We start from the raw sequence: 245355 nt of genomic DNA, 5'->3' as shown, positions 1-245355 counted from the left end.
GTCTCCATGTTCCTTCATATTTCCACTAGATGGCAGCAAAGTGCTGTCAGTGTTGGAGGTGAGGGACGTGTTCAGCAGGTATGAATCCACTACAAACAGAGAAGTTAAACATATGGTGCATTCATGCAGAGACATAAGAATTATTATGTGCAAAGCAAATGTGTATTTTAGTGTGTGGAGTCAAATTGTGAATTTGTCTTGGGAATAATTTAAACTGTTGATCAATTATTCAACAAAAACACTTATAGAGATCAAACATTTGGATGCTAAATACTTATTGAGCAGCATTATTCTTAATGTAGCGGACTGTTATTGGCGTTCTGTTGTGTTTCTAGATTATATTTTCACCGTCTCCCTAAACTCTGCAGGATTGTTGTTTTTGTGAAAAGCTTTCTGGTTGAACCTCTGAGGTTGTTCCTCTTCTTCCTCACCTTCTTTTCTTCTTCATTATTCCTCCTCACAGCTCACTAAGCCGTCCGCTTCCATTTCATCACATTAGCTGCAGCTCCCGCTCCTGCTGAAGGTGATATTTCCCATCCACGCTGCATCAAACCGTGTCGGCGCCTAAAATGACAAAAACACGGTCTGAATTTAAAACACTGTGATGCTTCTGAAAATGTTTGGAAAATAGATTAAGATAGAAGGACCAGAAGGACTTAACTTTGTGAGGAGAGCCAATCAGAGCCAAGCCCAGAGGTGATGGGTGGTGTTTTTAATTACCCATATTGGGGTAAAACAGACTCCTCCCCCTCGCAGTAACCTGACATCGCATCAGTGACACCTCATTGTTTGGGAAATGTCTCAAAATCAAAGTTGACAGAGTGAGAAAAGCCAACGCTGAAGGTTTAGAGGTCATTCTGCACTCTGACCTACAGTATGGAGGTGCCTCAGTGAGGCCCAGCAGCCCGTGTTTCGACGCAAAAGTCAATTTAAAATCAAAACATGGCCGCAGAGCTGTTTTGAACAGGCTTTCAAACAGTGAGGCGCCCTGTTGCACAGTTTAAGTCACTTCACATGTTATTTAACAGACAAAAATCCTGGTTCCTGGTGAAATCTGACTGTGCTAAACCTACACCTGGTCTTTCATCACATCTGCTGCTTTGTGTCCCTTTGTGCTTCCCGTAGCCGCTCCTGAACGGTGCGTCCACATGTGCTTTTAAAGCATACATGTTGCTGATGAATCCACTCCTGAAGTGTGCTGTAAAAACAAAAACCCCTCACCTCAGACATGACCTTCAGGGCAACTCAATAAGAAGTCGCCCTCCAGATCAAGCTGACTGACCTTTGACCCCGTCCACCCTGAGCTCTGTTTACAGATGCTGGATGACCACTTTGAGATCAAAATAAGTAGCGATTATTTCGATATATGCACAAGAGTTGCTTATTATAATAATGCCAATTAAAAATGAGCTCGTTGTAACTAACTAAATCTAAAGGGACACCATTAGTTGGCTTTCAAGGCTGTGAACACAGACGTGTTAAAAATGACTCATGCTTTTTAACTGTGCAGAAAAAACATGGCTGCAAGATGTTTGTGGCCATCGGAGCTGCTGACAAGCCCTCCTGTATGTTCTCCCCTGTTTTTTCTCACAGTAAAGGAGGATGTGTGACATCTGGAAGCGCTCAGGAGGCAGGGCCCAAACTTCACCCCCCCTGTCGTCTCTCAGGGCACAAACATCAAAGGAGGCGGTAGATAATGTCTTTTCCCCCGTGGAGACGCTTCAGCCACCGCCACTGCAGACTCAAAGCAGGGAGGTTCTCAGGAGGTTCCCGAGAGTCTAAAAGCTGCACGACACATGCAGGACAGGTGTGAAGAGGCTGAGAGCTGCCGGACAAATTGGGGTTTTAGTGTAGGAGCAGCAGGGAAGATGACAGGGAACAGTACAGAAGGAGAAATGCTTTTGGTTTACCCAAAGAAACCAATGTTTCACCATATTATTGCTCGCTTCCACCCTGATGCTTCATGCTTTCTTTCATAAATGCATTCCTTGTTGGTGGTGTTGGAGGAGATGACAGGAAACATTGGCACAAACGACACCACAGAAAGGAAGATCTGACCCAGTTTTTCTTAAAAATGTCCTCCCTGCAGAGCAAAGACAGGCCTGGAGTATTTATGTCCATCTTTCACAGACAGTCTCACGACACGGTCCATTAAGGTGCTGTTTTGTTTGACTGTATCACACAAAACTAACCCACATGTGTCTGGCCCTCATCGTTACTTCCTTTTTGTGATGTACTTCCTGTTGACACAGGTCAATGACGGGTCAACAGGAAGTGTAAACCAATCAGAATTTAGCTGTGGAGAGAAAGACAGGTGGAGCTGGAAAGAAACAGTTTTTCCAACTTGAGGATTGACAGTTTCCAAATGAAGCGTTTCAATGCTGCAATGTTTAAGGACACTTAAACCGCTCAAGTGAAGCGTCATTCAGGATTTTGGTTCTAGAAAAGGTAACAAAACCATGATGGGACGCCGCCTCCTCAGGTCCAGTCTCAGATAGGTTTCAGGGGCTGTTCAATGATCCAACAAGCTCTTCATTTGAAGCATGCTGACAAGTTTCCAAACCTGACAGTTGATTTTACGAGCCAGGTGCGCTTCTCTTCACTCAGCACAAAATGATTTCTGTCGCTTTTCGAGCAGCAAGCGTAGCACTGTGAATGCCCTCAATGGACACTTCAAAAAGTGGCTGAATGACACAAATTAGCTTGAAGTATAATGGAGCCTTTACTTTTTTTGTATTTTTAGGGATTTTTTTGGCCTATTATGCATCAATAAAAAATGAAATGGGCCATGATTCTGCATAATGAGTGCTTTTACTTTTGGTACTTTCAATATAATTTGATGCTTATACTGAATGCAGGGCTTTTACTTGCAACGCAGTGTTTCTACACTGTTATATTAATACTTTTGCTTCTTCCACCACTCGTTGTTTGTTTGAGGTCAGACTTTCTCACCGCTCTGAAGTGGAGTCTGAAAACACCTGCTGCTCCTCTCAGGTCTTTTATTTAGTGGAAAGGTATGTCTTTCTGTCTCCGTCACCTCCTGCACCTGATATTTACTCCACACTCGCGAGGCCGAGCTTCTCCGTTTCAGCTCTGCAGGTTCTCGCTTCCCCCTGCAGTGAAATCATCTCAGTCACAAACTGTCTTCAGTCACATGAAGAGATAATGAAGGAGTGAACACATTAGGCCTTTTCAGTGGCTGCTGTTTGGAGGGGTTTTTCCCACAGTTTGAAAATGGAAAATGTGTCTGCATAAAGAAAGTACTTTTTTGGAAATTTGCAGTCAGATTTTTTACAATTTCAACTCAGTGAATATGAAACTAATATAAAATACTATTTTTTTTTTTGCTGTTTGGTTGAAGAATGGATGGATGAACGTCTATGGACTGTTTTGCTGTCTTTACTAAATCATTTGCATATTATTTGTGTTGTATATGTATTTTTCTTGTGCTGAAGCACTCAGGAAATCATTAAATTTAAAAAAAAAAAAAAAGCATTAGGCTGTAAAGGTGTTTAGGAATAAATTAATTAATTTGAATGGACTTTATTTAATAACTATTATTGTCAAACTATATTTAATGGCAGCATAATATAGGAACACAAGGAAGATGATTAAAGGAGGATGATTAAAAACAGGTTTATAGAAGGTATAAGAGCTTTAACATTAAACCCAATTAAATTAAAACTTATGGCATTTTTTCTACTTTCTACTGATCACATAAAGCCTCTCATACACACATCCCTCACCGTTAATAATTCCCTTCATGTGCATCGTTTTATCCTCGTGTTCCTGTAAAATAAAGCCTGAGTGGACACTCGCTTCCTCTCCAGCTGCAGACATGCTGTGAGTGCCTGCAGCTGCAGGACTGCCTGTATATACAGTGAAGTAATATGTGTAGTCTGCTGCTGTCAGAGTAAAAGTTAGAGTTTTTCGGTCCAGATTCATGTGTCTTTCTCCGCTTGTTGATGTATGTGACTCAGTCCTTTGCACAATTGCAGTAAAACATTTTAAAAAATGAGTCGTTAATTTGCCTGAAGACAATGAGGAGTCTGGATTGTTGTGGAAACACCAGATGTCAACATGTGGCAGCGGCACGTGCTCTCTGAGAGCATCTGATGAGTTTCAGGATGTTCGGATCTGTGTCTTTCATGCTGTCCTGCAGTGAGTCTAAACAGATCTTGAAGCTCAGAGACGCACGGTGTGTTTACAGCGTGATGAAGTGCGCCGAAGGATTCCAGTTTTGATCAGGACAGTCGGTTTGATTATTGATTTGTAGCCACGTGATGTTGGTGGAGAGACGTTTGTGTCGGGCATCACAGAGGACCCACCTATGGGAACAGACTCCTCTGAAAGCCACTGCCCCCTCCCTCCTCTCTCGTTGTCATCTTGCGCCCTCCGCACAGGAAAGCCGCAGTCTCCAGCGAGCGGAGCGCAAATTAAAGCCTTTTTTCTCTAATTATCAGAGAGGAGCGGGGGATAAGTAGAGTTTGCGCCACTTTCTCACCATTTCTCCAAACCGTCAATGGGACCCGACGACTGAGGTCAGCCTGTTGCATCTCTTCAACCCGGAGCCGCAGCCATGGACTGCCGCGCATTTAGGTCGGTGCGCCCGTTGTTCCCTGGATATTTACGCATCGCGCTGCTGTGGGTCGTGCAATTTGGAGCCTTGGCGCAACATGGTAGGTGGATGGAAAACTTTTTCATACCTCAAATCAGAGTTTATTCGAAAGAACAAGACTATCCAAAATCCTTTGTGGCCCCAGCTGCCATGCAGCAGATGATTTTACCTTTAAGACACAACATTCGTTCTCAACTGCGTGATGAGGCGCATTTTAGAGGGCAATATAATCTCACACATGCCGCCTCTAGAGATTCATTCTTGAAATAAAATGCAGGAAAAAACAAAACATCTCGCCTGTTAGAAGCAGCAGATTCTGCAGAGCTGCAGGACTTGGCCTGCGAGGCTGCATTCCGATCACTCAGCAGGTCCAGAGGTTACATGGACCTACAGACAGAGACAGAGAGGAGACCTCAGACAAGAGCAGACCCATAGTCACAGACACTTCACTCAAAGACAAAGACTGAAAGCTGAATGAAACTCAGTGGTGGGCATTTGTCAGGTTAAAATCTTCCTCACACAGAAACATTAAAGTTTGTGTCTTCATTTTTATTTCTGTAAAAGCTCCTTCATTGATGCATCACTATGATCTGATTGCTAGCTTTTGTGCCCATTGTGCCTGAAACTTTGGAACTGATCTGCTTTGGGAAGTGAAGTTACTTAATAAAAAGGTAATAAATGCTATGAAACAACATAAACAGAAATAAAAGTCGGCTAACAGCAGACTTATAAACAGAATCAGAGAACCGTTCTTGGAAACATGTGGCTGTAATTGAAACAAGATCACACTTGCGATGACTCATTATACAACATAATACAATTGTTGCTTAACATAATCCAGTTTACTCCTCTCTCCATTTCATCAGGAGTGCTCCAATCATGATATTGAGCCAGTGTTGGCATGACATGTGTGACCAGGAATTTAAAAGAAGGCTGTAAAAGATGCACCTAACGTTTACGGTTTTTGCACAAAAAGTCACAGACGGCAGTTTTGTGAGCTGCTGTTTTATGAGTGAGACTCTGTTCACACTGTGGCTGAAAGTGTGGAAGCTTTGAGGACACACGTATAGAAGGAAAGACAAACATGATATGATGTCTTATTTAAATTCAGAATAGAGGATGGCTAGAAGTGTTGAAACCAAAGTGGATATGGTGCTTTTTGGCTGTTAATGGCAGTTTCCAGCCCATGAAGGTGCAATGATAATTCAAATATCAGATGAGATGAGCAGAACCTGTCTAATTAAACTAAAGTCTTACCTGACTATAACATGAAGCTGTTGTCTTTCTCATATCTTGTCTCCAGGGTGTCTGACAGCACATAAAAGCATGCAGTTGTAAACTTTAAGGCAGGCCATCGTAAAATGAAGCACTGAGGGTCCTCGCGGACCTTTGCAACAAGAATACCAGGCATTTCCGTGCCAAAGCAAAGTCTGCTGCAACTCCTGTAACTCCAGGAGACACTTTTGTCCGTTTGCCAAAAACAAAAAAAAATCCAACACTAGTAGTTTAACTTTCTGAAGAGCACCAAGTGTTCAGAGTTCTTCCCCAGATACTTAAAATGCTTTTAGCCCTGCAGACCCTTCAGTGGTTCATCAATAAAAAATCGTGTTGTGCAAGCAACAATTGTTCAAATCCACTGAACTTTATTCTAAAGTCAAGATCCCAAAGTGCCAAAGTTGTCTCCCATAGTTTTATATCTGATGGTGCAGATGGAATGAAAGGGCAGCTTGTATTTGACCATCTCACTATCATCTGTGGTTGGACAAGCAGCTACTTATCATTGTCAAGCTGAAAAACGTGATTTATCTGTTAACTGCAATATTATTTGGAAGTTCACCTCTTTGTTTAAAAAAAAACAAACAAACAAACAAAAAAACTTCACAGCTATAAATCCAATTATCCACATGCCTGACGGCGGGTCAGAGGAAAGGTCACATGGTCACTCTCTGGAGAAAATAAATCCACAAAATTTCACAATAAACCATCTGATGCTTGAGAGATTTCAGTCCAAAGGGGTCACCCGAGAGTGGGGAAGAATCAAATGCTGGCGGCTCATCGTTGCCTGCTGCACTCCTGTGATTTCCTGCAGGTGAAGCCCTTCAGCTCAAACAAGTCTTCCTTGTCTTCTTCTTTCAAAAATGGACTTTTTTCCCCCCTCTCTTACAAGGTTTCATCTGAGAGTTTTTGTGTCTCTCACCAGTGTAAATGCTGTATTTTCACCTTGTCAAAAAGACTTGAGACAAAACACAGATTTTGGCAAAGAAAGAAAACATGTAGCCTCCAGGGTTCAGGAGCTTCATCCCATAACATTTTCAATCACTACTGCTTTTTAAAAACCCATATTCTCAAAAGCCTGCTCTTAAATGTCACAAAACTGCTTTAGTAATGAGTGATAATGAGTCTTATCATTTTCAGATCTCATCCAGACGCGTAACCCTTTCTGTTTTCATGGTGAGTGACAGCCCCTCTGGGAAAGAGACCCATAACCTCAGTTGTGTTAACACCACGCTCACCCAAATTAATCTTATTTCCTGATAAACTGAAGAAATCCCTGCAGAGTCCCTGCACATCTGGGCTGCTGAGGGCCTCCCTCCCAGTGGGATCTCCTCGCCTCGGGGGACGCTTCATTAGCTCACCCCCTCCCCTCCGGCTCTGTGAACTCATTAAGCCACCAATTGGAGCAGTTTAGCCAGCAGCCAAAGTCTGGCTGATTGTCCTCCTGCCTGAAAACCTGGTTGTTTGGACAACCTGTGACCTCAAATCTTGTCAGTGGAGCTTCCAGACGAGGTGTAAACAAGGGCATTTGCTTTCAAGGGGCTGTCAACATGAAGACCAGCCTGGAAGACCTTGTTTGGGCTTGGGATCACTGCCAGTAAGTTTGCCCTGTCCATTCAGGACTTTGAGGGTCTCAAGACGTCCTAAATACCCTGAATGTTTGTTTTCCCTGATGTGACTTTACTCAGCCACCCCAATCAAACTCAAACAGGGGAAAGGGAAGACGTGTTGTCTGCTGGAAGCAAAAGAGCAGTGCGTTCTTTTTGTTTGGGCTTGTTAAGAAAGGCCTCTGCTCACGACTTTGGCCCATTTCACTTCAGAGACGTAGAGCTTTTGAGAGTGTGCTAGTGTGGAAAACAACATGTTCTGCACAAATTATTCCCCCGGTTGTTTTAGCCTCCAGGTGCTGGTGGTGTTCAGAGGCCTGTCATGCGCCATTGGCTTTAGCGTCCTTCCCGGAGCGAGCTTAGAGAGGCGAGAGGCTCACAGGAATGTCTGTTATTCTTAGCAATTTAGATAACCTCTGGGGGTGAAATGATCCTTCCTGCTCACCTCCTCAACGCCTCCTGACACTTTAAAGAGCAAAACGTACTCATCATTTTGTCACCTTTTCCGTGCTACCATCTCTTGCTGTTTGCCTTGATAGTGACGTTGAACTGAGGTGGTAATTTGTAAGATTCATGGCTTCTTTTGGTCTCTAACTGGTTGTTTCTGTCCTGCAATTCTAAGAGGTCACCTGTCAGTCAGCTGCATTGCGATGTCTTCCACCCTGTCTAATTTTCTGCCTGTTAAAATGCATCTGGATAGCAAAGACGGGAGTGATGTACAGGAAACAAAGACGAGAGATCACAGGCTGCACATCAGCTGGATCACTGTTTTGTTTAACACGCAGAGAAAAGAGAAGATCAAATCAGATGAGGACATTGGCCAGCGGTTACAATGACATTAATTACTTTTTAATTCTTTGTCCAGGCCTTTAAACTTAAGTCTTTTGTTTCAGTCAGCTGAGTACAAATATGCTTGACCTTATTATGTTGAAGTTTAAAGAGATTTTGTTGCACCAGTCTGGAAAAAAAACAGTTAACTTTTAATGGAAAAGTTTAAACCCTTAAAATAAGCACTTAGAAGCATCTATGGTGCTTTCAATCGCATCTCACTGTCTTCATCAACACATGGAGTTAACGTCAGGATATAATTTACAATCTCAGCTGCCTAAAATTAAGATTGCTTTGTCAAACTACTGCCCTGAAGCCAAGAATAAGGTTTCATCGTCAAGTTTAAGTAAAGCCTTTTACCAGCAGTGCACTGATAGAGAGAACTTCTCAGTCAAGGACGCTCAGACTTTTGTGTCGATTCCCACGCCAGTTGTTTTTGTTTCGTCTATCTTTGTCATGTCTGTCCTCTCAGACCAGTCCTACAGCAGGACCCCGTCAAAGATAAAGACTTGACTCCAGGGTAAACCCGCTCGTCTGATCGTGGCGTGAGATTCTTAAGTTTTCATTTCCTCTTGATTAAACTGGCACATCTGGAACTCTAAGAGACAAAGGGAGAGCACAAGAGTTCACGTTGGAAAGGTTGAGTTGAGGCGAGCCTCCAAAAAGTTCTCCAAAGGTGGAAAATATTTTTAAGACTTTCATAGCAGGACCTCAATAACGCCTAGTGTCTGTTTCTCAGTCTGGAGAAATCCATTGTTTTTTGGTCTTTTTTTTTTTTTTTTTTTGCACATCTGCTAAATGTCCTCTCTGGATCAGAGTTTGACACCATCCTCATGTTCTTGTTCTCCTCATCTCAGCTCCAGAGTGTTACCCAGGAGGCCATCAGACTTTGCGTAATCCCTATCGCAGCGTGGACTTCGACTCCACAGAGATCCAAAACACGGCCATCCAGGACCTGATCTGTGACCACTCGCTGTCGCCAGGCTGGTACCGATTCAGGATCAACAACAAGCCGGCGGAGATGCCGACCACCTGCATCGAGGTAAGGCAGAATTATGCCAAAAAAAAGTGGTTGTGTTGACATCATTGCACTTTCTCCCCTCCTGTGTCTCTGCTCTGACTACTTGATTGTCAAGATTCCTTTTCTTAAAAATAGCATCCTCTGCCAGTGCAAACATCTAGTACGCAGCACATTGGTTAAATAAGCACCTTCAGGCAAGGTAGAGGGGATAATAACCCCCTTGCTGCAGGTAATGACTGTTTCTGTCAAACCCCCCCCCCCACTTGCAGATGAATCGTTGTGGTACACAGGCTCCGGTGTGGCTGTCCCTGAAGGACGCCTCCCTGCCACAGCCCGGCGAGGTCCGCCAGCTCTCTGCCTGTGCCACCTGGCAGTTCTTCCACGGCAGCGCCAAGGACTGCTGCCTTTTCCGCATCCCCGTCACCGTGCGGAACTGCGGCGAGTTCCTGCTCTACTACCTGCAGCCCACGCAGGGATGCATGGGATACTGCGCTAAAGGTAAACGTGCTGCAAGGGTCAATGCGGCAGCAGAATCTGAGCTGACCTGAACATGCTTGCACATGCTCTGTGCTATTAGTGAAGGTTGGAGGTTGCACATTACTGTCCGGTTGAACCTCATACCTCCAGTTTTGATTTTAAACTTGAAGCTTGACCAATACAGGATTTTTGAGAAAATTATTCCATTACTGTAACACAGGATAAGTATGTTTTTATGAGTTATGTATTGATTTCTTGCTAACATAACGATTATTCCTGTTTTAGGTGTTTAATTCCTTGTTGTTAAAAAGATAAATCTAACTTTTTGCTGCTAAAAATGCCATCAAAGAAAAACTTCAGCATATGAAGTCAAAATGGAAGCAATGTGTTTACATTTGATATCACGTGGAACAGCTCTCTACAGTTAAAAACAGTCAACATGACATTCTGATAATAATGAGAGGAGCACAACTTAGAAAATTGTTTTGGGCGTTTTTAAGGATTTTGTTTTTTTTTTCCCACCATAATAACGAGAGAAATCTGATAAATATCATGTTTCAGTGGCTCCAGATTTGGGAGCCAGACTCTGCCCACCAGGTGAGGTGGAAGTCAACGGGCGATGCAAAGGTGAGATATTCTAAGAATGTTTCTACCTCAACCACAAAACTATTACTGTTGTTAATCTTAGTATGGACCAGCAGTCTGTTATCAGGAATTTGGATAATTTTGCACTGTGAAACTAAAATCCTAATTAGCGTTGTTGTGGAGCGCTGCTTTGCTCCTCTGTCTGTGTTTCAGCTGCCGTCCCGTCCCTGCCCTCCCGGCCGGTCATCACCCCAGAGCTAATTGGCCAAAGTGTCCACCTGAGGTGCTCCTTCATCCCACCGCCGTGGAGCCAGCCACTGGGCTTCCAGGTGGTTTGGGCCAGACACATCGGCCACAGCATGAAGGCAGAGATCAGGCAGGAATCCACACTGAAGCCCTTCTCCGTGGCTGAGATGGATGGCGTTCACTTCAGGCTCGGAGAAACGGTAATTCCTGCCAGACCGTGCTGAAAGTTTCAGGGAGCACATGTGGAGAGGTTTGACCCCTCCAGCGGGCAAAGTAAGCCATGGATCATGCTGACCTCTTCTTGCCTGGGTTCAGCCTCACAAAGCAAAGGCAGAGAGGCAATGTGTGTCATATCCCGTTCAGAGAAGACAAGAGGAGGGTGGGGAAGTTAAATCAGTTGCAGGTTGGAAGAGCCTTGCTCCACATGCTTCCCATTTAAAACCTTGCCATTCAAATCTTCACAATGAACCCTGGAGAAGTTATTTTTGCGTGGTCAGATGCGCACATGCACAATAAAGCTGTTGCTTGTGTTGTTTACTCAATTTGCGCAGCTGAGTGAGGAGTTCAAAGGTGTTAACATGGATATTTTCTATTAATAGCACACATTTTGGGTACAATGTTAGCATGCCCAGTTCAGCTCCAGTGTCCTGCTTACATCTGCCTCCTGACAGGAAGTTGCATCCAGAAAAGTGCAGGGCCGCGAAAGTGTTGACTCCTCTGCAACCTTCTGCAACCTACACCCATACCGCCATTCTGTGTGTAGATCTGCAGTAAAGTTGACATGATTTCTCCTCTGAGAAAAGCGCTTGGCTATCATTTAGCATCTGTGGTTGACCACTGCTGTTACGTTGATGACTGATGTTTCCACAGCGTTTCTTGGACAATGAATACTGACTTCAAAGCAGTTATTCCTCCTCAGCAGACACATCTATGTGCATGCTGGTGGTCAGATATCCATCAGCTGTCTTCCTTTATCAGGAGACATGAGCTGATACAAAACATTTGATCAGTCAGATTTTGCCTTTGCATATTTTTTGAGTTCAGCTTCGTGCGCCAAGACCATCAATCATTTTTCGATCCAGCATGTTGGAGCTAGGAGAAGAACTGCATCTTACATTCAGCTGCAGTTTTCCCTTTTGCTTGGATTGGACCAGGAAGTGTTCCAGAACACGAGTCTTGTGCTGTTGACCAATAAGACGTTTGTGCTTGTCAGGCTGAATTATTGCTCATGAACTTGAAATACTGATTGCTTTTCTGTGCACATTCTCTGGAGTAATAATCCAAATAAATTAAGATTATTTCATCAACAAGTCTGCTGCACAGCCTCATTTCCAAATAGCCAGAACCCAGAGGCTGCTGACCGCTCTCATTTCCCGGAGAAATTATTTGTTGCCAAGAAACATTAAGTAATTAGATTTTTAATGTGATGCTATTTGAAACTGCGCTGATGTCACTCGACTATTCGCCCTTGTACAGCTGTTGCCCATTGTGCTGCCATATTTGGACACCAGGGTCGTATTAGTTGTGTCTGGAACATGTTGCAGAGGGCCGTCTTGAACACATGTTGATGTTGCAGCTGAGTTGGGTCAAAGGTCATCATGTTAGTGCTCTTGGAGTTGTGGATCAGAAGAGCTCTGTACTGAGAGCTGCATAAGGAAATGTTTTGATAAATCACAAACACTGCATCAGTTGTACATTGTTTGTCTTTCTCAAGACTAACAAGTGCACATTTTAGAAATTTAAGACTCTCTTTCACTTGGAAATGTAATCAAAACAGGTCATGTGAGGTTCTGTACAGCTGAAACATGACTGTTCTTCAATTCAAAAGCAGCATCAAGTGATGTTTTCTTTGCAGTTCTCCTGCAGTGTGTCGACTTTCAGAGCCAACTTCAGCCACAGCAGATCTACTCCCAAAGAAAGTGAGAGTTTCTACGCTGGACTGAAGGTAAACATTTTTGAGTTAGGTTTGCACTCCAAAATGCACCCAAGATAAGAAGTAAGAGAGACATGGTGCCATTTTTTATACAGCAGCAAATGGAAAACCCTTGCAGAGCTGAAACCTTCCCATCCTAACTCACCAAAGGCTCCTTTCCCCCACCTTCTTTTCAGTTTTCTGCAGACTCGCTCCAGATAGCAGAGAACAGTAAGGAGCACGAGGTGACCGTCCACAGCACAGTGCCCATCCCCTGCTACAGCCCCGACCACGGTCACCAGTGTGGTGTCCCTCTGGCTCTGAGCGTCCATGACCCAGGTCAGACCTGTGGGAAAACAGCAGATCATGTCTGTGTGGTCATGAGTGAGTGGGATGGACCTTCAGCCACCACCACAACTGACAATACATACCATTTTACGCCCTAATGTCCCATTAACTGACAATTATTTTCACATTTGTGACCAAAACACAAATTAGAGGAACTTCTTATTCATTCTTTAAAAGCATTAGCACCTTGTTAATGTCATGCCTGAAAGATGCAAATGTTGTCACAAGCATCTTTGGTTAGTGGGTGATGAGCGGCTATTTAGTGCAGAAAACTCTTTTCATGAGCTTGTTTTCTGCTCTGCTCCAACTTGCCTTGTCCGTCATCACATCAAAGCCAGTTCAGTAAGACATTATTACAGTTCTGCAGGCAGCTGTGTGTCGTCCGTTAACGCTAACTTCCTGCTGTGTTGACGTCCACAGACAGTCTCGGACATGAGGCTTCAAATGTGGTGCTGTCCACCTGCCAGGTGGAGCTCCAGCCAAAAGCCTGCAGCGACAGCAGCTGCGGCCAGGCAGCCTTTTTGGTCACTGCTGTCACAGATTTTACACGAGATGGGAACCGAGCAAGTCTGGTTGGTGTTTTACCAGGGCCCAGTGCGCCGCGACTCTGGAGAAACTACATCCCAACGTCCCTGAAAGTGAGTTGAAGTGAAATTCCTTTAGTGTTCAACACGCAAATCTAATGTATTCTCGTTCGTGTGAATACTAAAGGTGTGTAGGTGTGTGTGTAGGCTTGTAGAGATAGATTTATTAAATTGTCATCTAGAACACATTTATGTTGTCAAATTGTCAATGTCAAATATATAGCATTTCAAACCTGCAGACCAGGCAAAGGCACCAGGGATTCATGAAAACATCCTTGAGTTTTCCAGGCGTACATAAAAAAGTTTGTCTTTCTTGCGAGTGTTCGAGGGATCATTAAGGAGTTTTCACTGGTCATTGAGGGATCCTTGAACAGGTTTTAGTGGACCACGAGGTGGATCAATGAGGACTCCAGGAGATTCCCATTATCCCTGAGGGGCTTCCAGTGGTCTCTGATGGGATCCTGGAAACCTTGAAGAGGTTTCATAGATAACTGGGATCTGATGCATGCAAGTTGCATGGCCTCTGAATGCTCAATGTCCCTCAGCCATCCCTGGTAAAGTATAAGTTGGCCATTGGCAAAAGAATACAGTCACAAATTTCTTTCTTTCTTTTTGTTAGTTTCCTTCTTGTGAACCTTAAATCCCCTTCATAGCTTTGGAGAACCTTCAGATACTTCAGGAATCCTTGAGGAGCTTCCATAAGTTCTTCAGAAAATAAAAGAGGTCTTTGCAATGTCCGGGCTCTGTTTGGATGTTTCAAAAGGAATTTGGTGTCCTGGATTCTTGATATTGGGGTCCTGTGGTATACAACCTGCACACAGTCCTTTCAGCAGTGTGATATAATTATAAAAGTATTACTTTAATTAGAGAGTATTAAAAAGATGGCTCTTATTACAGGTTTCTCTCTCATGCTGTTTACATATACACACAGTTATACAGTGTTTTGTATAATTGAAAGGGAGGGTGGGGGATTTGGGCCGTAAGTGTGCCTGTTTGATGGTTTGACATGATGTTTAAAAATGGGTGTGCTATGTAGTTATTAGTTCGGTCCACACAAGTTATTACGTTATGTAAGACATGATGTCAGCCCTCCAGACGTTGTGTATCTAAGGGGCTTGGTGAAGAGGAGTTTTCCCATCTGTGTTTAGTGAAAACATCAAAGCCAATGGTCAGAGGGTGGGAGGGTGGAGCCCCCATAATCTTTGCTCTCCTGACCTCTGCCCCCAGGTCACAGTCCAGGATGTTCCTACTTCAATCTGCTACTCTCTGACTGACCCTCATGTCATTACACTGGATGGCAGGTAATTAACCTAATTGATTATCAGCAGACATCAAATCAAATTTGAGTTTCAGTTTGGTAAAAAAGATATTGATATATTTGGATGTCCCTCTATTAATCTGCATTGTGCAGGCGTTATGAAAACCACCAGACTGGCACCTTTGTTCTTTACCGGAGTCTCGTCAGGGAATTTGAGGTCCACTCTCGCCAGTGGGACTGTGGCAGCCGACACTATGCTGCCGCCTGCAACTGTGGCGTTGCAGCGCGAGAGGGGAACGATGTTGCCATCTTTGACATGTGCAATGGTCAGCCGCAGGAAACCAGGCCACAGCTTACCCTAAAGACCTTAGGTGACAGAGAGGGCAGTCGAGTCCGGGTCCTGGAGTCCCACCAGGGGAAGAAGGTTACCGTAGGTATCCAAACATTTTGACACTGGTGCAGATTTGTTAGGAAGAGTCACGCAATGTTTGTCACATCACTGGCTCCTTTTATGCTTGAATCATACCCCGTCGGTTGCATGGCTTTAATCATATCCATCATTCAAATTTGATCAAGAAGGTGCAACTCTTTCAGGTTCTAATTATTTACTTTTGCTGCATGAGGAGATTATGTTAACTAGCTACTGGATGTGACTCTCCTCTTGTAGTTGATCTTTCCCTCCGGGGCCTTTGTTAGGGCCGATGTTGGTGATTGGGGAATGAGCCTGTCTGTCCGGGCGCCCAGCGTTGATTACACCAACACACAAGGCCTCTGTGGTACCTTCGACCGCAACGGCAACAATGATTTCCATGGCTCTGATGGCAGCTCCTTTGGCCCCAGTGACCTGCATCTCTTCATAGAGGACTGGAGGTCAGTCAGCAACAGCAATTTAGACAAAAAAATAATAAGTGTGTTTTACTTTAAGCTTATGTGGCTGAAATAGTTGATTTTTTTTAAAGAATTCACAGAGATATTTGTTGCGTGTTTGTGCTAGGATCGCTCCTGGTGAGAGTTTATTTGACAAGACACCTCCTGGGACGATGCAGGAGGTCAGGAGGCCCTTCTGTCAGTGCCAAAAAGGATACAGCACCTCTCATAATGCTGACAGAGGGATGAGGAACTTGTACAATCCTTCTGCTCACTCAGACTGCATAGCATACGATAATGTGGATTACACGTCTGTGTTCCCCTCTATGGACACAACAGTGGAATACATCAAGAGTCCAGAAAGAGAGGAAAGCATCCTTGATATGTCTGCATTTAACAGTCATCCTTTGGAGAGGAGGCACCTTCAGTCTCACAGCGAGAACAAAAACAGTGATCTTGAACTGGACGGTGAGTTCAGGGAGGATCTTCTGCTTTCTGTTGACAGGCCGAAGAGACAGGCGTCATTTGAATTCCAGCCAGTCTTTGCTGCTCAGAGCCTCAGCCAGGCTGATCTGGAGAACTTGGCCTACTTCTTCCCTGAGGATCACCTGGCGGAAGCACGACTGGAGGTGCAACCTCAGTGGCCCACGCCAAGTGGCCTGACCTCAGCCAAAGCTCTGGAGGTGTGCCAGATAGCTCTGGCCAACTCCACTGTTGGTGCAGTGTGCCAAGGGCTGCTGGGACGCCGCCTGGATGAGGCAGTGGATCTCTGCATTCTGGACCTGCAGCTCAAAGATGACTTGGGCTGGGAGGAGGCACTGCTGCCATACCTGGAGAATGAATGTGAGAGGAGGCTGTTGGAAAACCGGACCCAGAGAGCCCTGGAGGTGGGTGGTCCACCAGGAGTGTCCAGGGAGGTGATGACAGTGCTGCGCTGTCCCAACTTTTGCAACGGAAACGGAGAGTGCACAGAATGGGGCTGCGAGTGCTATCCCAGCTACAGCTTCTACGACTGCAGCCTGGCCATCAGTGAGTGTCCAGAGACAGTTGTTCCAATCCTTAATGAGGTTAACAGGGCAATTAGTGTGTTTTTACTGTGCTCAAACTACACTGCTTGTACACAGTGTACAACTGGATGATCATTAGAATACTACATCCATGTTTTCCTTATGTCGAAGAGTGGTCTGATATCAGATTAGAAGAATCTCTGTTCTAATTAGCTGCTGAAATAACTAATATTCTCCCCTTTGAAAGGCTTGTAATGCACTCACGAACAAACAATAATCTGTGCTCTGATAGGCCAGCCAGTGGAGTTAACAGATTTAGAGAACGGTGGACTGTGTGACATCCGAGCCTTCAACTGTCGCAATGTTCGAGTCTTCGGCCTTGGCTTCATTGACTCTTCTGACCTCAGCTGCCATGCCACCAGACTGAAGGTGAGCAAAGGCAAGGTCAAAGGTTGTTTTATTGTAAAATTATTTCCTCTGAATTTGATGATGACCTGCTTCCACAGTACATGAATGGAGTTTGGGTTCCAGGGGAAAAACAGAGAACAAAGGCCACCTTCCTCAGCTCCAAGGCTTTAGACTGTGCTGTGCCATCTCTGAGCAACACAGCCGTCAACACAGAAGACTTCATGATGGACGACAAACCATACGCGCGCTGGGAGATTAAAGTAATGTCTCTGCTGTTCACCTGGAAGGGGCTTTCATTGTTTCTTTGTTGGTGGCTCTATTTCATTGTCAGCTCTACTCCTTCCTGTCCCAGGTAACCAATGATGGTTCGCAGTACAGCCAAGCCAAGGTGCTGACAATCTACGACGGTGTTTGTCAGGTCTGCGAGGCATCGCGCTCCGGACTCTGTAAGTTAAAGGTAACTCACATACAAAAGTGTTTTTCTCCGTGTCAAGTTGTTCATCTCCTTCACACTGATGGCCCAAATATTTCCTGTTTCCACCACAGATCTGATTGATTTAACAACAGGTCACTTGTTAAGAACACTTGGACTCTCCGGGGTTTGTCTGACTAAGGGAAACAGATTTTGGAGACAGATGTGATTCAGTGGGTGTTAGTGGAAAAGTGTGGTGAAGTGTTTATATGCTCTGATAAGAATCTAAACTCTGAACAACTTGTAGCTGGTTCAATGACTAAACCAGAGACTGTGTGATTTCCCATCTTCACAACATGCAGCAGCTGGCTATTTAAAAACCCAACATTAATAAAAAAAAAAAAAGGTATAGAGGGGGTTGTGTTGTTACTGGAACTGCTTTTTATGGGAAAGGAGACAGGACATCGTGTAACCTTACAAACAACCTGGAGTGAACATGTTTGAATGTGCTTGCCAAAGTCAAACTAAAGCGAATTCACTGAAGCAGAGACAGAGCAGGAGATGTGTCTTTAGAGCTGTTTTCCTGTTACTGACCTGCTACTTTCAGAGAAAACCACAAAAGGAAAATAAACAGCTTGAAAAAATATGGTTTACAATGTTGTAAAGCTGCCTCAATGTGCCAACATTTTAAAACAGCGCTGTAAATATGAGTACACAAGCAAACCTTTTCCTTTTTTTGCTCTCTCTGTGGTTGCCAGGAGAGGACATGTAACATCGACGGGATGTGTTTCACAGAGGGAGACTCCAATCCCAGCAGCCCTTGCCTCCTGTGTGACCCCGACACCTCCAAATTCGCCTGGTCTGTGAACCAAGGTACAAACACCTTACTGCATATCTCATTCTACGAAACATAACAATGCCAGAAAGAAATCCTTTTGTCCATTTTGGTGTGGAAGAACTTACCTCAACCCCATCCAACACCTTTGGGATGAAGGCTGTAAGCCATCGTCAGTGTTGGACTTCACTGAATAGGAGCAAATCCCTGCAGCCAGGTCCAATATCTTGTGCAAAGACTGAAACCAGAATCACATATAGGTATAAGATTTGGGTGTCCACATATATTTGGCAAGTGCCAAATGAGTGTCTTTGGCAGATGCATGAATCTTTTTATGACATCAAGACCTAAATTTGATGCGATCACTGATTGTATCATTGGTGCTGCAGTTGCTCTCTTCCTTGCATTCATTCATTCTCAAACTGAGGGATTGGAGATGTTTTTTATTCAGATTTCAGGGCACTAATGATGAATAACAGGGAAAAGAGTATTTATCTTACAATGGCAGTCGTGGTAGTCTGTCACCATGGTCCAGCTGCGCTCCTGTTTGTCACCATCAGCAGATCAAAGGAGCTGACGTTTAAGTGCCCCAGCAAGCCCCGACCTGTCGCTTAACCACTCTGAGAGAGAGGGGAGGGGGTAAATCACATGGTTGATTACCACAGCCACATAGAATGACAATCATCCTGACTTACACTCAGCAAACCACAAGTCAGTTGTAATAGTGGGGCCGTAATAGCTGTGCGCTGCAATAAATTACGGACTTAACATGTTATTTTGTCTCACATTTCAGTCTTCAGGCCTGAATTTTCTCGGTGCGGTAATTCTAATAGATTTCTCAACAACAATTATCCCGATGTGATGAGATAATTCCTCCTCCACTGAGTGCAGATGGACATTAAAACAAGACATAATAAGGTAGATTAAAGTACAAACAGGCTGCATCATAAAAAAAGCAAATTTTCTTATTAAATTCTTGCTTTATGTTGCATGCAAGTGGAATTATTTTCCACAATGGCAGACTTTTTGCTCATTTCTAGACAGTTAGGAATTCAGTAATAGTAATAATCCTCTTAATCAGCAAGTGTTCTCTTGTCAGTTTCTTAACATAAGACCAACATGCTGAGCAGGTGTTTCCTGGGATTATCGTCACTTTCTTCTTGTTAAACATCTGTGTGGAAAACGTGATCTCAGCAGTGGATGCTACATGATCTTGTTGAAATGGCCCTTGAGAGCGCCACTTGGAAATAAAAGCTGGAAACCCCTCCAGCCACAGTCATGTGTGTTTACAATGATTATTCCAGGAACAGCCTGAGGAAATGGTTTTGCCAAAGCAAGCTAACTTGAGAGTTTATTTCAGGACAGGAAGTAAATTCTCTCACCAAAAGAGAAAGACTTGTTGATGTAGATGTAACCGTGACAACAAAAGAGCTAATATTGTTGTTTGTTGCAAATAGTCGACCCACTTTGGAATATAACTGCATCATAAATATATTTTAACACTCATCTTCAGCCTCTTTCTTAACTTTACCTCCTCTGTCTTCAGTCAACGAGCCACCGGCTTTCCACCGACCTCAAAGTGATCTGCGGACATTTGCCGGGGAGAACTTTGTCTTCCAGTTTGCAGCATCAGACCCAGAGGGCTCGGCACTCCTCTTCCAGCTGGAGGAAGGGCCAAGGGGGGCTTTGCTCTCGCCTGCCGGCCTCCTTATCTGGAGGGTTCCATCGTTTATAGAGGAGGAGGGACGTCAATTGAGCCGCTCCTTCCGCTTCATGCTGTCAGATGAGTGCAACGCCCAGAGCACCTTCACCGTGAAGGTAGAGTTTGAGAAAGAGAGGCTAGAGCAAGGGATCTCAAAACAGAGTAAAGGAGAAAGAAAAAGTGAAAGTGGAAGGAAGGAGCAGGACAAGATGTGGAATATTCTAACTTAAGCCGCAGATCCAGCACAAGTGTAACTGTCAGAATTGTAACTTTTAATCACCACACTTATTTTCTGCTATCATGATAATCATAGGGAGTGCTGCTGGAAGCAATAGGATTTATTGGGAATGAGGTCCCAATTTTAAGAGACAATAACATTCACAGTGCTTTTGACCGAAGTGGGAGGCTGATAGATGTCTCCAGCAGGTGCTTCGTAAAATACACAGAAGTATCTCTGTTCATTTATAGATGTTAAATACAACACATGTAACAGTAAGAAACAGGATATGCCTCAGCAGTGTGTCTCTTTTCCATTTGTGAAACAGATTGATGTGGTGCCATGTGGGTGTCAGAATGGAGGTACATGTGTGACGGACGTCAATTTCCCTGCCGGCAGTGGGAAGTACCTGTGTGTATGTCCTGAGGGTCAGCAGGGTGACCTCTGCGAGGAGGACGTAGATGAGTGTTTGTCAGCCCCATGCACGGTCGGCAAGTGCATTAACACAGCCAGCGGGTACAGATGCGAGTGTCCTGCGGGGTTGAGAGGTAAGAATTTCGTGAACGTCCCTGAGATCTACCTGCATTCACAAAAGATAGAAGCGCTGGTTTTTAAAACTCACAAAAAGCAGGTTCTGCGTCCTTCTGTCTGGCTCCACGCACAACATGTCTGCAGGTGTAGAAGATCAATCACAGTTAAGGTTTATGATGGCAGAAACAATTTCCTGTGTGTGTTTTTGGCAGGTGTAACATGTCTGGAAGATATCAATGAGTGTGAAAGGAAGCCTTGTTTCCAAGGAGTCCAATGTTTCAACAGCTTCGGCTCCTACGGCTGCGGCCCATGCCCCAAAGGCATGGTGGGAAATGGGACAGCGTGTACAGGTAAGCACAAGCATACAGTAGATTTTTAAGGTGTGTTATGGCATGTCTGTGGCATATTTGTTATTAAATTATTTTTTATCAGGACAGATGCTAAGACAATTCTGCTAATTGCATTGCACAGCTTTTTTTTACACGCTGTAAGAAGATATTCAATTACACATTTGCCAAATCTGGTGGCCAGTCATGAGATCTGACGGCCAAAGACCATAAAAGAAAGTCTGATCTTTATATCATGTGAATAAAATGAGAATTTTACTCTCTACAGGTTTCTGGGATGATAGAAAAAAATGAACATATTGGTACGATTACACTGCAAAAAATGTCAGTCTGAACAAATCGTTTGACTTCATATTCAGTCATTTTTTCATTAAAACAAGTGAGATATTTTACTCAGTTATCAAAGCTGAGCTGAATTGTGGCTGTCTTGTGATTACATACTTGTCCTTGGAGTAATCAAAGAACCTCAAAACCTGCCAACTAAGCAGGCTAAAGCTCAAACCAAGGTGTACGTTTCAAGATATTATCATCCCTAATGGAAATCTTGGCTCACAGCAAAGCACACAGCATAAAATACTGTCAGTAATAGATTGTTTGTCATCTTTATGGAGCTTTGTAAAAGTACACTCATGAGGACAAATCCTTGGATTTCTTCATCCCCTTTGTTTAACTGCCTTCTCTTCCGTCCTCTGATCCTCTCGAGCAAAGGGACTTCGGTTTCATTTATATGACCTCCTTGCTCGGTTCAGTGCAAAGGTAAACATCTTTCTGCGTCAGGAGCTGCACCAGGGCTCACACCATGAGGTTCCTAAATCTTAAATGTCCTGTGTTGAAGGCATTGCTAATGCATGATCAATCAGAGTCAGGTTGCAGTCATGTCTGAGACATGTCTGCAATCTGTTGTCGTCAGTCACTGAGAGTTTCCTGCTGTGCTTGTGGCTTGTAGATGTGTTGATAGGCTGTGAGTGGTAATCATGCCTCATTGAGATCTTTACACAAACTCATTCCAAAGTCTTGTCTCTTTCTGGGCATCTGTCCTGTTAAAAAACAACCTTTTGAACCTTCCAGGCGACAGTCTTCAATCCTTTAGCTCTTTGCTGTCGGTTCATCGCAATGTGGGTGATCTCCAAACCAAATTCCAGATAAAATTATCAGATAAAGGTGTTAAATGGCAACCCAAAACATAATCTGTCTCTTTCCTCATACAGTAGTCATCAGGCAAGTCCCCATCTCTCTCACATCTGCTCCTCATATGACTGTCTACAAGATGCCAGATGTTCTGCAGCAACCACCCAAAATAAAGACAGACACTAACCGGAAGACCTCAAGTGGTAGCTCCGTGCAGACGATTCCAGGGATTGACCCAAACCGATCAAAAACCACTACATGGAGGCGGATTCCAGGAATAAGCCCGAACCCCGCACTGTCTGCGGAAACTAACAAGAGCAACACAGCAATTACACCAATCGTGTTCCAAACAAAAGTCGATGCTTTGAGAAGAAATGAGGGAAGTAAACTTAACCCATCCACAACTAACACAGACACTTTGAAGAACATCTCAGAAACTACACTGGACCAAGTCAAGCCTGATTCTTCCAAAATCAGCAACACTATTGCCAAGACATCCACTGTGACCCAGGTGTTGGGAAATGACAAACGAACTTCAGGTAAGGCCAGCGTTTCCAATCATCTCTACCAACTCTGTTTCTTAACACAGAAACTTACAGCTTTACTAGGTTGTAGTGCACTCTGGGGGCTTTTTAGAGGAATAGAGAATATTTATTTGGAAGCTCCATGACGTGTTAATATGTAGAGCTATGGTACATCTTACTGTGTGAAGACGGACTTGTGATCTTCTGGACAGCTGCCGTATCATCTCAGAAGGCCATACTTTGCTTGGCTGCTGTGATGATGAACCACAGTTTGTGTCTTTCAGGATCTGGTCAGTCATCGGCTGTGAATGTGTCGCCAACATGTGCCAGTAGGCCCTGCTTCCCTGGTGTTCAGTGCATCAACCGCAGGCCGCCACATGTCGGCTACGTCTGTGGACGTTGCCCACCCGGCCTTTACGGCAACGGACGCACCTGTATGAAGAACCCCAAGGCAGGTAAGGGATTTCTTTCTTAACATCTCATTTTGCAGTTTTGTAAGCAATGGCAGTGACACTTAGTTGTCTTTCATTGTTTCAAAGCTCTTCTTAAGATGAAACATACTGAAGATCTATGGAGGAGCCCACATTTGGAAAAATTTCCATTGACGTAAAGGAAAATGCGTGCATGTCAACATAAATGACCATGCCTGAAGACACTTTTATGTGTTGTTGTTGTTCAGGGATAAAAAACATCTCGAATTTGATGGAAACAATCAATGATGTGAAATCTCTCCAAACACTGTGGGCCACTTTAAAGAACTTAAATTTGTTCTTATGATGTTCTGGTTTCCCTGATGTTGTTTCATGTGTTTTTCTTGGTTGGAAGGAATGCAATTTATTGCAGCAGATAAATCATTTTAAGTGGATGTAATAACCACTGTTGGTACTTGGCTTTCTGAGTCAGCGCAAGGCCACAAAGTTTCAGCAGAAGTTTGCTTAAAGTTATTTTCTCATGAGCGGAGCGAACAACCCAGAGGAGACAGTTTCATTCCAACTTTAATCCCTTTACTGTGGATCATGTTTGTCTGGAACAAAGTGTTTATGTAGATGAGTCAGTCAGCCTCAAATGAGACATGAGCCATTTAAACCAGTTTGTAATGCTGTTCTGAAGAGGTCTACGGCCTATTTGCAAGCAAGATTAGGTTTACTTCTGAGTTATATTGTCAAACAGTGTGGTTTGGCTTTCACGATGAGGACTGGCAGATGTGTTTGGTGAAGATAATGCTATTTCAGGTAATGAGTTGGGGTTGCGTGGTGTAAACTTGACCAAATGCAATTAAAAGCACCACAGAGCCAATAAAGATTCCCCCCACAAGAGTATGAACTGCTGTCACCTCCTGTCTTTCTTCAGCATCCAATCACCTTCCTCAGCAGCACACAGTAGCCAAGACCAGCCGATACCCGCATGGAAGCAGCGGCAAAGTCTCCCAGCTCCACCTGCCCAACCTTCCCACCAGGCACAGTATCAAACACCTGTCTGCGTCTGTCACGAGAGCCAACCGAGATAATACACCACGCCAGGTTCCTGCCTCAGGGAGGGGAGGCGGGACAGGGAGGAGAGAGGCAGTGACTGCTTCAAGAGATGTTCCAAGAACATCAATCCACCAGGTCACTTCAAACACTCACATCAGCCACCAAAGTGCCCGGACATACACCAGACCTGGCATGACTATCTCCAGGGAGTTTATGGTTCCCCATGTGATGGTCTCCAAGGTGAGTTGACCATTTCTGTACTGTCATCTTGATGAAATCCATGAAAGCAGTCGTGATTCGTGATGTGCAAGTGGGCATGACCATCCAGTCACCCTCTTACCTTCCTTCATTCTATGATGATCTCCCAGCAGTCTGAAGGAGCATTGACTGGTGCCACACCTTCCAAGGTAACACCGTCTGGCCCTCACCCATCCACTGCCAAAGTGACGGAGTCCAAACAGACAACCCAGCCCCAGCTCAACCATCTGGCATCCACCCAGGCTAAACCCTGGACCCCTCCAAGACCTGCCCTCCCACTGACAGCGGCCCTCACTGCTCTGTCTTACTCACTGTCTGAGTCAGAGTTCTCTGCAGATGGAGATGAGGCTGAGCCTGGATCCGAAGGCCCAGAGATACTACAGGTCTTCCCAGCATCTGCCTTCACTACGCCAGGCAAGACAGTCTACAGCAGCTCCCTGCTGCAAAGAGCTACCTCCATCCAGCCAGGAGATAGGAGCGGCACTACAGCCGACAAACATGTGACCACTTGTGCCGACCACCCATGTTTTCCTGGTGTCCTGTGTGAACCAGCAACGGATGGGGGTTTCCGCTGTGGGAGGTGTCCTATAGGATACACTGGAGATGGACGAGCCTGTCGAGGTAACGCTTGATAGTGTGTTGGAGTATTTGTGACCAACACGACCAAAGTCCACTAATCACACTGCTTGATGGTTCCACTTAAATCACTCAAACTGAGAAACTGATTTATTCAACTCAATCCCGAAAATGCATCTTGTCTTCCATTTGAATTTACGATAATCAAATGCAATTAAATGATTAATGGTTTGAAGATGATCAGCCTGATCTAGTGTCATGCTCATAGGCCAGACACAGAAATTAAACAGCTGTGCACAGCTTTAACAGTGTGTGTCCGTGTCTGTTCTTCAAGCTGTTTGCAGACATACGTGTGGTAGGAACATGGAGTGTGCTGCACCCAACACATGCCGCTGCAAACCAGGTTACACTGGACTCGACTGTCAGACAGGTAAACAAATAAATGGCTTACATGCACTATTTTAGCTATTTTTCGATTGATGTACTTATTTTTTTTTTTTTAAACACCCGTTCAGCAATATGTGAGCCAGACTGTGTAAACGGGGGTGTTTGCGTTGCTCCGGGTGTGTGCGACTGTCTCAGAGGTTTTCATGGAGAAAACTGTCAGGAAGGTAAAGCTTGCCTCCTTTTCCCAGTTAATCCAGTTACGGATGTCCAGTGCACTATAACAGATGATACAACTAACTGAAACACACCTCTGCAGCTCTTTGCAGGTTACCATGTGAAAACGGAGGCACCTGTGTGGGACTGCAGACTTGTTCCTGTCCTTATGGGTTTGTCGGACCTCGGTGTGAGACCAGTGAGTTCACACTTACTGGGATTTCCTGTTACTCCTTTGCTTTTGACTCCTCTTATCACGACTGTAAACCCTTTTTCTGTTGGTCGTAGTGGTGTGTAGCCGTCACTGTCACAACGGAGGCCAGTGTGTGTCTCCAGATGAGTGCATGTGTCCGCCTGGCTGGACCGGACTGTCCTGTGAGACTGGTGAGTGTGTTTTGGTGAGTGTGTTGTGGTGTGTGTGTGAGACCTCTCACCGCCGATGTTCTTGTCTCTCTCTCCAGCTCTCTGCTCTCCCGTGTGTCTGAACGGAGGCTCCTGTGTTCGTTCGAATGTCTGCGAGTGTCCTCACGGTTTCTACGGCGCACAGTGTCAGAATGGTAAATCTATAACTTCAGACATCAATCAATCAAAAAGGAAATAGGCATTCAAGCATTCATTGAGTTATTCTGACATCAGGGACATGTTACGAGGAGCTGAATTTGAAAAAAACATCTTAATCTGTTCAATTATATCAAATTTCCCACCTATTTTGCAGCTTTCTGCAGTCCACCCTGTAAGAACAGCGGACTGTGTATGAGAAACAACGTCTGCTCCTGTCTGCAGGGATACACCGGGAGGCGATGCGAGAAAAGTCAGTCTTTCTCCTCTTCATCACTTCTTTGTCCAATCCAATTGTCCAGTGAACATTATTCTCTTAATCCACCATGATGTCCTTTGTCTTGGTTATCCTTCGCTCTCTTCTTCAGCCATCGCTTTAGCCTCCTTTGCTTTTCCAATTTTGAGTTTCTTCAATCTCTCTCTGCAGGTGTGTGTGAGCCCATGTGTATGAACGGCGGCAGGTGTGTTGGCCCAGATGTTTGCGATTGTCCGTCAGGTTGGCGAGGAAAGAGATGTGATAAACGTAAGTGCCATGATACAAAAATCACAGATTCTTCACCTTCACAACATCATCCTCCAGGGCAACCTGTTGGATCCCATGATGCATCAGTGTGAAAAGCTGAAAATGTCTGCCTCTCTTTCTTTCTCAAGTCCAAAGTCTGCCTGCCGTCCAATAAATAAACTGTTATTTGTTAATGAAGTCATTCTGTACAGAAACCATCCAGCAGACAAACAGCTTTAGAAGCATTAGGTGAAAGATTTCCAAGCAGTTCAACTGTTTTGTCCTTAAATTATGACAAAATAGTGAAAAACGCCCATTGTGAGACAAAGCAGTATCTTCAATCATTGGTGTTTTGGTTGTGCAACCATGCAAAATCCCAAACTGTTAAATTAGCAATGATATAAAACACAGAAAAACATGAAATCCTTACATTTGAGAAGCTGAAATTAGAAAACAATTCATTGCTAATCAAAAATGTCTGTTTTCAGACATTCAGATGAATTGATAGAAGGGTATACCACAAACCCACATGGATTTAACATCAGAAACTGACCTGGAGTCAGGAGAGAGCTTTTGACCTTCTCGAACACTCAAACTGAAGCAGAAGCAGCCACGGTGACACCGTCCAGTGTCTCCAGTCTGTGCTGACAGATGCTTCCACAGAGGCGCCTCCCAGATGGAAACCATCAGCTCGAATGTCTGCGCGGTTTTATGGGACTGACCTTCTCAGCGAGACGCTGCTGAAGAAACGGTTACCTGAAAGACGCCCGAACATCGGGATGACAGGATTAAGCACAGATAATCATTCTCTGTTGATGCTCAAATCTGCACTTTTTCTTTTACTTTTTTCTTCTTCTTTTGCACAGAAAGACATGTCTCAAGTCTCAAATTCTTCAGAGCAAGTCTTTTCTTTGTAAGGCTTGTCTGGTGCTGGTTTTGCTGTAAAGTTTCAAGTCAGGTTTTCAGAGTCAAGTTAAGCCTCTTTTCATCCTTGAATGCAGCTCTAATGTTGAGTCTTGTGTTGCTTCTCAGCCAGCTGTCTGCAGAAGTGTCTGAATGGAGGAGAGTGTGTGGGAGCCAACACCTGCCATTGCGCCCCAGGGTGGCAAGGCATGCTGTGTCAGATCCGTGAGTGTCATTGAGTGAAATTTGGTCTCTTGGCTGACTGACATGACCGTATCCTCCAGGAGTTGCTGTATCTTCTGCCTCATTGTGTGTTTCTGTGTTATTTCTCAGCCCACTGCGAACAGAAGTGTCTCTACGGCAGTCGATGTGTCCGACCAAACGTCTGCGCCTGCCGGAGTGGATACTCAGGTTCTCTTTGCTCCATAAGGGTAAGAAGGACTGAACGTGAGGTGTTATCTTAAAATAAAACAGGATTTAGCATATAGCCAGTGTTCAGGACTTCAGTCACTCAAACTCTAAGAACAAGTAAGACCTCCAAATGCTCCTCCTGTAACTTCATTAAGTCTTGATGACTTAATTGCATATTTAATGCTTTGCTGAAGGGCACATCAGTAACTTCAGCAGGGAATGCACAACATTTCAGGTATTTTCTCTGCTACGTTTTTCCCAGCTGGTCTGAAAGTCACATGTGGGTCAGACGACTTAAAGAAAACTGGAAACATGTGAAAATCCATCCAATTTCACAAACTGACTGGATACAGATGATGATGTATTGAATGTGATATGTCATACACTAAATATCATTACTCTTTCAACGAAAGCCATGCTAGCAGCTCTGTGAGGCTGTGCAGAGTTTACCATGTCCACCATCATAACTTAGCATGTTAGCATGCTAACATTTGCAAATTAGCACTAAATAAAATCAGTTTTGTGCCAGTGCATCAGGTATTGCTATTATATGTTAAGATATTTCAGTCTGGAGTGGTGGACCAACCGATGGACTGCTAGCATGGCTAAATAAGAACATACCGAGATTTGCAGCTGCGTAACGTCCTTTTGCACCAGGTCCAGTCCTTTTGTTTTGGTTTTCAGCTGATTTCTAGATGTTTAAAAAAAAAAATAAACACACATTAATGCATTTATGTAAATCTTTCCATAATATCTGGGCTTCCCAAGGAGCAAGAGCAAGAAACGCTGACCTTGAAACTGGTGGAGATAATTGCTGCATGCTGATCAGCTGCGCTGTCGGCCGCTAAACACACCTGTCAGCCACACCTCCAACCTGCACAGAAGAGAGAGCGAGACACCAGAATCTCAAAAAACAATTAAAAAAACCCCCCAAACCATCACAGAAGAAAACTTTTTAGGCAAAGTCATCAGCGTCACAGTGAGCTCTCTGATCTTTCAGTCATTATAAAACCTCATATTCTTGTTTTTTCAGCTCCCTGTTACTCAAGGCTAAGTTCTGCTGACAAACACCAAACATCTGGCCTTCAGTCAGCGCCTCCAGGTGATCCAGAGCCATCAACACAGACCGCCATGGCAGTTACAAACACTGAGGCTAACAGTTTCCCCCAGCTTCCAGTCATTGTGCTAAGCTAGGCTAATGAGGAACAGACTCCCACAATCTCAACCTGACCTTCCTGACATTACAAGAGACGTCACCGTTTTCATTTCATTTTCAGCGTCTTTTGATGAGTCTGAGACGTTGAGCAATGCTGAATCAGACTTAAAGGGCTTTTTTTTAAAGGCAAGTTTCTTATTTTTAAACAAAACACTTCAGAAATGAAACACGTTGTTCATGATTTGGTTCAATGATTTGATCATTGAAAAGGAGTTGTCACTGTAAATGCCATCAGGTTCTCCACTACAAACCTCTGTACGAGTATTTATTTATTTGGTTGTTTTATATTGTCGTATATTTCTCGTTGTATATATCTGAATCACTGTATAATCGATGTTATTTCTTATTAAAGCTTGTTTATTGGTTGTTTTGTAAGAAAACAAATAAAGGGCCTTTTAAGGTGTTGATTTCTTCAGATTTCTTCTTGGGGAGGGAGAGTTGCTGACCTGAGAGTACAGATTCAATGAAAGATGTTTCTGAACATTTAGTCTTCTGCGATATTAGCAGCTACGATGTGTTCATGAGAGCCTGGGACATTTTTAGTTCGTGCTGTTCCTTCAGTGGGTTCATCGTCAGCAGCAGCATTTAACTTTGCTGCAGGGGCCACGCAAGTTCACGGCCAGCGGGTCGGGGCCACGGGGGCGGCGAGGAAATGAGGATTAAAAGATTAATGAGGCCGCATTAGCTCCGCACCAGTTAGGATTCCTCTCTGCCAGCCAGCCTCTCGCTGTCTGCTGCCTCTGCCCGGCAGAACACTGAGCCCGTTGACTTTTTACAACTGATTAGGATGAAGCCGGGCGGTTTGTTGAGACTGCAGCAGGAGCAACAAGCTCAGCCTTCTGTTGACATTCGCCGCCATCGCTCTAATCCCTGTGTGATTCTTTGGCAGTTTGCTCGAACGTCATTTGTAATCAGGTCTTTGAATGCTCTAAAGCTCTTTCCAAATGTATATCTGCTGAATATTTCAAACTTATGAGACCTCAAGAAATTATTACAAGTTTTAGTTGCTTGTTAGAAAGAGACAAGAAGCTGGAAATAAATATTTTGTAATAAACCAAACTGAAATCTTCTAGAAATGATCACTGGGGGTTTACTGCCCCCTGGTGGCTAGTGATAATCATGTCACTGTATGACCTGTTCATGAAACCCTCAGCTCAAAAAGCAGAAATCTCCTGATGGCTTTCCAGGTTTAGATAAATCTCATGATCCTAGTGTGGTCTGAATGAAACCTGCCCAGAAGATGGCTCTGAGCTTCAACTGCAACACGCACAAGGCATCGTCCCTTCACAGATATTTATATCCACCCCAAAGATGGCACTGGGCAAGGTGGAGGAGGAGGAGGGGGTGTATGTGTCCATCATGGTGGGCACAGACAGAATGGGACAGGACCATCGGGTCCACCTGGGCCGTTCACTCAGTAGACGCTCTGAGCCGCTGCCCAATGCAGCAAGGTTATCCTCCATGCTGTTTGCCAATGGGCATGATAGGAACATACAAACACTAGTTATTCGTAACCCACAGTGTGTGCGTGTGTATGATCAGACTGGTTTGCTGCAATAAACTGGCCACTAAGTGAGGTCATCAGAGGCTGAGAGGGAAACATGATCAAAACTTGCAGTTTCACATGATCTCTAATGCTTCCTGATTGGCTGCTGAGAGTTAAAGATGACCGCTCCAGCCAATCCAGTTTGCAGTATTTTAACTCTACAGGATTTAGAGCCTCAGAGCTCAAATTAAACTTTATGTGTCCGCTTAGCCGAGAGGGTCAAACATGATGTAAATTTGACCTTCTGCTCTTGCTCGCTGATGCTGCCGGGGCCCAGAAAGGAAGTGCAGTTGGTCAAAACACTGCTGACAAAACTACATTTAAATTTCTGCTGTTCTTTCATTCTATTTAACCACAAACTTAATTTTCCATTTTCTGTGAATTTAGAATTGAGTTGAGTGCAGCAGAGATTCTGAGTTCACGTAACCCTGCTGGAATAATGTGGAAATTTAGTGAAGAAGACACACTTGAGTGATTTTTTTCCACTTTTTACAATAATCCTTTTTCTATACTTGCACTATCTTTATTTTTTTTTACTTTTCTCCTCTTGTTTAGTTTTATTTAAATTGCTGCTTTTACATGCTATTGAAACACATTGTTTTATGTGTAAGAGTAATTGTGTAGGCTATCCTTACGACGCATCAATCAAAGTTCATATCATGTTTAACAGCCTATTCATCAACACTGAATATCGGCCCTAATATCATTACTTTAATGTCTGAAATCCGGAATTGGCCTTGACCCATATCGATCGAGCCCATTTTAAACCTGTATCCTCCAGACCACAACAGGTGCCCCCTCCTCCCCTCCCTTTACGCTCCACCTGTCTTCTCTTTTCCGCGGTGGGCTGGCGACCCAGAAAGCAGCCGTCATTCATTAGAAGTGGTATGCCGTTCGGACGGCACAAACCCCCTCGGTCACCGGATCGGCGGCAGCTGCTCGGCCCCCGGGTGCTATTTTCACCCTCAGGATAAAGTGATGTGCAGCCGCCGCCGGCTCCAGCAGCTCCAGAGACCAGAGCAGAGCCAGGATGAAGTCCACAGTCAGCGAGCGCACCGCGCAGCCCGACGGCTTCACCTCCGACCTGGACGACCTAGATAGCGGCAGCTATAGCTCCGACGGGAAGTCTACCGGCGGCTGCAGCCCCCGCACACAGCCGGATGTGGCGGGGGAGGAGGCAGCGGCCGGAGGAGGTTCAAGGGCCGATGCGCCGAGACGGAGGAGAAGGCGGAGACGCAGCAGCGGCGGAGGTGGCAGAAGCGGTGGAGACGCGCGTCTCTCTGGGGTGAGCCAACAGAGGCAGGCGGCTAACGCGCGGGAGCGGGACAGGACGCACAGCGTGAACACGGCCTTCACCGCGCTCCGCACGCTCATTCCCACCGAGCCCGCGGACAGGAAGCTCTCCAAGATAGAGACACTGCGTCTGGCCTCCAGCTACATCTCCCACCTGGCCAACGTGCTGCTGCTGGGGGAGGACTGCCGGGACGGGCAGCCCTGTCTCCGCTACCAAAGCATCCTGCACGGGCCCGCAGCGCTCAGCGCCGCGTCCCTGCGGCCCATCTGCACTTTCTGCCTCAGCAACCAGAGGAAACTGGTGAGTGTCCACTTCCTCCTGTGCTAAAATGTTTAACTGCATCAGAGATACTTTTAAAAATTAGAGTAGCTGATGGCACCTGTGCGGGACGCATCCTCTTTATGTCGAAAGGAATGTGAGGTGCTGAGTTTGCACTGTTCAGTGATGATTTGGGTTGACCAAAGACGCACCTGTTTCTGCAGTGATTGACAACACAAAATGAAAACAGGGCCTGGTGCCTCCAAAGGTTTAAAATAAGTGTAAGAACTCCACGCAGCTGCTGGGTCCTTAAATACAAGAAAACTGTTTAAGCTGAAAGTCTGGCACACTTCAAAAATAATGGTGTGTTGAAGGAGAACAGGCAGCAGATTGGTTGGAGTTAATTATGAATTTCCAGTTCATGTATTTCATTTATGCAATAACAAATGGGCTATCAATGAAACTAAAGTTGCAACTATTCTGAATGCAAATGGTTGTATTGAATATTGATATGTTTTCAATCTTAAATATTGTGAACACACGTGTGTAGTGGTGAATTAGGCGTGTTTACAGTAGTTGTTAGTGTTTGGCCGGACACCTTCCAGTTATAAATAGAGACTAGAAACTGGCATAAAGTCAGTAATATTATGTCACTGTTGTCTTTAACATGTACAGCTGTATTTTCACAACTGCAGTGGTAGGAATTTTAGATTTTTTTCTGGCGCTGTGCAAAAACAACACTTGTCTTTGCCTCCACAGCTCAGAGATGGAGGGAAGCACTCAGCTGCTGTGTGAAGCAAAGCGGCTCCAGACAGACGGACGAGGAGTCCACTCGATGTTGTTTACATGCGGACACGTGGCGTCAAGATAAACCTGGAGGACTTTGGACATATATTCATGGATTTATTGTTCAATCAGCCTGAAACGAACACTAAAAAGCACTTTCTGTCCTCGCTGGTGTGCTGCTGAACCTCTGTGTTTTGGTTGAGCTGTAAGATGAGCCCATGCGTAAAGTAGCACCTGACGGGGGCTATTTTGGTCCCACCGATAGTACAAACTACTCCCCCAACCCCCACTCACTGCCCCATGTCCAACTCATACAAAAAAAGCCTTGCCGCCTTCAGTCACATGAAGGAACTGAAGAGCAGTTAGTGCAGCGGTTGCTGTCAGTTGAGTTGTGCAAACGTTACCTTCAAGTGCTGTCAGACATATGCAGCGGCACTTTAAAGGGCCATTAACTGATCCATGGCCTCTGACCTAGTGCTCAACAGTGGGAACTGCAACAACACTGAAAGCTGAACAGAGACCTCAGCTAAGTTTTGATATATTACAAGTGGGGGATGTGTTTGGGAATTTTTCAGGTGTTTTGCCTACTTTGGCAAAATCAGAGGTGATGCTTCTTTAACTTATTCTGGCTAAACTTAGGGGAAGATTTCATGTAGCTTCATTTAAAGATGGCTCCCTGGTTGAGTCTAATACATCTTAAACATATCTTGCGAGTTACTAACTGTCACTACTTTGCATCCTCGAGTATAAATTTCAGACATCTGGGGCAGAATTAGTTGTAGGGCAAATAATCACAGAGACAAAACTTGATATTTGTCTCCACCAGGAAGTGTTTCCATGTGAAGACGAGACATCAGTTTTCTGTTGACTGACTGACAGGCAAAGCCGACATATATGTAATCTGCTTTGTGGTTTTAAGTTTAAAAACGCTTTGTGAGGGAGGATGACGGCACATGAAGAAGGCATGTCTGACGCGTGAATCTCACACATTGAGGCTCAATATCCTAGTTACTCTAACCCTTTGTCGATCTTTCAGCTCTTTCAAGACGAAATGTTAGGTTAAATATATTTGCAGTGTGGCGATATGTTTACTTTTGCATTGTTGCACAATCTGTTATCACTTTAAAAACACAAAACGGACGTTTTGTGTGCACACGAATGCGGGATGCCTGGGAAGTGCATTTATTTGCCTTTTGTACAAATTTGGAGAATATCTAAATGTAATCCTTTTACAACCAACTGGATCCCTTTATATTTCTTACACTGCACATATGGATGAAACTGATCACTTGGAAATGTTGCACACTACCTCAAACCTATGTATTAAATATGAAGGCCTACCTCTAAATCTAATGTGTAACATTACCGTATGCAAATGTACTTGAATACCTGACAACTGTGTCCTTTGCACATCGCAAGAAAAAGAAGAAAAATGTATTTTTGTACAATAAAAAGAAAATGAGAACACTCGTCTCTTCGCTCACTGACTCATCATACATTTCCTTATATAGTCATTAAAATTTGACTTCTGTTCTTTAAACTTTTGCTTGAGTTTTTATTTTAATCGCTTAACAGATGGGCTTCATACAAATAACTTTTACTGGATTACATTTCTGCCTGAGTTACTTTTTCTTTCATGCTAGCTACAAGTTTGACTCCTGCTACAAAAGGTTGTGTTCTTTATTCTAACTTACAATTGGTTTTAAATTATAGCTACGAAATGTAATCATAATTAAGACTAAGAAAACAGTTTTTTCAGCATTTCAATAATCTTTATTTCATAAAAAAGTCAATTGGTTTATATCAGATTAAAGAAAGTAGAAACCAATAATAATCAGCTAGCTGGCGAGGCATCTTACAGCCCGCGTGTCTTCTGACGGACTGACCAGAGCGACCTCGACACGCTGGACAGTTTACCCAAAAGTCAAGAAAGAGGCGAAGTTTTAAGACCCAACAGGAGCCAAAACATGAGCTGGGCGAAATAACAAAAAAGTTAAAGGGGAGATTTAAAAAGAAAAAAAAAAGAGCTTTGGCAAAAAATTTTGTCGGCCTCGTAATCGCATGGCAAAAACGCGAACTCGAGCATTAAACAAATCCTGCTTCATATTCAGACAAGCAGCGGCCATCGAGATCACACGGAATGTTTTGTATCCAAATTACAGAAGGCATTACAACAATAATACCCCCCCCCCCCAAAAAAAAAAAATAGAAAAAGAGGGGAGTATTCATGGTTTTCCACTTCCACTGTGAGCCCAAACATGTTACGAATAAGGACCGAGCCCTTTTTACTTTTGTTAAAATGCTTAAATGTGTCGGAAAGGTGGTGGAAGAGTGTTTGGGACTAAACAAGTAACGGGGTAGAAGAGAAAGAAGGGGGGAAAGACATTTTACTGCTCCTGCTGCTACTTATTAAAAAAAAATGAAAAGGGGAAAAAAAAGCTCATCTGGTGGTGGAGGTTTTAGTCGGTCTCCTCTTCGTCTGATTCTGACTCTGCGGAGAGAAGAAACCCTTATTTAAGTTAATGACAGTCAAAGTGATCAATATCACTGCATGTTTTAACCATTCACATTCATCACATGTGGCGGGGGGGGGTTATTCTGGGCTCAACATCAAGCTCTTTAATGGCAGCCACTTTCACTTTTAAAACAGGTCAAATAAAAGCTGAATTTCCATATCTGCAGCGAGACTCAAGGCGAAGGTGCGCATTGCGTTTTCTTTTACCTTCCTCTGCGTTCTTCAGCCACTCCACAAATTTTTTCATCTGCTCGAGGAAAACACTCCTCCCCTTGGTGAGGTGGGCATCAGCGTACCACTTCAGTATGGCCTCTTCGCTCAATACATCCGCTGTGAGGAGAAAAGGGGCAGCGTCAGTGCTGTGCGGAAGGGCTGACGAACATGACATTCAACATATACTGAAAGTGCCCAAATATGCCTTCACTTCAAGAAAAAAAACGCTTAACTGATGCTTGGTGGGAAGTAATGCTTGTGGCTACTTGTTTAAAAACAAATGCTGTTTACTTCTCAACAATTCAATGGGATTTTCGGGGAAATCTGTACACCAATCAGAAGCTGAAGCTGCATGTAAAAAGGCAACGACAAGCCAGACTTTTAGGTGCTTTGTTAACCATGACACCAAGCATTAGGAGGTACAACATTTTAACGGTCAAGGAAATGTTGAAAAATGACCTCATACTTCTCAGCGTTAAAAGTGAACGGACTTTCATAAACCTAAAACAAAACGAGACAAACTGTCAGTGGATAGTTTATAGTGAATGATCGGGCATCGATGGAGCTGAATGCTCCTCTGGGGGTGCGAAACAGACCTTTGTAGAGGAGCACCACGATCTTCTGAAAGGCCTTCATGAAGTGGATGTTGTCGTAGCAGTACTCCTGGATCTTCAGCAGCAGGCTGAGCTCGGACAGACCCTGGGAGGTGAAGGCTTTCAGCAGAAGGCTGTATTGCTGCAGAAACAAGAGAGACGTGAAGCGATGATGGTGAAAACGGCTCTCCTTTAAAGGCAGAGATGGAAAAGCACTCAGCGAGCACTCATCGGAGGTATGATGTGTGCAGGAAAAACTTGTTGGTGCATTAAAGCATACTGATTTGTAGCAGGATCAATAACTTCAGCAGAGACAGCTGAATGGGTTCCTCTTCAGTTTTAGTTTATAATGTTGTCCTTCTTGTTCTCGTCCCTTTCACACCTTCCATCACAGTTCAAATTCCATTTGTGCAGAAAGAGAACAAAAAAAACCCTCAACACTTTAAGTTCTGCATTGATCAGGCTCTAACCGGTCTGTGCTTCCCAAGATCTGCCAACGAGGAAGCAACAAGAGTGAGAGCATGTTCCTCCCATTCTTAAATCTCTACACTGGCTTCCACTTACTTATAGAACAGATTAGAAGAATCCGAGCTCGCAGAATATAAATCCAGTTGGAACTCTTTCAATCTTCAGGAAGCAGCCAGCCAGTAGAACCACATCAGAACCAAACAGGGTGAAGCTGCACAACCAACTTCCAGATCTCAAACGTGCCCAAACCCTGAAGCCACTTCCAAATTTAAATGAAAAACTCTGCTGTTCTCCCCTGCCTTTGATTGTTTTCTCTACAGTGTACAACTTATTCCTGCACTGTATTTGTATTGTATATCATCAAACTTCTAAAGTCTAATTGCAGTCTATGTGGATTTTACTCTGGTTTTTATCAGTTACTGTCATTCTAATTATATTCTTTGCCTATGTAAAGCACGTGGAATCCCCTCTGTTTGAAACGTGCTGTATAAATAAAGCTGTCTTGCTTTAATCTAAATAACCCGAGGTTATGAGTTTCTATCTTGAAATGTTTATTTTCCTCTTGCATGAAACACCAATCCTATGCCGTCAAACATACAGACTATTTCAGGCTTGTTTTTGCTTTAAACAATTCCACATTTTCCTCTTTTTAAACCACAGTAAAAACAAAAAACTACAGTTACTGTGTAACATCTGAGGCCTTCACTTGTGCCAGAACCTGCAGCCACTGACAGAGGGTTCACAAGTTATTGCTCAATCCTTGAGAATAAACACACGACCAAATTCTCTCCACTGGTTCATCAACTATGCCTGGTGGATGTCGGAGCTTCATTTAACTGTGTTCAAGACATTAAAACTACTTCCAGGACAGTTCACCGGCTCTACATACCTTCAAGTGTTTGATGGCTTGTTCGGTCACCAGCTCTTCCTTCTTGTTCCACTCCACGCAGCTCATCACGCTGGTCCAGATGATACTGATCATGGCCTGCTCAGAGAGGTTGGCCTTTTTCATCTCCTCTTTGGTGAAGGCAATAATCTGAAACAACAGGGGGAAAACAACGCTGGGTTAGAGCTTCTGATCAGCCACAACAATACTGCAACATGGCAAAGAAAGGGAGGTGTCAATAACGATAACACTTGAACGACACAGAGATCTGTTAGAAAAGAGGGAAAATGAGGATATTCCCAACTTCCGCGGCTGACATTTCAGGTGATATTACAAGCCCCAAAAAAACCTCCATTAGCATTCAACATTCAACTAAATGTTAACACTATGAGCGGCTTCAAATTGTTATTTACTGCAGAGACACTATTTGCCAAACACCAGCAAATCATGTCAACAAAATGACAGTTCAACCAGGACGGAAATACAGGCGGGAAGTTTTACATTCAACATCCTGTCTGTGGCAGTGCATGTGGTTAACCTACAGCAGCCTCACCTCCTTCTGAGGTTCACCGCGGGACATCTGCTCCTGGAGCTCCTTCTGCAGCTCCTTGCGGGCGCCGATGGATTGCTGGTTGCGGGCAAAGTCGGACAGCTCCTTCAGCCCAGCGTCGGTGAAGTACTTAGAAAAATGCTCGCAGCTCCGTTTGTTGGCAGGAAAGAGTTCCTGTGGGGGAGAGATATTCAGAGTTATTTTGCTTACAAACTCAGCAAAAATCTCCAAGGCAATTTGACAACTTTCGCTGGATGAACATGATTAGACAGCGAGTCCAAAACATAGATGATTTTTAGAGCCATCTCAGATCATAACAGTTCATTTACCATCAGCCTGTTGTCCATGCCAACTTTGCGGAGACTGCCAGCAACTGAGTTGATGTCCTTCTCATTGATCCATGACTTGAACAGCTTGACAGCGAAGGCTGCCGATACTCCTGAACAGAAACAAAACAAATTGAGTTTGTGTTGTGCTGTCCCTGAGCAAAGTGTAAAAATGTCTTTTTTGTGTTCTGTAACCCCAGACTAGACATTTGAGAGGTCGTGACAAGTTGTGACTTAAGCCGAAGGCTATGAACTTTTCACTCACCCTCTTTGACGAGGTTCTCGTTGAAGAGGCTGTTCAGGATTGAGGCTGATATGTTGCCATTGGCCAGCAGGATGCCAGTCAGCATGGCCAGTTTGTTGCGCTCAGACTCAGTGAACCCTTTCAGAAACAGCAGCAACTACAAAGGGACAGAGAAAATAAGATATATTGAATAAAACCAGAGACAGTTTTTATGCGTGAATGAGCTTCTGATTTGACTCCAGGCAAATTTGGGCCGTTTACGTGTGGCTTTCACTTTAACTGTATTGACTGGCAGCTGGCAAACAATCTGCTTTATAACCGTGCAATCACTGCTTTCTCATAACACCAGAAGATCTATCAACACTTGAACTGCTGACAATGACAAAACTTGGTACAACAGTTTGACAACTGTTGCTTCAAGGTCAGTCTTCCTACTATAACAATTAAACAGAAAATTTAGCAAATATACACGATAAATAATAACGGACTCATCTCAATACTTATTTAAGAAAAATCATTTGCGAAACTGGAACTACTGAACTCTTCTTAGTGTTCTAGGATCATAAACTCATTATTTTAAGCACGCTATCCAAATATCAACTCAGGATTTCAACATTTTCAGTCATTTTACCAAGAAAACAGTTTCACACAGAACATTAAACCCTTTCAGACCTTTTCCCCCCCAAACGCTCACCTTCTTGATCTCCTCTTCGAAACCCTTCTCCAGGTACTTGTAACGCCTGATCAGCTTGTTAAAAACCTATTTTGACAGGAAAAAAGACATAATGTTAACTCTGTGTTTAGAAAGGCCTTTCGGCCATTTTTCCAACATCTGAATATAAAGAGGACTGTCAAATGGGTGAATGGCTGATATTTAATAATGCTTATAGACTGGTACAAACAGGAGGTGGATATGCTTTCTACCTGAGCATATGCTTGCATTGTCTCCAGGTCTTCTTGTGCCGTGAAGAGGCAGAACTCTGTGCGGGTCATGTCGTCAGATAGAGTCCCACCTGGGGCTGCAGGACAGCGAATAAAGACAACAATATCAGTGAAAACCAGGGGGTGTTGGCTTCAATGACTTTATAAATGACAGATCAAAGCAATTCAGCACCTGATACCAAAACATACGCAATTAAGTGTTCATATTTATTAGCTTACTTGTGTTTACTCTCACTTCTGAACCCTATTGTGGTGCACAAGTACAAATACACAATTCAAAATCCATTTGTTTTTCTCTCTAACAATGGCCTTCTGCTCTTTAAATAACTACTACACGTGTCTGCACTCCAGAATCCAAGCCTTTTTCAACTAAGCTTTACAGCCATCAGTGTAAAACATGCATGCACAAATAACATGTTTGAACACCACTCACCCAGCATTCCACCGGCCACCAGGATGTCAAAGAGTGTCTCTGCATACCGGCGGTAGTCAAGCTTGGCGCCAGAGGCATCAAGGAACTTCGCAACTGCTTCCAAATCAGTGCCAGTTTGGTTCAAGCCTTGTACGATACTTTCTTGAAACTGAGTAGGGTCAAATCTCTCCTTTTCATCTGTGGGAAAAGGATGCACATGTTGGATTTGGAATAAAGCCTCCCGGAACGTGGACAGAGTCAGACATGCAAAGCAGAACGCATGTAAATCAGCGACGATGATCACAAACCTCTTTTCCTCGTTTTGAAACGCTGGCCTGTTAGCGTTGGCTTTTGCTGCTTTTGATTATTCATAAAAGACACCCTGAAAGAAATAAAACACCAAAAGTTAATCTTTACTCAAGTTGAGTAGACTACATGCTGACACATGAAGGACACATAATGTTCCTGTTAACAGATTCGTTTTGCTTGCTTTTGGGTGTAACCTGGGTGAGCTCCATGTTTGTCATGAGTTCACCACTCTAAATTATTCTTATGTAACTAAAATTTGACGACAGCGCTTATAGCCTGTGCTTAAATGTGTGCCCTCGGTACTTTAAAGGTAAAAAAACTGGTGCTACCCAAAGAAAATAATCCCATGGAACACCAACAATAACTTGATCCCACTGACTAGCATTGTCTGTGTACAGCTCCATTGTTGTTCAAGCACTACTGCAAATACACCGAAGAGCCACACTGAGTCTCTTCACTAACACAAACCCGAATGCTGTAATTTATGTTGACCAGAACCCACATACACCATCCAGCTGCTGTAAACACTCACTGGAGCACAATAGAATTAGAACCCACCATCTGCTTGCTAAAAACCACTGTGTCCAGTTGTTTTAGAAAGTTACTGAGGCTTTTTAAAAAGAATGAAGTATAGTTCTGGGGATTTACAGCTTCAGCAGAAACCAGTGTGTATGTGGCTGACTGCCACAGACAGAGCAGGGAAGTACTGAAAAAAACACTGGTTTTGTGGAGAGGTTTTTGGAGAAACTCCTTGAATATATCAGTTTGCTATTAAACAAGGCAGGGTGTGACTTGGTGTGTCCAACTCATTTAATTTAGTGAACTGTCAACTAAAATCTTCTGAGAACAACATTGCCAAACATTATTTTGTCATCATCAGCAAATGACATGAAAGTTTTTTAATTATCCACACAATAGCAAAGGGTGACAAAACAGACAAAAGACAATACTAGGTGGTACAATGGAGCTTGTGGGTGTTAGGTTCTATAATCAATCAGGAAAAAAAGTTTATACCTTAAGCAAAAGTGTGACCCTGAGGCAGACATATTTTGAGGACCATCGGAGGTGTAAAGGATAAGTATCAGCTTGGATATACTGGGATACTTTTCAAAGCTACAGCTGGCTAATTGTAGGTTAGCATTGGCTAACTCTGGGCCTCACCATGCGCCGAGCCAGTGCCAGCTAGCCGGGCCCGCTAGCTAACCATGTTGGTTTGGCTAATAAAACACAAAAACACGACATAATATGATATGTTCGCCTTAAATACAACTGCCTGTCGAAATGTCATTAGAACATTTGGATTCGTATCGAGTTAGTCTTAAAGTAAGTGAACTGTAATGAGGCTAAAGCTAAGCTAGCCCAACTGAAGAAAACCAAAATTCGCCCTACAGCGGCGACCATGATGGCGACGTTCCTGGATAAAAAACGTTCATTTACACTATCTAACCCGACATCATGGCATATTTGCGATCAGGTTAAGGTGTGAAACAAGACTGAGGATGTGGAAATAAAGGTACTCACCGAAATTAATGCAGATAAAAAACGGTTGTTAACCAGGGAAATCTAAGCAAGTGACGAGTGTCTCTGTGGCCCAAACAAAAAGACCTTCCCGTCAGAACTTCCGCAGGCTCCGCCCGCTGCGCATGCGCAATTCAACGGGGATTTCCGTTCCACAATAAGAAAAAGGAAAAGAAATATGGCATTTATTTTTATATTTAATTATTGTAAGAGGAAGCGAGGACACCTACAGTGTATTTCCACCGGACACACACTGAAGCTGTAGCTTGGCATTTTACAACAATATTACAACACATTTATTCTCTTAATTGGACTCTTTTTAACATTGTTTAATTTGTAATGAATACCTTTTGAAATATAAATTTTGAATATTTGGATACGACCACAAATACGGATGTTTCTTAAAGGACCTCCCTGTTTTCTATTTCTAATACTTTTATACGAGATTATGTGTAATGTAATAAAATATGTTTCAGATAGTGTGTGAATACAGCTAAATGTTAAATACCATGTAGTTACTGGAGCCGGTGAGAAACTGTTGACTTTGCACGCACTGTTCTGAAAGTTTATACAGAGACACATCGTAAGAGATATGGTCACGATAAGCTTAGATAACTTCAAGAACATTTAGTGAAAACTATCTAACTATATAACTAAACTACATAACTTTTTGATGACATACTGGATGTCCTTTGCATTCAAAAACAGCAGATACATGCTAAATTTGTGTATTTGTCTAATATGAGAGTGAGATCTTCCTTATAAACATATGTCTGTGGAGGTGGAGGACGTGTGGCCTGTCATGGTGTCCAGATACGACTGCAACCTGAGGAGATTTGTGTGTCCTGCACTCCAGGGATGGTGACGTCCATCCTGCAGCCCACACTGGAGATCATCAGGGAAGCTCTTGGAGGGAAAAACAAGTCAAGGTTGATTGACAAACTACAGATTCCGACTGTCAGAAGGGAACTTTCACTTTACTTCAACCTAGATAGTGCAGATAGACTTCAGGACTTAAATCACAGCCCGTCTCCACAAAATAATGGGCTTGCTGTTGGTGTAATGTCTTAAATACATAGTGGTGAACACAAGATTTGTGCACAGACAGAAGCTTTACAGAAGAGCAGGACACACCGTTGCAATTTAAAGAAATACTGAGTGACATCTGGTCAACCAGCAGTCACAGATGTGCTATTTATGCCTTTAAGAGCATGAAAAAATGTAAAAAATATATCTCTTCTGCGCTAAATTGTCTAAAATGTGCAGGTGTAAGTGCATATATATTTACATGTAAGTAATAATGTGTCTTATGGAGTGAATATACATCTTTCTCTTGCAGATTATGGAGAAGAGATGCTCTCTATTTCCAAGGAGGAGAAGGAGTGGAAGCTTCTTTTGAGCTGTCCTGCCTCCTGAAGCTGAAGGACGAACATCCTTCAGCTCTGCTCACGGTTAGCAACACAACCATCGGTACAGTTACACTGACATTGGCATTTAACAGCAATAATGAGCACCAATGCAGGCACGTTTAAGAAATGACCAACACATGCACAGAAACTCGAAACACTGCTGCTGTTCTGTGAGCTCTCATGATTTAAATATAGTTAAATACTGAGCAAACAGAGGAGGAACAGATTGTGATTTTCTTTGGATTTTTTGTTTTGATGTTTTTTCACCAAAGATGCCACTGGAAGGAGTCCACCATCCTCTGGTGATCCACGCTGGACAGATTTCTAAGCTCAGAGCCATGACATGGGGGAAGACTGGTTGGTTTGGTTCAGCTCTGGTTTCTCTGCCTCCTCTGGTCAAAACTGAGTCTAAAATCATAAACCTATTTAAAGTTACCACCAGCTTTATAGCCTGAGGGAGCTCATCGTCAACCTTTATGTTACTACTGACTGACCTTTTAGGCTTTCGCCTCCACAGATATCTGTTCTCACCCGTCCCCCTCACCTTTCCTCCAGGTGGCACAGGCAGCATGAAAACACCGAACCAAACACAGAACTAAACAAAGCATCCTTTGTGCCACATTAGCTCCATGCAACAGTTCTGTATCTGCAGCGTTTCTTTATCTGATCAAACAAATCAGCTGTCAGACCAGTTTGTCAGCTTTGACAGCAGCAGGTAACAGAGGCGTCCGCTGATCTTCTGCGCCGTCCCAGCATGCATCAGTCTGCTTCCCAGCAGGACACGGGTGAATCAAAGCACTGTGGCATGTGCACAAGTCAAACTCCAGTGCCCAAATTAAAGGTGATATAACACCCCCTGCTGGCCACATTTAAGGACTACAGCCCACTGCCGAACAGTGGCTTCAACATCATTCCTCTCCATCAGGCAAAATTCACTTTAGTCCTTTTCTCTGTCTTATCAAATTATATCGAAAAAGATCAATTCCTCCTTTCCTTTAAATAGACTAATGGATTTGCAGGCATCTTAGCATGTGGCTACAAGAGGTTAGGCAGGCGTACCTAATAAACTGGCGACAAATTGAGTATCTGTGACTTCTTGTTTGTAGAAGCTTTGGCTGGTCTCTTTCTTTCTAGCAAACCAAATGCTTATAACATACCTGTTCCAAAATCCATCTACTTCATTTTAATTCACAAATTTGCCTTTGTTAGCCGTTTTAAAGAAGTCCTATTCAGATGCATTAGGTGAGAAGATACGGCACAGATACTGAGCTAAGACACAAATATCACCTGAACTATCTGTGATACGGCTGCCATTTTTATTCTGATAAAACATTAAACACATCAATAATGTAGCTGTTGACCCAAAATCTGACTGTATGTGACCAAATGTTTGCCTGTTACATTAACATCACCCTCAGGTATGTCTACCCAGCGCTCTCTGCTTACTTGCATCTCCTAACCTCCTCCTGTCACACGCCTGATTAACAGCACTTCCTGTCGCTGTCGCAGGCCTCATCGCTGACGGACGGGACCGCGGCGCCGTGGTGCATCAGCCTTGGTCCACAAATCTGTTAGTGTACAGACAATTGCAGACTGCTTAGTGTGGCTGAACTGTGGCTCTGTGCTTGTCTACTGCAACTGAATGAAGACACCGGCTTTATTGAGTGTGTTCAAATAGTGCTTCATGATTTACTCTTCTGTTAATGATAAAGCAAAGTGCAGGATAAGAGCACAAGCAAAACTATAATCAATGGAAGTTCAAGAGGTCATAAAGCATCGCTTTCATATTATACATGGTGAAAAATGAGAATACATGTGCAATGAAAAAGCATCATTAGTAGGTTTAAGATTTACATGTGCAGAACGTTTATAGAGTATTAGTGAAGGGACTGGTTTACTTAATCACGGTTGGTTACATTTTAGTGCAATTTAGCTTCAGTTTGATCACATTACAAAACACAGATTTAGTGTTAGATGTTTAAAGCCCATGGTTTGAAAGATCCTGGTTTGCTGGCTGGAATCTGGAAACAAAACAAAACAAAGAAACTTAAATATAAAATGAACAGAAAGCAATAGATTGGTGGTGCTCATTTTAAAATGTTTTGGAATGGACACAATGAGTAAATACTTTAGGCAATAAAGCTTTTCATGCTGCAATAAGTAAGCATTTAGAATTCATATCATTAAGGAACACACACCAAATCATTTTTATGTTTCTTTTATTTAATTTAAGTTATGATGGCTTCATTCATCTTAATAGGGTTTAACAGATTCTTTGAGGGACACCAAAACCTTTTTCTTCTGAAGGCCAAAACTGAAACTTGATGGAGGGCCATGAGCCAAAGGCAAGCACATGTTGTTTTGTATTATATTGTATTGTACTGTACTGTACAGTATTGTTTGTATTGTATTGTACTGTACTGTGTTGTTTTATATTGTATTGTACTGTAATGTACAGTATTGTTTTGTATTGTACTGTACTGTACTGTACTGTATTGTTTTGCTTTGTATTGTATACTTCTCTAGTGTACTGTAATGTATTGTACTGTATTTTACTGTACTGTACATCAGGACGGCCAAATCAAACATAATTGCGGCCCAACTCTGGCCCGCAGGCCCCACTTTGGAAGGAACATTTTGAAAGAAACACAGAAAACTTGAAAATATACAATCAGTAAATACGAACAATAATACGAACAATAAAACAACTTGTACAATCAGAACGTCAGTATTTCAGCACTTTTACCTTCTGAGTGAACGGAGAGGCACAAGCCAGACAGGCCCTCTCTGGTGTCGCGGGGCTGTCCAGAGGAAACGGGCCCACTAAGCCGGACTCTGAGCGGGCGGCAGCCACAGCGTCTTTGATGGCGAAGAACACGGAGCTGCCCAGGAAGAGGATGGGTTCTCCAATACCCTGCAGAGCCGGAGAGTCAGCGGGGACATAACATGTTACACAGACTGATGTGAAGTCTGAGACGAGGCCAACGAACATAAGAAAAAATGGACTGTTTATAGTTCTTTATGTCATGACCTCTGACCTTTGACGAGTAGATGGCGAGGGGGTTGTGGGAGTCTGACAGCAGATAAACGTTGAAGCGAAGCGGCATGTCGCACACGGCGGGGATCTTATACTGAGACGGACCTCGAGTGTACAGGAGCCCAGAGGGGGAAAACTTCAGCTCCTCCAGAGTGAAGAGACCCAGACCCTGCATGAACGCCCCCTCGATCTGAGAGGAGGAAGGAAAGACAGATCGATGAAGACAGCATGGTAGGAAAGAGGAAAGAAAACCTTTACTTCCTCTACGGAACCACAAAAGTGTGAAAAGAAAATATGCAGGAACATCTGCCACTTCAATTTGATGTATTCTGGAATATGTCAGCAAATATTTAAGACACTGCAGCACAGAAATGCTTGATTTTTACACCATACAATGTCTCACCTGGCCGATATCCACCGACGGGTTCACACTTCTGCCGATGTCGACCACAATGTCTGTCCTCACCGTCTACGAGAACCAAAACAGGGAAAAGTTCTTTCAGATTCTGAGTCCGTTCAGAGTTCAGATGAAAGCTGCTGGGATGATACGGTTCAGCCTGACCCTGTAGTCTCCTGTGAGGCAGTCCAGCTCCACCTCACAGCAGCACACTCCGAACGTGAAGTAAGCGTAAGGCTCGCCTTCCATCTTGTTCCAGTCCATGTAAAGGTCTGGACCCCTGAGGACACACAGGAAGCTGTTACTGTCACTTAAACTTAAGTACGTTCAATCCGACGAGCTCGATTTGTGGCGTACCTGTAGAATCCAGTCGCTGATAGACTGATTTTCTTAAAAAACGCTGCACTGACCTGAGGACAAAACAAAGTAACATTCTGTCTGTTAGCTGGTGTTCATTAAAGACATGTTAGGTTTTGTTGAAATGAGGTTGTATGAGGGGCTTTTCCATAGTCCGTAGTGTATTACCTACAGTAGATGATTGGAATATTTTCACTGCTTTATGTTGCCATCAGACAGCCCTTTGTGATGGGAAGCTATGCTCTTTTCAAGTCACCAGACTCCACTGACAAAAACAGTAATTTTACCTTACAGAACATGGGAGTTGCTGGTCCTCTGCTACCTCGACTGGTTGGTTTGTTTGGGTTATTGTGTGAATTTGGTGTTTTAGAGGTTTAATTCAGATCCACCAAAGTCATACAATAAGACAAGCAAACTAACCAAAAGAGGCAGCAGTAGACCAGAAACTCCTGTGTGCTGCAAGGTAAAATGACTGCTTTTGACAAAGGAGTCGATAGAACGGCTTCAGTCTCTAATCAAAAAAGGATGTCAGACAGCGAGGTCAAGCAGTGAAAATATTCAAAATTCAGCATCCACTTAAACTGATATTGATTTTCTTTGGTGGACCTTTGGTTTAGGTGGCTAAAATAGGTTTTGCTGCAGACCTTCTACGCTGATTCTATCTGTGTCTCCACACCGGAGGCAGACAGACCAAAATAAGCCCAAAATATCCCTTTAAAATGCTGTAAACTCCCAAGTTTCCAGTTTTCCCACAGCAATCACTGATTATCCATGTTTTCCTTTCTTATCATACCCAACTCTCCCATGATCCTTTGGGGTTCTTCTGTCTGATTGGCTCCAGTCGCTGGTACAGAGTCTGGCATGCATTCTGAGAGAAAGAAAACATATGATTGTATTATTATGATTTTCATCTGAAAGATGTTCAGTCAGGCCTGAAATAAGAACATGAAACATTCTGTTCTCTGCGGTAGAAGTTGGTCAAAAAGAACCAGCAATAAACGCAGGAAGTGGACTTCACCTTGACCGCCATGCCATTGGCGTCGGTACCATAGGAGGCAGCAGAGGGGCAGGTGTTGGGAACAGTGTTGGTGCCAGTTTCACTGATGAAGATCTTAGAGGGCGGGATGTGAAGCTCCCGACTCGCCACCTGGCAGGAAACAGACGGTTGTTATTGTCATCAAATCCCTGTAAAGGGATGTAACTAAAGAAAATGACTACATTAAAACAGCAGATTTTGTCACAGCACCTGTTGCATCTTAGTGTGGATGCCCTGACCCATCTCCGTCCCGCCATGAGCGACCACAACAGAGCCGTCTTTATAGATGTGGACCAGAGCTGCGGCCTGTTACGCACACAGACAAACACAATGACAGTCGATTCAAAAATAAAGACGACAAAAGTGAAGTTTCTGTGGAAATTAACAAAGCAAAGCAAGTCGAGAAAGACCACAGTGAATCCCACAGACCTGATTTAAGAAGCTCTCTCCAAATGCAATCCCATATTTAATGGGGATGATGGACATGCCTCTCTTCTTCCAGCAGTGCTGCTGGTTGAACTGGTCCACAGCTCTGCGGCGGTCGCTGTAATCAGACTTGACCTTACATTCCTCCCAGCAGCGCCACATGTTGTCTGGGTTGAACTCAAACTTGTAGGGGGTGGTTGACAGCCCTTTGTACATGTTGATCTCTCGAATCTGAGGAAGAACACGCTTTTTTTTTTTCACATTCACAAAATTATTAAAAATCAAGCGTATGCTACGACAACATGGAGTAAGACCTGGTCTACAGGGCGTCCCAGCACCATGGCCACGTCGTTGATCATGTTCTCCATGACCATGATGCTCTGGGGCACGCCGAAGCCCCTGAAGGCGGTGTTGGAGGGCAGGTTGGTCCTGCACGCGGTACCACGACCCCGCAGGTTGGGGATGTTGTAGGCGTTGTCCATGTGAAGCAGAATCTTTTCCACCACCTGCAAGAAGATGAAAGTCAACAATGGCGTGCTTTTTCGACTTTCGCCTTCTCTCTTTCTGAAGCCTGAAGTTAAATAACAAAAAACAGTCGCTTTTACCAACCAGAACAGATTCATCGATAGCGTTGCCACCGTTGGCATAGTACTGGATATCTGCAGCAACGATTCTTCCATCATTCATGAAACCCACCTGAAACAAACAGCAGTCAGCCATCAGGATTGCTGATTGCAGGATTACATCTCTGCCTCTGCATGCATTAAAAAAGCTGAAGAAAGTGGATGACTTGTAACAGTGGCTCTGACTTTTGGCTTCTGACCCCTGACAATGAAGCAATGACTGATTATGAGCCCTCATGATCCCGTATTTCCTTTCTCAGATTGTTAAATTTGAAAGAAATCTGATTTTTCTTCTTCTCTGTTATTCATTTAATGATTTGATTTGAGGAGGTTGGATTGGAGGACTTATCTCGGGTAAATGAAAGCCAGACAGCGTTATCGTACTTTGTATTTTCCCAGGACAGGGTGGCGACCTCCTGTGATCAACATGTCCTCGCCTCGCTCCAGGATGCAGCGCACCGCACGATTGGTCCTGAGCAGAAAAACAATAATACTAAAAAACTATTTAAGAACATTTACTGACATTTATGTTCATACGCTGTCTGTTTTAAGAGATTCAGTTCCTGTTTGTTGTTTTTGTGACTTACTTCCATGCAGCCACAGATGTAATGCAAGCCAGGATTGCGGTTTTTGTGACCTTCCCGCCAAAAGCTCCACCCAGCCTTTTGACGTGACAGGTGACTCTGTTAGACGGGATGCCCAACGTCTCTGCTACTGCATCCTTTAGCCAGGACAATGAGACAAAGCAGGCAACAACAATCCACCTTTAACTAGCAATGACTTCCTGATGGAGACCTTTGCGCTCTTCGTCACACTGATGCACTGCTACACCTTTATTCTGTTCTTAGTTACATTCCATCTTATACATTCTCTGTATCTGTGTACCTGAGTTAAAGTCGGCCACTGGGTGGAGACGTAAACTCTGAACTCCGCCTCCTCGCCGACAGGAACGACCACCATACTCTGGGTCTCCATATAGAAATGCTCCTGACCACCGAGACGAATCTCTCCTGAGGAAACAAACACGGTGATGTCAAAACGCTTCTGGATGATTCAAAAATAAATCCAAACGAAGAGCAGCAGTCACAAAGTCTTTTGAGCAAAATGTAAGACAAAAATGACTTGAATTCAGAAATATGAATAAAAACAGCATGTTTCAGGGCGTGCATGTTCTTCTACGGGCAGAAACAGACTTTTACCTTCATAAATCTGATCGACGGTTTTGAAGGCTTCGGTCACATTTCCGCTCTCGATCACCCTCTGAGGCTTGTAGAAAGACGACTTCTCAATGGCTTCCTGTCACACAAGAAGGAGCGCGATGAAGACTCACACATTTGACTTGTGAGAAGTGTGTAGTGTAAAGTATGACATATTCAAATCTCTAAAGTCATAATGTCCAATGAAAATAATTCCCAAATTAGATGTGAAAATATTCTGGCTCTACATGGTGCTCCTCTCATGTTTCAACCAGTTTCAAACATTGTGGACCCCATTTCAACAGAAAAACATAAGACAATGGGGTCCATAAACACAGGTAAGAATATCTCCTATTGGAATTTTTCAGGACAAGTGAATGGAAACTCTGGTTCAAGTCACAAAATAGAATTTAAACTGTAAGGTATCGAGAGATATTAAATTGGTCAGGCTGAAATAGAAGGTAATAAGTGTGAAATGATGCACAAAACCGGATGTGAAGTCGTGGTGCAGTCACAGTGAAAGTGCATCTAACAGACCTCTACGGTGAAAACCGGGTCAGGCAGGTCTTCATAGCTGATCTTCACAGCTGCCGCTCCTCGTCTGGCGTGCGCCCAAGTATCAGCGACCACTGCACACAACATCTGACCAATGCACGACACCTGCAGGCAAACATTTCCATGATATATTTCTGTTCTTTTGAGGATTATATATAATCCACCATGAATGTGCCTATAGTCACACACGCACACACACCATGAAAGCGAAAACATAAAGGCGTGTGCACTCACTCTACCTCGCTCTCAGCAAGCAGCTCCTCATCGTAACCAAACATTGAGCGGACTTTCTTCCCGGGAATATCTTTGGCCATGATCACGTCGACGACACCAGGAAGCTGCAGAGCCGCGCTCGCATCCATCCCTCTGCAGGACGAAAGAGATTCACATTCAAGAGTGTGTCAGACATCGTTGGCTGGAAAAAATTTGAAACTTCGCTTGCTCCTTACGTGATTTTAGCATAGGCTCGAGAGCTGGTGACCACAGCCAGGAAGAGCTCCCCGTCTGTCCTGGGCATGTCGTCACAGTACACGGCCTCGCCTGTGGCCTGGCTGATGGCAGAGCGATGCATGATGGGACGTCCCACTGGGTCCTCCTTGCTCTGGCCCTCTGGCACATGCTGCAGAAGAAGAAGAGGAAGCAGGTGGGTTTATTTACTTTTACAGTTGGTATTAAAAATGCTTTACATGAGGGATGCTTCCTGACCTGGAACTCCTGCAGGCTGGGCTGGATCTCTCTGGGTAAAGGCTGGATCTGCATCTTTTCAGGAAGCTCATCTGTAATCACATTCTAGGAGCAGAATCTCTTTGTCAGCCTCTGGTATAAATATCTCGCAGAATCTGCCATGTTTGATTGAATGACATCACATAAAAATCTACACCTGAAGCCAAGAAACTTCATTTTTGTTGGCATGTCCTACCATTTCTCTGAGCTTCTGCAGGACCTCCAGGTTAAATTTGAAGAGGAAGGTGAGAGCCAAAGAGCGACGAAACTCCACCTTTCCTCCAGGAGCCGAAGGAGGGAGGAGCAACTCATCCAGGAGGACGTCATAGGCCCGGCTGAGGGTCTCATCGTCCCAGGGCCTGAAGGAAACACAGGATGCTTTTAGTGCCTCTCGAGTCATGTCTGCTTTCTTTTATTATCACCTATGCTGACAATGGAGATGCTTTCCAGTTTCAATTTACCAAGAGACAGGAAGGAATGAGAGAAGGAAGGTGGAGAGAAAAGGAAAGGAAATGGGAATCACATTCGTAGAAACAAAATAAATCAAGGTTTTAATGTCAGAGATGAGAGGAAGAAACAGAGGACAGAAATGAAACTGATGGAAAAGGACGAAAATCCACTTTGGATCAAAAAAGAAAGGAAAACAAAAATATGAATTGCACAGTGCCTGACACAGTGCATGACTCAGACCTTGTGAACAGGGCTGCGCAGGTTTTGGCAGCGCTAACGGTGGTCGGCCCCATTCCTCCGTAGTAAAGACTGACATCCTCAACCACTCTGGACCCCTCCGAGAAAAGCACTCTCATCCCGGTCGTCACCGTGGGGAAGGAGCTCTCCTTCCTGGGAGCCTGACGGAAAGTGCGAACAAACTCCCCCTGCAGGACAGACGACGTGAGACAAAAGGGACAAACTTTTAAAACAAGATGCACTGTAAAAAATTAAGCTACACAACTGCATGTAAAAACTTTTTTTTTTTACCTTTCTGGAGAAGGGGATTAAAACAGAAACAACAACCTCCTCTGGCTTCAGGATGGTTTTTCCAAAGCTCACAAAGAAGTCTTGATTGAGTGGAACTTCTCGTCTTCCTCCTGGTGAAGAAATTTAAACACGTCTGACATGAATCCACATTTTTCTACAGTCTCAACAGCAGCGATCTATCAAAACATCCACTAACCATTCGAAATGACGCTCACTTTGCAGCTCCCAGCAGCCAAAACAGGGTTCAGGTCTGAGTTTGGGTACGCACTCATGATGTTACCCCCAAGAGACTAATTACATAAAAGCAAGAATAATAAGAATAAGAATTTCTAATTGAGCAAGCAAAGTTGGAGTTAAGTGTCCTTACAGCAACGTTACGGATCTGCTGGCTTCCCAGGTTCCACAGCTGTTGGATCAGGGCTCTGAACAGTTCCGTCTTCTCCTCCGGAAACTGAGGAACCAGCTTCTCCAAAAGGGACAGAAGCTCGGACAGACTGCAGCCCGCTCCCACCGAAACGCCTGCAGAAAAACCAGTGCTCTTTTCTTATGTGTCCAGTCAGAAATCTATCCTGCTTGCGGGCACATTTACTTTACATCACAACGTAAAGTGCACAGGAAGGTTACCCACCCTGCGGTGTCTGAGTGACCTCAAACAGCTCCATAACCCTGGTTGGAGATATTATCAGAGGATGCACGACGCCTTTGAACTTAATGTCTGGACCTTCAACATGAAGCAGAAAAAGCCGAGTTGAGTTCAGCTGGTCTCAATGTGCATAAGAATAACACCCCGTTCACACCTGATATTAAAATGTGATCTGGATCCAGACACGTTATCCACTTGAGGAAAAATGCATGTTAATCACTGTGATCAGAATATGATCACAAACCTCACAGACGTTCTTCTCGAGTCCCAAGATCTCTTGGCGATGACGTGACTCTGGCCCAGAACCGAGGAAACTGGATGAATAAAGCAGGTTTTACCGCTCACCTATGTTGGTGTTTCCCAGGACCAGCGGGGCTTTAGGGTTACTGGTCTTCAGCTGGACCAGCTCCTCCAGCGAGGCGGGGGACACCCAGCTCATCCTCTCCCCCGAAAAAGTGAGAGTCGCTGGGTTCGCTCTTTCCGCCATCAGCTGTGGACAAAGTGCCAAATTTATACCAAAATTACTATTAATGATGTGAGTAAGTTTGTTGCATCAATAATTCATCAAATGTAGACTTGAGACAGGCGTGCAACATTGCTATTATGTGGCTAACATCCATGAATGTCAGTGAACTGTGTGTTGCCATGGGAAACAACTTGTGCCTTACAATCAGTTCAGGAGGGAAGATCAGCTCCTGTGTCGGGTCCAGTGGCTGAAACTCTTCCTTGTCAAACAATTGTGGCTTTCTCTGGTTGTGACGTTCACCACGGAGGGGATTCACCAGAGCAGCGCCGCAAGACAAGAGCGAAGTGAGGCGTGAAAGACTTGTTCGGTGAAACAAAACATGACATCTCACCCTACTTGACGGGCATGAAGGGACTTTATTCATGGAGATTAAGATTAAAGAACAACATCAAAGAAGACTCACAAGCTCTGATTCATCAGCAGCTTCCTCTCCATTGAGACAACAGCTTCCACCTCCATTGGCTTGGCAGCAGTTGGCTTCCTGTTTTGATTGATATGTTGTAACACATTTCCCATCGTGTCAGATGACTTGGCTTTTATCAGCGGGAACAAAAGCATTCTCCACTGTTGAGGCCTTTCTGCTGAATTTTTTCCTCAACCTTTTCCCACCCTTTGCTTTGCTATCAGATCTGAAACTCTGAAACACTTGCAGTCGGCTATAAAACTCTAATATTTAACATCATCTCGGAGCAGACTGTGGGTTATTCCTGAATTAGCAAACATTCGAGGGCTGAGCTTTGTACCTGACAAAAGGTCCTGCAGCCATCAACAATTGGTCGATATCCAGTGCACCGACACAGATTACCTGAAAAACAACATACAATGAGGACAGGGCTGGGTGCAGCTTGTTTTTCTAAGGACTGTGTGCAATACTTAGAAAATACTAAAAATCACTTGTGTGTGCTCCTGTACATATGGATTATGACTAGAACAAAGCAATGCTGCGTTGAAAAGGTGAGAGAAGGACAGAAAAGCACAAATACACCATATACATCTCTTATTTCATACCTTTAAACATTACAGGGCATGCAATTGTAACAGATTTTAGAAAACATGAAACAAAACAGACCAGCCAGAGCCTGTGTGATGTCCTCCATGGTGGGCTGAGGCTTGTTCCTCAGCAGGGTGTACATGGACATCACCATCCCTGGTGTGCAGAAGCCACACTGGGAGCCATGAGCCTTCGCTATTCGCTCCTGCAAACATCAACAATACCATCAACAATCATTTAGTTCTAGGTTTGCACATAATTAATTAATTTTAAATAATTAATTATTTTTAGTAAAAAGTAATGAAATGAAGGTTAAAAGAAAAAAACTTTAGAGAAAACTAGCAGTAAATATCTATGCTTGATTAGTTGAAGTAGCAATAAATAAAAAGGCGTGAGGTGTAATGACTGTCAGGGTAAGCCAATCAGAGGGCTGACACGAGCGAGGCCTTCCAGTACTAACCTGCACAGGGTGGATCCTGGTCTTGGTGCTGCCAATGCCCTCCACTGTGATGACGGCGGCTCCGTGGAGCTGGCAGAGCGGCAGGAGGCAGGCATTAGCTGAGTAATGTCTGATAGTGCGGTGAAGGTACATTAGGACTACAACTGCTAAAACTACTGCTAATGATACTATTACTACTACTTCTATCGCTACTTATGCTTCTTCTACCACTGCCACTATAGTACTACCGCAGTGGTGTCCAACCTTGTTTCTGTCTTTTCTTTAATTTTTGCTTTTTCCTTGTGAAAAACTCGATACTTTCAGCTACCTTACATCACACAATTTGTGAAACCAGTCTGGTCGAATTGCTCACAAGTGCTTTGACCTTTCGGATATTAAATGTCAGCACTTCCTTATTTTATCCTGTGGGACATTTGTGTGAGATTTTGTCATATTTTAAGTGACCTTTGACCACCAAACTCCAATGGGTTCATCCTTGAGAGGACATCTGGACAACCCAAAAACATAACGCCTCGGGTCATGACCGTCGCCAGCGCGAAGGCATGAACAGAAACAGGGAAAGAAGATTAGATTATTCCCACAATCACCTTTCCTATTTATTATTAATTCCAAGTTAAATGGACAGTTATCACAGTTTGAGGGCGAAATGCAGTGTGCAGTCCAGCAACTGTTCCACATTTGTATGAGTGATTGATTTTCTCCTCATGTGCCACAGGAGAGCGAAGGTTGGGACAGATGTTGTATTGGTTTGGCGCCAGGAAAGGAAATTCTGTTAACTCCCAGCTGTGGATGCCGAAATCACTGGCAGATAACCAGCTCGCACTCAGACTCCCTCTTGTTCTTGAAAAATCTAGTTTAGTGAATACACTGACCACAGTTTTTTGTCATTGTGGAGTTTAACCAGCCATGTCCATGGCTGAACAAATTGATTTTCTGCTCCATGCTGCACCCAGCTGGAACAAATACTGACCTTGGACCTCATTTTTATTCCCAGACCGCTCCCTCACAGCTGTGTGTCCATCGGGGGGGAAACCTGAGCACTTTTCTGTTTCTCTTTACTGCATGAATATCTCCCAAGCACCCAGTGAACACAGATATGGTGCAGTTTGTCTGCACAAACAATAGCAGCAGCACTCATTTGGACATACTCAGAGGATTTACTGCAGTCAGGTTTTTGTGCACACATACCTCAGCTGTGCTCAAAGGCCTGGAGAGGCAAAACTGAAAGGATACACAATGCTTTTAGTAGCAGGTTGGTAGCGCGACACCATGACCGTGCACGCCCCGCAGCCTCCGCCGCCGCAGCCATACTTGGTTCCAGTCAACCTCACTGAAGCCACAGTCAAGGAAATACCAACCTGCAGGTGGTGCTCACATCGACATAAAATTCAACCAGATCAAAAAAGACACATCTTTGGAGGGGGATTGAGTCTGATCTGAAGGATACGCTTCTCTCTGAGGAAGGACAGCAGCATGGTTTCAGGGTCCACATGGTCCTCCGTGACCTGTTGTCACAGAGAGACAAAAATGTCAGGACTTTCTCCGTCTTCTGCTGGAAGGACAGTTACAAAAAGCTTCAAACAAATCACCATGTTTACAGGAAAGAGAGAGGGCCAATCGATCTGCAGATTATCTTCTCAATTCCATCTGATATGTCACTAAATCATCACAGAGCCATTCCTACATTCCCAGAGCCTCAAACAAGTGTCTCTTTTTCTCTGAGCACCAATCCGGAACCCAAAGAAAATCAAATTAGCATCACATGTGGCCAGAAAAAGCAGAAAATACTTCAATTTTGGAAGCTGAGACAAGCAAATATGGGTCATTTATGCTGGAAACGTGACTCAGGAGAGCTGCAGATTATTTTTTTTTATTCCTTGCAGCTGCAAAACAAACATCATGTAAATTCAAGGTGAGGTTCCCTGCAGCCACACAGTTTCATTTAAAGGCAAAAAAAAAAAAAAAAAAAAAACCTGCTCACAAACTGTATTTTCTAGTCATTATAAAGCAGGTGTGACAGCAGTTTCAGTGAGATGTGGCGTTCAGGTGAGGGTTTTTTTGTCAACACCTGAACTAACATAGCGTGAGGGGTCACCGGTAACACCTCTTATTCACTTTGCACTTCGTTGACTAGTTTTCATTTAATGTAGCTTACTGACTGCTTTCATTTTCCAAACCTTGAAAACTACTTATTAGTAATTAAACGAACTTTTATCAGCAGTAACGTTGATGAAAACATCTTATCACCTTGAAAACTAACATTTATGGCGGAAGTTAGTTTAAACAATCTAATAGTAACTACTACACGACACACTGTTTAAGACTTAATTAAATACGGAACGTACCTTTTTCCCGTTGATAAAGAAGCACAAGATATCTCCTCCTTTCCCTGCAGACATGTTTCAAGTGCAAGAGGAAACTTAATCAACATGAGATCAAGTTCATCCATGACACGACTTCCACCTGTCGATACTTTCAGAATAAAAGACCCAACGCAGAAGTGTGTTTATTTCCTCTTGCATTTACCTATCTGTAGCTTAGTTATTTATTGCTTCATGATTATAAATAACTAAATTATATATTTTAGGGTTTAAATGCGCACAGATTTTTAACATGTACATATCAACAACTCTGATGAAATAAAAATTTAAGCACCATGTAAACACTGTATATGACATGCATATGCTGGACATAACCACCTACCTCATGTATGAAAAGTAAGCTATTACATTAATCACTAAATATTTGTTGCAGTACTCTTTGCACTTTGCAACCTTGCACCATTTTCCTCCCGTTTACATTTAATAGTTTCTTTATTTGCATAGCACCGTCACATAAGTAAGTGCTTTACATAAGTGCATCAAAGAAACACAATAAAATATGAACATAAAATCAATAAAATGAGATGAAAAGTCTTTGTGCACTCCTCAAAATGAGCACAATCATGTTCAACCCACGATACTTATATATTCACATTTTAGGATATGACGATTTTGAGGTATTTTCTACTTGAATTAAGAGTTATTAAATACAGATTCATGATGTTTTACACACTTTTTTTTTTTTTGTCCAAAGTGAAAACCTCATGCTTTTATTTTGCATACAATATCAATTGGTTTCCTGCCTCTCTCTGTCTTGATGCATTCAGAGGCAGAAGACGCCCACTCCTTTGACTTGGGTGACGAGACAAAACAACACGAAACTTATAAAACGAACATCACCTTTCATGGGTATCAGCGTTATTCAGTGCTTTAGGTGGAAGTAACACATTAAATTAACTGTAATTGTAGCTGAATATCTTTGTGAAGGTGTGTCAGATAACTGAATCATACTTACTTTTACTCTGCAGACATAAACACACAACACTTTATCTCTGCAGCAGAATCTTTTTAATAATAATTAACCTGAACAATGTCAAGCACTGTCCTGAGATCAGTTTGTTTTGAGGGCTGAATGCGGTTCAACACAGCTGTGGATCTTACCACAGGAGGGAGCTAAAGGACAGGACTGCAGAGGAGAAACACCCGCAGCAGCAACACGATCACTTCCTCAAAGGTCTTTGAACTTATTTTAAGTTCTGTTCTGTTTTCTTGCATATGTGTGACTTTGGTTTGAAAAGTGCTCCATGAATTATGATCAGCGGTTTGGTGCTGCAAGGTTCAAAGCTCAGCCTTGTTTTGATTTATTTGACAAGACAAATATGTGTACATGCCAAAATGTGACAACATGTGCTCCTCTTCCTTTTTGTTCATGTTATTCTTATTTTTCTGGGTTTGAAATGATTTACTCTCTTCAGCCTAAATGTACTCTGATAAAACTTTTTGCTTGACTGTCATGATAAGCTATTATATTATTATCAATTTAAAAACGGTGTCTTTGGCGGAGTACAACACCCAGAAGTCTCTTCGCCGCGTTCTTTTATCCTGTTTCGGCATTTCATTTCCTTTGTTAATTAGACTTTAGCTTGCTTATGGGAAAACTGCACTTTAGCAAACCGATGAAGAATTAAAGCAGCAAGTTACATAACTGATTTTTTTTAGTCAATCAGATGTCAGTAAATGTTGGAGGAAAAAAAGGTGAAATTAGGGTTGAACACTGAATATAGGTAGAATTTAAAGGTACTGGCTGTTTAGTAATTCTGGACACAAATCTGGGCCTTCAGCTTCCACAGATGCTATTATACTGATTCTGTCTCACAGCACAGATGAACCACGTTGGAGGTAGTTTATTTTGGTGTTGATATCATACCTGATAAAGCAGCACTGTGTGGGAAAGTCCTGCAGAAACAGCAGCTCTCAGCCTGTGTATTTACTCAGCTTTCTTCCAGGTTAAACAGAAACAGCTCTTTTCTCGGCAGACTGAGCCCCTGTAAATCATTACACCAGGTGTGATTCCTTAAAGCCCCTCAAAGACAAACCAAACAGCTTCCTCACCTCCCCGCCGTGCGACTCATAAATGATCATTTCAGGGTTGGTGGGGATTTTTTTTCTGGGTGTTATATTTTCCCCATTCCTGCAGACACAGTTTGAGCCGGGCACATTCCTCCTCTGCGAATCAGACAGATTCAGTTTATTTAAACAAATCATGGCATGTTTGCTGGAGATTTAGGGCTCATCGCACAGCAGGTAGGTCAGGGGGTCGCAGCTCAAAAGGCAACAGAAACAACCTCCGGCCGCTGAGGTTCAAACCGTTTCTAGCCTGTTTGCTCTGACATGAGTTTGCTGTGGAAACTGATGGAAACATTCACAGCCAACATGAAATGAAAGCTCTGATATGTGATGCTCACTTACTGTGGTGCCTTGTTGGAGAGCATTTTTTAATATCTGTTGTTACAAAGCAACAGTTGTCAACTCTCTCAAATGAATGCTAGGCCCTGCTTCAGCTTTATTACAAGTAAATCTAATCTAAATCCCCTGAATTTCTCTCGTGGCTGCCTGATAAATCCCCATATGCGCCACACTGGAATGATGACGATGAATGGATGCTTTATTTCTGTGTCGTACCATTGAAATAGTCCATCCCACGTGGGATTACATGTCACACAATAATACGATATTTCTAAAAGGCATCCAGCATCGACATAGATAGAACACATTTTTTCATACTGTTCATGCCTAGTCAGGTTATCTCACAATGAGAAAGTGTTGAATAAAGTTTCACTGTCATAGCCAGCATTAAAGTACCCCTGAGTACCCCCACCCAGTTTTCCAGGTGCGTGAAGTGGTAAAATTCTGATGAAACTTTTAATAAATGAATGATATTGTGACAAAGAAGTACACCATCACTGCATTATCTCTCATAATAAGTGTAAAAATCCACTCAGCCTGGAGCCTGCACGGGAATCCTGGACTCTGGTGTCACAGTCCTGCACTCTGCCCTCTTGCTCTTACCTGATGACAGCCACTTACTGCATTCTTTGGGGCATAATTACTGAGAGAAGGGCAGTTAGTTAATGGACTGCTCAAGCTCACACAAAGGCAGTTCAGGGGGTCAAAACCTTTGGAGAATCTTTGTTAAAATTTGTTAAAAACTTGCAGAACTTGATATCAAACTTGCATCAGTCTTCAGGGGCGGGAACAAGAAGGACCGAGACAGAGAGACAAGGCCTCTGATGAAAAAGTCCACCATCCCCACTGTGAAGCATGGACCCTTTGATAACATAATTATCACATTAAATGCCTGTTGCTTATTTCAAACCTGCCTAATTATTAGAAACAAACATTAGTAGCTTGCAACCTATCAAAGTCTGAGATGCATCGCACAAACATCCACCAAATTAATGCTGAAGCAAAAGGTTTGCAACTAAATCATGTATTCAATGTGTTTGCTTTTGCATTGCGACCAATTACTCACTGCAGTGAGGGCTACTTGGTATATTTTGGCCTCGAGGTGTTGCAAGAGATGCATTGAATTTTCACTGGAAACACCAGCAAACTGTAACCCTGTGCATACAGTCAAAGGCCTGACAGCGCCGCCAGTTTTCAGCCACATTTGATGGGCGGTGGGAGATAATTTCCCCTCCATAAGTACAGCTTATGTGGGCCAAGTGAGGAAACTACCACTTTTATTTACTTTCTTTGCAATTAAAAACTCAGAACATGACGGGATGTGAGGAAAAAATGCTGAGAGTAATTGGAAAAAGTTCTGGATTTGACCTGAGGCAAGCACTGCTGAAAGAGGCTGCTTTTGGAGATTTATTAAAAAAAGCATTTCAACACAGTATGTTGAAATATTTATGTCCGTGTAATGTTAGATGGCATCACAGCGCCTTGTTTATCAGTCTCACAAAGTCTTTTTCTGCAGCTGTTGGCAGACTGGGAGCTAATGGAGAGCCCAATGAAACAGAAAGGAGACTGCAGCCACGTTAACTCGAATTCAGGCTTTGGTTTCACCCCTGAGGTGGATTTTGTTCTGCAGCCACAAAAAAGTTTTTGTTACGACATCCATTTTGTTGTTATTTACGACCAAAAGCACTTGAATGTGTGACCCATTTCCAATATTGAATGTGGAAAGTAAATAATGTTTTAACCGTGTTTGGATGCATTAAAATATCATGCAAACAGAAAAACATGGCATCGTGTCATTTAAAACCAGACAGATTGAAGCTGAAACTCTCTCAGGAAATGGTCTGAAAGCATAATGGACAGATTTCAATTGTGAATAAAAGCAGAGAGCAGAAAACATGGCTGCCAAGAGGGATGTGATCATTGTTGCAGCACTAAGCAAAATACACAGACGCAAAGAAATTCTGCAACTAATGGAGTGGAGAGGGGCTGGAGGCTAACAGCCACATGCTTCGGCACAGCACTGCTTCAAGCTAAATGCTAATCTCAGCATTTCCCTCAACTCCCAGCATCCTTTAGGAGAGTCCCGGCGGAGAGGGACCCACCCTCTGGATTACAGAGGTGAGCTGTGTAATTTAACATGTTAATGACATGCTCCACCAAAACAGCTGTCATTAAAATGTCACTCTGCATCAGAATCTACAGCACTCAGCTTTTTGTCGTTCTTTCCACAACTTCTTCACTCCTGCTGCTCTTTAGATCTTCATCTCAAGTCTTCACATTGTTTCATTTACATTTTTGTAGGTCAGTATGTAAGTAGCTGCATATTCTCGCTTGAGGAATAGCATTAAATCACCAGTATGTAAAAGATGAAGAGGCAGAAAGCAGCCTGCAAGCGTTGTGAAACAAGCACTGCTAATTGCATTTCTTATGTGGATGTGTGTGTGTGCGCATGCCATACATGAAATAATTGGATTGACAGCAGCAAAGGGAGAATCGGAGCTTTGCTGCCACCTACACAGAAAACACATCAGAGGAGATTCATTTCAGACGAGGTCGACCTGCAGCTGCTGCTGTTTCTGCATCTGAAGCATCAAATCAGAGCAGAATTTAGCTTTCATACTGAAACACTACACATGTCCATATTATATTGAATTTGTGGCGGGCTGTGTTTTGTATTTATGCACAAAAACTTTTTTTTTTGTTGGTTATGTACTCTATGTAGCTGTATAATTTATTTTTCCTGCACTCGTCTCCTCTTATCTGCCCTCCTCTTGTGCTGCAGGATCACCAATTATCAATAAACCCTCAATAAAATGTTATCTTAAGGCACAAGAGGCGGCACTTTTGATGGCTTTAAATGGCATATTTTGCTTTCATTGTTATTTTTCTGCTGCAAAATTAATTTCCTCTTGTGGGACAATAAAGATCTGAACTTAACTGAACTTTGACGAAAGCAAATAGAAAGGTTTGTGCGTAACTGTGACAGAAAAAAAAGGACTTAATATTAGTGAAGAGTCCAACCACGTTTGATATCAACCAGTTATGCTATTTTAAGCTAAAAATGTCAAACTGTTGAGCTGGAAATTGAACTCGATTCAGACTTAATTCCCAAAAATGAGGACCTGAATCTGGACGTGGACTCGACTGCTGTGAGATTTGAGTTATTTGAGACTTCCAGAAGTCATCTGTGTCACTTGTGTCCATTTTGGACTCCCCTATACTAATGGAAACTATGTTAGGAATTTTATCAAGCCTTATTATTTAATTTAAATGTTGAGTTTTGAAGGAAAACATTGAAATGCTGTCATTTAAAGGCCTGACTTCCCCTAATGGGCTCGACAGACTCAATTCTTGCATCAAAAGACCTGAAAAAGCCGTGAAATATTTCAGCCTTAAACCTTTAATTCGGCTGGAAGTTACTTGTTGATAGCTCTCGCTTCTCCCTCTTTCCTCGACTCCCGGCCTGTAATTAGCATGATAATGAGCCGTGCCTCAAACGAGGCCTCGGCCGTGACGTCAGCGGTGACTGTCGGTTCACCCTGGCACACTGCGGGCAGCAGAAAACACAGCCGGATTAGCCTCCGCCTGAACCGGCTTGCAGCGCCGCACCCCCAGAACACACTCCACGCTGAGAGTGTGTGCGTGAATGAGGGATGATTCAACACCAGCTGCAGAAGCACATAGGTGGAATTTGCATTTCAATAAGAAGAGTTCATTTCCAAACTGCTATTGATCCATTTTGCACTGAAGAATAGGAGGGATGATGTATGCAGAGTGGATCTCAGTGAAATTATTCTCTCAACATTTATATTTGACATGAGAATTTATCAAGACCAGGACAAGAGCTTGGAAAAAGGAGCACAGAGACTGGACCAGCCCTTAAAAAGGCAAAGACCAAGGAAGACTTGACCAACACCCACACAGACATTTGGGTCTGCGTGCAGAAAGAAGTTTAGAAAGACTAAACCAGAGCTTAGAGAGGCCAAGTCCAAAGCAGGACAAACCAGATTTTACAAATCCAGAAGTTGCCACATGGGAATATCAATCGTTTTTTCAGGTATTCGATCATAAACTAAAGTGACAAATTGAAATTTTGACAGAATGGTGGCACCATATCAAAGCTCGATGACGATCACTACACCCATCCTGCTAGCAGGGCTGAGGACAGAAAGCAGAGAAAGACCAAGTCCTGAACCTTTAAAGACCAAGACCAGGGCATGACAGGAGCAGACAGACCAGAGCTTAAAAATACAGAACTCGATCTTAACAAGACCAACACTTGATCTTCAGAGACAGAGACCTGAACTCTGAAAGATGGGGATCAGGTTTGTATGATTAGCAGACTCGAACTGATCTCAGAAAGACTGAAATCAGATTGCATGCTGACGAAGACCAGAAAAACCAAGACCAGAGCCAGCATGGACTGAAAGCAGAGCTTAAGAAGTGAGAGAGTGAGGCGGAAAACTGAAAGACCAGGACAACCGAAATCAGAGCAGCTTTATTGTCATCAGACGAGGTTTTAAATCATAAAGCCACTGTTGACTCAACACAAGCTGCCTTTTAATGACATTAAACAGTAAACTGAGCTGATGCCACAACAGATTCTGTCTGCAGCACGCTGGACACAGACGGACTGATGACCTTGATCAAACGACCTCCAGTTTGATTTATTTTCTTCGATCGTGTGTTTTAATTATGCACTCCAGGGAACAATCTGACGCTGAGCTGTGGTTAAAATCTGGCGTGATGTTCAATGTAGAAAGACAACCTGTGGGTTTTTCTTTCATCTAATACAGCCAAAGAGGCAGAGGCAGAATCTAGTTGTCGTTAGCGGTACTGCAGTTCAAGCATTTTTTTTTTGCATAGCAATTTAATTTTTAAACTAGAAAAAACTTTCAAATAAGTTCTTATTGATAATATTAATAATAATAATGTTAAATATCTTTGTTTGTGTGCTGTGTTGAAACATCAGAGGCAAAACAAAGCACACCAAGCTTTCAATTTAAATGCATTCATGACAAAAATACAGATTGCAGCCTTCAAACCCCATGTTGGTTTTGCTCCCATATTATTAATACTCTTCATATGAGTAACTCCACTTGTAAACTGAAGAGAGAACACGCAGCAGAATCATCTTCCCATCAAACAAAACATTTCTGCCGCCAACAAAAATCTGACAGCCTCCTTTAAAAAAATAAAATAATCTTGCTTGCGCACATTCAATGCCGTCCAAGCAGCCAAACGGATTTTAAAGCGTGTGAACGTCGCTCTTCTTCTTTGGCGTTCAAAGCTTCTGCACGCTCAGCGGAAACGTGACGGTTTTGGACAGCGAGGGTGGAAGTGTGAGGGATTACCATCAACCATGAGCATACACAGATAAAACATCAAATCCCATTCACGGCCACCCACAGAAACGCACTGAGGAGACGGCGAAGAAACAAAGGAGCAGCAGAAACCTCGATGCTCCGTCAGCGGTTTGAGGAGATGCATGGAGAATCATATTCCACTGAGTATCAAGCACTTCATTGTGGATGTGAGATAAACTGGTTTTTATATGGCAGGTTTGCAGCACACTGGGAGCAGCCCAGTGTGGAGTAGAGAGACGCTTTAAATCAGGTTTCTCTCCACAAAATTATCACAATAGAGAAAGTCTACAGGAGTTGGTTTGGTTATAGATGAATAATACCAATAACAAAATGATTACTTCACCAGCTGCTGAGGTTTAAGGCTTTAAAAACTCTTCAAAATGTGGCTGAAGATGCTTTTCTGACACATGTGTACCAAGGAGCAGACCACTGTTTGAGCCGTGTTTCCTTCACCAAAATTTCAACAAGATGATTTTCCAGCCGTGTTTGTTTAAAGCGTGATCGTTTCCTAACCCTCATTGGTTTTTGTACCTAAACCTAACCAGACCTTCACCACAGCATTGTTGAAACGTAAAGTTTGAGAAGTCTACAATGCCAGCATGTCTTCTTGTGTTTGGATTTGGGAGAAATGGTTCCACAGTTTTGGTTCCTTGACTACAAATCAATTACTTGACATTTTTGCGGATCATTTTCAAATGCAGGCATTGCAGTTTTAGATATTTGCCTGGACTTTTCGCAGCAGTCCAACCAGGAAGCCATTGGTTTCCATTCATTCTCAAGAGTCTTGAACCTTGAGTGATCATCAAGTGATGGATTATACAACATTCTGTGTGGATGTTCATCCTGTGTTGAAATAAATAGAGACCAATGAATGCCTAACATCTGAAAGCAGCAACATAGTTTGCAAAACAATTTAAAAAAAAAAAGCAAACATCAGATCGCATTATTTTGAGTTTTAAAAACAGCTGATATCATTTTATAAAAAGCTCAGTATTTCCAAAAACAGCATCTTTTAGCAAATGTTATTCAAACAAGAGGAAATAGTGCTTTTGTTGGGGACTATTTTCAGCAGTGGATTAACACACATTTGGCTCTTGAGTGAGTTTTTGGGCCAGCAGGATGGTGTATGTGGTATTAAGTCAAAATAAACAGTGTGTATATTCATGGCAATGAGCAGTGCAGCTCCCTGATGTATTTTTTTAGTAGTCTTTGGACAACAATAGAGCTCTATAGCACAGAGGAAAATATATATCAGGCTATACATGCTGCATGAGCTGCATGGGAGTAAAATGCACCACTCATTGCACGCGTGTCCTCCAACCAGACTTTTCATGAGTGCACTGAGATGCAAACAAAGCTTAAAAGATTCCTTTCTGTTGACAGAGACTTGACTCCCATGCTTGGGACGTGACCCTGTAAGTCCAGTCCTCCAGCTCCAGATATGTCCGATATTCAAATAAATCAGTCAACATGTGCATATTTAACCTCCAGACAGTTTAATCCCAGAGGACAGATAAAAACCCTCTTATTTCAGGAACACAAAGTGAATGCTACAATTACACCAAACAAGTAAATAACAGACGGAAAATAACATTTCCCTCATCAGTGATTACACTTTGACATGACAGCGGCTTTGAGTTACACACGAGCTGCACAGACCATAATAATAAGATGCGAGACAGTTTAGCTGTAAACACAGTGACTGCAGAAAGGTAAATTTGGCACTAGACACAGGATGCCCATCAGCAGCAAAGAGGAAAACATGTACTTTGCATGTACTCTCTCATCCTGGAAATAGTATTTTAGCCAGCTTAATTTACAGCGCAATCAAATCTACTATCTAATTTTCTGTGCATGATTCCGGAAATATATTCATGAGATACATCTGCAGAGCGGGGAGACAATGGAGGACGGTGAATAAAATATTTTAACTTGGTGGCGTTTTTAATCAAAACCACCTGAAGCAACGTTTAAAAATTTCATTAACTGCTTCAAATTCAGAGACAGAAAGACTCGTTTTAAAAAGGTAAATTAATTACTCAGAGGTCATTTGGATGCATTTTATGTGGATTTTAACATGACTGACCCATTAAAGCAAAGTAATGGGATTTAATCAGTAATTAATGTGAATTTAATGAGAACTGCAGAAGATTTAAAGGATTAATTTGTTTTAGTTTGTTTTAGTCCTTGTGTTCATATCAAGCTGCAGCATTAACTCACTGGATTGGCTGATTGTTTTCGAGAAGCTGCCTTGAGTCAAGCTTCACCCTTTTTCAATGACAGACTTCAAGTCAAAGTTGCAGCCGCAGCAAGTTTCAGCAGGTTGGCGAAGCGTGTCATGCGACATGAAGAATTTACTTTCTATTGTAAGCGATAAAGCAGATCATTTTTAATAGTCACTCACAACGAGGAAGCCTGGATAAGTGGCACTCAGCTGAGGGCTGCGGGGAGTTTCCACCCTGATTAAAGCTTCAGAAACCAGACAACACACAAGTTCAATTACAAAGAGTTTAATCCCAAAAATACTTTTTCCTTTTTTTTCTCCATTTTGGCATGTAATACATTGTTTGGTCTTGCTGTATCTTGGCTGTACCACTACACTGTATAATTGACATTGTCGGAAGTAGTGGCTGTCATGCAATGTTGAACACAGCTTGGGTGAATACTGCAGAAAAAGGGATGCCACGTTCAAGTCGGATTTTAAGTCGGAAATATAATAGGCAGACTGCAAAAAAAATCACATCTGCCCCCTGGTGGTTATTATAAGTATGATGTGGGAATTTTTGCTGCATTCTGAGAAATTAAATGATGATACTTTCTGGACAAATGAGGAACATGCTGCAGTTTGTCATTTCAAATCCATGAAGTTTGATTATTTTGTGCACATCGAGCTGCAGCAAACAAACTCCCGTTTCTTGTGTTTTGGACGTGAACGCGGCATTAGACAACAGTCCATGTGAGACATTCAACAGTCCTGTCAGTCAAGACAAAATGCTAATTTCAGTGACTTCTTCATGAACTGCTCTGCAAGCTGTCGATTATGTAAGCGGAACTTTGTGTTAACATTGTCAAAGGTGGGGACTAATTGGTACTTTGGGGTAATTTGACTAAAAATGTTTGGTTTACCATTCAGCTGGAGGACGTGTTAGTAAGAGGAAAAGTCATTTTGAACAGGTTCCAGCCCGTCGGTTTGTTTCACTGCATTGTTATTACAGGAAGACACTTGGCCCCTCGTCTCTCTGCCCCGTCACTGCCGACAGGTCTGAACTCATCACGCTGTTTCAACACCTCTGAGGAGCAGCTGATAGCAAAACAACGGCTTAGTTTGAGCTGCCCTGCAAATCAATGACATGATATCTCACCACAGAGTTTTGTTTTAAATTGCCAGGGATAACATTTGCAATGCATCATGGTAGTTTCATCTGTTTGGTAGCCTTCCTTTTGTTTAGTATTGTGCCATACAACACCAGCACCCCTAAAGGGAAACCAATACAGTTCTTCATTTGAAAGCTTTTTTCTGCTTCATTCAATACCCATCATGTGGACGGAAGCACGCTGCCACCGCCGCTCCTCCCTGTTCAAATGATTTTTACACGAACACGTTGCATCAAATTGAAGAACGCATGCAGTGACCAGCCGCTGGATCTGGGTACCAAAAGGATCAAACAGACACGACTCGTTACAGGTTACTTCAGTCGATAGCGATACCTGGCCATTGCTGCTGATAGGAAAAATAAAAATAAAAGCTGTTTTCTGTGGCACACAAGCGATACAAACAGCCATTGCTACATCTACCTTTGATTCCAGACCCCTGTTTCTGAAAGAGGAAACTAGCAAAAAATCTCGCTTTTCTTTGCCACCAGTGGAAAATTGCGAACGCGCTCTCTACAAGAACTTGGCAGCAAATCCCAGCAGCTGGAGATTCGTAAGCTCTAATTGGCTGCAGCAAAGACACTTTATGCAGCTATAAACTAAAACATGGCATCCACTGGCAACTGATTCTGCAACTTCTTGTGACTTTTCTTGGAAGAAAGGTGGTTAACGCTGCAAGACAGAGAGCTACATGTACAGCCGAAGAGTCAAAATCAGACATCTGCTGAGACGCAAAGAGCTCCAATATGGCTTCTCAAACAGTCATGCATTGCATTTTATGATCTTGAACCACTGCAGTGGAGCAGATCTTTCTAAAATTGCTCTTGGAAAGACAATATCGACGCACACTTAACTGTCAAATGCAACCAAACTTTAGCTTATTGTCGTTTTCACCTGTGAGCTACTGAGCCCTTTTTGTCCCTCATCTGCCTTGTTGAGCCACAACGCCACACAAGCTGGACACTGCAAAACATTCCTGCAGCCTTATTCGTGTCTTTATTAGTTAACTGAACTTTAGACGGAGTGCCCTCCAGAAGCTGAACAAACCCTCAGCCTGACTTCAACCAATCATTTCAGATCCACATCTTCACCTCAGAGAGGTGGGGAGGGCAGTAAATAACATAACGACGGAGGACGGAAGAGAGCTCTGTTGTCTCAGGGGAATCATCTTTGGTGTAACGCCGTCTCACAGCTCTAAACACCAGCCTGTGCACCAGTGCATCCCTAATCACATTTCCAGCAGTCTGTGCACAGCACAATACGGCAGCAACAGGGAGCTCTGCCAGAAGACCCATACACTTTATAAAACATCTCCGCTCTAATGGAGACATCCCTAATGAAACAGTCCTATTAATATTCCCACTCCAGGGACTCACTCACAGGAACTTTATAGAGACACAATCTGGCAAGCCCTCAACATTACAATATTTTCCATAAATCTGCAATTATTAAGATTGTTTTGTGAATTTCTCTCATTCAGATTTATATAATATATGATTATCTAGTTGATCTCAGCGAATAAACTGTTGATAAATGGAGTTTAGGCAGCTTCAGCTTCACTACGCCCCTCTTTAACATTCATATACGGTCTTACAGATCCTAATGAGCTTAAAGTGACAATATTGGTATTTTTATCTCATGTAGCATCACTATAATATATTCCCATCATATATAGAGGCTTGCAATGTTTCTATGGTGATCAATGATATTTATGCGTCATGGTGCTTTTTTATCTGCTATGCATCACAGTAAAATCCCTCTTGAATCCATCCTGGAACAGGAAGAATTGATCTTTTCTAGCATTCAGCCCAAAATCTGCCATCACTGCCGTTTCTTCTTCTGCTTCAGTGACTTCCTCCTCTTCACTATCATCTCATACAGCTTGTCCATGCCCTCATCCAGTCCCTCTCCTATTATGGCGCAGGCCGGCTGGACGTGGTACGGGGTGGAGGGGCTCAGCTCAGCAAGGGCCAGCTGCCGCTCTATCTCCCCTACATCCAGCGCCCGGGGTAGGTCTTGCTTGTTGGCGATGACCAGCAGCGGGGTCCCCTGGTTCTCCGAGAACCGGGTGATCTTGTGCAGCTCGGTCCGGGCCTCCTCCAGCCTCTCGGCGTCCACGGAGTCCACCACGTACACGATGCCGTCCGTGCAGCGGCTATAGGGCTTCCACAGGGGCCGCAGCTTCTCCTGGCCCCCGACGTCCCAGAAGTGACAGCTAATCCCCCTGGAGGCCCCCGCGCCGCCCAGCCTGATCCTCTCCGTGTTGAAGCCGATGGTGGGCACCGTGTTGACAAACTCGTTGAATTTCAGCCGGTACAGCACGGTGGTTTTACCCGCAGAGTCCAAGCCGAGCATGACTATGTGCAAGGACTGGAAGGCACCCAGATTGGAGAAACTGTTCCCCATCTTGCAGCCCGGTAAGGAGGAACAGTACGCACTCCCACAGCCACAGCAGCGAGCGATATCACACGCTTAAATGTCCCAGGAGCGATCCATAGCGGGTTATTCCCCCGGCGAGAGTCAAATCATAAGGTCGGCGAACGCGCACAAACGCCTGATCCGCGCCTCTCCTGTTTAGCAGATGTGCTGGGCGCAGCCCCTCGTAGCGCGGAGGCACCCCGGCAGCCAGACAAGCCGCAGCATCCCTGGACTCACTCCAACCGCATCAGGCGTCCAGAAACAGCCAAATCATCACGCACACAGCGGTGCATCAGCCATGTGCGCCGCTTTCCAAATGCGCAAATTACGCGTGGCCGAATGTTACATCGTGTCTCTGCGTCTGCGTGTGTCTCCAAGTGCGTAGCAGCCGCCTTTATGTAGTAACACACACACACACACACACACACACACACACACACACACACACACACACACACACACACACACACACACACGAGTGATGGTGTGTGACGCGTGGATCAGCCTCCAAACGTTGCCATGAAAAGATGCGTCAAGCTCAGGCAGAAAAATACAAAACAAGAATTCCGGTTAAGCAATGCCGCCTCAAAAATAAAAGCATCTTCTTTAAAAAACTCTGCACACACGCCAGCGTGGTGGAGGAGGATCTTATTTTGATCATTCGTGTTGCTGTCGTGTTTCCTCTGCGCACTGAGCAGTCTGAGCTGCTGAAACTCTGACACCTAGTGGTAAAATGTGACATCTACAACTCCTCACACGCCGAAATGATAGTCACACATGTATAAAAATATATGAATATTTTAGAGATACAAATTAAAACCAGTAAAACTAAACAGTTATCAAAAGTGTCTGCAACAAAATCTAACTTTCTGTGTCAATTTTATTGATGCATCAAGGAGCATCATTTAGGAGCGTGAAAAAGAAAACAAAAAGCCATTTTGGAATTTGTTTTGAACTATTTTTGAACGTTTTGCACATCTGCACATATTCTTAACACACATATTTATGTAATTTGTATATTACATGAATCTGCATTATAAGTTAGATTTAATTACTATCATTAGCTGGCCTCTCTTTAAGAATCAAACAGTTCAATTCTCAGGTCCTTTAAGCTTTGCCAGATCATCACAGCGGTGACTGTGATCTTGCCTGTTTCCAAATTTGACATAAAACCTGTTGAAAACATTAACTTCTTACCTTAAATGTCTTGCACTGTGTGCTGCTGAGCGCCCAAGGCAGCTTGGACCAGCTGTAGGTTCCACAACAACATACAGAGAGTTTACAGTAAAGTTATTGTAGAATAATAACACACACAGTAATTCTACATGTGTGATCACATCAGTTATCTATAATAAATGTGTCTTCAAGGCCAGTTTTTGTGGCATGGTCCTTTAATACGCCTCACATGGGCCTGTCACTTCGCCGCCACTAGATAGCAGCAAAACACTTTGTGACAAGATGAGATTCTCTGCAACCACAGCAAGGTAAACAGCATCTGCATTATGGTTCAGATGCAGCAACATATGCAGCAACATCACAGTGAATTCTGTCTGTTCACACAGCACTGACCGTCTGTCTGTCCATGCTGGAGGAGGAATGCGTCCTCTGTGTGTCCAAATGTGAGGACAGACACATGGATGAACCGTAACACTCCAGGAATAAAGGTGCTCTCACTGCTTGTGGCTGACTGCACTTCTGCTCAGGGCTGTGTGGGTGTGGTGAGATCAGGCTTGACTGACAGCCTCCTGACTCACCTGTGACTTGAATTGCATGTGCTCAGGTGGGAAAACGTGCGCTCAGGTCAGGTCTTGTGTTGAGTTCTGTTTCCCCTCCAGCAGGCTGCTTTGTGACAGGAAATGATGCAATATTTGTGCGACCTTTTGAACGCAATTTCCAATTAAGCTCAAAGAGACAGAGGTAAGGTGTTCCTGGAGCAGCTCTTCCATTTTCTTTAATGCATTGATGGTGGGAGGATTTTTTTAGAGGTTTGAGTGTGTCTTCAGTTGATTTTCTGTGTAGTTTGTGATTTGTTTTTCAGTTACGATAATATAAAAAGTAAAAAAGACAGATGAGACAACAAGGCTCGTTACCACTGGATCCAAGCGTCCCTGCCAACACTTCAAAGCTGTCAAAAGATGAAATTAAGGTTTGGCTGCAGTCGTGCCGTGTGGGCAGTTGGCATGGGGCCATGATGGAAGCTGTGGACAATCATATCGGACCTATTTTTCAGCCCATTTATGACTCACATGAGCCCCATAAACAAATGCTGCACACACTGCAAACAGACAGTGCTTAAACATGTTTATAATCTCGCCCTTTCAAGGAAATCACCCATTTCTCGCTCAATGTAAGGCGGCTGCTCGCTTCAGCAGGTTGCACCGCCCTTGCGGCTTTGTATTTGCAGCCATTTTTATTCACACATCAAGTTTGGTGATCTCAGCAATCTCACAGCAGAGCTCTGCACAACTTAACAAGGCCTGATTAAGCCAGAATAAGTAAAAACACCTGCATGGAATAAGTGGGGCCTTTAAGAAGGATTAGCGGAAGAGTAAAGAGACCCTAAACACACACAAATACACACAGGCTACCACACAACCTGAGTCATCAAGACCTCACTAATTGTTCTCTCTGACCTCCTCCTCCATTGATTTACCTGCTAATGAGTGTTTGGGATCAATAAAACAAATTATAACCAGGGCATGGACACACACACACACACACACACACACACACACACACACACACACACACACACACACACACACACACACACACACACACAACCTGACTTTATAAGACCACAACTCACTCTAATTCCTTTCCTCTCTCTCTCTAACAAGGCTGAGTCACCCCAATGTCTCTCGCCCGCTGTCCCCACAGTCCTCTCATCCATAAAACAAGAGCCTCCTTCACTGATTTACCTCTAATTTATTCCATCTCCTCCTCGCCGTTCCTCAGGTAACCGACAACAAGACGAAAGGCTGAAAGGAAGCAAAATATGCTTCTTCACCAGCTCTGCAAAAACAGGGAAAACGGCCATGAAGTCTGGTCTGTGAGAGAGGTGATACAAGAGGAAGCCAGCGTCTGTGGACAGGTGAGAGGAAGTTAGAGAGTAGAAGAATTCTGCATCTCAATGAAAAAGAGAAATTTGTGATTAGAACTGGCTTCAAATTCAGCTTCTGTGCTTCTAATGAGCCTTCAAGTCGAAATTCATTTTCATTACTGCACTTTTATTTCCTCGGTTAAATTGGGAAATGTGTTCCCGCACGGCAGCTATATTCATCTCATGTAATAACTTCTGTGCCTTATGTGCAGTAAATTCTGAGGAGATTCTGCACAAACACCCAGCCTCGCTTTGCTTTTGTGAAAGCCATTAAATGAATGCTGTGAAACCTCTTCAATGGTGGTTATTTGTTTGGATAGATTCCTGCTTTACTCAGCGCCGGTTGAATTCTTGTTTTGCTGATTTAATTTTTGGAGTTTTGTGTGAGGAGCAACTTTCTAAGAGCGAAAGTTCAAGGAAAAAAAAAAAATCATAGTTTGGCACAACTCAAGGTCCACTCACTAGCTTTTTCCAGGGCTCTTCTGGTTTTCATTCAGACATGTCTGTTGAGTTTTAGTCGTGACTAAGTGGAGTTGTGAGTTCATGGGCTTTTATTCTCTCCTCTGGACACAGTTGGCAAAATTTTAGACTCAACCTGTGAATTTTAAGAGACTGAGAGATACTTCACTACACTCAGAACAAATTCTAAAGTGTAAAGGGGACCAGAAAAACACATAAGGAATATTGGCTCGGCAGGCTTACCGTAGATCCTGTGGAAGCATCTATGCCAAGACCTTCATCAGGCCGAATGTTTGGCACAAAAACACCTCAAGTAAGTCATTCCTGAGAAATGGGAGTCCAACACGTTCATGTTTCCAAAGCCCAAATATGCAGGAAATATTTGAAATCCATAAATCGATGCAAAAAGCAATCAGGCAAAGTGAATATCCAACATCAACATTTCATACAAAACTGGATTCTTGGTCGTAACTGTAGTTCTGCAGCGATGCAAGCAGAAAAAACAAAACTGCACACGTGGGTCAATGTGAGACGTCTTGTCACAGATTTCACAGAAATGTCTCATAAAACTGGCCCAAATTCACCAAAACTGTGTGTCTTGTGAGGGGATCTTAGTAGCAGCAGTTGACCTTCTGACCCCTGAGTACTCGGCCCTCATAGGTCGGTTGTGAAGTCTCATGAATGCATCTTTCACAGACATATAAAGACCTGACAGAGCATTCAAAACCGGTTCTGCAGTGGGACTCCAGGACGTTTTACCACAATGACACAAACACAGATTCATGAGGTGAAGCGCTGCGGCTGCTGGTAAGTGCTGTGCAGATAATGTCTCCTCCATTATAAAACCATCAAATGACAACAGCAGGAAGTGAGCGTCACCTGTTGACTGGTGGAGAGGACAGTTAACGGTTCATTTCAGAGAGCATTCATGACTCAGTGCGTCAGTCTGAAAGAGAAGCATCTCAGATTTAACAGCCACTTTCAGCCCACATGAGTTGTGATAGGCCACCACCGGAGGGTTCTCGAGGCGTCCACAACAGCAAAATGTCCCCGTGGCTCCAAAATGACGCGTGACAAAAAGCAGATGAAGGCGTTTTATTTCTGCGCTTTCTGTCGGGGGCTCTGTGCAGTCTCCAGGCCGGCGAGGTGAAACCAGCGCGGCCTGTTTCCACACGTCCTCAAAAGCATCCGAAAGCAGATGAAACAGGCCGCCAGCTCGTCCCAAATCTATTCATCTCACCACCTGCTTTGCATTTTCAAGAGCGTCTCGAAGCTGGCCAATTTGTCCCGAATCAACGCAGGAAAGAACGACGTGGAAAATGACTGTTTTGCTTTCACATCTCTCTGATTCACCCGTTTGACGGACAGAGAGGCAAACTCATTGATGAGCAGAAAAAGACCTCTGGGGTCCTCTGATTACAGGCTAGACAGTTTATTATCAGTCATTATCAACTCAGAGCTGTTAAATCTGCTAAAACCGTTCACAGCCAGATTCAAAGGTGCCTCTTTTGAATTCAGTTTTTCCAGCAGAAAATATCAAACTTTGAGAGTTAAGACCGCTCAGATCTGCTTCCGCATCCCTGAAGAAAACAGGAGCTTAGACAGCTTTGAGTCTTTGGAGATGAACTTGTTTTTATCTCCCTGTGAATATTTCTTTTGGTGCAAAGGGAATGTGTAAACATGAGTGGTTGCACACAGTGTGAGGTGATTTACGCGCTCTTTTTTTTTAAAACAGCGGTTTGTTAAAACCTCAGTAATGGGAGAGTTTATCACCTTGTTCACTATGATTGTACATGTTAAAAAAACACTGAGCTTTGAGTGTCCAGGAGACGAGCAGGAATGTTGAAGGTTAGCTTTCGAGGACGACTCTGTCAAGGTGGCCTGTCCTCTAAGGGTGAATAATTATCTGCTTTAATTAAAGCACATTCAAGCGTGTGTGTGTGGAGGGCTGAGTCTGGCCGAGAAAGAGAGCATACGAACAAGGATGTGTGTGCATTCATGTGTGGTGTTTGTGCATGCGTTAGCACAAGAGATCGTTTGCGCATTCATGTGTGACTTACGGATGTGTTTACATGAAGGAATCTGTACTGTCGACACAGCGCACCGTCATTTACTGAACGCTCCTGCGCAGAAGGGATCACAGTCGGGGTTTGGATTTGATTTGCAAATTCGCAGAGGTGAAAAGAATTCATCAGCCCTTTGCTGCGTCTCCGAGGAGTCTGCCTCCAGAGTCAGGTGAGATGGAAGTCAGTTTCACCTCTGTGCAACCAGTGCAGACACACTGTGGGTGCTGGATGTGTTTAGCTTAGCTTAGCACAAAGACTGGAAGCAGGGGGTAACTGCTAACTTATTACAAAACATATTTACATTCGTCGTTATGCAGCAACTTCTAGTGGCTGTAATAATTATGACAGGAGCAATGGTCTATTGTACACTTGAATTGTGCAAAGCAAAAAATCATTTTTTATGAGTTTTTGGAAACAAACAAATAGAAAATTATCACATTTTCAGGATACAATTCCAGTGAAAGTCAATAACCAACAACACTGAATTATCCCTGACCTGGATCTACTGCTGATAGGACAGTTTGATCCTTTCATTAGACTCTGGGTTTGATGGCAAACAAGCAAATATGCCAAAACATCAGTGTGTCCGTCTCACCAAAGAATATTTAGATTTTGCTGCTGTGCATTCATTTTGGCTTGAGGCGGGTTTGATAAAGGATGTCCATGCAGATGCAGAAGCTTGTGACGGGAAAAATGAGCAAACCAAAGGAGTTATGTCAAAGAAAATGTAGTTAGAAGGGTTCAATCCATAATTAAACATCGTAATATCATTACAATTTTCCGTTTTATTGAAACCTTCTGCACAGAAACACTGAACAGACTTCAGATCTGCAAGATCATTTGAGAACGTGTCAATACTCAATCGGCATTAAGTACAAATATATAAACTCCTCACACAGATTCTGCTCAGACCAGATACAGGAACACTGCAGCAGTCACAAAACATATTGAAAAGAAACAAGAAAAAAACACTGAGTGAAATGAAAACAGATGCAGAAATTAACAATAAAAGCATCAAAGCTGACTGATTATACTCACAAAATCAGGCTTATTTAAATGTAAATTTGACAAAAACTAAATATTTTCTGATACTTTGTGCAGCTTAAAGTCACAGTTCATTTACTTTAGTGGTGGTGGACTGTAACAGCTGATGTGACTTTAATTAAAACACTAAACCTCCTTCAGTACCTCCAGTCAAAAGTACCACAAGAAAACAGCTACGCTGCACGTCGTCAGAAAGAGAAGAAAATTTCAAACTTAGATAAAAAATGCAACGTTAACGGCACCTTTAGCTGGAATTACTAGTCATAATGAATTTTTCATCCAGTCGTAATGGTGGCGAGCACTGGTTGCACAAATATTGAACAGGTTTATTATTCTGAAACACGTTTTAGTTCCATCTTCATTTCATAACATTTGATTAGTCAAAACACTTGTGTGCGTGCAGCAGTAAATGTAAATCTGGAAAATATTTGATGCACTTAAAGCAGTGCAAGAAATCCTTAGCGTTAGCTCGCTAACTAACGAGCTGCTTCTCTCAAAAGCCTTAGCTTTTGCACAGGGAACTGGATTTAGACGTTGGGCTGAAAACTCAAGCGTCTGTGTTTCATTATTGTTTTTTGTTTTCAGCTGAACAGAACATGCCATGGTTGTAATTTTGACTTTAAAGCACGAAATTTCTTAATTGACAGACCACTGTTACACCAGATGAAATGTGATGGAAAAGACTTGAACACAACCAAGATGAGTACACAAGCATACTCTGTCGATAATACATCATCTGTATTCTTCTGCAAATATAAAAAATAGAAGTATATCTTGCATAAACCAATATACTGTACCTTGACTGCATGGACAACACTGAGTCACATGTTCAGTTAGCACTGAGCTAACCGTTTTTGGCAAGCTAATGACTGACAAATTATCCTAATGCTTGAATCAATTAGACAGTGTGTTTCATTTAGAGTCTGAGGGTCAAATCAGCTTTCAAAGATGGAGGAAAGGTCAAAGTTCACAGTATGTGTGGTTATGTACTGCAGTGGTTTAGGTCTCTGATGTTGTACTGAGGGTGAAGGGAAAAGATTGGATGGCGAAGATGTAATGGAAAACATAGATTACACACACTGTAATTCAATGGAGCACAATGAGACAGGAAGAGAAAATGTAATCATGTAGAATAACAAACGATCAGGACAACATAAAAAGATGGAAATGCATGTCTGAAGAGACAAAGACAGAAAGTGATACAGACAAAGGGTGAGGTAGAAAAGAGTTGAAGAGTACAGGGAAAAAGAAAGCAGGACAAACACAAGAGGCATAAAAAACAGTTTCACATCGACTTATCCAACAACAGAACTCATCCAATGGCATTTCTACATCTGCTGCTTAATGACAACCAATTGGTGGTGCCACGACACCGGTCCAGGACTGCAAACAAGAAACCAGGACGTACAAGTCTGACCTGAAGATCAAAGGTGGAGGAAAGCCGATAGATTTTCCGGACACCCTGAACTGGACGATCAAAGATCCCTGATGTCCATCCCAAAACTCTGTGTCCTGTCAAACCGTCCATGACGAAAACAATGAATGTTCACCAGCATCAACTAAACTCCACGGATGAATCTTATGACTAAGAAGTACTGAGTTCCAGTGACTCCCACCAGAAGACAACCCTCACTGACTTCTTCAAAATGTTCTCCAGGTGGACGAAAATGCTCAAACAGCAAAATCTCCATATCCTGTGGGACAGAAGGCGGCACTGCGGAGGGTATCGAGGCAGTTGACAAGGATTAGCGTGCCGGTCAGGTGCTTCCACCTCTTGGTGATGGGGTTCCTCATCTTGTCCAGGCCGAGGTGGAGCTCCTGGATCACGTCTCGGTAGCTGTCCCCCACGTGGGCGGCCCAGGTCAGCAGGAAGTCGTAGGCTGGCTTCCACATGCACTGAAAGGTTGGGAGAGGAGTCAGAGAAAGATGAGAAAGAGTTTAGGAACATCCAGAAGGCAATGGATTGGACAAACTTTTAAAGTCTTTGCTTTAAGAGGTTCTGCCCCGTTCTGCCTGTTTATAGAGATATAACATGAGGTGAGAGAGGTGTATGCCGGTGCTCTGGAAACAACAGGAAGTGACTTATTGTCGTTTGGCTCACTTACCAACATGGTCAGCACTTGGAGCAGCAGCAAAGGCTGTGACACAGCTCATTGAGACAATTAAGGTATTTAAAAGCCTTATGGCCTGATTGCTGCAGTTTGCATCAAGATTTGCCCTCCTCTGAGTCATAACTCAATCAAATCTGAGCACACGGACATGATGCACATATCTTTAGATTCAATGTGACTTACATGTCCCGAGGATATCGTTAAGCCTGAGGACAATCGTGAAAAAATGTCCACAATTCTGCTTACAAATCGAAGAAAAAAAGATGCTCCTTATAGCTTCAGAACTTGCCTGAGAAACAGCCCCATTTTTAAGTTTTCTTCAGTATCATAATAATCCACTGATAGCTGTTTGTACATCCATGGGTACACTGCAAGCAGGAACTGCTTATAGCTAATTTGGCATGCTTTTAATGATGCTAAAGTTGCAAAATGTATTTATATGTAAACAAATATGACCCCATGGCGTTATACTTCCTGTTTGCATTTTTAAAATGTGGCAGAGGGTGCAGTTGTCACTTTTTGTTTTAGACTTTGAAACCTCAGTACAATATGTTCTCAGGTCTCTCACTTCATTGTCCAATAGTCCGTTCTTGTCGCGGTGCGGAGCCTCGTAAGCCTCCATCTGCTGTCTGGACACTCGAGCAAGTTTGTCAGCCAGTTCCCGCCACCGGGACGCCACCTCCACCGCCGTGGTCAGCAAGACGAAATCCAGGACCAGTCTGGCAACCAGACCCTGGCAGTCCATCTTCAGCAATGCCTGATGGGGAAATAAGAGACAGTTTTCTTTAGAGAACAGTTATTTTTCAATACATGAGCAATAGGGCAGATATATTTATGGAGGCACAGGATTCGAAAAGTTCTCAAATTTCTCAATCTGGTGGTCAGAAAAAGACACAGATCCAAGCCTGGAAAGCTGAGCTGAATGGACTGAAAGTGACACATAAACTGCACCAGGGCTGTACTAGTTTTCTACAAACAAACATTATAGTTACCATAAAATAATCGTACAATAGTGGGTGTAACTGTGTGTGGTTGGTCTCACACTGCAGCTAAAAGTTGGAAAAGTGGAAATGAAATATACCCGAAATATTTCAACCTAAAGGCAGCTGATACAGATAAAATTGCATATAATCATAGATTTGTGCTAATAACGCACTACATTTTCTGGGAATTACATTTAGAAAGTGTTCATCAATGGGGATGTCTGTGTTTGGCAGAGTTAAGTATCTGATAAATCTAAAATCCTGCCAGCCCATTATTTCCATTAAGCAATCCATTTGATTTGCAGCACTGCCTGTAGTGATCTACTATTATCAAAGACATTAATGGAACAACTACCACTTTGTAATCGGCACAGGTAAACCAATCATCGCACAGTCTATGTGTCAGAGCCAACACTGATGCTCCACAGCAGCTGGAGACGACCTTGTAACTGACTAGACTAGATAATAACATCAGGGAAGATCTTTGTTCCCAAATCCAGCACCAACTCTCCCATTCTGGACCTTTTCGAGTCCTCTGGTTCCAAACCTTTTTGGCTCAGAAGTATCTTTGTTTGTGACCAGTTGTCACAGGTTTAACAGCTCTTTGAGTGGTGAGCATTTTTAGAGACTTAACAGGGTCCAACATCCACTATTTTACAGGAAATTAACCAAAAAACAAAGTTCATCAGATTTACCTAGTTGGAAACCACTGCTCTAGACTCTTCACTGAGTCTCTCAGTTTGCCACAAGGGCTCAATGGCAAACACAAAAGCTTAAAACACACTTCAGAGAAGAACAACAACCTTTTTCATGGCTGTGTATGAATATAATCCTTAACCTCTCTTGTAAGTAGTCACGTCCCTCAGGCTGCTGCTGTAAATATGTTCTTACTCAGCTCACCCGGTTAAATGAGGGTTAGAAACTACAGAGTGTACTGAGCATTAACAAAAACAGCTGACTGGAAAATACACCACAGGCAAGATTTTCTTCTTTTTTTTTCCTCCTGAAAATATGCACAACGGACACTGAGGCCTTTTCTTTTCACCAAGCCCACAAAGTGCAGTGTGTGCGTGGCCATGCAGAGATAAGATTTCGGTTCACGAAAGCAGGGGTCTCAACTACAGCAGCGTCTTACACACACACCCACACACAAACACACTTCAAAGCGGTGCACTGTCCTGTGGTGATACTCCTCAGGCTCTTTGCAGGGGAGGTTTTCCTTTGCTGCTAGCTCCAGAAAGCTGCAAGCAAACGGACACACTCACCCTAAACAAGGCCCAACAAGGGTGTGACACGAGTTAACAGGAGATATTTCACACTTGACACAAAATCATGGATAAAAAAGCACAAATAAAATCAGCTGGGAGACCACACATGAGCTTCATTAATGGTGGCGGAATCCAGCACAACAAAAAGAGGAAGCAGAGGTCAAAAGGACACACTGAATGGAGGTTTTAATGTTCGGCTCTGTTCACACACATGAGCTCAAACACTGGAGAGGCGACAGGATGCCACTCATTGTCAACTGAAGCTTGAAAACATGCTAACGCCGCCCAACATGAGTCAAGACTCAAAAAAAGAACTTTATGCAAACGTCCTCTGATGAAAAGCAATTTGATTCCAGAGAGACATTTGCTGTTTTCTGCTCCACTACACTCCATAAAAAAACCTCTGTTTGTTCTGCAATAGCCACTGAATATGTAAGAGGGTTTACTGTTAGTGGCAGGGTCCGCCATTCCCGTGCTGGATTCAGACTGTGTTCAAATGTGCCAAGGATTCACAGGAAATGACACAGAGTGCAATCCACTGTTCCCTGTTTGCCTCTCTACAGCCGTGTCAGAGCAATACAGCACCTCTGTGAAACCATTAGGTTGTCATGGCTATAGTGCACAATAGGTGAGATCTGGTCAGCTGGGAGAGCTGAGAGCTGCTCTGTATGGAGCTTCTTCATGCTTCCTAACAACATCAAACAGGGCAAAAATAGAGCTTCTTTGATACAGCACGACTTCAGTTTATACGTCTTGTTGTTGTTTGAAAGCTAATGGGGATCCATTAAAGAATAAAGAGCTGTATGTTGTGTCGAAGTTCCTGCTTCTTCCTGCTGCTTCACGTTACAAGTGTTCAGCTGGTGAAACACACGGTGGCTTCTGCATGAAGCAGCCTCAGGAAAAACAACGGATTTGTCACCAAGGTCACCACTGATTGCCGTAAAATGCCGACAAAACAAAACATTTGTGCAGCTTTAATTTTTGCAACTTGCTGCTGTACCATGCTGTTGTCTGGAAAAGTACTTGTGCAGAGCATGAAGCATAAAATTAGATCACGGTTGCTCAAGGCGCAATGGAAAAAAACGACAGATGATGACGGTCAATGCACGTCGTTTCAAACTGAAGTCAGCATGCTGTAGCCGTAAACACGTACTTCCTGTTCCCAACAACTAGCCGCCAAATCAACCACGGCGGCAATTATAACATTAATTAACCTTTAATGGGCTGTGAATACGCAAAATAATGAGCAGAAACATGTTTGTTGAACTTTGCCACTGTTTATTCATAGCCTCTATTAAAGTACTAATATCACACTGTAAAAAATACTACATCTTTACATAAAAATGACTTAAATAATGATCTAAATTATTTTCTGTCATGAATAATTGTTTCAGCTGTACCTATGTATACATCTGGGTGGCTTCATATTATTCATATGTTTTGTAGGTAAAAAATTGTTATTCCTGAATGAACTCGTAACTGAAGCGGTCAGATAAATGCACTTATGTCATTTCAACTCCCGTCTGAACATTACAGCTTCCACACGGTGAACACTCAGTTCATTAGTGGCTTTATAAGATCAGATCCGAGGTCAGCGTTGTGTTCGGTGTCGCGTGAAACTCATGACAGATTTGTCTTAATGGCCCTCAGGCAGACAAGACAGCAGCGTCTCCTGATTACTCACATCCGAGAACGGAGAAAAGTGAACGGATGTCAGGTGATGAGTTTTTGTCTAAATCATAAGAAATGTATGTATGTGACCCCCCCCCCAAAAAAAGTAAAGAATAAATTAAACACATTTCAAAACCTTCAACTGTGGAGCCTCAACTTAATTTAATGGAGTTCGAGTGGCTTCGAGTGAATCAGCTTTTCTGTCAGTCAGCTGCAGCTTCAAAGCAGCACGCACGCATGCGCACACACACACACACACACACACACACACACACACACACACACACACACACACACACACACACACACACACACACAGTCTGCAGCCTCCAAAACACTCTCATCTGAATCAGAAAGGCCAAATTTCACACTGATTTCTCTCTCACTCACATTCAAATTCATGATAAGCCTCAATATTTTGGCACAATGACGAGTTTCCCATCACGCCGCTGCGTCACTGAAACAATGACACATCAGTTTATCGACACACAAACAGAAAACATGACATGGCAGAAACACGACCTCACGGTTAAACCACGTGAGCTCTTCTTCTGCTGTTGGATGCACAGATGGATCTTATCATATCATTATTGTTGAACAACAGCTGAGCAATCATTACTAATAAAATATTTTGTCCATGAAATGTCAGAAAATGGTGAAACTCTAACGTGTTACTGTCATATACGAGAAAGAAAAGCATCTTGGAAGCGGATGCTAGCAAATGTCGTCATTTTTACTTGAAAAATTACAACAAAGATCAAATGTACTATTGGAAAATTTGCAGGTTATCCTTCCATCAATCGATTGAGGATAAATTGCTGAAAGTGGGAGAGCGTACGGAGTCCATAAGCATGCACACGACTTCAGCTTGAGCACAAACAATATAATCACAGGCCATGCAAAGGAGAAGAGCTGCAGCCTCTACATGACGAGCACAAGAATAAAAAGTGCTGACCTATTTCTGCCTTTTAATTAAAACTATGAGAATATCTACAGCGCGCGATAAGGAATCTGTCTGTTTGATGTAACTTAGAGTATTGATAAAAGTAGCTGGATCAGTTTTTGCCAGGATCATGGTTCAGAGAGAGAATGACAGAAGAGGAAAGAGATTCACATGAAACCAAACCTCCATGAAATCAAGGTGAACTACAGCTTTTATTACACTGCTGTACCTGCAAAGTGGTTCGCATTGAAAACCAGTGATCTGATCACGGCTGCGCTAAACACCTGCCCTAATGGAACCAACTCGATGTATTATTCATCAATTTTCACCTGTAGTTCATTGTTAACATCCCTGTGCACAAGACGGCAGATATTTATCTGTTTATATAATATGGTGATAATTAAGGGGGAAACAGAAATAAATATTGACTTTAATTTGCAAATTAATACTTTTTTAACACATCATATAATCTTACGTTCACATAAAGGAGTTAAAATAAGATAAATGCTGCTTATGTGCCAGTGCATCAAAAGTAATAATCAAATAGTTCATACTTTTACTCTTAATACTTGTCTTTGTTACTCCTACTCTTTGTTTCAAAGTATAATTTTAATTGCACAATATTTGCTTGTAATTTAGTATTTTTTACAATGTTAAGATCATCTTATAAATCCACCATTTTGCTGTTCACTGTATCTTTTAAGCTAGTACCCAGCAGTAAAGTACTTAAAACTGGCTCAACAGGTTGGATATTAAAATGATTGTTACATTTTATTACATCATTAACATTAACATTAACATTAACACATTAACATTAAAATGAAGGAGTATGTTTGATTGATAACATCATTTTAAATGCAGGACTTTTAGCTGTAATGGAGTATTTTTATATGATGGTATTACTCAAGCAAAATATCTCAGTACTTTTTCCACTACTGCATAAGACCGCAGTTTACTGGTTTTTGTCTTTTCACTGAAATTCTTCACATTGAGAAAAATAAAAACAGACTTATCATTTAATGTACAGAAGTCAAAGCGTCTATTATTGTGACTACAGGTTGTACTTGTGCACCAGAACTGGCAGACGCACGTTTAAGCTTTAACTTTAAAAAGACAAGACAGGAAGAAGCTTATAAAAAGTCATGTCATTTCCATTTATTAATATGATCTATTCTTACACTCTATTCTACTTTATCTTTAACCTCTTTTATCTTCTCTGTTATGAACTGCAGCTCTGTAAGAAAGTTAATTATCCTGGATGACCTACAAGGAGGGGACTCTTCAAAACCAGCTGACATGATGAATTAACTGTTGTGGAGGCCCTGCCCGCCTGAGTTAGCCCCACCCTCCTTAGTTACTGTTGCTACGCCCATCAAGCGTTCCACTCTCACACTGCACGTTTGGAGTATACAGTGATAATGGTGCAGAAATTCTCAGTATTTTTTGAAACACTGGCTCCTCGATGCCTCACAGAAGTGAACAAGAGCAGGCTTCTCACTTCTAGCTGACAGCCGTGGATTTTATCGGCTGAAATGCTTAAAATCTATGAGTGAGCTGAGGAGTCCATCTCCTCTTTCTCATCTTAAAAGAAGAACTCTGTGAAAGGCACTTAAACATGTACTTGATGGCTGATATAATGCGAACAGACTGAGGCAAAAGCTACATGTCCCAGGCATAACATCAGCATCCTCAGCAGCTGTTGATCCATGCAACAAGGGAGCGGCGTTGTTTATGGTATTTTTCTAATGTAACCTGGAAGCCCACAAAATAATGCAGAAAGCTCATAATATGCCCATTGTCTTAGTTAGCCAGACACGCTAACATCTGCAGCTCACGTTAATCCACTCTCACTACACTAGAAAAAAGACGACGTCCTCAAAACTCTGCAGAGAAATGTAAAGCATGACAGGCCTGCAGGCGCCATGGTACAGTTCCTAAGCTGTGATTGGACAGCTGCTGTTTGGAGGAGGGGTTTACTGAAGGGTTAATTGCTTGCTTTTGAAACAGGCACCGCACAACAGTCCAGTTTCTCCTCTCTCTCCCTGTCAGTCTCTATCTCTCTCTACCACCTGGCCGAAGCACTTTGGCCTCCGCCTGCTGATTCAGGCTTTCACCGGGTTCCAGTTAAATATAGATCCAAACACACTCGTCGGGGGTTCAACACCTCGGCTTGCTGCCTGGAAATGAGCATGATGTGTTCAAATGCAAATCAGGAGCTCTTGTACGTTGTTTAAGCCGGAAAGGATTAAAGCAGGTGACAGGACAGGAAGTGCTTCAAAATAAAGGTCAGGGTGTCAGGGAGTGCAGAGAGGTGGAGTCAGTTATCTTCAACTATGATTTTTTTGGTGGAAAAACTCCCAATCATAATTTAGTTTTGGGGGAAAAAGACAAGTCACCTCTTGCTCAAGGACACTTTGTCAGCTGTTTCGTCAGTCCCTCAGTGTAATTCATGGGGGCTTCTTTCTTTTATGCCTTTTCAGGAACTCTGAACAATCCTGATATTAAAACTGGTGAAGTGCTGCAAGTAAACACAACATAAGACACAGTTATTACAGCATAAACAACGTTGTGCTCTCCATTTAATGCCAGAATGGAGAAATGAATCTGCAGCCGCACAACAACATATTTTCTTTATCGATTTCTCTGTTTCCAGTCTGGTTGATGCCTCCACGTTATTAAATAAAGAAATTGATTCTGTTCTAAAAATAAAAAACAGTCCGCTCCGTGAGAGACTGAAGTGTCTGAAAAATATGAGATAGCGGCGAGCTGCAGGAAGCCCCCGAGCAGCCGGACAGACGGAGCTGACAGCTGACCGAGCGGCTGTCAGCTAAATGAGCTTCACTTCCAAAGGCTTCAACAGGAAGGAGGGATGAGGGGAGATGATAACACTGACAGGTAGAAAAGAGGAAGAGAGAGAGAGGAGGAGGAGGAGGAGGAGGATGAGAGGCAGGCTGAGGGAGAAAAACGCAAGGACAATTAAAGAGGAGAGATAACACAAAAGCACCAAGGAGGAGCAGCTTCAAGTCCTTTCTCTGCTAAACGCTTTCATAGATGTCAATACATTCTCGACCAAACTTTCAGCTTTTAGACTGAAAATTAAAAACGCAGCTTTTACCCTCACATGTGCTTCACTCAGCAGAAGGTGCAACCACGTTACTAAAACGTCAACAAGACCAAAACCACAGTAAAACGGTTCCTGTTTACTTTGAGACCTGACTTTCAGTCAACTCAAAAGCCAAAACCTAAATTTGCATGTTTTTTCCAGTGAGGTTATATACAAGAGAAGAATAAAGACCTCCCAAAAATGTTTTTTAGAATTTCAATCTTCCCTCCCACCTTTAAACATCACCTTTTAACAGCTGGTTGTCTTGCCGAATACAAAAAATGACTTCGCTCAGTCTAATTTTCCTCCTTTTCAAGGTTCGACAGATGTGGCAGAAACGCAGCTGTTCTAAAGAAAGAATTCATTGCTGCTGTTTGGTTGAGTTGTCCCGTTTGATGAAGTCTGGCAGGACGACGAAGGTGATTCTCACTTGCTGCTTTTGAGTAAACACTTTTGCTTTTGACTCTCTGGGTTTAGATCAATCACTTTCTTTGAGGAGCAGGCTTCTCAGCAGGGTCTGACAGGAGGTATCATTTGGAAAACTACGTGCTGTGTTGATTTCACCTGACAAAAAGGCGTTTTTCCTGCAACTATTTCATGCTGCTCTTACACATTCTAGTCTGCAGTCCAATAAAGCTGCAGCAGCCATGTCTGGATAATCAGGTTGGCTGGTTAATATTCATTGCTTAATTAATATGCTGATTTTTATTGGCTGTCACAGGGGATCGAGGCGGCTGTTCGTTTATAAAGAAGTCTAATTTTCCGAGCCGTGGACTCTGTTGCTGTTGAGTTTTATGACTCGGTTTCAGATGGGAGCCGACAAGCTGGAGGTTGATAACGTCCCCTGCAGGAGTGATTCGCCCCGCCTCTCAGCACGGATCTATTATTAAACAACACTCTCCTGGCCTTTCAGCCACTCTCCTCCGCTGACAAGCACAAGGGACTCTCTCATTTGTCCTCTGCCTTCGTAACTGGAGCCGCAGCGTTAAAAGATCTGCCGGGGCGGTGTCGGATGCCCCCGGGGCCTCCAGCTCCATCCTGATCAATGCTGCTCACATTTCACATGAGAACACCTGTCGGCTGTGTGGAAAAGAGAGGGAGAGGCGTGATGAGCCAAACCCTGAAGACAAACCAAGAGCGCTTGAAGCACTTTCATTTTTGTTTTAGATTGTCCAGAGCAGCAATTAAAGCCAGCAAGGTTACAGCCCCGCTCTGAAAGATCCCCACAACTTTTCCCACTTTTGTCGAATTGTGCACCTTCACTTCTCCTTCCACAACTGAAAATCTACACATTTCCACACAAGCTCTGTATAAGGAGATGAATGTGCTCACCAATGCTATTGAGGCCTCTGCAGCTAAACTGATTAGCTCAACACGTGTGGTTGTGCTGGAGACTAAAGACACCGAGATTAGCAGAGCCTTGTTTGTGGTGCTACTGTTCAATAAAAAAACCTGTCGGCACACAAAGATATGGATATACTGGGCGCCATTATGTAAGCTGATCAGCATCAGATATTGCAGAGAAAAAGCCACATGGAGCTGGTCAGAGCAGCAACAGGCTGCTACTTCATGTTTGCGCACATCACATGATGCTTCTTATTGTGCCATGAAGACGTGTTGGAAAAGAAAAGCATTTATTTTGTCTTGCCTTAGTGCAAGTGCGGCACCACAACTGAGAAACGCTGCTGAGTGCAACAAACACTGGCTGCATCATGTATTGTGGTTAGGGTTGGGCAATTGGCCAAGAAACTTGAATTCAAGTGATCAAACTCAAGATTGAAACACGCTTTGTTGCCTTAATTAGAAGTGCTGTAGCTAACCAAGCTAGCCATTTATGCTAAGATAATATAACAAAAGGCAAATTTCTGAAAATTCAGATCAAGTCCAGAAAAAAACAAATGAATAAAAGTCAATATGACGAGGCGAGGGAATTCACTATGTGCTAATTTCCATTGTTCTTCTTCAGTATTGTTCAGCTGTTATTACTGCACATACAGGGTCCAGCTCTTTCTTTCCCACTTGTATCACTTCACACATCCCTTCAATCGAAACCATTTCTCTGCTTCTTTGCCTCCTCTCTCATTACAGAAACCTCAGGGGGGGCAATGAAGCCACCTCACCTCCTCCACCTTGAGCCTCAATCTCTGGGTTCCTCCCCAAGACACCTCAAAGCTTATACTCCTCCTCGACTCCCACTCGACCCTCAGTTCGTCCCCTTGAGATGAGATGATTTCATCCCATCCTTTCCGAACACGACTGTCCTCTCAGTTACTCTGCATACGCGACTGTTGTGGTCTTTGTTAGTGAAGTGCTCGAACAACGCACCTGAATTTCTTTCTTGGACACACCGGGCTGACATATTGTTCTCCATGATGCTTGAATTAGATACTTTCATCTGGAACATTTCACAGATTAGTGTGGATTTGGGTATTTCCATCCTGAAAAAGCAGGTCTTGACTGGATAAAAGCCTTATTATGAAGAGAAAGCACTGAATGCCTTGTTTGCTAATCAGGGATTTTGAAGCCAGTGGTCCTCTATGTAGGAATGTTTTATTGAGTAACAATTGTATAAGATAAGCTTTGCTTTGAGGAAAAGATTCAGTATTTCAAGCCTGTGTGACTCACGGGGCCTTGTTCCTGCAGCCTGATGGCAATTTACCGCTCTCCAGGGAAAATGTCGCAGGGGACACACACACATTCATGCACATCCAGGAGTGGTTTACAACTGAACTACAGCAGTAAACTTGGCAGTGATTTTTTGCAGCAGGAACAACAGGTTTTAAATGTGTCTGGACAATAAACCCCAGGAGAAAATCAGCTTAAGACCAGTTCTTTGTAAAAAAAAAAAAGCATCGATTTTTCAGAGAAAACTGGACCGAATGAGCGATAAACTGCAGATCTGCTGCTGATGTTTGAGAAGTGGGTCTGATTTCTTATCAAGTAGCACACAGCTGGAAACTGGGACATATTCTATTATGCCCCTTGTCCAAATTCGAATAAATGTTTTTGTCATTACAAGACAAAGCCATAAAGCTATAAAGTCATTACTTGAGCCAAATGCCCTGACCCTAAAAGGCGAAAAGAAATAACCTCAAGCCCTTAAACTGAAGCTGGGCTGAAAATGTTGAGAACATGATGAAAAATAAGCTGCTGATGCTTTCAAACATATTAATCAATTTGATGTCAACCACTGAATTAATCAGCAAGTATTTTAATAATTGATTAATTGCTTTGAGTAATATATTTAAGAAAAAAAGTCTGATTTCAGCTTCTTAAATGTGAATATTTCTTGTTTCTTCACTCTTTTGTGAGAATAAACTAAATATTTTTGGGTTGTGGACAAAACAAGACATTTGAGGGCATCATCTTGGGCTTTGGGAAACACTGATCAATATTTTTCACCATTTTCTGAAATTTTATGGACCAAACAACTAATTGATTAATCAAAAAAAATTGACAGATTGATTGATTGATAGTTGCAGCCCTACCTTTTAGTCACTTTGATCAGAAGTCCAAATCCCCAGAATGATCAGTTTATAATAACATAAAATAAACCACAAATCCTCACAAATGAGAACCTGGAACCGCAGAATGGTATTTTCACATGACAATAATTGGAATGATCAATCAATTATCCCAACAGTTTCAGCTTTACTTGTCATATCTACCAGCAGCTCCACTGACAAACCCAGCTTTGACAGCTTTAATGTGTTAGATGAGGTTCTGCTCCACTGTGTCACTGTCATCTGCTGGTCTTGTCAACAAACAGCAACTTCAAAATCTGATTTGGTGTGAACATCTTGCAAAGCAACATGAGACTGAAGGCCTGGCTGAGGCACAGAGTAATGGAATCATGCTTTGGCAATTGGCCCTTAAACGCAGGGGGAAACACTGTCAGGGTTTAAAATCTGTTTTTCTCTGTGGCTGCATCATATCAGAGGTAAATTCCACATAATGACAAACAACATATCGGTCGAACGCTTGCATTTGCTGGAACACTTTTGGACAAATTTCTGAGTCTTTCCATCAAGGTCAATGGGAGAAATTTCCAGATCGTCCCTAGCGATCAAAGCGTTTCTGACTGCAGACGAAAATTGCTGGACTTCAATGAAACACATCTGAGTGTATTCTCCTTTCATTGCTGGTAAATATATAAAAAAAGGAGTTCAGTTGAGTCAAGGATGGAGCCTGGTTCAGCGATAAGAAAGCTGAGGTGCTGTTTGGGCACACAGCAAGTTTAAAGCCTCAGCGGGAGTTGGAGGTAGCCGCCAGAATAAAAGCCTTTTTTAAAACTTAAAAGCATGCCTCCTTTGCTTTAGATTCAGTGAGGTTATGTGGAGGTCACATGACTGAGAGCCAATCGGGGAGAGGTAGTTGCAGGTGAGTAGCGCTGGATAACAGTGCAAGGTAAAAGAGCATACAGAAAATGAGCAACACTCTTCTTTACCTTAACAGATACTGTCAAAGTCTCATTTAGCAAGGCTCTTTACCCCCAGCTGATCTAGTGGCCGCTGGCTGCAACTGCACTGAGCATGTCACTGTGATAAAAGTGCATACACGTTTCATCAACTCTGCCTGGATAAACAGCAGTTGGAAAATGTACTTTGCTAAAGTACTTTTTGAAAAATGGCGTCTGGCGAGGGAAATGTCTCGGGACAATTTTGCTTCCCCCAGGGTGCCGGCACTGTCGGAAGAGAAAAACACATCGAGGCCTGCATGCATTTGCTTGACAGAGTTGTTTTTGCTCAAACTGCAGATGTTAACTTTTATTTCTATGCTTGCCTTTACAGGATTTTCTCCCCCAACCCCCGCTTTCATTTTTCATGTGATGGCTGTTCCCACTGTGAGCCACCTCAGGCTGTAAGACAAGTTGTTTACCATTCATGTGACTGAGCATAAGGACTGAAATCCTTCCAGCACACACTCAGATTGTGTCACATTGTCTGACTGCAACACAGGCTTCAGTGTAAAGAAATCATGTTGAGGGCTGACGTACCAAAGAGGCATTAATCAATCAGACAGCAAGCAGTTGCTGCTTAGGAAATTAGATAGTTGTTCTATTTACTTCAACAAAGCTTAACTAATGATGCACCGGCCATCTGAGGGACACTGATAAAAGTGCTCAGTTTGCAGTGTGCATCCTTTGAGAATGAAAGCTGATGCTGCAGTGTTATGCTCATGCCAGACAGTTTTCTTTCTCGTTATCGGTGCAGTAAATGCTTCAGCTGAGCATGAATGTTTTTTTGAATAATGCAACATTTGGAAGATATTCGGGGAATGGCTCCAACTGTTAGACTTCATGGACTATATTTCTCTGCTCAAGGACAATTCAGTGACTGTGAGCTTGCTCTACTCTTTCCTAGAAAACAATGAGAAAGCACTTAAAGTTTGTGAAAATTCTTTGTGATGTGACAATATCCTTTTTTTCCTGTTATATTATCAAATTGACTATATCCAGGCTCTATGAGCTTTGCATAGGCCTGGGGGATTTATAGATAAATGACTAATTAAAATTTAGTCCTCTTTGGAGTCAGACAAAGGGCAGCACCCCATTCTTTGTCTGTGGGACAGTGATAGATTTTCATCCCCCTGATAACTACTTCAGAGGTCAGTTTTGTAGTTTCACCCTGTCTGGAAAAGGTTGCAGCTTCACAGTTCCTGACGGAATACGGCCAATGCTCAAGGCCACCTTAAAGCAGCTGTCTAGAGAGTTCTTGTTCCCTTCACATGCCTTTTTTAGCAGAAAGACAAACCTTAGGCACACAAAGGTCAAAAATGAATAGGAATTTCTATTTTCTCAGGAAAACATGGGAGCAACTGAGAGAAACAAGTCAACTTCCTGTCACACAAGCACTTTTTCCCAACTTTTAGGCTTCTTCTGGGTCAGTGTGAAGTGTTATTATTGTTACCAGTGGGTCTGTCATCGCCACTTACTTTTGTGAAAACAGCTCATACAAACATTGAAGGAGTTAAATTAAAGCTTGTCATGGTCTTACCATCATGAGTTCTCTCTGAAAGGACTTCCTCTCCTTGTTGTCCATGCTCGTACACTCCTCTTTGAGTTTCTCCAGAACTGATGCCACCTTCTCTGGCTCATTGTCCAGCTCGGTCCGGCAAAAATAATTCAGAGGCAAATTCCCGTACCCCAGGGCATCTGCAAATGCCCTCCAGTTGCCCACATTCTCCATTAAAACTGTCCTCACGGTTGCGTAGATATATGTAAGAAATTTACAAGGCTTCAGGATCTGCTCCAGTAGCATGGTGGTCGTTAGGTCCGGCCCACACCAGTAAATGGGCTTGACCTTACCCAGAACTAAAACATTCTTGGCATGGACAAGGCCTATCTTTCCCTGATAGTATCCAATGTACCACTCTTTGGTCCGCAGTTGTCCTCGCAGTTTGATTTTCTCCTCGCTGAGCAAAGCAATAACATCCCCCTTCTTGTACTCCAACAAATAAGTGCTCTTGTGCTGCCTAATCACTGTTTTGATCAACTTGCCAAATTTAAGGTTGGTAATGCACCGGTCCTGAAATTTTGGATATTTGGAGGTGACAGCCAGTGGTGAGAGGACAATTTTATCCACTTCTTTCTTTTTCAAAAATCTCCTCTGGCCCGTTACCCTGGCTACAGTCTTTGGCGGTGGCTGCGGAGTTTGGACGCAGAACTGGGTGAGGATACAATCGAGGGCATCCTTGACCTGGACCCTGAGAGTGAAATCTGAGATGCTGTTGGGGTTGTGTGATGTGATCATGTACAGCAGCCTGCTAACTTTACCAAGTTTGACCTGAAATCCCCGAATCACCCCTGCACCCTCACTTGTCTTCACCTGGTAGTTGGACATGTTGGAGTACAATCCCACCTGGAGGTCCTGAGGGTACCCCAGAACAAACTGGTGCTTCCCCCACAGCTGAAGGGCCACTAGTGGTGTGGAGCTAGCCTGTCGGCCCACCTCGCTTACCAACAAGGTCTTGGGAGCGCAGTCATGCCCAAACATGGCCACAACTGTTTTAAAGGAAGGGTGGATGTGTTTGGGTCCATAGACACCCAGAGTTACTTTCCTCTGTACATGGTCCCAAACAGTCATATTGTGGCTGATGTACTGCGACTGAACCACAACAGCCACATACATACAAGGCTCCAGACTATCTAACTGTACCTGGACTGTATCTTTGTAAATATAAGCATTAGGGATGGGCGTGTAAGGCCCTTCTTTGCAGTCACTTCGAACGCAAAGCACCTCCACAGTATGACAGCTCTCCTTCTTGACAGTTACCATTACCTTCATCTCTAATGTGATGAAGGACTTGGTCTCCATGTTGCTAAGTTTGATCTCCACCACAGGGCTGACGGTGGAGCAGCGGTCACTGTTGAGCTCCAGAGGAGGATCAAGTAAGGCTTTCATGGAGATTTGCTGGTGGTCTCCATGGCTGACATGGCCTTCGGGGATGTGTGCACTGATCTGAGTGTCCGGGAGCTGAACAACACCTCCATTACTGTCCAACCTGCACACAATGTTGGTCTCCACTGGCTGCGTCTGGCCCCATCCAGGACTCTGGCCCAGGGAGTCAAGGTCATGGCAAGACCTGGCAAGCTTTCTGTGGTTCAACCAAGCAGTCCTGAAGTCCTCCCTGCTCTGAAACTGCTCTGGTGAGGGAGCCTTAAGGCCTGTGAAGAATCCCGAAGAGGGTAAGGTTGGATTCGACTGCGCCTGCAGGACTGACAGTTCTGAAAGACTATGGGAACGTTTACTCCTGAAGAACGGGTTATCCCTGTGGAGGTTAGGTACAACCTCTTGGTTTGGGCTGGTGGGAGTGGTATTGTTAATGTGGCAGCTACTGAACCCATTGGTCATGACTGTACTCGTGTTAAAGTTGGAACAAGATGATGGAGATGCCAGTGCATCAAACAGAATGAGGTCTGCTGAGTTCCTAACACCTATATCTTTGCAGTTTTGATCTAATGGACAGTTAAAGGGGTTCACAGAGAATGAACTGTTGTTGTTAATTGGGGAGGGCTTAAGAATCATCCCTGTCCACTCCCCCAAACCTCCAAACTCCTTGGAGCCATCCTCATATCCTTCCCCAAGACTGTCGATCATCCCACTGTCGCTAAGCGAAGAGTTCCTGAAGTTGACCGGCTGGACGTAGGCGGCTGGGATGTAACCCATTTCCGTGTTGTTATGGGCATACCACCACTCTCCACCTGACGTGTCCAGCACATAGAGGTGATCACCTTTGGAGAACTTCAGGGTGGTGAAGCTGCTGGGGCAATAATCCTTTATGGCAACCACTTCCTGTGCAGCTCCATAGGAGGCTGAAGTGTCCAGCCTTAAGGCACTGGGAGAAGGCACTGAAAAGGAAAAAGATATTAGACCAAATGACAATTTAAAAGTGCCAATGATGGTCTTTTATTTATCATGCTTACAAAAATTACTGTACATACGTAAGTTTTGGGGTTCAAAAACATGATGACAGACATTCAAAGCATCATTCGAAAACCTCAGCAGAGGCTTCAAATGCTAAAAAAGGACATATGGTCCAACCCTAGTGACTGGCTTGGCGTTACTTTAGATAAGTACAGATAATTACTCATTGGCTGATTACTCAAAACACTGCAGTTAACAGTGCTTATCTTCTAATCAGACAAAGACATAATGAACCAGCTGCACTATTGAAGTGAAGGTACTACAGATTATACATAAAGGTTCATGTCCAAATGGTTCAATGGTTCATCTTAATGCCTCAAAACTTTACAGAAGCTGAAAATACCATCAAAATAACAGAAAACCTTATTTTTAATCACTCTGACTACAACTACAAAATATTCACATCACTAGGTAAATGTATGAGAAGATGAACTGCATAATTTACTGCATAATTTACTATTTTTAGTTCACCTCATTAGCGTATATGGAGCATGTAAGCAAAGCTGTAATGAAGCGTAACCAGTGAAGTGAAAGAGCCAAAGAAAAAACAATAATGTTTTCAACAACATGACTGAATAATTTAATTGAAAAAAGATAAAAAGCACAAGATTAAAACAGCAAATTATTTTAATTTTAGAGATAATGAATGAATTTTGATCAGTAAGATAAATTAATCATGACTAAAATAATTGAGCCTTTCACCTTATAGAACATAAAATTTCTAAATATCAGCAATGACCTAAAAATAGTTTGGCCACAGTGATATACTGACCTTTGACATCGTTGAGACTGGCTCCATTGACCCCTTCACTGAGGTCAATGAGTGTCCCCTCAGACTTACAGCGAGGGAGAATGTGGTTGTTGTTTGTCACTCTGATGATTCGATGGGCAGCCATGGCTGGTATTTATCGTAGCATTCACTCATTGGCAGCTTTTCATCTGGACGGGAAACAAATAAAGGATTTTATGCTGGGAGTCGACCAGCCACACACTTTAAATACACTTGTATTCTGGTGTTTAGCTGATGCTAAGAGAATTCCCAAAGTAATGCAAAGTATGAAGCTTAATTTTCTAGATCAATAGCACAGTTAAAGGCCACAAAGGTCAAAGTCACTGGAGCAGAAAATAGGGTTGACAAATATCACTGCATTTTTGAAGAAACTTAGTGTGAAGGATGTGCTGGCAAAATAATGACTCCTGACTAAACAGGGAGAATTTCTAAATCAATGCAAAGACCGTGATCATTGAACTGCAGGAGAAAGAGAGAGAGAGGTGTGATTCAGAGGGAGAACAATTGAAAGCAACAAAGAAATGAATTCAAAAGAGGTTTAAATCTGAGTGAAGGTGGCAATGAAGAAGGCCAAAAACATAATGTCAAGCATGAGGTGAAAACATAGCCATAAAAAATTTTCACAATATTTGGGCACCTGAATGCTACATTCATATGTGACTGTTGAACATGTGATTCCGAATCCATGGATTTCGAGTATTTTGCTAAAACAGTCCCCACTCTTCTGGTTTCAGATGTTGCAGCTGCAGGGATTTGCTCCCATTCAGCCACATTAGTGAGGCTGAACACCAATGTCGGACATGAAGGTTTGGCTTGCAGTTGCTGTAAATGTTTGGTCACAACAACATTTAAAATTTGCAGCAAATCAATCCATTTAAATGGAATTGTTGTTCCTGGTTGGCTAGCATGTTAGCATTTAGCTTGCTAGTAGTTGAACAACAAGCCCATAGACATATATTTACACACAGATTAATTTTGCTGTGGTGCTTTCTGGTGTGACTGGGTCATTTAAATCCTTCCCAGAGCAGTTGGATGGCATTGAGTTCAGGGCTCTGTACAGGTCAGTCAAGTTCTTCCACACCAAACTAGGGAAACTATTTCTTTATGGATCTGGGTTATGCATGGGTGCATTGCCAGGTTGAAAAAGAAAAGAGCCTTTCCTTAAAATGTTGCCACAAAGTTGGAAGCATACTATTGTCCTTGATCAAACCATGAAAAACACCCTCAGCATCGCATGCATAAATAGATAAGATACCTAACTTCTGAGAGCAGGCTGTCTGCAGTCACACTGGTTACTATTAATCCTACAGGGAATTCAAACCAGCAACCTTTTCCCCTCAGAGGCATCTCTCCCTCTTCTGGCTGCATAAGCTGTGTGTCTTGAATATTTACATCTGTGATTGTATCAACCAAGTTACCAATTTCCTTGTCGGAATTGAGCTGTGATTCAATTTGTGTATGAAAACACACAGTCAGCAGAGGACCGTAATCTGATTAGAGAGGGAGCAAAAAATTGTTTGCTGCAAAATGTTGTTCCATTCAGTCACAAGACACTTTATTATTCCTGCAGGATGTGGCGAGCGGCGGCAGTGGGAACATTTGCATTTGCACACTGATGATGCCATTTTAATCTGATTAAAGCAACAAAGACTGTAGAAGCTGCCATGTAAATGCCTTTCACTGATTATCATCATTAGAGCTCTAATGTTTGGAGCTGAATTTGAATGCTGAGGATTCAGATACAGGTGTCTGTGTTCATAAAATACAGCACTGCAGCATCACTTCACTGTGTTCACTAATAACACAGCAAATTATTGAATATAGTTTCTGATCTGGATTCCTCCAAAAAGTTGTTAAATTAACTCTCTACATATGTTGGTGCAAAACACCAAAAAATAGCAAAAATATTCTAATTATTCGCCACACTGTGAAGGTCTCTTCAATGTAAAAAATAAACCTGACTATAAAAAACCCATGTGTACTGCGGTTTTTGGGTGAAGCAATGTCCTAATTTCCATAAAACGGTCTTCCTTACCATTAAAAACAGTAACAAAGCTGTTATGTGCAAACTTGTGCATCTGCAGACACATGAACACAGAACACGACTGTTTAGAAAAGGCAAATAATTCAAGCAGGAGTCTATTTTCAACAGAATCAGTAAAACTGTGACATGCAGAATTTTGCCTTTTATTATCTTCTTGGCGGCAAGCTATAGTGTTTGTCCCCAAGGACAACTTTTATCTGACGAGATAAAACTTTTCATTTGGTTTCTTTGACTTCAGTCTTTTCACAGCGGCAAAATAGTCGAGTACACTCAAAAGCAACCACAAAAATGTGCGACATTCAGTTGCATCTGAACACAAAGGTGAGCAGCTTCAATAAAGGAAGGCACAATCCAACTTTGCTGAAGGCAAACATACTCACTGACTGCATTAACATGCACAAATAACTCCAGTTTTTGCTCTTATTCCAGCGAAGACAATATTCCTACTCACCTGTTTACAAGGTGAACGAAAATCAATCCTTCACTAATATTCCTGTTTACATGCAGCTGTGCATACGCCGATAATGAACAGTCCTGCTTTCACTCATGAGACTGTGCACATATCAAAAAACCTGCTGATATCCAAGTCTTTCACCATGTTTAAAAGCAGGTGTGTTTGTCTGTGGCTTTTCTTTTGTGCATGCATCTCTACTCCAGCCTTGCAAAACTGCTGTATACATGTCCAAAGAATGCTCCTAAAATAATAACATCAGCATGTCCTGCATGTCTTAATCGGGAAATGCTCAATTTGGAAAAAGGCCTTCGGAAAATCCAAACAGAACATGCTGTTTACATGACGGGTATCAAACTGGGAACAGTCATATTTGGAATAATAGTGGAATATTAGTGTGTATATAAAGACAGTCATTGCAGCTATATTACAGATATCACTGAATGGTAAAATGAGTGGATTTATATGCACACAGACTGTCGGAACCTGTTAGACTAAATTCCTGTTTACTGACAACAAGTCAGGATTCAGGTGTCTCCCCTCATTACCAGCTTTATTTTGGAAACCACTCATTTTTTAGGGTTTTCTGCTTTGTGCTAGTTGACAAAAAACCTTGACTTAACTCTGCTCTATTCATTGGGCGTGGATGAGAAATCCTAGAGAGGTTCAGGATCGTGGAAAGTGTGAAGATCCCCATTTTTATTCAAATGTAAATTCAAAAATGATTAAAAAAAAAAAAGCAAGGGAGAGAAAAGAACAAAGGGAAAAAGTGTTGATATCAAGAGGAAACAGCTGCGATGTGCAAAGAAAACTATTGTGATTGATATCAACACTGGGGTATGTATGCTAATGTGTATGTATGCATGCCGGTGTGAGGAGGCCGTGTATGATAATGACAATAGCTGAGCTGCACCACACATAAATAAATAAGAAGGAGAAAAAAAAACAGTGATTGAAACGACTATCACTGCATCCTATGCTAATGCCATAATGAAAAACATAACATAATTCAGCACTTGGAGAAGCACATCAGCGTAGATTTGAGAGTATGATCATGACATCTGCAATCTGCAATCTGCAGTTCTTGTGAGCTGCATGAGCTAGCTAGCACATCCAGATGGAAAAATCCCACTTTTCACGTTCCTGATTAAGAAAATCAGCGTTTTAATTTTGTTCAATAATGTAGAAATCAGATTACTGAAGAAAGTCAACTGTCACTAAAGCGCATCTGTCTTTTACTGTCACAAAACTTCCCTCCTAATTCCTGGTTCGTCTATACGAACCCTTGCACCATTTTCCGCTCAGTTTGAACAATCCGAACATTGCTTTGCTTTTCCTGCTGTCGTTGCTCTCCTATGAACACAGCAGAAGTTTTACTAAACCTCTGCAGCTTTACTCTGCTCGTCTTTTAAATGAAGTCAGACAGAACTGAGCAGATATATGAATACTTGTGTCTCAAAATGGGAAAAAAGGGAAAAACTGCGATTGCTTCAGAGCACTTCCTCTAGAGGTTGAGTGAAACTGTTACGGAGGCGTGCTCTTGGTTAATGGCGGCATCTGTTCACCTGGGAGCTCGTGCTGAAAGCCAGTCAAACTCCTCTGAGGTGACATTTCATCTTCCTGCACCTTCTTTGCTCATTGGGGAGCATGTCACCCCGTCGATAAAACCCCTCCCTCCGCTCGAAAATGAGCACTCAGCGGGCAGCCAGAGCACGGCTGCAATCAATAACAAGCCGGCAGACAAAGACACTGTCACCAGCTTTGATATAACACAGAGGAGAACCCCGCTGAATGCAGCAGGAGGTGAGGACGGCTCTGACAGATACACAGAGAAAAAAAAGAAAATAAGAAATTGGAGGCTGCTGTCGGCAGCGGCGGGGAATGCAGCAGGAGCTTCAGTTCAGAGCAAACCGGATGTCTCCAAACGACCCCTGCAGATCCACGCTGAACCTCCTGCAAGCTGAAAACTTCTGGTCCCTCATTCGAGGAGCAAAACTGATGCAGTCAATTAGAATAACAAGTTAAACAAGACTGTGATACCCTGCATGCCACCTTTTCTGAGAAAAAAAAAAAAGTCTTTTACGTGCAGGATTCTTTATATTTTAGAGATACTGAATACAACATGACGTATATACAGCATCTGGGGAAATGAACTCCACTTTACTTTTGTTTTACTTCACGTTAGCAGAGAAATTTCAATTACAGAGGGAGAGGAAACGCTAAAAAGGGAACTTTCAGGGGATCTCTGCGAACTGCTGGAGGGTTTGTGGGTTAGCCTTCCTCAAAATTGGACTATTTTTTTCCCTCACTGGTGCATTAATATCCGAGTCGGTGAAATACTCTGTGTTATTAACTCATTTCAGTCAGGCTGACAGAGTGGAGGAGCGGTGAGGACACCGGGGAGTTGAAAGTTTAATTAGCAGAGACTCGGCCGGTCGTAATCCCTGGATGAATGTTGCTATAATAACCATTTCCAGCAGCCATATGCTCGCAGAGTTCATCGGTTTTCCATCACAGCTATAAAACAAAACATTTCAAAGCTTAAACCAAACATATGTAATATGTACATCGAATCTAATGTTGAATTTTCTGTGTAAGCATTGAAACACGCAGAAATCCCAGATCAAAGAAGGAGGCTGAAGGGCTAAAAGTCTCTTAAATCAAGATCAAACAAAGCAAAGACAGCTCCTTACCCAGTCTGAGTCACGATTCGATCACTTTAATAGAACGAAATGAAAACAACTTTAAGGGCTTGTTAGCTGATTCTGCTAATCTGCTGAGCAAACTGACAAATCGTTCTCAGGTTTTCAAATAGAAAAATCACAATCCTCAGATGACACCTCCAAAACCGCATTCCTTTATTTTGCTAAATATCTGATTATTGATTCGTCAGATCTCGGCAAGCAAACTCTGTCGAGACAAAATAAATCTCCCTGAACGTGATTGTTTGACTTGTTTCATCAAATACAGCAATACAGCTTTTCTGAGTCTTTCTGGCCTCTATCAGCCAAAAAAAATGGCTAAAAACCATCAAAACACCAACAAAACTCAGCCTCGTTTCACTTTAAACTCCATCAGAGGTCAGCGCTTCCATCTATTTTGCAGGAAACTGAGTGCAGGCTTAATTCAGCCTTGACTGCAGGGACAGAAACACATTAGGTCTACTTGAGTCTGGTACTGAGCTGGCTGCCTTGTTGTGACCTGCGGCGATGCAGCTCTGTTCCCAGCATGCATTTGGGCATGTGTTTACACCTGCGATGTAGCGGGGGTGAACCAGCAGAGGAAACAAACAGGAGCTCAGAGAAAGAATGCCAGCGGAGGTTTGATCAGCGCCTGTGAAATGAAAAATGAATAGTTTCACCTTGTGAGTTCATTAAATCATATGTGAGTTTAATGACTGTCCTCTGCTGGCCACTGCAGATGTTTTCTGGAAGTCTGGGAGTGTACAATAAAACAAATCTCAGTGTTTTAATTCATCAAAGTCCGCCGCAGGAAAATATGATTAATTAACAAAAACGTCCTCTAAATGAAAGTTTTATGTACGAAGTGCCAACCAGGGGAGAACTTCATGCTAACTGCTTGTGTTCAAAAAAGCACAACTGGAAATCGCAGATATTTTGAGGAAAACTGGGTCAAGTGATCGCACAGCATCGCAGTTTGAAATCCGCGTGCTAAAATCAAGGAGAATATGCATCCAGCTTTGTTTTTCCACATTAAACAGTGGCGTCGTCTTTAAGGGAAGCCTCGATGAAACGTCTGATTTATCAAAGTTCAAGCTGTTGTGATGAATTATGAAAAGTCAATGAGTTTTTCCTTTGAAGGAGACACTTTTTCCTCTGCAGAAAGTACAACATGTTGTCATAAAACTGCACTTATTAAGCGCCTGACTTGGTGTTTGGTGTGGGAGTTTAATTTCAGACAAACCTCAGTGGAACCAGGGAGCAACTGCCTTAAAAATATATTTGATTTTAATTTAGTGGCTCATTTGATGCCATCTTCCCTTGTGTCTTTTCTTTTTGAGCTCGTGCACAGAGAAACGTCATATTCCTGCAGGCTGAGCGGGTGATTCCTCTTTCTTCCCGTCCTGTAGCAGCTTTGGTAAATGTTTGTGGTTTTATTTTTTTACCCTGCACACCTGCAGAGAAAAATACATTAAAAAAAAGCCTCGGTTTGGCACACGGTCGAGCACTTTAGTCTGCAGTGCCGCTGTTCCTCACTGGAAAAATTCATCTGGAAAATATTACAATTGCTCCTCTCTCCCCTCAGGAAGAATATCCGGGTAAATGAGGCCGCTAGGAGCCGAGTTTTAGTGAAGCTGAAGGAGATTCTTCAGTTTAAGAAGAGAGGTTCGCACTCAGAAAGAGGAAGTGGCATTTTGAATACGTCAACAGCTCAACTTTAGGGCAGCAGATAGTTTAATTTACCTCCGACGCCTCTTTTTATAGCAGGAAAAACAGCCGAGCAGTGATTCATGAAGCATCAACAGACGGATGATGTGATAAAATTCTGTAAATGGGCTGAAAATGTATTAACGTAATAAATGCAGGGAATCTGCGAAAGCAGCTGATTGTCACATCATCCAGCGTTTATAATTCCATGAACTGATGAAGTATTAATGTTGATTAATTAATGAGGTGAGCACAGAAGTCAGTGTTGTGTTGTTAAATCATTGTGGCTAATGTGATGCAGTTTTACAACATATCCACCATTTACAGGGACATTTATTATTACTATTATTATTAGATAGTGAGGATATATCACATGGCCTTAACTTGCAGACACTAATCCAGTCGAAGCTGCAGGTGAGAACATGGCTGTTTTCATTCGCTCAAAGGCAAAACAGCTGTCAGGTGAAAAGCATTGATTTGATCTGAGTTAAACCCACACAATTAAGTCCGTGTCCTGAAGTCCCTGAAAGCACCACTGGGAGCAGTTGTGAAAACAGTCTCTGCTCGCTCTGGAGACACTGTAGGGGGTGGTGCTCTAACACTATCTCTTGCCACACACAGATACTGCAGTATGATTACAGTATGATTAAGAGTAAAAGGATAAAAACTGGATGACCTACACGCCTATTCACTACCCTGACCTCCAAACACTTAAGTTGAGCACGCTGGATGTGTCATAAGAGAAAAAACTAGTCAAAGAAAAGTACACAAAATGCCTTTTTGAAGAGCTGCGACGCTTGCAAATAGTTTAGTTTCAGATGTGCAGAAATCGCGCAGTCGTTCAATATGAGTGTAATTCCTCTGGGGCATTCAGCCGGATGCTTTTAGCAGCCACGTTTACTCAATTATTTAGTAGTTATTCAGTGAGTAGGTTAAACAAGCAATGCTGAATGTGTTTATCAGAGGATTTGCAGGTTAAATCTTGAGAGCTGTCAGAAAAGTGCAGTGTAATAACTCATCAGCTGCTGTTCAGGCTTCAGAAAGCGTGCTGGGAGCTCAGGATGATTACTATAATCAGAGCGTTATATTTGTTAATGAGTTGGTTTGAATAATGACTGTACATCAACACAGCGAGTGATAAAACAAAGCGAATGCTGATGAAGAACAAGATGTTCAGGTGTCGTGTCTTCTACAGTGTGATGACTCAAATTCATACGTTTGAAAGGGGAAAGTAACTGAGTACACAAAACAGAATCAGTAATCAAATAACATAATATCATTTATGTCAGTTTGAAATGGGCACTGGTGGAAAAAATACTCATCTTTTACTTCAGGAAAAGTACAAATACCACAGTGTAAAAATACTCCTTTGCAAGTAAAAGTCCTGCATTCAAAATTACTTGATGACACACTGATTTTCAGGCTGAACCTGGAGGGAGGGGGTGGCCAGGTGTAGTTAAAGACAACAGTGTGTGCAATGAGGTGCTTTTGGAGTTGGAGGGAGAAAGGTGAAGAGGATGTGATGAAGAGGAGAAGGGTGGAAGAAGAGGAGGGTAAGGAGGCAAGTGAAGAGTAAAATGGAAGAGGAGAAAAGGGGAGGAGGACCAAAGTAATTGTTTGTGTAAAGTGCGGAAGAAGAGGAAGAAGAAAGGGAGGATAAAAAGATGAGGAGGAATCAGGTGGGTGACGAAGAGGAGGAGGAGGAGGAGAAGAACGGAAAGGGAAGTATGGGAGAAGAGGGGGGAAGAGATTAAAATGAAGAAGAGAGGAAGGAGACAAAAGGGGAGAGAAGAATTGGAGTAGAAGGAAGGGCTAAAGAATGAAGAGGAGGCAAGGGAGGTGAAGAGGAAGAGGGCAGGAGAAGATGAAGAGAAAGTAGATGTTTTGAAGGAGGGGGAAAAGGGAAATGGTGAGGAAGAAAAGAGGCAGAAAGATGAAGAGGAAAAGAAGAAAACAAGAGGGCACAAGTGGCAAAGAAGAGGAGGAGGAGGAGAGTCTTACAAAAGAGATGAGGAATACAAGTAGAGGAACACGAGGAGGTGGAGGGTGGAGGAGGAGGAGATGAAGAACAGGAAAATAAGGAGAAGAACACAAAAACACATGGAGGGCTGAAGAACAACAGGAGAGGAAGAGGGTATGAAGAAGAAGAGGAAGTGGCAGGAGAAGAGAGGAGGCAGAGTTAGGAGAAAAAATGAGAAGAAGGAGAAGACAGGAGGAGGAAAATAAAAGCCAGTGGAAAAACCCACATTCCTGTGTGTGCTGTGTGTGTGCGTTGAAATATTTTTTCCACAGCAAAACGTTCACACACACACACACACACACACACACACACACACACACACACACACACACAGAAAATAAGGCTCCATCTAATTAAATAGAGTCGCGGATGACTGCAGGCTATAAGATAATGTGTGTGTGTGTGTGTGTGTGTGTGTGTGTGTGTGTGTGTGTGTGTGTGTGTGTGTGTGTTTGTATGTGCGCGCGCGCGCACGCGCGGGTATGTGTGTTTCAATCCTTGAGGCTGCCTGATAGAGAGAGAGAGAGAGAGAGAGAGAGAGAGGGAGGATTTTCAGCTTATCAGATGACCTTATTGGCAGGGCTGAGGAGGTGCTGGAGACGAGCGTGCACGCGCGTGACCGCGTGCGCGCATATAACAATGCACGCAAATTGTCAACTTGTCATTTTTCCTTCATCCGCTGCGGTTTCCTCTGCAACCGCGTGTGTTTTTATGCAAATGTATAAATATTTAGGCTATAAGTATTTTAGTAGGCTCTCAGTATTATAGTATCACAGCAGTATAGATTAAAGACATGAATGAAAAGAAGGCAAGAACTGAAAAAAGGCCAACAAGGCTTTCAGTTTGATTAATATTACAGGAACGCTATAGGAAACATCCTAGAATTAAAGCACGGTAAAACATTAAAGAGAACGATAAGGCTCACTATTAGGCACCATAAACTCAGAATAAGCCATTAGAACACCATTATACCACTACAGAAAACCATTCAATATCATAAAATACTATAAAAAGTCAAAATGCACAATAAATCTAACGATAACTTCACTGTAAATCAGTAAAGACACACAATAACACAATGAGGAAGAGCAGAGCACCATAGACAGATAACTACAGGAATACCCTGCGAATACTGTAGAGGTTTTCATTGGAGTGGAGCCGAATCCCTCTCGGCACATTGTTCAGCTAAAATTAGCCACTAAACTGGGCAAAAGATTGTTGTAAAAGACAATTAGAAATACTTAATTTTAAATGTGCTTATAACATGAACTGACCTCCCGATGGATGTAAAATCATTACAGAGCGCCACAGACAAGATAATTAGGGAATATCACAAGAATACTATCAGGATGTCTCATTGGAATGAAGCCGAATTCCTCTCCGCACATCGTTTAGCTAATATAAGTGAAGAAATTGAGCAAACGCTTTGTTTAAAAGATAATTAGAGGTAATTACGTGTAGATTTTACTGTAATGTTAACTGACCTCCTGTTGGCTGGAAGCCCGAACGCTCGGAGTCGGTGCGAAGTGAAAAGGTGAAGAATAAGAGCTGATGGGGAGTCCGCCGTCACTTCTTCTTCTTTTTCCCTCGCGTCATTTGAGTTAAGGACCAAAAAGACAACGGAAAAAAGTAATCAAAGGTCAAGACAATGTCTCGTTCCGGGTCCAAGAAGTTTTTCGTGGTGACAGACGAGCTGGCACCGGTTTCCGTCCACCGCTGCTCGGGTCTGCCGAAGGACTGGAGGAAAGCTGCTGAGCTCCAGGAGGGCGGGTGACGTCACTTGAAGGGGCGTGGTCATACACTGTGTATGTACACAGCCTCCAACTGCAGCATCTCAACTCAATATCCTCATTTACCAGTTTTTAATCATGTAACTGGATTACACCAGTGAAATGTAACTAATTACATTTACTGGAATACTACTTTTACGGACAAATGTGAGGGACTTGTACTTGTATGAAAAGTTAATACAAGTATGCACTATTTTTACAACCAAACAATCAACTGATTAATGGAGAAAATAATCAGCCGATTTATCAATAATGAAAATGATCATAAATGCAAAATAGCTTGGCATGAGCTCCACCTCAGTCAACAACAACAGTAAAATCCTGCTTTTACATTAATGCACAAATCATAATAATCTAATGATATCATATACAACAGGACAGCGCTCATAGGGGACATTTTACTGCACTGAATACTTTTACTTTTTAATACTTTATGTACTTTATTTTCCTGATTATACTCACATGCTTTTACTTGTTTTAACAGTGTGTTTTGCAGTGTGGTATTACTTAAGTAAAGGCTCTGAATACTTCCTCCACCACTGCTGAATTACTGAAAATACACCTTCAATAATCCAGTAATCTATTACTTACTACCCTCATGTGTTTTCTGGTCATGTTTTGTTGTTGTTGTCGTTTTGAATCCTATTCCCCCCAGAGCAAGGCGGAGGATCTGGGTAGAGAGAAAATGGATCGACAGATGGATGAAAACAGATGGATGTCACCTCATTACTTCAACAAACTGTTATGCTGTGATCAGACTACATGATATCAGCCCAGTGATAGCAAGAGAGCAAGGAGAGGCTCGCTCTTAAATCTGCTGCAGATTTTCCCCAAACTTATCAACGTTTATATTCACTTCAGAAAAACACCACTTTCACTTATCCAAACCACACTTTGAGGGCACTAATTATAGCATGTTCAAAAAGCATCTACCTACACTGAGGACTAGAGCTTTGACTGAAGAGACTGCAGCCATGCTAGCAGGAGTCTGAGGCTAAATGCTAAAATCTGCATGCTGACGTACAGACTTTAGCTTGCATTTTAGTTGTTTTTCACAATTAACACTTGAAATGACCTTTCTGGCATGCTGATGTGAAGCAGGTACACTGTTTCTGGCATGTGTATACCATCCTGGTCTTTTGCTAATTGGTAATGAACACAAAGTAGAGCTGAGGCTAAAGAGAAAGTCATTTGTTTTCCTGGTGTTTGGCCGTCATCATCTGGGAACCTGAATGTTTGTGTCAAAACATCATCATTTTCAGGACCATCCTTTGTTAAAGCAATTTGTGTGCAAAAAACACACAATAAAACCACTCACTTTCTATTCTGAGCATCGCCAAACATTTCATCTTGACCTTTTCTGACAGACTTTTTATTGTACTCTCTGTTGCTTTTATAGTGTCGTCCATTGTTTTATTGTATTATCATGCTTTTATTGTTTGTATGCTGCCTGCCTGCAAAAAAGGGAGAATTCCCTCTTGTGGGTAAAGATCTGCACTGATCCAACAGATGGCTGATTCTGTGTCTAGGATATCTCAAGAGGCCCTGACAGAGAGGCGAGCATGTCATCATTTTCTTTCTGTCTTCTCCTTCCTGGTTTGACGTCCTTTTCTGCCTGAAAATAAAACCAGCACATTTAACCAGGGAAGAAGTCTTTTCACTGGAGGGCCCATATACTGAAGCATAGTTACAACAAATGTAAATAGACTGATCAGTGAGATTAACAATAGAGAGAATAATCACAATCAAAAGCATAAAGAAACCAGCAAAATAACACCAATAACTATGCATAACAATATAAAAACACTTTGTATGTGATGCAGGTGGTAAAAGACTGCAAGCTACAGCTGCAACAGGTAGACTGGCATGGCGCTCATTCAAGCTCACCTGATTTGGCAGCATGACCTTTTCCATTAAGCATCACATCATAAATTGACATTCATTAGTTGGTGAAAAGCTTTGGAAGCTAAGTTCATTTGCTAGCCGGCCGGGCTAGTGCTGGTCAGTCACAATAGCTTCTGGGGCTTCTCTCTATTTTCTCTTTGTTTGCTCTCCCATTTGCACCATTTGTTCAAAAAGCCATTGAATGTTGGAAATAAAGCTCTCATGAGTAAAAAGCTTGCTCACGACCAGTCAAATGGCAAGAATTCCCATGTTAAAGTTGAACTCTGGAACATCTGCACAGATTAATTTCGCTTCCTCAGGCGAATCCACCAACCCTGGGAATTCAACTGGAATTCATTTATTTAGCCACAAAGCGTTGCCATCCAAAATTAAGCCTCTAGTCTCAACTCTGTCCATATCTTTGCCGTCTAGTTGCCAATATTCAAATTGGGAACATGCACTGACACGATTTATTTTAATTCACCACTGATTTAGAGACAACACAGAAAGTAGACCTAGAAGCTGAAATAAACAACATTTCACAGCTTTAGTTGCTGCTTGTGTTTCATTACCAATAAAAAAAATAACACTGTTTCCACAAACTGGGCATAAAAACAGCAATTAAAGACAATAAACCTGCCTTTGGAGTCCGTAATGATCAACACATTATATCGAAGTGAACAGGCTCTATAAATAAAGTTGAGCGGGGCTGAAGGGTAAATGGTTTGTGCAGCAGGACGCCTTCTGCTAATGAGGCGCGTCTCATTGAGGGTTTGGTGAATAAACGCTGCTGGCGAGCTGAAATCCCTTTGCAACTGCCATGGTCTGGGTGGCTCCATTAATAACAACACCAGCAGACAGAGCTTGTTTGAAAATGAGTTTTTTATTGGGTGTTATGCATGCAGAAAGGCAGAAAGGAGAACTTCACTCTAAAATATTCCAAAAAGTGAACTTTCCACAAATATGATTTAAATGACAATCACACTATTTAAAGAACACTTGCAAAGAGCAGAAAAAAAGCTGTGTGAGAGTTTATATATAACAAGGTTCTTTCACACTTGGAAAAAGAACCAAAATGGGAAAAAAAACAGCTTTCATCAGTCTAATAGACCTTCCTCTTTCATCTCATTGACAAAACCCACTCAGATGATTTGTCTTCTCCGCTGTATGAAACTGCTGTCAGCGCAGAGGAGGCGAGTTGCTCTGGAGCTGTCTTAAAAGACGACAAGAGGAAGACAAAATGTCTCAAAATAAGCAGGAGTTTAGAAATGAAGTCTGGGAGAGAAGATTCCCTGCATATGCATATTTATTAATGACGAAAGTGTTGAGTTTCATTCAAGGTCGAAGCTGTTTCTGATGTTATTTGAACCTCACACGTCCATTCCTTCCTTTTTATTGTCAGCTGAGTTTGTTTTGTTTGATTTATTCATTTTGAAATGACTTTTCCCATCTGCTCATTGTGGAAAAATACAAGATAATTCATTGTTAGCTTATTAAGTTGTTGAGCTGCAGTGATATTATGGATCAATTTGAAAAATATATGAATTGAGTATCATTTTGAATATTCATTTCTCATGTAAACTGACATTAACTCTGCAGAAGGAGATTAAAACATGAGTAATTTATAACAATTTTAGGGACATTTAAGTAAAATCTCTCTCTGTTACTCTGCTTGCTGTTGTTTCTGACACAATACGATACAGCACAATATAATGCTTCCCTCATTCTGTGTGAGTTCAGTTGAGGTTAAGATTTCAGAGAGTAAAGATTTCCCACAGAATTCTACAGTTTTTGAAATGTTGGCTCTTTGAAATCTGTTAAAGTCACATTGAACTCATTCGGAAAAGAGGAGCCTTCATTTGAGGCAGGTTTATTTTCAGGGGTTTGGATCTAGACACCAGTGACAGCAGTTGAAAGGACCGTGTTAAAGACCAGCTGTTGCCCTGCAAAGTCAAAAAAGTCCTGACCTAAGAGACGTTCTTTGCATCACGTGTTTGACGGAGGTGGTCAAGTGTTTGTCATGATTATCCAACAAGTTCCACCTATGGGACGGTGAGGCAGCTTGTATGTAACCTGAGAGGAAACACCCAGGCCAAAAAAACACCATAAAAAATTTGTTGTTGCTTCTTAAGCTAAGGGAGTAAGAACTGGAAACTGGACAAATACATGTCCAAAGGCAGGAGTGTTCATACCAAGAGAGTTTTCAAACTAGGGTTGTTTAGTCCAATTTATTACAGCCCATATTTATGTTTTATTGTTAAGCGACGACCTCTAGTGGCTGTAGTAACTATGACAGGTCAAGTGTATAAAGGGCAAGAAAGTCTACATACAGAGGAGGACTTTCTCCCAAGAGACTCTTTTTTGTGTCCTGTCTTTATGGGGTCAAGTTCAAACCCTTCCTTCGTTCCACCTCTGCAGATCTGGCCAATTGCTGTGGGATTGTCTGTGGGACAACTGGAAAAATCACAAGTAATGCCACTGCATTCTCTCACAGTTTGGACTTAACTCTGGCTTCAACCCACTAAATCCACCATCAAATACAGAAAATCAAACACTTTAAGATGCCTCAGTGCAGTGACCTCAAAGACATCAAATGCACAACCAGAGCTGAGAGAAAACTTGACTTTGATGTGCTCGACTGAGGAATGTTGTAAAATCAGACTTCTGCAACACATTGCTGCAGCATGTGTTGCTTTTCTGTTCCCCCTCAGCCATGCCTGAGGGAACGGCACCCAAAGTTTCCAACAAGGCAGCTAATTAGACCAACAGCTGGAGAGAGACAACAGGAGAGGAGTAACTCATTCTACAGCTTTAATTAAAATGCATCGTCCTACTTAATCACGTAGAAATCAGATGCCAGTGCAGCTACGCCTCATCACAGAGGATCAAATTCAGTTCCTAACCTCCTTTCCTTCTTAGACAAGTTATTTTTTCACACTTTTCCCGCATTTTCCTGCTTTTATTTCTGTTTTAATATATGCTCATTGTGTGAACTCTCAAAAGACTGTGCTCAAACAACATCAAGGGTGAAAGAGTCTTCTCTTTAAGCCTTCGCTTTTCAGTCTTTTTGCCATTAATTCATGAGCTCTTATTTTATTCAGCGCATGCTTTTGTGTTGGACTCATGCAGTTCAATCGCATCCCAAAAGCTGCAGGATTTTAGAAAACATCAGGCATTGCACTACCTTTCTTTTTGTACACAGAGTGCACGGTGAATGCTACAGCAGTTTCAGAAAAGTGGAAGCGTGGTGATTTATCTGACCGCCCTCCACATTCTTTCTCATTCTGCTCTGTCAGGGGCCGAAGGGGATATGATGGATATCTGAAAGACGACTTATGAAGTGACTAGAGATGAGTGCAGGGCTCTGATATCCATTTGGCAGGCTGGAGTCACCTTGGACCAGCACTCTCAGGAAAGGGTTTCGCAAACATTTTTACCATCTTAGACTGAAGCTTTCATTTATTTTACATGACAAAAAGTCTGATGCACTACATCAGGCTGAATCTGCACCATTTTCCTCACAGTGCCTTGTTCAGTTATGTCTTCATTTGTGTATTTTTTGTTTATCTACCCCCAAAAGGTTTTGAAGAAAAAAGCTGCTTTCTGTTTTCTTGTCTGCTCGCTGTGTTAATTTGAAACCATGTCCTCAATCTTGAACATGAAGCTATATGTTTGTGGAAACAGATGAACTGAACAATTTCCATCTCAAACTCCACTCAGGAAGACAGCAACAAGTGGTTGAAAAATAAGTCAGTCCGTTTCCAATCAAAATCTTTAAGCAGCTCAGTGGATATAATCATTTACTGGTTTGTCCCTAGACGGTTTTATTGTGCATCTGAAGCTGTTTGTTGAGTAATTAATTAGTTCTTTGATAAATTGCGTGGGTCATTCATCAAAAGAAAATGCCAAACATTCTCTGGCTCTGGCTTCTTAATGTGATTTGCTGCCTTTCTCTGACTGTGAATGCGGTTTTCTTTGTTCAGTTACCTGGTCCTGACATCTGAACACCCTTACCCTCAGCTCTGCTTGGTTGCTTCTTTCTATGATCACATTGTTTTGCTCATCGCCCAAAGTTCCACCCAAAGTGGCTCCAAAAGTCAGTCAATCCCCATAGACCCCCATATTAAAATGCCCAATTTTACAGCAGAAACAAACATGTTTACAACTGGTCTCTATAGCTAATTTCCCCATTCATGCGTAGTTATGGACATGGCCACTTTGAGTGACAGCTTGTCACTAGGTTTCAGCAACCAGGCTTCATTCAGTCAACCTAAGCTCCACCCACCTCCACCACCTCATTTTTGGATCAGCCAGGAGTTTGGTGGAGTCAGGCGCAGCCAAGATATCACTGAGCTTCACAATGGCTCTTCAAACACCTGTGGGATTTGGACAAGTTACAATTTTGAGCAGATGGTGGTGCTGGACAATTAGAGGATTTGAGTTATTGCAATTCATCCTGAGGGAGACATGACTGTGAGAACCTAATTTCATGGCAATCCAACCAGTGGTTTTTGAGATATTACTAAAATTCACAAAATTAATATCATGGTGGCAACACAAAAAGTCAGAGGTTCACCAGATTCAGTAGGATTCAACCTCTGAGAAGCATCGAGATTTCGGCCAAATTTCATGGCAATACATTGAGATAAGGGTTGGAATGTAGACCGCCAGGTTAATCAAGAGCTTTGTCTTCACTATGACAGTCCAGACACGTCACTTAACTCAAACTCTCAACAAAAGGAAAAAAGCTCTGCGGACATTTGCAATGTCACATACTGTTTAATGGAATTTCACAGGAGCGGTTTGTACTTTAAGACGTGCAAATTAAGCAAATTTAAAGAATAGTATTAAGAGTAAACACTGAAAATCATTCACAGTCAGAAATGCAGATGCCTCCTGAGAAATTTGGCACAAAAAGCAGGGAGTTTGTATAAAGAGGTAAATGGTTTCCATTGAACACGACACAGTCCAGAGTGGCCGTTGCTGCCCTGAAGTTCAGCTCTTATTGGAGGCTCAGACTGGATTTGACGCTCCTATTCATCTGGGCTGAATGGGAACTGTGGGCTCTGAAAAGGAGCCTTCTATTCACTGCTTTATCAAGGAGCCTTGCTATCAGCCCGGCTCGCTTTGCATCAGAATAACCGAGTGTTTGCTTGTCATCCAGGTTGGTTATGGGAAGAGACACCAGGAATTCGGTTTATTTCAGATGCTGCCCGAATGCAAATACAGGAATTCCTGAAAATGCGGTGGCCGAGAACTTGTTCCAAATACTTAAAATACCAGCAAAGAAAGGAAACGGCTGCAGATTGTCAATTGAAGAAGGGGATTTGCATTGTTCCCAAACAACATGAGCTACGTACGGTAATCCTGTAAAATTTACAAGTTCAGCAGTGATGGAAGAAGTACTCAGATCTTGTACTTCAGTAGAAGAAGCAATACCACAGTGTAGAAATACAGGTAATGTCCTCCATTCAAAATTTTGAATGGAGGACATCTAAAGCATCTAAATATACTCAAAGAACTAAAAGTAAAAGTACTCATAATGCAGAGTGGCCCATTTCAGAATAATGTATATTACCGGACTATAAATAATAATGCACTGATATGTTCATTGCTGTAATATTGCAGCTCATCAATGTGGAGCTAATTTAACTACTTTATGTACTGCGGGGTAATTTCCTCCCACAGATCAAGAACGTTCTGTCCTACCCTATTTTTATATGTCATCATTTATTTATTGATTACATTTTGTATCATTCATCTAAAGCTGCAAAGCATCAAGTCACTAAAATCATCAAAGTAATATAGTGGTGTAAAAATACATTTCTCTCTGAGACGCAGCGGAGAAGAAGTATAATAATAGCAAGGAAATATACGATAAATTATTCATTATTGAGTGGCACAGATACACCAAGAGTACCTATAAAAATACCACAGTTTTGTTGAATGCACCAGCGGACTAGTAGCGTCTAATCACAGTCATGCAAATGGACTTTGCTTCCTTTAGAAATGGTCAGCTGTCACTGTTGCACTGCCGGTGCTGATTGCTGCAGAAGCAGTGAATGGAGCTTTGATTGAAGCGTGTACGTTTACAAGTATATTATCTCTGATTCTATACCATTATGTTGTTTGGGGGATTCGGTCTCACAGCAAATTCGATGTTGCTGCTTGGATCCCTCAATGAGCAGAACCGTTTCCATCAAGTAACCATTTGCTATAAATGGTCAGTTCCTTGATTTATGTGGCTGAGCTGTAAAAGTGTTACTGTCATCATTTTCCGCGATAGAGGCTTCTTTGTGCAGCTCAAATGTCGAAGGAAAGAGGATGATAATACATTGTACAGATGCGAAAGCCCTCTAAGACAAATTTGTGATTTGGGGCTTACTTGTCAGCTGAGGAGGAGAGTCATCATAAATATTAGTGTCATTAGGGAGATACAAAAACACTTTAAAGTACAATGAAGTCACAGTAATCAGTATTATTCCTGCCAAGCTCTACATAAATTCTGCTTCTACTACAACAAAGCGCTAATGTTCAGTGCAAAACTGCAGGAAATGTGGATTTTTGCTGCGAGAACAGGAGATTTCTTTTTCAAGCGCTCTTCCTCTTGCACCGGTATTACTCAACTTCCTCTTCTCTTCTCCCCAGCCCATTTCTCGTTCTCTCGCCTCCATCTGTCCATTTACTACATCTCTACACTTGAGGCTGCACAACCTGTTCACGGGAAATTACTTATTCATCACTTCCTTCAGTTGTAGCAGCAAGAAAAGGCCATGGATTAGCTGGCTGTAGCTTCAGGCACAATGCACACACCTGGAATCTGCAGCCTCCACTGTCCTTAGCCAGCATTTTAAGGATTTAGTGTTAATTCCTGATGATAAATGTATAAAATTTGCATTTATGCAACCATAAATCACTACAGTAATCCTTTGGAGATTTGTTCAATGGCCAGTTTCAGCATAAAGCTGAATATCCACAGTTTCAATTGATAATTTCTTGTGTTTTCAGGTTGTCTCCGAGAGCTTGTTGGTATTTTATTCATGCTCCGGATCTGATTGCAAACTGAGACTTCCATTTGAAATAAGAGAAACCCACACTCACAACATGATGAAACCAAATGATGCTACTGTCTGAAGGGCGGCCTTGAAATCCTTAAATCCTCAAATCCCTGGTTACTAAATGATTACCGTTTCACTGCCTGGATCCTCTGCACCAGCCACATTTCTTCATCCTTTGCTGCTGTTATCCAGAGAAAACAGGAAGAGAGTTAGAGTTTCACTCAAGGACACCCAGACGAGATCCAGAATGATCAACAGAGGGTAATGATGTGTTCCCACCACAAATGGATGTATAGTGTCTTGGCAGCAGCTTCAAATACAAATTCATCTTGTAAGATGAAAATGACGGATGTCTGCTATCAGTGGGGTCAAATGTTTTATAGCTCACTCAATTCAAACTCCAAACTTCATGAAAATGGACAGAATAACCTTGTAAATGCCCATTTTAAATGGAGCAGTTTTAATATATTTGATAGATAGATACAGTTTCTGCAGCATGTATAAAAGTGTCCCTGAAAAACTCAGTCTTCAGGGTTTCTGCAGCAAAGTGAAGCTTTAGAGATTTTTCTTGTAAATCTTAGTTTAAGTTCAGGCTCTTTCTAAACATCATTTTCAGAATCATATATCACATTTCCTGGAAAGGATTCCTCCAAACTAAACGAGAGAATCTGTGGTGCTCTATGAGCAGACTTCTTGTGAAAGTATTGGAAGAAATTACCTTTCAAATTGAAATCAATGTAATAAAATGCTAAAAAAAATGTCTTGGTTGGTCAACCTAAAACTGTAAGCGAACATTTTAGTGAATAACACCATTTCCTACATGGTATTTTCTAAAATATAGTTACTGTACAAAGCCCTGTGAGGTAGTTTGCAAACAGCATTAATAGCTTTCAGTAATAAGTAGATTTTCCTCTGCGAGCCTGGTGACGTACTGAATACACTCACAGGGCTAGCTTTATGGAACATTGTTTCCTCAGAGCCGGTATAAAAAAACAATTGCCATCGTCAGCTTTAAATTCATGTTGAAAACGTTGGCTGAAAATACCTGGAGAGAAGTAGCAAGAAGACATTTATATCTGACTCTGTTACAACAGTCATAATCACAAAAGCTCCAGAATGCAGCTTGAAACTCATTTCTGACATTTTATGTGTGGAATTTGGGTTAAAAATGGTGGGAAACAGCTGCAGCTTTAAACCGTATGTCATATGTGATATGTGATATGTCTTTGACTGTGTACTTCAGTCGAGTGTGAGGTGATTATTTCGGTGCAAAGGCAGATTTACAGCTTTACATCCAGAGGATAAATCTCATGTGTGGCTTCACCAAGGACAGCCAGCGGTGGATCAATAGAGGGATAGATACATAGAGAGGCACAGAGTCTACACAGGTAATGTGATTCTGCACTACAGAGCTGAATCCTCTTTGTAGGGTCTCCTTTGTAAAATCCTTATCCCTGAGCCCTCACTGTCGCCCACTTCAGTTCAACACCAATTACCCACAAACCCCTCTGTCCACATGTTACCCATGGCAACCTGAGCTGTTCGTCAGTGAGAATTTAAAGAGACTGGGGAGACAAATGAATTTCTGTGGAGGTGACCAATTTTTTTATAGTAATTCATAATTTATGTTCATTACCACCCGGTGAATATACAGTGCACTATAACTTAAATGTGTGAATTACAGGGAGACAGACAGGTGTGTGTGTGTGCTCTGTTAAGCCAAGAAAATACTACCTTTCAACATGACAAAGTGCTTTAGATAAGGCATAAAAAGCCATAAAGACAAGATATGAAAGAAGCAAAAGGCAATATAAAAAGACAGTTCATCTCAGCTTGGTGCAGTGCAGTTTTACCTGCATTGATATGGATTTGAGCTTGGATTTGAACCAATTAAAGTCTTATTTAACAAGCAAATTTGCAGTTTCATACTTTAAATATACCCTCTGAAATGTGCTTGCTGAGATCACTTCCGAACAAGTTTCCAATGTAAGTGATGTGGGACAAAACCCACAGCTCTTTTTCTGTACAAATATTATATTCCCAAGTTATTTCTGTGCAACTACAATGTAATTTAAGCTGCCATTATCACAGGGCACAGATGAGACAAACCTGTTTCCACTGCATGGTGCAACTGTTGGAACTGCTCTTTTTTGGTTTTCCATTGGCAGACGTTATAGATAGTTCCTGGTACTTGGTACCTTTTTTTTTTGATACTACCTCAGTCAAGGGAGTCAATATGAAAAGGTGGAGAAAAACACTGCAGATCACTGATTGGTTTTCCCAGTTTGACATGGAAGAACTTGACTGAGCCTTGACATCACGCCCATCCAACACCTTCAAATTGAACTGGAACTGATCCTAACCAGGATGTAAATATGGCATCTCTTTAATCCAAACCCCACTACCTCTTTGTTTACTTGTTGAATCTCTCTTAAGCTCATTAATGACTACATGTGTCCAAACATGTGCATATATCAGCCAGCTGCTCGCTCAGTCTGTGTCTGCGGGGTTTGGTCCAGAGGTGAAACAGCAGTTTAACCTTTTTATGGGGCTTTAATTCTCATTTGGCCTTCCAATGGGTTTCCATGCTTCAGGAGCTCACCCAGTTAAACAAGATTTATATGACTTTAGGAGGCCCTCCAAACTCTTCAGCAGGTTTTAATGGCCCCACACGCTCAGACACACACGTCTCCCGATGAAACGAACGAGTTCGATGATTCCGGTAGTTACACTGAAAGTGACCGGCCTCGTAAAGTCGATGTCTTGTTTCCTCAGAGGCTTCATCAATCACAGCTGATAATTGTGATCAATGGGGGGAGGAACTCGGGCAAGTGAAGGCCGAAAAACATTTAGCCGAGCTCAGTGAGCAGGTGCAAGATTAATGGCGATAAAAGCGAGTGAGGGAGGGTGAAGATGCACCACGTAGCTTTTTAACACCAGTAAATCATTACCTCATTAAGATGTACTGTAAACACCGAGGAGACCCTCAGACGGTTGGGTCAGAGTTTGGAGGGAAACCTGCTGTATTTGACTCAGAAAGAAGAAGATCGTCTTCCTAAAGCAGCACTTTCTCACTTCCTATTGTGTCTTCTGGAAACCACATTTATGTACAACTAATCACATAAGCAAATTTTTCCGATGCTGGTTTCTGAGTATGGCTGTACTGTACTTAGGTACAATGCAAGTGAAAGAGCTCAGAACTCGTAAGTCTTCTCACAGTGTTTCTTCATTATTTGTTATCTGCCGACGCGGCGATTCTCATTTCACTTGCAGGGTTTCAAAGTGGCTTACGGCGGAGCTGCGTGAGTGACAGACGGGTTAATCAAGCTGTTTTTAATCTTGTTGAAAAGCTCCCCGGCAGAGTCCTATTATCATAATGAGCTCTCTCGTTTCTGTTTCAAGTCCTCGCCGCGGCAGCTGTTTGAGCGCGCACATCAGAGGAGGATGGAGGGCACTTCCTGTTGCTGAAAGGTCACTGGTTCCATCCAGGCAAGACAGAAGAGGACCACCACGCGTCCTTGAGCGAGATGCTGACACACTTCCTGTCTGCTGGAGCGATCTGACAACGAGTATCAGCCAAACTGTGAACCTTCTGGCAGCTAATTTAATTTTTATTTCAGACTCAAATGGATGGATCTGCCTCAGTGGTCTGTAATTATTCATGTTGTAATCAGCTCTGACACAGATTTTTTTTCTTTTACATCTAATAAAAGTTGATGTGACTCGTGTGTTTTTAACGATGGGCTGATTAAACTGCAGTGATTATCCACCATTAGATGATTTTTAGTTTTTATCTGGAAGTATTAAGCAACGTTCATATGCAGGCAAGAAAAAACGAGATTTTGGGATTCGAATTTTTGCAAGGCAGTAAAACTCTTTATGATAAAAACAATAAACTGTTAGAGAGAGGCCTGTTACTGCTGCATTAATGTGTATGTGGCATTTTACTGCTGTAGATGTTTCAGCTTTGTTACGATGCATCGTCCAGCTAATCCAAGAGGCTTTTTGAAGAGTTTATTCAGCTGAAGAAGGAATTCTTCATCTTCCTGGTTTTCACTGGACAGAAAGGCTATGAAAGATTGCAATCTGAAAGATAACTCGTCACTAAAGCTGTCGGACAAATGTAGTGCAGTAAAAAGTACAATATTTGCCTCTGAGAAGTAAAGAGCAAGAACCTTAAATTTGTACTTAAGCACAGTACTTGAGTAAATGTACACTAAAGTGAAACAGCAATGAGACAGTCTGATCATTTTGTAACCGTTTGGAATGATTTAGTGAGCAGAAATTACAGCAAAAAGAGCAACAGAGTCGCCTGAAAACGTGATGAGATTTGTGAGACTTTATTCAGAGCAACAGCTTCAGTATTATACTTTCAGTTGTCAGATCTCGTTCTGTGACATTATGACTCTTGCTTCAACAGCTTTGACCCTGAGCTGCAGCTAAACGCCTGAATCGCACGTTTAGATCGCACTGTGAAAATGTGGCGGTTTACTGGTGTTTGTCAGCATCAAGCAGGCATGAAAACCAAAGTCTGGGCTGAAAAACAACGTATTTAAAAGGACGAAACAGACTGGATACCTTCTTTGCATTGTGTGACTGATTTCATTCAGTTAGGAGTCAAAGCTCGTTGAAGTGCAGCTCATCGTTTCTTCGACATCAGTAATCCCCAGTGAAGTCGGGCCGGCGACGTGCCAGCCTCTCCCGGAGTTTGAAGCATTGCTGTTATGACCTGACGGGAGCTTAGTGTTCACCATATGGTGTTGTGGTTGTCAGGAGCTGTTTTTGTGTGTGCGGGGGAGGTTTCGGTGGACAGATTAGCTCCGTGTGGTCGCTGTCACGCTGGGCGCTCGCTGCAAGACTGTCAAAACACTGAAGAAGAAGACTTTACTGCTGCATGAAATGACTTTCTTCAGTTGTATGCTGAGACAAAGATGCAGGCAGATGATGACAGATGAGCCACAGTAAATCTTTTCACACTTTTATGAATGAGAGTGACAGGAAATTAGGGAGTGAATGTTTTCTTTTTAACAAAGATTCGCATTGAATGCCATTAAAATTGTCTAAAAAGTGTGTTTACTGTGGCTTTATTATCTTTATCTGCCATTTCCCACGCAGACAGAGCTGAGTTCAATGACTGCTTACTCTTCATGCATGGTCCATTTCAGTTAAATAAAACAAAAAACAAGATATCTTTAACTTTTTTGCTACTAAAGGAGGAAAGGTTTGCATTTTTATCTCAAATGTGGAAGCAGTTCATCTAAAAAGTTGATTAATATGAACATTTTTAGCAAACTGATTGCGACAAAAGGTCACAGGTTCAGGTTAATTCAATGCAACTTCATTCAGGTCTGCAGGTTTTTACACGACTGTGTTCCTGTTTGGCCTTCATGAGTGTCCTCTGTTTTCTCTGGACTTGGAGGAACAGGTTGGACTCACCTGTCCCTGCACCTGGACGATGCTACTTCCTCCTGTGAGGCTGGTGGTAAGAGTAGCCATCTGCATGTGTGGATGAAGGTGAATAAAGCAAGGCTAGAAGGCCAGAAGTCAAATTTTGGGGAGAAATGATGGAGGCAGGTAGTATCAGTCATGATTGTCTCATGAAGACCACCAGTCTAACGTCCATTTGCCCTGCTGATTCAGCTCAAATACGTTCGTCCCAGTAAAACAGATCCGACGCCTCACTGCTTCTGAACGCAAGGCTTCCTTCCTGGTCAGCAAGACATGCACCAGCTGTGTGACCTGTCTGTGGTCTGATTCACTTAATTAACTGACCGATGAGCTAAAGCTGGCTCTGATGACCCAGCAGGCGTTTCACAGACAGTGATGCACACGAGCAGTTTGACATCATGGTGAAACCCTCTATTTTGAAAGGTGAATTTATGTCAAGGCTTAGCAACAAGGCTACTGTAGTTGCTACAGTATATGCTATAAATTATGATAAGGGCATTAAGGTCATGTTCAAACTTACAAAGCTAAGACAACTTTGTCTCTCAAGGAAGAAAGAATAAAAGAAAAGAATTCTATACTGATTTGTTGAAAGACGATGATTCACGTTGGATAAAGATTCTTCTTAGCAGATTTTTGGACTCATAATACAGTGAATGACTTCAGATGAAGTTTGTCAAAAAAGCTCTTCAACAAAGTGAACATGTCCTTCACCAGTGGGTAGATTGGAAAAATAAGATTTAACACATCAGGTTGAGACTAAACAGCTTACAATGGATGTTGTCTGTGCTGTTTTTGCTTATTGTGATTCATCACTGACATTCATTCAGTCCACAGTCTGTTCTGTTCAGCATGTAAGCTTGTTTATTGTCTCATAGTTTGTTTTCCAGTCTGTCCAATTAGCCCAAACTGGAAGGAGGAAGTAGATATGTAGGCCATCAGGTACATGCGTGTGTGTGTGTGTGTGTGTGTGTGTGTGTGTGTGTGTGTGTGTGTGTGTGTGTGTGTGTGCGCGTGTGTGTGTGTGTGTGCATGGGTGTGTGTGGAGGATAGAGCGCTCTGATCCAGGAGCCTCTAATCCCATCGGGGGGGTGAGAGTGGAGGCAGGAGAGGATTATGGGATTAGGGAGGGGAAGATGCGACATGAGATGGCCACTCTGCAGCTGCACAGCCCTGCATTGCTAGCACGCTGGAGGTTGCTGTGGCGATGGAGAGGGGCTCGGGTTCAAATCTGCCGCAGCGTCCTGAGATGGTGCCAAAATGATGTTCGTTCAGTTGATCTGGCTCTATTCATGCTAAAATGTGCCACTTTCTTTTGCTAAAGTATCACTGAAAATCATCTGCATACTGGAATTCTGCTTGACGTTGGAACATTTGCGTGTGCTGCATGCTTCATCCGAGCTCAGGAGGGGATGCACTGTCCACCATTTTTGTAGTTTTATGTGGTGACATCAACAGCAGAAAGCCAGTAGAGGTGGTACTGGTGTGGTGTCTGATTCAAGTAAACTTCAGCACAGCATTGAGGTTAGACAAACTTTTTTAGTAAGATGGTAAAATTATTAAGATAAGATAAGATAAGATAAGATAAGATAAGATAAGATAAGATAAGATCAGATAAGATAAGATTAAACTTATCTAAGAGGTAGAAAAATAAAAAAATAGACAATAAGAACATACAAAATAGAATTATTAGCAAGTGTTTACATTATCAAAACTCAGGAAGAGACGCATTATCCAAACTGTCAGAAATCACAGTTTACAGACTGACATCCTGCTTCAGCTTTTACCTGCTGTACCTGCTGTGATTATGTGCAGTTTTCCTGCGAAATTAAGGGATTGTTCTCAACATCTCGGGTGTACTCACTTTCAGTCAAATAAAGAGACGTGGGCTAAACAGACTTTGTTGGAAAGACTTACCTGTGCGATTTAAGAATTATCTCTCGTGTTTAAATGAAAATGGGCTGCTGAAATTTTATGTGCTAAAGTGTAAAAGCTTCTGGATAATGATCCTGAAATAAAAAGTAACTTTGAATCAAAGTGGGATCGTCCCGCCTATCAGACATGAAGGCTGAATCAGAGGCATATTGATGATATTAATGTTTTTTTGTGGTGAGAGTGTGTTGGAGAGAGGAAGACAGAAAATCATCTCTCTGAGCTCCAGGCGACAACCGCCGACCTTCACAAATCACCTGAGTGGCTTGATTGCAGCCATAACTCAAGGTAATACCCTGCACAATAACACTCACAGCAGCCCTGACCCTTCAGAAAACACTTTCCTCCTTCATATTATCCAGTTTTATGGTGGTGTGGGCGCCGCCACGGCGCGAACAACCAAATGAGCCAACTGGGATTGGGTTTTGACTGACAGATTGAGGATCTGTCCAGATTAAGCTGTGATCGGCAGCCAGGCAGACGGACATAATGCCAGGAAGTAATCCAGCGGAGGGAAGCGGCAGCCATGATACTGCCGGGCATAATGTCAGCGGTCGCTGCCAGAAGCTGCGGCCAGAACCAGGAAGAGATGAACTGCTGTCTGCTCCACCATTTTTACAGCTTCACCTGCTGAAATGAAACAAAAGCTTGTGCAGCATCCAGCTCTCACCGCTCTTCATGATACAGATACAATTTTTTTTGAAAAGAATCAAGTTAATTTCTAGTGGAAACAGGTTAAAATTAAGTGGCCAGTCCTGTTTGTCAGATGATGTTCGCCATGAAGGGTGATCTGTGCAGAGGTGTGAAAGGTTTCAAAGTTGCAGTATTTGGTCATGGAAACAAACTGAAGTATTCTTACTGCGCTGGCAAAGTTTTCTTACTTCAGTAGGTTTCTAAGAGCAGAAGTGACCTCAGAAGCTCTGAATTGTCAAGTCAGAGACTCATTTCTACATCAGTAAGAGCAAGCAAGAAATAGACTGCCACAGCTTTCTCTGGGCATTCTGGGAAATGTAAGAAACACTCAAGGAAGTATTAACGCAGGAGGGCTCATGCAGTTAGTACACTTTCTATTTTTACTCCATATCTCAGAGGGAAATGTTGCACCTTTTACCTCACTGTCTTGTGAAATACAATATGTTGTGTTGTTATAAATGAAACAGCCCAACAGTTCATCCAAACACATCTGAAACGATGAGTCAATTAATCAGTCAGTGGATTGACAAAAAAAAAAAAATCATTGGCATTCATTGAAAATATTTCACTCACGTTTTTGCTGTGTGGTATTAGTACTTCAGCACAGGCTCTGAATACTTCCTCCACTGCTGACTTGTTGTTATCCTCATTTGACACAAACAGCTGGTGGCTGAGAGGCGCTCGGCTGCAGCCTGGACTGCTGATTAAAGGGAGTCCTGCAGGAATCGATGCAACTGATCGATGAGACTTTTAACTGGGATTGAACTGACATCCCTTTGACCCTGATGTTCGTGGCTTTGGGAGCACCCCCCAGAGGTGACACCACAGAACAACAACAGCAACAACCTGGAGGGAGCGGATGCAGAGGAAGGATGAAGCCTTTGGTTGGGGTTCAGTTCTTAATTTGACTGAATATGGAGCAGTGTTTTTTGGGAACTCTTCATGACCTCAGTTTGAGTTTAAAAAGCAGGAAAAACTGATTACTCATTTTTGCTTTTAAGACTACAAACCACATATTTATCCTCATGAATGCTAATCCCTCCTTCCCATTAATTAAATATACAGTTGAAGGCTTCTGAACGACTTAAATCAATAATCTATAAACAACGTCTTTCTAACGTGTGCTACCTTTAATTAAGTTTACCCTCCAAAAATCCAGTCCTCTTAGGATAATGTAATCAGTTCGAGTTCATTTTATGCATCATTGATGACAGTAAATCACCAACAAAGAGGTACAATAAAGTCCTTTTATTACTTCTCCTTAAAAACTGTTAGTTTAAAAAGCTGGGACGATTTGACCAAATCTCATAATGCTGATTTATTGGAGAAATTACGATCATTTTAAGAGGATGAAAAAATTGGTATGTGAGATAATATAATGATCGAGCTGAGATGAGGTTGTTGGGAATGCTGACAAACTGCTGCCCTCTGCTGCCCAACTCGGTGAGTTGTGGGAATTCTAAGCAGAGACAGAGGCTGCTTTTGTTTGTCTTTTACTCATGAGACCAGCTTTTCCCTCCCAGAGAGACACAAAGACGGGTTGGATAATGAGCAGATCAAAGGTCAGAGGTCACGGTAGGCTGACAGTAAATGGAGGATGGCTTTAGAAGCAGAAAACCATAAAAATAAACAAAAATCTAATTAAAACCCTGAAGCAACGAGCCAAAGCATCAGTAACCTCAGCATGTGTGTGTGTGTGTGTGTGTGTGTGTGTGTGTGTGTGTGTGTGTGTGTGTGTGTGTGTGTGTGTGTTGATATCAGATTAACGCTGGCTGCCAGGTGATGACTCAGCGGCCTGGCAAAACCTTGTCCAGCCCAGTGGGAGGCACTGACCGGTTGCCACAGTGACAGCTCAGCTCCGGGACCCCAGGCTGGCTCTGAGGACGCCTCGAGGACGCCGTCTCCCTGGAGACAAAATGCTAAAAAAGACACAAGAGAGGAGAAGAAAGAGGGGTTGATTGTGGCAATGCTGAAGTGTAAAATCTGTCAGGGGCTGAGAAATAAAAAAAAAGGACATCACAAACATGGCGTCCAACACTCAGGAGTTTGTTTTTGATCTACTGTACAATCTAGAAAAGTCCGAACAGTAAATTAACATCATGAGGCATAAGAAAAAACTTTGGGCTCCAAAGTTCTGATTACAAAAGCCACGAAAATTTACAAAAGATAAGATATGGATGAAAAGTTAACAATGATAAAATATGAAAAATCTAATATATAACATTTTATAATGAAATATCAAATAGAGAAAATATATACTAGATACTCTACATCTTTACTGCACTAACTCACTAATATGAGATGCTATGACAAAGTTATTAGTTATTAAATCAGAGTTATGAGATAATAAGTAAAAGAAAACTTTCAGCATATTAAACATTAATTTATGTACAGACATAAATTTAAGTCAAACTTTCAAATTAAAATATTGATCAACTAGATAAAATCTACTGACAATGTTTGTGATAGGAGAAAATTCATTCAAAATTGTGCCTAATAAAACATATTAAGTTAAAACTATGAGATGAAAAGTCTGAATTATGACTTGGTACATCATTTTGTTGGCTTATTATCCTTTTCACTCTCACTCCTGACACACACTGAGCAGCCAGACAAACTGAAAGTCTGACTGATAAATGAAGAGAGACAGAAATGATGGATGCTTCCAGTATCTTTTGCTTGTTTCTCCACACAGGGCTTCAGTGTTTGAAGCGAACAATGAGACGGTCTGTCGTCGTCCGCGTGAGGAGTGTATTTATCATCACACAAAGACACAGTTTATCATGCACTAAACGGCTCTGTTCTCCAACTGGAAACACAACGAGTGGAGGGAGGTCAGAGGTCACAGAGGGCGCCGGGCAGAGTCATCTGGGGAATTCAGCACATTGTGGAGATGACTGAAATATTATTCACAAGATATACCTGCTGCTGAAGTCATAATATTGAAGTCTACTTTATTACTAACTTTACTTATAAATAATGATGTAATGATCCAATGTTTTTTTTAACAATGGTAATCATATATTTTCTTGTTTATGAACATGTCAGGAATCATAAAAGTCAGAGTCAGAGTTCAGTTAAACTTTTTGTTAGGCAAAATAATAGCAATGTTATGAATGTTTAATAATGTCAGTATTGTTCAGTAGTTCAACAAAAGATACAGGCCAAACGTTCAGTTTCATTTAAAAAATGGACTGACATTTTTGTTTTCTTGTCAGCCTTTTATGATTTTGTTGTCTTATGGTAAAATCGTTCTGTTAGTCCACTACAGTGAACATGCTGTAAAATCTAAACTAAAAATATTTTTACAAAATTCTAAATTGTGAGTTGTTGTTTTAGCTCCAAAGAGGCAGGAAATCACAAAAAAAAAAAAATAATAAATTGAAGGATATTTCAGAAATACTAACTGATAATGCTCACTGAACTTTATGTATGTTGTCCCTCAGGAAAGTTTGTTTACAGCATTTTGGAGTAAAAAACTGGCACAGGGACATCTCAACTCCTGCCTATTTGGCCACAGCAGATGCAGCGTTTGTGAGCTCTCTTCAGGCTGCGGAGGGCACACGTCTGGCCAACTTCAACGGTGAAAAGAGGGTCTTCATTAACATGCACGGCCATTCGCTTCCTCTGAAACGGGCCTTTGTCGCCCAGCAGATGCCTGCACACAACGAGGAGAAGCAGATCCGGCTCACAGGGAGAACACAGAGAGATGCTATAAGATCCACAGATACAGATTAGGGAGTTTGGCTCTTTGTTTGCTCATCTAGCTTTATCTTAATTAGTTCACAAGTGCTTGGTGACGTTTGTTTTATCCAAAGATTTATCCAACATGTCAAGTTACATGAAAAAACAGCTCTCTGTGTGTAATTTCACATGTTTTGATACATTAAGTGCATGATTCCATGACCTCAAAGCTGGACAAGCACCTTCTTTCCCCCATTCATTCTCAACCTCACACTCTGACATGTAGCCAATCGCCTGTGAGCTCCCAATTTTTAAAAAAGCTCATTTCACACATTCTGATACATTATGTACATGTCTCCTTGACCTCAAAGCTCCACAAGGTCATTCTTGTCATCTTCCATTCACAACCTCACACTCTGACCTTTAGCTAATCACCTTTAAGCTCCCAATTTTTAAAAATGCTCATTTCACACATTCTTATGCATTATGTGCCTGTTTCCACTGCTGTTCCTCTAGCTCGTTCTCACCCTCATCCATTCACAACCCTTTAGCCAATCACCTGTAAGCTCTCAATGTTTAAAAATGCTCGTTTCGCATGTGCTGATGTATTATGTGCATGGTTCCACACCTTTAAGCACCACAAGCTAATTTTTTGTCTTTATCCATTCACAACCTTGCAATCTGACATTTAGCCAATCACCTGTAAGCTCTCAATTTTTAAAAATGCTCATTTTGCCTCTTTTGATTCATTATGTGCCTGTTTCAACGACCTCTAAGCAGCACAAACTCATATTAGTCATCATCTATTCACAGCCTCGCACTCTGACGTTTAGCCAATCACCTGTGAGCTCTCAATGTTTAAAAATGCTCACATTGTGTCTTTCGATACATTATCTGTGTGTTTCATGACTTCAAAGCACTACAAGCTCATTTTTTGTCTTTATCCATTCACAACCTTGCACTCTGACATGTAGCCAATCACCTGTGAGCTCTCAATTTTTAAAAATGCTCATTTTGCCTCTTTTGATTCATTATGTGCCTGTTTCAGCAACCTCTAAGCAGCACAAACTCATATTAGTCATTATCCATTCACAGCCTCGCACTCTGACCTTTAGCCAATCACCTGTGAGCTCTCAATTTTTAAAAATGCTCATTTCACACATTCTTATGCATTATGTGCATGTTTCCAGCACTTTAATGTTCCACTAGCTCGTTCTCACCCTCATCCATTCACAACCCTTTAGCCAATCACCTGCAAGCTCTCAATGTTTAAAAAATCGCATGTGCTGATGTATTATGTGCATGTTTCCACACCTTTAAGCACCACAAGCTCATTTTTTGTTTTTATCCATTCACAGCCTCGCACTCTGACATGTAGCCAATCACCTGTGAGCTCTCAATTTTTAAAAATGCTCATTTTGCCTCTTTTGATTCATTATGTGCCTGTTTCAACGACCTCTAAGCAGCACAAACTCATTCTTCTTCTCATCCATTCACAGCCTCACACTCTGACCTTTAGCCAATCACCTCTGAGCTCTCAATTTTTAAAAATGCTCATTTTGTGTCTTTTGATGCATTATGTGCCTGTTTCCTTGACCTCAAAGCTCCACAAGCTCATTCTTGTCTTCATCCATTCACAACCTCACACTCTGACATTTAGCCAATCACCTGTAAGCGCTCAATTTTTAAAAATGCTCATTTCACACATTCTTATGCATTATGTGCATGTTTCCAGCACATTAATGTTCCACAAGCTCGTTCCCACCCTCATCCATTCACAACCCTTTATCCAATCACCTGCAAGCTCTCAATGTTTAAAAATGCTCGTTTCGCATGTGCTGATGTATTACGTGCGTATTTCCACACCTTTAAGCACCACAAGCTCATTTTTTGTCTTTATCCATTCACAACCTCGCACTCTGACCTTTAGCCAATCACCTGTGAGCTCTCAATGTTTAAAAAAAATGCTCATGTTGTGTCTTTCGATACATTATCTGTGTGTTTCATGACTTCAAAGCACCACAAGCTCTCAACCTTGCGCTCTGACTTTTAGCCAATCACCTGTAAGCTCTCAATTTTTAAAAACGCTCATTTCACACATTCTGATGCATTATGTGCCTGTTTCCTTGACCTCAAAGGTTCCACAAGCTCCTTCTTGTCTTCATCCATTCATAGTCTCGCACTCTGACCTTTAGCCAATCACCTGTGAGCTCTCAATTTTTAAAAATGCTCATTTTGTGTCTTTTGATGCATTATGTGCCTGTTTCCTTGACCTCAAAGCTCTACAAGCTCATTCTTGTCTTCATCCATTCACAGCCTCGCACTTTGACATTTAGCCAATCACCTGTAAGCGCTCAATTTTTAATAATGCTCATTTCACACATTCTTATGCATTATGTGCATGTCTCCAGCACTTTAATGTTCCACAAGCTCGTTCCCACCCTCATCCATTCACAACCCTTTATCCAATCACCTGCAAGCTCTCAATGTTTAAAAATGCTCGTTTCGCATGTGCTGATGTATTACGTGCGTGTTTCCACACCTTTAAGCACCACAAGCTCATTTTTTGTCTTTATCCATTCACAACCTCGCACTCTGACCTTTAGCCAATCACCTCTGAGCTCTCAATTTTTAAAAATGCTCATTTTGTGTCTTTTGATGCATTATGTGCATGTTTCCTTGACCTCAAAGCTCCACAAGCTCATTCTTGTCTTCATCCATTCACAACCTCACACTCTGACATTTAGCCAATCACCTGTAAGCGCTCAATTTTTAAAAATGCTCATTTCACACATTCTTATGCATTATGTGCATGTTTCCAGCACATTAATGTTCCACAAGCTCGTTCCCACCCTCATCCATTCACAACCCTTTATCCAATCACCTGCAAGCTCTCAATGTTTAAAAATGCTCGTTTCGCATGTGCTGATGTATTACGTGCGTGTTTCCACACCTTTAAGCACCACAAGCTCATTTTTTGTCTTTATCCATTCACAACCTCGCACTCTGACCTTTAGCCAATCACCTGTGAGCTCTCAATGTTTAAAAACACTGCCTCTGCTGTCATTTAGCTGCAGTGAGCGCCTGGTCTCCCTCCTATGCAGTCCAATTAAATGTGGACTCTTAGCTACTGGTGTTACTGGTGTATACAGGTAGAAGATTACAGATGACACTGGAGCAAGTACTCAAATCCTAGTCTGATTTTGTTCAAATCCTGTGATTTTTAGATTGAATGCAAGTACGAAAACCAAAGCTTCACATTTTTGTAACCGTCACACATTTATAGTCAAAGCTTTTGTGTGGTGACACTTGTACAATTTTCCATCATGTCTAAAAGTTACCACAGCTTTAATCAGAGTCAGGGGAAATGCGTTCCTATGCTGTTGTAAGTCATTACATTGCTGGCCTGGCATGAAGAGTCAAACATGCCCATCAGTGCTGGTCAGCACAGGATGCAGTGGAGTGAGGGGAGGTGGACGGACGGGATTGGTCAGCAGTTTGAATGACAGGCTGGACCCTCCGCTCCACCACCACCACCCACCACACTGCTGCAGTATAAAGTCTGCTGTCCGCCCTCAGCCTCCACTCTCTGGACGACAGACCTCTCCTGCCTGGACCAACGCTGAGGTAAGGTCATGAATTGTTTCTTCATCAGCGCTTCTTTATGCTGAAAGATGCAACTAAACACATAAAAGTCTAAAATGTGAAAAGTTTTTTAATCCTGCATATGAAGTATTTCTGACCATATGTTAATTATTTAAAAGTGTTTCAGTTGTAGTTTTAAAACGATCAATACTTTTTACCACAATGTGAGTAAATCTCACTGGTGTTCTCATCCTTGTTTATTTCTTCTTTTTCATGACAAGTCACAGATGACAATGACTGACCTGGAGACCTCGATGGCAACTATCATTGCGGTGTTTCAGAAGTATTCGGAGAGAGAAGGAGACAAACACAAACTGAAGAAGAGCGAGCTGAAGGATCTGCTTCACGACGAGCTGCCAGATCTGATGGCGGTGAGACGGACAAGAGATCTGAAACTGAAGAGTTTCACCAATCAGAGAAAAGGATGGAGGAAGTATTCAGATTCTTTAGATCTGTTAAAACACGGTAGAAATATACTTCACTGCAAATAAAAGTACAGTCACTGTGGAGTTTAGTTAGTTAAACTGCTGGATGTTTTGTGGTTGTTGATGTTATAAGTTTATAAAGGAAGGAATGAACTCTAGTATTACCGGAGTATAACTATTACATACTTCAGCTTTTTAGCGCACTACATTTACCTGACGTCTATTGTGACTTTGCAGATCAAGATTTTTCATTCAAATGTTTGATCATCTTATAAAACATGATGCAATCTGAATATAAACATGAATATTATTTTCAATAAAACGTACATTTGTGAAATTTGATCCACCGCAACCAGATAAAACATTAATATGCAGCTTCCACCTTCATAGATTAGTGGTAATAATCCAGTAATACAGTACAAGACTTTACTTTTAATGCATTTTTGTACTTCTATTGAAGATATGAATGATGGATTTCTGTACTGGTATTGATAATTGTTTAGTAAATGATCTCAATGCTTCTTCCAACGCTGCACAAAGTGTCAAACAAAGGAAATACTTGAGTACCAGAGGGTTAAATTTAACTATCTCTGCAGCTGTAAAAGTTACTTCAGACCTCTGGAAGGGACAGAATCAAGTATTTTGATGCAGTAGTTTTATTTAAATCTGTTTTCCAAACACTGAATTTCTCATTTTTGTGACCTGCTGTGAACTTCCCATCCTCCCCTGCAGCATGTGAAGGACCAGGCGACGCTCGACAGCCTGATGGAGAGCCTGGACACCGACGGCGACGCCGAGTGTGACTTCCAGGAGTTCATGACATTCATCTCTGTGGTTACCGTCTGTTGCCACGAGTTCTTCGAGCACGAGGACGAGTAAGGAGGAGGCGAGGACGGAGACAAAGGGGGAGCTACAGTAAATTATAAAGAAGAAGAAGGAGAAGAAGCCTAGCAACGCACAACCTGTGGGTGCCTTCAGAGCAGAGCAGGCTGGGAAAACTCCAGCCAGCAGCCAAAACATCATTGCAGAGGTTGGCTGGTGGCTGGCGAACAGTCCAGTGTAGCGGTTACTTTAGCGAAAATCAGCGAAAACGTCTGTCTGATTCTAAAATATCTAGATGGCTTGTAAAGTCTTCAAAGCGGCTGTGGGATTTTGGTGCGGCTAGAAAACGATTCATTTCCACTGCACATAATTAGCATTTGGAGGGACTTTTTAAACTGCTGTTAGATTGCGGCTAATAAGTGAGTCAACCAACTACTTAGAGGCGTACGATAAATCTTGACTATCAGATGTTGAAAGTGTCTTGTGAGGCTTTGAGAGTTTGGTTTAACTTTAACACGGAACTGGCCACTGGTTTCTAAGAGTCCACACTACTAAAATAGTTGAAATGTTGGATTTCATGAACGTTTCACACATCAGGAAAGGTTTTCGAGGTCCTGATTGGCTGCAGAAATTGGCCGCTGCTAAAGTCTTTCATTGCCACCAAATCTGATTGTATGATTCAAGCTGAACGCCACATAATCAGACACTGTTTCCAACCTGTTTTCAAAGATTGCGCCTGGTGTATTTCAGCTGTGTCTCGAGCAGCCGCCAATCATTCTTCCGAGATTATGCACATCACATTTTCAGAGGCCACTAAATCGAGAGGCCGGCTAATGTTTTTAATCATCACCACCGCCTCCTGACAGATCACGCTGACTATCAGATGTTGAAAGCGACTTGCAAGTTGGTCGTCATTTCTAAAACATTTCATTGGCTCTTAGAGGTTTCCAAATGGCTCGTGAGTGTTGAAATATAATGTAGAAGCTCAGTTAAGGAGAAATCTACTCGGCTGTAAAAAATCGGAAGCGACTGCTAGCTTAGTCTTCAAGTTAAACACGCTAATAAATTTTGAAAGCGGCTTTTGAGTGCTTTTAATCTGAAACTGTAAAATGAAAATCTGGCTGGTAGATTTGGGTAACTTTGCATTTATTTGATGTCGTTTAGCTCTTGCTTGTTTCCTGTTTAGAAGTAGTAGCTGGTACACAGGTACTTATTTGAGTCGTAATACACTCCAATTGTCTAGTCGGCTGCTAAAATAATCACTTAAATGAATGTAGTAGCCGCTTTTGTCTGCAGCAGAGTTTAGTTCAACCAACAATCTGATTCAACCTGCGAGGATAAAAAAAATGTAGTTTCACAATGTGCAGCTCTTCTCTTGGCGCAAAGAAAACATACAATCCGTTGGTGCAGAGGGGATTGTTTGATGACGTGTATTTTGGGATGTTGAGCACGATGTTCGTTTGGATGTTGGTGATGTGAAATGAATTAAATTATCGATGTGTGGCTCTGAGTTTGTTTCTGTGGAGCGAGTGATGGAGCCAAGCTCACATGGAACCAAATGACACATGAAAACATGACACTTTAAGATATTTTTTACAGTGTGAACCCTCAACTATGATGATGAACTTGTGTTTTTTTTCCCAAAACGTGCAATCATGCCACAATATTCACAGAAAGTAAATTGAGAGACACTTTGATCTTCATTTTCTGCAGAAACCAAGCACAAACTAAGCTTTTAGACAGAGAGCTGTGACAGCAAAATGACTTCACTGATTAAAAATGCTTCTTTTTTGTTGTGTAAAATGGCAGAAACTTACAGACAAGCTCTAAAGGTCAAAACAGATTATTAAACAGGGGATCATCACAGGACAAACATGTAGCACTTCCTTTTACCGTCTTCCCTGACAGGAAACCACCTCAGCTGTCTGTTCTTTGCACTCCAGGGCGTCACTCTTGCACCTTTTCTCTCTTTGTCGTCAATCAGTTTGTTGTTGTGGGTGGCAGCTGTTTGCAGAGCGGCTCATTTTCCCACAGCATGAAGTCCAGAGCCGGCGAGAACGATGCCAAATGAACTCTTTGTGATGCTCCCTGCGAGTTTCACTGCAGCTTCACCGCCCACACTTCCTCTTCACAGCTCAGATATTAGAAATGAACATGAGCCTCATTAACGAGATAATTAGCATCACCTGTTTGCTGTGTATTTCTGCTTCCTCCAGATTATGTTAAACAAGACAACATGAGACCAAGAGCTGGACAGTGTTTGGTGATTTTAAACATCAGTAATAAACAGCATGTTTTGAAATCAGTCCCTCATTTTGGCCTCGAGTGTTCGCCCTTCAGAGTTGGGATGCGGCCAGGCAGAAAAAACGTACTTCTATGACACTCTTATGTGGTTGATTTGAGGCATTCTGGGAAATGTAGGGAACTGCAAGAAAAATCTCCTGAGTCATGCTGAAAAGGTGAAGATTTACATTAATTAACAGGCTGAATGTGTAGTTATTAAACACAGTGTGTGTGTGTGTGTGTGTGTGTGTGTGTGTGTGTGTGTGTGTGTGTGTGTGTGTGTGTGTGTGTGTTAAGAGATGATGTAAGAGGCGTTGTCAGCTGCACAGTTTCAGACATCTGCAGGCTGTTTAGCATCACAGAGGTGGAGTCAGCCTCGCTATTGGCCAGAGGGGGAACAGATCCCGACCCTGGGGACTGACACCACACCCATCTGTGTGTGTGTGTGTGTGTGTGTGTGTGTGTTTGCAACTTGTGTGCATGTGTGTATGTGTGTTGTCCAGCACAGGCTCTGTTGTGTTTCGTCTTCTTGTTCTCAGTGAATGAAGAGCTGCTTGCAGATTCTCAGAGCTGGTGAGTTTTTTGGGGGGTTTGAAGTCTTGTTTTATTTCTTTTTTGAATTGTTTTGTGATATTTTAGAAGCTGGTGTTGAAACTGGCAGCCAGCTCCAGCTTTTCTTTTCATTCATATTCATATTCATATTAACTAGTAGCTAGTGGATAATCTGTTAAAGGCTGCTGGTAAAGTCAGGCGTCCGTATTAAATCTGACTTTGCTGCATTTATGTTCTCAGGTTGGACATTTAACTTGATAAAAAGCAGAGTGGGACGTGTCAGAAAAGTAAATAAAACCAGATGATTTGCAGCAGAGCCTGGTGAAAAGCAGATTAAAATGACCCTAATGCTCTGCACCTCAGAGATAGTTTTGTGACTCTGACACTTTGGATCCATTTGGAGTCGTTCCCTCAAATTCATAGTTCAGTATGTGGAAAAGTGCATTCCTGCGAGAGACTTCTTCTTGTTTTGCAAGAAAAAAAACATCACTTTTCTGCTGTGCAGGGACCCTGAATGAGCCAAATCCTGGAGCTGCTCGCTCATTTGAACATTTCCAGGATGATACCAATGTTTGCATTTATTCATACGAACTTAACATCACTTAGACTTAACTGAGTCCAATTCTGCCTCTTCCTCGACTTTTATGAATATCTGATAAATAGTCTACTGTCAATAATTCAGTGTGTTCATTCTTTCTGCTCAGGTTGACGTCATCATGGACGCTTACATGACTCCTGGTTCTGCTTCTGGTCCTGGAGTCATTGTTTTGACCGAAACCCCGCCTCCTCTTCCTGAGGTCACGACCAAGGGTACGTACGTGCACATTAGTGCGATCAGGTAAAATAAATCACGAGACACAAACGATGCATCAAGTCAGCGAAGGTCGAGGTACTTCTAGTATTTTAATCTTGTACTACCTTCTTCTTCATCTCCACTGCATTTCAAAGTGAGGTATTTTTACTGCACAACATTTACATAAAGTACTTTTTAAGAATTTATTTAGGGCCAAAATGAAAAGATCAGAGAAAAGTCCAAACAATGAAAACAGATTTGTGTGTCAGAACCTTGTTTTTTTTTCTTTTTTCCTCTCCCATCGGTCAACTCACGACCCCTCAGACTTATCTGGTGACCCTTTGGAGGGGCCTCAGTCTCACATTGGGAACCACTGGACTGGATACTTAAAATTAGCAGTGGTAGAAGAAGTACTCATATCTTTTACTTCAGGAAAAGTAAGAATATTGTTCTGAAAAATATACTTCTAATAAGTAAAAGTACTTTCAGAGATCTGTATCATATACCATGTATCATATTATTGTAGTATTATTACACATTTTAACTACTCTATTGTTACTTCAGTCTATAACAGTATCATGTTTTAGAAACTGATATGTTTTGTTACAGATACAGAAATAAAAGGTACAATATTTCCCTTTGAAAAGCAGTACAAGTATAAAGATTTTTAATGCTGGACCTTTACTTGAAATTGAGTATTTCTACATTGCAATAGTGGTACTTTTACTTTAGTAAAGGCTCTGAATACTTGGTCCAGCACTGGTGTGAGGCAGGGAGTGTCTTATCAGCCTGATGTCAGAGAGGAGCATGGGAAGGAGCGAGCGTGACGCCTCCAGGGTCTGTCTCTGTGGAGATAAGAGCTGAAACACCGATACCCGCAGGCCCTCGTTTCCACCCCGGGGCCAAAGAGGGCCGGAGAGCCGCTCGCTCTCGAGATGCAGTTCAATCTCTGACCTTATTTTTCACCAAAAACAAATTAATGCCACATCTGTAGTTTTATTTCTGACACAAGAACCAGTCAAATTGTACATTTTTAAGACCCTTTATCCTAAATCAACACACTTTTATATTCAGCTAAATGTCTTGTTATCTCCCTTTCTGCACCAGTTTCATCACACTGAACAGGTGTGGAGGCAGACTTCCCTCGTGGGTTGTTATTTTTTTGCAGGATATCGTGTGGCGGTCTGTGTAAAGGGACCTAATGTGAAAGGACTCGAGCCCTGTTTAGCTCCGAGGTGTAAAACCTCCGTCGCCTCGCCTCTGCACACACCGAGGCTTTAAAATAGACCGAGGGTGTTTGCATGCCACGCATGGTTGGACTCTGGGCCAAGAATAAAAAAAAATAAAAATCAGCTGGCATGTGGCCTCCATCGATCCGCACCACATGGGTGTGGTGGCTTGATGCTGAAATTCCTAGAAATGCTTTAATGTTTCTGTTCAAACATCTTCAAGAAGCCACATGATACTCATGAGGACGTCATTAAGACGTATTTTCAAGGATTGCACCTTAGAAAGCTGGATATCACATGAACAAATCACAGTAAATTTATTTTTATTTAATCCGCTTCATGTTTTTTCAGGTATCAGCATGGACGATGGAGTTTTTACAGCTTTAATTGGAGGTGAGAACTGAGCTGTTTTTCCTGATTACAGCTGAGAAACAGTAAAATCAGGTCAAGTTTATCTTAAATTGTTTCCAGCACAGCGCCCTCTACAGTGCATCTCAGAATAGCAGCACAACCGGTTTTCAAGATCTATCTTCTCTCCCTCGCTACATGAATGCATCTCAAACATCATCCTAAGAATGATATTTCACGTTGTGTGTGCGGGTTTGGGATATGTTTGGGATAATTTCAATTATTAATCAATTTAAAGACAGAGTAAGGAAGCAGAATTAAAAATTTGGAAAGTTTCATACATTTTTAAATTGAGTTTTTTAATGCATCCTTCAAATGAAGCAGCTATTTAAATATAGAAATGAATTATTTCATAATAAATAATCAACAAGTGACACAATCCAGACTCCAGAAGCAAAACTATGGCTTATTTTCAGCTGTTTAATGTGCAAATTTAGTGATTACATGTAAAATCTTTCGCTGATCTCCTGACATTTATTGACATCTATTCTCCATCATCTAGGAATCGTCAGTGCAGTTCTGTTGCTTCTAATCTGCGTCATCATGGTGCTGCTGTGGTGTCTGTCCAGACACAAAGGCTCATATGTCACCAATGAGATGGACGACGAAGACTATGTCGAAGACGATGATGATGAAGAGTCTGTGGGTTCTGACACGGCGCTCCAAAGCAGGGAACCTCTGAAGATCAAGGAGGAGGAATAAAAAACGGCAGAGAAGCTCAAGCTGAGCTGTCGAGGACTAAAGAGCTTTGTAGCTTTGTTCCACTGAGGAGACATGAAGGAAGATTTTTTTTTAATCATTTTTCCAAAGTAACCTATTTCCCAAAGCTGCATGAAGCAACTCACATGCACATGGCTGCCAGCAAATAGCAGCAAGACAAAACTGTTTGACATGAAAGTCTGTCACTTCGGTCGGTCTTTCCCTGTGAGGCTGCGGCGGCCTCGCCGGATGAAGCATGACTCTCCTGCACGATGCAAAACATTTTTCAGTGCAGCTAAACCAAATTCTATTGAGGATATTCACATTACAGCTGTTTCCAATATGACTGTTGGTCATAATTAGAGTCAAAAATGCCCACGAGTGTCCCAGATGGAACCTGAAATAATGACAAAACACCTCACTGAAATCCATATTAATCTCACACATTACCTAATTCTTATTGATCAGCACAACCTGTAACGCAGCTAAACATCCAGATCCAAAGTCGAGATGACAGACAAAAAAAAAATCCTTTTCATTAGTTCTTTAATCACTATTACTGTCATTCTGACCAGCGACGTCCTGAGAGCAGAACTGAGCTCAGAGAAAGAGAAAATGCAGCACTTTTCTCACTTTTTGATTGATTCTCCCAAGATGGCTTGATCACTAATTCAGCTTTAAATGACTTCACACACTTTGAAAAAAATGTCTCCTTTTGCAGAAAAGCAGCCTAAGAATTAAGTGGCATAGATAATTAAGAGGCCATAGCTCTCAGTTTGAAGAGAAATCTAATGCACTTAAAACTCCACCTGCCCTCTCAGATGCTGCTGGCTTCTGAAACTTTACATCTCCTGTGACTCTTCCACCAGACGAATGTGATTTCTACAGCAGAACAAACGTCCTGCCCAAGAGGCTGCAAGGCCCAACTAACCAGCTTAGCAGACACTGGTTAACATTTTCCAGCCTGGTTGTTTGTCATACTTTAAGCTCTGATTAGCATACAATGCTATGAGGAATAATGAGAGAGAGAGAGAGAGAGAGAGAGAGAGAGAGAGAGAGAGAGAGAGAGAGAGAGAGTTTATATGGTAGTTTTCCAATCTGAACTGAACCCACGGTAATGTTTTTTTCTGCATTTTGTTTTTATGTCAGAGCTTCCTTTTTTAGTTTTTCAGAAAACAGAGAGAAAAGATGATAAAATAGAAGGTGAAAAGGCTCCAAGAAGAGAGAGAGAGAGAGAGAAAAGAAAGGAAATGAACATGTAGATGCAATAATATTGTTGTTTTCTAGCCTGGAAGAATAATTCTACTGTCCTGTCATGTGTTTACTCATTAAAATCTCATCTTGAGTAGTTTTACATACTGACATTTCATAAGAATAAACTTTAAACTTTCTGACACAGTGGAGTTTTATTTCTGTGGTTTAGTGTCAGGATGATGAAGGTGCTTAAACTGCTCTATCTGCTGGCCAAGAACATGTACTGCACTCATTAGAATTTTTTTTTTTTTATGCATTTGAGGGTCTGATTTGGAGACTTGTTGCAAAGCATAAAACACTCTTTTAATTGGCCAAATATACAGAAACATATGCTCCAAACAGCAGAAAAGGATAAAACATAAAAGCAACTATATGTGTGTACATTAAATACAAAAGAGCAGAGAAGGATGGTTCAGTTTCTCATTCTGTCATGAAAAAAGTGTTGATGAAAGACAGAAGAGACAGAAGTGAGACAACCAGATACTTTAGTCAGTGAGACACACTGAAGGCAACAAGATGCAAAGTAGAAAGTGGTTCAAGTATTCATAATTATTACAGCCACTAGAAGTCCCAGCCTGACAACAAATATAAGCATGGGTCATTCGAGGGAGTCCAGGCTGGTAAAGGTAGTTAGTAATCTTCCACCGCTGGTGACGGCATGAATCAGAGAGGAAAAGTACAAGACGTTTGTTTTTCTTCTATCCGTCTTCTGCATCCAGTCCTCAGTGTTTGAAGAGCAACAATAGTTATGAGTAATGCTTTCGGGTAAACCGTTACCTAACAGATTAACTCCATCCAAAGCTTCATTTCAGGCCTGTTGGTGCTGCCAGGCTTTCATCAAAGGATGGATGGTCTCAGTGTGTGTGTGTGTGTGTGTGTGTGTGGTCCTCTGCAAAGCTACGCTCGGCCTTCGACCCCGCAGACAGACTGTTCCTGCAGGCCTTCTCCGAGCCGCTGACGGTTTGGATACAAACGTTTTGCCAAGGTGTCTGGGAGGTTTGAGTCATTCAGGACTTCTGGTGATTTTTCTGGGACATCATGAGGAGGTGAAGTGAGCAACAAGAGAAAGAAGGAAAATACTAACAAAAATGTGCTTTTGGTGTTACCTGGTAAACCTATAAAACACTCATGACTGCGGCTTCAGAAACTGACATTTTCTTCTCCAAAAGCTGAGCCAGAGATTTAATGTTTCCAGTATTTCATTTATATCGAGCGATTGCTCACATCGGCTTCATGTTCTTTGTTTTATGTTAAATGTTCTTTTGCTGCTTCTTTTTTGTTTTGGTGAGCTAAAAACAAATTTCCACTTAAAGTTGACAGTAAAGTTGTATTCTATGTAATTCTGTTATTTAGAAATGATCAATTATAGTGCTAGTAATTGAGCATTTTAACAGTATGATGTGTTTTTAATAACAGTTTTAAACATATCTAAATAGTGTATTTGATCATTTGTGGAACCTGTGAGATGATTTTTTTATTCAGCATATTTCTGCTGTTTTGAACTTTTTTTCTCGTAGCTTCACTGCCTCAGGTTTTAAAGGATTAAATAATCGTGAGACAGGAAACTCGAGGACATAAATTCAAACTTGAATCAGTTTAATTTTCAGCTTCTCGAAGCTTCACAGCAAGAAAACGCTCAGTGAAAACGTGCCTGACTGAAACCACCAGTGGCCTGCAGATGCTGCTGTCGGACCAAAATGAAGCGTCAAAAAAGCAGGAGAAAACTAGTTAACGATCAATAATCATGAAATTTATGATCAGTAACATTAAACAGGAGAGAAACTGAACAAAGGACAAAATAAAGAGGAAGAGGAGGATGAAAAAGAGAAAGAAAGAAGGAAAAGAAAGAGATAAGAGGAGAGAAGACTAAATAATTCAAGAAAAGTAATTTGATCAGTGTTATCTTATCCTGTCTGTTATAGGACAGATAGTGTGCTCATGTTGCTTTATTATTAAATATTTAACATCACACTCACACACACACACACGCACACACACACACACACGCACTGAGCGGCAGGCTACATATAATGTGTCTGTGTGTTTATCGGCTAATAAAACCCACAAATTAAAACCGTGTGACGCTCGTTAATGAACTGCCTTGAAACTAAACACACATGCACACACACACACACACACACACACACACACACACACACACACACACACACACACACACACACACACACCTCAGCAGCCGTATAGCAGCTTGGTGGGATTTTGTGAGCACTTCAGGTCATTTTGGAGACAAATCATCAAAGCTATGATGGGGGAGGATTAGCTTCAGCGGCTAGCTTCTTTGCACGAAAGCAGCTTCGAGACTGTGCCAGAAAAACTGATTTTTCTTTAAAAAATCAGAATCGGTTAAACATGAAATTATGGTTTTTTGATGAGCGTGTTTTTAGTTTCCCTTTGGGTGCTTTTTCAGCCAACCAGAGGAGCCTCACTTCCATCACATTGACTGCCAAAGCATCCTTCTAATCACAGTTTGGCTGTTTTCGTCACATTTGTTCGGCCAAAGCAAACACGAGGCTGTCTGCAGTCTGTCAGGTGTCAGTCTGATTAATGCAACCCGGCAGTTTGGTGGTTTAGCGCATGAACCAGATACAGCAAAGGCCACAAGACAGCCTGATATTGTGCATTGAATTATGAAAAATAGCGAAAATGTGTGAAAATCCAAAATAATCTGTCTTTGTGCAAACAAAAATAAAGATTAAACATTTCCTATATTCTCAACAGTGTTCCTCACCCAGAGTCACATGACAGACCAGACATATTTTGGGCTATTTACATTGAATTCAAATGTCAGAATGTGCTTAAAGTCATACCTTGAGACTAAAGAGATGCCAAAGTTATTGAAATGTCCCTGAAAACTGCATGAAAATAAGATCCTTGGCGACCAGAAGTTTGGATCTGACTTTAATTTAGCTGTATTTGCACAACGACAAGAAAATAAAATAATTAAAATGATTACAAAATGTGAGAAAGCTGCAGCAGCTATCACAGTTTGTAATCAGACACGACATGCTGAATGTTTTATCATCTGTATCTAACAAACAGCAAGGCCTCAGTAGGACGGTGAGTGTGTTGTGTGCAGTTTTATAACCTTGAAGCAGAAGATATTTGTGATAATTTAAACAAGTTTATTTAAAATATGATGGATAGTTATGATTAAAATTCCTTTTGAGAGCAGCTCGAGAGCAGAATAAAAGACCTACCAGATCTTTCTTTTGAGTCATCAGAGCAGGAAAAGCGTAATCTGACTCTGAGATGCTCGAAGTTATCTGTTGTGGCGAGAGTTTTTCCAGAGAAGCAGTGACTAATGCTGCATTCAGATCAGAACAGCAAGATGTAGATTTGTTGGTTCATTGCTCTGAAAAGCAGGAGACTGTGTGCATGGCTGCAAGCGTTAGCAGCAGAGGCTACAATTAGCACCATCCACCCGCTGCTCCTGTTAGTGTCAAGGAGAGACTCATTTGTGACAGGAAGCTCCTGAGTGTATTAGAGCTGGACAAAGTGTGGCAATAAAACTCAATAAATAAATCATAAATCATGAAAGTTTGCAAACAGCATTTTGCTAAATGTTCACTGAAAGCATATTTCCTGTGTTTTCATTCATAAAATGTATTCATTAAATATTAAAAAAGTCTGTTTGAGGCCTGTTTTCAGCTTTCTGATGGTGCATTTTCCAACTAATCCAAGAGCAGCTATGACTTTCTCAACCCATAAAGGAGCACTTTGCTGGGATATACGTGTTTTTCACGTGACAGGAAGGGTATGAAATATTGTAATGTGAAAAAATAACTAGTAACTAAAAACTGTAGCGTAGTAAAAAGTAAATTTAGATCGACACCAACCAGCTGCTGATGTTTATTTTACCTAAAACTGACTCAGAGTCAGTTCAGAAAGCACCTTTGAACTGTGTACAGTAACATGGTGGTTGATTAATTCAGTTTTATGAGGCTGTGTGTGACAACATCCCTGCAAACTGAGCAGGTGAGGACATAAAAAGAGGAGTTCAAAGAGAAGCTTTGGACTCCGTCAGGTTTTTTCCCTCTTCATCACAACCATAACTGCATCCATTAAAGCCCGAACCGTCGAGGAACGAAGGGCCTCGGAGCTCCGCCAAGGTGGGAAATTTCATCTGTGACTCACATGCTCGCTGTTTGTCAAATCAATTTGAGCGCTGAGCTGAGCTAACGGCGTTCTCAATAACAACAGCGTGTTGGCGGCCAAGGAAAGAATGAGACAAAACTGTTTGGAGGAAAGGAATCAAATAGATAAAATAGGCTGTGAATTTCCCCGGAGAGAAGAGTAATTTCTCGACAGTAACGGCGTCTTTTTTCCAGGGGCGGGAGGGTTTGGCGGGGTCCAGTTTCCCACCCAGCTGTCCCACAAGATCATTACTGGAATGTGAAATTATATCCATTTTAACAAGTGATTTATTTAACCTGGTGCTGAGTTGAGAAGACTGCAGGGTCTGCTCATTTCCTGCGGCCTCTTCCTGTTTTCCATCAGTTTTTCAGCTTCGTGTTTGTGGAAATGTTTCCCTCGTTTCCCTCAAGGGAAGACAGAGCGGTAACGGCGTAAAATGTCGCTTTAATTTACATTCTTCATTTCGACTGAAGCTGGTGGAGGTCGGGTGCACTCAGTTTGACAGTTTGAGGCCTCTTCCGCTTCCTGGTTTGCTCAACAGATGGTGAAACATATCTTTTTCTTGTTTTGGTCTTTAAAACAAAGTGTTTGGCCGCCTTTGTTTACATGAGGCAATTTCATGCAATGGTTGACGTAGCCTAAATAGCTCTGGTGCGAACGCTGCACCTGCTCTTCCAACACATTCAATAGCGCTTGTGTGCACGGGATTTAAGGGGAAGGAGGAAGTGTGGATGACGCTTTTCTTCACTCTCCTGATTGCTTTGATGCACCTGTTTGGACATTTTACACATTTGTGGTTCAGTTTTCGTGGATGGGCCTCATGTGCAGTAAAGGGCAACGTACATCTAATACTCGGTTATAACCTGAGCAGAGGGCTGATTATGCACATTAAGTGGAAACACCTGTGTAGGTTTGCAGAGGTGTTTAATCTGTGGGGAAATTTGAGCCTTTCCTCATTTATCCAACCCTGAACCCTGAGCCAAGCTAACATGCAGGTTTGGGACATATGATGTACGCATTACCCAACCATTTGTCTGTAATAGAGGAAAATAAGAGTGGTCATTTGGTCCAATTTTGCTCTTATTTCCAAAATGTTATCCTGGAAAGGCTCAGTCATTCCCAAGGGAGGATGGAACGGTGGTTCACCACTTTGTGAGCACATGATTGGATAAAGGAGATTACTGCATGGACTCAAGAACACTGCAGAAAACTGTTGTCAGTAAACACGAGTCAGCACAAAGTTTAAAAGCCGGCATCTGTGCTGATATGGAGGTGTGTTAGTGCTCATGGGTAACCTGCACATCTGTGAAGGCTCCATTAAAGCTGGAAGGTACATCCAGACGTCTTTTACAGGGACGTCTCAGCTTATTCCAGACAAAGCAGAGACACATTCTGCAGTGTTACAGCAGCGTGGCCTCGTAGTGAAAGAGTGCAGGTACTGTCTCCAAGTGGAAATATGTGGAGCATTATGAAGCACAAAAAACAACAAGGGAGACTCCGAACTGTTGAGCAACTGAAGTCAAATATCAAGCAAGAATGGAAAGAATCTCAGCATGACTCTGACCCAACTTTTACGAAACCCGTTGCAGACATCAACATTCAATATCTTGTCTTTGTTCTGGATTCAATTGAATGCAGGTCGAAAAAGAATTTGCAAATCACTGCATTCTGTTTTAATTTCTGTTTTCCAGCTTTTCTGGAATCAGTTCAGGGTCCTGGAAAGTCCTGGAAAAGTATCGACGGGTAAAAACACGGTAATTATTTGAGAGCAGAAGGAGAGAAAGAAGAGATGTTGTCCCAAACCTCAGATTCTATTTTGAAGGGGTGACTGAGTTCATGGGAAGCCGCCGTCACATCGCTCATAATCGTGTGTGTGTGTGTGTGTGTGTGTGTGTGTGTGTGTGTGTGTGTGTAGGCAAGTGGTGATGTTAATCAACCCCAGATGAGCGAAGAGGCCAGACGAGCCAAGTCACTGTGTGTGTGTGTGTGTGTGTGTGTGTGTGTGTGTGTGTGTGTGTGTGTGTGTGTGTCTGCCCAGGGCCCGAGCTTTTGGGGGGCCGGCTCTTGGGTTGAAGTCCGCCAGTCCGGACTGTTATTACTGCTGTTATACACACACACACACACACACACACACACACACACACACACACACACACACACACACACACACACACACACACACACACACACACACTCTGAAGTCACCACCTGAGAATGTGGGGACATGGGGGCTGAAGCGGCACCTTTGCGTGCGAATGGAGCTCAGCGATTGTGTGTGTGTTTGCGGTGGAAAGTAACTAAGTACATACACGAGTACTCCGATGAAGTACAAATTTGAGGTACGAGTTCTGCATTTCAGAGAGCCTTATTATGCTTTTTACTTCACTACATTTGTCCCACAGCTGTTTCTTTACACACAAAACATTAAAAACTCTACACTACGTCTCCTTTTACACCAAATATTAACCCAAAAGCAACCAGTGAGTCACGCTGCGTTCATGGTCAAACTGGGAGTATTGTTGGTTTAACTGCCTTTCCTCCTCTGTGCACGTTGCACCTGAATCCGACATGAATTCATCTTTTTCACAACAGATTTTTGTTGTTTTGACCATTCTTGCTTGCAGCGATGAAGACCAATGTAATCATCTGACTGCCTGTGCTGCCAGATCTCAATCAATGAAGTTGGTGAGTCATAAATCACGAAATCCAAAAGGAATGACGACCAAAACTACCAAAATAATGGAGGTTTCCATGTCGAGTGAGTCACAGTTTCCCACCAGCACACGAACAACCAAAAAGCAAGAAGCTGAGCGACGCAAGCGTTGCTTTTTTATGGACTCTGTACCTGTTAGTCACCACAGCAGCATCTCTGACATTTTTATTGTGTGGCGACAGGAGCGACAACCAAAACCGCGACAGCAGACAGAGCTGAGGCCTGCAGCATCGCTGTGTTTGATTCAAACTCTGAGAGACACAAAAGAGTTGAGGTTAGTCCAAATTGAATTCTTGGATTTTTGGCTACTTCTGGATTGGATTAAAAGCCTTTTTTGTGCCCTGCAGGCTGAACAGCACCTCAGAAGGATTTCTCTTTCCTCTGGAGCCGTGAAGCACTTTCATTTCATCGCTTACCAAAAACACCAGTTTCATTTTCCAGACAGTTTTATGCTGGCCCGGAATGAGTCATCAAAACTTCAGGGTCTGGAAAGGATCGCCGCTGACGAAAACATTTCCCAGCATGCTTGGTTAGTCACATAGCGGGATGATGGATTGAAAGCTCTTCCAAATAAACACATGAAAACAAATCTCCACTTCCCAGGTCGGCAATGAGGTTTTTATTCAACCCCTATTTATTCAGGGGAGGCTGGCCAGGCACATTCACTCTTTCTCAACAATGCCGTGATTCAGTTTCATAAAGCTGCACACATTATCATTTAGGAGCTGCCCAGTGCGACCACAGCCTCCTGCTGTCAGCTACTGGGAGCTGCCCAGTATACAACCACAGCTGGCTGCTGCCACAGAGCTGTCCGCCGAGCTAATTGGAAGCTAAGTGTCTCGTTCAAGAGCAAAAGTGATGCTGCTTCACTTAAAGGGTCAGTTCACACAAAAATATGTGCTTTCCTCACCATCAGTGGTGTTTCAGTGTTACTGTATATGAAGTGGGACTGTGTGATATGGCCAAAATCAAGATGATATGAGTCACTTAAATGGTCATATTTGGTTATTTTTCTCCTTTTAATTCGAAAAATATTCAAAGTATTAAGTGTGATTTACGACACAATGAAATAAACAATACACAACAGAGTTTGTGCCACTCATATTGTTATGTTTCAGTAGGATTAGGACTCAATAGCAGACATGCAGACGGGGCAAAAATAGGAATTTATTGGATGAGCAATGAGTGGAGACTTCAGGTACACAGGAAGTCCTGAGAACAGCAGGTGAGGCACGAGGGACTGAGGTGAAGAGCTACTAATACTCGTAGGTCACACTGGTAAACGGCCAACAATACCACTGAGCAGCAGAAACAGTCTGGCCATGAGTCCTCTGCAGTCATAGTCTTTATACCATGCTTGATTGTGATGTGTCCCAGCTGTGTCGGAGCTCCCAGCCACCTGGAGAACTACGTCCAGCCTCTGCCAGAAAAGGACACACAGGAAACAAAGCCCCACACCTCTGCACAGTACACAAGAAAACCACCACACATACTATTATCACACCATATAACCGCCTGTTTCTCTGAAATGAAATTCCTGGAGTCTTTTTAAGAACATTTACTCTGGGTCCTGCACTGAAAATGATATTTATGTTAAGGTATCTAAGCATAATCAGGAAAATGGACTTCCAGCATTTAAAGTAAAAGTGCTGTAAAATATGCGCTCATTGGTCTCATTAGATGATTGTGACTCGTGCATACATGGAAAAGCAGGCTTTTACTGTTGGAGTCGGTTGAGGTGGAGCTCAGTTTGAACTATTTTCTATATAACTGCAACTGCTGATTATTTTCTCCATGAATCCACTGATTGTTTGGTTTGGAAACATTCAGAAAATAGTGAGAAATGTGGTCACAGTGAGCCAGAGCCCAGCGTGACACCTTCACACTGTTTGTTCAGTCAGACCATCAGTCCAAACCTCAACATTATTGCAAAGACGTTCAAACCATTAACAAGAATTTCAAGGAAAATCAGCTAAGCCATGAAATGCTTCTACAAGAGTAGAAAGTGACATGAAGTAAAATAAAAATACCTCTGATGTAAATGTAAATGTGGTAAAATGCCACCATTGCATGAGAGGAAACCTCTAATGCGGCTCTCAGCTCTGATATTGATGAGCAGTGAAGTGCGTGGGATGTGTGATATCCGAGGAATGAAGTGGGAGAAGGAAATATGCAGCTCTCCGTCATATTCCTCATAAATTAACTCTTTTTTTTCTTGCCATTTTTCCAGAGCTTGGCTGAAGAACAGAAGCTCACAGGCAAAGTTTATCTCTCAGGCGTCAGTGTGCGAACGCTCGTCTTTAAGCAAACAGCTGAGATAACACCTGGACTTTTGATGTGCAGTAGAAGTACCAAGAAGAACAAGAAGAGGAAGAAGAGGAACAACAAGAAGAGGAAGAGGAAGAATAAGAAGACGACAAAGAAAAAGAGGAGGAGGGAGAAGAGGAAGAAAGAAGTTTCCTCACTGAAACTGTGCGCCGCCTTTTCTGGACACTCTCTGCCTTTTGGCCAAAAATGGAGTGTTTTGATAAGTTTAATCAGCCTGCACCGGTGTGTACTGAATCCAGGAAATAGCCATATGCTGCACTAAAGTACTTTTAAAGGTTTTTATAACCCTGATTCCAGTAAACCTGTGATTCTGAAACACAAATAAAACAGAAGGTGATCATTTGCTAACCCTGTTTGACTTCCACTCAGTTGTTTTACCTCATCAGCTGTGTTGATTTTTGTAAATATGGATTACCCAACCAACACCTGGTTGGATCATTCCACAGGTAAACAGGTGACAGCATCATGATCGGGTATGAAAGGGGCATCCTGGAAAGGCTCAGCCGTTCACAAGCGAGAATGGAGCGAGGTTCACCGCTCTGTGAACACATGATTGATTGAAGGATGTTACGAGGTGGACTCGGGAACACTTCACAAATCTGCTCTCAGTAAACAGATGATTTCTGAATTCTGTTTTATTTACGCAGCTGCAGGAAAACTCTGCATGACATGATGTTGTGTCTGCAGAAGAAATGGATGCACAGTACACAGAGGAAGGAGAAGTATCAATACTTTTACGAACCACCGGCGCCCACCCCTCGCTTTTTACTCTCACCCCAAACGTTCTCTCTTAAACTTTTATCAGGCCCTTCTCATGTGTTTTATTACCAGTACAAATCCCAATTAGTTAAGAAAATGGAAGCGACTGTTAAGCTGTGCTGGGGAAGTACTGATGTGTTGCATTGCGCTTGATTTGTTTGCATTTTGTGGAACCGCTTGCAGTTAAATTTCTCCCTTGAAGCAACAAATTCAGTAATAAAACACTCAAAGGCTTGCGTGTTGAAAAAGTGGGAAAAGTCCCGGCCTCATTTCCGTCAGATCCTTCTTGCCCACACCGAAGCTATGACAGGCATCAAGCACAAGGCAGCATACAAACCACAATAAATGTTTTTTATGACCATGTAGTCAATTCTGTTTAAAGGCATATTTAACAAATAATAAAAATGACCTATAGCAAGAAACAGATGGGGTTACATGAGCCGAGCGCATGATTCCCAACAGTCTGTGTTCAATTCTCCCTGCGAACATCAATGCTTGCTTTAAATTTTTAATGATATGTTTCCGTTTATTCAGCTGCATAGTTGCGTTGCTGTTGTTGTTGAAAGCTCAGAGTTTTTACTTCATCATGCTTTGTGGACAAGCTTGGGCAGGATTCATGTGGGTCCGAATGAGCCGAGTCCTTTGGGTTTTCTTCCTGCTGATGGTGCAGAAAATAAATGGACGTAGTCAACAACAAGGCTTTGTTTTTCTGTTAGTCACTATTAGTCGATATGCCTGCTGAACTGAGGCTTGGAAGTTGCAGATGTGTTGTTTGGGGGTTGATTTTCAGGGTTCAAGTGCAGATATATGCATGTAAATATGTGTGAACGAGGCTTCGGGCCTTCTCTCCAGTTGTTCCAAACAGGCTCAAACCACCATTATAAAAGGCTTGCTGGTAAAACTCTTGACACCTTCAGCAGCAACATCAGTTATTTGTTTCATGAATCTTTAGTCGTGACCTTAGGGTCACAGCGTCCTCCGAATTAACGACACATTTGAGCATTTTCTTACACTTTCACATCTCACATTGCTCCGGTTAAGGTCTGGTTAGGTTCAGGCACAAAACAACATGGTTAGGTTTAGGGAAACACTGGCTTGAGTTAAAAATGACTGCTTTGTTAAGGCCAGGGGACCTTCGTCATCATGGTTACAATAATAACCATGTGCTTGAGGTCAGGGAAGGCTCTTATTTGACTGTTGGTTGGAAACAGGAAACAAACAGCATTTGCACATGTTAAACTGTGACATTTGGTCTCCTTTGGTCCAGATTGAAATATCTCAGGAACTGTTGGATGGATTGACATGAGTTGACGACTTCTCTGACTTTTCCAGGAGCGCTACCATGAGGTTCAGATCTCTGGGTCTCGGTGAAATGCCTCAACGTCTGCATATCGGTGCTTTTACACAATGTGAACATGCATGGCTACACGTGGCAGATGTTGTTTCAGAGACGTAATTATTTTGTGACCTTGCCTGAACCTGAGCTTGATAATTTAAGGTCGATCAGTCAGCCATCATACCCCGTCAGTCCGAGTGGATCAACGACCCGCCAGCATGGCCACACATTGCTCATCCAGACATCTATATGTGTTTGAGTCACCAGGTAGCATTCAGCTAACTGCTGTCTGTGAATAACCAACCTGTTCACAGGCAACTGGCTTGGCTGAGATATTTGGAGATGACAGTCATATTTGCTGATGCTGCTGTACTGTATGACTGTAGCCTCCCACTCAAGTAAGCTATCCATTTGCAGTAACTGTCACCAGCATCATGCAGCTATTCACCACACAGACAGGGAATGTCTTATGTGCCTCAAGTCTCAGTGTGAAAGCTTTGGTTTTTAATATGATTCTCTGCAGTTTCACTCACGGTATAATTGATAAGAAATTGACATTCTTCCCCTCAGAAGGATGCATGTTAGCATGCTTGCAAAGCATGCATGCAGAATTTTCTTTTTCAAGCAACATCCGCTCACTTAAACACAAGCAAAAACAGCACGTATTTGCAGAAATACCCCATCATTGACAAGTACTGACACACGCACTCACCTTCAGATTCCTCCACTGTGACTGATGAACTTTAATCGTCTCCGGAGCAGCTGAGGCTCGTAGGAGGGGGGAGCTTTATTTATTTGAGCTCCTGATTTGTGATCTCTCTGCACGTTGCCGCTGACAGGACGGCAGAAAAATGGTCCCACTTCAAACAGCTCCGAGGGAGCGGACGGCTGCGTGGGCCGCCGAACTGCCGGCAAGTCATTCGTCTTCTGAGGCGCTTTGACCTCCACGTGTAAAGTCAAGCGACTGATGTTGAGGCTCAAGGTGAGACTAGGGACAAATGAGGAGTTTCAGTCCAACCTGAGACATCCACCAGTTGAAAAATGCAACACCTGCTTCGACCAAAGACAATAAAAGGACAATCATTTTTAAAGGAAAGCAGAAACCATTGTCTTCTTCTGATTGGCCGCTTGTCTCACCATAGATTCATATTAACATGCTGGTGCAGCTCTTTAAATTTTATCCCACTAATTAACACTCGGAATCAACCTCCACAACTAAAATATGTATTTTTATGATAGTAATTAGTTGTGTATTAATCAAGAGAATCAAAGCAAACTCATCTGTGGTGAAGCTTCATTGATACAACTGTGATGTTGTTTCCTTGTTCGGTCAAACACATGTGCCTTCAATTTCAATGACCTGGGTTAAATTCCCAAATCATGAAAGCAAGTTTTCAACTGAGAGGAACAATAACAATTTTGGCAATGTTTGGTTCTTTTTTAAACTATGACTGAAGCTTTTAACCAAATAGCTCGAGCTGCCAAACTTTGACCAAACTTTTAACTGACACTTCCTGAAAACTTTGGAGAGTTTGAAGTCTGAGATTATTATTATTTTATTTTTATTTTTTTTTTACATAATCTCACCAATTCAGTGATTAAGACTGAAATCTCACAGTGTAATTGCTGCAATGTGACTAGCATCTACAAACCAACTGGAATACAGCATGAAATGAGGCGGAATACACTGGTGAGCTAAAGTAATGTTACAGCTGAAAACATGCTTACTTCAAATGTATGGAAGACCGAAACTACAAAAATCCAGAATAAATAAATAACTCAAAAATAAATTAATAATATGCATGCATTAATCTGTTTATAAAGTGTGACATAATGTGACTTTTCTGTTTTAATTTGCTTCTGTATTCATTTACATTTGTATTAATTGCCATATTTATTTATTGAGCCATTCATTTATTTCTTTATTCATAATCTGGAAGATGATGATTTCAATATGTTGTGTTTAAGATCTGTATGCACCAAAGAGCAAAGGTCCATCCAAAGTCATGTGCAGCCTGTGCAGCCTGATAACTCTTCCCCCAAACAAATTGCTAACAAGCTCACTGCGCGCCACAAGAGCTGGTTTTAATGAGCGGTAATGTTCAGCTGTGTGAGTGTGTGGTATAAATAGGAACAGAGGTTTTCTGAGGCTGTTGGGTTAAAGTACAGGGTAGGAGGCTGTTAGGTCAGAGGTCCAGACGATTTCATGACAGGGAAACGACTGGCAGCACTACAGTCGATCCATCGTCTTCGTGGGAGGGCTAAAACTTATCTTTATTTAGTCTGAAGCAAGGAAGCAAATCTGTCAGGAGGGTGATATAACTTCACTTGTTCCTGTAGTGCAGATCATCATGGGTTTCCTTAAATCAGGCATCTTCATCTTGACAGAGCACTGTTGAAAAATGGGAAAAATTAAACCAGAGCACTTAAGCACAGTGGTGCTTTGACCTAAATGCTAATGAATGCTTACGTGCTCACAATGCCATTGCTAACATGCTGATGTTTGACAGGTACGCCTGCTTCGTTGATAGCATGTTAACATTAGCTGATCAGCTTTAAACACAAAGTACAGCTTAGGCTGGAGGCAATCCATCCAACAGCCACTGAAATGTGTAACTTAAAACTAAAGAAAAGTCAGGGGAAGTCAGTGGCATTCATCCTCTGGAGAACATGAGTATATTCACATTATTTCATTTAAATCCATCCAATAGATGTATTAAATATTCCACTCTGGACTGTCGAACCCTACAGTCAACGGCAGCTACCTCAAGGTTTACTTTTCTGGAGTTAAATAGCTGCAGGGAGTGTATTTCCTGTGAATAAAACAAAGAAGTCTGTCCAGAGGGCATTTACTCAAAGAGAACTAAAGAAGGAGACAAGCAGCAGTGACTAATATATTTGAATGCAACTGTTTTCTTGTTAGCAGAGTCAGGTAGCGATTATAAAACATCATGTGTATTTCAGCACATGATCTTTTAGATGTTATTGACATTGGTTATTGAATACCAGAAGCATTTTTTTTTAGGATTATGGTATCTTTTCAGATAGCTGTCAGGTTCTGCAGCCTAATCTTGGAAATAATGACTAATCTGAAGGTCATGAAAACAAGATTCCAAACAGCTCGGTGACTCATCAGCTCACAAATATGACCTGGGAAGAGCAAGAGGAGCGCATGGAAAGATGCTATGTCATCATTAGTGTGCTGAATTGTTGTTCTCCAGCTTTATTCTTCATACCATAGCCTGAAGTGTGGCCTCTCAGAGCTGAATCTCAAGCTCCAGCAGCTTCCCAGCTCTATGCTTTCAAATGTGAAAACATGTGAAGAGAAATTAAAGCTGCGGCAACTGCAGAGGAAACGCTGTGCATGTTCCTGCTGTGCAAGAACAGAAGCTGCTGTGACATCTGAATATGCTGGCGACTGTGAAAACTCCTTCAGGCGTTTGATAAGAGGATTCAGGCTGTGAAGGTAAACAAAAGGAACTGAACATACAGTATTTGCTGTTTAACGTGGAACCAGCTGACGTGCCTGACAGCCAGCAACGTGAAATCATTGATTTGCAAAGACACGACGAGCTCAAAGCTACAACAACAAGCTCCCTCTGCTCCAGATCTGCTGTGTGCTCGTCTTCAGGATTTTGAGATATTATCACTTTTTTAAGTTGATATGAGGAACATCCTGTAGGTACAGAGCAACGTGATCATTCATTTGGAGCCAGGCTCACTTTGTGATTTGATACAGGCACTGGAACAGCCCTAAATCTGCTCGTCTTATTTGCACAAAAACTCAATTAATCACCAGAACAAAATGCCTGATTTTTACACAATGAGCAGTTCTTCACCCAAGATGAAAATCCATGCTGTGATCTGTTAGAAATTCAGTAAAGTTCACTTCAATTCCTCTCACTTCAAGCTTTTTCCCACCAGTGAAACTCGGTTTGCAGGCAGGAGTTTCCAGCGGTAAACACATGGTAAAAGCATCTTATAAAAAACAATAAAACCACGGTAAATAAACTATTAAGACACAATAAAATGAGCCACAAACTGCCGGAAGATACAGACACAATTTACAAACACCAGCTGATAAGAACAGAACAGGAAAACAATCACTTTCCGGCACAAAAGCCTCATAAAGGTGTTAGACGTTGCATCATTTAATGTGCAAATTAATCTGACTCGTTGCAGTAAATACGGTAAATGAGAACGTGTTTCCTTAATTCGTCAGTTTGAAGGTCAAACGGGGGCAGGAAGGAGGTGGTTTCCTCTTTCGGGTATGTGATTAACGCTGGAAAAATATACAAAACTAAAATAAAACAGAAAAAACAGGAAGAACATCATTACTGAGCTGCATTGTTCATTGTTGTTTGCAGCTAAATCACATTATTTAGTGATTTTCTCAGTTGACGCCTAATATGAAGGTCAAATATTTCATGTGTTTGTTTTTTGGGTTGGAAAGTTTTACCACATTTGCGCTAATGAAGCCCTTTTTAGGCAAACTTGCTTGTTGGGCCAATATGGGTTTTCTGAATTCCTGGACATTTTAAACATTCAAGTAACCGCCTTCAAAAATATTCTGGGTTCAAATTCAACCACATCATGTGCTGGGCTATCGAACAGACCAACGTTTTAATGTACTATTGACAAAACCTGGTGCTGAGCTGAGGAGTGATGTTCAAAAAGTGTCCTTTTAGGTGTTCACAGCATTTAAAATGACATTTGAAATAAGCAGCTTCTCCAGCATCTCTGAAGTTACTGGAACTTAGGTGCTTTGTTCAAATGCAACACTGCTGGACCCACTGAGATCAGATTAATCAATCAATCAATTAATTTTCTGTCAATTGTCTAATTGATCTTTTCAGTACTTGGACAACGCTAAATTTAGAACAAGGCATCATATTTTTTAAATTCTCACCTGAAGGTCCATTTAGCTTGATGATATGGCATCATCTTCATCAGATCACAGCTATAAAGAAGGTCTGAGATGAGCTACTGCCCAGACCACGACACAGTGAAGAGACACAAATAATTAAAACATCAATCAAACTAGCTCATGATGATGAAAATGTTCTAATATTTCAAAAAGGAACAATAAATACGTAATATTCAAGCAAACTTAAAAACGGGTCTCTGCTGCACCTGTGAAACGTTGTAACAAAAAGCCACTTTTAAATTCGGCACAGTCACAAGAAATGTGATGAACGCATCAAAACCACTTAAATGGGTGCAAAGAGAAAATCTCCTGAATTCCACTCATGAAAAGTATTTTTAATTCCTTGCTTCCACAGTTTGATACAAACCAACCACTTTCCTTTCTGAAAGCCCCAGTCACATCCAAACTCACCAACATCTGCCACCAATTTACCAGAACAGGCCTGTGCCGGATACGACTATTAACCAGATCTGCAGCCTGCCGTGCCTCCTCCGGCTGCACGGCTTTCACCGCTAACCAGGCCTGAAGGATGAGCCACAGGTCCGAGCCCTTCCAGACCGGCCTGACATGGAAAATAACATGACTGCAGCAGGCCTGTAATTTCAAGTGGCTGTGACCTTTAATCATATCTTGATCTACATCCTTTATCCATGCGACTGTCAGTGGCACGATGCTAATTTGAGACCTCTTATGTCTGAAAGTTTCGACCCGTTTGCTGTCAGAGCGCCAAGAACGACCAGACGGAACCATGTCTGTGAAACCAGAAGACAGTCAAAAATACATTAAATAACGTTATTTTTATACAGTATATCACCAGCTTGGAATTATGAACTTTGATGGTTAATCTCTGTCAAATGCAGCCAAAAATAGGACACCTGGATGTTACACCAATACATGACAGCTGAATTCAATTTAATTCATGTCATGAGTGAGATCCAGCTCTGATGTTGGTTGATCAGGTCTGGCTCTTGTTGGATGGGATAGAGGTTTCTGTGCAGGGCTACCTCTCCAGACTGGAAACACCTTTTCCTCATTGACTTTGCTTTGAGACGCTGACATGTTGAAACAGCAAAGAGACAAAACACAAACTGCTGACACTAAATTAGAAGAACATTGTCTAAAATAATAGTGAATGCTGTAGCATTAACATTGGAGTTGGTGGAGACCATAAACAGAGCTAAAAGGAGGGTGAATGTTGGCAGCCCAGTCACAGAATACAGTGTTGGTATTGTATGATTCAGCAAACTACAGATATATCAAATCTGTACTTTTCATACACATCATATCAACATTCATGGAAATGAGCGGAGCGTGGTTGCAGCTGAGGCACGCCTGGTTGCTGAAACCTAGCAGCTAGCTGTCACTCAAAGCACCCATGCACACAATGATGCAGAACTTTAAGCCTTCATATAATTTAAACCAGTGAGTTATATGAATATTATCCTCTTTTGCAGAAATTAGCTGTAGGTTTTTGAATAAACATGTTTATTTCTGCCGTAAAGTTGATCATTTTAATATGGGGATTGAATAAAGTGAGGTGACCACATGTTCAAATAGTCATATTTAGCAAGGATATGATTAAATATAAAAGCAGAAACTAGCTCTGGTTTTGCTGTAGCATAAAAGTGACTGAAACCCTCTTCTTCATGAATGATGAGGCGCTGTTGAGCAAGGCACGACCTTCATGCAGTATGTGGCTGAGAGCCGGACCCTCCCTCGCTTTAAACCAAGCTTAAAATTGTGACTGAACAGAAAGTTCACAAGTTGTAGGCAGAGTTTGGGAGCGCGTTTACTGCTGCGTAAATGCCACCTCTGCGTGTCGCAATAAAACGCTGCAGCAGCCTGCGGTGGCACAGTGGAAAGTTACCACAGCTCTTCAGCCTGTTTTGGTGCTGCCAAATATATAAAGTGGTGGAGTTTAGTCATGGAGCATGCTAATGATGAGGAACAATGGCTGCTGGCTTCCTAACCCCCTCTGCTTTCTGTTCAGCTAATCCCAAATAACAAAAAGAAAACAGGCGTTTCTTTAATTGAACAGCTGCAGCTGAAGAGTTCTGATCTGAGTAAAAAACGCTAAAATACTCGTAATTCATAGTTATGCTGTCAGCCAATGACTTCAGTTACCTATTATCTTTTAAAAAGCACTATAATTTGTTTTAATCACCCACTATCAATCATTTTGTGCATGTCTCAATTAAGAGCAACAACTGCACGGCTCCATTAGCGCTTCGAGATCACAAAGCTATTAAATGCAAACTTTGCAGGCACAAATCAACCTGCCATCCTCCTCACAGTCATTGAACTTAAAGGCAGGAACACAGAGCTGCAGAAACAGAAAAGGCTGTGGCTCTTTAAAAGATCCTCATAAAGAAAAGTGAGCGAGCGCGGCTGCCAGGCACTACGGGTCCAAGCCGAGCTGTATTAGAACGGGGTGTATTTTAAACAAAGGTTGCTCTTTAATAGGGCCAGAGGGTGGCATATCGCAGATAGCTGTTGACTTGTTACTGCCATGTTTAGTGTTAAAAACAATGTCCTGCCATGGCAACATGGATGCCAAGAGTCCCCCCCCCCCCCCCCCCCCCACCCAGTCATGCCAGCCAACCTGGAACTGCTTTATATGCACAGCATCACAAATGAGAAATACATTTTAATTACAGGGAAGAAATAAAAAAAAGAAAATGGCTTTACATAAGATGGTTTATGTAACTATGTCCGATTTTTCCCTTTATCATCATCATCTTCGTCAATATCATCACAAGGTGAAGGAATAAATGAGCTTGTAACCAGAAGGTTGCATAATTAATGAAAAACGATGGCCTTATATTTCATAGTGAAAGACCCCTCTAATGAAAATCAAGTTTTAGCCTTTAGCATGTCCATAGGGTGTTTTTTTTATACGCTAAAAGACATCTGATGAGTGAAATGAGCTGACTATGTCCACCATGAAACTCCAGTGGACCTATGTATGTACGGGTTGTTCTAACTGAGATTAGCAGGACAAGACAAAAAAAGGAACTTCCATTCATGTACATCAGTGCTCCTCTCCAGGTTGTTTAGCAGTGAAGACAACAACTCCCATGATCCCACACCACTTCATACCTTACCAACCTGATATCACACTGTAACTATGGCGGCACATCCTCAAAGGTCTGCCAGTCTTTACAAAGTATCTCTTAAACCTCTTCATATTTCAATTAAGTATGGATGAATCGCATGCAGATTGTATGAGTTAAAGCCAGCTGAGAGCCTGTTGAAGTGTCATTATTTGTCCTCCATGAAACCAGAGGAAGTTGAAGGATCATCTGTCTGTCATGCACATTATCCAGGCTGCCCACTGATGTGATTTTAATGAAACCTTGGGGAAAGAAGAATGTCTTTACCCGATTCTTGCATTTTTAACACTGAAATGCACTGTAAGGACTGTCTTTCCAGCCTGCACACAGTCTTGGATGACTCATATTGGCAACATTATTAAATTGGCGCTACAGCCTCTGTTCATGGTTCAGGCTGGCTTGTTTATTTATCACTAATTTAAAGAATGTCTCCACATAGAAAAGTTGTGGCTGTACCTTGAAATAAATTAAAATAAGAATGAAAAGCATGAAATGGATCCACTGCAGCACAGAGCAGCTCTGAACCTCTTGGTCTGAACTTCAAACGCCAAATAAAAGCCCAGCTTGTGTTTCATGCTCCTTCTCGTCATTATTTCCGTCCAGAAGAATCCTGATGCGTGACATTTCATATTTACAACTGCGATCTTGGAAGTCAGCGGCACGTTACACAACTTCAGCTGAGAAGTCACAAATGAAAAACAACAAAAAAGTTTCAGTTTACGTTATAGCCGACAGATGTTGTATAGGAACAATGCTGGCTGAATTGATGGAGCCTTTGACATTTGAGATTATTTTTTTTTTTCAACCTGAAGTTGGGACACAAGAAGTGAATTTGTGTGCCTTTGGGTAGTGTGAATTTGGTTGCTGGCATGCTGGAGCAAGTCCCTCACCAAGAACAAAAACACCATGATATGTCATGCTGACGCTGGCTGCACTGAATACAATGAATCCTTCAAAGTCATGACCCTGGTTCACCTCACTCTGAGGTGTAGGAGGACACGGTGATTGACTGCCAAAAGGCCGAACATTGGAATATGTACACGCACCTTGGCTGTGTCATGGCACAATGTGTAAACTATTGCCAGTACAGGCAGAGGCAAAGCAACATGGGACAGAAACTGAACCTTCACCTGCAGATAACCACCCATGCAGCTGGAGTGATGAATTCACGGTTTGTGCAGCCAAATCATGTGTTTCTACTATGTCAACCAAAATGTGACTGATGATAGACATTGTTTTCACCAGATGTGACAGTGTAGTCCTGGGAAAATCTCCGAAATGTCAGTGTTTCAGAAAGAGCTTTTGTGTTGACCACCAGCTATTTCAAGGCTATATAATCATACTTGAAGTTTCGTAAGACGTGTCCCAGCTCAGTGTCTGGATCCCATAAGGGACTCAGCCCATGACAGTCTGTCCATTGGAGGACATGGAAGCCAGACTGAACCTGCATCTCTCTCGCCAAAGTAAGTCAATTAGAAAAGACGCCACAGGTGCAACACAGAGGCTTTATTTGACAGACTTTGGCTTTGACTCTGTCAATTTGACTGATCTATAAGGACAGAGACCAATAAATAGCAACCACCTGGAGGTCAACGTGAGAACCAAAGACAGGGTCTTGACACCAGTGGTGGTGGGAAAAGTGGTGCACAGAGATGAATCTCTTCAGGTTGTTCAACTATCCTTCCTCTAAGATGTTCATAAATTCCATTGAAATCATTGGAAAATAACAGAGGAGCTCCAGAGTAATGACAAAATTGTCACAAGTGGCTCAGGTTGTCCTCATTAGCTTGCAATATTTCCAAGTTTATCCCACTGAAGTTGCTCTACAACAGGGGAAAAAGTGGTAAGCAGCTGGGGCACGTGTCTTCACACATGAGAATAGGTCGATGATAGGCGACCACTCTATGTTTCACACCAGAAAACTGAGCTTTCCCGATTGGTCCCTACATACCCTATAAGCCCCCCAGTACTCCTCTGCTGGCCCAAAGGTTTCTGTGTGTCAAAAGGCAACTTTATTTAGGAACATGCAATGCAATATAAACTAAAATAATAAAGTGCTGTCACAGCTGACCTTCATCAACACAAGAGAAAATTTACTCATAGATCCTGAATTGGGATTTCACCAGCTGTGTCCTCCTCATTCTAGCAATAAGATGTAGCACGTCTTGAACACTGTGGGACATGCTATGAAACATTTTCTCCCAATTAATTTATTTATAATAATGAAAATGGAATCATTACAACTAAATGTATGTGTTTCTTTTGATTTGCTGTAAATAGATTAATCAATTTATTTTTATTATTTGAATCAATTGTAATTTTTGTAAATAGATTGAGACAGAGAATAGATTTATTAACACAATTGTAAATCTATTACTACTACTACTAATAACAATCATCATCATTATCATCATCGCCACAACAGTAATGACAGTAATATTGTAAGACTAATAGTTATCATAATAATAGTATATTTAGTATAGCGTGAATCCAAATTTATCTAAATGTTAGTTGAAATAAATAGATACATTTGCTATAATATTGACAAATATATTCAATTAAAATTTTATCATCATCATCATCATCATCATCATCGTCATCATCATCATCATCATCATCATCATCATCAACAAAAACATAATAATAATGACTTATTTTCTATACAAATATACTTTTCTAAAATTATTTTCATACTGTAATGTAATCCGATGAAAAAAATCCTAATTAAGGTCTGCCCGGTAGGAATGCAGTTTTCCAGTCATTCCTCGTTTGCGGAGTCCGTCTCAATTGGCCCACATTCGGACCACCTTAAATATTTCTGCTCTCGCGTCACACACACGCACGTAGACAAACCGCAACGGGAGCGCGCCGCGGCGTCAGCAGCGGCAGCAGCAGCAGTAACAGCAGCCCTGTCAAATCACGACGGGGGTGACGCTCAAGCGCAGAACTTACATAAAAATCCTCCGAGTACTTTTCAGGCTCCGTTTAACGTCTCATGGTCACGGTATTCGCGGTGCCCCGATGTGGAACTACTCAAACGTCGGGATTATGAAAAATTGTGATTGTTAGCTAACGTCTGGCGGACGTTTGGAGTAGCTTTGCACAACAGAAAGTAGTCATTTTTTTCAGCTCCGAGGCGCACCAGACCATCCGAGGACTAACGATCAGGGGATTTTATTGAGTTTTCAACTGTATTTTGTCGTTTTTCGAGGGATGCGAGTCGTTCGAAAACACTTGGACTTGTTAACGTGTACATAAAACGCGGGGTAAAGCCACTTTCTCTCACTTTGTTTGCTCTGAATTCAGCATGCTGGCGAACACGGCGCTGTACGCGGCGAAGAAACGGAAGAAGCCGGTCCAGAAAATGTAAGTTGGCACCAATAACACGCTCAGATCCCTGAAATGTTTCCTGCAGTAACTCATAGTTTGTTCTGGGTACAGAAGAACCGGATATACAGTGGTTTGATTGTGCTCACTGATCTTATGATCTCTTTGGTATGTCTATGGTATTCATACGATATTCCTGAAGGCACTTTGAACGTGTCTGGCGACCCTGTTGAACTCTGTTGTACTTTTACCGTAACACTTTTGTAACTACCATTGCAGAATGGTGGTTAAGTAATGAATTTGTAACAGCCATGACACATATCACTGCAAGACACAAAGTCTAATTACTCGTTGATTCATGATTTATTGCACTGTAATCTGTTTTTGTGTTATTTTTATTCCCATAGCATTCCTACACGTAATACTATGCACCTTATACAAACTGGAGTTTGCTGTTTTTTCGGTGGTTACAGCTGTGCAAACATCTGCAGAGTAGTCCGTCAGTATGCATTACAGCAGAGTTACATGGTAATAAGAGTGTAGTAGGTTATGAGCTGTATGCTGCATTTGCAATAGTAGCTATATTGTACTTAGTTGAATCCATAAGGCTGTAAAGTCTATTTTCCCTGCTTGTGGTTATGCAGTGTTAGTCAGCCAGACCGAGGTAATGTTAAGTGCTCAAGTCCAACAACACTGCAGGCCTATCCAGCATGGAAAATAAAGAAAACTGTTGCTTCAGTATTACTTAAATCTAATTATATCATCGGAGACAGCTGGGCTTCCCAGACTGATTCGTGCAAATGGTCTCCGTGCTCTGAAAGTGGAGAAACTCATTGAACTTGGTGCTTTTTTCCCCTCTGAAAATGCCCTTTCAGAGTCGATGTATTGAATCGGAATTTATTATTTATATAGAGTTTTTGTTTGAGTGTGCTCTGTAGGCGGGGAGGTTAACAGAGTGAGCGAATCCCCACATCAGTAAAATCAGCACATCACTGTCATCTAATTCCTTTTTTGATTGACACAAGTATTTATTTAAAGTCCCATACATATTGTTGCCTCATGGCTTCCCCCTCTAGGACCCATGGGTGGCCCCAGACCACAATTTAAGACCCACTGACCAGAAAATCATTCTCCAACACACAAATGTACAGAAACTTTTTAGTATATTTCACTTATAATTTGTAGAAGTTTTAATTGTTTTCTCAGGAGCCTTTTACTAGCTTTACTAGCTTTACTTAGCTTTGTACTTGTGAAGCAATGTTAATCACCATGTCTCTGCATCTTTTAGAACCCCTTCAAGGACTTCAGGGTGGTCTCTGGACCCCATTTTGGGAGCCAGTGCTTCATACTGGAACAAATAAAGACAGTGGTCTCCTTCAGGTTGCAGCATGACAGAATCCTTTCAGCTCTATGAAGAAATGTGACTCTGACAGGGGCCTGTAGACTGTACATTGAACTTTAAAGAAAGATTACGGACTCTATCGTGCTGTAAAGAATCATTTTGAAGGGCACAGTGTTCTCAGCACAAAAGCAAACATGGCTCAAAATTGATCCTCTGTGGTTCAGAATTGACCTTTCTGTGGAAGGAACCCTTAAAATGATCTAATACTTCTTTGTTATACCTTAAAAGAGCTAATGTTATCAAACACGCCCCACCCCAAGTTTCATAACGTCCAAAACAAAGGGTCATCACAGAAGCTTTCTAGGGAATTGGCCTATCCTAGAGAAAAGCATCATGCTGAAACAATGTATGTAACAATGTACTTCTAGAGTTCTATCAGGCACTGGTCATGGTACTGTAATGCACCTTTGTGCAGTGATTTATGGGGCAGTATGCTCAAATAGTTCATTGTTGATCCATTGCTGTTTAAAGGTGTTCTCTAAAGCACCAGGAATTTCACACAGACCTGTCATGGTGCTGTAAAGAACCTTCTGGAGAAATGATCTGAATCTCCACACAGAAGGGTTCTGCAGAACTTTAATCTCTCCGGAGAACACCCTTCATGTTGCTGCAGACCCTTAGAGAGGTTCTCTAAAGCACCGTTATGAAATGCTTTTTCTGAGCCCCTTCGTGGCACTCTGAAGAACTTGCAGAGCGGTTCTCTAACGTCCCGTCCTGCAGCCTGAACGCGTCAGGTTGGTGTAAAGAACCCTTTGAGAACGCTACAGCTGCTCTCAGCCACACTGTCCTCCTCACTGTTTTACCAGTTTGTGATTTTTAACTTTAACAAGCCAGACGGGAGTGTTAACTGCTCCATACAGAACCGCAGGCCCGAGCAGAGAACCATGGCAGAACACTGCCAGAATCGTGGTTTCAGTGTGTGTGTGGTACTACCTGCATTAATCATAATCAGGACGTGGAGAGAGAGCACTCTCACGCGATGTTTCCACGAGGGAGGAGGGAGGGAGGGAGGATGGCGTAATCTGAGACGCTCTCTGTTTTTTTTCTCCTCCTCCTCTGACTGCCACAACATACTTTTTTCCTGTCTTTCCTTCTGTCTCTCTGTGTGTTTTTTTGGGGGGTTGTTTCTTTCCTCCCTCCCTCAACACAAATTAACATAGTTCTGTGTCACGCAAACAGTTACATAAGTCTGCCATGTTCTCTTGTCTTGGTTTTTAGGAGAAGTTGCTCTCAGGGAATTTATCTTTCTTTTCTTTGTCTTTTTGTTTTTTTGGGGGGAAAATGCAGTTGGTGGAGTGCATGTGTGTGTGAGAGAGTCTGTTAAACTCGCAAGTCCAGAGATGGCGGTATGGCATTTTCCCCTGAGGCAGTTTACCTTCATGTTTACACTGTGTTGTAAAACTAGAGCATTTAAATTTATGGTAATGTCTGTGTGTGAGAGAGAGAGAGAAAGAAAGGCTTTATTCAGCTTCACAGAAGTGATGAAACAACCACCAAAAACTGGTTTAAGGCTGGTACATGGCCAAAAACGTGAACATTGCACCTTCATGTGACAGCTGAACACATCTTTCTGAAACCTTGTGCATTAATGTGCTGCTGTAACCGCCTCCGCTCTTCTGGGTTCAGGCTTTCCACCAGTTGTTGGAGCCCGTCTGCAGAAGTTTGCTCCCATTCAACCGAACTGTCGGGCGATAAGATCAGCGGCTCACAGTCAGCGTTCCAGTTCATGTCAAAGGTGTTGGATGGTTTTGGGTTTCGGGATGGGTTCCAGTAGCCGCTTCCAGTTTGGGTCCAAGTTACTTAAATCCATGGCCGACGAATCCCTTATCGAATCTGTCACGCACAGTCTCTGTTGGATGCCCCTTTCAGGCACCGCAGGCATCAGCAAGAAGGAAAAGCTGGTGATGTATACAAACCCCATGTTGGATCGGCTTAACTTTAACATAAAGTCTGGATACACTCAACCAAAGTTAACAAAACACTTACTGAAAGGATGAATAGATAACGATAAAGTTGAATTTATGTGACTGTGTTTTCACTGTGTTGTTTTTACTTTACCTTCTATGGCCTCTGCATCTGCAGCACAGCTCCCTCAGTGAGGAGCTGTTTTCCCTCCAAGCTCAAGACGAAATGAGTCAGGACAGGGTTAATGAATGTCACACAGCAGTGGCTAAAGATGTGGCGAAAACGACGCTGAAATTAAAAAAAAAAAAAAAAAAAAGCAGTGAGTGTGAGTGGATTCAGAGCCAAACTCTGAATTTGGATTCAATAAAAAGCTGTCGAACCCCATTCCTAGTTGAGATCGGGGCTCTGACAGAGCAGATCAGCTTTATTTCAAGTTAAAAATTTTTATTGGTACAAGGGATGCATTTTAGACACGCACTTCTGTGTGACTGAACCCGCATGTGTGCAAGAAAGGAAGCAAGCTGCTGTGGACAAAAACATCTGCCAAATTCATGTCATGCACTCGAAGTAGATATTGCCCTTGTCCTTTGTTATGATTGGTTGGATGTCAAAGGTGTCGGAGGCGTTTTGAAGTGCTTGCAGAGTTGATGAACTTCATGGAAAGAAACATAAAACAACACAAGAAGCTGGCGTCTCTCCACAGCCGTACTCTGACAGGAACATATGGAACATGCATGTGCTTGTGGTTCAGTCAGCGTCAGCCTGCAGATGAATTCAGATGATTTCTGTTTGACAGCAAAAAGAGGAGTGAATGGACCAAAAACCGGTCAGATGACGACTGCCGGTCAGATGTTGTTGTCTTGTTTTGGCCAGGGGTCACGCTGATGGGCGTGTGGTGTGCTGCTGCGACCGTAGACGCACTGTTTCTCTTCCAACTGACATGTGAGGGACATCAGCCGCTTAGCTTTCACTTCCCAGACGTTACAACATCAGAAGGCATCAAAACACAGTGATGCAGCTGGGTTACTGCTCAGTTGTTTATTATCTTTAATTGACTCAAACAGGATATGTCTTATACGTTGACGTACCGTGGAGTCATTTCAGGAAATACACAGGAAATACGCATACCACGAGCTTTAGGTTGCCGTTGCTTCATTGTAATACTGGATTTGCATGATTTTAGCATCAATGTGATGTATCTTGATTTTCAGGTATTTCATGGACTTGAGTAACTGAAACCAGACCCCACCCATGGTTATATGATCTCAGGTGTAGGGAAACTTTTTCCCATCAAAGGCCATTTCACTTTTCTTACATTCTTGTTCTGTTGTACTACTGGTCTGATGTCAGATGGTGTTGATGACGATGCTGCTCCCAGCTGCTCTTCCAGGTTTGGGTCAGCCTTTGCAAGAATCAGTTTCAGTAAGAGCTGATCACATTAGCAGGTCGGTGGATTTGCGGCTCACGAGTCGTCTGACAGTTGTCAGACACTGTGCCGCAAATATGTTGAGTTCCTTTTGTTTACTTTTCATGTGCTGAAACCTCTCGCCAGAACGCCTGCAGGAGTTTTCACCGTCGCCGGCATGTTCAGATGTCACTGCAGCTTTTGTTCTTGCCGAGCAGGAACGGGCACAGCGTTTCCTCTTTCCAGTTGCCGCGGCTTTAATTTCTCTTTGCATGTTTTCACATTGGAAAGCAGAGAGCTGGGAAGCTCCCAGAGCTTGAGGTTCAGCCCTGAGAGGTCCTTAATGTCCACCATGACGGCCAAATCACAGCCACACTGAGGTTATCGGTCCAACCTCTCAGCTCCTGAAGTATCGGCTCTGGTATTGACTGTCTGAGTGTGATATCGGTGGAGCTCTGATGCTCCTCTCGTGCTCCTTTTTTTTTTTCCTGTATCATAACTCCAGCAGGGAACAGATGCCAACATCGTATTTAGTTTCTTTTGTTCTGCAAAGGTGTCGTTGCCCCGTTGGAGACAAAGTGCCTTTGTGTGAACACAGGGGAGTGTTTCTTCAAGTCCAACAAACCCCCACTCTCTCACACACACACTCATATACACACGCCCCTTCCAGGACAGATTTGGTAGATAAAGCTTGAAGTAACAACACCGGCTGCTCATTGTTCTTGCAGGGAGTTGTGCCGTCAGGAATGCAGCGATAGCCATCTCGCCTCGATTTCAGATATGTCGTGTTCTGGAGTATTATTGGAAGCAGATGTCTTATTTACGGGAGGGAGGGGAGGGAGGGGAGGGGGGCCTCATCGGGGCCAGTGTCCACATTTTACACATTTATGTTACAGTTGAGGCAGTCAGCACACAGTTTTTCCCTCGGAGACGTTGTGCTTTGAACAGCTGGAAAAGGCGGTCGGCATCACAAGAAAGGGATTTCTTGTGAAATCAAACATTTGCAAGTAAAAAAAAGATCCATCTTCACATTTCTGTTTGGTATTTATAGTTATTGCTCTTAATATATTTCACAATACAGTTCAGGCATGAGTCACTGTGGACCTTAATGCTATTTTTCAGCAGCATTTTGTTCCTTTTTGTGAGCAGTTAACCTGTGAAATTGTACATTTTCTGATCAGAAACCCTCTGTCCTTCTGGTTCTTCTTCTGGTATTTTTCCTTTTTACCTGACTGGTTGTTAAGTCACATTGTGACTTTGCTCTTGTAATTGTTGCCCCTCCAGAAACCACATTTAGTGATATTTAATGTATAAACTGAACTGATCGTGTTGTGATTGTTTGTGCTCACCTCTCTTTGGAGATCTCCTATTTGCTTGCCAGTGAACTTGACAAACATGCAGATCATCCAGTTTTTTATTAATTGACTCCAAAATGCTGACCTGTGTATGAGCGGTCATCAGGTTGTAGGAGTCTGCTTTGCTTTTGGCTTCGTGGTTTTAATCCACTTCCTTTACGTGCTTGTAGTCGTAGTTGTGGCTCTTTACTAAGAGGCTGTGTTGTTCTGAACAACGCATGAGCAACAAGTTACAGTTACTAAATCACCAAAATTAAAGCCATCAATGGTGAGAAACTTTGGGTTGCTATATTTGAACTATAAAATACAACATTTGCATGCTACATATTAGCAAATAGACCTCCAGAAGTGACACTTCAAGGTACCAGTAATCAGGAGGTTAAAGGGTCGAGGCCACAGTGCCTAGAAAGTATGCAGTCATGCAGGTGCACACACACAGTGAGAATCATTCATGTGTGCACACACAGTTAGCTTCACGATTGGCCTCACTTGACCCAAAATCCCCAGCGGAGCCATCAGCAGGAACATCTGAACCTGATTTAACTTGAGAACCAGCAGACATGCAGCTGCTCTGTGTGAGACCGACCTGTGACTGAAGGGTCACAGGTTCCACTCCCACCACAGCCCAACGCTCTGCTAAAGTGTTCTTGAGCAAGACGCCGAAACCTGACCTGCCGAAATTCTTTCCAAGTTCAAAGTCTTCGTCATTTCATTTGATTAATGTTTTGCTTCCCAGAGCCAAAGGTGATGTCTTTGAATAGCTGTGGAACTAATAGGCTAATCATTTCAGCTTTGTTCTTTAGATCTGTGTGCTCATTGGCAGCAGGTCGCATGGTTTTATCGCTGATATTTTTCGTCATTTTAGTTGTCTTTCAGAGTGCATTCTCGAAAATAATTGCTATTGCTCAAGGGCAGTTCCTCCACTAAAGATCTGAACCAACATCCTTTCTACCTCATGCTGCAAAATCTGCTTCCATTTCATTTCACAGTGTCGCTTTGCAGACATTACCTGCTGCTTCGGTTTGACTTTTAGCCTGTCTGGGCTGTGATTGACAAGAGGCGGAGTTGCACAACGGCAGAGTTCAGTGCGTTAGCTGTTGGTTCAAAGATTTATTGGGCAGGGGAAAACACAGCCGTCAGTCATCTGGAAACTTTGAACATTTAAGTGGAAAGCAGAAGTTAAGACTGCTTGTGTATCTCAGTTAAGTAGATAAGAATCATTGAGCAGAACTTTTTTCTATTTTGATATCAGTTTTTGACGATCTTAACTAACTGAAAAGGAAGTCTACGTGGGTGTAAATAAGCCTGAGAGGTTTTGAAAAGTGATCTTGTCAGGCAGTGTGCAGGTAAAAACTGAAACCCCCCCCCGTCTCAAATCAGGAAAAAGAGCTCCGGTGCTCACCTCAGAGCTCCATCAACCTGCTAAAATACAAGTGACCCAAAAGCAGCCAAATCTTGGTGTAAACGAGAGGCATCTCCAGGGCAGATCTGAGGTGCTGCGGGGCTTCACGCCTTCTCTGGGAAAAAGAAAAGCCCCTCTGTGCAGCGAAGGTCTGGTTTGAGTTAGAGATGAGAGGCTGCGGGGTTTACCGCCGGTCAGCGGAGTTCAGTTACAGATACAGACCTGCCAAACATGAGCGATCGGGCTTTGTTTTCCTCTTTAGGTTCACAGGTTAAAACAACATAACAGTCAGTCTATTCTAGCCAGCATCCAGCAGTCCATATTCATTACACTATGTACAATGTGACAAACACCAAATCACATTTTAGGAGGTGGAACCAGAGAATGCATTTGTGCAGCCCACTGACGCAGAGCATCATCACTCAACAGGTTATGCTAGTGGTTGCCAGTTGAACACACAGGTGATAAAGAAGCCATGGAACAGGTGACATCAGGACGCTGACCTGGTTCCCATGGCAGCAGCGGATGGAGCAGGTAGCTTGTTGCTATGCCTCCGAAGAGCGGAGGCGGTCCGTTGTTTTCCACTCAGCAAACCTGTTAATCCCAGACATTCAGCAGCTGGGAGGGAAGGCAGCTCGGCCTGTGTGGGCCTGAAGACTGAGATTTTAATGAAGACACTGAAGATTAAGAGTCCATATAACTGCATAATTATAGAGTTCAAGTCACTTGTCACATTCACTTTTGTATCATGAAAAACAGCTGTGTTTTAGACATGCAGCGAGATAAAATCTGTTTCCAGCATTTAAACACAAAGCCCTGATCACCTGCAGGCTCTACGTACTGTCATAAATCAAGTTTCCATCCAAATCTAGAACAGATTTTAACCAAATTTCATCAAAATTGGCAAAGGGAAATGCAAATGAATGTATGTTTCTTTGCTTAGTTACTGTTATGTTGTACCCCTGTGTCTCTCCTGCTGTGTGTTGCTGTCCTCGCTGTCACACCTCTTGTGTTTTGTCTGTGTGTCATCACAGTTTATCCACAGACGCGCACACACGTCAGTATGCCGAACATGTTTAGCTTCGAGCTTGTTTGTGGTGTTCATCATGACCTTTCCCCAAACTCAAGCTTTGACTCTCATGAGAAACTGACCTTTTCACAAAGTGGGATGAGCTTTGGCGTGAAGTTTTCTCACTTTGGGTGATTTTTCCCTCTTTTCCATCCTTGTGTCTCTCTGATTGGTCTCTGTCAGCGTTTAAAGCTCCTTTTTATGAAGCTGTCCATTTGAATCACCATCCCATTTACTTCTCACTCTTGTGTTTTGAGGACATGTTCTTATGTTTTTTAATGTTGTCCTCTTTCTGTCCCTGCAGTCCCAAACCACCACCTCCTGATGGCACCAAGTCCAACCCCTCCAAACGCCACAGAGACCGCCTCAACAGCGAGCTGGACAAACTCACCAGCCTGCTGCCCTTCACCGAGGAGGTCAGGGCTCGGCTAGACAAGCTGTCCGTGCTCCGCCTCAGTGTCGGGTATCTGAAGGTCAAGAGCTTCTTCAATGGTGAGTGTTGAAAATATGAAAATTAGATCATTGACCGCTCACAGACTGAAGCAAATCTACCAGCCAGTGCGTGTCAGACTGTATTTTGTGCCCTGGAGACAGCTGGTCTGGCTCTTACTGGGGTTGTATGAGACATTTTCCCTCTTCATGGTCCAGTCTTGTGACATGGTGGTTCATGGCTTCTGTAAAAGTGATTTGGGTGCTTGTGCTTGTGCATGAATGAGGCCGATACGAATTGAATAAATTGCCATTGCAGAGTCGGGATTTTAGAGCTTCTTTTCTGAAAATGATGCCATGAGAGAACCAGAACAGCACAGTTGCAGATTCAGCTGATGATTCGGTGTCGGTTCATCATTTTTTTTGTAAATAAGCTTGCGTCGAATCACATGCAGTTCTGTAGATTACCCATCTTTTAGATTTTTCTTTATGGATGCTGAGCTCTGCTACTTTCCTGTGGGAAAACCAGTTTGAGGAAACTCCATTAAAATACACTCGACCAATCAAACACACTGCAGGAGAATGAAAACAGTTTATTCTAAGCCTTTTTATAACCAGGTTTAGTCCCATTGAGTGCCCTAAACAAGACAGAATCATGGAGACAAACACAACAGTGCCAAACACCCTGCACGTATTCGGCTGCGAGATACCGCTCTCAGTTTTGTTGGCTGTTTGTGGCTGATGCCTCGACTGCAGTCCAGAAACCAGAAGTTAGACAGGAAGGGTCGCACCAAACACAATACACAATGCAGTATTTTTGGGAAATGGCTTTGTAAAGTAAATACAGGTTTGAGCATCTTTGAGCATCATTATAACAAAGTTGTCCTCAGCTGTAATTGGCACACACAATAAATTCTCCCAGCACAAAGCAGTAAATAAGCTAATCAGAGCAGATCCAACAGAAACGTCTGGTTGTGTGTCTTAAATACTGGAGTAATAAAACTGCTCCAGTGATCACTTTATTGGTTTGAGAAATAGGCCTTCCTTGCTGGAATGAATGAGAGTTTTTGTTCCGAAACAGAGTTTAAGCTGCAAAGCGAGCCAGAAATCTCAGCTGCTGGCGAGTAATCAGCAAGTCATTGGCACTGACTGTCAGCCGTTTGTATCAACCCCCTGCAGACATGTTATGGTCTATTTGTGCTCTGAGGCAGTAAATAACTAACTTATTGCCTCTTTAATATGTGTGTATCTGTAGAAACTGTGCTCATCAAAACAAAGGAGAGTTTCAGTCTTCTTTGTCCAACAGCCTCGGCCTGTTGCCAAAGGAAACAGACAGCGGAGCCTGTTGCTTTGGAGGCATCAGTTATTTGGCAGTCCTGGTCACTTAGTGTCGGCTGAACAAATGCATTTGGAGGCAGCGTCGGGAGTCTGGTTACTTTCAAGCTACGCTGTCACCGTGGGCCGGGGTTGTGTGTTCTCGCAGCTTCACTCAGCGCTTTCATTTTGAAAGGAGATCAGAGGCGAGAGAGAGTTTTTTTGATCGAGATTCAGCAGCTCAGGAGCGTGTTGACACGGCATGGACTACAAACAGCACATGTAACACAGCAGAGCCGGTTAATGAGCTTATCAGAAGATGAATCTGCAACATTTATGATCGTAAATAGTCATTACAGGTCTTGAATAAAGCAAACACTCTGTGGTTCTGGCTTCTCAAAAGCCACCCTTAGCTGCCTTTCTATGTTGAAGTTGTCTTCTTTAATTGATAGTGAAATATGCTTTAGCTGCAGCCTTGGCACTGTGAGGAGTGAAATACAACATCAATTAAATAAACAAAGGCAAAAAAGGCACCTTAGTTACATATTCATTTTGTCTTTTTCAGACTTTTCCTGATGTAAGATTTTTAACGTCCCTAAATCAACCTGCACAGCTGCACTGACCTCATGGCTTGTCGCCATTTTCTGAGACATCCTCTTTCTTAATCTTGCCCATAAGAAGCTCAGATAAGTGGGTTGTTTTTCAAACCGGGGAAACAGTCGTCAACACATCTGAATCGCTTCGAACTTGGAGATGCGAATCAGAGATCTGCAGCCTGTGAGGCAGAGATAAAATAGAGTGCAGCCATGTTGAATCTGATGAACCTTGTGAAACAAACACCCCAGAAAAACACAAATTAGTCTTCATCTGACTGAGGTTCTTGTTCTTATAGCTTGTAAGCTACATGTCGGAAGGACTAATTTACTTCATGAAGTGTTTAGAGAAGTTTTCATAATAGCTTCCACTTCTCCCCCCACCACCACCACCACCCATTTTTTGGCTGCTGATCCATCATTCTCCCTCCCACCGAGCCCCACCCATTTCCTGTGGCGGCCCCAGCAGCACCCCGGGGCCCCTTTTCCTTCGACTGTTCAGCCTTTTCCTCAGCAGCTCCTACGTCTAAACTTCACAGCTCCTCCAGCCCCTCTGCCCCCACCTCCAGCCCCCTCCACCTCAAACAAACGCTGCAGGAGTCCAGTTTGTTGTTACAGCAGGGAGGCCTGTTCGCACGGCAGGCCTGCACCAGGACACTCGGAGCTTTATGCATTCATGAAACTCTCCAGCACACACGCCGAAAGCCCCCCTCCCACCCCAATTTTACTTCTTCTTTCCTGCTTCAAAGGTTTGCTTTAGTGCATGCATCAGACGTCATTTGAAGTGCATTGTGGTGAATGTGATTATCCACATTTGAGGCTTTTTTCGGGATAAAAACGTCCTCATTACTGTTGCTTTTGAGGTTTTACTTTTTCATTATGTAATTATGTATTAGTTTGTCCACCTTCAGATGAATCCAGAGAGCAATCTAGGATCTGCCTGCTTTACTGAAACCAGTTGTCCCTTCATTTCCTGGTACCTTTTTAGCATTCTTCATTATTTTTTATGCTGAGATCACATGCGATGATTGTAAGGGCATTTACTGTCATTATGTGATACTTTCTGCTGAAATAGGACATTTGGGCGAGACAAGGCAAGCTGAATTACTCACAGGTGTGAATGTAAGTCTGATGTCAGCCTTGTAATAGTCTCTCACCATTATTTCTCTCTTTGTGTCTCTTTGCTTCTCTCTAAATGTGATCATCAACCCAATTTTACAAGCATCTTCTGAAAAATGAAACGTCCATTTATGAAGCACTTAACCAGTCAAATAAAAGCAGGCGAAGTTGGGGGATGATTGAAAGTGGAGAGGGCACCACAAGATAAAAGGAAAAAACAACGACAGAGGGTAAAAATAACTGTGAAAACAGTAAAATACAAGACATCATGTAACAGCAAGTCTATAAAATTAAGTTTTACAAGGTGATTTTAAAAGCTAGTACTGATACAACACAACTGCTCAAAGTCAAGATTTTGATGTTAAAGTGGCTGTTTCCCAAACCCAGTTACAGAGAAGCAGAAGCAGGAACTGGGATCAGAAGAGTGGAACCCTAGACTGGTTTCGATGCCCTAATGTCAGGGATTCATCAATACCAAGATCCAATATCTGGCGTAGAGTGAAAAAAGGCTCAAAAGGCTTCAATTTGGATTCCAGTACCTGTTTTCTGACCTCAAGGGCCCCTTAAACGTCCCTGGATCTCCGTTTAGACACCAGTGATTGATCGATCACAAAAACACTTCTCCTAAGTATCCATACAAACCTGTTACACAAGCCCAAAAATGTATTTGACCCGAAATGATCGCTGTCTCTGGAATGTTGACACTTTGTCTCCACTTTGACTGATTGAAAGGAAGTGAACCATATTATGTGAAATCATGTTGGGACGACAGGCTCAGACAGCAACAAGGCAGGAAGTGGCTTTGATATTCTTAGCCCTTGAACCGGGACTGAGCTTTTCTGACCTTGACATCTGAGAAAATAGGCATATTTACCAAGCAGAAGTGGACAAACTCGAAGTTTAAGATCGTCACACAGATGTTGATTCATAGCCTTAACGTCTTAAAATGTAACAATGGCGTCAAACCTGTACGTATGGGGATAGTGACTGAGAATGAAAGCTGTGTGTTTTTTGTCCTTTCCCAAAGCGCAGACATGAACGTATGGCTTGTTTGCTGTCGGGTGAAGCTGTCCACAGGCTGCACTGTGCTGCTGTGTGTGGCCTCTGTGCCGTCCAGACGCTGATGGCAGCAGGAGTTTCTCAATTAGATTATTCTTCATGAGGAATTTGGATGAACCGCAAGACCTCCGAGGCTGAGAAAGCCTGGTGCTCACCAACAAAGACATGCTTCCTCCATATAAACACAGGCCAACCTTTTTATCTGCCGTGATTGAGACTTGAAAATCTAAAATATATATATCACCAGACAACAAGTTTTAGAGGTTTTGAGTTAAATAGGACCTCTAATGGATGGGTGGATACCTGCCAAATGTTAAATGCACTGGGAAACAGTATCCCAGACTTGGTTGCAGCACTAAAACATATTTACAGCTGTGATTTAGAGATAAAATGTTTTGAGCACAGAAACGGTTCATTAATCCACAGATCAAAGCATTTGGTTAAGTATTATTAGGCAGAAAGAGCCAAACTCATCACAAAGCATTGATGCAGGAATCACAAATCCTCCCATTCCACGTGAGAAAAGGCAATCTGTGTTTGGAAAACACAACCAAAAAGGGTGAACGAAAAGCATTAACTACAAGCGCGGATGAGGTCAACGCAGCTGAAAAGCTGGGCTGAAAAGCTGGGCTGAAAAGCTGGGCTGAAAAGCTGGGCTGAAATCTGCTGCACATCGTGGTTCAGCTGAGGTGAGAATGTGACTGCAGCTTTATTGTCAGCTGAAAGCGACAAGGTGGATGCATCAGTGTGTGAGGAGGGAGTGTGTTTGCCCGCAGACAGACATGAAGACATTTCAAAAGCAGACTGACTGTCTGTGGCCTTGGTGAATCCCTCATTGTGACTGCGGTGTTACCAAACGCTCCAGTCAGAGTCTGTCTGATGGTGAATTTCCCAACATGCCTCTCACTGAACAAAGACGACCCGGGACTGTAAAGGCTCATGGGAAGGCCAGGCCGGCGCGTCGCCGTGGCACGACGTGGCTGAGAAAGGAAGGCTCTGTGTCTGTCCCGTCGTCCCGTCTCTCCCTGGGCCGAGCTGCGGGACGGAGCGGACGGGATGATGGGAAACGCCCGGGGGTTTGATCCCATGGCCCACGCTCACAACACCACCATTGTTCAAAACTGCGAGCATTTCTCTGAACCAGACCTCCCTCGTCTTCAGATGCAGCTCTGTCTGCATGCTCAGTGTCTCTGTCTGTGTCTGTCTCTTCTTTCAGTGTTTCCTCTTCTTTGCCTTGGACTAAATAATTTATTTTTAACTTGCAGATATTAGAAATGATATCAGCTTAATATACAGTACTACTGTCACTGATTCAGAGGGGCAAAACAAGCACAAAATGTCCAGAGAGAGAGCATCATGATGACACCAATCCTAAATTGTAGCATACCAGAATGACAGGGAGAAACTCAGCTAAAAGCCTCTACCACGCATTGCCACCCAAACGAAACATAATTCATACCCAAGAAATTCTATGCGCATGTAACATGAAAATAGTGCATGTCAAAGGTACAGCATCTGCTGATTTCACCACTTCACGCAAACCACAAAAGCCCGGCATCATATGAAAGCAGAGAGTCTGATGATCACGAGGATGTCTACCGCCCAACCTAAGTGGACATTTCTGCTTGAAAATTTGAGAAACTAGTTTGAAAATAGAAGCGCACAATGCAGAAGTGGAGCTGTTGCTCGTCGCTGAAGACAATGCTGCTTTCTTTTCTCAGGTTTTTCAGTGTTTCTCGCTGTATCGTTTGTATGGGAGGAGATGTTTACTCTGCCGACAATGGATGAAGAAAGCTTTAGCGCACCTGAGAGGCGGTGGTAATGACAGGTGTGAAAGTCAAGGATGATGTGTTTCACGAGAAAATGCCTGCAGTGCTTTATGCGAAGAGGCGACACTTGAGACAAAGAGGTCTGTTTGGCGTCCGTGTTTTTTTTTTTTTGCTCATCATTTAAATACTTGCCCGCAAAATAGTTGTTTCTGATGAACATCCTCTGTGTTTCCTGAAATCCGGAGCAATGAATTGAGGTTTCAACATTTTTCCAGAGTGGATGCGTTTGGTTTTTTTGCAGTGAAGTCTTCATTGTACTGTTGATGAGGCCCCAGCAGAGGAGATTTCTGGCTGTGGAGAGCCGTAATTTGTGGTCTTATAATAGCTCGGCTGAACTTCCCTCCTCTGCTGGGCCTCAGGAAGCACACACACACACTCACATACATGCATGTATACACATACTTTTTTCTTTGTTACACATTCAGTATTTTCTTGCTCTCTCCCTCTTCAGCACACACTCCCTTCCCCCTCCTCCTCCATGCGTTTTCCAGATGTGTTTCCAGTGTTTTCAGTTTCAGGCCTCAGTCTGTATTCCCAGCAGATTGAAGCTGCTAGAGGCTGTGGAGCTTCCTCTATCTGAACCATGTGACCCTCCAGCCTGACCTCTGACCTGTCTAACGTTCAAGAACGGAGGTGGGTGCAAAGGTCAAGAAATGGCTGTGCTTTAAGGGGGACTGTTGACTGGCTTCCAAACTAATTGTGACATCACAAATCATGCTCATTGGCCCGTCTCTTTAAAACACCTCGAAAAACTTTCAGCAGCGAAGGTGAAAGGAGCCAACTCATGTGGAACTCTGCATGTGCGTCTGTGTTAATCTACTGATTTAAATTTGAACCATCTGACAAATTCCCACGTCCAAATTAGCATATGTAGCATTTGCCAGAAGCACGAAAAGTTTATGTTTATCCAGCCAAACTGCAAGTAAAACACTCTTTAAGACTGACGAATAGGAATCATGGGAGTGTCGGCTTTTGAATGTTCCCTGTCTCTCCACTTCTTCCCTCTTCTCTTTTTTTCATGCTGCTTGACTGACAGGCTGATGCGAGGTGTTGACAGATCCAAGCCGGTGTTGTCGTTCACTGTTGTGGTTGTTACACAATGGCAATGTACAATGACAAGTAAAGCTAAAAAAAAGGGCCCATAACACAAGTAAGGCTTGCTGCAGATTCACTGTTTGGCAGAACTCCCAAGCCGGGTAACCGCCGTCAGGAAACAGATGCCTGGTTTAACTGCGTTTGGTGGGACCTGCCCGCGTCCTGAGGCAGCAAGGCAAACTGAAGTGCTGCTGTCGAGCTAAATCGAGGCTGGGAAGGTTTTTTTGTATCTCAAATCACAGGATTCACGCTGGTTACGGGACTCCTGGAATATTAGGGACTTTTAGAGATGCATTGCAGGGAGGTCAGAGGTCAGACGTAATTTCCCTGCTGGCAGATATGAGTAGATTTGGGAAAGTCTTTAAAAAACATGATTTTGGATGACCGCCATTGCTGGAAAGACGGCCCATCCTGTGTTGTTCCACTATTCTGGGTTCTCGGCTTCTTAAAATAAACAGTTATTTTCATTTGCTCATGAAAACAATTACATTTCCATCAATAATTGATTGTTTGGAAAGAAATACTCTGACACTCAGGACATTCATTGTAATGCTGAAATGATCCCTCAATTAATTAATTGGTCAATCAAAGATAATTAAAACTGAGCTAATATTCTCAGACGTTGTTTAGGATTACGATGATTTGATTATTTGAAAAAATGATTCAAGATGGATCAGTGATGAAAGTTATTGTTGTAGTTTTGTTGGACCCCATGTTGGCCCGTTATAAAGTTTTCTGAACCATCAGCATCCCTCCAATTGCGTAAGAGGCTTGATATGGCTGCCACTATTAGATTTCAGCCAAAATTTGTATTCAGAGTTCATTTTTTGTCGTCGAGAGACGAGATAGAACAAGAGAGAACTGGTTTGCGTCTGTGGAGTACTGTATGAACATCAATATTTGCATTGGCAGGAGAGCCAAAGTCCAACAGAGAGACCTTTAGAACACGGCAACAAACCGGTTCTGTCAACACAGAATAAAGGTGACAAGATCAGAACAGAGAAGAAAATACAAGGAGAGAACAGAGCAGAGGAGAAGGGAGGGAGGATGAGGGAAGAGTCCAGGATGGGACAAATGAGCCAATCAGGCCAGAACAGTGGTTGTTATCAATGATTTAATGTCTTGGAGGGCTGTAGTGAAGAGAAAGGTCTTGTTGTTGTGGTGTAAGTTCTTGAATATGTCCTGGAAAGGTCCTGGAAGAAGTCCTGGGATGTCTCCAACATGTCCAGTGTGATAACATCGGACCTGCAGACCCTCTGCATGGAGGATCGCAGTCAAAACACAGCAGACAGGCGGTCGTGTAGAGACCTGCCCAGGCATCTGGGGAAGACCAGAGTGTGTGTGTGTGTCTGTGTGTGTGTGTGTGTGTGTGTGTGTGTGTGTGTGTGTGTGCGTGTGCAGAAACATGCAGGCGCTGATTTGTACCGAGCCCTGCTTTTAGATTCACTGCCTCATATTTTGCTTTTATTTTGCTTCTCTTTGTTTTCTTTGAATCCACTGTAACTGACAAAGTTACTCTTCTTCTACACGAGCAGGTTGCAGCAACTTAGCCTAGTTTGAACATAAGCGTTCACTAAAAGGATTTAGATTAAAACAGGTCGCACCTCACAGACTAGTTCTTACAGAGACATTAGTTGTTATTAAGTATTTACACCCTTGAATGGACAGGTGTAACTGTTGAGCAGCTAAATGAAATGACAATGCTAACATTAGCATGCTAATGTCTGACCTGTCTAGAGTAAAAGAGGTCAACATAGCTGACCTGAAACTTGAGATTTTACATTATATTTCACAAAAATAACACAGCGCAGCAAATCCTGAGACATTATGCTGCTAACATTTGGCTAAACAAATAAATAACATGAGTCATCTTGGCACAGTCACATATAATAAACTGTATGAGTTCTACCAACTGTGACACATATTTCTCCATGCATGCAAGCCTGAATAAAACAAATACTCACATTTGTTATCGTTACGCTGGATTCTAATGCTGCAGTGACTTCCTGTTTACATAGCTGGTTGCTCTTGATTGGACAGCACTGCAGATGTTTCCTAGCAACCAGTTTACACATTCCAAAAATCTTCATGAGCTGAGATGTTTCTCAAGTTTTAATAGCAGCCTGATTTAGTAAATCACCAGTTTGAAAGTAGCTAGTAGTTATTAATAGCAGGCACAACCCAATCATGACCACAGCTCCCTGGAATTCTGGGTAATGGAGTCCCTTTGCAAACATATACAGTGACCACAACTGTATATTTCCTCAGACCACAGAGTTTTAAGAAGCATCTCTGTATTCCTTCATGTCCCACACAGTCCAGGTCACTGTGGCAGCATGCCAGGCATGACTAATCAATCACACATGGCTGACTCTCCTATCAGTGATATCATCTGTTAGTGGTAGGTGTACTTTGTTTTCGTGCCACGATGTTGTTTCTGTGCCGAGCTCTATTGCCCATGTAGACAACAATCATAAAGCTGGCAAACACATGAAACAAGCCCCTTCTCTTTCATCTGTCCGCTTCCCGTCAGTGACTAAACCCTGACTCAGTTTTTTACCCACAATTCTAGCTCCAAACACAGCGTGCGTTTTCATGTCCAACACCTGTCAGGTCCACTTTTTAGCGATGAATAGCTGCAGGGAAGTGGGAGCAGTAAAATGGTTATGTTTGAGTTTGTCATCATGTTTTTGTTTCTGTTGTCCGCTCAAGGTGCGATGCTTCTCCCGAGCCTCGTGGAGATTTTTATCACCGCGATGCAAATTGGTGATTTGCATCGCTGTCTCGCTCAGCTGTCCTCACAGAGCTCGCACAAACATCCGAACAACAGACACAGAGTGATGAAAAACGTGTTGTCGCTGAAAGGAAGCTGACTTTTGTTAACGTGACGGGTACAAGGCAAGCATGCGGTGTCACAACACAGCAGCTGCCAGTCAGTGATCAACACACCTTCAGTCAGACGGGAGGAGCCTTTCAACGAAAGGAAACATGCTGAAATGAAAACAAGCTGACACTCTGCACTTTATGGTTCATTGTTTGTTATGGAACACCAGATTTATGCTTAAGTCAGACGTTCTGAGGTGCTGCAGCTCTCTTAACCTGCTTCAAAATTCAGTTAAAGTGAAAATAATGCTAGGCTTTGGAGAGCTTGAACACTCTGAACAGAGGTCACGGCACAATCAACCAGTGAAGATAAGTCTGTACCCGTGTTACACAGAGAGTTTCCAGTTTTCAGTGAAAGTAACAACCCCAAACCACAGAGCGTCTTTCAGCAATAGCCTTTACACACTGAAACGCAGCACAGGCTTTCTGTCCTCTCAGTTAAACAGCAAAACTTTATCTTTGTAGCACATTTGGCAGTTAACAGTCTGCTGCACAGAACACATTCAGTGTCAAAATATGTGGCCTCAAATGAATAAAATGGCAAATTCACCAAGATAAACTGAGAGAAAGTCATGAAAATAAAATAGAGGGGAAAGAGTCAGAGTTACAGTAGAGATTTTAAAGAACAGACCAGAGTTTAATGAAAAGCAGCACATAGATTCAGCTTTGGCCTGACGTGCAGCTTTGCCTGGAACTCGATGCAGAGCTCCACGTGCTTCTCAGTTAATCGGGGGAAACCTGTAAAACACGTTGACTAATCTCTCCTCTGTGTCTTACAGGAAGTAATGTTTGTCAGAGGAAGTCAGGGCGGGAGGAAGGGCCTGGGGCGAAGTCGTGGTGGAGAGAAAGGTGTCTGCTAACCTCTGATCCAGCCACAGCCAACGCAAACGGGGCTAAACAGGGCTAGCATTAGCCAAAAAGACAGGCATTGTTATTTTTAAAAAGGACAGGACGTAGTGTGCTCTCAGCCTGCGGTTTTATGCGACTGTTTCTCTTCTCTGAGAGGAGCGAGACATATATCCTTATCCAAATTTGATCAAAATAGAACGTAAAAGTTGCCAGAACACTATAAAGAAACCCAATGTGAAAAAGCAAAACTGAACGTTTCGGATCTGCTTGCCCTCGAAAAAGGCAAGAGCCTGCAGGACCTCTCTGCAGTCACACACGACATCAGCTGATTTCAATCTTCGCCGCAGCTTCAGCCGGAGAGCAGCAGCTAATTAATGAAATGAGCCTCTGGTTGTGGTGATTTTTTTGGGAGGGAAAACCAGCAGAGCTCAGCTGTTGCACACGAGTGCCCCTCCCTGATGCATGTAGCAGTGCGCTTTCCACATGTGGATCTGACACTCTGACACTGTGATTGAAATGCTTTCTCGCGTTTCGCTGTCCCCTGAAAGCATCAGTCTTCATCACTGCAGAGCTGAGAACTTTGACATTTTCTGCCTTAGTTGCTTCTGCTGTGTGGGAGCTGTAAAATCACACGAAAAGATACAGACCTCAACCTCAGAGGTGAACAACTCCACCTATATTAGCCGAAGTGATCGCATTTTTATGAGCTACATATGACCGTTCTGGGAAAATAAGCAGATGCGCTACATCTAGACAGCGAATGCCACACATTTCGATGGCAAGGCAACTGTTTATGCCGTCATCTGGTGACTAAAGCGGTGACTAATTTAACCACAAGATGAGACGCATCAGTCACATCATAAGTTCACTTTGCGGCAATTACTCAGAGCGACATGTTGTGACGTCTGGGGAAAAGGAATATTTTCTGAGTTACAAGCTGTCGCCGCTTGTTAGCTGTTGTTTTTTTAAAGACTCCAACGAAACCACTCTCCTTTCTGCATCATGACGGCTCTATATGTTCAGCGCTCTAGCTCATGTGGACGGCATCGGGTTTATTCCGAGGAGTTATTTCAAAGGGAAAGTCCAGCTTTTTTTTTTTTTTTTACCTTATTCTCATAAATGCAGCCGTCATGGTGACTTTGCAATCATCACCTCTGTTGCGGAAATTAGGGAAACATGACTCAAGGAGTGTTAGTCTTGCAAAACAAATAAATGAACTTACATACAAATAAACTCCCATGAATATTTTCAAACACTTGTCTGTGAGTCATGGAAGTAAGAGACCCTGCTGGATTAGTTATTGTATCCACAGACACTGCACGGGAATCTACATGCGCTGGAAATGATGTAAGATTATTAGAGTATTATTTAGTTGGTGGCTAAAACAATCAATTTTCAAAATAGTAGCTTTAAAGCTAAGATGGATCAGAGCTCCATCATTTCATGACAGTCATATCATCACATGACAAGCATTTACGTTGTGTCTCATCTCATTTCGTCACGTGATAAAGGTTCGTTGACGATGATATTTAGTCATAATTTTCGTTGACGAAAGCAACACTACTCCAGAGCAGCTACTGATGGGCTTTTGCAGTGAGATTGTTCATTGAACTAGAAGATCTGTATTTTTGAGTTTCATCACCAAAGGTATCTCTAAAAAATAAAAAGTTATGAGGAGAGGAGGATTCATTATTGCCCCCCTCGTTCAAAGCTAAGAACCCCTTTTTTTAAAGAGTGTTGCAGTGCAAACATTTCCAGAGTCAGGATACAGTTACTAAGCTGTCATGATCTCATTTTCCTCAGAGGAACAAGCTGCTTCCTGACTTCACTTCCCTTTTATCGACCCAAATCTGTCGGTCAAAGTTAGCGTCTCCTTTCAGTACATAATCTGCGAGCCGCTGATGGATGTCCCTTATATAACGAGATGCTCCTGCCAAGCCCTCTGATTGGTCAGAAGCGTCCTCCAGCGATGACGATAATTCACGGAATGGCAGTTTTTGCGGTAACGGGGGAGCTTTTTATCAATCTTGATTAGTTTCTTTTGCCTTTTTAAACATTTTTATGTTTTTGTCATTGCTGTGGGGAAAACTTTCCAGCCAATGCACATGGTGGTTGTTGATGTCAGATGACCTCTGAGGATGTTTTGCATTTAAATTAAGGGGTCTTACATCTGACGGGATGAAACTAGACTACAAATCACTGCCTTAGATGTAGTCTCAGAGGGGTGCATTGATTCATTGATTATGATTAAAATACGTTGTTGTTTTTTTTTTTTACTTTTTAATTGTTGCAGCTCTAAACACCTCATATTCAGTGAGTGCGGCTCTTTTTCTTCCCCCATCGACTAACTCTCCCATGGTTCGCAGCATTTTAAGAGCACGTTGAAACTCCTCTCTGCCTCGAATCTTTCTCGCGGCGAGGAGGAAATCAGCAGCTGTCAGAGGTCGCCACCTGTTTTTCCATTCTGCGTTTGAGGTTCCTTCGCTCTCAGATGATCTCGAGTGGCTTCACAGCCGTAAATCCCACCACGCCATGTGCAGAAACAAGTGCTGCTGATCTGCAGTGTTTAATACTTAAACCTCATAACCTCAACACTCATGGTCCGTCCACCACTTTCTCAGTCCTGCAGACAACAAATCCTGAGTACGTGCCTTTTACTCACAAATAATGGGCATTAATCAGCCAATCAGGAGCAAGTTTTGAACAAATGGGAGCAATAAATGTGTGATATGAACGTTGGGAGTGTGCCGGTGCTGCTGCTGAGGTTTGGGACTCCCCTCGCACTCACTGCACGTCTGGAGCTGCAGCAGCGCTGTTGTTTTAATGACAGGGAAGTAAGTTTGGTTAGATCTTTATGGTGGAAAATTACTGGCAGCCTCTCAGCCCCGCCCCTCTCCTTGTGAATGAGAGTTTACATAGGCAGCGAGGCAAGTATGTGTGGGTCATTAAGGATGGGGAAGCTGCCAAACTGCAAAAAGACAGTTTTGGTGAGGGAGGAACTTGATCTGCTGTTCAACACAATGTGGGATCTCCAGTCACAGCGGATCATCTATTATAGATGAGATCTATTAAGACGGAGATAAACTAAAGTCAACTGATGAGACATTTGTTGCTTCTGTCTGCATGAATGTTTTTACATTTTGGTATTTACAGGTTTTGCAGCGTAGCAGTCTTGACTTGCTGTTAGACAAAATACAGTTTCTTCAGTCACAGTTTATTTTCAATTATAGATTGAAGTCCGGTGGAGATGAACAGAATTAAATGTGGCTCACCTTTTGACATTTATGAGCCATTTTCAGGTTTGTGTGGTGCAGCGGGAACTTGGGTTGCTGCATCTTTAAGAGTGGAGAAAAACAAGTTAAGCAATACAAGGATAATCACATTGTGTTTGTCATGGTTTCTTTTTGCCTTTGTGTCTCTTGTATGAGTCAGTTTCAACAGCAGAAACTTAACAAATTGACATAATAACACCAACACTGGATAAAAACAGCCAATTGTTCTGGATTTGTTGCTAACCCAGTGGTTTTCTACCCCCGGCTACTGGATAAAGGTGACCCAGCGTTGCCTCATTGCTGTATTGACCCAGATTGTGTGTAATTAGGTGCATTTCGAGCTTAAGTCTTTCCAGATGAGAAATTAAATGTCTTACATTTTCAACACACTACATGATGCAAGGAACACAGTGCAAACAAGTCAAACTAACCCATACTCATCAGCTCATTATTTCACACTCATCATCTCCCATGCCTTCTTGGCTTTCTCACCACAGTGGTCTAATTAGGTTTTCAACACAGCTCAGACAAATATATGTTAATGACACCAGATCTTCATGTTCCCCGACTCAAATTTGATCTGATGCAAGGCAGACAGCACAGATTATCCCGACAATGAGCTCTACTGTAATTGGCTGCTTCCATCGGCCTACATCTACCATCGTCTCACTGTTTTTCATCCTTTTCTGTCTTTTCTTCAGAGACACTTGAAGCCAAAGTATGAAAAAATTTTTAAAAAAGCCTGTCGGAGCAGATCGCCCTAAATCCCCCTCCCACCTCCATCTTTCCCAGCTGTCTCTGCAACCGTTTCTGGGAATATTTTTAATCTTTGAAATCAAAGTTGTGTAATTGATAGGTATATGTGCCACAAGGCAAGATGGTTTAAAGTAAAAAGGCCTGTTGGCCAAGCCTGCCTCGCCATCTGAACAGCGTTTTTGTTCTGCGTCTTTTGCGTCAGTGTGTCTCAGAAAGCTCCCTGGCTGTGATCGGACGCCAGGAAAGTCGAAAACAAAAAGAAAAATTACCGTCCCCCTGAGCAGAAAGGTGTGAAGGAAGATGGCGAGGAGATCCAGCGTCGCTTTCATCTCACTGAACGCAAAGGAAGCTGTCTTGTGAAATCTCCACAAAGGCATTTTGACATCACGCAGTTTCACAACACACAGCCTGCAGTGTTCATACTTCAGCCCAGTAGTTTGACTTTGAACGCAGTCTGTTTTCACTTCTCTTGTTTTACTTTGAAAACGCTTTCAGTCGCAGAGATGACTAAATGTTTTCACAGTTTCTCATTAACTTCAACAGTAAAATTCGGCGCTCGAATCTGTCCTGACATTTTTCTGCTGCGGTGTCATCGCTTTATATTAGTCTGGCTGAAGCGAAGCTCATTGGAAAACCACAAAGTTGCAAAAATCAGTAAATAAGACAGGGTGTAACAGTCCTTAACAGGCCATCAGTGCTCACTTGTGGTTCTGTCTGTAGGAGGGCTGATCTGAAATCTGCTATTTTTCTGTCTACTGATTAATTGATTAATGGCCTCAGCTTTGGCTGTAGTGTCAGAAGGTGTTGGTTCTCCTTCCTCAGCATTTTGTTAACGAGCCAACTACATTTCCAGAGAACTTTGATGCCCCAGATTTGCCAACATCTGCGTCTTCCTGTCTTTCTGGCTGATTTCAGTGGTCGGCAGCTTCAGAGGGAGATCAGGGGCTTTATTCACCAAACTTCCTGTGGCTAAAAGGAGCTCCTGACCGTCTGACTTTGGAGAAATGCTTAAAAAACAAGGTGCAAGGCTGTGTTTCACACGTGTGGAGAGTTGTGAGCAAACCAAAAGCTGCTTTGTGGAAACACTGTCAGCGCGCGGTGACAGCTGGCCTCGACTGAAGCGCCAACTGTCCCTGCTCACATTCATCGCTCTGTTAGACCGCAGCCAAGTCGTCGAGTGCTTCAATCCAAATGCTTAGTCAGGAAATGAAAACCTCTTTCTCATCACACACACACACACACACACACACACACACACACACACACACACACACACACACACAACCCAAGTATGAGTGATGCAGCCGTAGAGGTGTGTGTGTGTGCGTTCATGTGTGTGTGATGGTTTATAGTAGATAATCCCAGCTGTAGGTGTTGGCATGTTGCTGCAGGATCCACCGTGACACTTAAAATCAACATCAACATGTGGATTATCTCAGTTTTCTTAACGGGAAAAATATGATCGATATCTGACAATAAATCCACATAACGGAGCTTAAATCTTGATTTCAGTTTGATGCCCCTTCTTCTAATGAGGCGTGTAATTTTGCAATAAAGTGAGCAAACCTGTGAGAGGAACAGAAAGAAATGTTTTCATTGGACAACACAGTGAAGTGAGAGCAAAAAGGCAGAAATCAGACTTAAAAGAAGTGAGCGGAACTTTTTTTTTAACGTTTTAGTGCAGAAACGTCCTCAAAAAGCAAAACAATGTCAAAGAAATAACTCAGCTTTTATTCTTCAGACGAAGTCCTGTTAGTCGACTGTGATACTAAGCCGAATCTTTTGGGCTGTTGGTCACACGACGAGACATTTCAGTGTGTCAACTCGTGCTCATGACTTTTCGAGTCATTCCAGGTAGCTTCTCTGGGAATACTGCAGCACTGTTTGATCATGAAGTCCATCTGGATACACCAGAGAAATGAGCCCATGTCTCGTGTTCACGCTGCAAACCGTTTGGCCCCTGTCCCGGCTTTAAACGCCGTTGCAGCGCTGCTCCACTTGTTTACATACTTGAGCTCCTGCAGATGAAAGAGGAGCCGGCTCCTCCTTCCAGCTGGTTCAGACATGTCGGCAAACTGGCCCTCCTCGCCGCTGGGCCCAAACACCAAAACAATGGCTCTGGTTGTGTAATCACTCTACACTGTGCTGGAGAGGGCTGCGTTAACCCTTCAGCGTCCTCCAGGAAGCAACGCACATGTTAAAAGTAAACACTGGCTGTGCAGAACAGATGTCGTGAATTTGGAATTGGAGGTGATTTTTGAAGTTGTGACGCTGCAGAAAAACGAAATGGAAATTCATTGGAAACATTGCACTTGTATTTCCAGCGTAGTTCCACCTGTTGTGGGAATTTTGCCGAGGATATTTTCAGTTAAGATGATCAATTCTGTAAATATTTCCTGGTATCAATGAGATAATTCCACATTAGCTGAATAATTTTACCTCACACCACCTGGAACCAGAATGGGCTGCACAGGCACACAAATACCTTTTACCTCCATGCATAAAATCATTACCTTCACTTCTGATTCTTGTGGGGAAGTACAGTCCATGGAGGTCAGAGGTCAGGGTCTTCAGCTAACAGGGATTACTGAACTGATGTAGGTTGGTATTTTTTGCAGCAAAAGTCTGAATTCATGAACAAATTAGACCGAAATGACTTAAACCTCGCCGTTAGATGCATGCACACAGGCTGCAGGGCAATCACTCGCACAAACCAGCCACCGCCCCTCCTCCTGTTTAAAGGTAGCTGATCATGTGTTTCTTATTGGGCTTCGTGTAGCAGCAGCTGACGGAGCTCTTGAAGCCATCAGCGTCCATGTGCGTGGCAGTCCTCCACTGAATATTTTTAGCCATGCGTGGTTTATTTTTAGGAGCCAAATAAAACCTGTCGCCCTCCCCCGCGACGCTGGACAGGAAGGCGAGAGATTCCCAACGAGCAGATCCGCTTTCTCGTATTAGATGTTTGCCGTATGTGCCAAGAGGTGCCACCCCAAGATGAATCTCGATAGATCTTTGCTCTTTCCTGTATATATTCAGACATTACCAACAGATTGATTCCTTGATGGACTGATCCGTTAATTGGCTAATTGTTGCATGTCTTCTTCTTAAAGTAAAATCACAGCGTGAGATGAATTGACAGTATTTATGAGGCGCTGCTAACAAACAGGATCGCCACAAAGAGGTTCACAGACACTGGAGAAAAAGATAAAAGCGGGGAGAGGAAGAAAAAAAAGAGTGAAGCTGAAGGAAAACAGGGCCAGAGGGAGAATACACATGAATGAAGGCAGAGTGGAGTGAAAGCTGAGAAACAGCTGAGAGACAAACTGCAGGGAGGGACCCGTGGAGGGAGGAAGAGTGAGGAGATGAAGTCGTAATGAGTGTTTTCATGCAGATGTTCCTGCTGTGGCTGCTCTGTACTGCCCTGTCAGACAGCGTGGGCAGGACTGGCATGGCTTCTTTTTTATTTAGGGATTTTTTTTTAGCAGTGATTCACTGGGTAACATTATCAATTACACTGTTTTTCAGCCTGTGCACCCACTGCATGTACAGCATTCACATTCTGTCGCTGCCTTCCTATTTACTCGCTTTCATCGCTTCGTTCCCGCTCAGGATTCAGGCTGCGTGCAGGAAGTCAGAGGAAATGACGCACGCACTCATTGGATGTGCTGCAGAAGACACAATCCAGTGCATGCTCCCATCTTCCCAAAGCGAGCGGCATGGAAATCCTTTCGATTATTTCAACTAAAATGATGATCATACAGTTTTTACTTGAGCATTGACGTTCATTGTTGACTGGGAAAAATAGTGAAAAATATAAAAAATGTGATAAAACAAATGAAATCCCGGCAGAGACTTCTTTCCATTGCGGTCAGCGTGACGTAAAGACGGTGATGCTGGCTTTGCCGAATGTACACTTTTGGGTAAACCCCGGCAATCTCCAAAGACTCTTGACGGAAAACAAGCGTTTCTACAGTGTTCCCATGTCGTCCCGGGCAAAATGTAGGCCCCCTCCCCTTTTTTCTTTTTTCAACCACCAGTGTTTACTGACAGTGCAGGCATGAAGTCACGCTCCGTTTATGATTTCCTAAGCCTAATTCTGCGCTGATGCCATCCAGAGGCCCTGTCACTCCGTCTGGGGACGAGCAGCTCGCCTCCGGTCCCACTTTGGACTGTTTAGGTTGAGAGAGTTCTGTGGCGAGGCCGACTCAGAGTTTACATTGGAAGAGTTTCAGTCCTAAACACCATAAATCTATTTAGGAAAAGAAAATGGATGCCCGATGTCTGTTGCTCAATAAAAATTAAAGAAAATATCATTCTGTCATCTGAGCGATGCTGTTTGGAGTGAAGATAGCTCAGAGCTTCAGGGTATTGGAGGTTTTCTTTGATGTCAGCAGTTACTTTGGCAGAAAAGGTGTCTTTGTGCTTCAAATGGCGGTTATGAATTCAATTCTCTCGTTTGGAGAGTTTGGATTTCTGCATAGTTTCCTGCATAGAGGTTTCATTTCGTGACAAGATGTGATGATTGTGGTTGGGTTTTCGGAGCCGCAAAGAAATGGAAAATGCCTCTTTCTCCAAGACAACTGTGACAGCTAAAGAGCAAAGGCTAAAAAGGACAAAAGGACACACAAAATATTGATTTGCTTGTGTTTTGATATGAACGCAGTGTCAGTCATTTCAAGTTGTTGCTGCGTAAGCCGTTTGAAATCCGCAAAACTTTAAATGACAATGGAGATCCCAAAAGGTAAAAGTCTCTAAAACAATGCACAAAGATTTCCATTGAGTGGAATGATGCAGCCACAGCCTCACAGTTTATACATCCTGTTTATTTACCCACAGTCGCTTTAAGGCTGAAGAAAGATCATCTTATTGCATGCTGGCTGATAGAACCACATGTATAAACTGTATGAAATGAAAAGAAACCTGAGATTATTTCCTCTTGTGTTGCTTTTGACATGTTTCTCCAATCAAAACAAATTCCTTAATTAAGATCCATGCACATCCAAGAGCCCTGCAGGACTCACATATATATCTGCAATTTGTCAAATAGGATGCTTCCATTATTTGCAACCTGCCAGGGCCCCGGGTTACTGCTGTGCATGGAAACACCTGATCCCATTACCTGTGTAACCTTATTTCTCCAGCTAACTTGGTATCTTGTGTGCATGGGAACGGACTGGATGTGAAATCTGAGCTTGAAAAACGAACCCTCGAGTGTGATCATTCTGAAAGAGCTTTCTTCTAATGATGTCTGTTTTTCTTCTCTTTCATGGTCTCCTTGGTCTCCTTGGTCTTCTCTTCTCTGCCACAGGTAAGAGGATTTTTAGTCCAAATAGCTGCTTCTTTCCTCATTAGCATCATTTTTTTCCCACAGGCTTTCAGTAGCTTGCTGCAGTGCTTTGTGGGATATTTAAGAGGTTTAATTCATTTTGTGTCTTTGTGAAGAAGCAGGAGAAGTCATAGCATCAGCAGCATGGAGGGTATTAGCAGTAACTACTGTAGTACTTTTACTTTGAGGAGCATTCCTGCAGACATACTAGAGCAAACCCACCCGGCCTGTTTGACCGCATTCACCTCTCTTCCACTGAGACGGAGACAGTGTCCTCACATGTGCTGCTGCTCTGTGCACGTGTGGTGTGTCTGAGGCTTTACAGCCTTTACGCAACATCATGAATGTGCACAAAGAGCGGATGGCTCAAGTTCACGTTCAGCAGTTCGCAGACGCTCGCCGCTTTGCAAATCAAGATAAATATGGGAGTCCTATGCAAGCGCAAACCTGAAAGTTTTAGTTTCAGTTTTCAAACAAATCACTATCACTACTAAATACAAGGATGCGCTGCGAGGTGTAATGACGCGCTTTCATCCTTGTACCAAATTTGCAACGTGTGAGTTCTTGTAACCCATGCATGCACATTTAAATGCAATTTGCAAGCAATGAACATTTGTCGAATTGGCGTTTAAGTCACCAATTTCTGGACATTGCACCCACTTGGAGTCACACAAGTTAACTCTGCCAACAGCTTATTTGGCTGTTAAATGATCAGGGATGCGTCAGTGACACCCAATATCTTCAAATTTGAGTGACCAAAAGTTTCCGCTTTGATTGGTAAACTCAGTTTGGAGTTCGCAGCTGTTGAAGTCAAAGTGACTCGATTCAATACTGGGGATTTTATTGTGTTTTAGAAAACATTCTCAAGCGTCTTGTTACAGGTTTTCCAGACTGCTTCTCTCCAGCTGTGATCAGAGGCGGACGGTATCTTATATTTAATAAAAGACAAATATTGGCTGCATGTATCAGATTTCCATGTTATTCACAGTTGTGCAGGTGTGCAGTCTGGATTTGATTGTGTGGGAGGCTGCAGGGAGCGGACAGCAGAAACACAACGCTGATCTTTCATCAGCCCGGCGTTTCTTTCTGATAACTTCTGCACTCAAACGTCCAGCTGAAGCTTCTCACCGCACACTTCAGAGTCAGGAAATGTCCCTGGAGTCTGCTCGGTTCAAGGCTTCTCATGCTGTCGGCTCTGTTTCGGCGCTTCGGGCAAATTGCTTTTAAAGTGCAATAAATTTGCCAAAGTCATCCCCACCTTCATTTACACAATCACGCTGTGTCAGTTTTCAAGTGGAGGCCCTTCATTAATGGACGATCGAGTGATTTATTGTGTTATTCCTGTCTCCAGTAGCAACATTTATCCAAAATACACATCATTCTTGAGATCAAACCCATCAAAATGTTTGCAGTTTTTTGCCTCAAGCGAGCATGAAAAGAGGAAGTGATAACATTCTCTCTCTGCCCTCCACCTTTTATCTCCCCCTCCTCCTCCTCCTCATCCTCCTCCTGTGTGTCTGACTCAATTCATGATGATTTGGGACAAAGAAATAAACTTTAAATACACTATATGGCCTCAAAAGCTGTTTGCGTTCAGCCGCACTGTTGTATATTTAGCCTATAGTATCTCTCAATCAAACCACCCACCGATGGAAATAATGAATCATCACTGGCATTTACATACTGTGTGTGTGTGTGTGTGTGTGTGTGTGTGTGCGTGCGTGCGTGCGTGTGCATGTTTCACCACAGTGGCAGCCAAGTTCTACCACTTCCGTCTCGTGGCACCCGCAACACGTGGCGTCACCCATGAAAAGAAACTGTCTCGTTTGAGGGTTTTAAAGGCGCAGGCTGCAGTGTCAGCCAAACCTGGCTTTGCCTCCATAAATGACCATTTATTGGATTTTTTCTTGCTTTTTTTTTTTTTTCAAATTAAATAGTTTGATTGTTTCAAGTCAAAATTCAGTCACAATTAATGAAAAGGCAATTTCGAAAGTCAATATACACCTGAATTTGGAAAGTTTTATTCAAGAAAAGCTCAATTTATCTGAAAATCAAACATTTCATGGCTGAATATAACTGACATATCTCAGTTGCATCATGATGCGCATGGAGCCACAGGTGGACTTAAAGATTCCTGTATGTGTGTCAGTGGCAGGTGAAAGCCGACGGGAAGGCTGAATGCTGATGATGTCATTTTACAGAAGCTCCTCGGGGTTTCACAGCCCACCGCCGAGCGATGGGCAGGAAGCTGCTGAGGTCGGCTGGGTTTTCCTCTGATTCACAGCTCAGAACAGGCCTCATGTGTGCTGGGAAATCTCCCTGAATGGCTCCTGAGTGGCTTTTGTTGATGCTAAATTTGACATTCGTTTGATATGTAAATGAACCACGCTGTCGGTGAGCACACTGCGGCGGCCTGAATGTGTGTTTCTTCCATTTTTCTGCATCAGTTATAAAACAGGAAGAGGGTGCTGTTCTTCCAGAGCAAACTAATGTTCAATCGGACTCAAGGGTGAACTGATTAGATTTTCCTGGTCAAAGGTCGCTGGAACCTCACAAAACACCTTCGACCTTAACTCAAGAATTCATATGGTGATGATGACAGAATTTCACACGCATGTCTCAGAGGGTGAAATGAAGAAGTGAGGCCATTTTGTGTCCAAAAGGTCAAAGGTCAGCTTCTCTGTGACATCATAATGTTCTGCAAAGACACTTTCTCAGTCCTCTGTACTCCTCTGGAAGAATGGACAAGACAGCATGTTTCTCACTGCTCGTTATGCTCATGCATTTATGTAGAAGCAGGATTTTGCTGTTGTTGGACTGCAACTAATGATCTGGAAAGAAAAGAGAGAGAGAGAGAGAGAGAGAGAGAGAGAGAGAGAGAGAGAGAGAGAGAGAGAGAGATAGAGAGAGAGAGAGAGAGAGAGAGAGAGAGGGAGAGGGAGAGGGAGAGGGAGAGAGAGAGAGTAAGAGAGAGAGAGAGGGAGAGAGAGAGAGCTGCAGCAAAAGAGATAAAAGAGGTTAAAGAGATGAAGAGAGAGAGAGAGTCAAAGGCAGAAGAACTTAGCACTCACACATGATCACACACACACACACACACACACACACACACACACACACACTGCTGAAAACACATTAAAACAAGCCAACTCCTCTGATCAAACTTATAGTGATCCAACTAACGTACACACACACACACACACACACACACACACACACACGCACCTTTGCCAGGAACAGAGCATATCAGTCATGTTGTTTTTGTGTGTGTGTACTTGCATTCTTTTCACTCGTATGTGTGGAGTTTTTTTTTATGCTTTTCGCACATTATATCTGTGTGTGGCTAACTTTACAGACAGTGTGTATGCACAGATGTTTGCATGTGCATCTGTTCACATCTGCATGTTTCATATGTTCCTGTGCATGTGTCTGAGTGTGCATGTGCATGTGGGTGTGCAGCTGCATGCATCTGTGCATTTGTTTAAGTGTGTGTACATGTTTAAGTATAAGTGTGTGTTAGTGTTATGTGAACTCTATCTGGCTTCCTCTTTCTGGTCTATTACACATGCGCGTGCACACACATGCGCACACACAGCGTATAAAAAATCGCAACCGGTGCTGTTCTGGTGGAACCTTTCATTTGGTTCTTGAGTTCTGACGGGAGTGAGATCTCTTCCCTCTCTGCAGTAGAAATGATCCCTCAGGCCTGAACAAAACATCTTTGAACAGCCAGCCCCCCTACTCCTCTTTCCCCTCGCTCCCTTGTCTAAATAAACTCTTTACACGCAACTCCACTGGCTGCCTGCCGAGCCAGTCTGCTGCTGAGAGCGCCTGTCAGTCATCACTCAGGGTTACAACCACCGCCAGGCTGGTCTCAGGGCATGCCAGGAAATCAGCGACGAGCCGACTGACTGATTGCATGACTGACTAACTGGCTTGCTGACTGGGGGACTGATTGCTAGTTTTATCACTGGATTACTGGGTTACAGGTTGACTAACTGGTTTACTGACTGGCCTGATCATTGATTGGTTTACTGACCAACTGGGATGGATGACTGACTGGTTTACCAACCAAGAAGGTAGTTTACAGACTAGATTACAGAGTGTGGAACTGGTTTACTGACTGAAAGACTGGTTTGCTCACTGGGTTACTGATTGCTTGTTTTGTCCTTGACTGACTGGATTACTGGTTTCCTGATGGGGTAGCTGGTTTGCTGACTGATGAAGTGGCTGAATTACTGATTGGGTATCTGCTTTGCTGACCAGTTTACTCTCTGACTGACTAGCTGGATTGTTGACTGGTTTACTGACTGAGAAGCTGGTTTACTGACTGGTTTACTGTGTTTTTACATCAGTTACATTTAAAATGTGTTTTATTGACATTTTTGCTCAGACTCCTGCCTAAAAAAATCACAGATGAGGCAGATTCACACGAGATCAAAGTGTAACTGCAAATCTTTTCAAATCACTGGTGCAGTGAGTCATGCTACTCAGGCTTTACTGGATTAAAATTACAGCTGCCACTGGCAATAATAACAATTACTGAACCTCCTCCACTAACACTTGAAGTTGTCACCATGTTTTTCCATCAAGACAAATTGCTGTTGTGAGAAAAAAAATGAATGAAGGTTAAGTGAAAGGCTGAAATGTGCCCGCCTGCAATTTTGGTACATAAGCTTATTATTTCTGGCAGTTTTGGAGGCTGCATTCATCTCCAGAGCGGCAGTCCTGGACAGAAACAGTTTGGGTGGAGGTTTTAATGTGGTGCAGACTTTGGTGTGGTGCATGGAGGAAGGAGTTTGGTTATGATAGAGAGCAGGCAGATCTGCTGTTAAGGAGAAAAAACGTCATAGTGACGATTCTGTATTTTAAATGTATTCGTTTTTCAATTAGGTTTGGTTCAGATGGACACTTGTTTATCTAGAAATAAGCTTTACTCCTGAGTTAAAAGTCAGGGGCGTGTGTGTGTGTGTGTGTGTGTGTGTTTGTGTGTGTGTGTTGGTGGGTGGTTTCCTGTCCTCAATGGGCCCACGGCACGACAGCGATAAGGCTACATAATGCTTCAAACTCCATTACAGATTACTGCTCTGTTGCCTCCCACCCCCCCCCCCTTCCTTTTACCTAACACCACCCCCCCATTTCCTTCCCCCCTTTTACAAAAACTTCTTCACCTCCTCTTTTCACATCCCTTCCCTTCTCCATCCTCCGTCGACCTCACTTTACCTCCCTCCTCTTTTCATCTTTGTCACCTAATGTCATACCGTCAATTTATTTCCACCCATTTTACCCAAATCTCCCCGTCCCTCCCTTTATTTCTTTTCTGATTCCATATCTGTCCCTCTCCTACCTCCTGTCAGCTTTCACCTCCTACCTCGCTTTCCATTTTTTTCTTTGTCTTCTGCTCCTCCTCCACCTTCCCTCACCCCTCTCCTCCCACCTCATGAGTTTGTACTGTGCAATAACATTTAGCAGTAACAAATTAGAGAACACGTAATCATGTAAACCATTCAAAAGCCAGTAAAGAAATATCTGACACTGTGACAGCCGTCGCCCTGTGTGTGTGTATGTGTGCGCACATAATACTGAATGTTTTGCCTCTCTCTCTCTCTCTCTCTCTCTCTCTCTCTCTCTTTCTCTCTGTCTCACTCTCTCTCTCCCCCTGTTCGTCTTTTCCTCCGCCGACCTCCTTCCTCTCCTTTCTCAGCTCAGGATGCCGGGGATTGAAAGTTCGCACGCGATGCTAAGTGTGTGTGTGTGTGTGTGTGTGTGTGTGTGTGTGTGTGTGTGTGTGTGTGTGTGTGTGTGTGTTGGAAGGGGAGAGTTCATTTGAAAATAAGCAGCAACTACAGCAAATTAGCCGTATTTCCATCAGTTGTGTTTAAACAAACTTCAGACGTTTCTTTCTTTCTTTCTTTCTTTCTTTCTTTCTTTCTTTCTTTCTTTCTTTCTTTCTTTCTTTCTTTCTTTCTTTCTTTCTCTGTTAATTTGCCACTCTGGGTGTGGATCGACCTCATGACTTTTGAGGTTTTTAGCAAACTCTTCTTGCCAAAGTGCTTTCAACCCATCATTTCTCTTCTCCCCTCGTGTGAAATCAACCTGATTACTTATCCTTATTTAAACTTCACACACTGTCATTTTTGGAAGGAAAAGATTATCACATGAATCCATCTTCTGTCAAAGTTGTGGCTTCAAATACTCTGCAGCTGCGATAATATTCAGTGTTATGGTATTTTCATATCAGTGATCAGTTTGTAGGAGTAAAAACCTGTTGCACAGACGTGACTTCCTCACTCTTATGAAGCTAAATGTGATCAATGATCCTCATATTAAACTATGCACGCCAAGACAAGTTTAAAAGTCCTGTACATATGTTATATGCAAAGAGTCTCATCTGAAGTCTTTTGATCCAGTTTGATTCTTGCAGCGTTGTGACACTTGTGTGTTGCTGAGGGAGGCGTACCTGTAAATAAACAGCTGACCTGAAGCACTCACCTCGACTTCCCCCTGTACACCCTACCGTCCTACACCACTATCTCACCAACTTTGGCCTTTTTTCCTCCTTTCTTGGCCTTTGCACCACACATGTTACTGCATACAAACAGTGTAAGCTGTTAGTTGGCGTCCGTGTTTGTTTTGGAATAAGAACGTGCAACAGATGCCGTTCTCACGGGATTTGCCGGGTCGTCTACCGCCAGAAGTTCTGCAGTTCCTGACCAGTGGCTCTGTGGGTTGTCTTGTGTTAGGTCGTCAGGTTTGTGCTTCGTCCTCACTGTCAAAGAGTGAAATTCTCAGTTGAGACAATCTAGCTCTCAGCTTCAGTCTCACAAAGTGGATGTATAGCATTTTGGAGATTGCCCTTCATTTAATGAATGATTGGTATGAGCCCAGTGTGTGTGTGTGCCTGTGTGTGAGGGTATGGTGTGTCAGTGTGTGCGGTATCAGCGGAGGCAACCGAAGGTGACCTGCCATGCAGCCAGAGGAATGTAAACGTTGAGATGTCTCCACCAGACTCAGCCTTATCGTAGCAATGCAGGGGTCAGAGGTCAGCGCTGTCATAGGAAGAGCAGGTTCAGGGCTGGAGCAGTGTGTGTGCATGTGTGTGTGTTTGGGACATGAACTCTCACAGGAGGTTGTGTGTTGTTTCAGAGTGTGAACACGACTACAGCCTGTGTGGACCTGTGTTTGCCTGCCTTCCTGTGCAGTGTGTGTGTGTGCGCGTGTGCAGTCGTTCCAGATTTTGACAGATTTTTCCAGGAAACGCCTGACAGGAGGAATCATCCGTCAGCTTCAGGCCTGCAGCACTGGAAGTTACTCCACAGCCTGAAGACATGAGGTCTATAAATATAAATCCTAACCTGCACTTTGACACCTTTTCTCATTAAAGTGATAAATAAACAGTCTGCGTTTTACACCAGCAGTCTGAAATTGCTGGGATGTTTACCATTTTCTGTTGGCTCGCCATTTGGGCGTGGCCGTCAGTGAAATAGTTGTGGTTATCAAGGTAAAACATTTAGCCACAGAGCAGGAAGTCACAGTAACAACAGCGTGGTGGAGAGCTGGACGAAAAGAGGTTAGAAAACAAAATTAAAAACAGTGTGACATCAGCCATCAAGGCTTTGTAGCCACCTCATGAGTGCAGCTCGTGAAGATGATTGACACTGATTACCGCAGGATGGAAGAAAAGCTGCAAAATGTACTGTAAACATGGATGTTTTCTTTTCCAGGATAGCTTAAAAAATGAACAAGTATTGGAACTAAATGGTTGCATTGAGTGTTTATGATGATAAAAGTTGACAACACGTGGCGGACAATGGCAGCAAGAGTTGCATGTGTGTCTCATATTTCTAAATATATCCAGGTGAAAAATGCCATAAGCGGAGAGGCGTGACGGCTTATTATAGCACCCCCTAATGGACAGATAATGACAGTTTGTGGTGGAGTGAACATGTGGTCTGCGCTGTGTGTGGCAAAAAAATGTCACTGATCAAAGCGACAGTAACATAACAGGAAAGTACTCACATTAGACAACAGATGATACATGTTAAGAGCATGGAGAGAGGGTTTAAAGCCAGAGACCTGATGGAGAAACACTCAGAGGGAACTCTGAATCTGAATCCCTTCTCGCTTTCCAAACCAGACAAGGCCTTTTCTGTACTTTTGCAAAAGGCCTCGCCGTTCATGTCCAAACCTGCACCGAGAGGATCAGACTGAGGGTGGGGGGGGGGGAGAGAGAGAGAGAGAGAGAGAGAGAGAGAGAGAGAGAGAGAGAGAGAGAGAGAGCGAGTGAGTGTGTCGGTGATGCTGATCTCCTGTCACCCCCCCCCCCCATCCTGCAGTCCAAAGGGATGAAGAACAATGACTCCATTCAGCTCTTGGGTTTCAAAGTCGACAGAAACCGCAAAGTGCTTCAGAGCGGGTGTTGGGAGATGGAGGTGGGGGGGGGGGGTGTTCACAAATATGATAGAAAAGAGAAATGGCGGTGAAGGTAGATGGGCTGCTGCAGCCTCAGATGTTTTCATATACTTTGGGTTTGGCAACGGGGTCGTCGAGTGCACAGGGTGGGTTTTTGTGGTGGAGGCCCACACCCAAAAAGAGTTTCCTCAGAGGTCTTTTTCTCAATGTAAAGAATCTATGGGACGCTTCTGAGAACTGTAACCGGCAGTTATTTTCATTACTGAATAGTCTCCCAATTATTTTCTCAATCATTGAAGTAATTCTGAGTTGTTTGGTCTGTAAAATGAAAAGAAATGGTGAAAAAGAACACATTTTCACAATTTCATTTTCACAATACCTAAACTGAGCACAATCAGAGCAAAATTTGCTTTGTTGGTAAGATACAGAACCTTTTTTGATCACTGCGCTGTACCCAAGTGAAGCGGGTGCTGGTGGTTTTGGGGGTTTCTCCCGTGTTTTTACGAGGGCTCTGGCAGTGCGGAGGGAGTCAGCTGTTCCTTGTTAAAACCTCAGCGTTGGAGGTAAAGAGGTGAATGAAGTGGGCTTTTACTACGTCAGGGACAGAGCTGGGAGTTCCCCAGGGCACCGACAGCGTCCCTCTGTATTTCTTTTTCTCAGCTGATTTTTTGGTTAATTTGTGTTCATTTTGTATTCATTCCTTTTATAGTTTGTTCTTTTTTTTTCCTTCACTATCGCACCGTTTGATTCTTTTGTTCTTGCTCTAATTTCTCTCTCTGTTCTCTATTTACACCTCACATTTTTCTTTCACTTCTACTCCCCCATATTGATCTACCTCCTGTCTCACCTCATTTTTCATGATACTAAAATAGCTCATTGTTGCTTCACTTCGACACTGAACAACTAATTCAGATCGCCTCCAGCTATGAGTGTGTGTATATGAGTGTGTTCGAGGCACTGACTCCGAGCATGCCCGGACAGACCCCCCTCCACACACACACACTCACACCAAAACCACACTAAGGCAACAGTGAAACCAGAGACAAAGACGTACACTCTTAAGAACATTCCCGTGTCTAACGTACATCTTTACTCAATATTTATTAACAACCCACACACACCACACATTGTTTGTGTTATGTTTATGGACAACTGATTCATATTTGCACTTTCATCATGATTCAGCCTCTCAAAATGGGCAAAAGTGTCTCATTTAGTCAACAAAGAGCACAAGTTTCATCTTGTCCAGTTTCTGTTTGGATTTCAGAACATGTTATTACCGTAAATGTCCCTTTTTTCCTGGTGGCAGAGAGTAAATTTAGAGCTCCAGTCATTTGTCAGCTGTTAAGAAAATAGATGTTTGGCGTCGCCTATATTCTGGGAATATTTGTGTGAGGTCAGGTTATAGAAAGGATGTCAAACCAGGTGTCTTCAGACTGCTCAGCACACTTTGAGATGAGGAGCTAGCAACGTTAAAGCTACTAGCACACGCATCGTCGCCTTGCCAGCCACTGCTAAAGCTGCTAAATGTCTGTGGTTGGACTGGGAAGCTGCTGCTCCCAGGTGGAGATCTCTCGAATGGTGATGATGTGAAGCAAGGCGTTGCTGGGAAAGAGTGCATGTGCTCAGCTAATCTTTCTTGGATAAATAAACAGTTAAAAAAGCAGCGCCTGCGCTCACCTAAACGCTGCTGTAGGCCTGCAAAACAAAAGAGGATTCAGTATTTAAATTCATGAAATTTGAGAGCGCATGAAATCGATTGGCGCTGTTGTGTTTTGCCATAAATCATGTTAAACGCTGCGCAGAGCACGCCGTGGGAGCAGCGGAGGTTTAGCATGGCACAGGGGGGAATCTTCCCCGAGAGGAGAGGGAGAGGGAGGCAAAGGAGCATGGGATTAAAAGTCTGTTTTAGCATGAAGCTGCTATTTAAGCTCGCATGTTGACACATTTCACAACACATGATGGGACTGGTGTGGGAGCAGGTCCGGTCTCCTGTGGAGAAGTTACCAACCAGTCGACCCAATGCTCTCTCTCTATAACATTTCTGTGTTCGTCTCTTTTTCAGCCCCTTTCATGTTCATTTGCTGATTGGTATTGCATCAGCTGAAGAATTGTTTGAGCCTGAGCTTGCAGGGTGGCAAACCTCCAGAATGTGCGAAACAAGTGAAATGCTGCTTTGGGAATATGAGCAGTTGGCAGCACCATTAATCAAACTAAAGAAAACAGGCAGTGTAAGAGACGGTGGTGTAAATCAACACAAGAGGGCATCTCGGTGCCATAAATAAAATCAAAACATCACACATTTTTTTGCTTTCTTCTCCTTAACAAGCTGATTTATGGCTCCAATCAAACAAAATCTGCCTTGGTTCTTTCTCCAGCCTCTATTCAAACTATCTCCTTGGCTCTTTGGTGTATTTTGGTATTTGCAACAGCTGTTTTACAGCCCAGATTAAGTGTTCTCTTCATATTTTTATGGCTCCGATCAAACCGGCCACTTGTGGTGTGTTTCTGTTTGCGTTCCGAATAGTTTGGTTGCTGGTGTTGCCTAAATGCCCTCAGTATTTGATTTTCTTGCCACAGATCGAGTGTTTTCTTTGATGGAAAACTTTGAGCTTCTGAAACGTAGTGCCTCCTGGTCTTACTCAGGAAAATGAAGCAGATACACTGAGAGTATGTGCACAGCTTTAGCTCCTGGGACATTTCCTTCCTTTGTACTTCAGTCTGTTTAACGATCCTATCTGGTTTGGTCGTCCCCTGGCATGTTCTCGTCTTTGTACCAGGCTGTTATGGCAAATCTCAAATTATTTGACCCTGTTGGTACTTTTATGGCTCTACCGATCTGTACTTATAAAGACGGGGATTGTTCTGAATCAGGAAGATCAGTGTATGAAACAGCCTCATATCTGTGTAAATGCTTTCAAACTGACCAGGTCAGAACAGACCAGACATTCCTGTTTCGCCACATTAATGCGCAGAAAAACTGGAACATTCGAGTCTCAGGACGCATCTCCATGGTCACAAAAGATTAGGAATGACAGATTGTTTAAGGCTTTCAGAGCCGTTATGGTTTCAGAATAACGGGTTTCACTCACAAACATCATGCCATAAATCCCGCTCTCGCTTCCTCGCTGATTGGAGGAGCACCAAACCTAAAATAACTAATAACCCAAATGCTTTTGAAAGTGTTTTCCACTTTTTCACGTCAGCAGTCATTTTGTAGTAGAAGTTGAGGATTAGAGATTTAAAAAGGCCTCACCAAAGACCACATGGAAGAAAGAAATGTCTTCACTGGTCAACTAAAAAACCCCAAATATTCTGTATTTCACATTTGTATGCCTTCGTTGTTGCCTTAAATTGAAAATTCTACAGTTTTGGGCTCTTCTGCAGGCATTTTTAAAGAGTCTATTTCAGAGCAAAACTTGAGCTTGTCACATATAATCACTGTAAGGAAACAGGGACGTTTCTAAAAAACGCTCTATATAACTTTTTCAGGGAGTTCTAACTTATAATCAGAGGGTTATTATCCAGTATCTCAAAATTACACATGAAATGCTTTTCATAATGGTTTTGCTGGAGAAGACGCTGCATGTTTCCATCGGTGGAGATCTCATTTAGGAACAAAACCTTTCTGCACACACGAGCGCTCGAAAAACCAGCCCGGTCCAGAGCGATCCGAGCCTCCCCGTCAGCGTCTGAGGCTTCGTCGACCACTTCACATGATTCTTGTCCTCCAAAATGGCCGCCTCCCCGCTGTGCTGGGTCCACAGGGGAAAACGGTAAGGCCAACGGGTAATTTTGTGGCTCTGCCTGTTATCCTCGTTTGGCCTGGAGTTTTCTATCAAGGACAGGGCTGAGCCAGTCTCCATTAACTCTGTGGATACTCAGATACTCCCAGTACTTCTTTTGCATGAATCATACAGCGGACAGAGGATCAAACTTTCTTTCTGGACTTTGCACGTACACGATACTTGAAGTTCTACTGTACACCAACATGCAAATGCTTTGGTGTCATTTTAAGACCTGAAAAACCTCAAAATATGCAAAAGATAAGCGCTCAGAATCAGCTTTTTTAGCTGCATTGCGGTCTTTGTTTCTGTTTATTGACAAGTGTCCAGTAGATTAATTTAGCTCCTGAACTTTTCCACCTCCATCAGTACATCCATCATCATTTTTTAACAGCTTTCCTTTCAAAATCCACCTGCTTCCTCTCTCAGAGGATATTTTAAGGTGCTCAGGCCACTCATTTTTCTCTTTGATAAGAGCTGCTCGATTAACGCCAGAGGAGGAAGAGGAAGAGGAGAAAGAGTTGAGTGACGGTGTTGTAAGACAACAGGAAGCGCCAGGCGGCTCCACCCTGATGGGAAAAGATGCTGTGTTCCTCTTTCTGTTTTTCTCACTTCATCATTTCACCAGATGGGTCAGTTTTGTAAACACAATCAGCTGTTTGTGACCTCCAGGTCGGCTGTTTCTTGAAATGTTGTCAGAGTTGCCTCAGAGATTTCTGCTCTGGGTGGAGGAAAGTAAAAGTCGTTTCAGTTCCTGTCTGTGGTTTCTTCTTCTGCGTTTTTCTCAGAAATGTGTTAAAGATGAAATAAAATACAAGACAGCAAGACTCAAGTTTGAATCCAGCATGCGTCCTTTTCAATCTGGCTGTTTCTTTGTGGAGGTTTTATTTCTTTTTCTGTGGGTTCAAAAAGTGACAGCATCCTTCTGTCTTCTCCGTCTCCAGCCACCATGAAGAAAGGCCCGAACGGCTCCAGCTGGACCAGCGAGCGGAGCCGGATGTTCGGGGGAAATGTCCAGAACACGCTGCCTCCGTCCTCCACGGCCTCCACCCCGTCCTCTGTCCCCTCCTCGGCCTCCCAGGTGACATCCATCGACAGAGTCAGCTTCTCTGAGGGAGACTTGCTGCTTCAGGTGAGGCCTTGGATGCATTTATCAGGGAAGTCAGCACAAGGAGATGAGTTTGTAAGTTCTGAATGAAGTTTTTTCTTTGGTTTTCAGGCGCTGAACGGCTTCGTGTTGGTGGTGACGGCTGAAGGCTATGTCTTCTACACATCCCCCACAATCCAGGACTTCCTCGGCTTCCACCAGGTAAAACTTGAGTGGAACAATAATGATGTGAGTGAGTGAGGTGTTTTGACATCCGCTGGGACATTAAAGGCTTTTTTAGGGCGCAGGCAAATGCGAAACTGAAGAAGAAGAAATGAAAAGTGGAGCTGTGGAGCTGGGGTTTTTTTTTTTGTCTTCAGCGCAGCAATTATCTGTTCCAGAGATGATAAAATCAGCTGCAATGAGGAGGAGTCTGTACGGAAATAACTCCTTGCTGCACAACAACCTGTTTCCTATTCACTCTGATGTTCCTCTTAATAAAACATCCTCTGAAGGGACCTTTCTGCTGCTTTCTTTGTACCTCTCTCCTACCTTCTTCGAGGCAGCTGGTTTCAGTTCACGTTTGTACGCAGCCTGCAGAGATTGGAAGCTATCACGGCGAACATGCTGTTCTCTGTTGTCACATATCGTTCTTTCTTGAACTCTCCCTTCAGCTGCGTCCTCTGACACAGCAAACAGACAGATGTCATGAATAGAATTATGTGAACATCGTTTGTACCAATAGAGAATTGTGGTTTTCTTCCAATTTAGTTTTGGCCAATTTCCCTCTTTTCATTGTGCTCAGTGTAATTGCTGAGAATCCGTAAGAGGAAGTCGAACGGGACGAGAGAGGTTGCAAACAAACCAGCAGCTTCCAGATAATCTAAACTTCTTTGTAGGTAAAACTGAAAGTGAGCGCACTGGAGATGTCAAAGGGTCAAAGTTGAAACGGGAAGTTTGTGTTTAGACTGTGATAGAGGTTTATATTTACACCGCGTATGTCAGCCCAGTTTAGAACAGAATATATGAAGATGCAGGCAGTACACTGCAGCTTTAACTGCGTCCACAGCAGCTTTCTTGTGAGTTCTTGTGCACATTAAATGCATGTAAAGTACAATTTAAAGGCAGAACATGCAGAAAATATGTTGGTCAGAGGCATGTGACTGTCCGTCAAAATGAAACCAACATGATCCGGCGGGAGGGAAGTTTCCCCTCGTTTGTGTGGTGGAGGATTTCTGACATGTGATGCTCGCTTTGGGAATAAATTCAACTCTTATTTCAGAATACTTTGTGCATTTAGAGAGGAAGCTTTCTCGCTCTCTCTCCTCCTGGAACTGCCTGTCGTTCTCACCACAGAGTCGCTTGTTCCACCACTTTAAAATGAACATGTGTTAGAGCTGCTGCATTTCTTATTATTGCAAATAAAAGTGGACATTGTGTGGATCATTTTACTGTACTCGTCAGAGCAGTTCAGTCAGTCAGTCTGGCGACATGCTCAATGATGGACACACATGTGAGTCATGTGTGTGTCTGTGTGTGTGTGTTTGTGTGCATGAGAACTGAACTGCTTTGTTGGCTGTGAACTCTTGACTTGTAAACACATCCGTTTGAACCGGGGTTAAAGATGTCTGCAGTCGGGTGAGGGGACGTTGCGAGTGCACGTGGTAAACAGCTCCCTCTCGCACGCGCGCGCGCACACACACACACACACACACACACACACACACACACACACACACACACACACAGGCTTATATACACACCACAGCTTTTCCACCACACAATCTGAAGTCAGGATGCCAATCAGGGCAGGAAACATTTTGTTCTCCAGGCCTCAGTGCCTGGTAAAGCCCAGACTTCACCAGCTGCTTTGACTATTTATTACCATTCTGAACTGTATTTAGAGAGCAGCTCTAAATACAGGTACAGAGAAGATAAAAGAGGAAAGAGACTGGAGATAAAGAGCAGACAGGCGAGATCACACCGGGGATAAACCAGGGTATAAAAAGATGAAAGCTCTGGAAGGAGATTTAGATGATACTGATTTGATGATGCCAAAGTGTGTTTTGCTTAAATTTTAAGGAGCAGAAATGTGAAACTAACTTGCCAGACATTGTTTCTGCAGTGGTAAAAGCCTAAATTTTGCCTCAAAAAGCTCTCGTGCTCATAAATCCCGACTTCAGGGTTGCTTTGAGCTCAACAAAGCCCGGTCAGCAGTTTGAAGCCATTTTTCAGCACCGTTGACAAAGGAGGGTTTGTGTTGGGTTTGTTTGTCGACGGTTAAGTAACAGAAAGAAGCTGAAAGGTGTGGTGCTCTCAGCACGTCGGTCCTCTGGCACAACGGCGTCTCTGAGTTCCAGCCTGAAGTCAGTGCCATTCATCCACTCAGCGGTCTGTCAGGGCTGAGAGCATTGTTCACGGCGTATGTGTTTATGCTTGCATCAGTGGTCTTGAACACAGCTCACTAGGATAGACACTGGAGGAGATGCAGCTCGCCAACCAAACGCTTGGCGAGGAGTGCTCTTCCTCGTCTTTTGTGCCAATGCATATAATCAAACTCTGGACCGTGATTAGATTTAGTTATGGTCTTCATGTGTGCACGACCAGAAACAGGTGGTGACAGACGAGCATCATGCATGCACTGGCCGATGACAAGACTTGTTTCAAAGAGTTTTAAATGTGCGTTATGCAATGTGCATGTGCAGATTTTATGCAGTGATCATTCTCTGAGGATGCAGGACGTGAAACCAGTGCAACAGCTTTAATATTCAGTCAAATCTTACTTTCATGCATACGCAACCAAAACTAGAACAAGGACAAAGAAGAAACAAGTTAAAAGAAGCACATTTTTTTTATTTTTAAAGCCTTTGTTTGAGCATATAGGACAGATTTTTGCAAAAGTTGTGCATTTAGTGGCTTTTCAGATGACTTTTCCCCATCTATTTCTTTAACGATGCAGTTCCAGTTGTTTCAAGAACTGTAAATCTCCTGAAAGTCTAAATAGGTTCTAAAGTAAATGTTGTCCTTCTGCCAATTTAAATTTAATTTGAAACAGAAAGGTGTGTATTCCTCACATTTCATGCTCAGCACAGTAAATCAGAGAGAAAAGGATGCAAATAGTTTTCACAAGGCAAAATTGTTTTAATAAAACCACCTAAGATTTGACAAAAGGTCAGCTGGAAAGGCCAAGATGTCCATTACCCTCTATGTGTTTGTGATGTCACAGTGCTGTTTTAGTCTTAAGTAAAATTATTATCTCATTGTTCTGTCATAATAATGTTTTTAATGTCCCGCCTCTGCTGCAGATGAGCGAAGTGTGTTTTTTCTTCTTGGAAGTGGAGAGCAAATCTCTGTTTGAGTTTAGTTCTGCTGTGGGAAGTCCTACATGACCCTCAGCATCAACATTTACGTTTGTTCTGCCAAGACGTGTGTCGCAGCCAAGTCTTCCAGGCTAATATACCCGCACTGACTGGAGATCAGCCAAACAGCTTATGGGACAGAATGAATCAATGGTCTGGAAAGCTGCTCGCCTCAGCATTTTTTCCCCTCTGCTCATTAAATACAGAGGTTATATTAACAAACTGTCGGGATGTATTTCAGACTTAAGTCCTCTCAGATTAATAAACATTTAGTGTTTATGACTGTTCAGAAAGCAGTTTGGAATAACATAAATCAAAGTGAATCATGACTATTATCCCACTGAGATTTTTCTATAGATCTATAGTGCTTTTTAAGGACATTTTATTGTTTTATTTTACATTATTTTATTATTTTGGTATGCCTGTGAATATTCTCATTCTATTTTGGTATGCTTTTTGCAGTTTATACTGCATTTGAAAACGGTTGTATTTTGTTGTTTGGATTTGGTTGACATGTTTACGAGCTGATTTGAAGTTCTATCCTTTGTTTTTTACTGTAATCATCCAAGTATAATTAATTATTAATACACAGGAGAAGGCAAGGTGAAGAATACTGCTCATGTCTATTGTCCGTTTACCCTGTTATTTAATTTTATTTGAAATTAGAGTTATGAAAAGTAGTCATACTTCTGGTTTGCAGTGAATTGCAGTTTCATTCACACAATGTCGTGAAATGATTTGTGTCTCTGTTTTCAGTCGGACGTTGTCCATCAGAGTGTGTTTGAGTTGATCCACACAGATGACCGAGCTCTGTTCAGACGGCAGCTTCACTTCGCTCTCAACCCTAATCACGGCCAGCAAGATGGCGTCACAGACAGTTCCAGTAAGTCTGCCGTCCAGCTCATCGTGGAAGATTTTTGTCATGAGCTATAAGTTTGGTCGTTTCTGTATGTTACCTCAATGTACTAAAGAGTAGAGGTAGTTTGAACTTGTATTAACTCGTTAATGGAGCATCTTGAATGATCGACGCTGACCATGGTGACTCATGATCATTTCATCCTTCAGGTGAGCAGAGCTCTGCGGAGGTGAGCAGCAACGTGATGACCTACGATCCACAGACCATCCCTCCAGAAAACTCGTCCTTCCTGGAGAGAAACTTCTGCTGTCGCTTCCGATGCCTGCTCGACAACTCCTCCGGCTTCCTGGTAAAACACACCAGTAAAGGCTGGCTCTCTGTCTCTGTGTAACTCAAGTACTAAGTACTGTACTTATGTACAAATTTGCAGGACTCGGAGTATTTCCATTTTGTGCAAGTTCATACTTCTACTCTGCTCCATGTATTTATCTCATTTTACTCCACTTGATAACCCCTTCAGATTAGAAGGTTCAAGATTCATGTGAATCTCTATTCTTTGTTTGGCTCCAGGCTCTGAACTTCCATGGCCGCCTGAAGTTGGTCCACGGGCAGAACCGGGTGTCTGAAGATGGGACATTGGTTCCCCCGCAGCTTGCTCTGTTCGCCATCGCCACACCAATGCAGCCGCCGTCCATCCTGGAGATCCGCACCAAGACGCTCATCTTCCAATCCAAACACAAGCTGGACTTCACTCCCATGGCAATCGACACCAGGTAGACACACACGTACAGGTGGAAACAGATTGTTAACATCTGTGTGAAAGGATATGGTATTTCTGTAATTATCTATTATCTTCATCATCAAGTGATGTCTTGATTCATTTTTACATTAATTCAATGTTTTCTCCTCCTCAGAGGGAAGGTGGTTCTGGGTTACAGTGAAATAGAGCTCTGTATGAAAGGTTCAGGCTACAACTTCATCCACGCTGCAGACATGATGTACTGCGCCGACAACCATATCAGAAGTAAGTCGTACATGGAGTGTGTAGCATCTGACGGTTTTTATGTAAAAGCCACAAAAGCCGTTTAGACATGAGACCAACACGTGAAAGACTGATGTGTTGATGGATGTACTTATATATGTCACTTTTTCTTTGTCATATCCAGTGATAAAAACAGGAGAAAGTGGTTTCACCGTCTTCAGGCTGCTGACCAAAACTGGGACATGGGTGTGGGTCCAGGCCAACGCCAGGCTGGTCTTTAAAGGAGGGAAACCAGACTTCATCGTGGCCCGGCAGAAAGCTTTGACGTAAGTCAACAAGCAAAGAGTGTTTCTCTTTAATGGTTTGCACAAGGCAAAGCATGCTTCATTACCAACATTATTACAGTTGTTGATAAGTAATTTCTGTCAATCAGCCAATCAGTTAATTGGCTAATTGTTTCATTGCTACATTAGTTGCTGCCACTACTGCCGCTAATGTGACCCGCTCTTATTTTCGTTTTGTGTTGCAGAAATGAAGAAGGGGAAGAACAGCTGCACCTCCGCCGGATGCAGCTGCCATTCAACTTTGCCACTGGAGAGGCGTTGCTATATGATGTGACTCCAGACGTCGACAACCCTGATTCCTGTTCCAACCCCAAGCAGAGGAAGTTTGACAACCACTCTGTCAGCCCCAATTCCTTACTGGGCTGCATGCTGAATCAGGACCAGTCTCTCTACTGTGAACACAACAATGCCAACACCCTCAACTCCCTTAACGATGTCGCCTTCAAGGACACGCACGCTACAGTCAGTGTGCGTGGAGATGTTTGGCTGGACACTACACCCAAACCTGGCCTGATGAAGGCCGAGGCCACAGTTCAGGACATGATGGACACTCTGCAGCAGATCCTTGGGGACAACGACCTCACTGACACCCTTGATGTGGCGCCTGACGAGTTGAAGAGCTGGGAGAGCACCCTGCTGAAGATGAGCACCAACAGCTGTGAAATGAGTGAAGACCTGAACGACATCCTCAGTAATGACATCCTGTCATACGTAGAGGAGCAGCTCCAGAAGGAAGGCGGGCTCAAGTTGCCAGATCAGCTGGAAGACATACCACCCTGCCTCTCCACATTGGATCTCCAGAACCAGAATCCTGACCAGGATGGGGAGCAGAACTTTGGCTGGTCTCTGGAACCCCAGAACCAGCTGATACCAAATGGAGGGCAGATGATAGCAAGACAATCGACTCCAGTGCTGGGGATGATGAAACTGACCCACATAGATCTTCCTCAGATGAGTTCTGGTTTGAACGGCCCAACCCTTCAGCAGATTGCCTCCCAGCAAATGCTCCCCACTTCTGTTGGCCTTCAACTGGGCACCACAGGCAACATTGACAACCCGGTTACCTTCAACCCTGTCTTGGCAGACTCTTGCAGTCAAACACAGAACCAGCTGAGAACCGTCAGCTGCCAACAAGTCACTGCCAACGACAACAACCTCGGAGCATTCTCGCTCAGGCAAACTTCAACCAATCAACCAATGCAGAATCACCTTCAGATGAGGACGCCCAACCTGCCAATCGGCCTCCAGGACCAAAGCGCAAATCCTGTGTTCAACTTTCAGGGCAACCAGTGGAACTCCTCCGTCCCCAACTCAAACAAAGCTGACAACTTTGTTGAAACATACACCCAGAATATTTCAAATGAACCAGGTTTTATCTCAGATCGTTCCACATCTAGCTGCCTGCAGGGCCACTTTGCACTTCACACACAAAGCAATGAGAATCAGAGGCCCTCTTGGCCGCTGGAGCAGCAACAACAGCAAGTGATCTCAAGTGGGCATCAGCAAATGGGCGCCTGCCTCAACCAAATGTCAGGATTTCAGAGGAGTCCTCTTCCTGGGGTCGTCGCAGCCCAGAACACTGTCAACGGCAGGCTGATGTTCAGGACTCCAGAGACTTCAAATGTACCATTTCCTGTTCAACAGAACATGGTGCCGCAACCTCTGGCACCTTCAAGCAGTTGTATGTTCAAGAATGCCCCCCCCTCTGTGCCGGTAAATGGTATACACCTCAGTCAGGCATCATCCTGCCAGAGACTAAACCCCACCAGCAACCAGATCCCCTCCAAGCCCTCCTGTTTCTATCAGAGTCTTTCTGGAGGCGGACCTGTGCCGGGGATGACGGCCATCCCGAATTGTGATGAGGCAACGCTGTCCTGCCAAATGGCCGCTGGTCTCGACCCAGACAGCCTGCTGGTGAAACAACAACAGTACTTAAACTTCAGTGAACAGACACAGGTAAAAGTGCAGAAGTACAAATGAAGGTGCGACATAACATTTCAAGAAGTTAGAAGCAGTGAATAACCATCTGTGTCACTGTATTATTATGAGGAAATTTAGTGCAGACTAACAGGCACAGAGGAACTGGGAGAAAAATATGTAAATAAGTGTATGTATTCATATATTCTACGTATGTACGGTGGTGGAAGATCAAAAATCTCAGATCTTTTAGTGTAAAAGTAGTAATACCTGTGTAAAAATACTCAGTTACAGCTTAAAGTCTTGCATTCTAAACTTAAATACAAGAGTTGGTATGAAAATATACTTCCAAAAGTTCCAAAAGTAAAAGTACTCATTATGCAGAATTGCAACTCAAAACTCAAACTGAAACTCAGTTGCCAAAATAAATGTAGTGGAATCGAAGTGTAAAGTAACATAAAGTGAAAATACTCAAGTTAAATCCAAATCGTACAGTACTTAAATAAATGTACTTTTAAACTTCCAAAAAAGCTTGAATGGACAGCTGATATCATTGGCTGATTTTAGCTCATAACAAACATTGTCCTGACTCTGAATGGCTCTCTGGTATTTGTGATTATATGTGCATGAAGGGCTCCTCCTCCAACTAGAAAACAAAGAAACATAAAGAAACAAACCTTCGTAAAGTCATAACTAATCTGTCCTTTCTCGTGTCACAGATCAACAGCCGTCCAGTCGTCGGGAACGGAGGTTTCCTCTTCTCCTCGCTGCCCAATGGGAACACATACTACTCAGAGAACAAATAGGAATCAGCCACTGTGGACGGCAGGAGTTCAGGACTTCAGGGCGGCAGAGGATCCCCACTCGGACTGAAACGGCAGTTGAAAGGAAACAAAATACTCGTGTCTCTAAACATGGAAGCGGAGTAGACTGAAGACCAGAATTGTGGCCGAGAAGGACCAGGAGACAAAACAGACTTCTCCTTCTCTGTTTTTTTTCTCATTTGAAAAACAGCAATGAAAGCTCGAAGAGCTACAGTGTTTGGTTCAGGCTGGCTGATCATTTATCGCAGAGAAGAAAAAGAAGAAAATTCTGTTTGGAGTTTGGTCTGTTTTGGTCAAAGAAACAGTATGAGCCCTCTCGGTGGAGCAGCCCGGCTGACGCAACAGCACTGTCCCTCTTTTTCCCATGATTGCATTTATTGCATCAGATAAGTAACCTTTTGTTTGTTTGTTTGTTTTTTTTATGTCTCCAAAATGTCTGTTGTCATCTGTTTGTAATTGGAAATATGTAGATATGTGGGAAAAGACAATCTCATGTGCGACATGAGTGACGGGCCCAGATGCTTCCTGCAGAAAAGCTTAGAGTGGCGAATGTGTGCTGCTCTGCATCAGAGCTCTTTTCTCCTGTAAAACCAGCTCAGACTGTATGAAAACACTTCAGGCAAAGCCCAGCCCAACCAAGTGCGTTTTCCAGCGTCTTCTTTGCCTCATTCCAAGCTGTAATGAGTTCATTACTGCCCCCTTGTGGCCAGAGAGCATGAAACACCCACTGCAGCAGTGGCAGTAGGTGTGTTTCCCCCACTAGCCACAAGCAATGAGCCCATTGGACACTGGAAAACGAATGAAGGTGTGAATGTGTAAGTTATTCAAGAGGAAAGTGCATGCTTGCCGCTGCTTAGAGGGCTGCAGGGAAAAACTAACAACAACATACTGATTCAAAAGCAGAACATTAGTCAGGAAACATCGGAGAGGATCAAGCTAGCAGAGATCAGCGGGGCGGCAGCTCTCTGTTTTGTCTTTAGAGGTCCCCAGCTGATGGCGTGCAGCTCAGAATTCATGCAGAAAATAAGGATTTAATTGAGAGTGAAATTGATTTCTTGGAGCAGAGGCTTGAGGAGTTTGTTGTCAGAGCAGGTGATCACAGTCCAGAACAGAAAAACACTTTTAAGACGTCTGTTAAAACTATTTTTGTATCTCATGAAAAATAGTGCTATAGGCCAGTTCTGGATTTGTCTGTTGGACAAGTTTTCAAACAGTTTGTTTTACAGGAGAAAAGACTAAGTGGGCGTTTTGTTAAATCCATGTGAGGTTGACTGTCCAACCAGTCCCCCACACGGTGGACGAGACAGTCCCGGACCTGAATGAATGCTGAGACAACGGCCTGTTGATCCTCTGCCGTCCCTGATGCACAGACACCCTGCTCCCTGTAAATCTCTATTTTGAGCGCTCAGAAGGATAAAATATATCGACTCTTTTTGTGTGTGTTTTTTGGCTGTTTTTGTCCTTTTGAATATGCGTCTTGATTAAGTTCATTTCAGCTCTTTACTGTCCCAGTGAGGAAGATTTGTTTTACAGACAGGGTATAGAGATAAAAACGCACAACGATATCACAGCATCATCCTACTAACAGACGATTTTTACCATTTAAACGTGGCATGATCCATCGAAACAGCTGCTTTTTGTGCCTCTTTTATATATTTTTAAAGCATTCAGATTTTGTCATTGAGCCAGTTTTGTTTTCATATTTCTTTAATTTTTCTGTGCTGTTGTTTTCCTGTTGTAGTGGAAAAAACACGTGGACGGTGCCTTAAACTGAACTGACAGAACTGTTTGAAACTTTAAAGGGACAGTCTGTTGACACTTTCAAACACTTCCACCAGGATATCAGCAAAAAAAAAGTGGAATGGAAACCGATATTTGACACATGAACGAAACCAAAGCTCAACTTGCCTTAACTTCACTGTCGTTGAGATGTTTTGCACTATTCCTTTAAAGTGTCTGCCAAAGCAAATAAGTCACAAATCCTTCGTCTGACAAGACAAAAAGAGCTTTATTACAACAACGTTTGCACAAATTAAGATGACTTTAGTACTTTGAACAGACTGGATCCTCGCGATTTGATACGTTGGGATTTTTTGACTCAAACTCAAATTAATACCAGTTTTTAATGACACCTTTTTCTAGAATTAAACCCAGAGAGAGTCAAAGCTAAGCAGACTTACTCACTGCCTTAAGATTTTCTTTGAAACCAGGATTGGATGAAACTAAACCTGAAAATTTAAGGCCAGGTTGTGATTCGGTCTCTCCGAAAGACAACGATTGTGAGAGCGGACCCTTAAATCATTATTCTCCGCAAACAAATTTCCGTCCTCTTTCTCTTTTCCTCTTTCTGTCTTTGTGGTTAATTTATCGACGTTCTTGCTTGGACGGGGAGTATCGACGATCGTCCAGCAGCGAAAAACAGAAGTAAAATGGTTAAAGGCAGCTATTGTATATTTTAAATGAGGAAAAAAAGGAAAGAATTAATACTTAACGAGTTTAAAAAAAGGGGGGGAGGGACTTCAAGTGCCTTTTAATTGACCTCTTTATTATGTCTCTTAACAACACGATTCAGCACTTAGATTGAAAAGAAACACCGTGAGAAAGCCTCAAACTGCAAGAAATGTGCGTCGCTTCATCCAGTACTGAGCCATGAAATCTGAATATTTGACTTAAAAACCATCCATGATGCTTTATTCTCAAGGATGCCAAAGGGACAAGACAGACAATACAGATCTCCTGCCGGAAAAGTCAGTTTTCTGTCGGCCGTGTTACGCTTTTGATGGTTTGTTGGAGTGATTTCATGACATGAAACAGCAGGAAATAGACCAGAATGATTCTAGTGGTGGTTTCACGAACTTTGAAGAAGTTTTGATATTCAGAATTATGCTGCGTTCAAGTCATACGGGAGTTAGCGTAATTGCCAGTTTCCAACTTGTAAATAAAGGTCACATGAGCACGTTTTTCCAGGTGTTAAAGCACACTTAAAACCGGGAAAACATTGATTTTTCTGACAGCCTCTAAATATCCAACAAACGAATATGGACTCCTCAAATTCCCCAAATTCTAAGAGTGCAGTGTTATATTATCAATGTAGTGTTTCTAACTGTCATGTGACCAACTCTGCATAACCTAAGTTGCAGTCCGAATGCCAATCTTCACCATCTCGACCCTCCATCTCATATAATGTGAATGCAACATGAAACATTCTCTATATATAAATATATATGAATATAATTCATTGCTGTCATGAGTGAAGAACAGCCCTGAGTGTTTTTCTCCTAGTCTTATGTGTTTTTAATGGTTTATTTAAGCGAACAGGAGACTTTTCTCAGCTCTTAACTTCATCCTTTAGCTTCAAGATCTTATACACAGACTTCACTGGTGATATTTCAAATATATCTGAACTTTCAGAATAATATTAGCTTTCTCGCCTTAATGATGACGTGGAGGTTGACATGAATATGAGCTACAAATCAGAAACTCTTGCTGTGTCCCAAATCCATAGTACATACGAATTTCACACTGTAAGTACTGCACACTAATGGTCATCGTTTTAGTACTGCAAACGAAAATATCTACATACTTAACTGTTTTATATGAAGAGGACACAAAATCGTCCATTGATGACTTAGTTTTGTGTCTGTGTCAGTGCTTACATTTCCTTTGTGCATTGCATTGTGGGATTGTGCCTCACGTGTCCTCCCATGTGCCACTTTTCAATTGTGAAGACACTATGTCGTAAAAGCCTGCTTTGAATGAGCATGTAGTATGGATATGGGACATGCGATGGGATGTGAACGCTGCATTAGCAACAACCGCCCCCCTCTCTCTGAGAGTTGTGGAAAAGCATTCTGGGTAATGTAGTAAACCACTACCTGCAGGAAGTGAGTGAAGTATCATAGTAGGACGTGAATTGTAATAAAGCACCCCCCAAATCCCCAAATTTCTCCACATGCAGGTCTCAGTTGACTAACTTTTTAGTTGGTGCTATTAGGTGCTATAAGTCACCAGCAGACTCACCAAAAATCTTAATTCGACCAAAAACATTGCAAATGGATGGTATCCATCATGTAGACTCAGTACAAAAATGAAGCGCCTTTTTCTCCAAGGTGTGTTATTTTTCGCAGCGCACCTTAACGCCTCTTCTCTAAAAATCCGGAGTGCTTTCATCAAAATATGATATAGAAATATAGATATATCTTGTTGCTTGCTTCTAGATAATAAAAAAGCCTTTGTACTTATTATTATACTTTTATTTTTCAAACCCCAGGAGGCCAAGGCTCCAAATTGCAGTATCTTTGTGTACCTGTATATAAATATATATATTTGTCCTTCAAAATACATATTGTCCTGTATTGTGTATTTTAATGTCGTATTGCCATAGTCTCACGCCTATCATTTTTTGTACATTTTCTGCACAGCATAAACACATGTAACCCCTTATTATTATGTTTTCTTTTGTAACTTTTCAACTTACTATATTTTGTGGATTTGCCTTCAATATTTTGCTTCAGTCAGTGTATGAGTGTTTGAGTCAATCTTTTCATGCTGACCATATTAAAGGTGATCTGATCACACAAAGTCTGCTCCGTCTCCTGAGCTTGAAATACATGTTTTTGTTGTCATATCTTAACAAAAATGTGGGAAAATGTTGTGGCTTTGATCGCTGTAAAGGTCTCCAGTGTCCACTAGAGGGCTGTGTATCTCTGTTCAGAGAGCAGCCTCATGTTTACGGTTTAATGCATCTGCTCCCAGTTAAGCCTATAATGGTTTTCACTGCAGGACCAAACTGGGCCAGGAAGGCTCAAACACAGTCTTACATTGTTTTTCTATGACACACTACATTACAAAGCACATTAAATGTCCCCAAACTGCAGCAATAAAAAATGCGATTGTAAAGCAGACAAGCTAATATGAACCCAGGGGGGACTTTTAATATTTTACCTCAGTATGGAGCATTCACAGCCTTTTTACTTCAGTAAAAGTAGCAATACCACAATGTAAAGATTTCCGTTGCAAGTAAAAGTATTGCATTTAGTATATTGCTTTTTGTATATTATATTTTTGGTTCAGCTGGTCACAGTGGAGCCAGTTTTAACACCTATATGTACTATTGTCATATATAACTATAGCTATTAGTCTCATCTATACAATTAAACACTGAATTTTATAATATGACCAAGATCTGCGTGCAAAATATTATAAAGTTAAGCTTATGAACATTAACTACAATAAGCTTCATCTGAAAGACGAAGACTATGTGTTTTTCCACTTTCAAAAGGTACATTGTCTCACTTAAAATAAAAATACAGGAGTACATATACTGCAGTAAGTGAACTACTGTATAAATCATTATGGGAGCGGGTCATACAAAATGACACTTAAATGTAGATATTTATAAAATTATTAAAACACACGTAAGGTAGATTTATTGAGTTATTACCAATCTATTATTGTAATTTTGTTGGGTAAATATTAATGGAGATTAAATTAGAAATAAACGTCAAGCGTTTTTTCCTTACGCCACCTTTGACCCGATGCGCGCCCCCGACGTCAGATCAGTGCCCAGGGAGCGCGCGTTGGATGCGAGGCAGCAGCGGAGAGGTCCGAGAGAAGAGAGGAGAGAGGAGGGGACCGGAGAAAGGATGATCTAACTTTCTAACGCTTTGGTTTGAACGTGTTTGGTCTGAAGTTTGTCCTCAGGATGTGAAGTTTAAATTGCTTCTTGTTGTCCGCGGGATTTTGACGGAGCAGCGGAGCGCCATGGACGGGATCAACTGCGACAGCTCTCCTCTGATATTCCCCAAATACTTCCTCCACAGGGAGCTTTAGTGCGTCTGTTTTACTGTGATTTTACAGCGACACTGTCTATCTCAAGGTATGACGTCTGTTTTGTCTATTTTTCTGTCCCTAAAGCTTTGACGATTGGAGTAACTGACGTTACAAGTTACTTAACTGACGTTAACGGTAACTAGCGCAAGCGTAACAGTCGGGATATTTAACGTAAGCTTAAAGCAGCTTCCTGTCCGCTGGGTTCAGCTGTCTCTAGCTTATCTAAGTTAGAGTTTATGGATTTCCTCCAGCTTCACTGTGAATAAATCAACGGTACCATCATGTATGCTGGACGGAAAAGAAGAAAACCGGCGCAGAAGGGGTGAGTTGTGGAAGACTTTGTTATTACTTTATTTTTAAGGCTTTATTATCGTAATTTAAAGAGCAAATAAGTGGTTTTCATCACTCTCCTGACACCGATTCTTGTCAATTCAGGATGTGTTTTATTGTGTCTAATCACTTCACACGAAGTGATCTGTAGATCTGTATTTTTAAATAATGGAGCCCAAACGGACATTTAAACATAACATACCGGTAGCTCAATATAAACACTATCACTTGACTGATAGATATGGATTCACGAGAATAATGGAATGAAATAATAGTAATCATAAAACCCACTGTGTCTTGCAATAAGTAGTTGATTAACCACCTTGAAGCTCAATTATTTTGATATAACATGAATCTTTTATGTCACTTTCCCAAAAGCATTTCTGGTTACACCTTGAAAAGAGTGAAGTTGCTGCTTTTCCTTTGTTGTAAACAGAATGTTTTTGGGTTTTGGACTGTTGGTCGGTCAAAACAAGCAATTTCAATGTATCACCTTGGATTTTATAAACAAAATCAAGTATTAAAGAAAGTATGAAAATCTGTGTACATGTTTTTCTCACAGTTCTTTAACAACCAAATTTAAGGGAGCTTTGCTTATCAGCTGGACATATAACCTCAGATGAAAATGAAATGAAGATATGACTCATTTTGACGCCCCTGAGGTAACAGAAAGGTTTATATATCCCGATACTTCCTTCACATCCAGAGTCAAACCAACCCCAGCCGAAGGTGCCAAGTCAAACCCGTCCAAACGCCATCGCGACCGCCTGAACTCGGAGCTGGACCGGCTCGCCAGCCTGCTGCCCTTCCCTGAAGACATCATATCTAGCCTGGACAAACTGTCCATCCTGAGGCTCAGCGTCAGCTTCCTCCGCACCAAGAGCTTCTTCTCCGGTAGGAAAACACAAGAATACAATGAAACATACTGCACAGCTGGAAGCAAGTGGGCGATGTGCATAGAAATATAATCAGGAAGATGTAGACTTGTCATGATCTGTGTGTGAAAAATAACAAAAATCCTGAAAGTAAGCAGCCTATGATGGGTTCCATAATACTTGTGCAGCATCGATTTTTAAAAGAGGTGCCAGTGACGAATCTTGAAATCGAGAAATACTCGAGTGAAGCAGGTAAATGGCAGTCTGTAGTCTTGAAACAGCTGCTCGTCCTTTTCCATCCCAGCCTACCAAAATGCTGAAATAGATTTCACACCTCACAGAGGACCTGCGGACACAGAGGCTGAAAAAGAGACAGGGGTGGAAGTTTCCACTTAAAGCAAAGAAGGTCAGAGAGAGTTTCTGGAGGCTAAGATGGACACATACATCTAGCAATGAATCAGCGGTGAAATTAAATGTGAAAACCCCAGTTCAGGGCTGTCAGGACAAAGGGAAACAGAAATTTAACACAGGTTAGACACAGTAATATTGACAATAATTGTGTCAAGGAGTCAGCTATTTATGTTTGTGGTCTTTGTGTATCCAGCCACAACGTTACCAAGAAAACCGAAACAAATCCTCCCGCTCAGTGATGTATTTTTCCATATTGTGGACCTGCTGTGATGTCCACGCAGCCTCTCAAAGGGGAGTACAGTTTGTCTTACTGTTAATAATTCAGCCAAATGAGCCTGAACAATTTATTCACTGCAGGGAAGCCAGATGTCTGCTGGATGGAGGAGATTTTTTGCAAATGGCTAGTGTTTGTATGGGTACAGTGTGATGGTGGTGGGTGGTGGTTTGGGTGAGGTGTGGGGGTGTAGAGGCTGCTAACTTCGCGTCTGGGCTTTCTGTGATTCAGGATCTATTAAGAAGTGGTAAAGAGCAGAGGACTGGCTTTGTCGAGGAGTTAGCAGGCTTACGGGCACAGCAGATGGATCTTGGGATGGAGGTGTGTGAGTGTGTGTTTGGCACACTTGAAAGTGTTCACAGATTTGCTGTTTAAGGCAGATTGTAAGTCTGTCCAAAAACAACAAGCAGCCTTCAGAAGTCTTCTCAGCCGGAAAACCCCTCACAGAATGTGTGGAATAATCTGAATCCGATGTTTGTAGCTTTGCAGCAGGAGGCTCAAATCAGCATTTTAAAGAACTGATTCACAGTACAAATGACTTCAGGTGCGCATTTCAGCACCAAGCATGGTTTAAAACCACTTAATCCAAAGTTATTTTTAGGACTGTTCATACATCCATAGCTGGTGGTAATGTGTCCAGTCTAGTACTTAGTAATACAAATACCCATGCTGTAAGGGACTTTCTTTAGATTTGACATAACTTGGACTCAAGAATGAACTGATTAGAGTTTGGTTTTCAAAGGTCAAAGGTCATTGCGACCTTTGAAAAAACATGTGTGACCTCAACTGAAGATATCATACACGAATTATGACATAATTTCACACGTCTCATTCGATAAAAAGTGATGACATTTTATATCTAAAAGGTCAAAGGTCAACTTCACTGTGACATCACATGTTCTACAAATTACTTTAAATACGCCTCACAACTTTATTTGTATTCATTTTGCTTTGCTGTCGGTCAGTACCTTTACTAAGAAAACCCACGCTCCGGCTTTGGCTCAGCTGATGTTCCCAATCAGCTGCTTATCTCATCAATGTTATCTGTTTTTTTAAAGAAATATCTTGGCATGTTTCTCCCGCCAAACTATTTGAGATTGCATTCATTATCTGTTCAACAGATGTCCAACCACTGTCATCCTTTAAACAGCTGGATAGCAACAGTCCAGCAGATGTTAACCTGTGATGAAAAACATATCTGACCTCTGTGTCACATCCTCACCCTGCAGAAACAAGCCCGCAGACCCACATCTCTATCAACGTGCATGAACTGTGGACGACCCCCTCCCATGGTGATGTCTTAATACAACGTTAGTGTATTGTAGGTCAGCTCCTCTTGCCTTTGGCCATGAGATGACCTTCGTCCCAACGTCTCAGCTACACAGTAATATAGGTCTGAAGAGACTGCTGCTTTACAGCAGGAGGAGATGAAAGCCTCAGAGAATAACAACACAGCAGGATAATCCACTCACGACCACTTTACAGACCTTTTGAAGGAGGAGGAGGAGGAAGGGAGAGACAGGCGCCCACTGTTCAACTTGTGCCTCCTGCACCCTCTGAGAAACTCGTTTTTAATTTTCACGTCTCGTGTACTTAACCTGCGTCTGTGCAGGGAGCCAAGTGTGACGTTACTTTAGTCACTGCCATGTTGATCTGACCCTCTTTAAGCATGTGGAAGAATTAGGTTAGGTTCAGGTGAGGTTACACATAGAAAAACAAACTCGTTTGCTCCCTCTGTTGGAATTAGAGATGCACCAATCCACTCTTAGAGCTCCAGGTACCAGTTCTTCCTGTTGTTGTGACTTTTCACCAATTGGAAAGCTTGTTTTTTGTTGATGTTGCCAAATTCATGCTTCAGTTTATCCTGAAATTTTAGTTTGCCTTAAGAACCTTATTTTCTGTGTTGCGGTTTGCTGGCCTCAAACCAGCCCAGTCTTTGAACCTGTGAGCTACATGCTTATCTCCATGCTCAGTTTTATTTGAGAAATGATCCAGGGTTTTGGAGTTGGCATAATTTTTAATTATATTATTTATGCAGAACATGATATAGTCCCTAAAGATAGTCACCCTGTTATTCAAGACTCCATCAAAGATCTCCTGATGGCATCCTCTGACTGTATCTGTATCAGACTTTCTTCCACCTCATGAAGCAGCAAACGCAGGACAAGCTAATTTATTTCTGTGGCGGGTCAAGGTTCTGTGTGTGGATGCTGCGTTCAGGGCCTCCAGTAAAACTGAAGAGCTCTACGGTTCATTTGTTATCATATTTACTCTGCTGTGAAGCAGAAACAACAATCAGTTCTCCTCTGCTGCACCAGACAAACTGTACTTGAAATATAAACTTTGTTCATATTGCAAATCATTGTGTATTTAGATCCATTCTCTGTAATTACAGTGACAGCTTCATTTTATTTGAAGCTGCAGTGTAGCGGCACAGTGATCGGACCGGTGTCATTCTTGTGTGTGTGTGTGTGTGTGTGTGTGTGTGTGTGTGTGTGTGTGTGTGTGTGTGTGTGTGTGTGTGTGTGTGTGTGTGTGTGTGTGTGTTAGTCCACATCTGTCTCCATGTGAAGCCATCTGCCAAGGGCTCAGAGTAGATTAGTGGTTACTCATGTAATACTACAGCATCGTATTTTCTATTATTTTCTACCTCTGTCACATGCTGATTCCTCGCTGTGTATATCCATGGAGACAATCAGTGTGTGTGTGTGTGTGTGTGTGTGTGTGTATGGCAAATATAAGCACATATCATGCCATTAATGTAAAGTTGTAAAGGTGACATTTGATCGGTCCTCAAAATGTTGCAGTAAATTTGGCTGTTTAAACAATATTTTGAACTTCTTAGATGGTAGAGGTCCTTTGAAATAATTGAATAATTGATAATTGAAACAGTCAAATAAAAGTGTACAAGGTCCTTCATGAATATTTAATGTAAACCTCTTTAAGCCCAACACCCACAAACACAATGTAGTTTGCACATAGTCCTCTCCGTTGTTGTCATTTTGGAGATGCTCTCCACTCGTCAACACTGCTGCTGCACTCGGCTGAACCTTTATTTATAATTTATTTTGGTCATGGGGGTGAGAGGCTGGATTAGATGGGTCACTATAAGTGTCATTGTCCCTCCAGACTGACAAGGCTGCAGCAGAGGCTTAAATCTGTGGCCGCCGAAGATTGACTTGCTAGTTGTTGTGTTGAGTTTCTGGTTAAGTAACATCATACCAAAGCTCGGCGGAAAAGAGATAAAAGGTGAAGAAGCTGAAGATCTGACAGGCAATGGTAGCACTTATTTTGTGTGATGACATCAGGCTTGGTCACCTTTTTTTAGACAAATCTTCTATTTTAGTGTTTAGTCCTGAAACGATTAGTTGACATTAAATTAACATGTTTTAGTGATTTTTTTACATTCACTGATTTGAGCTTCTCAGAGTTGACAGTTTGACTTGCATGACTTACCCATCTCCCCTCCAAACGTGGACACTCAGGCTGATGTATGGAACTTCCTTTATGTTTCCCATCTTTCTTTGTAAAGCGAGGCAGAGGACAACTGTCTGTTGTGATGTTTTTATCAGTTGTTGGTGTTCTCGTCGCCCTCCGTTGTGCCAACACATGTCCCCTCCCCTCCTTTCCTCCCCCCAGTCGCCTCGGGGTGTTTTTCCTTGCCTGCGGCTTTCGTTCATGACGTCAGGCCACAAAATATCCCCTCCACCCCTTCTAGCTCTTAATTATTGATAGTCGACATGCTTTTCCTGCTCTCTCTCTTGGCTGTACGAGCTTCCACTACACTGAGCTCTGTCACCAGCACACTCAGACAAAGGTTTTTGGTGCATCTTAGTCGGCCTGTCAAAATTGGCAAAAAATTATGCTTGAATATTCCTTCTAAAAGAAACATTGGTTCGAGCCATTCACATATCTTTTTTGCACATTATGTCCATAAGAGGGAAAACCAGTGCAACGAGAGACATACTGCTTGTGCATTATTTCAACATAAACATGTCATTTAAAAGATGTACACACATTCACATTACAAAATAAACTAATTAAATAATGTGCTAGACCATGTTGTTTATTCACGTTTCAGCTTGACCTACATTTCATTTTCAGTCGATTAAAGTGACATTGTGTGCAGTTTCTAATCAGTGCCGGTCCAACTTATCAGCTGATTGTGGATCCCGTTTTCGTATGTTTTTGTGTCCAAGTGACTAATGGAGGAAACAGTTTTGGGTTTTTTTTTTTCAGTTTTTCCAGCATGCAGTACATTCAGTGCAGCCGCTGGAGTCATGTTGCTGTATTTTTCCCACAATTAAATATTAATTTTCATAATTAAACGTCTGGATTTCTTTCCAAACTAGATCAACACTGGCTCCTTTAGTTCTGTTTTTGTTGTTGGTATCAACATTTTTAACGTTAGTTTCACCTAGTGCTGGGTCCATGTCAAGGTTTGTGTTTGTTTTCTGTCCCATGTAATTACCGAGTCGGTGGACACAAAGACTCCATTAATGATAATAAAGAGATGCGATGGAGCTTTATTGATCCCTGTGGGGAATTTGGGTCGCGATCAGAAGAAGTAGTTGAACCTTCAGCCTCTGCATTGTCTGCAGCACTCAGAGGCTTCCTCTTCCATTAACGTCTCTGCTGCCGCTTCAGAAAGGCTCTTTGTTTTCTTCAGGCTCCACTCACTCTCACAGATTTTACCCTCAGGGTCAAAGGCGCAGTGCTGGCCTCTGTGTTTTTGTCTAGGGGTCAGAGGTCACAGAGAAATGTTTTGACCACAGCGACTGTCAATAAACGGTGAACACATTTAAAATCCAGTAGTTCTATCTGTTAATTTCCATGTTACTGAAGTGAATGATATCAAATGAACAATTTCAACTGTAACGAATATAAGGAGCCTTCGTGCCTCAGATTGCAGAAAAATCTTCAACTAATCGATTAATCATTGCAGCTGTAGTCTGCATGTTGATCTTTGTGTTTGAGCAACAGTCCAAAATGAAATTATCCTCCCTGTTTTCTGCAGTGGCATTGAAGAACCAGCTGTCCAATGGCATGACCAAGAGCAGTGACAACAGCAAAACATCAGGATCTGTGGATGGATGCATACCTGAGGGGGAACTGCTGCTGCAGGTTGGTGAGCTCTTTAGTTGTACTAATCAGTTTTACTTCCTGTTGTGCCTAAAATCATGGCTGGTGCTGTAGAGAAGTATTTTGCATTTTCATTTTATTAGCATGACATCATGCAAGATGGACATGGGAAGAGTTTAGAGTTAATGAATGTGGCTTGGCTTAGCAGATGTATTTACACTTTCTAAACATCTGGATGCAGTCTGTGTTACTTTCATTCCTCAATACATCTTGGACATGCTTGTGTCTGGATTTGTATGTGATAAAGGCACAGTCAAGTAGCTATCATCTAACCACTGACGACCCCCCTGGCTCCGAGGCTCTGAGTTGGTTTGCGGCTTTTTTCCATGCATCATGCAGAGAATCTGCGCACGACAACTGTTTGAGGTCAGTTGAAACCTTATGATGGAGGAGAGGCCGCTCTGCACAGCAGGACAACAGGAGAAATGGCTTGTTTTCTTGGACTTACAGCAGGGAAATTTCTGCATTTGAAAAGAGAGAGCTGGGTTTGAGTTGACCACCGTGGTCAGTTGTTTTTCACTCCTACACAAGCTCCATCGCACACTGTTGTTTTCAAGAGTCAAATTCTTGACAGGGTATTGGATGTATGTATGTGTGATTATTCTCTTTTGGAGCTTCCTTAAAGAAGAGCACCTTTCCTTCCAAGTTTAACTGTGTCATATCTGGACCAAGTCAACAGTTCTAGCCTATGTGTGCATCTCCATGTTTATTCCAAAACATATGTGTCAATATGCAAATTCCAAAGCAGATATATCTTGTCTTATTAAGATTATATTATCTTATTTTCTTGGACCGATTTTCCTGAAGTTTGGTTCAGATTTGTGATGCATTTGAATGGCAACCCAATTAGTTAGCAACTAGCTTGTGAACGTAGCAGAGCCAGAAGCTCTGGGTGGAGACATCAGTTGTTGAACCTAGGGACACAAACAGAAGTAAACAGTGCTTTCTCTGCTGTGAGTGAGTTTATCGATAAATGTATTGATCCCAGAGGAGTAAATGGGTCACTGCAGCTGTGAAGAATCAAGGATGTGTCGGCGTAGAGGGCAGCAGCCTCCTGTCTTCAGCTGCTGTTTTCCATTACAGACACTGACCCATGAATTATACAGAGCCGGTGAACGCATCTATTATTGAAGTGAGGGGGGTTTGGATGAAGGATGTGTGTGTCTTGGTGGAAATCAACTAAAAGCAATTTCAGTATTCTTAGATGTTTGACAGTGTATTGCCAAATCTTCAACACACTCCTCATGCCTTCATATTGTCCACTTTCAGGCCAGTAACTTACTTTGTGTGTGTGTGTGTGTGTGTGTGTGTGTGTGTGTGTGTGTGTGTGTGTGTGTGTGTGTGTGTGTGTGTGTGTGTGTGTGTGTGTGTGTGTGTGATAAAGAGGACAGTCAAGACAAATTTATTTTTAAGCACTTGATTACAAGGTCTGACGGGTCAAGCTGAGAGACGGCGACCTTTGCTGCCCTGCAAAAGAAAAAAAGCCAGGAAAAACATGGCCAGCTGATTTGGACCAAGCCAAAATGTTTTATGGAAATGCTTCTTCTGTAGTAAATACTGGGACAGGAACAGAGAGAGTTTTCCTGTTTCCTGGCAGTGGGTGCTGTCATTGGCTTGTCATCTGACAGAGACAACAAACATTACTGCTCTCTGTCTCACACACACACACACACACACACACACACACACACACACACACACACACACACACACACACACACACACACATCCTCCTCTGTCTCAGGAGAGTGAGAGGTTGACCAAACATGAGAACGAGAAAGAGAGATGTGTTTTCTGCAGACAGATGAAGCTACAGTAAATATTTATACACAGCGCCTGTATGCTGCTCCACTCTGCATACTGTGTGCTTGTTCATGTGTGTATAGCATGTGCTTGTATGTGTGTGTTCGACAGTGCTGGGTGTGGTCAGCTTGCTGCTTTTTTCCAGAGCAACACTGGTTGATAGATATTGGATAGATAATGGATTATGCTTTGCATGTCCATGGCCTGGTTTTTAATTCATAAATATCAAAAAATATGCATGATGTGTGAAAACTTTTTATTCCGTAATGATCAATATTGATTTTTATCACTATAATTTGCAACATTGGCAATTTGAAGAGAATCCTGACAGCGGCTGAATCAAGTTGTGTTGTCTTGTAACTTACAGTATTAAGGCAATATGAAGAGAACTAAAAGCTGTGACTCACATGGGCTCATATTTTCATTCTGGTCGGATGTGGTGGGATGCCACCTTTTCAGGTGATGCAAAAGATTTGTTGCTTTCCCTTTTTGGCTGGCACCAACCGACAGAACACTTTACAGACCATCTTAATCTGGGCTTCATCACTTTTAAGACATCCAAACCTCTTGAGGTCATCTTTCCATTTTTGTCAACAGTTTCCTGAGCTTTGGAGGATAACATCAGCTCACCTCTTTGTCCAGAGAGCATCCACTTACTTCACCAGCAGCACAAGCAATGCTTTGCATTTTGACATGCAAGGCAGAAAGTGCAGACTGACTGGCTGTTGTTGGACTTATTTCTGCTGTTAGAACAATCTATATAGAGTAAAATATGTCCAACATTTGTCATTGTTATCGCTGTAAATTTTTTCCCGTTGCCATATCAAGATCATCGCCCAGCCTTATCCCCTTACCTCCAAAATGTCAATAATTCAACAGCTAGCAGAAGCTGTCTTGTTTAAAGCCTGATAGTAATGAATTTTTGACATCATGTAATGGATTTGAAAAGAGGTTCAAAAGCAAATGTAAAGTTGTGACCCAACAGCAGAGTGTATTCGTTCATGTATCTGTTCAGATAAAGCCTGTGTGCCTACGGAGGTCATCATCATCATCATCATCATCATCATCATCATCATCATCATCATCATCATCATCATCAGTGAGGTGTAGGCAGATGCTGGCAGGATGCCGTTGTGACTCTTTGCAGTGTCGGGACACAGTGTCATCACCTCCTCACTGAGCCCCAAGGCTCGAGGAGGGAGAGGAGGAGCGATGATGGAGGTGTTAGTCATCCAGTAGTGACCTCCTTCTCCTCCCTCCTCCTCCTCCATGACTTCTCTGTGAACTGACGTCAACTCAGCTCCAGCCTCTCCTCACCGTCTTCCTCTCTTTCTGCCTGGGGGAAAAGTCTCATCCCTGTTTTTCTTTAGTTTTCTTTGTCTCTCATCCTCTGTTACCCTCCAGTCCCATATATTCTGAGATTATTGAATGAACGATGATAATAATGTTAATTCAAAACAGGAGCTGGATGTGCCATTTTTATCTTTATCTTGTGAAATGTTTTGTTGCTAGCTGCCATTTGGGTTTCAGCATGTAAAACTATCTTCAGTGCATGTGTAGAACATATGTTAACATGTTTGTTAGGGATGCATGAAACTGGATTTTTGCAGATGTCTGATATTCCAATTTCCAACTCATTTTGACTGACTGCTAATGCCACTACTGATGTATGCACATATTTTTTTCCACCTAATTGCAGAGAGCATCAAGTCTCTCTCACAGTGGAATTACCATGTCATTATGCCTGCTTTTATTGTGATGGTCCGCTGCCACTTCCAGTGACCAACACGCAATATAGACGTGCTAATAAATATTCTAAACATAAAGCAATGCTTTTTCGCTCTGCAGGCCCTGAATGGCTTCGTCCTTGTGGTGACAGCTGAGGGAATCATCTTCTTCTGCTCTCACACCATCCAGGATTACCTTGGCTTCCATCAGGTAAAACCTCCTATAAATTTCCAATGCCCAGTCCAATTCTTAAACAAGTTACTTATTTCAACCCATGGGCCTGTTCATGTTCTTCTTGACCCTTTGGTTTGGGCTGAATTTGCCTTTAGGCTGCATAGGAGAGACTATAGAGAGGCAAGAGGTGGAGTACAATGAGGTTCATGGCAAGTGACCCCAAAGAGCAGCAAGTGAAGGTGTTGTTCTGAGTGCCTTGAGGGTTGAAACAAACGCACATATGGAGCAAGAGGTTTAATCCAGTTGGCTTCACAACAGAGTGCTACTGCCTCCAGTCTAATCTTATTCTGGAGAATGTGATTATCAAATTATCTAAAGTCCGTCTGTCTGACACACACTCACATAAACACCATCTAAATGCAGACTATAAGCACACACACTTTAACACAGTGCACAGCCACATATATTGGCCCCCTTTCATACGCACTGGTCAGAGTGTAAACACCACCTCTCACCCCTCATTTCCCTGTCCACCTGAGGCACGTCACCATTCATTTACCGAGCAAACCCAAATCTGTGGTGAAGCTGCTGTCTCGGCTCATGTCGAGTGTTTGGAAACAACACCACGCAGAGTGGCACTCAAACACTGGGTGTCAACAGCTGTCTGAACGCCCAGAAAATAAGACACGACTGAGTATCAAGCAGGAAAAGTAAAAATTAATAAGCCAAAAAACAAGAGTGAAAGAGCGAGAGACACGTGATGATTTTGTAGTTTCTCTCCACCACTCAGACATCAATCCATATAAGACCAGGCAACCAACAGTCAAGTAACAAACAGAGTGATGACAGACATCAGTCATGAAAGACATCAGATAAGAAAGGTCTGATTCTCCAGGCAGAATGAAGCAACGGAATTTTCAGGTAATTTAAGGTGAACAGTACCTGAAACCAGTTCTGTCAACACGAACGCATGCATTTAGAAATCAAGCACAACACGCTGTGATAGACAGGGTTATATGAGGTAATGGCTGTTTGATTTTCTTGTATTAGACTAAACTAAGCACGCCACCGTCCCCACTGGGAAGTTTTTATGCCTTGACACTGCTAGCTGAGCACAACCGATGCTTTAAGAGTTAATAACTCCCCTTCTTATTTTGCTGTTTGAAACGTATTTCACGTAACACTTCTGCCTGTCAAAATTCTTTTTTGTGACCTGAGTTTGACCCCGCCCACACTGGGATGGTGGTTCCAATCTGGTCCTCAGCCAGGTCATGCTGGGTCCGGACAACAGATACAGTATCAGGGTCACAGCAGGTCTTTGGCTTTGTTTCAGCTATTTGAATTAAATGTTTAGCAACACTTGATTTCTTTTGGCTCCACTTCAAGGCAAACGGAATGAAACGCACCCCTCAGGGTACCTGCTGACAGCAACTGCTTCAACAAAACATCTACCTTAACTTGTGTAGTCTCGTATTCAGTCTTTAAAATTCTATTTTTCTAAAACAGGCAACACTTCTCTCAACTCATTTTCTGTGTAAATTCACTCAAAATCTTCTTTCTTAAAGATTTTTCATACTGTGAATTCACAAAAACTGATTCAGACTTAAACTGAGTTTCCCTGTCAGACCGACGTGATGCACCAGAGTGTATTTGAGCTGATCCACACTGAAGACCAGCAGGAGTTCAGGAGCAACCTGCACTGGGCCCTCAACCCCCCTGTTGGCCTCGGACCCCCCACAGATCCCTCAACAGGTCTGTCAACTGAAGACACACCCAATTAAATTCAGCAGTATCGCCATGCTCTTTCTGTGACGTGCTGGTGCAAAAGAAAGGTCTGACCAAACTAAACAGATTTGTCAAGAACAACCTCCTCATTTGATATTGTGCCAGAAGGCTGCATCATTAGTATGCTAGCCAGCTTATAATCTTTTCACTATACCAAATACCTGAGTATGAGGATATCGACATTCGAGTCACCAGTCACTGGTGTTTCCTCTGATCAGTGTAGAACTTGGCACACATCAGATGACACTACGGTAACATCACACTCCTGATTTACACATGTACAAATCCAGTAGATAGATCGATTCTGAACTTATAAGTAGATGTTTCAGATTGAAAGCCTTGCGGGCAGATATTTTGCCCTTCTGAGTGTGATCTGAGGTCAGAGAGGAGGCAAGAAGAGTTGCCCTTTAACTAGATGTTACACCACACACACACACACGCACACATACACGCATGCACTTTCACTAACACAGTGTGCACACAGAAGCACAACACAGCAGTGGATGCATCAACAGCTAAAACAAAGTCACATGGTTGCTTTGACCAGCACACAAACACACACACACTTGTACTGTACATGCAAACACACAGTTGTCATTTTGCATTAGGTAAGGGTCAACAGTTGAAAATACACACAAACTGTACAAGCCTACACACCCACACATACACACACAAGGTCAAGTTGTCACCTAATGTGTAGTTTAATTTTAAAATGAGTGTTTTGCGCACACTTCTGTTCCGTATGTTTTGTATAAATCATAATAAATATGTCTAAAATAATATTTGATGTACTCAGATGGAGAGTCGGTGTCCAGGTCTTCCTGCCTGGTGAGCTACAATCCTGACCAGCTTCCACCTGAAAACTCGTCCTTCCTGGAGCGAGGCTTTGTCTGCCGCTTCCGCTGTTTGTTGGACAACCCCTCTGGCTTCCTGGTATGACTAACATTGCAGTTCAATCGAACTTTATTTATCCGTGTACCAGCAAATGCACGCAGCAGCTCACCATCCACATCAATTACATGCACAATAGATAGAATGAAAGAAAAACGCTGTTAATAGCAGACAAATAACTTGTTTCCTACAAAGAGTCAGGCAGGTTTTGGGGGGTATAATTTAACTTCAGATACAGACCTATTGATAGCAGTTTCCCAGTCAAATAAATCATAAAATTAATCCCTATTTGAGGCTTGTAGTGTTTTCAGACCTGTTGGTGCTGCTGGCAGCATGGCGTGCCACCTCAGAGTCCCTCAGGGATCAGAAGCTGCCATCTACTCCTGTAATCCGCCTTAAGAGAGCCTCGGGGTCGTGGGGAAAAGGACTTTAATCCTCCCACCGCTCAGAGGAGACGAGAGCAGAGGGGGAACTTGCTTAGTCAGAGTTGGTAGCTCCACTCCAGCCACTGCTACTTCCACTAAGACAATTAGCTGCAGATGGAGAAAAACACGCTGTGGTTCAGTGGCAGAGCAAATTCCTGAAAGCTGCTGGGAAAACTGGGACAGGCTTCCCCATGAGCAAGGCACTTCAGGGGCCATACCCATTATTCTGCAACATGTCAGTTCTGAAACTACTGGGCAATCAACAGAAAATCAATCATTATTTATCACACGAAAATGCAAAATGTTTTTCAGCGTCTCATTATTGGCAATTTAATTTATCCTTTGTTTTCTTTTGTAATACATTAAATCTCTGTTTGGGTGGGTTTTGGACACAGGCACAATTGATCACTTGAAAAATAGACAGAATCATCAGCAGTTACCATCAGTATTTGATTTCCTTCGGTCAGGTAGCCATTTTCTTTTCAGCTCATCTCAGTCTTGTGTGAAAATCAACCAGCAGAAACGATGTTGCTAAATCCTTGTCACATGTTTCCAACCGGGCTCCACCCACTCCAAACCAAGAAGGACACAGAGAAAAAATGCGAAATCTCTGAGGTGAAAACTGTATCAACTTTGGCAGAAAATAGAGCATTCATTGAGGAAACCATCACTCAGAGTCATAAGTTAATTGAGAAAATCGGTTTTCAGAGACTTTAAGGTAAAGTAATCCTTTGTAGAAAACTGTGGATTTTAGTTCTTGTCTAAGTTATATTTTTTTTATTTAGTAATGTGGTTGAGAGTAGGGACTGGCCTCTTAATCAGTAAAAGAAAGTTAACTGATGTGGTCTGCCTTGCTCCTTTATTGCCTTTTTGCCTGTAGTCTCAAGCCCTGGAGCTGCCAGGGATTCATTGTCTTGCTCAAGGACACTCCAGTAAGGCTTGTGAAGGGTTTCGAACCCACGTCTCTCTGTCCTCCCTCCCAGCGTGTTTGCGTGAGCAGTAAGCCAGGTCTCTGCTTCTGTCTACCGGTCACTATGGCTTTGTTTTTCGTAATCCCTCCTGCTATTCAGGGCTAGATTCCTGACATCACGGCTGCAGGCCTTTAAACCCACCAAGGTCAATTAACCAGAGCTAACAGAGGAGGTGGGGGTCCTCACACGAGATACCACAGGGTAAGAGGAGGACAGCAGACAGGAGAAAGCGTTTTCAGGTTGTTGTATTTTTGTGAGGTTGTAAAAGCTCCCTGTTGGCTGTTGTTGGTTGTCGATCCAGAAACTGAAAGTTCACTCAAGTTCATTCACTCAATACGTTTTGGTTCCAACAGTTAGTTTGGCCTCTAACGTCTGCATTAAGGATGAAAATGAATGTTTCACTGAGAAGATATGAAGGCTTTGGAGTAATGTTTGTTATTTTTTGGGTGTGTCCTGAGTGTTGTGCTCGTTGCTTGGTGTGAAAAGACTGGTTCAGGAATATAACTGGTATTGAAATGTGCATTAATGGCCTGTTTTGAGTTTGACTGGTTGAGTGGCCATGGCGTTAAGATGATACTGCTTTGTGATTAGCAATAGTGATTTGTCTAATAAGAGTGATGAAAGCCTCACCAGTGGTGCTTTCTCTTAAACAAATCTGTAAACACAGAAACGTGTACAGTGTACAGAGTGTACAGTGATTCGTGTGACCAGAGGGAACGTAGCTGGAGGGTTTCCAGTAAGAGACACCCTGCGTGTTTACAATGTGCTGAAGTGGTATTGCTCTCTACATTACCCAGCAGGATAAGACTAATGGTGCTTGACAGGGAGAAAAGAAACAGCACTCGCTCATCTGCTGTGGAAGTTTGATGCAATATTCTCAAAGGGAAAAGGATCAGAAGCCGAGAAAAATACTCACAGGTTTCTCTCCTCTTATTCATCATTGATCAGTGAAAATCTGCATGTGCTCTCTTCACAGGCGTTGAATATCCAGGGTCGACTCAAGTTCCTCCACGGTCAGAGCCATCAGCAGTGTGACAGCGAGGGGAGCACCCCACCTCAGCTCGCCCTGTTCGCCATCGCCACACCCCTCCAGCCTCCGGCCATCCTGGAAATCAGGACGAGGAACATGATCTTCAGAACCAAACACAAGCTTGACTTCACGCCCATGGCCTGCGACGCCAAGTACGTTCCGCCAAAACCTCACACTTACGACAAGTTTTATTTGGAATGTATTTGTTTGTTTGGCAGAGTCCACGTGTGCTTGACTTTGTCATTCTGATGCGTATCTGCTGGATTTTCAGGGGTAAAATTGTTCTGGGCTACACCGAGGCGGAGCTGAGAGTTCGGGGCTCCGGTTACCAGTTCATTCATGCTGCCGACATGCTGTACTGTGCCGAAAATCATGTCCGAAGTAAGTCCCAGCTGCTCGCAGTCTGCACGGTTTACACCACAGTTGACCTCATAGTCAGCGAAGCACGACTGAGACCGGAAGGTCACTGGTGCAAATCACCAGAACAACTGGAATAAAAATATTGATGGAGAGTGATTGAAAAGGTAATGCGAATCTCCTTTAACAATCCCTGCCAAGGCACCGCTGGGCAAGACAGTTAAGCTTCTTCAATGACCCAAAGGGATCTAGTGGGTGTCCTCTTGTGTGGAACAAATGTGGGTGAATTAATTTTCAGCAAAAGCAGTCAGATTAATTTCATTTAAACACAAATGTGGAGTGGCAACAAAATAGTTTTCAGCACAAAATGCAAATGTCTTTTTTTTTTAATTCATATATGTGTTATGTTCAGACGACAACTATTTTTGTTATGAAGCAACAAAAGAGGAAGTTCGAGTTGTAACACCCAAACACTATAACAGCACAGCACGCTCAACACCACCGAAAAGTCTATGTTCGATGCCTCTTTTATTGGCCTTTTTTAACCTCACAAAAGCTTTCCAGCCATCTCGGATCAGTGTATATTCAGAGTTAATGTGTATTGACCGATGTCTTATGTTTGGCTCAACATTACATTTGTAACACCTGCAACAAACAAACAAACGCTGTGTGTGTGCGGCTGCTGCTGATGGAGGAAATCTCAGAGTGAGAGTCAAGTGTCCTACTTAGCTCGTGCACCGGATGACCCGGTTAGTCGTAACCATGGCGCCCTCAACGCACTGCTACCAGACACGCTCGCACACACAAAGGCACACACTGTGTGCATGTAGTCATGCATACAGAAACGGAAATGCATGCATATGCATTTGGAAACATACAACGCAGAGATTCATCATTTTCAGCACGCTCTAATGCATGCACAGATGGGAAGGCAACTGAATCCACATAATAGCAACTTTACATATTTCTGTTAAATATTATGAGCAGAGATGTAATGTTTATGATACTATTCATAAGACTACAACTACTACTAATCATTACAATAGACACCACAATTAATGGCAGTTGCCTTATTGGACTGAAGTCAGGAAGAAGTAGATTTACTTATATTTTCTGTACTTTACTTTACATGACAAATTCTCTGCTCCAATCTGTACAATACAAATGCATATGTAACCATATATTCACTAATAATAACAATCCATACACATTATCCAGTCATCCACCAGCCGGAGTTTATGCAGGGTCAGTAGAGATGATTGGCCCAGTTGGGGAATACAGATGTTTGCTCCTGTAATCCCTCAGATTATGAGGAAAGTAAAACAAAATGGAGCCACATATCTCCCTGTTTATCATGTGGTACTAGGTTCTGCTCAAAGTGATACAGTTTGATGACAGTTTCAGGCATGATGAACATGCTTGGCTGGAAAATAACACTTGATGTCTCAAAATCTCTGAGCTACACTGAACTACAAGAGTTTGTCCAGAGACATAAATATTGCAGTTCCTTCTAAAGGTCAGCAGCTCGTGGCTTTTACTGCTAAAAATATACAGCGCTGACTGTGAAACTGTACCAATCCCAGAACAGTTTTCATGATGTGGGCTATAGGCAAGACTAACGAGGATTTTTCAAATCTGCGTGCTCATTGTTAGTATTTTACAGGTAATATTCTAAAACATGAGAGGCTTTGCCCCTAAATTGTTTTAGTTATTATGTTATTTTGGTTTTCACAGCTTCTTAGAACACAGTCAAGCTGTTTTTATTGTGGCCTCTTCATTGCATCTAAACACATGTTAACTTGCTTTAGTTACAAATTGCCAATATGCTGCAAAGAGACAGTATTGATCAGCTACTCCTCAACAGTTCAACTGGTATAGTAGTGAAAGCCACAGTCTTTGAGGAAGCTGGTTTGCATCTGAGAATGTGCTTTGCTGTGAAGCTTGTTTAGAAACGAGACAGCACAGAAACACGAGCTGCACCACAATTACACACACCGACAGACACAACACTGAGCCATGGAAATGAAGGGTTGGGGGTAGAGGGATGAGATGCATCTGTGATGGGCTGCTTGAGTGTGTGCAAACAGGACTTGTAACATGTGCATGTAGCCAAAGTGAACATCAGCATGTAGCCTCCATCATGGCCACACGCCCGACTGAGCAAATGCAGTGTGACTGTGCACACTGTGGGGCGTACTAACCCTAATGTAAACAGCAGTGACACAGAGCCTCTAATGTGTTGTCTGGTGTGATTCCAGTGATAAAGACGGGTGAGAGCGGCCTCACTGTCTTCAGGCTGCTCACAAAGGACAACCGGTGGAAGTGGGTCCAGGCCAACGCCAGGCTGGTCTACAAGAACGGCAAACCAGACTACATCATTGCCACCCAAAGGCCCCTGGTGTAAGTTTCAGCAGAAGGTTTCAGTTTGATTTTTGAGTTTTAACTGGATATATCCGCTAATTTCCAATTTGGATTCCCACAGGGATGAGGAAGGAGGGGAACACCTGAGGAAGCGATCAATGCACCTTCCCTTCACCTTTGCGACCGGAGAGGCGATGCTCTACCAAACCGGTTATCCACTGCATGGCTTCCCCGATTCCTTCCAGGGCAAAGCCAAAGGCAGCAAGTCCAAGAAGGGCAAACTGAACAAGAGTTCAGATGCTTCAGATGACCTGGACCCAAAGTCCCTGCTGGGAGTGGTGATGAGCCAGGATGAGTCTGTGTATGTCTGCCAGCCAGACACGGAGCCCAAGATGTCCTACCACAGCAGCCTTTTTAGCGAGCAGCAAGGTGACAGCGGTCATGTTGGCTTGCTGGGTGGCAACAGCTGGCACTTTGTGTCTAATGGGGAGACAGAGAGGTGTGATAGCAAAACATCTAGTTATGATCCACTGCTGGCCACCTTGGACTCTCTGTCCTTGGACGGAGAGGAAACATGCTCCAATAGCGAGCTCTTTAGCGCCCTGGAGAACCTGGGTCTAAACGCTGAAGACCTGGAGCTCCTGCTGCTGGACGAGAGGATGATCCAGGTGGAGATGGACCCCAACCACATCCCAACACTTAGTGACCTCCTCACCAACAACGAAATCCTCTCCTACATCCACGACTCACTGGAAAGTGGGACCGAGGCGGAAGAACAAAGAGACAGAGGTGGATTTGGAGCTTTGACTTGTCCACCAATCCCAGACTCAGCCCAAAGTGTCACCCAGCAGCCACAGGCGTGCCTCACACCTGCTGTCCCTCCAGCTCTCCCCAGCAGCAGGCAGCCCATCACCCAGCTGTCACAACAGATGCAGCGACACATCAGTGTAGGTGAGCTGGTCAAAGCTCAGCCGGGCCAGATTCAGCCTGTCACCCAGCCTGGAACAGTGGACACCAAGATTTTAACTGGGATTCCTAATGGTCACTGGGTGGCAGAGAACCACCATAACCCTAATAACCACACTCATCATCACCCACACACTATACTGAAAACTTCACAGCTGAACGGTGAACATAAACACCTTAACTCACCTCTGGAATTGAGTCAACAGTGGCAGCCTCAGCAGGACCAGCTCTCAGTCCACCTTCAGTCCCATCAGCAGGTAAGCAGCCAGAACTCTTTGCTGCCTGGCCTCCAGAATCAACTTGGACTGACAAACGGATCTTACATCCCGGATGGACACACAGCCTTTCCACCCAATGTGGAGGTCAGCCACATGGCTTACAGCATCTCCAGTGCACCACATCCAGGTAGCACAGTGCTGAACGGCGTGACCGCACCAGAAGCTTGTCACTACCAGACTTCAGTGGCCACCACACAGCCCTACCAGCTGCAAGGTCACCAGAAACACCAGCAGCAGCAGATGCTGCAGCAGACTCAGGTTCTGCCATCTTGTTTGCCCAAATGTCCCACCCAGAGCTCTGCACTGGAATTTGGGCAGTTACTGGGTCTGTCCCAGCCGCAGCACAGCCTGCCATCATTAGAGGCCTACAGCTTGTTCAACACCACACAAGACTCCACTCACAGCAAGGTAAGACATCAGAGGAATTGTTTGTTGACCTAAGATCACAATCATGACGAATCAATACTACTTCAAACTTTTTGGAATCTGGGTTGTAAGTTATTTTACTATTTAGATGACTGAACAAAATGTAATCCTGAATTTTGCCCAATAATATAAGACCAAACACTGGCTGTTCGGGCAGTAACTGCGTTCCTATTTGTATCTGCTTGTTAGTATTACCAAAACCCATTAATGCCTCTGAAAACTTAGCTAGTATTTATTAATCATTTTTATTAAATGATCTGCTTCATTGGGTCTGTGCGGGAGGGGTTTCATCAGATCTGATTGACACGAACAAAGATCATCACAACTGCCAGAAGATTTTGATTCTGATATTGGTCCAGTTGATGCGCATGACATCAAACCAGTGGGAAGAGCTCGGAGTAGTTTCTTTTCCTTCTGAACAAACATTTTGCCATCTTCCATCTGTCATCAGAAAATGCTTCGCTATTAAATCTTGACATCAAATAGTTGAATCCAGGGGGACAATGATATGTGTATGTTTCATTCAACACAGATGCTAATGTCCTATTTATAAGACATTCCCACATTAGTCCCATGAAAACAGGGCTTATGCGACATGTTCACGAGAAGGTGAGTCATGCTTTCCCCTCCCTTAACAGTCATCCTGATAATGAATCCCACGAAGACCTTCTGTCTCATAGCAGGCTCGCTCTGTCTTTCTCTTTTCCCTCTTCCTTCCATCTCAAAAAGACAAAAGCTGCTCGCTCTCCTCAAAACTGTTTGGCCAGGGAGTCAGATTCTTGATTCTAGCCCACTGACGAGGCCTGAAGTCTTTGTTGCCCTCAAATATCAGTGAACATCAACAAACGGAGGGCTGCAGAGTCTACAACCCCAACCCTTCAGCCCTGCGCTGTTCTCTTTCACTGTCATGAAAATGGATTTTTTTCCGAGTCAGCACACAGAGGCCCCAGGCTGGCACGGAGCTCAGTGTAAACTGTGATGATGCGACCAGACATGCCATGTAAATAAGACAAGGGGGAGATGGGTCAGAGCAGCACAGTGTGAGAATAGAGTCAACTAGAATCTATTGCAGTAGAGTCTGTACAAGGAGAAGTTCTGTGGGCAGTTTGTTTTAGCTGAGCTGTGTTTAGGGAAATTACAGTGTGTGCTGTTCCAGTGGGCAGAAATAACCTTTACGAGCACTTAAAAATGTCTTACTTTCCCCTAATCTGAACTCCTCTGTCAAATTTCATTCTTGTTCAGCCACATTCATCCAGTGCCTTCCAGACATGGCAGATGTTTAGCTGATGATTGAGCACATGTCACAGTTTGTTTAAGATGCCGACTGAATTAATCTGCAGCTGTTTTGGGAAGTGTTTAATACGTTTTTTTCTCGTTTAAGCTTCTCAAATGGGAATATTTGCTGTTTTTTTAAGTTAAAGTTAACTGGGTTCATTTGTACTTTTGATTCAGAAAAGTCAACAATGAAAATAATCATTATTTGCTCCCTGAATGAAATGTTGATTAAATGGAGTAATGTAAGAATGTTTGCTATATAAGTAATTGTGCAAAAGTTATTCTAGGGATCTTGATGTACTGTTGGAACTTGGTATAAACTCAGATCCCAATAACATTACTTGGGTTGGTTAATGAGGCTGTATAATGTTCAGGGGAAGCAGAATTTATCTCGAAAGTCCAACAAAAACTTTTTCCAGTAATGACAGACCAGGGAGGACTGAGGAATGTCATCTTAACAATGCTAATCAGTCAAAGAGGCACAAAGCTGGAGGACTAGAGAAATTCCCATCGTAAAACATAACAAGGTAATGAGACCTCACCAATTAACGCTGCCGAATCTAAGTTTGAAGCAGGATTTAAACCAGGAATGTCTCAGGAGCTCGCGCAAATGGCACCTCTGGTTTACTTTTCAGCTCAAGGAGAACAAGTCTGCATTGTTAGCTCAGCTGTAAATATACTAAGTCCAACAAAGGCCGGTCATCCTGTTGGTTAAACAAGCAAGAGAGCAGCATGATGAAGCTTAAGTTCTATAAAAGGCCTTCTGTTGTTAAAATCTTCTCACCTTTGGATTTGTTTCACAAGTTAGATAAATATAGTAGTATGTTGAGCATGTGCTACCGTTATTGTTTTTATATTTAATGAACCAAATGATCACCTAAAACCAATAGAAAATGATCCTTATAACATATTTGTGACGTATGAGACTTGCATGAAGTCAAGATTATTATGTGTCCAACAGTAATCAAATGGGCTTTCTGTTTTCTGCATCTTTCATCATCATGGGTCTCTCCTCCATCTATTTTTCAGTGCTATTTTTCCACGGTGTTCTGTTTTTCCAAGCATGAAGAGCGTCACTGGTGTTTAAAGTGAAAAACAAACTCATAGAATAACAAAGGAGATATAATGAATATGGGAGAACGATTCAGCGGAGGAAAGGAAAAAGAGGCAGTAGTGAGAAAGAATACTGTAATGAATAGAATAAGGTCGGGATGGGACACGGTCGGCTCGGATATGGCCTGACCCCGGCAGGCATCCATTCATTCCCGCCCCATTCAGCCTCCACTGTTATTCTTCAGGGTCAGTGACTGTCGCTGAAAGAAAAATACTGGCAGGCTGACCAGTCAAGCATGAGCGGTGCTGACCTACAATTTGACTGTCATCATTACCTAATGCTGTGAATGCAGGATGAAGGGGGAGGCAGGCGATGCAGCGAGTCTATTCTCAGCTCAGAGAGAAGCGGGGCTCTACAGTAGTTTGATTTACTGTGTGATTTACCCTATGTGAACAAAATATACTGTATAAAGGTGCAGGGCAGCAAAAGGGCAGTTTGTTGTCTGTAAGAGGATGACATGATGAATTCACAATCATCAGATGTGTTCATCATAAGGAGCAATAATATTAAAGCAGCTGTTATTATCGTGGAATCAGCTCCGCACACTGTGATATTCACAGCCGATGATCCTGAAAGCCTCACAAACAGGATGCTAGACTGAGGCAGAAGCTTATAGAAAGTGATGAAGCCGGTGAACGTAAAGGTATTTGAGTCAGTGACTGTGTGACTGAGCGAGTAAAGAAAGGCACTGACACTATAAACATGGCTTATTACTCAGACACTTTCTACTGTATGAGTAATGCTATCCAGTGCAGGGTAATAAGCTATGCTAATCCTAAGCACACCATCAGCCATAGACCTTTGACACAAGTGACATTTGAAAACAGGCAGGGATAATACACTCCTATAGATTTGTCAGATTATGGAACCTTGAATATTCATTTGGGCAATTTAATCAAGATCTTGGTTATTTTTAACGGTGGCATACTGGGTTAATGGTGTCTTATATAAACAAAACAAAGACACAGATGTTAGAGCTGTCATCTGAGTTACATCAGCAGTTACAGACAGCTGACTTTTGCAGCTTTACAGAGGAAAGACTCAGACACATGTAATGTCTTTCTGTCCACTTCAAGAAGGTGGAGAAGTGAACCAAAATTTCCAGTTATTTCTTCTGGTGGATAACAGTGAAACATTGTTAATGTCCTTGAAAAATATTGTTTAATGAAGACAAGCTTTTGGTTTGAGTTGAGGCCCACCGGTGACTCACTGGAAGTCGCTGTGTGATAACATCTGAAATGCAACAGGAAAGAAGAGACTGAGGCTGCTGTGAAGCGGTTCTTCTGTCCTGCACCTGAACTACGTCAGTGCTAACTAGTTGACCAGCGACCTAATCTGGTTAGACTCACTGAAGGGGATTACAGTCACACTGATGCAAGTGGTCACAACAGCTCCAGACTGTAGGATACTCCTTCCTCCCCTTCTCTCTGGTGTCTCTTTATGCTTCCTCTTATGTCACTCCTGCCCTCCATCACTCTTCCTCCTCCTGCTTGTGTCATGGTGTCTCTCAGGACTCCAGGTCTGCTCACTGAGCACCTGCTGCTCAGTGCTTATGGCCTGACCTGACCTGTTTCCTGTGATTAAGGCCAATGGTGACTCCATAGCTACTGCTCACAGAAAATGTTTAGAGTCTCTATAATTGCATTTGCACCACCTGTGAATCCACCTGCAGTTAAAAGAATTGACTGACCTTCCAGGTTTATTTTCAGGGCAAACATTTCCATAGGTGCTGTAGTTAACCTATTTTGAATAAAATTGCCTATTCTTAATGCATGAAACATGTTCGTTCTCTATCCTCTGTGCATTAATGAGGATTCATTTCTTTTTTGTTGTTGTTGTCTTGCTATTGTGCCCTCAAGACATTGTAAAATCAAAGTGATTTTTGTTAAGTAGAAACTATTATAGACAATAAGGTAAAAAGATCATTAAAATCACACCAGTATTCGCCTTCAAATGTAACCCCTTTGTGTTCCAGTTGGAGAATGGCTGCCTCCTCAGTGCCACCAACGCAGCGTACATCAGGACGTGTCTGATGCCCAACGGGAATGAAGTGGCGACAGGCAACATCCCCGTCTCCTGCCCAGACGGACTCTCCACCCTGCAGGACCCCCAGAAATCTGGATTCTTCCTCTGAAAGAGTGATGGCAGAGTATCAGACGAGGCTAGAAGAGCAGAGAAGGTACAGAAGGAAAAAAAGAAATAGGAAAAAGTTCTCTGCTACGTATAAAAACAACATTTTTTTTAATAATTCGAGGGAAGAAGATAAACAAACTCTGTTTTCCAGACCGGACTTTATGTCGGGTTCTCTTTGTTTCGATGTGTCATCCTTTAGTCGGACGTCACACTCGTGCCACTTGATGAGGAAAGACGACCCGAGACGAAGGAATTCCGTTTCTTATCCGTCACACTGGGTATTATAATATTTATAGTGATACGTTCACAGAAAGTTTCATTTTGTTGTTTGGTTAAATTTCTTGGCATTTGGGTGTTTTCCAGTTTGCTGACTCACTGGAACATGTACCTGATTGGATTTTCACTCCCAAGCCAAAACTCATCACTCTCTGATTTGTATATACACTGTTAAAGTCTGAAGGAGAAGAGAAGACACTGTGACGCTCAGCAAACTGGTGAGCTGGATCACTGCAAAGTGTTTAACCCTGACCCTGACTCAAGGAAGATTCCAGCTCAGAGAACCCATGTGTTTCCATTATAAAGCTTGCAGTGACATATAATATGATAGAGAGCAATGTTTCAGCTCATCTCAC

General features: G+C 42.7%; 10 protein-coding genes across 10 annotated transcripts; 6 read left to right on the top strand and 4 right to left on the bottom strand.

Annotated features, from left to right (window-relative positions):
• The first annotated feature begins 4579 nt into the window (after positions 1-4579).
• LOC139352052 (von Willebrand factor D and EGF domain-containing protein) lies at positions 4580-29194 on the top strand. Its single transcript, XM_070994088.1, has 33 exons — positions 4580-4679; positions 9186-9370; positions 9619-9847; positions 10388-10453; positions 10625-10857; positions 12513-12602; positions 12767-12908; positions 13338-13555; positions 14729-14802; positions 14913-15189; positions 15427-15629; positions 15754-16655; positions 16926-17062; positions 17140-17301; positions 17394-17498; positions 18212-18326; positions 19835-20106; positions 20536-20755; positions 20951-21088; positions 22309-22752; positions 23022-23192; positions 24088-24449; positions 24578-25088; positions 25378-25473; positions 25559-25654; positions 25747-25842; positions 25932-26027; positions 26105-26200; positions 26359-26454; positions 26629-26724; positions 27736-27831; positions 27940-28037; positions 29051-29194. Exons 1-33 carry the CDS (start codon positions 4580-4582, stop codon positions 29069-29071), a joined length of 6243 nt encoding a protein of 2080 aa, XP_070850189.1. The 3' UTR covers positions 29072-29194.
• Positions 29195-31601: 2407 nt separating this feature from the next.
• LOC139327874 (basic helix-loop-helix transcription factor scleraxis) lies at positions 31602-34563 on the top strand. The gene is made up of 2 exons (XM_070957885.1): positions 31602-32373; positions 33091-34563. The coding sequence occupies exons 1-2, from the start codon at positions 31810-31812 to the stop codon at positions 33124-33126; spliced, it is 600 nt and encodes a 199-aa protein (XP_070813986.1). The 5' UTR covers positions 31602-31809; the 3' UTR covers positions 33127-34563.
• Positions 34564-34654: 91 nt separating this feature from the next.
• bzw1a (basic leucine zipper and W2 domains 1a) lies at positions 34655-42211 on the bottom strand. The gene is made up of 12 exons (XM_070994087.1): positions 42097-42211; positions 40575-40648; positions 40288-40464; positions 39837-39931; positions 39607-39672; positions 38934-39069; positions 38672-38781; positions 38346-38516; positions 37796-37942; positions 36442-36580; positions 35840-35962; positions 34655-35608 (listed from the first exon to the last, which is right to left on the bottom strand). Exons 2-12 carry the CDS (start codon positions 40636-40638, stop codon positions 35577-35579), a joined length of 1260 nt encoding a protein of 419 aa, XP_070850188.1. The 5' UTR covers positions 40639-40648; positions 42097-42211; the 3' UTR covers positions 34655-35576.
• Positions 42212-44948: 2737 nt separating this feature from the next.
• aox6 (aldehyde oxidase 6) lies at positions 44949-57937 on the bottom strand. Its single transcript, XM_070994086.1, has 35 exons — positions 57796-57937; positions 56898-56955; positions 56684-56780; positions 55451-55559; positions 55069-55195; positions 54743-54804; positions 54403-54480; positions 54142-54222; positions 53819-53963; positions 53459-53551; positions 53198-53349; positions 53027-53120; positions 52831-52940; positions 52543-52727; positions 52049-52211; positions 51835-51918; positions 51579-51748; positions 51369-51495; positions 51112-51234; positions 50578-50674; positions 50264-50388; positions 49966-50099; positions 49763-49850; positions 49365-49451; positions 49070-49261; positions 48759-48986; positions 48540-48635; positions 48312-48440; positions 48087-48161; positions 47294-47346; positions 47102-47216; positions 46943-47008; positions 46541-46729; positions 46249-46416; positions 44949-45523 (listed from the first exon to the last, which is right to left on the bottom strand). Exons 1-35 carry the CDS (start codon positions 57847-57849, stop codon positions 45473-45475), a joined length of 4005 nt encoding a protein of 1334 aa, XP_070850187.1. The 5' UTR covers positions 57850-57937; the 3' UTR covers positions 44949-45472.
• Positions 57938-68097: 10160 nt separating this feature from the next.
• On the bottom strand, positions 68098-71769 carry arl4ca (ADP-ribosylation factor-like 4Ca). Its single transcript, XM_070994132.1, has one exon. The coding sequence runs from the start codon at positions 71379-71381 to the stop codon at positions 70797-70799; it is 585 nt and encodes a 194-aa protein (XP_070850233.1). The 5' UTR covers positions 71382-71769; the 3' UTR covers positions 68098-70796.
• A 6017-nt stretch (positions 71770-77786) lies between these two features.
• Positions 77787-108002, bottom strand: sh3bp4a (SH3-domain binding protein 4a). The gene is made up of 5 exons (XM_070994131.1): positions 107748-108002; positions 97343-97509; positions 94141-96494; positions 80745-80933; positions 77787-79961 (listed from the first exon to the last, which is right to left on the bottom strand). Exons 2-5 carry the CDS (start codon positions 97464-97466, stop codon positions 79737-79739), a joined length of 2892 nt encoding a protein of 963 aa, XP_070850232.1. The 5' UTR covers positions 97467-97509; positions 107748-108002; the 3' UTR covers positions 77787-79736.
• Positions 108003-132333: 24331 nt separating this feature from the next.
• Positions 132334-135144, top strand: s100b (S100 calcium binding protein, beta (neural)). Its single transcript, XM_070957658.1, has 2 exons — positions 132334-132765; positions 133552-135144. The coding sequence occupies exons 1-2, from the start codon at positions 132622-132624 to the stop codon at positions 133696-133698; spliced, it is 291 nt and encodes a 96-aa protein (XP_070813759.1). The 5' UTR covers positions 132334-132621; the 3' UTR covers positions 133699-135144.
• A 1074-nt stretch (positions 135145-136218) lies between these two features.
• Positions 136219-140995, top strand: gypc (glycophorin C (Gerbich blood group)). Its single transcript, XM_070957657.1, has 4 exons — positions 136219-136497; positions 137181-137286; positions 138850-138891; positions 139409-140995. The coding sequence occupies exons 2-4, from the start codon at positions 137193-137195 to the stop codon at positions 139606-139608; spliced, it is 336 nt and encodes a 111-aa protein (XP_070813758.1). The 5' UTR covers positions 136219-136497; positions 137181-137192; the 3' UTR covers positions 139609-140995.
• A 22175-nt stretch (positions 140996-163170) lies between these two features.
• On the top strand, positions 163171-218723 carry ahr2 (aryl hydrocarbon receptor 2). The gene is made up of 11 exons (XM_070994242.1): positions 163171-163556; positions 172360-172547; positions 205718-205905; positions 205993-206082; positions 209976-210102; positions 210285-210424; positions 210646-210848; positions 210990-211099; positions 211242-211383; positions 211587-213357; positions 214038-218723. Exons 1-11 carry the CDS (start codon positions 163498-163500, stop codon positions 214122-214124), a joined length of 3105 nt encoding a protein of 1034 aa, XP_070850343.1. The 5' UTR covers positions 163171-163497; the 3' UTR covers positions 214125-218723.
• A 997-nt stretch (positions 218724-219720) lies between these two features.
• Positions 219721-244838, top strand: ahr1b (aryl hydrocarbon receptor 1b). Its single transcript, XM_070958082.1, has 11 exons — positions 219721-220296; positions 221011-221198; positions 226882-226988; positions 230658-230747; positions 232337-232463; positions 233293-233429; positions 235760-235965; positions 236085-236194; positions 238429-238570; positions 238653-240183; positions 244566-244838. The coding sequence occupies exons 1-11, from the start codon at positions 220256-220258 to the stop codon at positions 244722-244724; spliced, it is 2838 nt and encodes a 945-aa protein (XP_070814183.1). The 5' UTR covers positions 219721-220255; the 3' UTR covers positions 244725-244838.
• Positions 244839-245355: the final 517 nt, after the last annotated feature.

The sequence above is a fragment of the Chaetodon trifascialis genome, chromosome 24 (assembly GCF_039877785.1).
Source record: "Chaetodon trifascialis isolate fChaTrf1 chromosome 24, fChaTrf1.hap1, whole genome shotgun sequence".
NCBI lineage: Eukaryota > Metazoa > Chordata > Actinopteri > Chaetodontiformes > Chaetodontidae > Chaetodon > Chaetodon trifascialis.
This window is presented reverse-complemented; position numbering and strand designations above follow the sequence as displayed.

Coding starts and splice junctions, on each gene's coding strand:
- LOC139352052 (XM_070994088.1), top strand. CDS start 4,580: ATGGACTGCCGCGCATTTAGGTCGGTGCGCCCGTTGTTCCCTGGATAT. Junction 25,843..25,931: donor CGGACCTCGGTGTGAGACCA/GTGAGTTCACAC, acceptor TGTTGGTCGTAG/TGGTGTGTAGCCGTCACTGT. Junction 28,038..29,050: donor GTTCTCTTTGCTCCATAAGG/GTAAGAAGGACT, acceptor TTGTTTTTTCAG/CTCCCTGTTACTCAAGGCTA.
- LOC139327874 (XM_070957885.1), top strand. CDS start 31,810: ATGAAGTCCACAGTCAGCGAGCGCACCGCGCAGCCCGACGGCTTCACC. Junction 32,374..33,090: donor TCAGCAACCAGAGGAAACTG/GTGAGTGTCCAC, acceptor TTGCCTCCACAG/CTCAGAGATGGAGGGAAGCA.
- bzw1a (XM_070994087.1), bottom strand. CDS start 40,638: ATGAATAATCAAAAGCAGCAAAAGCCAACGCTAACAGGCCAGCGTTTC. Junction 39,673..39,836: donor CAATGCAAGCATATGCTCAG/GTAGAAAGCATA, acceptor CTGTCAAAATAG/GTTTTTAACAAGCTGATCAG. Junction 38,782..38,933: donor CGAGAACCTCGTCAAAGAGG/GTGAGTGAAAAG, acceptor GTTTCTGTTCAG/GAGTATCGGCAGCCTTCGCT.
- aox6 (XM_070994086.1), bottom strand. CDS start 57,849: ATGTCTGCAGGGAAAGGAGGAGATATCTTGTGCTTCTTTATCAACGGG. Junction 53,121..53,197: donor AGCAGATCCGTAACGTTGCT/GTAAGGACACTT, acceptor TTATGTAATTAG/TCTCTTGGGGGTAACATCAT. Junction 48,636..48,758: donor GAGAGAGCTTCTTAAATCAG/GTCTGTGGGATT, acceptor TGTGCGTAACAG/GCCGCAGCTCTGGTCCACAT.
- arl4ca (XM_070994132.1), bottom strand. CDS start 71,381: ATGGGGAACAGTTTCTCCAATCTGGGTGCCTTCCAGTCCTTGCACATA.
- sh3bp4a (XM_070994131.1), bottom strand. CDS start 97,466: ATGGCTGCCCATCGAATCATCAGAGTGACAAACAACAACCACATTCTC. Junction 96,495..97,342: donor CAGTCTCAACGATGTCAAAG/GTCAGTATATCA, acceptor TTTCCTTTTCAG/TGCCTTCTCCCAGTGCCTTA. Junction 80,934..94,140: donor TTCAGAGAGAACTCATGATG/GTAAGACCATGA, acceptor TTTCCCCATCAG/GCATTGCTGAAGATGGACTG.
- s100b (XM_070957658.1), top strand. CDS start 132,622: ATGACAATGACTGACCTGGAGACCTCGATGGCAACTATCATTGCGGTG. Junction 132,766..133,551: donor AGCTGCCAGATCTGATGGCG/GTGAGACGGACA, acceptor CCTCCCCTGCAG/CATGTGAAGGACCAGGCGAC.
- gypc (XM_070957657.1), top strand. CDS start 137,193: ATGGACGCTTACATGACTCCTGGTTCTGCTTCTGGTCCTGGAGTCATT. Junction 137,287..138,849: donor TCCTGAGGTCACGACCAAGG/GTACGTACGTGC, acceptor ATGTTTTTTCAG/GTATCAGCATGGACGATGGA. Junction 138,892..139,408: donor TTTTACAGCTTTAATTGGAG/GTGAGAACTGAG, acceptor TCCATCATCTAG/GAATCGTCAGTGCAGTTCTG.
- ahr2 (XM_070994242.1), top strand. CDS start 163,498: ATGCTGGCGAACACGGCGCTGTACGCGGCGAAGAAACGGAAGAAGCCG. Junction 163,557..172,359: donor AAGAAGCCGGTCCAGAAAAT/GTAAGTTGGCAC, acceptor CTGTCCCTGCAG/TCCCAAACCACCACCTCCTG. Junction 213,358..214,037: donor ACTTCAGTGAACAGACACAG/GTAAAAGTGCAG, acceptor CTCGTGTCACAG/ATCAACAGCCGTCCAGTCGT.
- ahr1b (XM_070958082.1), top strand. CDS start 220,256: ATGTATGCTGGACGGAAAAGAAGAAAACCGGCGCAGAAGGG. Junction 230,748..232,336: donor ATTACCTTGGCTTCCATCAG/GTAAAACCTCCT, acceptor TTTCCCTGTCAG/ACCGACGTGATGCACCAGAG. Junction 236,195..238,428: donor TGCCGAAAATCATGTCCGAA/GTAAGTCCCAGC, acceptor GTGTGATTCCAG/TGATAAAGACGGGTGAGAGC.